Raw genomic sequence first — 288,358 nt, 5'->3', positions numbered from 1 at the left:
TCTTGATGTACACATGTTGAAATGCAAACTATTTAGTTAGTGCTTTATTATAACAGGTTGTTGACTTATAACTTCACAATTTGCTACTTTTGTAACAAAATTTTATTGATTTATTTAGAGACTGAATATTGTTACTGGGATTTCTATTCCATCATCATCAGAAATTCATTGTTCTAACCTGTGCATTCAGACTATTACATGTGTGGAAGTATTACTTGAGTATTGAATTTTCATTTCCCCTACGTGTGCATTGATTTCCTTAAAATAATAACTCCAGGTCTTAACCTGAGCGTTTTGTTAAGTGACACCTCAGACCACTGACAATACTTTCTGAGTTATTTATTTTTCACTTTTACTGTCACATGTACACCTCAGAGTATTTTTATTCATAAGCACGTGTATCTTCTTCTTCTTTTCCTTCAGCATTGTCCTGCATGCCTGCGAGGTCTGCTATAAGCACATACATCAGGAAAATTGCTGTTTCACCAACCAGAATTATTTTCCCCATGATTTACCTGAATAACCTCAGAAAAATGCAAGGATATCTTCTTTTAAAGGATGATTGCCAATCCCCCCCACCTTGACAACATATGTAACAGTACAGAATTCTAGCACACAGACAGCTATATATATTGGTTAATCTTTCATTTTTGACAGTCATTGTTTTTTCTCTCCCTAACAGGATGAGTATGGAGACAAATGAACTACAAGAAGACACATATAATGCAACAGAACTAAAGAGCATGCCACATGACAAAAATGTTAATCAAGGAGTTAAACTTACAGACAGTCATGGGGTAAATCATATTGTCCAACTACACTCTGACGAGGAACAATCAAATGTAGATGAGGGGACCAGCAGAAATATGCCCAATAAAAATATTGAGGAAACAGTTCAGGTCAGTGCCTTTGCAGGATTATTAATACTGGCCGAGTTGGCGACATCATTATTACCATCGCTTGTTGCACATGTGGCAACAGGTCAGGATGCAGTTCAGTCACCACATCACTCCAGCATACACTGTTCACCTCTATATGAGGACAACAGAAAATCTGAATCAAAGAAAAAAACTGAAGAAAAAAACAATGCAAATATTTTTGCAAACCTCTTAATTTTAGCAGAGTTGGCAGCATCATTAACACATGTACAAAGCCCTATTGAGCTAGTGGAACCAGAAGACATCACAACAGAAATGTCACCATATGGAAATGATAGTGACCTGGAATGTGACTATGTAATGCTATATGAAGAGATTGTGGAAACAGAAGTAGACACCTCAGCAGTCAATCCATTGCAAAGTGATAGTGACAGTGAACCTGTAGAATTTGTTAGATCAGTGGAGGGTACACTAGTAATAAGTATAACACAAGATGATTCTGATACGGAATTTGAAGAGTGAGCACATTGTTTGGAGTTTGCAGGACCAGAAGAGGATATACCAGCTATGACTTCCACACAAGATTATGGTGGTGTAGAATTTAAAGAGTAATCACAATTTTTAACATTTGTCGTACCAGATGAGGATAAACTAATTTGACTCGCCCAAAAGATAATGATGATATGGAGTTTTAACTACTGATTTAATGTGTTACTGAATGCAAGATATGAATGACTGTTTATGACTTTCAATAACTGAAGAACTGAAGAACTTTTTCTGATTACGTATGATAGATTTATGTAAATGTGATGCTTTATATTATATTTTAATAGACTGTATTTAATATAAATAAAATGCCACAATTCAACATTTATTTATTTATTTTTTAATTGTTTCATTTATCCTTCTGTAGACAATAAATATTTTATGGATGTTGTCCAAATGTACATGTAAATTTATGGGAAACCACTTCATGGAAATGGAACATACAAATGTGTAAATAAAAAAAGTTATAGACAAAAATATATTGGGTTATACAATATGTAGTAACACAGAATAATGCAAGATTGTACAATACATAGTAACACCGAATAATACAAAATCATAAAATACATAGTAAAACAACTTTATATACATATATGTTTGTGGTATTGCAGTGGCATAGTCTGTTTTCCATAGGGCTTTAGTTTTGTCCTTCCTAGACAGCAAATCCTTATATACATTACATTAATTAAGAAAAGATTTTTCATGACATGACAGCTGTCCATTACATGTGCTAATATAATAAAATGTTTAGGAGAAAAAGACAATATTTTCAATTTTCCCTGAATATAAACATTCAGAAAATGTTTATTGGCCTAAAGGGTAATTAACCAAGTAGAAGAATTGTTTGAGTAGAAACTTTTTAAATTCTGCTGTAAATTTGTTTTCATCTTCTAACTTTCTGATGTTGACTGGCAGTCTGTTGTAAAGTTTGGTACCAGTGCCATTGAGTGTTTATTTTATTTTATTTTTTTGTTTGCATAATATAGAGTGCTGTGCTATTTTGTATTTATGGAAGTCAGCATTTGTTTGAAAATCTGCAAGGTGGGCCCTGACATATAAAACACCTTTATATATATATATATATGAAGGTACTGTTAGTATTTAAAGCTTTTTGAGTATGGGTCTGCCGTGAGCCTGTGGGTGACTGAGTTATTGTTCGTAAAGCCTTCTTCTGTAACAAAGAAGACTGGGACCCCAAAATATTATTCCATGTGATGCAAGAAACTGAAAATAGCTTAAATATATCAACCTGGCACCCTCTGAGATACAGGCATTTGTAATAATTCTAAGAGCAAAACACACCAGATTAAGTTTCTGTGAAAATTTCAATACACAGTCAATAAAATTTAAGTTTTCATCAACATCTGTCCCTAGCAGTTTTGTAGATATCACTCTGTCTATGGCTTTGTCACCCAACACTAGATAAAGAGTTAAATTTTGGCTTATTTTCCCAAACTGTATACAATTTATTTTATTTGCATTTAATGACAGCCTGTTTGCACTGAACTAAGAGTGTACATTCCTTAGGACTTGAGCAATAGTTGTTTGAAGCAGTTGCTTTGGTGCACTTATTATCACACCAGCATCATCAGCAAATAGTATGGTTTTTGCTGCACCATCTAATGTGTGCATGTAATTTGTATTGACAAGAAATACTATGGGATCTAGAATGCTGCCGTGTGGTACTCTTATTTCCAACTTTTTTGAATCTGATTTTAATTTTTTATTTTATTTTTTGGTGGGAGCAAGCTGACATCGGTCCTACAGTCTGTGTTATGTTTTGTAGGTATGGTTCAAATCACTTTTTCCCTGTCCCTTGAATACCTAACACACTCAATTTTTCTGAAAGAATGCCATGATTGATAGTATCAAATGCTTTTGAGAGATCTAAATTTACTCCTACTGTGCTCTTTTCTTTTTCCATGCTTTTGATTATTTGTCAATGGTACACATTAGCACTGCTTCTATATTTTTAGATCCCTGGAAGACATGCTGATTATTGTTTAGCAATATGGTCATTTAGATATTTGTTGATTCTGTGTTTCATCAGTTTTTCAAATATTTTGGAAAATGCTGGAAGGAGTGATATTGGTCAATAGTTTTCTACCTTATACTTGTTGTTGTTTTTGAATAACAGCTTCACTTTTGAGATTTTCAGTCTTTCTAGAACCAATCCTTCACTAAATGGTAAGTTGGCTATGTGGGCCAATGGCCTTGTAATCTGTAATCGGTGGAACTGTCATTGTTATGATAGACACTGGCACTTCATCTATTCCTGCCGACATTTTAGGTTTCAAGCTTTTTTTATCACTTTTAACACTTCATGTTCATTTTTGGGCCCTACCCTCATGCTATAAGCAGCTGTTGGAATTTGTTGTTTTTCTTGGTTTGTAAATTTAGAACTTAATGAAGTTGTTGCCTTTATCAAATAAGTGTTTATATGATTTGGCAAATCTTGTTATTTAATATTGACATTTTCTGTGTTTTTGATAATGATGTCTAGGTCTTCACATCTCTTTTGTGTTCAAGCCTTCACAATACCCCATGTAGCTTCTGATTTGTTTTCAGACTGTCTTACTAAGCTGTCACCACTTGTAAATTTTGTTTTAATAATTACTTAAAATTAACAATTACTTAAAATGTTCAATGTCACGATAGTGAAATCCATGAAAGAAATGACAGTGTAATCCATGAAAATGTATGCAAGAAACTCTTCCAAAACGGCAGTAGAAGAAGCGAGAAGAACCAGAAGTACAAGAAGAGACAGTCATGGTCACGAAATAGCTCAAAACATTACGAGTATCCAAGATGACTTTACAGCTGTGGCTCACATTCAACCAGGTACACCTCCTTCTGCTGTGGTGAAGTCATGTGTGCAAGACAGTGAATCTTTCTCTGCAAATGATTATGTCATTATCATTGGTGGTACAAATGATGTGGCTAAAAATCAAGCAAATGACGCTATCAGGCACATAAAAATAACACTTGGTAAGTTGACTGGCACTAAAGTAATTGTCGTTAACATTCCATAGAGACATGATCTAATAGACCAATCTATTGTGAACTTGGAAGTGCATAAAACAAATGATAGGGTTAAAACAATATGTAATAAATTTCGCAATGTGTCTTTGGTAAATGTCAGTAACCTAGATAGAGACCTGCACACAACTCATGCCATGCACATGAATAAGAGACATAAAAAGATTGTGAGTAAATTAATTATTGATGAAATCAGACAAAACAATACACAAAGCAGTGTAAATAAGTGCATTGCTATGGAATGGCACAACCCACCCAAACAGGACCTGCCACACAAACAGCTACTGCTGACAAGCTGGGGAAACTTGTAAACCCTGCTGGACAGCCTGATAGCTCTAAACTTCCCTGTATGGTCCAGCAGGAGAAACTCAGCCTTAATATCATACAGCAAAACCCTTGTAGTCTTAAAAACAATCAGTCTGGTAGGGTAACACGTCCATCAAGTGTTCAACAATCCAAACTCACATTCAGATTAATTCAGCAGAACTTTCAAAGTCTTAGCAATAAGCACAATGAGTTGTATACCACTGCAGCAAATGATAACCCTGATGTTTTAGTTATAAGTGAACACTGGTACACAGATGTGCTAATTAGTGTATGTAAGCCACTCTCCATGATCTTTTGCTCTGCCTTCACTAGAAAAGAGAAACATGGTAGTGGGGTAGCAATATTTGCAGCCAGCAGTAGTAATTAGAGTGTAATAGATGTAAGTGCTTTCAGCATTGAGGGTGTAATAGAACTAGCAGCAATTAATTATAAGTGGGGGAAAGAGAACTTAATTATTATAATCTTCGTACATCCATATTTAAATTGGATGAAAGTGGGACTCAGCTGATATAATTTTTATTAAAAATGAAAGTCTTCCAGCTGTACTTAAGATTTTATATTTATTTTGCTACTAGTTTTGTCACTGCGTCAATGTCATCTTCAGGCCCGTACACTTTGATGAAATCAATTGTGTGTGGCTCAGTACTAGAAGTCCACAGTGAGACCAACACGTGCTCCACATGGATGGCGGGCAGTAACTAGTGTGAAGTTTAAACTTCACACTAGCTACTGCCCGCCATCCATGTGGAGCACGTGTTGGTCTCATCGTGGACTTCTAGTACTGAGCCACACACAACTGATTTCATGAAAGTGTACGGGCCTGAAGATGGCATTGGCGCAAAGTCGAAACTAGTAGCAAAATACATATAAAATCTTAAGTACAGTTGGAGGAGTTTCATTTTTATTAAAAATATATTATTATAGGCCTATACAGACCTCAATCTGGTAGCCTAGATATTTTCTTTGATATTCTTAATGACCTGCTTATTGACACTGACAGTAAACATTGCAATAAAAATGGCTGGGTTAACATAATACTAACTGGAGATATAAACATTGACTTGCTGTCCAATGACTCTGTATCTAAAAAACTAATGCTAATATCAGCTCAATTTAACTTAACATTTCTGATAAACGAGCCTACTAGGGAGGTCAATAGTATAAAATCATGTGTTAACAACATTATAACTAACATGTCTCACTTTACATGCAGTGCATCAGCTCTGAAGCTTTCCATTTCTGACCACCATGCAATACAGGTATCAATAGAAGCTGAAAATCGTCATGTCAATAGAAAAGAGAAACAATATGTGAAAAAAAGAATCACCAATGGTGACAATGTTAAATATCTCAACAGTCTGCTGAAAATATTTCAATGGGGTTAAAGAAACAGCATTACTTTCAGTGAATTTGCATCAGATTTTTATTACTGCTTCAGTGTCTCATGCCCAGAAATGACCTTTACAGTAAATGACTGCAAAAAGATGCAAAACAATAACTGGATAAATCATGAAGTAAAAACAGCAAGAGAGAAACTTAGACTTTTCCAATATGCAGTGGTAAATAATAATAATAATAGTAGAATAAAGGTAGAATTTAAGAGCTATCATGATTATTATAAAGATCTGCTGCTAGAAACTAAAAGTAAATATGTAGCCACAATGTTAAGAAACTCTACTAACACTGGTTTAGCTGTTTGGAAAGTAATAAATAACTTTAGGGATTGTAAGGGCAGATCAATTAGTGATTTTACTATAAGCCATAAAGGGCATATCATGAAATGTCAATGTCAGATTGCAAATGTTTTTAATGAGTACATTTCTTCTGTTGGAAAATCTGTCAATGACCATTTTAAGAATATTCAGTATAGATATAAGGGCAATCCAATCAAACAAAGCATATTTATTTATTTATTTGAGATACATATTCCATAGATCCAGTATGGCATGATTACGCTTGGATGTGGAATGAGTCAAAGCAGATACAATATAGATATCATACAATACAAAACATACTGATATATTACACATGGTAGATGAATGATTCAGAATTGGTACAATACAATAATACACTCCTGGAAATGGAAAAAAGAACACATTGACACCGGTGTGTCAGACCCACCATACTTGCTCTGGACACTGCGAGAGGGCTGTACAAGCAATGATCACACGCACGGCACAGCGGACACACCAGGAACCGCGGAGTTGGCCGTCGAATGGCGCTAGCTGCGCAGCATTTGTGCACCGCCGCCGTCAGTGTCAGCCAGTTTGCTGTGGCATACGGAGCTCCATCGCAGTCTTTAACACTGGTAGCATGCCGCGACAGCGTGGACGTGAACCGTATGTGCAGTTGACGGACTTTGAGAGAGGGCGTATAGTGGGCATGCGGGAGGCCGGGTGGACGTACCGCCGAATTGCTCAACACGTGGGGCGTGAGGTCTCCACAGTACATCGATGTTGTCGCCAGTGGTCGGTGGAAGGTGCACGTGCCCGTCGACCTGGGACCGGACCGCAGCGACGCACGGATGCACGCCAAGACCGTAGGATCCTACGCAGTGCCGTAGGGGACCGCACCGCCACTTCCCAGCAAATTTGGGACACTGTTGCTCCTGGGGTATCGGCGAGGACCATTCGCCACCGTCTCCATGAAGCTGCGCTACGGTCCCGCACACCGTTAGGCCGTCTTCCGCTCACGCCCCAACATCATGCAGCCCGCCTCCAGTGGTGTCGCGACAGGCGTGAATGGAGGGACGAATGGAGATGTGTCGTCTTCAGCGATGAGAGTCGCTTCTGCCTTGGTGCTAATGATGGTCGTATGCGTGTTTGGCGCCGTGCAGGTGAGCGCCACAATCAGGACTGCATACGACCGAGGCACACAGGGCCAACACCCGGCATCATGGTGTGGGGAGCGATCTCCTACACTGGCCGTACACCACTAGTGATCGTCGAGGGGACACTGAATAGTGCACGGTACATCCAAACCGTCATCGAACCCATCGTTCTACCATTCCTAGACCGGCAAGGGAACTTGCTGTTCCAACAGGACAATGCACGTCCGCATGTATCCCGTGCCACCCAACGTGCTCTAGAAGGTGTAAGTCAACTACCCTGGCCAGCAAGATCTCCGGATCTGTCCCCCATTGAGCATGTTTGGGACTGGATGAAGCGTCGTCTCACGCGGTCTGCACGTCCAGCACGAACGCTGGTCCAACTGAGGCGCCAGGTGGAACTGGCATGGCAAGCCGTTCCACAGGACTACATCCAGCATCTCTACGATCGTCTCCATGGGAGAATAGCAGCCTGCATTGCTGCGAAAGGTGGATATACACTGTACTAGTGCCGACATTGTGCATGCTCTGTTGCCTGTGTCTATGTGCCTGTGGTTCTGTCAGTGTGATCATGTGATGTATCTGACCCCAGGAATGTGTCAATAAAGTTTCCCCTTCCTGGGACAATGAATTCACGGTGTTCTTATTTCAATTTCCAGGAGTGTATAATCAAGATAATAAACAATACAATACAAAAATACAATAGTGATAAAAAACAATACATATAACAATGACAAAGGAAATAATCTGAATTACTACTCAAATTACTGATCTCTGTTGAAGAATTCATCTAAAGAGTAGAAACATTTTTCCAATAGAAACTCCTTTAGGTTTTTTTTGAATAGCATAAACTTGGTCCCAACCAAAGCAAGGAAATCAAAAACTTAGTAAGGTCATTAAAAATACAAAATCAGCTGGCTACGATGGATTGTCTTTCAGTACACTGAAAAGATGCATAGACAGCATATCTGATTCTATGATGTAATTGCATCAGGTTGTTTCCCAGATAGTCTAAAGATAGCACAAATAACCCTGATTTACAAGATAGGTGATAAATCTAAAATTGAAAACTACCGCCCCATCTCAATCATACCTGCATTTTCTAAGGTAGTTGAGAAAGTTATTTATACCAGACTAATGACATCCCTGAGGCAATACAATTTTATATTTGAAAATCAGAATAGCTTTATGAAAAACAAGTCAACTTCAGTAGCCGCAGCACAATCAATAGACAAAATAATTACTGCCATAGAGAACAAGGAGTATGTAACTGGAGTGTTCCTTGATCTAGAAAAAGCTTCTGATTGTGTCAACAAGCTGTGGAACCTGGGTATTAGAGAGACTGGATGTGAGTTAATAAAATCATATATGAGCAATAGAAAACAATTTGTCTTGCTTAAAACAAACAGTGGGTCTTTCAAATCTAAAATGACTGATATCAAATATGGAGTGCCTCAAGGTTCTGTCTTGGGACCCCTTATTTTCTTGATTTATGTTAATTATATACAGTATCAAAACTTCCTGGCAGATTAAAACTGTGTGCCGGACCGAGACTCGAACTCGGGACCTTTGCCTTTCGCGGGCAAGTGCTCTACCGACTGAGCTACCCAAGCATGACTCACGCCCCGTCCTCACAGCTTCAATTCCGCCAATACCTCATCTCCTACCTTCCAAACTTTACAGAAGCTCTCCTGCGAACCTTAAGGTTAAGCTGTGAGGACGGGGCGTGAGTCATGCTTGGGTAGCTCAGTCGGTAGAGCACTTGCCCGCGAAAGGCAAAGGTCCCGAGTTCGAGTCTCGGTCCAGCACACAGTTTTAATCTGCCAGGAAGTTTCATATCAGTGCACACTCCACTGTAGAGTGAAAATTTCATTCTAGATATACAGTATCGTTCTGCTAATTGTAAAAAAATATTGTATGCAGATGATACATCATTTGTGTGTAAACATGAAGACTATGACAGTCTGGAGGTACTGTGCAACAGTGTAACTAATGAAATAGTCAAGTATTTTAATGAACGCCATCTAAATGTAAGTGCTTCAAAGACTGCAATGATGGAATTTAACATAAGGAAACCAATAGAATTTGGCATGAAATTATCCATAGGAAATGACATTGTAAAAAAGGAAAAATGGACAAAGTTCTTGGGAATTACAATCCAGGACAGCCTCAAATAGGACACGCATATCGATTCCTTGGACTGTAAGCTGTCGAAGAATGTATTAGCTATAAATTTGATTAGCAAATATTGTAAGGCTATGGGTGTACTAAAAACTACTTATCATGCCCTATTCTCATCAAATGTAAACTATGCCGTAGAAATATGGGGTGCAACAACTCAAGCTAACATAAGAACATTATTAATACTACAGAAAAAAGTTACCAGAATTATTTGTGGTGGCAAACTTAGAGAATCGTGTCGGAATTGGTAGGTGTATACATATTGAAAGTAATATTGCTTGTGAAGACAATAAATCCAAATTTCAACTCTGACCTGCACCAGTACGATACAAGGCAAAAGTTTAGGTACCATTTAAATAGCCACAGAACAGCTTTATATGAAAAAACTGCACTTCATACTGGGCTGAAGCTAGCCAATGCCAGAAAGTCTCACAGCCCTTCCTACTAACAAATTAAAAGATCAGCTAAAAAGAATTCTAATTGAAAACTGTTTTTATTCCCTAGATGAGTACTATATCTACATATACGAGGGCAGTTCAATAAGTAATGCAACACATTTTTTTTCTCGACCAATTTTGGTTGAAAAAACCGGAAATTTCTTGTGGAATATTTTCAAACATTCCCGCTTCATCTTGTATAGTTTCATTGACTTCCGACAGGTGGCAGCGCTGTATGGAGCTGTTAAAATGGCGTCTGTAACGGATGTGCGTTGCAAACAATGGGCAGTGATCGAGTTTCTTTTGGCGGAAAACCAGGGCATCTCAGATATTCATAGGCGCTTGCAGAATGTCTACAGTGATCTGGCAGTGGACAAAAGCACGGTGAGTCGTTGGGCAAAGCGTGTGTCATCATCGCCGCAAGGTCAAGCAAGACTGTCTGATCTCCCGCGTGCGGGCCAGCCGTGCAGAGCTGTGACTCCTGCAATGGCGGAGCGTGCGAACACACTCGTTCGAGATGATCGACGGATCACCATCAAACAACTCAGTGCTCAACTTGACATCTCTGTTGGTAGTGCTGTCACAATTGTTCACCAGTTGGGATATTCAAAGGTTTGTTCCCGCTGGGTCCCTCGTTGTCTAACCGAACACCATAAAGAGCAAAGGAGAACCATCTGTGCAGAATTGCTTGCTCGTCGTGTGGCTGATGGTGACAATTTCTTGTCAAAGATTGTTACAGGCTATGAAACATGGGTTCATCACTTCGAACCTGAAACAAAACGGCAATCAATGGAGTGGCGCCACACCCACTCCCCTACCAATAAAAAGTTTAAAGCCATACCCTCAGCCGGTAAAGTCATGGTTACAGTCTTCTGGGACGCTGAAGGGGTTATTCTGTTCGATGTCCTTTCCCATGGTCAAACGATCAACTCTGAAGTGTATTGTGCTACTCTTCAGAAATTGAAGAAACGACTTCAGCGTGTTCGTAGGCACAAAAATCTGAACAAACTTCTCCTTCTTCATGACAACGCAAGACCTCACACAAGTCTTCGCACCCGAGAGGAGCCCACAAAACTTCAGTGGACTGTTCTTCCTCATGCACCCTACAGCCCCGATCTCGCACCGTCGGATTTCCATATGTTTGGCCCAATGAAGGACGCAATCCGTGGGAGGCACTATGCGGATGATGAAGAAGTTATTGATGCAGTACGACGTTGGCTCCGACATCGACCAGTGGAATGGTACCGTGCAGGCATACAGGCCCTCATTTCAAGGTGGCGTAAGGCCGTAGCATTGAATGGAGATTACGTTGAAAAATAGTGTTGTGTAGCTAAAAGATTGGGGAATAACCTGGTGTATTTCAATGCTGAATAAAACAACCCCTGTTTCAGAAAAAAATGTGTTGCATTACTTATTGAACTGCCCTCGTACTATCAAAGAGAGAGCCACCTGTGAAATGACATGTCATATACCAGCTGTTGTGTAAACACTGTTCGGCCTTTTATATTGGCATGATTACCACCAAGTTATCAGTCAGGATGAATGGGCATATACAGAGGGTGTATACTGGCTACACACAATATCCTGCTGCTGAGAATGCTGTATAACATGACAGCTGTAATCTTGGTGCTTGTTTCACCACATGCACCATCTGAATTCTTCCCCCACACACCAGTTTCTCAGAACTCTTCAGGTGGGAACTAGTGCTAAAACATGTCCTTGGCTCTCGCCACCCATCTGGCCTTCATATATGTTAATTTCTTCTGTCTCAGCATTTCTTCACAGTAACTACTACTTTCTTTACTCCATTTATTTTTCTACATCTTTCATTTTCTGACCTGTCAATTTTTCGCTAAACTCCTCTATTACATGAAATGAATTTAGCTTTTCCCTCTTATTAACTCATGCACGATATTTTTGCAGTAATCTCTGTCTTGCTCATTACCTGTCTTCCACCTATAAGCTCTCAGGTTTTCAAACCTCATCTGATGCGGTCCCTAACAATCAGTCTTTCCTTCTCATCCCGTCTTCTTAGTCTCCCCTGACCCATGGTTCTGGGTGACCTTTCCAAAATCTACCTCTTTTCCTAAACTTCTTAAGTCCTTTTTCTTTACCCCTCTTTCTTTCCCTTCAACCCTTCTGCCAGAGAGAGGAACCACTGGCTCCAAAAGATTGCATAAGTATAACCTTGTTTTATGCATGTATCCTCCTTTCACCGCTTGGTGCATAATATCTAAAAGATTTTCTGCTATATCAAAAAATAATACTAATGATAATAAAAATTCTATAAATGTAATACATTCACAATCGTTCTTGAATTCCTCCCAGACATGAGACAGAGGATTAAAATGTAGAGCACGTCTGGGAATTTCTGGAGTCAAACATGCAAGATTTCAAAATGACAACCAGTACTTGTAAATGTTTTACCCATCAGAAATAGTGATGTATTCAGAATAAATAGGCACAGTTTATACCAGTAACTAAGATAACCACAGATAACATTTAACAAGAGGCCACTTACATGTTTCGCATCATAACCTCATGACATCATGGATCTAAGCTGAGAACTGAACTCACACACTAGAATTGACCTAACAATAGTGGACTAGCAGTTTACTGCAGACACGTACAATATTTGACACAAAAGAAATGATAGTGATTCTGCAAATATGACTACTTACTTAACACGTGTATGTGTTCACCTTCAAAGGAGGGTCAGTTTAAAACCATGCATTACTGCATTTGTGCTTCCCACTGCTCAGTAAATATCTACATGTTATTTTCTATGGGAAGGCACAGAAGCTCCATAGCATAAGATCACATCTATAGTAAATTGATAGTCCTGTGATACTGAACTAATTAACTTTTCATGAAACTTGTCACAGCATAAGAACAAGATCAATGTCAAAAACATTCATCAGTAATACACTATGAAAAATAGTTTGTTAGAATTGTGAGCAGTCCTGTATTCCATGGTATTCAGAATGATTGGTAAAATTTTCAAAGAAATGCACAAAAAGACATATATCTGTAATAATAAAAATCATATGCAAAATACGTACATTTAAGCTATATTTGACACTATTTAGGGAGCATATAGAGACAGTACAGCTAAGAGTTGTGAAATGTGTAGTCACCAGATGTCTCGAAATTCCTAGAGACGTTCTACATTTTAATATTCTGTCTCATGTCTTTGAAGAATTCAAGAAAGATTTTGAATCTCTTTTCATTCGCAGAAATTTTATTATTATTATCATTATTGTTTTTGATATTGCAGAAAAGCTTTTAGATATTATGGCCAATTTGATGATTCTGTGTATGACTCATGTCCAATGAGAAATAAAGCCATTTGCATATAGTTATAAGTGGCAACGTAGCTCTCATTATTGAAGGTTAACGATGTTTGAGCCAATGCAGGTCTCAGGGAGTAGTGGAGAGGGAAGACCATTAGAAGCCATTTTGCAGCATATGTTTGCTGATTGTTTCTTGCAGACCTGAAATGTATCATGCTAAAATGTTGAAGAGGAAGTGTAAAATGGTGAAATTTTATGTAACTAGATAAAAGTGTTTAAAGCAGAAAGAAATGAGCATAAAGCATAATGTCTAATTTGTGATTAATGGATATAAGTTTCTGCGGCATATAAAGATAAGTGAATTGGTTATCAAAGTATTCTTTTTTCTGTTGAAGGCTATCCAGCATTAAGCATATGCCATATCACTGAGCCATCCTCTTTGCATGAAACACAGTTCTGTTAATGCCTTAGACACAGATGACACAGTTACACGAGCAGCACAATCTTACAATCTTAACTGGGAATTCTTTTATTGATTTCTGGTGGCATTCAAAAGATAAAGCTATAGTGTCTCCAAAATTTGTGGGATGAAGTGTGATTCTTATTCCTTATTTTGCTGTCAATTTGGGGTCTTTTATTAACTGCAGCATAAACATCCTGCTCAGTTATCTCACGACTAGGGAAGACTGATATTTCACCTTGTTGCTCTGCCTGCGTTATTTGCAATCATAGTTGCTTGTAAGGCATTGCTGTCTGATTATCACACTGAGTGTAAGGAGGACTACCACTTTGCCTTGCAGCACTGCCTTTGATGTTATCCAAACATGGTTTGGAAATCATTAGTCCAAGTTATTCTGGATAAATGAAGTTGAACTGTATTTTCATTTTTTATTTTCTCCATTAAAATTAGTTACAGAAGGATGACTTTTATTCTGTGTAGTTTAAACACTGTGAAAAATGATGTTAAGAGACACATTAATGCTTTTTAAAAATGTAAATACTCCAATTTTATGTTATTTTCTTATGTATGGTGCTTTTGCAGAATGTATCTATCATCAGGATCTACCTGTAATAAATTACAGTGACCAGTTAGAAATAATCACACAAAACATATTATGTGCATGTGAAAATATAAGGGGCATTCGAATGAAACCTAGCCACTACAGTAAAGTAACGATAATGATTTTATTAACTCAAAAATGTAGTTATACACAGTACACATACTCAAAAATAGTCCCAAAAACTGTTGGCACATTTATCCCATTCCATCCTTGAAGAAGTGAGTAGGCTGCCGTCAGATACAGGCCTGGACCCAGTCACACACTTCGTCATCCTTTGTGAACCATTGTCTGCGAATAGCTTGTTTTAGAGGTCCAAACACATGAAAGTCACATGGTGAAAGGTCAGGACTGTATGGTGGAAGTTCCAGCATTTCCCACCGAAACTGCTACAATGTCATCTTCACCAGATTGGCCATGTGTGGGCGGGCATTATCATGTAGGAGGATAACATCATTGGACAACATACCTTATCGTTTTGACTTTATGGCTTGTCTAAAGTTCTGTAAAGTGGCTTGATAACAATGGGCATTGATAACAATGGGCATTGATGGTGGTTACCTTTCCTGAACTGGTGTGCATGGCCTTTGATTTCTTTGGAGGTAGTGAAGATGCATGTTTCCACTGCTTGGACTGATGCTTGCTTTCCGGTTCAAAATGGTGACACCATGTCTTGCCACCTGTGACGATACGTGACAGAAAGCTGCATTCCTCCTCATGATAACACTGGAGACGACTCAAAGATAGCACCATTCAAGTACTGCACTGTTCAGCGGTCAGTTGGTGGAAAACCACTGTGCACAGATTTTTCGAAAGTTCAAGTGTTGATTCATTATGGTGTGGGTGAGGCTCACACTTATACCCAGTAACCAATGGACCTCATCCACTGTGAGTCTGTGTTTGTCCAAGACTAAAGCATTCACTTCCTCAACCATTTCAGGTGTGATGACATGACGAGCCTGTCCAGGATAAGCATTGTCTTCCAGTGACTCGCACCTCTCATGGAATCGTTTGTGCAATTCCGCAACACTTGAATGACTCAGACTGTACTCATCATACACAGCCTTCACCCGTCGATACATTTCATGGCCTCCAACTCCCTCCACCACCAAAAATCGAATCACTCCTTGTTGTTCCTGCTTACTTGCCTGCATGTTTGGTAGAGAGCGATAACTTGTGTGACCACCTTCTCTTCGGTGTGAAACTACACTGGCGCTATGCAACATCAAACAGTGCGCACACATCAGTATCTCTGCCAATAAATGCCACCACCATACCTGCAGTTACATGGTGCTGTCTTACGTGTAAGGCAAAGGTAGATGCACTGATCATGTTTCATTTGAATGAACCTCATACATTCACTGCTCATCAGCAGAAAAAAAAACTTTCAGTAACTAACTTGGGTAAGCAAATATGCTGCAACATGTCCAGTGCTAGTCACTCAACTGAGCAGCTATTTAAAGTGATACCAGATATGAGGGCATCTACAGTAAATTAATTTCTGATAAAACACATTAAATTTACAATTTTAAAAGATACTATAAAATTGTGCTTATTTTAAGGCAAGTAACATATGGAATTGCACCTGTCCTGATGGAATTGCTGAGATTATAGAATTTTTTGTGTAATCCAAAAATCATCACTGCATACTGGTGGAGCTGAGATGATGCTCCCATTTAATGCTGTTCAACATCTTGCTTAATATAAATCCATAGACAGTTCATCAAATTTAAATTATAAAACATTTTGGGGCTCTACAATTGTAAGAAAAGTGTCCTATGTGAGGACAAACACTGAAAAAATTGTAAATAAGGTATTTGCACAACATTCTATTGATGGAACTACAATGATTGACAAAATGGTTAAGCACCCAGAAAATGTGCACAGATGTCAATGTAACTCCATACACTTAGACAACACTGTGGAAGTGTAGATCGTTAGAGCAGTAATTTTCTGTGACAGGTAGCATATCCACCAGAAGCCGTTAGTGTACTTTGTGTCTAGTGTTATTACCAGTCCTGGTAGGGCATACAAGGGGTGTGAACAGTAACGAAGAAGGTAGGAATTTTTGATGACCCATTGACATTGAGGTCATTGGAGATGGAGAACAAACTTGGACTGTTTCAAGTGTGGGACAAGAAATCAGCTGTGCCCTTTCAAAGGAGCCAAGCCAGCATTTGCCTGGAGCAATTTAATGAAATCATGGAAAACATAAGTCTGGAATCCTGATGCAGATTTGAACCATCATCCTCTCAAATGTGAGCCCTGTGCCCTAATCACTGTGACACCTCACTCAGTATGTGAACAGTATCATGAGTGATCACTGTGACAGACACAGAGGTGGTGTGTACTCATCTGAGACAGTGTTATCAGTATGTGACTGAGTTTGAAAGAGGCCTCATTGTGGGTCTCCATATGACTGGCTCGTCAAATCATGCAATCTACAGTTTTGTGGGGCATTTGGATCTGACAGTGGTTTGATGCTGGACTGCATGGGTATATGAATACAGGCATAATCATTGTGAGGGTTCTGATCAACCACGTATGACCAGCACAAGCGAAGACCTCTGTATTATGCGCCAAGCACATTATTGCCACTTTACATGTGTGCCTACCATCCAAGAACAAATAATGGACTCCCTGCAACATTTTTTTGTTATCCCACACTGTCAGAAACTATCAGCATTAAGGAATTACTATCCCACACATAGGCTGCCATTAACAGTACAAGACAAAAGACTGTGCTTGGAGAGGTACCATGACTGGGAGGCATGGACTGCTGATGAATGGCATCACATTGAGTTCAGTGTTGAATCAAGGTTCTGCATTGCCCAAGATGACCATCAATGGCGAGTATGGTGATGACCTTGGGAGAGGTCCCTTCTTTCAATGATTTGGAGGGGCTCAGCAGTACTACTCCAGGCAACATGAAGTAGGAAGCCATCAGGTATAAATAACTTCAGATGATGGATAGTAGTGATTAAGGGAGCTTTGACAGCACAGTAGTACAACATGGAGATTCTGCACCTGCATCCCTGTATGCAGAGGTAACACCTCTCACTTGACAGTGTTGAGGCCAAGGGCACCCATACCTGGGGCAAGGGGAGGCCACTGTACCTCCAAATCAGCTCTCAGGGAAAGCAAAAAATATATGTAATCTGGTGTTTTTCTTCCAAGAAAAAGATTTAAAAGTTGGTGTTATGCAAGTTTATAACAGGATCATAACTGGAACTTTTTTTATAACTGTTAACATGGTTTCAATCATCTTCCAAAGTATTAAAAATACTACATAGCCCCAGGTCTAGCCCTCCCTCCCCCCAAACAAACTATTGTATGTGCACCCTCAATTGTGGCACTATTTTTCAACAGGACTATGCTCATCCACACATGGTACATATCTCTATGAACTGTCTGTGTGATGTTGAGGTACTCATGTGATTAGCAAGGTACCCAGATCTGTCCCCAATAGAATGTGTGTGGGACCACTGCCAGTATTTGGGATAAGAAGGACCAGTGACTATATTTGTGGTCCAGCTGGTTTTATGACAGGATATAATGACTTTATGATTCCTTCCACAACTGAATCAGTGCATGAATCCAAGCCAAATGGAGTGAAACACCTTACTGAAAAGTGGGCACAGACTGTCAAGTTTTTTATAAATTTGACTTGATTTTGTGATCACTGAAATAATATCACATACCTTCTCAGGTCATGAAGTTTCATTTTGTTTTCTTCACCACTTCTGGGTGCTTCTCATTTTTGTGTATTAAGTTTCTTCATAGGATTTCTTGTGATGCACTGAAGGTGGTAACTATGATTCCCAGAAAGTTTTCCTCGTCTCAGTGTAGTGCTTTAGTTACAAAGCTGGAGATATACTGTCCAAGGTATCTGAAATTAAAGCAACTCTAAATTTAACTGGTGAAACAATTATGTCTTACATTAGAGATACATTAGTGTTGTGGTAAGTGAAAGAAATGTGTAATATTACGGGCAATAACTTTGGTGGTATCATATAACGTGTGGGCAAAAGTGTTTGTGACATATTAAAACCATCTATAAATAACACAGTTCACTTTGTACACAGCAGATACCCTCCACAACAGTATTCAAAATGAGTCATATAATTTAGACACTGATTTTCAATGTACTTTTCTCTAGCTTTGCAGTTACATTTCTACATAGACAAGGAGATTATAATTTTGTAGATATTACTTATAAGAAGCTTCTTAGTCATAGTGAAACTAAATGGTTAATCGTTTTGCCAGCAATGGACAAAACAGTCTATATGTATGCAATTTTAAAAGCTTATTTCTTTTCTGTTAACAGTCCATCTAAAATATTAATGAATGTCTTTGAAAAATAGTTCATTTAAAGTATACTTATTCCACATATATCTTTGATGTCAATATTTTCAGATTACATTAGATTAGATTAATACTTGTTCCATAGATCATGAATACGACACTTCGTAATGTTGTGGAACGTGTCAGGTTAATAAAAGATGCCTGTACAAGATATTACATTACACAAAATATTGCATGACACTAATGTTTAAGTTGGTTTTTTTCCCCTCCCTTAATTTATATCTAATAATTCAGCCAATGAGTAGAAGGAGTTGTCATCTAGAAATTCTTTTAATTTATTTTTAAATGTTGGTTGGCTAGCTGTCAGGCTTTTGATGCTGTTTGGTAGGTGACCAAAGACTTTTGTGGCAGCATAATTTACCTCTTTCTGTACCAAAGTCAGATTTAAGCCTGCATAGTGAAGATCATCCTTTCTCCTGGTGTTATAGCTATGGACACTGCTATTACTTTTGAACTGGGTTGGATTATTAACAACAAATTTCATAAGTGAATATATATACTGTGAGGTTACTGTCAGGATCCCTAGACCCTTAAATAGATGTCTGCAGGGTGACCGTGGGTGGGCTCCAGCAATTATTCTGATTACACGTTTTTGAGCAATGAATACTTTTCTACTCAATGATGAATACCCCCAGAATATGATGCCATATGAAAGCAGTGAATGAAAGTAGGCATAGTAAGCTAATTTACTGAGATTCTTATCACTAAAATTTGCAATAACCCTAATAGCATACGTAGCTGAACTCAGACGTTTCAGCAGACCATCAATGTGTTGCTTCGAGTTTAATGTCTCATCAATGGACACACCTAAAAATTTAGAAAATTCTACCTTAACTACAGACTTCTGTTCAAAGTCTATATTTATTACTGGAGTTGTGCCATTTACTGTACGGAACTGTATATACTGTGTTTAATCAAAATGTAAAGAGAGTCCGTTTGCTGAGAACCACTTAATAATTTTGTGAAAAACATCATTTACAATTACATCATTTAGTTCTTGATTTTTGAATGTTATTACTATACTTGTATCATCAGCAAAAAGAACTAACTTTGCATCTTCATCAATGTGGAATGGTAAGTCATTAATGTACAAGAACAGTAAAGGACCTAAGACCGAACCCTGTGGCACCCCGTACCTGATACCCCCCAGTTTGAGGAATCAGCTGTTAGATTAGATTAGATTAGATTAGATTAGATTAGATTAGATTAGATTAATACTAGTTCCATGGATCATGAATATGATATTTCGTAATGATGTGGAATTTTCCAATACAAGACATAATTAGGTTAATTTAACAACATACTTAAGTTAATATAACAACTTTATTTTTTTGTGTTTTTTTGTTTTCTTTATTTTTTATGTTTATTTTTTTATTTTTTAAATATTTTTTTCTTTTTTTTTCTTAATTTATATCTAAAAACATTACATGAACCACTTATTTCAACTTTCTGCATTCTTCCAGTTAAGTATGAATTAAACCATTTGTGCGCTGCCCGCCACAAACCATAATGATTTAGCTTATCTAACAGAATTCCATGATTTACACAATCAAAGGCCTTTGAGAGATCACAAAAAAATACCAATGGGTGATATCCGGTTATTCAGAGCATTTAATATTTGATCAGTGAAAGCGTATATTGCATTTTCTGTTGAAAAGCCTTTCTGAAAACCAAACTGACATTTTGATAGTACTTTATTTTTACAAATATGGGAGGCTACTCTTGAATACATTACTTTCTCAAAAATTTTTGATAGAGCTGTCAGAAGAGAGATTGGGCGGTAGTTGTTGACATCCGACGTATCCCCCTTTTTATGCAATGGTTTTACAATGGCATATTTCAGTCTATCGGGGAAAACACCCTGCTCCAAAGAGCTATTACATATGTGGCTGAGAATCCTACTTATCTGTGGGGAACAAGCTTTAAGTACCTTGCTGGAAATGCCATCAATTCCGTAAGAGCTTTTACTTTTCAGTGAGTTTATTATTTTACTGATTTCAGAGGGAGAGGTTGGTGGATATACAGTTGTTTCAAACAGCACAGGTATGGCCTCTTCTATTAGTAGCCTTGCCTCTTCTAGTGAAGATCTAGATCCTATTTTCTCCACAACATTTAAAAAATGATTATTGAAAATGTTTTCAATTTCTGATTGTTTGTTAGTACACTTGTCATTCAGTTTTATGGCACTTAAGTCTTCCTGTGCTCTTGGTTGCCCTGTTTCCCTTTCGATAATAATCCAAATTGCTTTAATTTTATTATCAGAGTTACTGATCTCAGACATGATACACATGCTTCTGGACTTTTTAATAACTTTTCTTAGTACCGCACAATAGTTTTTATAATATTGAACAATTTCAGGGTCAGTACTCCCTCTTGCTGTTAGATACAGTTCTCTTTTACGGTTGCAAGATATTCTTATTCTTTTAGTTAGCCAAGGTTTTTTATATGTTTTCTTGGAATTATGTTTAACTATTTTCTTGGGAAAACAATTTTCAAATACCCTTAAAAATGTATTGTGAAATAACTTATATTTCAAGTTTGCATCGGGTTCCTTATACACTTCATCCCAGTCTAGCTGCTGTAGGCTTTCCCTAAAGTTTGCAGTATTTATATTGTTAATTGAACGCACTGCTTTGAAATTCTGATTTGATATACTGCATGGAGCTATGTCATGTACTGTAACTAGCTGTGCACCATGATCTGAAAGACCATTCTCAACAGGATAAGCATTTATGTCCTTAAACTTATCTTGGTCTATAAAAAAGTTATCTATCAATGTCCTGCTGTTCTTTGTTATCCGAGTAGGAAAATCAATGACGGAGCTCAAATTGAAAGAACTGAGTAATACTCCAAGGTCATTCTTCCTATTACACTCTTTCAGGGAATCAACATTGAAATCCCCACAAATGATAATTTGCTTCCCCCTGTCTGACAGATAGCACAACAAAGCATCCAAGTTTTCTAGAAATAGCTGGAAATTCCCTGAGGCGGACCTATACACTGTTACAATTATGAAAGTACCATCATTTAGTTTTAGTTCAGTGGCACATGCTTCCATATGTTGCTCTAGACAAATTTTTTTAGTTTCTAAATTTTTTACATTGTGGAAGCTTTTGATATATATGGCAACTCCTCCTATCATCATATTATCTCTACTTACATGTGCAGCTAATTTGTACCCATTGATGCTAACCTTTTGCATATTAGTGACAATGTGATGTTCAGACAGGCATAGTACATCTATTACATTGTCAGTTTCTATATCTTCTAAACAAAGCAGAAGCTCATCAATTTTATTCTTCAATCCTCCAATATTTTGATGAAATATACTAACATTATTTTTCACTTTACTTTTGTGAGTATCTTGAACTTTTTTAACATCTTTAGTACTTGCATGGCTGAGTTTCCCACTGACACTGATCTTACACTAAAAAAGAGTTTCCACCATGAGATGTAGTTCCTCCCCCCTTTAAAAATCCTGCTATAAGCCCAGCCAGTTTACCCTTCCCTTTCTTGTTGAGGTGTAGGTCATGTCTAGTATAGTCCCACCTACAGAGTGAATCAACAGGAACCACACCAATGTGTGACCCTGCACCAGATCCAAGTAGCCGTTCCAACTCCAAATTAACTCTCCTGACAGAAGAGCTCAAATGAGGTCGGTCGTGGCGCTCCAGAACCGACACAAACCCAACACTGGTATGACTCGATGTTGATGCAATCTTTGCCAGGTCACACTCTATGCTGTACCCCGGATCTCTGTCAATACTGTTGCCCAGCCCACCCACAATAACCACGGTATCTTCCTTAGTAAAGCCTCTACATAGTGAACCTAAATCCTCTGTAACCTGCCCCAGTTTGGTGTGAAAAAACTTGTGACCTGGTATTCTGACCCTAATTCATCCTGCAGAAGTTGGCCCACACCCCTAGCATGCGAACTACCTAGCAACAAGACTTTCTTTCTCTTTGCAGACTGCCCTACATTCTTATTCAATTTGCTTCTGAAAGCTTGTTGAGCCCTGTCTACATCTACTTCTGTGAGAGGCTCATCAGTTTCTGACTGAGGCAACAGGCCAAACCTATTTTTTACATTAATAACAAAGCTGTCAGAAGAATTTCTTGGCCTGTTCCTTATGCCTGTTGCCACTTCCCACCCCTGTTTACCCTTCTCCCCCCTTAACCTGCCCAGTTCTCGCCTAGCCTCATCTAACTCAGCCTGAAGGGCAGCAATTTTCCCCTCCTGTTCCACAATCTTTCTATCTCTACTGCATAGCCTACAGAACCACTGATGAGTCTCGCTCGTTTTCCCAATTCCCACACCACTACAATCGTCCCAATGAAAAAAGTTACTACATCCATCACACCACACCCCGGAGCTAACGATTCTACATTGAGAGTAAGACTGAAATGATTGGTAAACTGTATAATGTATGTTACCTTTTGTGGAATAGATCTGAAGCTACTTTTATTTCTCTAAGGATAAACAAAATGCTGCATTCTGTTAAGTAGGTAAGATTAAAGTACAAATTATATAATTATCTTAAAGATGCTGTCTTGATGTATGAAAAACATCTGTGGACAGATTGGAAAGATACTAGGGTATGCAGATGGATTGATTGGTCATTGTAGAACAAAATTTTCAGTGGTATAATGTGCTCATATCGTTAAGTTACTCCCACTGACTGATTGATGTCCTGAGCTAGTGATGTGACACATGTAGTTGCCATTTCCTCTCCTATTCTTCTGTTCCATATTGGACCACATGATATGCCTAGTATGGTGGTAGGGGTGGCTTGCTATTTGAAGTCAAGTGGTGGGCCTCAGTCTGAACTTCACTTTCACCTTGGTTGGTTTTCTGACTCTGCCACATGTAGCAGCTTCAGAGATGGATTCCATGCTTGAATATTTTGAGTTGTTTTATTAAAAGCTGAATTTTTATGGCTTTCTTGTATACAAAGCTGAGGGATGTGTTTTTCAAGAATTATATGCTTCCAAACCTCATTTTGTGGTTAAACACTAAGCAATGTTCAGCAGTTACTGATTTTTTGGCCACTTGAGGTTGGTGTGTCATTTACATTCAATGTATCTTCCTTCAACTACATGAATGGTTTGTCAAACATATACTTTTCAGCACAGCTCACATGTTATGTGACATGCATCGGGTTTACAGAGTACCAGATAATCCTTTACTGACTTAGGAAGGGATTTATTATCGGCTAGTGGCTGGAACATGCACTTCATTTTGTGTACATGTAAAATTCTATGAATTTTTCCTGACATATTGCTGGCACTATCACTGTGGGCTGATATTCCTCAGGTGTCAATTGAAGGGTTATCATGCTAAAGAGGCTAAGTAACAAAATGTACTTTCTAGATTATTCAGGATAAGCTTTATCCAAATAATGTGAACATAAATATGCTCTAACTTCACATTAAGGCTTGCCAAGTTATCATTTGGCATGATACAAAATAACAAATAACCACTGACTTTTCTAGATAAATTTTCACTGAAATGCTAAATGGGCTAAGTCCACCAAACAAGTTTTGTAATATTTCTACCTGTAGTAATCATTTTTCTGTTTAGTCTCGACATAATTCACTGTAAAACTGTCTGTTTGCCTCAGTTATGTATTCCATCATAGTTCCAAAGTCTCTTTTCTTCTCTGAAGACAATCCTTTTGCATCAGTGACCTCACTGAATGTGACAATTTTGAACTCTTCAATTTGTCACCCTTTTTCAACACTCTTATTATTTCAAACTCCTCTATTTCACCAAATCTTTTTTGTTTGAATTATCCCAGGCATGGTGATGTTACTTCATAAGCAGAATGTATATTAACCTTGGTTGTGTTAATAATCCTATCAGCTGTTTGCTGAAAGTCCATAAAATAACTGCCTGTCATCTGAACAGCTTTAAATGGTTGCTTATGGTGAGCTATTGGTATGGCGTTCATTGCATCATCAGGAACAAAATCCTTCCAAATCTTTGCTCTTTTATCAATAAATGGAAAACCATAGCCACAAGATAAAAAGCTGTGACCAAAAGCTAAATATTTGCCTTCTGTTGACTCATAGGTACGATAGCCAATCTAGAACATGTAGAGAAACATCATGATCTGGTCTTTGATTTGAGTGCTGCAGTAATCGCTCCGTATAATACATTTTTTCTTTGATGTTATATCAGGAGCATATTTTAATACTTTAAAGTGCCAGGATGTTATGTTAATTGTTCTCCTACTACCTACACCTTCATGCCAAAAGCACATAACTGCACCACTTGGGTCATGGATATGGATGCCATAGTTATAGCTGTCTCATAGAAAACATGTCTGGATGTGTTAGAGTGGGGACAAATAACATCTGTTGCAGGTTCCTCTGACAAATTGCAAACAGCACTTCCAGACATATGTGAATCTACACTTTTTTTAAAACATTCAACTGCCTTTTAAGATTTCATATAGTCTAGTTGCAACAGTCTATTGGCCTTCAGAGAATTCCTTGTGTTTCCTTTAATATGCATGTTACACAGGTCACACTTCTTACAAGTGTCAGTTCTAGGGTGCTGAAAGTTCAGACGTGGAAAATGATGCATGAAAGTTCATCTGCAACATAACTGAAGCATTCTGCTTTCTGTAAATTTTTTTTTAATGCCTCATAAAGCCTATTAATGTTGAGGTCTGGAGACAGATTGTCTTTGCTTGACATCTTCTGGCAATAGTGACCAACATCTTTTGGTATTAAATTTATATGTTCTTTGATCTGGCATAGGTCAGGATGTAAGTACTTCTAAACATGGGCCGCTCCTCTACCATCCTGGATGCTGTATCATCATTCTTCTTCTTTTTGCCAAGGTTGAAAGTTTTTTCTTACTCATAGCAAAAATGTCCATGAATTTATGTTTACAGACTCATTTATGATTTCTGGCACCATCAGGTACATTATATATTAATATGCTCTGTCAGCAGCTTTCTCTGAGAGTCTTTCCATTTAATTTCCAATTCACAGGGATGACATCAATAAACAACCCTTGTTTGTTAAATTTCAGCACAGAATTGTTCAAAAAGTCATTTCTTCATTTGGGGTGAAATTTATGTGAATCAAGGTGACAGTTACATCGATTCTGAAAACAGACTTCCAGACAATTGGGCAATTTACAGATGTAAAGAATAGCAGAAGCCTATAACCAAAAAATAAATTAAGATAAGCTCAAAAACTACATCATTGTTTGATTTAATCTTCATTCTTGGCATTTTTCATGCTGTGAATGACATGATTTATCATTCACTGTAAGTCATGTTCACACTTTCATTTAGCGTTACTAACGTAAATGAAGACATGTAAGAGGCAGTCTACAAGATGGCAGGAGTAAGTGGGAGAGTAAACTCCTATGCCCATTCTGCCCTTACCCCATTTAGCATGAACAACTCATAGACGTTAACTCTCATGCCATCTACTGGCCTTAGTAGTTTGGCCATAATTGAAGATGGTCCTTTCAATATGTAAAAAACCCTGTTCACATAGCATCTAATGTGGTTGGAGACACAATTTGCAAATCTGGCACTTAGAGCCTTTAGCATGATAATCTTTCAGTTGGAGTGTGGCCTTCTGCTTCAGTGTCCATCTTATTTGGTTGTTGCTATAGATTATTCAGTATCATGGCCTTGAAGTTGGCTGGTTCTGGTGTTAAATGTTCTTTTCAAAGATCACATAAGTTCTGTGGATGAAAATGCTTAGCACTCATTCACTTTGTAATAGGAGATGACAACTAGTTGCATGAAGGTTCTGGTTCCTATCAATAGATACTGTGGCCAGTTCCTCCATCCAGGCTTCTCAGTACCAGATGATCAAAAAATGGTAGCTACCCATTTTTCTCGATATCCATCTCCATGGTGGTAGTGCATGAATTTTGTTCATTCAGAGAAACCTTGTAGCTCTTCTTTCCTGCGCAGCAATATGACAAAGGTATCACCAACATATGTATAGAAAACTGTTGGTTTTAATGTTACCAAGTCTACTGCTATGTCCGTGAGGTCTTCTATACACACATTTGCACACATGGGTGACAGAGGCCTACCCATAGGTGTACCACTATTTTCATAGTAATTCTGATTTAAGAGAAAGTATGTGGATGTTAGCATGAAACTAAAATGTTTTATGAATGTAGGCCCGCATTTCTTTCCAATTAGACCTTGTGGTGCAAAAATGACCATAAGACCTGAGCTAGCCAATTTGAGTTTCTGTAATTTTTCCACAAAATGAACAGAGTTCCTAAAGTGGTGATCATCTTTGCCAGCCAATGGATTCTAAGCTGATGCCAGGTGTTTCACAAGCTGGTACATGATTACTACAGGTCTCATGTGCATGCCCTCCTTTATTTTGATGTCATCAGCCACTGATAACTGCTCAGAATGTCCCCGTTATTTTTATTAATTCTGATACTTAGCATGCCTTATTTGAACAGTTTATGCTTGATATAGTAGCTAAGAGTATTTTGGTAATCAGTTTTAACACAATTTGTGTCCCCTGTGAGGTACGTGAAACTAAAACCCATATCTTCAAAATCAAAAGTGAGCGTAAAGTGACAGATGGTGCTTAATAGATTGCCAATATATTCAACAAGCATTATGTGAACATAGCACCAAACCTAATTAAAAAGATATGCAATTCAGACATTAAAAACATAAAAATACTAACTTGTGAAAAGACAATATTTCTGTACCAAATAACAATGTTGCATGAGAAATGCTATCAATAATATCTAAGGATAGTTACAGAATTTCGGACGAAGTAATCAAATATAGTTCCACCAATATAGATTCTCAGATAACTGATATTATAAATACTTCTTCCAGGACAGGTGTAATTCTCTCAAAACAAAAGCCATCCATCCACAATAAAGCCACTCTACAAAAAATATAGTACAGTTGACATAAATAATTCAGTTTTACTACTAACAGGCTTTCATAAAGTAATTGAAAGAGTAATGTATGAAAGGCTAACTGATTTCCTAAATAGAAGTAAAATATTGACTACTGCTCAAAATCAGTTAAGGTAGAACAAATCAACAGAAACAGCAGTCTTCCAGTAGATGAAAATGGCCCTATGTGCCTTGGTTATGAATTAATTAAGCTGTGGGATATTCTTGGACTTATAGAAAGCATTTGATCTAATCAAATCAGACTTACTGCATATGAAACTTGATTGTAATGGGGTCTGGGGACTGGCCTTTAAATGGCTCAAGTTTTGTCTCTCTGATAAACAACAGAGACTATATGCCATGGAGGTAAGGAACCTTTCAGATAAAACAAAAAAAAAAAAAAAAAAAAAACAAAAAAAAAATAAAATAAAATAAAATAAAATAAAAAAATAAATAAATAAATAAAATAAAAAAACAAAAAAGACTGTGGAGTGGCCCAGAGTTCCATATTAGGTCCATTGTCATTCATGGTGTGTGTCATTTTCCAAACCATCTGAGGGCTACAGATACATTGTTGTTTGCTGATGACACAAGCATTTTTATAAAAGTATGCACTGAGGATGATTTACAGCATAATATCTTTAAGACAATAAAAGATGCAAGAAAATGGTTTAGGGCTAATGAAATTGTTATAAATAAGAAAATCATGGCATGGATGAATTCCAGTAATATTAGAAGTAAGGCTAAAAGCAGGATAAAATCTGAGATAGGGAACTACACTATTGCACAAGCTCCACACACAAAATTGCTGTGCATATGGATGGAAGAGCAATTGCAATGGGAGAAGCATATAGAAGTTTTGAATAAAAAATGAAGTAAATGCTGTTACTTAGTAAGAATACTTCAGGACTGTTGCACCATTGAATCATTGTCGTGTGCCTATTACGCTTATGTGAACAGCTTCCTTAGATATGATGTGATCTTCTGGAGAAATATAGTTAATGGCAAAGCAAACTTTCAAACTCCAAAAAATGTCTGTTAGAATGAAGAAAGGAATTCCCCATAGAGAGCCACACCAGGAAATATTTAAAGAATTTGAAATAATGAAACTTCATAGCTTACACATTTATAAATATGTGTGCTCTCTGAAAACTCACCAGGAATTTTCAATATTAAGCAATCAGGTTTATAACTGAAAAATTGGAAACAGAGATGATTTTCACAAAGACACCAACTAAAAATCCCTTTATCAAAAAAGTGTTCATTATCAGCCCAAAATAATGTTCAGTGCATTGCCTCCTACACTAAAAAAATTAAAGAATTTCAAAAATTCAAAGCAAAGCTAAAACAATTTTAATAACACATAACTTTTACAACAATGAAGAATATCTTGTTCTCTTAGGTTGTTCACAGATGATGCTGTAATTTACTGTCTAGTAAGGTCATCCGAAGACCAGTATCAGTTGCAAAGTGGTTTAGAAATGATTGCTGTATGGTGTGGCAGGTGGCAGTTGACGCTAAATAACGAAAAGTGTGAGGTGATCCAGATGAGTTCCAAAAGAAATCTGTTGGAATTCGATTACTCGATAAATAGTACATTTCTCAAGGCTGTCAATTCAACTAAGTAAATGGGTGTTAAAATTACGAACAACTACAGTTGGAAAGACCACATAGATAATATTGTGGGGAAGGCGAGCCAAAGGTTGCGTTTCATTGGCAGGACACTTAGAAGATGCAACAAGTCCACTAAAGAGACAGCTTACACTACACTCGTTCATCCTCTGTTAGCATATTGCTGCGCAGTGTTGGATCCTTACCAGGTGGGATTGACGGAGGACATCGAAAGGGTGCAAAAAAGGGCAGCTCATTTTGTATATCACGTAATAGGGGAGAGAGTGTGGCAGATATGATACGCAAGTTGGGATGGAACTCATTAAAGCAAAGACGTTTTTTGTCGCGGTGGGATCTATTTACGAAATTTCAGTCACCAACTTTCTCTTCTGAATGCGAAAATATTTTGTTGAGCCCAACCTACATAGGTAGGAATGATCATCAAAATAAAATAAGAGAAATCAGAGGTCGAACAGAAAGGTTTAGGTGTTCGTTTTTCCCGCGTGCTGCTTGGGAGTGGAATGGTAGAGAGATAGTATGATTGTGGTTCGATGAACCCTCTGCCATGCACTTAAATGTGAATTGCAGAGTAATCATATAGATGTAGATGTAGAACATGAAAAAGTAAAATTATTTGGGCCTCTATGTGTACTGATGTAAGATGACTGTATTTACATGTAAGTTTGTATTAACTACATCCATACAATGTATACTGTTAATATATATATATATATATATATATATATATATATATATATAAAAATGACCTAGTAGATAGTGTCGGAAGTTCCATGCAGCTTTTTGTGGATGAAGCTGTAGTATACAGAGAAGTTGCAGCATTAGAAAATTGTAGCTAAATGCAGGAAGATCTGCAGCGGATAGGCACTTGGTGTAGGGAGTGGCAACTGACTCTTAACATAGACAAATGTAATGTATTGCGAATACATAGAAAGAAGGATCCTTTATTGTATGATTACATGATAGCGGAACAAACACTGGTAGCAGTTACTTCTGTAAAATATCTGGGAGTATGCATGCGGAACGATTTGAAGTGGAATGATCATATAAAATTAATTGTTGGTAAGGCGGGTACCAGGTTGAGATTCATCGGGAGAGTCCTTAGAAAATGTAGTCCATCAATAAAGGAGGTGGCTTACAAAACACTCGTTCGACCTATACTTGAGTATTGCTCATCAGTGTGGGATCCGTACCAGATCGGGTTGACGGAAGAGATAGAGAAGATCCAAAGAAGAGTGGCGCGTTTCGTCACAGGGTTATTTGGTAACCGTGATAGCGTTATGGAGATGTTTAGCAAACTCAAGTGGCAGACTCTGCAAGAGAGGCGCTCTGCATTGCGGTGTAGCTTGCTGTCCAGGTTTCGAGAGGGTGCATTTCTGGATGAGGTATCGAATATATTGCTTCCCACTACTTATACCTCCCGAGGATATCACGAATGTAAAATTAGAGAGATTCGAGCGCGCACGGAGGCTTTCAGACAGTCGTTCTTCCCGCGAACCATATGCAACTGGAACAGAAAAGGGAGGTAATGACAGTGGCACGTAAAGTGCCCTCTGCCACACACCGTTGGGTGGCTTGCAAAGTATAAATGTAGATGTAGATGTAGATGAGTGAATAAAGAGATTGAATTGGATTCAGTTAAATGCATATCTGAAGTGCACACAGGAAGTGCCTATGTGTGTGTATTATCACTTCTGAATACACTGCCAGAAAATAAAATAATAAATAAAAAATTATTACACCCTTTTAGAGATTTTTAATTCACTCAAGATTTATTATTGCAACAGTGCATGTGGAGTATACAAAATGATTACATTTACAGATCCATAGCACAAGCAGTTCTGATGTACCAGATATCAATCCATGCTGAAATACCCATATTAGTATTTAGTACAGTCTCCACTGGCGGAAATGCAGGCACTGACTCTGGCATCCAACTGATTATACAGATGGCGAATACCATCCTGAGATACATTATGCCATGCCTGCTTGACCTGTTCACATAGGTTTGTAAGAGTTGTTGGCTCAACGGGCTCACTTCTCGTCCCATCATATTCCATACGTGTTAGACTGGAGACAAGTCCAGAGATTGCGCTGGCCAGGGGAATTGCTGCACATCTTGCAAAGCATGTTGAGTTTCACAGGCAATGCGTGGACATTCATCATCCTGTTGGAACAACACATCACCTTTCTATTGCAAGAACTGCAAAAGTACAGATCTAACGACATTCTGCATGTATCAAGTGCTGGTTAGCATCCCTACCAGCTGTAGCATATTGCAAACCAGACTGTAAGGCCTCAAGTTGGGCCAGTGTGTCTTGGACGAATGCACTGTATGAGACAGGGTTCACCAAGTCTAGGCAAATGACCATCACTTACATCCAAGCAAAATTTGTTTCATCACTAAAGACCATGGCATGCCACTCAATATTCCAAGTTACCCTCTGATGGTACCTGTCAAGCATGCACTTTGATATTTTAGTGTGAGTGGAAGATGGGTTAGAGGTTAATAACCAGTTCAGAACAGTTGATGTTGACATGTCTGGGCTCACAAGGCCTCTTAGCTGTGCTGTGGTAGATGTACAATCTGCCACTGCTGCTCTTAGAATACAATAATCCTGGTGAGTGTCTGCACTGCCTGGATATCCACAACCTCATCTACAGATGTGAGAATGTTCATGTGACCACTGATACCAGCACCATTGCACAACTGACACAGCAAATCCAACTTTTGTAGCACTTCTTTGAAAGGGCCATCTCACCACTCTAAAGGCTGCAATTTGATCTTTTTCAAACTTGTTCAGCTGGGGTGTAGGAAACATGAGTACATCTCTATGGCATGGTTGTCAGCTTGGTTCACACATCTGCACCACACTGAGCCCTCGGGATGTGAGCATTCCTTATTAAAGGGTAACACAGATGGCACTCTGGTAGCTATGTCACTATTCTATCTGTTGGCAGATGATGTTGAAATCTCTATCAGTATGTCTACTGCCCTACTGTCCTCCAGATGGAATATGTGCTATTACTGGATCAAAGTTGATGTCATATTTCCAGGTGTATATTTTTTTTTTTGGGGGGGGGGGGGGGAGAGGCTGTGTATTTACCTCCACCAGTAGACCAGTGCAAACTGTCACTGTGAATTACGATCATCTCTTCATCCATAATAAGTGCTCTTTCAGATGTTTTTTCAGTGAAGTTCATTCTCAAAACAATTTTCATTTGAATTTTGCTACTTGGTGGACTAACACTCAAAAAATATTTTTCTCTATGGTCTATATTTTGTGATTTAATGTTTTGTTTGTAGATAGCTAGTACATCTATTGTTCATTCAGCTACTTACTATCATAAATCTTTCATCTTTGTAGTAAGATGAGGTATGTTAACGGTAGTCGGTAGAGTTGTCTTTTGTGTGTGAAGTATCCTGTTATGTTATTACATTTTTTTAAAGAAGTTGCAAAGTTTGACCTTTCTACCTTACAGGTAACAACAAAATGCAGAAGTTTATACTCGCTTACTTGTGATGCAATATGGTAGGTTTTTGTTGTTCTGCACTTTGCTATAGCCCAGCTGAGACTGTGAGACTTCTAAATAAAATAGTAAATCTTACGTCAATGTAAATTCATAACTGTCTGCAGAAGATACTGCCTGCCAGATGCAAGACTCAAACCCTGAGCCCCACCCCGCACTTAGGCCCAGAGCCACTCCAATGCGAATCTTTGACTCAGTTTGGCATGCTTAGATGTAGCGGTTAACCACTACATATGCAATGAAGTATGTCATTTGTCAGCATCACACGTTCCATATTTGTCATCCACTTTTGAAGTGATTCTCAACATTTGTGGCCCCATGTGTCTTATATTAAATTACTAGTCTCAGTGTCATCTACATCACTTCAGAGGTCTTTAAATATTAATAACAATATGTGGTGGCTGGGACAGGATTGTTACTAAAACTCAGGCCACTAGTATTCACTTGGTACAGCTGTTACACCATTATGATGAACCCTGACTTAACATTCCGTAAGGCAAATTAATATGGTATTTGAGAAGGTGATGATGACTGCTGACAAGGCACATGTTCCAGTGGCACTAGTTGAGAGTATCAGTGGGTCAGGTGACCACTGGACATGGCCTATTTCTAAACAGGACTGGGAAGGGACAGTGGTTAAACTTATAAATGACAGTATAATATATGGATCTGGGTTCACTCAAGGTCAAATTGCTGTTAAAATGTGTAAAAGGGCCAGATCATTTTTAGTACAATGTCAGGTAGGATGTATCCCTGCTTGAGGAAGATACCTTTGATTATGGAAATTAGTTCAATGAATATGGAATGAGGATCAGAAGCTATAGTAAGCTGCTTTCATCAAATTATTAGGGGAAGTACAGGTAAAGTAGAACTGATAATAGATATCAAGCCAGACATTATTTGTATCTCAGAAAATCATTTATGTAGCAAAGAAATGTTAAGGTTTCCTTTGGAGATGAACATCTCAACTGATTTCTATGCAAGATGGTCATTGTAGAAGGGACATGTAGCTATTTATCGCTAATGTGAGGTTTCATTTAAAACAGTTGACATAGCACAATATAGTAAAGACCAAATATTTGAAGCTTGTGCAGGAGAGTTTGAATTTTCAAGAAAAATATTTTAAGTATCCACAGTGGTGAGCCTCGTGTGTCTTCCCTTGTAGAGCATGAAAGGTTGGCAGCACATTCAAGTTTTGTCTGCATGTGTTCAATGGACCTGCAGGGGTAGGGTGGGATTAATAGTGTTTCATGTGCATTGCAGCTCTTAGTTGCATTTTTGTTTATTTCTTGTGCAAGCTGAGTGTAGTGAGAATGCTTACTGTTGCAGAGAGAGTATTCTTAGTGGAAGAGGTTTTCCATGCAGGAGGAAACTTTATGGACCTTGTGACACTATATGTGATTTAATTTACAAATTCCAGACAACAGGTTACATTCATGAGTCATCATGAACTGGTAGGCTCACAGTTTTAACAGAATGAACATTTCAGAAATCATGTTGTGAAGTCCAACAAAATCAATGAGGAGATTACTGTAAGAGGCTAAAGTCTCTCATACAACAGCAAATAAAGCCATAATCAAAGAACTGGCGATGCATCTGCATACAATTACTGCTGTGCAACAATTACAAAGTATGGACCTTGTGAAATGAATAGCACCTGTGAATGGTTTCAACAATTTGTTAACCGACATGAATTAATGTTTTATATCAAACCTTTGCCTTGATTTCAACTATCTGTCTACATTAATTCCCAAAATTCACGAATTTGGTCATCAGAAAATCCACATGCCTTAAGGAAAATATCATTGCATACAGAGAAAATTGGATTATGGGTTGCCATAACATGAGTGTGAATAATATGGTTGATATTTTTTGACATTACTGTCACTAACATTATCTATTATTCCCAGACAATTTATCCATTTAATGCCCTGCTGAATGAATCAATCATTCATTTTTCCAACAAGACAATGCTACTGCTCAAACAGTATAACAGTCCCTACAACTTATCTTTGGAGACACAGTGATTACAAAAAGGCTCTGTCCCTGTGTTCACTGGTTCTGTCTCCACCTGACTATTACCTTTGGGCTGTGCCTAAAACATTTGTGAACGGAAATAATGCAAAGACAGTAGATGAACTGAAGGCAGTGATAATTGATTATTTACATTTAATTACACATGAAACATTAGTAAAGGTGTTTGCAAATAAATGTAAATGTGTTGAGCTATGCCTTCAAGAAAGAGGAAAACATTTCCATAACCTACTGTCATACTGGTGAGTACAGTGTATGTAATTGTACATAACACAATTAATTAATTTCATTGTTTTAATTGTGATAATGTTGAATCCCACCTCCCAACATACTGCAGTCACTAACAGTGAATCCTGGCCCCTAGCCTATACAGCAACATGTATGTGCTGCCAACATTATGCACACCACAAGGTGAGAGATGTAGAGCTTGCCACTGCAGAGAGACTTTGCCGATGCACTGCAGGTCTTTACAGGTACTCCAGTTCAGACTATAAGGTTTCCCACTCCACTCCTCTCAGTTCTTAAGGAAGACATGCAGTTAGTCTAGAATGGTGCATTCAATACAAACCTTCAGACTGATTCACCAGAGAAAAGAATGTTAAGAGATTAACTTAATCTTATAATTTTTTACAAATAGTGTAATTTCCAAGTACAGTTCAGGGAAACAGCAGCACAATCATAGACAATATCATCACGAATTATTCACTAGTGAATGGGTACAGAATGAGAAAAATTGGTAACAGTCCATCAGATCATAATGCAAAGATAGTAAACATATACCATGAGTATCAGAAATCCAGTAAAACATCAAATCTCTGACATAGCTGTGGCCGGAAAAAGATCCTGGAAGAATGGGACCAACAATGACTGAATAGAATTGTTCAGTTTGACAGAAGTGCAACCCTTCTGCAAATTGCTGCAGATTTCAATGCTGGGCCATCAACAAGTGTCAGCATATGAACCATTCAACAAAACATCATTGATATGGGCTTCAGAGTTGAAGGCCCCCTCATGTACCCTTGATGACTGCACAACATAAAGCTTTATGCCTTGCCTGGGCCTGTCAACGTCAACATTGGACTGTTAATGATTGGAAACATGTTTCCTGCTCGCAAAAGTCTCATTTCAAATTGTATCAAGAGGATGGATGTGTATGGGTATGGAGACAACTTCATGAATCCATGGACGCAGCATGTCAGCAGGGGACTGTTCAAGCTGGTGGAGGCTCTATAATAGGTGTGGGGCATGTGCAGCTGGAGTGATATGGGACCACTGATATGTCCAGATACAACTCTGACAAGTGACATGTATGTAAGCATCCTGTCTGATCACCTGCATCCATTCATGCTCATTGTGCGTTCCGGTGGACTTTGGCAATTCAAACAGGACAATGCTACTCAATACATGTCCATAATTACTACAGAGTGGTTCCAGAAACACTCTTCTGTGTTTAAACACTCACCAGACATGAACATTATTGAGCATATCTGGGATGCCTCGCAATGTGCTGTTCAGAACAGATCTGTATCCCCTTGTACTCTTACGGATTATGGACAGCCATGCAGGGTCTCATGGTATAAGTTCCCTCCAGCACTACTTCAGACATTAGTCAAGTCCATGCCAGACTGTGTTGCTGTGGCACCGCTGCATGCTTGCAGGGACCCTACATGATATTAGGAAGGTGTACCAATTTCCTTGGCTCTTCAGTGTATATTAGAGCATAAGATGAAACCGTGTAGACCATTAAGGAATTGACTTAATTGGACTTTCTAGCAACATATTAATACTAATGTCCTCTCATATAATTATTGGTGACTTCTCATCATGTAAAATGTTCATCAGTGCCTCATATGTTGTTCTTTCTTGCATTCAGTTGCACTGCTGCAGTCCCAAAATGTTTTTGTATACTTAGGGGTTCAGCTTGTTTTTAACCTCTGATTTTACAAAAATGCATACATCTCCAGTTTTGGCTTTCTTCCTAGATAAATAGTTAATAACACTATATGAAGGATAACCATGGTTTGTAACTTTTGAACCAGTGTTCTTGAATACAAATACAGTCAACACAAATATCATTGGCGTCAGTCCAAAATTCCAGAACTTTATTTTTGAGACACTGTAGATTAAGGCTAATTATTTTTTAAGCTGTTATAACTAGTTTGAGAGGAGTTCATGCTTTCATTGTCTGATGTCACCAACGTCTTCTTGTTGAGGTTGGGTACCAAAAATCCTTTAGGGACACAAGTTTCCTGCCTCTTGACTTTCTTCCTTCTGAATGTGCTGTGACTGTTGAATCTGATGACTCGGTGGCTGCTGGCACATCAGTCACTATTTTTCTTGTTAATGATGTAGTTACCATGCGAGGTGGCGCAGTGGCTAGCACACTGGACTCACATTTGGGAGGATGATGGTTCAATCCTGCATCCGGCCATCCTTATTTAGGTTTTCTGTGATTTCCCTAAATTGTTCCAGGCAAATGCCAGGATGGTTCCTTTGAAAGGGCTCTGCCGACTTCCTTCCCCATCCTTCCCTAATCCGATGAGACTGATGACCTTGCTGTCTGGTCTCCTCCCCAAAACAACCCAATGATGTAGTTGTGTAATATTTAGCTGCTTCTGATACAGGTGAAGTTGTTGCAGAGGCCTCTATCCGAAACAAATGATTTACTTCATCGTCATTTGTGGGGAGTGAAGATTATAGTGCTGGGCCTGTTGTCAGTGATTCAGTTTCATTCTCTTGTTCAAAATTTTTAGTTGCTGAGTTTGGTGGTGGAAGTGGTGTGGTCAGGCCATTCTTGTCTTTAACTGCTTTCACTGCACTAAGAATTTGTTGACTGGTAAATGCTTTTCCAAGTTTATTCCTGTGTAGCCCATGCCTGGTAAATGGACATTCTGCAGGTAGTACTTCAACATCTGTGGCATTTGGGAGGTTTTGACAAATTCTGTCAATTTTTTATTGCTAACTGTGATTTATTTGTTGACACAGGAGTTTTCTATAAGATCATGCCTTTGTGGAATGTTAGCGATGAAGAAATTAACATTTGTGATTTTCTGTAATATACTTTTTAGTGCTCTTGTGGCAAGTCTACCATTATTCCTATAAACATCATTAGCACCTGTTATGATTATACATTGTTATTGTAGGCTGATATGCAGTGTTAATAAGAAAGCAATTTAGATAACTAATGACATTAGATTACTATGTAGGAGGAAACAAGAACTGTGGTGACATGTGCATGTTCTGAATATGTGTGCAAACTCAGTCCACTAATGTCAGCAGGTCAGTGTGTACTGTGTTGAATGTAGACTGTGAGAAGTCTGCAGAAAGTGACAGGGTTTCACCACATAGGATCTCAGCAAGTGATGCATGGATGTTATCTTTGCATGCTGATGGAATGTGAAGGGGCACCCATTGCAGCCCCTTCGACCATGACCCATTATAGCACATCATAGATGCCTTCACATTCTTATGCCACCTCTTGATCAGCCTGTTGCTTTGGGACAGATAAAACATGGTGTGTGTGCAATTGATACTGCAAGGTGGCACAGGGCTGTGAAGAGGGATGACTCGAACTGCTGGTCATGGTCTGTGGTGTTCTGAAGGTTATGTGTTCATATCTTGTTGGGGTCATCAATGTGGAAGTACAGTACTAAGGCATTCTAGAAGAACTGCTGGATAATGTATGACACAGTTATACACGAATCCTTTTACTGCGCAGAATGAATTTACAGATCTTCCACACTGTTACAACATCAAGAACAGTCTGATCATCTCTCTTTTTGAAGTACCCTGGACTTGGAACACTTCTGCAAGGAACACATAAGCAAGTAGTTCATCCTCTATATTTAAGAACACAATGAGTTCAACACAAGTGGTCTTCGTTACCACTACAAACATGTGGCAAACTTTGAAACTGGTTCCTAACAGGAAAATAAGTTCACAACTAAATGCAGGTACTTGGAACACAAGTCTTGGTTGAGGAAACAATACCATGAAAGTTTCTACAGTCAGAGTTCATTCTCCACTAGTTTGACTACCAAATGTTTAAGCCATCTCTAATGACCTCAATGTTGGCAGAACGTTAAAACAAACCTCCCTTCCTTCCATAAATGTTCAAGTCCTTGCTCTCCTTGGTTGAATCACATAGGAACACACTAGCATGCAAGTTATGATTTGTATAAGTTCACAGTTGCTGCAGTCTTACCAAATGAGTCTGACAGAATACTAACAGGCCTGCATGCATGTTGCCAAGATCCCTTTGTGGCAAAGGTGGCATGTGGCTAAGGTGGTGCTAGATCTGGAGTATATTCTTCTCCTGGCTGGTAGCGTCGTAACTGCCGTGATCAGCTCGGGTGCGGTCCTAAATACCTGTATGTTGGAGGCACGTTGCCTCCTGACTGGCTGCAAGTGACATTGGCAGATGCAATACTTTTTCTCCCTCAGAAATCCTCTCCTTGAGATGTCAGAGAGTTTTTGACTTCTCAGAGCTCTCAATGTTTCCAACTAATTAATCAGAAGTGCTGAAAATATTATTTTGTCACTACAGTATTCAGCACAATGCAGATATTGAATGTGTTTTTCACTAGTCTCAGTCCAATTGCCAAATGAAATGAACAGATTAAATACGGGTTCTGAGAAGGGCTTATACGAGGGCTATCCACAAAGTACATAACGTTTTGGAATTAAAAATAAATAAAGTATTGGAAATTTTTTTTATTATATACAGATGAAATCTACACTTAAATATTACTTTTCAACATAGTTGCCATTTAAATTAAGGCACTTATCGTAGCGATGGACGAGCTTGGAAATTCCTTCGTCATAAAATTTGGCCGCCTGCGCCTTCAACCACGTGGTTACCTCTTCTTGAAGCTGTGCATCGTCATCAAAACGCTGCATAGCCAACCACTTCTTCATTGCTGGGAATAAGTGGAAGTCGCTCGGTGCCGGGTCGAGACTGTACGGCGGATGAGGAAACAACTCCCACTTAAAAGATTCAAGAACTTCACGAGTGGCATTTGCCATGAGGGCCCGGGCGTTGTTGTGAATCAGCAAGATCTTTGAGCCCAACTTTCCCCTGTGCTTGTTTTGTATTGCTCTTCTGAGGTTGTGCAGAGTTTGGCAATACCTTTGAGAGTTTATTGTAGTGCCTCTTTCCAGGAAATCCACAAAAATCACACCTTTTCTGTCCCAAAAGATAGTCGCCATCACCTTCCTTGCCGACATTGTCTGTATGCATTTCTTGGGTTTTTGGGGGGGATTTGTGTGCCCCCACTGCATTGACTGCAATTTTGTCTCGCAGTTCACATTCTTAACCCATGTTTCGTCACCAGTAACGATGCGATCGAGTAATAAGTCGCCATGTTTCTCGTAAGCGTCCAAAAACGCTGCAGCCATTCACTGATTTTTGTGAATCTCTGTCAAGATTTTTGGTATCCATCTTGCACAAAACTTGTGGTAACCAAGCTTTTCGGTAATGGTTTTGTGCAACAAACTTCGTGAAATTTGTGGAAAACTCATAGAGAGTTCCGTTATTGTGAAATTACGGTTTTCACAGACTGCGGCATCGACTTTTTCGACAAGTTCGGTAGTCACTATGCTGGGTCTTCCACCTTGCTCTTCGTCGTGAACGTTTGTTCGGCCATTTTTAAATTTTATGACCCATTGACGCACTCCATCTTCAGTGATTATGTTGTCCCCACACACTTCACAAAGCTGCCGATACATTTCTATCGGTGTACAGTTTTTTGCAGTCAGAAACCTTATTACAGCACGCACTTCACACTTCATGGCATTTTCAATTAACGCTGACATTTCAAACTGTCACAGTAACTCAACGGAGTACAACACGAACCTCTCACTAGCACGGCAGGATGCCGACTGAGCGGCGGAATGCCATGATACCAGGATGGCCGAGCTAGCCCCGCCCCTAACGGACACAAACGAAAACGTAATGTACTTTGTGGATAGCCCTCGTATGACAAAAGAGTCTCAAGGAAATAACTTGCTCCAGATTAAATAATTACACTAAAAGTCAAAGTAAATTGTTGATATTTGCATCTACAGTGTAGAAGACGTTAAAAAGTGTCAAATATTTTGAGTGGTATTAGTACACACCGAAAAAAGAAGAAAAAAACAGTAAATGTATGTCTAGAAATGCTTACTTTCAGAGATCTCAAAGTACTTGTTCATAGTATGACCTCAATATGATAACCAGCTATGATATTTTATCTCTGTCTTGTGACCTAAACAATAATGCAATTGTTGACCCAATTGTTGTTGTTGTGTATGCTGGCATGCACTAAGTATGAAATCCATTAGAGTCTGTGCATCATTGACTGGAGTGGTGCAGATGAATTCCTTCAGGCCAAAAGTCTAGGGACTGAGGTGCGGGGAAGGAGGAGACCACCTATTCAATTCAGTTGTCCTGATGTGTCAGTGATGGATGTTGTCAAATACTGCTGCTAAAACTTGCTTGTGCACCCTCATATATGAATCATATCTGTAGTTTTTGATGACATGCCACGTCTTCCTGCAATACAGGCAGTACATTAATGAGAAACTCCCAATAATGAGCCACAGTTAACCACTGTCATAGCATTTATGGTTCTTTTCACTTGTCACCAAATGTGTCTGACCATATGTTCATTGAGAAATGATGCTGGTGACCTGTTTCTACAATTGCATGGGAACTTCCACCAGTGCACAAAATTTTGTTATAAAAATTCAAATCAGCATCTTTTGTGAATCCAGCCTTACCAGTAAATAAAATCTCAGATTTGAACAAAGGACCTTCTTGTCACTTTTGCAAGACCAATTGACTGAACTGCAATCCGCCAATGTGGTCTTGTTGCTTTTGTGAGATGACTGCACTGATGACATGGAGCTAACAATTCTTCATGAAGTACTGTCCAGACAAGATGACGACTTATACCTTTTGCTGCTTCTAACCATAAAACACTGGTTCTTGTATTTTTGTCTACTAAATGTGGCATCTTAAGCATGTGGCCTGGAGGACACCTTCAATTGGTTATGTTTCAGTGTGCTAAGGAAATTGTGTCACTAAGATGCTGCAAAATTGGCCTAAGAGCTTATCACATGGTACTTTGCAATGTGGATATTTTTCAGTATAGAGAGCATGATTTCGGTGGCTATTGACATTTGCCAAACTATAGCAGAGAATCATATCTGCCACATCACTTGTCACACTGAAGCATTTGTGCATATGAATAATAAAAAAAACAATAAATACAACAGTGAAGTCATCTTTGTAAGTAGGTAGGACTCCACAAGACATAAAGTACTCACAAGGGAACAGTTCAATCCAGCATGCCAAAACTCAACCTGAAATTTTTTGAGTAGCAATAATACTATTTCAAAATTTTAGTTGGTAAGGTGCACTGCACGTATTAAAACAAAAGTTAAAAATTACCAAATTTGTAGTGCACCAGGCAGCTGGAGAAATGTGAACCCCTACCGGAGCTGTAACAGACGGAACATGCGCAACACAGCAGGCACAAATCCTTGCTTGCCGACGCCTTGGTAAACAGATCACATGGCACAATGTGATTGTAATTTTTGAAGTGAATTTCAGTTCCCATTGATAATTTCTCTGGCACAATTGTACACAGTTACTACTTACTTGAACTTGCATCTCATGCATTTCATTTAACATCCATAATAATCAGCACTTGCCTTTGCAATATGGCTAAATGTTGATGATGGAGATAAAATTCAATTGATTTTCTTTGTATTTCCTTCATATATGCTTCCACTAGTAACTACCTTTGTACACATTCCGGGGTTCACAGTAGTGCAGAATCCAATTAATGTCTTCAACCTTGCAAAGGTGAAATATGAAGAATATGGTATGCAACTGGAATCCCCTAAATCCCATGAACACCTACATATGTGTTATTTATTAGTTAATTTCTTGCAGTTTCGTTTGAACGATGTCGACATTTTGTTAGAAATTGTGGAATCGTTAGAAGAAACAGAAATAGTTCTGACAATTCCATCAATTGTGGTTTGAACAACGATTGTTGTGCTAATTGAAATCCAGCACATAAGTACAGGATCTTTCTAGCCCAAAGACGACATGTAAAGTAATAGATTTGAGTGACAAAATAAAGGCTGTAGTATAAAGCTACCTAATTTGGTGATGAACCCAGTAATTCTATAAATAATTATTTGTTTAGCCATATATTCTTGCAAAAAATGATTATGTGACTTAGGTTTATATGTGTACGATATAATGACAGGAATTTCATAGCATTAGGTTTCGGTTTGATTGAGTTGAGGATACTTATTCGCACAGACAATTCGAGATTCAGCTTCAGCTCGCACCCGACATGCTGTTCCCGTGGACGTTTCACGTCGCGGATATCGACGAGCCACTGCTCGGTATTGATTTCCTCTGACGTTATGGACTTTCTCCTGACCTACAGTCTGCAGCACTGGTGCATCATGCTTCCGGCACATGCATCTCTGGCTCCTTCGCGCCACATGCTACAACTCTGCCTCTAAGTTATGGTTCACTCATCAACTCTTCTGCCGATTGCTCCAACCTGTCGGCTCAACTCGTCGCCTCCATCGCCGAAGTCAACCGCCAACGTCGTGAAACAGGTGCTATTCGTAACGACAACAACAGACAACGACAATCGATTGCGGACGCATCACGCGAGCTGGCGCGCGCACGCAGCGTGATCGCCAACCTCTCGTCTATGAACGCTCTCCTGTCATCTGGGGTCACTCACACCGCCAACCTCACGCACGTTTCCGCACCTGTCGCGGACTCTACTGACGAACTCCAGCTCGAGTTATTCCCTCGCTCTCATGTCGAGCCGACACATGACCCCACCTGATCACAGGTCACAGCCACGGACCGCAGATCTCTTTCTGAGACGGCACTTCGCACGAAGGCCCCCACCGACCACGCCCACGCACCTCCTGTTACGACACCGACTACGCGGCTCCCACAGCCGCCACCACAGGTCAGCGACTCTTCAACTGTCAGGGCCGCGGGTGATTCGACATCCTACCATCGCCCCCACGTCGCGGTGATTTCGAACGGCACGTGTCACAGACTGAACACTACCGAAGACCCGCCAGTTCGTCACAAAGCCAGGCGCCTGTCGGCCCACAAACTTTGCCAGGCAAAAATACATGACCTATTAGACGCCGCTATTGTCCGGCCGTCCTCCAGCAAATGGTCCTCTCCAATTCACTTGGCTTCCAAGAAAGACAGTTCGTACCGCTTATGTAGAGATTATCGCAAATTAAATGCACGCACCATCATTGACAATTATCCGATTCAGCATATTCAGGACTTTGCACAACTACACGGTGCACGCGTTTTCAGCGTTATTTACTGTAAAAAAGCGCACCATCAGATCCCTATGCACACTGATGAGCCGGCCGAAGTGGCCGAGCGGTTCTAGGAGCTACAGTCTGGAACCACGCGACTGCTACGGTCGCAGGTTCGAATCCTGCCTCGGGCATGGATGTATGTGATGTCCTTAGGTTAGTTAGGTTTAAGTAGTTCTAAGTTCTAGGGGACTGATGACCCCAGAAGTTAAATCCCATAGTGCTCAGAGCCATTTGAACCATTTCAACCACACTGATGACATTCCAAAATCATCTCCTTTGGCCTCTATGAATATTGTACCATGCCGTACGGCCTCGCTACGCTTCATTGAGTCACTCCTTCTCCCACTGCCTTTTTGCTATGTTTATCTCGATGATCCTCCCCCAAGAACCATGGACCTTGCCGTTGGTGGGGAGGCTTGCATGCCTCAACGATACAGGTAGCCGTACCGTAGGTACAACCACAACGGAGGGGTACCTGTTGAGAGGCCAGACAAACGTGTGGTTCCTGAAGAGGGGCAGCAGCCTTTTCAGTAGTTGCAGAGGCAGCAGTCTGGATGATTGACTGATCTGGCCTTGTAACGCTAACCAAAATGGCCTTGCTGTGCTGGTACTGCGAATGGCTGAAAGCAAGGGGAAACTACAGCCGTAATGTTTCCCGAGGGCATGCAGCTTTACTGTATGATGTCAAGGAAAGCGTTTCTGAAGAAGAGAAATTTGTTAACATCGAGTTTAAGTGTCAGGAAGTCGTTTCTGAAAGTATTTGTATGGAGTGTAGCCATGTATGGAACTGAAACATGGACGATAACTAGTTTGGCCAACAAGAGAATAGAAGCTTTCGAAATGTGGTGCTACAGAAGAATGCTGAAGATTAGATGGGTAGATCATATAACTAATGAGGAGGTATTGAACAGGATTGGGGAGAAGAGAAGTTCTTGGCACAACTTGACTAGAAGAAGGGATCGGTTGGTAGGGCATGTTCTGAGGCATCAAGGGATCACCAATTTAGTATTGGAGGGCAGCGTGGAGGGTAAAAATCGTAGAGGGAGACCAAGAGATGAATACACTAAACAGATTCAGAAGGAAGTAGGTTGCAGTAGGTACTGGGAGATAAAGAAGCTTGCACAGGATAGAGCAGCATGGAGGGCTGCATCAAACCAGTCTCAGGACTGAAGACCACAACAACAACAACATCTCTATGACGTCCTTGTTTTCTAAGCGTCCGAAACAGAACATGAAGAACATTTGTCACGTGTGCTACAAATTCTCTCAGACAATGGCGTTGCGATTAACGTGGATAAAAACCAGCTCCGCCGCTCTCGTGTGACGTTTCTGGGTCATGAGGTCACCCCTAACAGCATACGGCCCACATCTGAGCGTGTCGGCATTATTAACGAACTGCCACTTCCGGAAACATATCGTGACCTCCGTCGTTTCTTAGGAATGGTGAACTTTTTCCGCCGACACATCCCGCTCGCAGCTTCACTCCAGCCACCGCTCACAGACACGTTGGCAGGCAAGAACACTTCTGGCGCACGCAAAGTAGTTTGGTCCGAGGATATGATACACGCGTTCGACAATCTCAAGTCCGCCCTGATCAACGCGGTTACACTCGCTCACCCTTTTGCCGACGTGCGCATCTCTATTACTATGGACGCAAGCGACGCCTGTATCGGCGCCGTGCTTAAGCAACACGTCGGTGATACCTCTCAACCACTCCGATTCTTCTCTAAAGAACTGTCCGCTTCTACACGCAAGATACCTCTCAACCACTCCGATTCTTCTCTAAAAAACTGTCGGCTTCTCATCGCAAGTGGTCCGCGTTTGATAGAGAGTTACTGGCCGTTTACGAAGCTGTCAGACACTTTCGCGAAGATATCGAAGGTCGCGAGGTCACTATGTAGTCCATCAACAAAGGAGGTGGCTTACAAAACACTCGTTCGACCTATACTTGAGTATTGCTCATCAGTGTGGGATCCGTACCAGATCGGGTTGACGGAGGAGATAGAGAAGATCTAAAGAAGAGCGGCGCGTTTCGTCACAGAGTCCTTTATTGTATGATTATATGATAGCGGAACAAACACTGGTAGCAGATTATTACGTAAAATATCTGGGAGTATGCGTGCGGAACGATTTGACGTGAAATGATCACATAAAATTAATTGTTGGTAAGGCGGGTATCAGGTTGAGATTCATTGGGAGAGTCCTTAGAAAATGTAGTCCATCAACAAAGGGGGTGACTTACAAAACACTCATTCGACCTATACTTGAGTATTGCTCATCAGTGTGTGATCCGTACCAGATCGGGTTGACGGAGGAGATAGAGAAGATCCAAAGAAGAGAGGCGCGTTTTGTCACAGGGTTATTTGGTAACCTTGATAGCGTTACGGAGATGTTTAGCAAACTCAAGTGGCAGACTCTGCAAGAGAGGCGCTCTGCATCGCGGTGTAGCTTGCTCGCCAGGTTTCGAGAGGGTGCGTTTCTGGATGAGGTATCGAATATATTGCTTCCCCCTACTTATACCTCCTGAGGAGATCACGAATGTAAAATCAGAGATTCGAGCGCGCACGGAGGCTTTCCGACAGCCGTTCTTCCCGTGAACCATACGCGACTGGAACAGAAAAGGGAGGTAATGCCACACACCGTTGGGTGGCTTGCGGAGTATAAATGTAGATGTAGATGTAAATCACCGTCCGCTTGCAGATGCCATTCGTAATCCTGCTACCGACCTCCCACCGCGTAGGTTCCGACATATGGATCTCATATGTCAGTACACGACGGACGTCCGCTATCTAAAAGGTGCAGACAATGTCGTCGCAGACTACATGTCGCGCATAAACGCCATTACTTTGCCGTTTGACATGTCTAATCTGGCGCGCCTTCAACAACAAGATCCCAGCATACAGGACTTATTACAGGACACCAACACATCTCTTACCTTGGAGAACTGCCACCTACCGGGGTCTGACACCCCAGTCATATGTGACACTTCCACCGGTACACCGCGCCCAATCGTACCTGCCTCGCTCCGTCGAGCGTTTTTTGATACCCTCCACGACCTAGCCCACCCTGGCATTCGCGCTACGACACGCCTTGTAACCGAACGTTTTGTATGACCTAATGTCAAGCGTGACTGGCGTGACTGGGTCCGTGCGTGCATACCCTGTCAGCGCAGTAAAGTCAGACGTCTACGCCCAGCTGCCACTCGGACAGTTCGATGTTCCTAAAGCCGTCGGCACGCGGACCGTGCATCTGAATGTTGAGCGTTGAGCGTGCCGAGTTTCTGACGTCATAGCGTGGAATAGCACTCTCGAGAGTCTTTCCGAACGTGCAGAGCAATATCTGGCATGTCAGATATTCTGAGCGTGCGTCTGAGCGTTGATCAATGAGATAACACAACGCCACCTACGTCACACGCTCGCCGTCTCTCTTCAGTACAGAGTTGTGAGGCGCCATATTGGCATTCATTTCAAGCCTATATGTATATATGCCGTTTCTGATCACCAGCAAATTGAGATTCACTGGAAAACAAGTTGTTAACTGTGTGATTCGTTCTAATAAAATAATGAGAAACGTCATATTCGTGGCAAAAGAACTATTGTAACTTGCGTGTTATGAGAGTAGGCTATTTGAAGGCAGCGACACACTGAAGATCCACCCAAAACGCATTGTTCTTGGTACAATTTGTTATAATTAAATTTCAATTAGTAACATATCTACGATTAAGGTTTTCAGGAAGGGTAAGACAATATAACTACACCTAAAGTGTGTGTTGTTAGGTTAGTGTTAGCCGGAATGGTAGCTCAGCGTGTTCGGTCAGAGAGTTAGCTGCCCTCTGTAATAAAAAAACTGAGTTAATCGATCAACAACGAACTTAAACGGATGTCTTACGACGTCCACCCCAAGCAGATGCAACGAACAAAAGCGAACAAAATGAGCAACAGCCGGCACGGTAGCTCAGCGTGTTTGGTCAGAGGGTTTAGCTACCCTCTGTAATAAAAAACTGAGTGAACAGATCAACGAATAACTTGAACAGGTGTCATCGGACGCCCGCCACGAACAAATACAACGAACAACATAGAACAAAATGAGATAAAAAAAGGCGTAATGAACATCGTCACTGTTTTGTATTGAGCTGTTTGTAGGGACGGTGGTTCGCGTCTTGACCCCTCTAATTTTTTTTCCTGACATTCGCGTTTTTATTAGGTTCTGATACTTTATAACTACTTTAATATAAGTAATACTTTAATAATTGAGTTATGTAAACCTTTTTTTGTGGGGTGACTCTGTTCGATTGGCTTAGTCTACAGGATAGCTTGCGCTACTTATATAAAGATATATAGCTCCTTTTTCTTTTACGCTTCGTAATTCACATGTTGCAAAGATTCTGCTACTGGGTAGGAACAGTGATCAAGTAAGACTGACCTTGGGATTTTACTAAAATGAGGGTATGATGAAATAATGTTTATCTTATGCGGAGAAGTATTCCAAATTTGTAATGCACTGTTTGTAATGGAACTTTTATAAGCCTGTGTCTTTATTGATTGGACATGGTACTTTCCTTTTCGTGGACGATGGAGGAAATGTGCGTTTTAATATAGCTGACGTGGGAATTTTACGCGCGCCCGTTGAGTGAACAGTGTGATTTACGAACTAGAAGCATCCCTCAACTGCCGCTGGAGTGCGTTGCGATCGCGTTAACCACGTTGGGGCCCACGTACCGTATGCGCAAGTCGCATCGTTCCTGAGCGTTCAGCAGCACGTTGAACTCGGCACGCTCAACGTTAACGATCGACAGCGCGGTCCGTGTGCCGATGGCTTAAGGGTCGCTTCCGCCACGTCCACCTCGGCATCGTCGGTCCCCTCCCCCTTCTGAGGGCTACAGATACATTTTGTATATGATCGACTGTACCTGCAGATCCCGCCCGGTCTCCATCTCTCCACCCTCCTTACTCTCTCCCAAGGTGGCTTCTGCCAGCTCCCCCTCCCTGATGATGTCCTCCTCCCCTCCATCTACCCCTCCTATCAACTTTGACCCTGCCCCACCACCCACTTCCGGTGTCCTTTCCTTTAGGCACCCTCCCTCCCTCCCTTCTCTTCCCTTCCCTCCCCTTCTCTTTCCTTTTCCCCCGTCCCCTCCCTCCACCACTCTTCCCCCCCGGGCTTCCCCTCCCCCTTCCTCCCTCCCCCCTTTCTCCCCTGCCCGTGGCATCTCCGCTCTCTCCTCTCCCTCTCCCACTCCCCTTCCTCCTCCTCCTCTCTTGGCAGGTCCCCGGACTCGCACACGCATGGTGAACATTCGCGCGCCGGAGATCATCGCCGTCAGTGTCTAGTGTGTGTGCTTCGTTTTGTGTTTCGTGCAGTTACAACTTCACTGTTCACATGTGCCGTCGCAGCTCTCCGTGTTTTGTGCGCCGTGTCAACAAGTGTTAGTGTTTTTTCGTCCAACGTGAACGGCTTCTTGTTTTTTTGTTTTTTTGTAACTACTTTCTTTGCCCGCCATTTTTTGTATTTTCTGTGTCACCTATCTCATATTATTGTACCCCATACGGCTGAAGAGCGGCGTATTAAGCTGCTGCCAGCCCGCCTTGTATGAGGTGCTGAAAATTACAATAAAGGAAAAAAAAAAAAAGTACCTGCAGATGGGTGGAAGCTGTAGCGCTTATTGACATTCAGCTGCCTCAGTGGCTTGCGCCTTTGTCCAAACGTGGCTCACCTCCTTCGGCTGTCCATTCCCGATTACTACGGACCAGGGCCGGCAGTTTGAGTCTGTCCTTTTCGCCAGTCTTCGCCAACTATGCAGTGTCAATAAAGTCCATACAACCGCTTATCATCCACAAGCTAACGGTTTAGTCGAACGCTGGCACAGAACACTAAAAGCAGCCCTCATATGCCATGCGGAACAGTGGTCGGAGGCCCTTCCCTGGGTGCTTTTAGGCGCTCGATCAGCCTTCAAAGAGGACCTGCAAGCATCATTAGCGGAAGTGCTCTACGGCGAGCCCCTTGTTCTTCGTTGCGAGCTCATTGAGGATTCACATCCCTTTTCATCGGACGAGCTCCCCAACTTGGTCGAGCGTGTTCGCACGTGTATTTCACGCATCCTTGTACCCCCTCCGTGTGCACACACGGTTCCACGCGTTTTCGTACACAAAGACTTAGCTCAATGCGAGTATGTAATGCTCCGGGACGACACTGTGCGAGCCGCTTTACAACCTCCCTACACAGGACCTTACAAGGTACTGTCACGCTCCCAAAACACGTTCCAAATCTCCATCAACGGATAACCACACATCGTGTCCGTGAACCGTTTAAAGCCGGCACGGACCATCTCGGAAGCAGCATCCGTTATTCCGTGTGACTTCACCACTCGAGTCGAGTGTACTCACCCGAGTGACAGCAGTGTTCTAAGTGATGTGCCGTGTGACGCCCACACTCCGGGCGAGTGTTCTGACTCAGGTCATAGTGTCCCGTGTGACGTCTCTCCCCTCAGTGCGACACAGCTACGCCCCCCTTTAGGTCGAGTGATTGTGTCTCACCCGCACTGTCGCCAGCAACTCACCTTACGCCAGCTCCTCCGTCGAGCATCTACGTCACAGTCGACGTCTCCATGTATTCAGCCGACAATCTAGCAATACAGGGCCGTGAGGGTTCCCTTTTCATCCTCCACGCCCCTCCCCGCTCTCTCGATGATTCACGTCCCTCTGTTACACTGCTCAGGCATCTCTCCCTTCCTCCCGAAGCCGATGTCGATAGCATTACATCGTTCATCGACGCGGCTGGTACCCTCACTGTCACCATCCCCATGAGTCCCTCTTCCTCAACATCACTGTCTCCCTATCCCCTCCCCATGTCCAGAGCAGGTCGTCAGCTTCGGCCTCCTCTCTGGCATAGGGAATATAACTTTTCCTCGCCTATCTGTTCCCCCCTCGCGGATCTGGATACCTCACCGATTACGCCGTGCTCCGCACTACCGGCGGGGGGCTCTGTGGCGGTTATCGACCGCAAGCAATCGACCGACTCATCATCTTTGAACAAACTTCCTTGAAAAATTGTTTACTGGAATGTTCGCCATGTTGTCGAATCAAGCGACTGTTGATTTTCAGTGTATCACTTTGTGTATCTATTTATAGCAACAATGAAAGTATTCAATCGATTAAGTGGTATGTTTCGGTTCTACAAACCCCTATACGACCCAACTACTACAAGTGTACTGAATAAAGAAAGTTGTCAAAAATTACACATTTATAATAAAAATAACCTTTATAAAAATAAATTCCGTTCAAATACAAAGTAAATTTTTCAGGTTCAAAGTTAACATTAATTATAGAAAAAGAACTGAGTATTACTAATTCAACAGCACATACTGAAAGAGTATTTATTTCTGTCTAAACAATATCACCTCACTCATTTGTGAAACTGCAGAGATCACACATGTAAATATGTCCCACTGCTGATTCGCTTTGGCAGCGTTCATGGCAGAGAACGAGGTAGAATGAACATTGCAGCCATTTCTTTTCATTTTTTTGTCTTTCATCCGTCGTATATTGGCCCCCACGTGTGCCACAAGTCCAGTCATCGTCATCATTGCAAATGTTTTTTTTTAACTTTTCTACCTATAGATTTCCTCATTCCAGAAGGTCTAGCTGAATCCAAAGCAGCGCTTTCTTTTCCTTTGCTAGTTTGTTGACTGCTCAGTGCACGAGCTTTTTGTTTATGTCCACTTACGAGCCTAGCCTTTGGGTCAACTGTCCTTGCACTTGTGATCTTCCTTCATACATTTCCTGCTGGTGTTCTTAGGATACTGTCAACTGGAGACAATGAAGTTGCTGGAGATTCAATAGCATCTGCCTGCGAACTCCCATCTGATAATCTACTTGCATCAGGAACTGATGGCCTACGTGCGGGCCCAGGATTCTCAGTGAGCTCTGATGGAGTCAAATTTTCTTGGGGAATGAAATTTTGATCAAACTGTATCATCCCACAAAACTTGAAGGCATCTTGAAGATGGTGTGGAAGTTTCTTTTATTTGGTTTCTCTGTTGGTTTTTTTGCCATAAAATCGTGCACTTCATCTCCCCAAGCACTCTTAACTGCCTTGTAAATGGTGATGTCCAAAGGATGGATAGCGTGCATAGTGTGAGATATCATTTTCACTAGCAAGCTCAAGCACTTGAGGAAAAGTATGTGCTCCATTCGAATCCATCAGCAGTAGGACAGGTATTGTTGCGTTATATTCAAGAAAAAATTGAAATCATTCTAAAAATATTCGTCAGTAATCCACCCCTTTCCAGATACACGAACCTACAAGTCTGGTAGACAGTACATCATGTAATATTCATTCCACCAAGAACCTGTGAAAATTATAAATGGGGGCATCCAATTGCCATTAGCACAAACAAAGCCTACCAAAGTCATAGTTTCTCCCCATTCTGCGTAGGTTCATCTATCTACAAAACTTCTTTCCAATCTCAGTTACAACCTCATTGGGTTTGTCGACAGGCATCAACCCTGTTTCATTAACATTTCACAAACGACCTTCCACCTTACTTAGAGGAGACAAGCCTAGAGTATTAATGGCATCTGAAAGTTTGTCGAAATAATCGTCTATCATAACACGTTTTGACATGGAAGCTCAGTAGGCAGACAAATTTTCCAGCACTCTTGAGGTCAGACTATATCGACGTTTATAACTGAGCCACCATTTCTTGCTTGCAATTTCCTTTCTCACTATTAAAAAAATTCACACCATGAACTGCACCTGCAAATTCATTTGACACCATCCTCACTTGTTGGGCAATAAGTCCAAATCCCATCTCTTCCGCTGTAATTATGTACTTCAGTAATTCCTGTACTAATTCTGACTCTAAGGCGATTGGGTCACCTAATTTCTTCAGACCAGCAGCCGCACCATCATTATGATTTTCTGTCAGGAACCTTTTTAAAGAGCTCTAAGACACCCATTCTCCTTTGTTGCATTGTAAATGCTAATATGATTTAGCTGAACCATTCTTGCTGCCCATAGCATTGCACTAGAGCTGTATACCGGATGATGCTGTGGTATATCGAGAAGTTGTAACAATGGAAAATTGTACTGAAATGCAGGATGATCTGGAACGAATTGACGCGTGGTGCAGGGAATGGCAATTGAATCACAATGTAGACAAGTGTAATGTGCTGCGAATACATGGAAAGAAAGATCCTTTATCATTTAGCTACAAAATAGCAGGTCAGCAACTGGAAGCAGTTAATACCATAAATTATCTGGGAGTACGCATTAGGAGTGATTTAAAATGGAATGATCATATAATGTTGATCGTCGGTAAAGCAGATACCAGACTGAGATTCATTGGAAGAATCCTAAGGAAATGCAATCCGAAAACAAAGGAAGTAGGTTACGGTACACTTGTTCGCCCACTGCTTGAATATTGCTCACCAGTGTGGGATCCGTACCAGATAGGGTTGATAGAAGAGATAGAGAAGATCCAACGGAGAGCAGCGCGCTTCGTTACAGGATCATTTAGTAATGGCGAAAGCGTTACGGAGATGATAGTGGAAGACTCTGCAGGAGAGACGCTCAGTAGCTCGGTACGGGCTTTTGTTGAAGTTTCGAGAACATACCTTCACCGAGGAGTCAAGCAGTATATTGCTCCCTCCTACGTATATCTCGCGAAGAGACCATGAGGATAAAATCTGAGAGATTAGAGCCCACACAGGGCATACCGACAATCTTTCTTTCCACGAACAATACGAGACTGGAATAGAAGGGAGAACCGATAGAGGTACTCAAAGTATCCTCCGCCACACGCTGTCAGGTGGCTTGCGGAGTATGGATGTAGATGTAGACGATAGATTCTATTTTCTTCCAGTCATATCGCATTTTTACCATTACTGTGCATCATTTCCACCTTATTGTAAAAGATAAAGTAAATCAGTCATACCTAAGTTGGTGGTACCATCTAATTTGGTGGTAGGCTGTATGGAAATATTTTTACTAAAAAATGTTGTTCTATGTATGTACTAACATATGAAAGCATTGGAAACTACACATGACAATTTAAACATAATCCATGATTTTTTGGATTTATACCTGCTTCATAAACATGTTTGGGACACTTTATTTTTTCACGAAAATGCTAAGCCGATACAAGGAGTACCGGGTAACTAAATAGTAAGCAAAAAATATACTTCACGAAAGTTTTTGTAACATTTTGGGAATGGAATACACTTTTCGATTCTCTTTACATCAATATACTGGCATTCTTAAGAAATAAAATAAAGCAATAATTTACTCACAAAGTGAAATTACTGCTGCAATACTGCTCACTGCCCTTTCACATCTGCTACAGTCGGCTAACAATGATGAAAAGGTGGTTCCGTGTGAGCAACACAAAGAAGAAATTCTCTGCCGTATTTGATTTGCGTCGCGAATTATGTGAGTCGCTTCTAAGTTAACCCTTAACGCCCCAGGTGTGGTCTCACAGACCACTAGCGTTTATTTTTACTCTGTTGCTAACGCACAGGGGTGGGTTAGGAGATTAGTGTTATGTAGTTGTTCTCTCCTGAAGCTACAGTGATTTCCTTTGTCAGTAGCCACATTAATGTGACGTGAACCTATGTTATTACTGTTCTCTGAGACTACACCTGGGACTTTGCGTTATGGATTCAGTAGCCAAGTCTTCATCTGATTTTGAGGATACTGTTTTAAAATGGTGTGAGGACAGTTTGGGAAGTGATGTTGGATTAGATAGTGGCAAGAAAATTGAAAGTGAACATAATTCAGAATAGGAACAGCGCAAAAGTGAAGACGAATTTGTTTTGCCACTTGTGAAATCCTTGAATGAAACGAGTACTCAAAGTGATGAAGACGGAATTGTTGAGACTGAACCATTAGCTAAAGGTTCTGATAGAAATATTTAGTTGAGACAAATATCGCTGATCTTTCCACGTGTTGGACGTAAATGGGGTGAATGCGTTTGTCCTTCACAGTTCCCACAAAAACGATACTCAGGTGAGCCGTTTTAATTTTTTGAAGAAGCTAGCAAACTCATTGGTAACACCGCAGATAAAAAGCGAGTCAACAACTATCACACAGCCCATGAACTTCGTGTAACCATTTACTGTGTTTTGGTTGTAGCAGAACCAAGAGTAGAAGTCGTTGTAGAACGATTGGAAAAACGCAAAAAATGCTCCACCTGTGACCCAAAAAAGAAGAGAAAGACGCCTTATATTTGCCATTGTTGCAAGAAGCCAAGTTAGCTGCATTTCTCTACAAAGATTTCCAATGAGTGCAAAGAAAACATTTGTGAAGAAAACTAAGAACTGGAAAATTACTAGCGTAATTTTCAGTTTTTTGAATGTTTTATGGAAGTTTTTTATGTTTTTATTATTACATGTATAATAAACAATAAAAATATAGCAAAAAGTAAAATTTAGAGTGCAGGATATTTGAGTCTTCAGAGCATTAACATTATCATGTAATATTATGTTCATTATGTGCAGTTTTTTGTTTAAATGCGGTTTTTTGCAAAAATAAACTTTAAAATTATTTGAATATATTTTTTGTGTGGTATTAATGTAAACTTTCACACGAAAAACTGAATTGTTTCACTGAAAGTGCCGAATGCAATTTTTTTGGTTATTGAAACGTAGCGGTCTGTCAGACCGCACCTGGGGCAGAGTGTGACAAAAAATGACCTTGGAAGCTAAGAGTTAACGAGAGACGAAATGACATGTATCACGAACTTAGTTATACCGCCAGATACGGTTTCCTCACCATTAATTTTTTGGTTAAACGAAGGAGGGAGAAATCCTTAAAATTAAGCACTTTGCAAAGCTGCTTCCGTTTCATAAAATCTGACCATGAATCGTGTAAATGGATGAAATATTTTCATGGAGTACAAAACACACAACGAAATGAAACTTTCAAAAGTATGAAAGAAAAACTACTCCAAAGATTTAGAACTGCTCGTTAGAGTAACGGACCATTATTGTGGGTGATCTACGAGACTGGACTCCCTGATCTGCAAGTGAGATGAACGTTACTGATTTCTAGGCTTCTTCGACTTAGTTGAATAGATCCAAAAAAGTATATGGAAAAGGAAGTCGCAAAATTACGAGGTTCAAATAAACGTCCGCAAGATATGCCATTAATACACAGTAAAACGTAAATTCCGTCTACAGGCCCTGGCGGACCCAGGGGTAGCGATTGGCCGCCGTGTCATCCTCAGCCCATAGGCGTCGCTGGATGTGGATATGTAGGGGCATGTGGTCAGCACATAGCTCTCCCGGCCGTATATCGGTTTAGGAGACCGGAGCCGCCACTTCTCAATCAAGTAGCTCCTCAGTTTGCCTCACAAGGGCTGAGTGCACACCACTTGCCAACAGCGCTCGACAGACCGGATGGTCACCCATCCAAGTGCTAGCCCAGCCCGACAGCGCTTAACTTGGTTGATCTGAAGGGACCCGGTGTTAGCGCTGCGGTAAGGCCACTGGCATTACTATATACTACTATCACAGTCTAACATAACAGTCGCGACACTCAGTGCTGTAAAAGTTGTTACCGTTTGACAGATGGAGCGACACTACCGCTCCAAGTGGGGAGTAAGGTGAACTTAGGACCCGTCGTAAGCATCATGTTTGTTTTGCATACATTTCCTACGTAATTTACGAAATATTTGAGTTTTTTCTTGCCTCCAAGGGTTTGTGTAGTATCAGGAGGCATATATGTTTCTAAAAAATGATTCTAAAATACTCGCAAGTACGGACAAAAACCATGAATCGAGTGGCAAGATACAATACATTTGTGAATAAACACTAGTGACGTTGGATAGAACTGCAGCTTACCACGTTCATATAAAAAGAATATAAACACACAGACTCACACATAAGTAGCGCAGACATGTACCTCTACATGCAAAAGCGATCGACAGCTCATTTACCGTTCTGTAGGCTTACCATGGTTGTCATTGTCGCCTGTTGCCGCAAGTACAACCTTCATCATCTATTATCCCAAGTGGGACAAAGAACTGCCAAATAGTGGGAGAAATATGTTGAAAACATTATAATGAGCTGATTACATTACATTTCACGCAAAACGAAATATTTGAATAATTTTGAAACAGTCTGTCAATGAACAAGGTGCTAACAAAGTAATGTCATTACACGAAGGAAGCAAGGAAAATTTATTGACTAACAACAGAAGTGAATGAAATACGTACCAAAGAAATCAGCAGCCCAAATGAGCAAACTTCTTCAGTTTCTTATTTGCTTTCTTGTTGCTAGAAACTGTGTCTTGATTCCAATATTTGAACCAGTAAACGAGTTTCACTTTAACAAATATCTTGATCAACAGCAGCTTAGTTTCTTCACAACATCCAGGAGGAAAACTTGGGATAACCATCAACAAGTCCACATATAATGTGCCACAGTTATTCTTGTTTAGGATGTTCATCAAAGACGTCCCCGGAGGCTGATCAGAAAGCCTCCCCGGTGCGTCTGACAAACAGGTTTCAGGCACTGTCTCTGGCTGAGCCAGATGCAGCTGCCTGCCCTGTTTCAGAGGGTGATTCTGTCTTCAAGGTCCGGGCAATCACAGAGGGTGGGCTTATTGGTAGTTGGGAGCTCCAATGTTAGGCGCGTAATTGGGCCCCTTAGGGATATGGCGGCTAAGGAGGGGAAGAAATCCAGTGTGCACTCCGTGTGCATTCCGGGTGGAGTCATTCCTGATGTGGAAAGGGTCCTTCCGGATGCCATGAACAGCACAGGGTGCAGCCAGCTGCGGGTGGTGGCACATGTCGGCACTAATCACGTGTGTCACTTTGGATCTGAGGAAATTCTCTCTGGATTCCAGCGGCTATCTGATTTGGTGAAGGCTGCCGGTCTTGCTTATGAGATGAAGGCAGAGCTCACCATCTGCAGCATCGTTGACAGAACCGACTGCGGACCTTTGGTGCAGAGCCGGGTGGAGGGTCTGAATCAGAGGCTCAGACGGTTTTGCGACCGTGTTGGCTGCAGATTCCTTGACTTGCGCCATAGGGTGGTGGGGTTTCGGGTTCCGCTGAATAGGTCAGGAGTTCACTACACTCAGCTGGCGGCTACACGGGTAGCGGAGGCTGTGTGGCGTGGACTGGGCGGTTTTTTAGGTTAGAAGGCCTCGGGAAAGTACGGGGTGGGCTGCAATCTCAAAGGGTGCGTGGCAAATACAGGACGTGCTTGGACCAAGGAACAGTCGGAATCGTAGTTGTAAATTGTTGTAGTTGTGCTGGGAAAGTCCCTGAGCTTCAAGCGCTAATAGAAAGCACAGAAGCTGAAATCGTTATGGGTACAGAAAGCTGTCTAAAGCCTGAAATAAGTTCAGCAGAAATTTTTACGAAGTCTCAGACGGTGTTCAGGAAAGATAGATTAGGCAGAATTGATTGTGGAGTGTTTGTGTCTGTCAGTAGTGGTTTATCTTGTAGTGAAGTCGAAGTAGATACTCCGTGCGAATTGGTATGGGTGGAGGTTATACTTAACAGCAGAACTAAGTTAATAATTGGCTCCTTCTACCGACCCCCAGACTCCGATGATATAGTTGCTGAACAGTTCAGAGAGAATTTGAGTCTCGTAACAAATAAATACCCCACTCATACGGTTATAGTTGGTGGGGACTTCAACCTTCCCTCGATATGTTGGCAAAAATACTTGTTCAAAACCGGTGGTAGGCAGAAAACATCTTCCGAGATTGTCCTAAATGCTTTCTCCGAAAATTATTTCGAGCAGTTAATCCACGAACTCACGCGAATTGTAAATGGTTGCGAAAACACACTTCACCTCTTAGCCACAAAAAATCCAGAGCTGATAGAGAGCATCATGACAGATACAGGGATTAGTGATCACAAGGTCGTTGTAGCTAGGCTCAATACCGTTTCTTCCAAATCCACCAGAAACAAACGCAAAATAATTTTATTTAAAAAAGCGGATAAAGTGTCACTAGAAGCCTTCCTAAGAGACAATCTCCATTCCTTCCGAACTGACTATGCCAATGTAGACGAGATGTGGCTCAAATTCAAAGATATAGTAGCAACAGCAATTGAGAGATTCATAACTCATAAATTGATAAGAGAAGATGAATGGAATACTCCAGAATTTGAAACACGAACAGCTGCTAGCATGAGTTTCTTAGAAGTAGATACCTTAGGGGTTGCGAAGCAACTCAAATCGCTTGATACGGGCAAGTCTTCAGGTCCAGATTGTATACCGATTAGGTTCCTTTCAGATTACGCTGATACAATAGCTCCCTACTTAGCACTCATATACAACCGCTCGCTCACCGATAGATCTGTACCTACAGATTGGAAAATTGTGCAGGTCGCACCAGTGTTTAGGAAGGGTAGTAGGAGTAATCCATCTAACTACAGACCTATATCATTGACGTCGGTTTGCAGTAGGGTTTTGGAGCATATACTGTATTCAAACATTATGAATCACCTCGAAGGGAACGATCTATTGATACGTAATCAGCAAGGTTTCAGAAAACATCGTTCTTGTGCAACGCAGCTAGCTCTTTATTCGCACGGTGTAATGGCCGCTATCGACAGGGGATCTCAAGTTGATTCCGTATTTCTAGATTTCCGGAAAGCTTTTGACACCGTTCCTCACAATCGACTTCTAATCAAGCTGCGGGCCTATGGGGTATCGTCTCAGTTGTGAGACTGGATTCGTGATTTCCTGTCAGGAAGGTCGCAGTTCGTAGTAATAGACGGCAAATCACCGAGTAAAACTGGAGTGATATCAGGTGTTCCCCAGGGAAGCGTCCTGGGACCTCTGCTGTTCCTGATCTATATAAATGACCTGGGTGACAATCTGAGCAGTTCTCTTAGGTTGTTCGCAGATGATGCTGTAATTTACCGTCTAGTAAGGTCATCCGAAGACCAGTATCAGTTGCAAAGCGATTTAGAAAAGATTGCTGTATGGTGTGGCAGGTGGCAGTTGACGCTAAATAATGAAAAGTGTGAGGTGATCCACATGAGTTCCAAAAGAAATCCGTTGGAATTCGATTACTCGATAAATAGTACAATTCTCAAGGCTGTCAATTCAACTAAGTACCTGGGTGTTAAAATTACGAACAACTTCAGTTGGAAAGACCACATAGATAATATTGTGGGGAAGGCGAGCCAAAGGTTGCGTTTCATTGGCAGGACACTTAGAAGATGCAACTTCCACTAAAGAGACAGCTTACACTACACTCGTTCGTCCTCTGTTAGAATATTGCTGCGCGGTGTGGGATCCTTACCAGGTGGGATTGACAAAGGACATCGAAAGGGTCCAAAAAAGGGCAGCTCGTTTTGTATTATCACGTAGTAGGGGAGAGAGTGTGGCAGATATGATACGCGAATTGGGATGGAAGTCTTTTCAGCAAAGACGTTTTTCGTCGCGGCGAGATTTGTTTACGAAATTTCAGTCACCAACTTTCTCTTCCGAATGCGAAAATATTTTGTTGAGCCCAAACTACATAGGTAGGAATGATCATCAAAATAAAATAAGAGAAATCAGAGGTCGAACAGAAAGGTTTAGGTGTTCGTTTTTCCCGCGCGCTGTTCGGGAGTGGAACGGTAGAGAGATAGTATGATTGTGGTTCGACGAACCCTCTGCCAAGCACTTAAATGTGAATTGCAGAGTAGTCATGTAGATGTAGATGTAGATGTAGATGTAGAAAACTGAAGCCATTTGATCTTCACAATCCCTCAAAAATAAACTAACATTTGCATTGCAAATAACCAAGCTTCTAAAACTGTCTTCATAACTTTTGAAATGGCAATAAAATTTGTCATTTGCATCTCAGTCCTGGCTGTTGTCTACAAATAGATTACTACACTTGACACAATTATGTAAAGAAAAAAGTTTTTTCAAGATGTAGCCAAACATATATGTCATATTGCTTTGTTCTCCAAGGTCTGCTGGAACTTCCACATTTGGTAGCTTTGTTGTAGAACTTGTATCAGTACTGCATAACAATGGTGAGACCTTTAATGTTTGAGCAGATTTCATGTCCAGTATTGACTGACCCTACTCAATTCCTTCACAATTACTGCTTGCCACATTAGAAGAGTTTATCAATTTATTTAGTGTACAGTTGTTAAATGCAGCACAAAACTGCCTTGGAGATGGGTTGCTGCAAAAATTACCTCTCTTCCTTATACACTCCTGGAAATGGAAAAAAGAACACATTGACACCGGTGTGTCAGACCCACCATACTTGCTCCGGACACTGCGAGAGGGCTGTACAAGCAATGATCACACGCACGGCACAGCGGACACACCAGGAACCGCGGTGTTGGCCGTCGAATGGTGCTAGCTGCGCAGCATTTGTGCACCGCCGCCGTCAGTGTCAGCCAGTTTGCCGTGGCATACGGAGCTCCATCGCAGTCTTTAACACTGGTAGCATGCCGCGACAGCGTGGACGTGAACCGTATGTGCAGTTGACGGACTTTGAGCGAGGGCGTATAGTGGGCATGCGGGAGGCCGGGTGGACGTACCGCCGAATTGCTCAACACGTGGGTTTCCACAGTACATCGATGTTGTCGCCAGTGGTCGGCGGAAGGTGCACGTGCCCGTCGACCTGGGACCGGACCGCAGCGACGCACGGATGCACGCCAAGACCGTAGGATCCTACGCAGTGCCGTAGGGGACCGCACCGCCACTTCCCAGCAAATTAGGGACACTGTTGCTCCTGGGGTATCGGCGAGGACCATTCGCAACCGTCTCCATGAAGCTGGGCTACGGTCCCGCACACCGTTAGGCCGTCTTCCGCTCACGCCCCAACATCGTGCAGCCCGCCTCCAGTGGTGTCGCGACAGGCGTGAATGGAGGGACGAATGGAGACGTGTCGTCTTCAGCGATGAGAGTCGCTTCTGCCTTGGTGCCAATGGTGGTCGTATGCGTGTTTGGCGCCGTGCAGGTGAGCGCCACAATCAGGACTGCATACGACCGAGGCACACAGGGCCAACACCCGGCATCATGGTGTGGGGTGCGATCTCCTACACTGGCCGTACACCACTGGTGATCGTCGAGGGGACACTGAATAGTGCACGGTACATCCAAACCGTCATCGAACCCATCGTTCTACCATTCCTAGACCGGCAAGGGAACTTGCTGTTCCAACAGGACAATGCACGTTCGCATGTATCCCGTGCCACCCAACGTGCTCTAGAAGGTGTAAGTCAACTACCCTGGCCAGCAAGATCTCCGGATCTGTCCCCCATTGAGCATGTTTGGGACTGGATGAAGCGTCGTCTCACGTCGTCTGCACGTCCAGCACGAACGCTGGTCCAATTGAGGCGCCAGGTGTAAATGGCATGGCAAGCCGTTCCACAGGACTACATCCAGCATCTCTACGATCGTCTCCATGGGAGAATAGCAGCCTGCATTTCTGCGAAAGGTGGATATACACTGTACTAGTGCCGACATTGTGCATGCTCTGTTGCCTGTGTCTATGTGCCTGTGGGTCTGTCAGTGTGATCATGTGATGTATCTGACCCCAGGAATGTGTCAATAAAGTTTCCCCTTCCTGGGACAATGAATTCACGGTGTTCTTATTTCAATTTCCAGGAGTGTAGTTGAAAAAAAGTTTTCTAATGTGTCTTGGTTAATTTTACGTGAGAATAAGTATAATTTTGTTCCAGTTAGTACCTCAGCAGCAAGCATTTTCAAAGCACATATATTGCTTAGAAGCCCCTTCACACATTTTATTCTCAGGGAGTAATCTTTCCCATCACAGTCTACAAATTTCCAAGAGTGAATCCATGGCTTCATCGCATATAGAACATCCAGATCCTCTGAATCACTCCTAATACAGTTTCTTATATGCGCAGGCCCTTTCACACTGTATGTATTAAAGATATCAAAAATGTAATTAGTGGCCGAGCGGTTCTAGGCGCTTCAGTCTGGAACCGCGAGACCGCCACGGTCGCAGGTTCGAATCCTGGCTCGGGTATGGATGTGTGTGATGTCCTTAGGTTAGTTAGGTTTAAGTAGTTCTAAGTTCTAGGGGACTGATGACCTCGGATGTTAAGTCCCATAGTGCTCAGAGCCATTTGAACCATTTTTTGTCATTAACTTTCTGACAAACGTCTGAAGTGCCAATAGCAGATAATGACATACTACCACAAAATACAAGTGTGTTAATACCAGCTGCCACTGAGTCGCTTAACCCCCTAACTGCAGTACCCACTTTCAGTTTTGAAAAAGCTGGCAGTTCGACAGCTTTTTTAGTCAGCTTGGGAGATAACTTGTATTTTCTGTGCAAGTCATTTGAATAGAGCTGAGAAATGTCCTTCCAAGAAGCAGTACCGACCAAACCATCATTTGATTTATGAATTATGTCATACCTAAAGAGGTTGTTTCTGATACTCTTAAACAAATGTGGGGTGTCATAGAAAAAGTAGATCGTCTGCTCCTCATATACCAAACTTGGATTGTCTTGTGTAATTCCCAATCTCATTCTCCAGTCCACAAAATTTGAATCCTGGTCAGTCACACAAGTCTTCACAACCAAGCCAATTTCCTAAAGTCTTTTGACTGCTTCATAAAATATAGCAGTCAAGTGCATAGCTCCCACTGTTCCTTTACAAAAACGGGTATAGCAATTGTAGTTTGAAAAATGAAAAAATGCCATTAATCATTATCACCAACGCACTGTTGGCAATTTTTGCTGTGCGTGTATAGCCCAAGTCCACAAAACCAATAACATTGCCAGAAGTGTTGTCATATGTTAAATTTGCCACTAGAGGCATTTAATCCAATGAATTATTCACTAGTTTATCATTATCAGAGAAATACTGTGTCTTTTGCTTTAAAAGATGCAATATATTGTCACTTATCGCACACTTTATTTGTATGCCTTCCACATACCTTTGTAATGTATGCACTGATGGAAGCATAAAACATTCTGACAAAAACCTGTATGCCTGAGTGCTGTAATATAATAAATTTAAACAGCTTATTTTCGTCTTTCCATCTTGCAGCACGTTTCTCTTTCAGTGGCATGCTAATCTGGCTCAACAACAAGTCAAGGGCATCTTCAAATGGTTCAAATGGCTCTGAGCACTATGGGACTTAACATCTATGGTCATCAGTCCCCTAGAACTTAGAACTACTTAAACCTAACTAACCTAAGGACAGCACACAACACCCAGCCATCACGAGGCAGAGAAAATCTCTGACCCTGCCGGGAATCGAACCCGGGAACCCGGGCGTGGGAAGCGAGAACGCTACCGCACGATCACGAGATGCGGGCTAAGGGCATCTTTTTATTTTTTAAATATCTGGATCCTGCGATATTCAACATTCGTTTGTCCTTGTTCACTTTATCTTTCTGATACAGTTTCTGTCGCTATCTGTAGGCACTTTCCTTGTCCCATAAAAGTTTTGCTCGACATCTAGCGATCTGCACATTCTGACACTTCACGCGCTTTTGTAAGACGAGTAACTGCACTTAATCTAACCACTTCATCGTCGAAGCTGGTCTGTATTGACGATTCACACGAATCTGGCACTGATACACGGAGAGTTGCACTGGCTGCTTCTGTGTCATAGGACTGTTTTACAGCTTTAGATGGATTGTCGAACCCTTGTGGCAGTTACCTCTTCATCGTCAGTTGAGGTGGCTTATTTGGGATGTCAAACTGTGAGTACTGCATTCCACACTCGTTTATTATTGTCTGCGTTCATGAATTGGTTTTGTTCGAAATGTTGCGAACTAGACCTAATATTATTATACAGGTAAACTGGGTGTTTTTTCATAAGGTCTTCTCGTCTGCTATTAACTAGCCATTTTCTGCTCCTAAAACGAAACATTAATCATTAACACACATGTAGTTTGCAAGTGAATTCTGACGATACAGTTTAGTAACATGATGCTATATACCTCTCAGGATCCTTAGGAAACCTAAAAAAAGACAGCTGTGGTGTCTTCTTCCTGTTGTTGCTGCAATTTATTGCACTACAAAGCACTGCGCTTGTAAAAACCGTTGTAGAAATCAAAATAAACAACCACTACTCACTTTCACTATCGCTCTGAACTCACAGTTTAACTTACTGGCCGCTTGGGGCGCTGCTGGTGCGGTAGGCAACAAAATCGGGGCGAAGTGTCGCGACTGTTATGTTAGACTGTGGTACTATAGAGAAATTCGTAGCTCATGTGAAGACGAAGCTGCTTCTTATCACCTGAGATGCTGTGCGTTAACCCAGTCAGTCAGATTCCGTACAAGAACTGCGTGCAAACCGCACTTCATCATTTAGAACGAAAAAAAAAAAAAAAAAAGAGTCGCTGGTGCAGTCGATGAACGCTCTGACACATTCGTGTGCAACAGTGCCAAAGCTAAGTATTACTGTTTCCACAGCTTTATATCCGTTCCTAGGAGCCTCGGGGAAAATTATGGTCACAAGATTAAAAAAAAAAAACCGTTTACTTGCAAATATACATAGCAGAATCTCGTAAAATGGGAGAGAAAAATTTTCAACATTACAACCGAAATGTTGCAGAAAATAATTTATTGCTTTTGCTGGAGGTTGCCCTCGACATAACGTAACTTCCATCTTTAGGAGGACAACGAAAAGACTGTTAATATAATTCGTATTCAACCTGGAACTACTTGCATTTTCAGACAGAGTCAACCTTTTGCATAATCTCTTTCATCCACGATGTCTTATTTTTATGTACCACACTTACTCATACGTCTTTTTGACGTGAATACATCTTTAAGACCAGAGCCACGTATGGGACACCAGTCAGCGAAACAGAAGTGAAATGTTTGCAGTGTAATACGTTTTGAGTTATGACTCCAAAATTAATTATGCGTCCTAAATTAAGTTGTGTCACTAGCAGGGTGTGTAACTAAAACATGTTCACTTTTCGTCGTTCCCTAAGTCGAGCGGATCTTGCGGTGTGAGAGCTATATTAACCAGCACAGGTGAGTATTGCATTGTCCACGGTATCGCCATCGCCTCTGCTGCTGCAGAGTGGAAGGTCACAGGACACTGCGTGACTTACATATAAACAATTTATTTGTTTAAAAAAAGTCTATAAATCGCCAATGCCTATTTAGCGTGTTCGTAGCACATAAGGGAAAAGCAGCTACGTTCGATTAGCAAGAAGGCGTGCTATCCGACAGGCCACGACTATGATTTATGGCTCAAAACAGGAAGTTTTGAAAGCACTTCCATTTATTATAGCGAGAAGTAACAGTTATCTACTGAATGAAGTTGTTGGAACTCGAACAGGGTGAAATACGGCTAAACTGGGAAAACGGTCCCCGCACTTTAGTTGCTTCAGCTCCAAAATAAGGTTTGACAGGTTTTCTCCGTATATCTTAAATATTAGGAAGAAGAGCAGTGTAAATGGTATTAATGGCAGATCCAAAGGTGAGGGAGTGATGGGGGCTAGGATCGATACAGCTTTCCAGGTATAAACGCCCCTTAGTCACAACGTCTGGACTGAAAAGCCTATGGCACGTGACAGCAGTGCATAGTTTACTTATTATTTCTCTATTACAGAGCGTTTTTCTCAGCGACACCCCTACAGGCACACGTGGTAATCATTGAACTATACGAAAAAGACGTAGATTAGATACAAACCAAGGCTTTATTCAACATTTAAACACCACTACAGATATTCGGATTTAGGTTAAGACATGTTCGATATGCCCACCGTCATTGGCGATGACGTGGCGCGGACGAATAGCGAAACTGTGCATGACCCGCTGAAGTGTCGGAACATCAATGCTGTCATTGACCTCCTGAATGATTGCTTTCAGCTCAGCAATGGTTTTGGGGTTATTGCTGCACACCTTGCCCATAAAATAGCCCCACAAGAAGGAGTGGCATGTGTTCAGATCCGGAGAATATGGAGGCCAATCGAGGCCCATGCCAGTGGCCTCTGGGTACCCCATCTAACAATACCATCACTTGCAAAGTAGGTTAGAAATCAGATTAATAATGTTGCTCACGCAGCATATGTTCGCTTTATCGGGCAACAGCAAAGTTATTGACTGTGGATGGTATCGTCAAAATGGAAATAATGAAGTTACTGTAAAAAAGTCATTAATTTTGGCACTTATCTTGAATGGATTCCCACGTAGATTTCGTCGAAGTTGTTATGGCTCATCTTGTTGATTCTAGGGTGATTCCACTTTGACTGCTAGAAGGTCCAGATCTGTTTTTAGCAATATTTGAAGACCTAACAAATGCGTTTTTCAGGAAATTCTTAATGACCAAACAATCCCAGATCAGAACAATGGTATGGTAGAAATAATTTTTGACTTGGTGTTCACGATCCACATTTTTATTAAACTTCTTGTAAATTCACATAGACTTCTTCTTAATTGTCACATCATCAAGAAAACAGTTTTGTATCAATCTTCATATATTTAATTTCCACTTTAACCAAACACAAGACTTGACTGTTCTTTTACAAAGCGAAATAACAACTTAACTTCTGCAAAGTGAAACAAAGACTGCTCTGTGCGTATTCGCGCCAAAACAGTTACAAGTAAGTCAAAGATTATGAGAGTCTCACAGAAATGAATACACACAAGAACCATAACACTGTAATATTTCGATACATCGGAGCACCTATACATTAATAAAAACAAATGTGAATATTGTCACAAAAGTATGTCTGTTACTTAGCAGAAAAGTAGTACGATATTACTGGTATCGAGAACTGGGGTTGGAGGGCCATAATGGTCATGTAAATAAAGAACAATTACACCCAGAACCAGAATGCGGTCCCCAGACTGCTCTTTCAGGACATCAAATTTCCTCCTGCTTCGATGGGGTCGAGCTCCGTCTTGCATGAACCACGTCTTGTCGACATCAGAGTGACTTTGGATAATGGGGATGAAATCATCTTCCAAAACCTTCCCGTACCGTTCGGTAGTCACTGTGCCATCGAGAAATATCGCACAGATTATTCCGTGACTGGACATTGCACACCACACAGTCACCCATTGAGGGTGAAGAGACTTCTCGATAGTGAAATACGGATACTCAGTCGCCAAAATGTGCCAGTTTTGCTTATTGACGAACCCATCCAAATGAAAATGGGTTGGGTCACTGAACCAAACCGTGCGTGCGCATACTAATTCCCATCGTGCCCCGCGGCCAACCGTGCAGTTTGAACGTCATAACGCAAACCGTTCAGAAGTTATGACGATTTTATTTCGTATAGTTCTATAATTGTCACCCTGTGTTTAAGGAATTGTTATGCCGTTACATGCTGACATTTATTTTTGTTTATTTATTATGAAGTTTTTCGCTTCTGTAGGGGCTGTCAAGTTGAGATGGGTACGTTTCAAGTGTTGTTCAGGCGCATGGTAGAAACAGAGCTGCGAACACTGGTAATTGCAATCTTTGCTATTCTGAAAGACGCAACCAAGGTGACCAACTCCAGAGCTTCCTTTGTCAACTGTTTCACAACACCGTAGACAATTTCCAGTATGACATTAGATTTTATGAATGATTTGTGTGTACAACTTATTCTCACACTTCTTGATTTATACAAAACTTTGATTGTCTTACTTAATTCGTCCTTTTGGAACCATATTAAAATTTAAGATTTTCTCGTCACAAAAACTCTTGTTTCGTCGCTACAGTATGAGGCAGACTCTAACCACACACACCCTGCCGATATTATCCAGAGTGAAGAGGTCCAATCACCAGGATACTCTGTCTTAAAGAAAACATGGAAGGCCGGCCGGGGTGGCCTAGCGGTTCTAGGCGCTACAGTCTGGAACCGCGCTACCCCTACGGTCGCAGGTTAGAATCCTGCCTCGGGCATGGATGTGTGTGATGTCCTTAGATTAGTTAGGTTTAAGTAATTCTAGGATCTAGGGGACTGATGACCTTTGAAGTTAAGTCCCATAGTGCTCAGAGCCATTTGAACCATTTTTTTGAAAACATGGAAGAATCGTGAGGCTCTCTGTCTCCTCTAGTTTACTGCAGTGCGAAATGGACCAATAGATTACAACTGGGTGGCTAGCAATAGCGACCAACAAAGGTGTGTGGAGGAGGCAGAATTATGCAATCTTGAAGAGAGATCGTGTCGCATACAAAATACACCCTGCCGGCTTTCAATAGAAAATGAATGGTATATGTTGGTGGTGGTGGCCCTCAAACTACGTACCCTCAGACTCAGAGTTGAAATATTAAATATTTTGGCTGGTTTCTTTGTCTAGGGCCTGGGATACGCAGTTGCCGCATTACAAGCCAAATAATGCTGAGTCTGCAGTATATGATAAGAATACACACATGAATCGAATGGTGGAAGGTTTCTATCACTCGTCTATTGCGAATGTAACGTAGAAATTTATAAATGAAAGATTGCAATTAAATAAAATCTGCAGGTACTATCTTAAGAACTTTCAAAAAATGGCTCTGAGCACTATGGGACTTAACTTCTGAGGTCATGAGTCCCCTAGAACTTAGAACTACTTAATCCTAACTAACCTAAGGACATTACACACATCCATGCCCGAGGCAAGATTCGAACCCGCGACCGTAGCGGTCGCGCGGTTCCAGACTGTAGCGCCTAGAACTGCTCGGCCACTCCGGCCGCCCTTAACAACTTTAAATGATGAGTACGATAGTAGAAGTACTTTTGAGAATGCGGTATATTTCTGCAAAACACTTACTGGTATCGATGGTCCAGCAATTAAATAAAATATAAGTTGAATAACAGTGAAACAACAGATTCCTACTGCACGTAATGAGTTATGACTGCACGTAATTAGTTATGAACAACAACATAGCTTGCGAGACATTCACTTCTAAACGCACACTACGTCTTCATTGTAGAAGCCTCGGACATCTCACAAATTCACAAGTCTGCACTCCGAAGTATTTCTATCTCTCTTGACCGCAAACCGCTCCACACTCAAAGTCTCTCTCGCAACCGTGTGTCCGCCGAGGCTGTTGCGTCCAGCACTTCCGCTGTCCTGTGCTGCCCCTCGCGCCGCACTCTCAAACTGCCCCCGTGTCCTCTCTCGAAACGATGCTCCTCCCCCACTTCTATACAGTCTCACCATTAATGAGCGCTGTGATTGGCTGGAGCGCTCCCTCCATGTCTCCAAGCAACGTACACTCACAAACATATTTAAGCACATACGAAATACGGGATTTACATTTAAACACTTCAAATTAAATAAATATTCCTACGGCTGGACCATAAACACGCTCCAACACACATTATTAAATACGTAATCAAACTAAATAAACTTATATCAAAGGAATAGCAACAAAAGGTAGGCTAGTAGCCTAATGTTTCTGTGCTTTCTAAAACACAGTAAATATTTAACCAATTTCTTCATGAATTGTGTATATCGGATATAAACAAAGACATAGATGAATAAATATATTTATAAGCATGCTGATACCGTTTTTTCGTGCAACTGTGGAGTACTTATGGCCTGACGCAATCGATAGTAATCGGCCACTTTGACCTCCAATAACTCATCTACTATTTAAGTTACATGCCTGTAATTCATACCAATTTAGGTTTGCACTAATAGCTTTCTAAAGACACAGTGATCGACGAAATCGGACGAACCATTTAGATTTTGGAAATTCGTTGCTGGGTGTTACTTGTATAATTTATCATCAGATACTAAACTTTAAACCAATAAATGTATTGAAAATCTCATTACACCATCAGAATCGTCGTGCAAATAAAGGTAATGCACATGTTTCTTTTTGAGGTATCATGATTCATCTGGATACTTTTAGTTTTTATTCGAACTGTGAAATGTCTGCCATTAAGGTTTCACAAAGTCCGCCATCTTTGGCCCTCCCGGCGCACAGCGTCATCAAAGAATTCCCAGCCACGTGCTTGAAGGACACGTGCCCCGGCCGTTGTGAGGCACCACACGGATGCTAACGAGCTCGGCACTACCGCGCAGCCCTAGCGTTGGCCCCCGACTCTGAACATAGAATATATCCAGGGCGCCGCAACTCGCCAGTTTCCTCAAACCCTAACATCCTCGCGTGGCCGGATACGATTCACAGTATGATTCCGATGATGATGGGAGCAGGTGATACCTCATGTCTCTCCAAAAGTACTCATCGTTCCCTGAACCGTCGAACACTCAAGATTCAAAAATGGGTTTAGACAATCTGATAACACATTACTGATGTCATGGTAGCCTTGATTAAAGATGAGTTACGCGAGCGAGCACCTCAGGGTCGAAGCATCGGTCAGCATGCTGCTAATGCGCGAGTGTAGAACCCATGCTGATTTCAAAGTATCTTTCTGGAAGAATTTTGGTGAGAGAGTATTCAAGATCGGGAAAATCTTAGCATTTGATGCAGAATTATGGTAGTTCAAATTATCTGATGCAATACTTTAAGGATATGTTATAAAGAATTAAGGATATGTTACAAAGAATTCAATATCGTACACTACTGACCATTAAAATTGCAACACCACGAAGATGACGTGCTACAGACCGACAGGAAGAAGATGCTGTGATATGCAAATGATTAGCTTTGCAGAGCATTCATACAAGGTTGGCGCCGGTGGCGACACCTACGACGTGCAGACATGAGGAAATTTTCAAACCGGTTTCTCATACACAAACGGCAGTTGATAAGCGCTGCCTGGTGAAACGTTGTTGCGATGCCTTGTGTAAGGAGGAGAATTGCGTACCTTCCCGTTTCCGACTTTGATAAAGGTTGGATTGTAGCCTATCGCGATTGCGGTTTATCGTATCGCGGCACTGCTGCTCGCGTTGGTCGAGATCCAATGACTGTTAGCAGAATATGGAATCGGTGGGTTCAGGAGGGTAATACGGAACGCCGTGCTGGATCCTAGCGGCCTCGTATCACTAGCAGTCGAGATGACAGGCATCTTATCCACATGGCTGTAACAGATCGTGCAGCCACGTCTCGATGCCTGAGTCAACAGATGGGGCCGTTTTCAAGACAAGAACCATCAGCACGAACAGTTCGACGACGTTAACAGCAGCATTGACTATCGGCTCGGAGACCATGGCTGCGGTTACCCTTGACTCTGCATCACAGACAGGAGCGCCTGCGATGGTGTACTCAACGACGAATCTGCGTGCACGAACGGCAAAACGTCATCTTTTAGGATGAATCCAGGTTCAGTTTACAGCATCATGATGGTAACATCCGTGTTTGGCGACATCGCAGTGAACGCACTTTGGAAGTGCGTATTCGTCATCGCCATACTGGCGTATCACCCGGCGTGATGGTATGGGGTGCCATTGATTACACGTAACGGTCACCTCTTGTTCGCATTGACGGCACTTTCAACAGTGGACGTTACATTTCACATGTGTTACGACCCAAGGCTCTACCCTTCATTCGATCCCAACGAAACCCTACATTTCAGCAGGATAATGCACGATCGCATGTTGCAGGTTCTGTATGAGCGTTTCTGGTTACAGAAAATGTTCGACTGCTGCCCTGGCCAGCACATTCTCCAGACCTCTCACCAATTGAAAACGTCTGGTCAATAGTGGCCGAGGAACTGGCTCGTCACAATACGCCAGTCACTACTCTTGATGAACTGTGGTATCGTGTTGCAGCTGCATGGGCAGCTGTACCCGTACACGCCATCCAAGCTCAGTTTGACTCAATGCCCAGGCGTATCAAGGCCGTTATTACGGCCAGAGGTGGTTGTTCTGGGCACGAATTTCTCAGGATCTATGCACCCAAACTGCGTGAAAATGTAATCACATGTCGTGTCTAGCACAATACATTTGTCCAATGAATACTAGTTTATCATGAGCATTTTTTCTTGGTGTAGCAATTTTAATGGCCAGTAGTGTATTTTAGTACCTAGACAAATTGCCCCTCCGTTTGCAAAAGGAAATAATATTTGTTGGCCAGAATACGCATTAGAACGAGTTCACATTGTGAGAAGCGACTTTTCTCTGGAAAAAAAGTGCCAGAAACTCAGGACTGGTGATCGCAGCATGCACTGCGACAAGACAGATATAGATGGAATAGGAACTCACAGAGTGGCCACTGGTCTCCACTGAGAAACCACAATAGTAGACGAAATTTTGGCAGACAGGAAAGAAGATCATTTGTGAACATCCAAGAGACGTAAGTTTAGAGATGCACATGCACATAGTAATGCCTGAAACAGAGAGGAAAGCGATATTTCGAGGAACTCACTAGTGAACTCAGCAATGGGCTGTCTCGATGATGGGTAAGTGAGCCCATGTCTTTGTACATAGATTTTAAAGAGCTGCAAGAAACCTTGATAGAGGAAGAGGATAAAACACTCAGTACCGCCTATCCGCAACTCACTGTTAGAATAAACGGTAAATGGGTTCAGGGCATTTTGGGTACTGGTAGTCAGGTCTCTGTGACGCACCATAATCCCTTGGAATTGTGGAGTAAGAACAGGCTTTCGAATGTAGAGAATGAGAACATGAGGGGCAGTGAACAGAATGGGTACTGAAGTCAAGAAGCAGACTAGGATTTAGCTCGAATGTCAGTTGTATGTGTTACATGCGATCTTCCTTGTCATTGTTTAACAGTGAGGCTTTACTCAGTAAACAAAATTTCGCACTTAATGTAACCAGGCACGGATAGAAATTTGAAATTTATCTTGCTTTGAATGCTGAAATTATTACCTTCAGCCAATTTAATTAGTAACGGTGATATTTAGGAAAACTGTTATTATTTGGTGGCCGAGCGGTTCTAGGCGCTGCAGTCTGGAACCGCGCGACCGCTACGGTCACAGGTTCGAATCCTGCCTCGGGCATGGATGTGTGTGATGTCCTTAGGTTAGTTAGGTTTAAGTAGTTCTAAGTTCTAGGGGACTGATGGCCTCAGCTGTTAAGTCCCATAGTGCTCAGAGCCATTTGAACCATTTTTGTTATTATTTGGGACAAGTCAATTTAAATGCCACACATCCACGCGCTCTTTGCTCAATGATTGTCATTTCATGGTGTACCTTCACAATGGTGCATTTCCGACCTATGGTTATGTATAAAATTTTATTCAATTCGATGTCCATTACCGTGCTCTGACCTCGTTATGAGATTGTTTTTCTACATCCTATTTACCTGAACATTTCTCAGGTCTTGGTCAGAGCACATAAAAATGATTTATTGTACATGTTAACAAAATTAAAGTTACCGTTATGTATTATGAGGTTAAACCCTCCTCACACATACGATGTTCTCAAGAGGCCGCCGTCGAAGGCTGGAACTGGCTGGAGCAGCAGTGTCTCGACCACCTCGTGGACATTGTGCTGGAGATTAGCAGATAGTGTGAAGTGTTGGTTGAGCATACAGGACACCACTGTGATGCTACAAGGTCTGAACCCAGTGAGGTGTACAGAGAATAGGCTCCCCATGAGATCATGTGAAATTAAAAAGCAAAGTCGTGCAATGGATGATTAACTAAATATCTGAATTAAACAGGGATGGTCCAATTAAACATGAAATATGGGTACCACAACTCACATAGACATAGTGATAAAGCTTTCCATCAAGCTACGAAATGAAACTAAAGGTCACTATAATAATATAATTTATTGTTAAATGTATTAATATGACTGTAACCACTGAATAAACAGTAAAAATAATTAAAAGAGGGTACAAGGGTGCTAAAAAATGTTCAAAAGACCTTGGCATAGGTGGATGGATTTGAAATATGAGTGACACAAAACCGTATCCTCGGGCCGATGATTACTGAATAAGTTTGGTAGCCTAAAGAAAAGACGTAGAAAAGTACATACAACTACCAGCTCTTTCGCCTAAGCGCATATTGAGTGCTGCTATCTTTCCGCATGGTTTACGAAACTCTGATGTAAGACAAATGACTTCACTCGTTCTCTATCACGACGCACGCAAATGCAGCCCTTGCTTACTACGCTGCTGGTACCCAGGGACAGATGATGGCTGCAGTAGTCTCTGAGTATTCTAAGTCCAGCTATGGCATTTGTGATCAGCTCCAAAGCGAAGCCATCTCCCTCTATTATACTAAACTGTCCTCTGTCTGTAGTCTCAAGATGAAGTCTTCCTCCTACAGAGATCTGAGATGTACACTCATGCTGATAAATTGAGGATAATTGCAGAATGTGGAGCCACACAACCGGACACTACACAAAACTGGCGCTAATAGCATAGGCACGTAGGGAACACACACGACACAGGTCTGTAAGTCTACGGTATAGGTGATAAGGTGAGAAAACCGTCCCGAAACATATGTGCTACAAAACGCCACTGTTTCCTTCGCGTGTACCCCGACATCAATATGGGATATGATCACCATGCACACGTACACAGGCCGCACAACGGGTTGGCATACTCTGTATCAGGTGGTCGAGCAGCTGCTGGGAAATAGCCTCCAGTTCTTGCACCAGTGCCTGTCGTGCCTGTCGGAGCTCCTGAAGTGTCGTAGGGGTTTGAAGACGTGCAGCGATACGTCGACCGAGAGCAGCCCAGACGTGCTCGATGGAGTTTAGGTCTGGAGAACAGGCAGGCGACTCCATTCGCCTGATATCTTCTGTTTCAAGGTACTCCTCCACTCCGACCGCGGTGGCCGAGCGGTTCTAAGCGCTTCAGTGCGGAACCGCGCGACTGCTACGGTCGCAGGTTCGCATCCTGCATCGGGCATGGATGTGTGTGATGTCATTAGGTTAGTTAGGTTTAAGTAGTTGTATGTTCTAGGGGACTGATGACCTCAGATGTTAAGTCCCATAGTGCTCAGAGCCATTTGAACCATTTTTTACTCTTCCACGATGACAGGTCGGTGGGGCCGTGCGTTATCATCCATCAGGAGGAAGGTGGGACCCACTGGACCCCTGAAAAGGCGGACATACTGGTGCAAAATGACGTCCCGATACACCTGACCTGTTTCAGTTCCTCTGTCAAAGACATGCAGGGGTGTACATGCACCAATCATAATCCCACCCCACAGTATCAAACCACGACCTTCATACAGGTCCCTTTCAAGGACATTAAGGGGTTGGTATCTGGTTCCTGGCTCACGCCAGATGAAAACCAGTCGAGAATCACTGTTCGGACTATACCTGGACTTGTCCGTGCACATAACCTGGGACCACTGTTCCAATGACCATGTACCGTGTTCTTGACACCAGGCTTTACGGGCTCTCCTGTGACCAGGGGTCAGTGGAATGCACCTTGCAGGTCTCCGAGCGAATAAACCATGCCTGTTCAGTCGTCTGTAGACTGTGTGTCTGGAGACAACTGTTCCAGCGGCTGCGCCAAGGTCCCGAGCAAGGCTACCTGCAGTACTCCGTGGCCGTCTGCGGGCACTGATGGTGAGATATCGGTCTTCTTGTGGTGTTGTACACTGTGGACGTCGCGTACTGTAGCGCCTGGGCACGTTTCCTGTCTGCTGGAATCGTTGCCATAATCTTGAGATCACACTTTGTGGCACATGGAGGGCCCGTGCTACGACCTGCTGTGTTTGACCAGCCTCCAGTCGCCCTAGTATTCTACCCTTCACAACGTCATCAATATGTGTTCTCAGAGCCACTTTCAACACACAGTCACCATTAGCACGTCTGATAACGTCTGCACACCTCTGCGTATGTGGACTGCTGCCAGCGCCACCATGCGACGACCGCAGGTCAAATGCACCACATGGTCATACCCTGAGGTGATTTAAACCAGCAAACTGCCCACCAGAGAGTTGTTTCACCATGAATCAGCATTATCCTTAATTTATGAGCATGAGTGTAGTTTGAACCTTATCATTCCTTGAGATGAAGTGTTTCTGTTCTTCTGAACAAATGCTAACTGGTTCTCCCAGCGTCAGAATGTCAGTATGCAAGAACAGTGTACTGTCCGAGTTCTGATCAATGAAAAGTTTATAAAAAATGTAATGGTTTTCCTTTTCCTAACGAAAGGACTATGGTTAACCAGTACTTCTCAGTCCTTTTTCAGAGTAAATCAGTGAACAGAAAGTCTCTTCCAATTTATGTGTGTTTCCACGTTTTGTCCTATAGAAACGGCTGCACATCAACACTCGTGAGTTTCTGCCAGCGCTACAAAATTTATACTCACGAGCCAACCATTGGCCTCCTTTCAGTGTTCAAACAATTACACCTGCGGCTTCCTTTGGCCCCAACACAGATAATTTTTTCTACAGTGTATTCCGTAAGTTCCTAGCACAAGGAAAGTTTATACGTGCTGGACACTCTTGGTCTGCCACTCCCATCGCGACCGTACAGGGTCTTCGCAGCTGTTAAAAATAGTTCGCTTCCCAGCATATACTCGACTGAGTTCTGGCGTTCAGCAGAAACATTTTTGTGATCTGTGCACCATGCTACCCTCGGAAATCTTGTTAACTAACATAGCTGTCTAGCCACCCCAAGGTGCAGGAAAGCACTACAAAGAGACTTCGCCGGCCGGAGTGGCCGTGCGGTTCTAGGCGCTACAGTCTGGAGCCGAGCGACCGCTACGGTCACAGGTTCGAATCCTGCCTCGGACATGGATGTGTGTGATGTCCTTAGGTTAGTTAGGTTTAATTAGTTCTAAGTTCTAGGCGACTGATGACCTCAGAAGTTAAGTCGCATAGTGCTCAGAGCCATTTGAAGCAAAGAGACTCACTGTACAGATTTATTGGAAACAGAACTACTTAGATTTGCAATCACTGTTACTGGATTTAATTGTGTGCATACTTCCAATCAGCGTTAATAATTAAAATGGATTGGTTATCCTCATCTGAATAAAGGTTTATTGATAAGGTTACGGAGCAGTTTTGTAAAAACTGTCCTGAGACTCTACATAAGGGCTGCAAAGTGCTTTCTGAGCAGTTTATACTCTCTCTCTCTCTGTCTGTGCCTGTGTGCGTGTGCGTGTGTGTGTGTGTGTGTGTGTGTGTGTGTGTGTGTGTGTGTGTGTTCAAGTGAGTGAGAGACGGAGAGAGGGGAGAGAAGAGAGAGAGAGAGAGAGAAATGAAATAGCGGACGAGCTGTTATTTTCCATCACTATATACATATAACATCTACTATATTTTTTTATTCTAACAAATTATAGCTTATTTACAGTCATTTTAGTGTCTAGGCTTATGTTCATGGCTGATATCTGACGTATTAATACGACATTATAGCAGTATGATAATAGTAAGTAATACAACATGGTAGTCTGAAGACCTACCCGGATAGCCGCGTGCGCTAGCATGTAAGTTCCAGGATTCGGGGAGTTGCCCAAACCCGTATCGACTCTGCCCAATGTACACTCCTGGAAATGGAAAAAAGAACACATTGACACCGGTGTGTCAGACACACCATACTTGCTCCGGACACTGCGAGAGGGCTGTACAAGCAATGATCACACGCACGGCACAGCGGACACACCAGGAACCGCGGTGTTGGCCGTCGAATGGCGCTAGCTGCGCAGCATTTGTGCACCGCCGCCGTCAGTGTCAGCCAGTTTGCCGTGGCATACGGAGCTCCATCGCAGTCTTTAACACTGGTAGCATGCCGCGACAGCGTGGACGTGAACCGTATGTGCAGTTGACGGACTTTGAGCGAGGGCGTATAGTGGGCATGCGGGAGGCCGGGTGGACGTACCGCCGAATTGCTCAACACGTGGGGCGTGAGGTCTCCACATTACATCGATGTTGTCGCCAGTGGTCGGCGGAAGGTGCACGTGCCCGTCGACCTGGGACCGGACCGCAGCGACGCACGGATGCACGCCAAGACCGTAGGATCCTACGCAGTGCCGTAGGGGACTGCACCGCCACTTCCCAGCAAATTAGGGACACTGTTGCTCCTGGGGTATCGGCGAGGACCATTCGCAACCGTCTCCATGAAGCTGGGCTACGGTCCCGCACACCGTTAGGCCGTCTTCCGCTCACGCCCCAACATCGTGCAGCCCGCCTACAGTGGTGTCGCGATAGGCGTGAATGGAGGGACGAATGGAGACGTGTCGTCTTCAGCGATGAGAGTCGCTTCTGCCTTGGTGCCAATGATGGTCGTATGCGTGTTTGGCGCCGTGCAGGTGAGCGCCACAATCAGGACTGCATACGACCGAGGCACACAGGGCCAACACCCGGCATCATGGTGTGGGGAGCGATCTCCTACACTGGCCGTACACCACTGGTGATCGTCGAGGGGACACTGAATAGTGCACGGTACATCCAAACCGTCATCGAACCCATCGTTCTACCATTCCTAGACCGGCAAGGGAACTTGCTGTTCCAACAGGACAATGCACGTCCGCATGTATCCCGTGCCACCCAACGTGCTCTAGAAGGTGTAAGTCAACTACCCTGGCCAGCAAGATCTCCGGATCTGTCCCCCATTGAGCATGTTTGGGACTGGATGAAGCGTCGTCTCACGCGGTCTGCACGTCCAGCACGAACGCTGGTCCAACTGAGGCGCCAGGTGGAAATGGCATGGCAAGCCGTTCCACAGGACTACATCCAGCATCTCTACGATCGTCTCCATGGGAGAATAGCAGCCTGCATTGCTGCGAAAGGTGGATATACACTGTACTAGTGCCGACATTGTGCATGCTCTGTTGCCTGTGTCTATGTGCCTGTGGTTCTGTCAGTGTGATCATGTGATGTATCTGACCCCAGGAATGTGTCAATAAAGTTTCCCCTTCCTGGGACAATGAATTCACGGTGTTCTTATTTCAATTTCCAGGAGTGTATTAACGACGAAGGCAGGTATGCTGCCTAGCGTGGATGTAGTTTTTATGCGGTTTCCTATATCTGATTAGGTGAATACTGAGCTGGTATCTACATCCCGCTTCTGTTACCTGGCTCAAAAACATTTAGAAACCTTTGCGTACTTTCACTTTGGATAACACCAGAAGCAGACAGATGGGGTACACATGTTTCGTCCTGGGACGGGGGTGGAGGGAGAGGTGGCGACATCCAGCCACGCTCTAGCACTTACATTGCCGAATAACATGCCGACTCCGTTAAGATATGGGGAAAAAAGGCCAGGCAAAAGAAGAAACACTATGTACGAGTATTAGAATGAACATTTAAATAGTATCCCAGAGAACTTTTTCACGTGGTTGTAGGTGAAAGATCACCAAACACACTCAGTATTGTTCTAGTTTGTAATAGGCTATGGGGCAAAGGTATAACTAATTTAATCTCTGGGTTGCAAACCGGATGACTTAATCAAAATGTGGCGAATTTTGATGAGTGTCACTCCCACCAGCTTTTGCAAAAGAGACAACGAGGTCGTAAAATTTGTTATTTTTTCCTTCATACAAGCACATTTTAGTATTACATCGTTTGGGATGCATATAGGTAGCGGGGACCGAACCCTAGCTACAGAGTTCCCGATGCTATAGGAAAGTAGCCACTTGCACGCTTGACATTGTCACGTATTCCAAAACGGAATAACTTGGGCAACACATGAGAGGCAAGAACATTAATTTGTTAAAAGAATTTACATCCAAAAATATACTCAGCTTTTGCTTTGTTGATACTGATGTATACGTTTTGAACTTAATCTAAAGTAACACTGTAGCTGATGACTAAATAATCTAATTGAAGTTCAGTATGGACTACTGTTAGAGAGTGTCTAAGTTCCGTATCTCAACAGATAAACACTTTGACCATCACTTCGACTACTATCCGAAGCTCGACGTTAACAGTCCGATGATTTGAACTGGTCGGCGATTGTAGATAAATGAAGGAAACTGTAGGATGGTTCAAATGGCTCTGAGCACTATGGGACTTAATATCTGAGATCATCAGTCCCCTAGAAAAAAAAGTGTGTGAAATCTTATGGGACTTAACTGCTAAGGTCATCAGTCCCTAGGCTTACACATTACTTCACCTACATTATCCTAAGGACAAACACACACACCCACGCGCGAGGGAGGACTCGAACCTCCGCCGGGACCAGCCGCACAGTCCATGACTGCAGCGCCCTAGACCGCTCGGCTAGTCCCCTAGAACTTAGAATTACTTAAACCTAACAAACCTACGAACGTCACACACATCCATGACCGAGGCAGGATTCGTACCTGCGACCATAGCAGTCGCGCGGTTTCGGATTGAAGCACCTAGAACCGCTCGGTCACCGCGGCCGGCGGAAACTGTAGGGCTATAATGGATGAAAATTGTAGGTACCTGTGGACAACTGGCTGACTGTCAGCGTGCGGCCGCTTAAATCTCGTGTTCGGCGTATTAATTTGGGTTATTTGAATGTCTTCCAGCGGAAGCAAAAAGTAGTTCATGGTATGCGTGCCGTCTAGGAGTCGACTGATCATACTGCGAGGGTCGTTCCGAAAGTAATGTCTCTTATTTTAACTCATGGAAACTACAGGAGATACATAAATCGCAACAGCACAGCTAAATAGAGCAATATTTCAGCTACAGATTGTCATTTTTCCACATAGTAACCACCATTAGTTATACACTTTTGCCAACGATGAACCAGAGCCTGCGTACCGCGCTTGTAAAAATCGGAACGAGCTGAGGCTAACCACTTTCTTACAGATTTGACAACAACATTCGAGTCTTGAAAATGTCCGCCACGTAGTCTATCTTTCAGGTGCCCAAAGAGATGGAAGTATGAAGGCGCTAAATCGGGATTGTACGGTGGATGTGGTTAAGACAGGCCAGCCGAATTTTGCAGTGAGTCGCGTGGTCACAAAACTGGTGTGGGGCCTGGCGTTGTCATGTTGAAGGTGAAATCTGGTCTTCTTTTCTGGCCTTATCCTGGAAATACGGGATTTCAGCTTAGTCAGTGTCGTCTTGTAGCGTGCTAAACGAACAGTTTCTCCAGGCTCCAGGATATCCAAAAGAACCACATCCTGGTTATCCCAGAAGACTGCGCAGCACTTTGTCTGCAGACGGCTGTGTCTTTAATTTGTTCTATGACGGAGAATTCGCATGTCGCCATTCCATGGAGTGTGTTTTGGATTCCGGCTCGTAGTGGTGACACCACGTCTCATCTCCAGTGACGTTGCTATTCAGAAAATTTTCACCTTCAACTTCACACTGGTCCAGCAGGTCCCGACAAATTTCCATTCGATGACTTTTTTCTTCTGCAAGCATCTGTAGGACCCATCTCGCACGGACTTTGCGATAATCAAGATGTTCCAACATTGTTTCCGAGGCATTACAGCCGACATTCAGCGTTGCACACAATTCTCTGATCATTATCAGCTGATCAGCACGGATAAGTTGATCAAAACGCTCTTCATTGGGAGGGGTGACAGCTGTGCAGGGTCGACCGGACCGTGGCTTGTCATGCACACCCTTTTCACCACCTTGAAAATGCCGTACCCGTCGCCTCACATTGCTCACGTCTATTTTATCGTCTCAATACACCTTTAGCAAGCGTCGATGGATCTCAATCGGCGCAATTTCTTCAGAAGTGAGGAATTCAATCACACATCGCTGCTTTATACGCGCGTCCTTATCACACTTCGTTTTGGAACACTCCTCTGCTGGCGCCAACTACTGCAGAACAACGGACCCACATTCAAATGAAAAAGAAAGGTTCAGAGATTAGCACTACACGAAAGACGTCCAGTGCGGACATCCAAAGTCAACAGAAAAGAAATAGGAGGCATTACTTTCGGAACGACCCTCATATATAGGGCACCGCATTGGGGCTGCGTGGTGTGTGGCGTTCACTGAAGTCTACCACTGTGTATCAGGTCTGGCGGTGACACAACGACAAGTATTCATCTTCTTTACTGGAATTTGTGTAGTTGCAATAGATAATGACTCTGTTTTGTTATAAAATAAACCAATGCAGGACTGGATTCAACTCAATTCATTCTATGATATTTGGGAAACTTTCATACTATTTTTAGGCTTTCTGACAGTTGTTATCTCACTACCAGACGTTCACTCACCAACTGGCCTATTTTCGTAGAAAAGTTCCCCATTGTATCCTTAGCACTCCCCCTCCCCCCCCCCCCAAATTCTATAAGTCCCTCCAGATCCTTGAGTGCCATGCACTCTGCCTCGCCTTCCATATACGCCTCCCGTCCCCCACGCGGATCCTCTAGGACTTGATTCCTTTCCCCAATCTGTTCCTATTCCTCAAGCATATCTGCATACTCTACGCCTTCCGCCGCCTAGATCCCCCTCATCACCTGGTTGCTCCTCTCCTCTCCCATCCCCGCCCCCAGCCATGCCTTCACTGTTGTGTCCCCCCTACCCTCCATCTCTACACCCTTCATCTCCTTACCCAAGGTGGCTTCTGTCAACTCCCCCTCCCAGATGATGCCCTCTCTCCCTCCCTTTATCCTTCCTACCAACTCTGATCCCCATCTCTCCCTCCTATCCTCTGTCATTTCTTGGGCTCACTCTTCCCCCCTTCCATCCTGTTTTTTCCCCACCTAACCTCTCTCTGCCTCCCTTCTCTCCCCCCCCCCCCCAGCGAGTCCTTTTGCATTCCCCTCCTCTGCGTTTCCCCACTCCCTGTCGCATCTGCCCAGCCCCACGCCCCCTTATGGGTCCTCGTCCTCCATCGGCTCCTTCCCCCTCCCCCCCACTTTGTTTTTCCTCTCCTTCCTCTCTTTTCTTGCCCATCATCTGTCCAGGTTACCCCTGTCTGCCCTCAGCTGTAGTACACTACTGGCCATTAAAATTGCTACACCACGAAGAGGACATGCTACAGACGTGAAATTTAACAGACAGGAAGAAGATACTGTGATATGCAAATGATTAGCTTTTCAGAGCATTCACACAAGGTTGGCGCCGGTGGCGATACCTAGAACGTGCTGACGTGAGGAAAGTTTCCAACCGGTTTCTCATACACAAAACAGCAGTTGACCAGCGTTGCCTGGTGAAACGTTATTGTGATGCCTCGTGTAAGGAGGAGAAATGCGTACCATCACGTTTCCGACTTTGATAAAGGTCGGATTGTACCCTATCGCGATTGCGGTTTATCGTATCGCAACATTGTTGCTCGCGTTGGTCGAGATTCAAGGACTGTTAGCAGAATATGGAATCGGTTGGTTCAGGAGGGTAATACGGAACGCCGTGCTGGATCCCAACGGCCTCGTATCACTAGCAGTCGAGATGACAGGCATCTTATCCGCATGGCTGTAACGGATCGTGCAGCCACGTCTCGATCCCTGAGTCAACAGATGGGGACGTTTGCAAGACAACAACCATCTGCACGAACAGTTCGACGACGTTTGCTGCAGCATGGACTATCAGTTCGGAGACAATGGCTGCAGTTACGCTTGACGCTGCATCACAGACAGGAGCGCCTGCGATGGTGTACTCAACGACGAACCTGGGTGCACGAATGGCAAAACGTCATCTTTTAGGATGAATCCAGGTTGAGTTTACAGCATCATGATGGTCGCATCCGTGTTTGGCGACATCGCAGTGAACGCACTTTGGAAGTGCGTATTCGTCATCGCCATACTGGCATATCACCCAGCGTGATGGTATGGGGTGCCATTGGTTACACGTCTCGGTCACCTCTTGTTCGCATTGATGGCACTTTGAACAGTGGACGTTACATTTCACATGTGTTACGACCCAAGGCTCTACCCTTCATTCGATCCCAGCGAAACCCTACATTTCAGCAGGATAATGCACGACCGCATGTTGCAGGTCGTGTACGGGCCTATCTGGATACAGAAAATGTTCGACTGCTGCCCTGGCCAGCACATTATCCAGATCTCTCACCAATTGAAAACATCTGGTCAATGGTGGCCGAGCAACTGGCTCGTCACAATACGCCAGTCACTACTCTTGATGAACTGTGGTATCGTGTTGAAGCTACATAGGCAGCTGTACCCGTACACGTTATCCAAGCTCTGTGTGACTCAATGCCCAGGCGTATCAAGGCCGTTATTACGGCCAGAGGTGGTTGTTCTGCGTACGAATTTCTCAGGATCTATGCACCCAAACTGCGTGAAAATGTAATCACATGTCAGTTCTAGTATAATATATTTGTCCAATGAATGCTCGTTTATCATCTGCATTTCTTCTTGGTGCAGCAATTTTAATGGCCACTAGTGTATATCATATTTGTACCAACTTTTTAGTGCAGTGTTCAAGTGAGTGTTCAGTGTTGTGCGTCTTTCCAAAGTATAGAGAACAGAACTCATGCTGTCGCTCGGTGTGAATTTTATATCTCTTGGTAGCAGAAAGCAGACTGTCGCCGTGTTTTTTATCTGTCTATTATTTTACCTGTCTGCTTCCTGTGTATTTTATTAGCATAATCAACCCTTTGTTTTATGTTTTAAGTTTCACAATTTTCCGCCATTTTACCATTTAAGTCACCGATTTTATCGCCTGCTTTTATTATTTATTATCTTCATCTTTTTAAAACAAATTCTGTAGGCTGAAGAACGGTGTACTGAGCTGCTGCCAGCCTTCCCCCTTCGGGGGTAATCGAAACTCAATAAAGTAAAAAGAAAAATGGCTCCATTTTAGTCAGTACACTGCAGACTTGTATCACACTGACCTGTGACGCAAAGCCACCAGGAGGTATTCGATCTCACGGAGGCTAGTAGTCATAATACAGGGTTATTTACAAATACTTTCAGGCTTTCAGAAGGTGACTGCATGAAAACTGTAAGACACATAGAGAAGGAACACATAGCGGGTGGTCGAAATTAAAGTGCAGGTGCTCGCGAAGGTTCAGTGTGGGCTGTAATTATTGGTTCCTGACACGGATAGAAGTTGTTGACATGTGGCTGGGCAATATTCTATGGAGTGATAAGTCACTTTTTACGCTACAGGTTGCAGTGTATACACAAAACTGCCGAATTTGAGATACTGTTAAACCACAAGTTGTGCACGAAGAGCTACTGCACTCGTCGTATGTGACTGAGGTGTGGCTACACAAGCACGTTCATTCTGCGCCCGTTCCTCTTTGAACGCAATACATCCACTGGGCCTGTCAGGTGTATCGTGACGACTGCACGTTGTCGAGAGCTCCGTGTTCAGCATGTGATTCCTGCTTTAGAAGTGCGTTGTTGTTGTTGTTGTGATCTTCAGTCCAGAGACTGGTTTGATGCGGCTCTCCATGCTACTCTATCATGTGCAAGCTTCTTTATTTCCCAGTACCTACTGCAACCTACATCCTTCTGATTCTGTTTAGGGTATTCATCTCTTGGTCTCCCTCTACGATTTTTACCCTCCACGCTGCCCTCCAATACTAAATTGGTGATCCCTTGATGCCTCAGAATATGCTCTACCAACCGATCCCTTCTTCTAGTGAAGCTGTGCCACAAATTTCTCTTCTCTCCAATTCTGTTCACTACCTCCTCACTAGTTATGTCATCTACCCATCTAATCTTCAGCATTATCCTGTAGCACCACATTTCGAAATCTTCTATTCTCTTCTTCTCTAAAATATTTATCGTCCACGTTTCACTTCCATACATGGCTACACTCCATACAAATACTTTCAGAAACGCCTTCCTGACACTTAAATCTATACTCGATGTTAACAAATTTCTCTTCTTCAGAAATGCTTTCCTTGTCATTGCCAGTCTACATTTTATATCCCTCTACTTCGTCCATTATCAGTTATTTTGCCCCCAAATAGCAAAACTCATTTACTACTTTAAGCGTCTCATTTCCTAATCTAATTCCCGCAGCATCACCCGATTTATTTCGACTACATTCCATTATCCTCGTTTTGCTTTTGTTGATGTTCATTTTATATCCTATTTTCAAGACACTGTCCATCCCTTTCAGCTGCTCTTCCAGGTCCTTTGCTGTCTCTGACAGAATTACAATGTCATCGGTGAACCTCAAAGTTTTTATTTCTTCTCCATGGATTTTAATTCCTACTTCGAAATTTTCTTTTGTTTCCTTTACTGCTAGAGCGTAACCATGTGGAAACCACTGTTTTCATGCCAGATTTGGCAACACCTCATGTCTCTCGCCCACTGAAAGATCTGCTTAATGCCACCTTCCATGAATGTTTTGGCTCCAGAGATTTTGCAGATCAGATTCATGGCCTGTAAGATCACCTGATCTGAACACACGTGACTTTTGCCTCTTAGGATATCTAAAAGAACGCGTTACCAGAGACACATTCGGTCTCTACCTGATCTGAGGTCCAGTTATAGAGGAACACATTGCTCAGATTCCACGGGAAATGCTGCGAACAACTCTTGATCACTCCGTTTCACGGATGAAGCATCTCGTCGACGTCGCTGGTGCTCATACTGAACGAAGTGAGTAAGCTACAGTTAGTGATAAAATCAGCATTACGCTTTTCTCACTTGTTTGACCTTTTCTGCCCACGTCCTGTTTCTAATCCATTACATGTGGAGACATTTCTTTACGTATTTCTTGCATTCATAGAGCCATGTTTGCGCCAGATGACCAAAACTGGAATTAATTTTTTCCATCGGAAATCGATTCTGCATAACACATTAGAATATCCACCAAGTTTCGCGGCCATACGATAATTACAGCTCACTATGGACCTGTGTTAGTAGTTGCACTTTAATGATAACCTCCCGGCAATAGTGGATAGAGCATCTCTCCAAGTTTCGATTCGTAATGCAAGCTGTGGCGTAGTGGCAGTAGGGGGAAGGCATGTCAAAACATGTACACAAATCATTTATTACGAACTGCTGCATCGAATTAGTTCGTGCCTGACGATAGGCAACACAGTTAACAGATTTACAAAATGGCCTGCTGTCATTCCTGCCGGGGCAGTTCGTGTCAGCGACTTCAGTTAGTTACGAGAGCTGTTCGGCAAGTAAGGACCGATAGGTCGCAAAATGGAAACCACCATGAAAATATCTTCCAGCTACTTCTGTACACAGTCGCCGCTTCGATTAAGACATTTGTCGTAGCGTTGTGCCAACTTTCCAATACCCTCGTCATAGATAGTAACTCTGCCTGTGCTTTCTGCGAATTCTCTGCTCTCATGGAAAATGCTACATCAGCACCTTCGTTGCCCCTGCAGAATACGGACGAGATTTGTTATGAAGAGGGAAATGCCTGACAGTTATGTTATGTGGGATGCATCACATCAGGGGAAATCTCCCACCAGGCCTCGTACGTGGAGGGATGATGATGTTTGGTTTGTGAGGCGCTCAACTGCGCGGTCATCAGCGCCCGTACAAAGTCCCAATTTTTTCACAGTTCAGTTTTTACACTATCCCAGGCAGGGAAAAATCCCCAACCCAGTCGGGAATCGAATCCGGGACCCTGTGATCCAGAGGCAGCAACGCTAGCCACTAGACCACGAGCTGCAGACTAAGTGGAGGGAGACACTATTTACTATGCATCTTTACGTGATTACTGTGCGCTCAGCACTCAAGAGAGCGACATGATTCTGTCGAGTGGCATTCTAGATACACTGCCCGACACATCTCTGCAAAGCTTCATTGGAGTTTCACTGCGGTTTCCATTTCTCTACCGATCGGTCCTTACTTCCTGAATAACCCTCGTAAATGCGTGTTTTAAAATTAGCCATATCGCAAACTATGCCCACATACAGAACCTATAATGTGAGTTAAAAACTTGTGTTGTTCACTCTGCCTTGTAGGACCGTGCAGCCACGTTGCGTACGTTAAGTCAAGAGATGTGCTTGTGTATAGCCAGTCAAGTATCCACACAGAGAGTGCATCACGGCCAATCACTACGGCGATCGTTATTGTGACTTTCTTCGACACGGCAGCAGAAAGAGACCCACTGACAGTGGTATGTCCAAAGACAATACTGGCCACCGGAGTGCCGCGAGTTGGTCTTTTCAGACGATTTACTGTACTGTGTCGTAACGGTCCAGCACCTGGCGTATGGTATGGAATGCTATTTGGTACACAACACGATAACTTCCAGTTCGCATAGCCAATAATTTTGATAGCAGACGTCTAATTTCTGACGTGTTATCGCTGGTAACTGTGACATAATTTCGAAATCTGTGTGACATTATCTTTCAATAAAATAACGCAGGGGCGCATTATGCCTGTGCTCTCCTGACCTACGTCGTAACAAAGATATCCGACTTTGCCTTGGCCAGCACATTCTCTAGATCTCTCACCCACTGAAAACACCTGGTAGTTGGTTGCCGGAAGATTGTCACGCCACCTCTCACCAGCCACTACGATTGGTGAATGGTGGCATACAGCTGAAACAGTATGGAATGTCGTACCCGTATCTGTCATCCAAACTCAGTTCGACTCGACTGCCAGGCGTGTTAGAGCGGTTATGCTATCAGAGGTTTCAACTCTGCATACTATATAGGGTTAATGGCTATAACTGCAGATATTTTTATATGTGATACCTCAATATGTACACTCGTCAGTGCGTTGGTTATTTTTTTCTCAGTCGTCCCACAAACACGTCACAAACTTGACGACTTGATATTTTTTGCCCAGTCGTAACTGCACCCCTAAGTGGACTACACCTGTCAGTATAGACTAACCGATGTGCTTCCTTGTAAACACTTCTACACCTGACCTGCTGCCCAGGGGAAAATAAGCATTAGTGGCTTGTTCTTACCACATGTCGAAACTAAGTACTATCGAAACTAAAAACATACTACGCCTAATAGCTAGAATTATTAGTTTGCAAATGAAATAAAAACTGCTGTAGTGTTTTCTAGCATCCCGTCCTCAGTCACCAATGAAAATATCTGCACTTAAATCCGTTACAATGTGTATGTCTCACCCCTTACACTTCAAAAATAATCTACAGATTTTGAGAATTCAACAATTCTTCCTCCTATTATACACTACTACATAAGCACAATAAGTAAAATTTCTTAATATGCTATCCTTCAAGCTGATGCGATTTTAATGGCCTCCACCGTTGACGTTATCATATCAACAAAACATATGATTGTCACTCTCTGTTCTCTAGAGTCTGTCAGTTATTGATGGAAGAAAGAGTGAATTTGTTTATTTATTTTGTTTAAAATGGTTCAAATTGCTCTGAGCACTATGGGACTTAACATCTGAGGTCATCAGACCCCTAAAACTTAGAACTACTTAAACCTTACTAGCCTAAGGACATCACACATATCCATGCCCGAGGCAGGATTCGAACCTGCGACCGTAGCGGTCGCGCGGTTCCAGACTGAAGCGCTTAGAACCACTCAGCCACTCCGGCCGGCTATTTTGTTTAGCCCTAATGGCCGCGATACAACACGAAAACAATAGGTTTTCCATTGCATGTACTGGTTTGGCTCTTTAATTATGCATATGTCGTGTTGCATATCTTCAGAGGAGTCCTGCATGCGAGGCGTGGTCGTTACGCTCCTAAAGCAGAATCAGATCGGGTCGTAATTACGCTAAATAAATAATTAGGCCCTCTGCGTGTCGGTTTGCTGCAGTACCCGGGAACGACTGTGTTACACGCAGTCTGTCCCTGAGACGTGTTTGGAGTGCTGTGATTCTCACAAATAAACTTCCGGCGTCGAAATAACTGGTACACCATTTCACAGTAAGTGCCTCAGCGTTATTACACTGAACAGATTAGGACGGCGTCAGCTGAAGCTTAACTTTTAGAGAGTAGTATTTATTGTTCCTTTGCAGCAGTCGTATCTGGGAAGGTGCCGACACCAAGGTCGTTAGAGATATTGGACATTGATGAGGAAGGAAATTTTCAGTGTCCTTGATTACAGAATAGTCCCCGCTTGCTGTTTCCCTGAGTTAGCGAAACCATGTAAATACTGAATCTGGACAATCGAATAAAGAATTAAATCCGACGGAAGCTATTTAAGGCAACGAATAGTTCTGTTTCAAAGGATGGGACGGTGGCCAGTCGAAAACTGGATTGTTGAAATAAGCTTTAAATCCGGTTCCTCCTAGCTAAATATTTATAATCAAACTTTTCCCTAGTGTTGCGCGGTATATATTATTTTTGTACTTTCCCGTTTAGTAAGGCACACTACAGAAACTGTGCAAGTTAGTCTTCCAATCGGTTTCATACTGCCTGCATCTTCATTCCCTATCTTTTGTTAATATTTTCATCTCTGCTTCACTACTACACCAAATATCCTCTTCTGCATCTTCCAGAATCAAATTAACAATCGAGGAGGTCGTAGCATGTGCTCCACGAACGTGTACTCTCTTGTGTTGACGTTAAGTAAATCGTTATTCTTCTTCCTGATACTTTTCATCACCTTTCTCTTTGATTTGTATACAGGGAGTTAAAAAAGTATTCCATATTTTTGAGAGGTGTTAATATGAAACCAAACAAGACAAAAATGTCCAATAAACATGGGCTCTGAAAAACTTACATCAGGAGCTGCGAGTATATGCTCAGTAGACGAGATTTGTTTCACGTTAACGAAGACGTGCAAGTGCTCACAACTCTTTGCTATGCATTTTAGAGACCACTTTTCCTCGTCGTATCTGTCTTCTTTTGGTCCATACTACCACCTGTAAAAATATGGAAAACGTTTTTAGATCTCTGTGTATTGAAACTGTATTCTGTGCTAAGTATGCAGTTCATTCCTTTCAAGAGCCCTCCTACGTCTCACAAAGTCCCAGCCCACCTTACCGTTGGTGGTCTGCTTGCCTTTTACATTTATTACCCCTCCGACAATTTATTTCGCTTTCTTCATTCTTCAACGTATATTTGAACAACAGTGACAGCAATCTGAAAACTTATCTCAGAATCAGAATGTCACTGTACAAACTAAATGCATGCTTCTTGTTAATGTACGTTTTTATCTTTCCGAGGAAGAACACTTTCATATCTATGGGTAAAAACCCCACATATAGATATTGTTCCACTAGTATTTATTTATTACGAAACGTTGGCCTTATTGAATCACTGTAAAGTAATAACTGATTAGTGGCAAAAATACACTAATTTTTAAGGAGACCAAATCTTGAAAGTTAAGCACAAATAATCTTTCACTGTAATAGGTGGGAAATGTTACACGAATATCTCTGTATAGGTGTTACGTTTCAATTATATTACAACTAGAGCTGTAACACTGTAGTAGGCTACCGGAGACTACCAGAAGTACGCGTAGGCTATGGTAATTTTCCTTGTGGCTTTGGCCAGTTAAAGTCGTACCCCACGTTACCTGTACATTGGGTGTACTGCATACCTATTGGGCGTTACCTCATATCGATGGCTTTCTTTACATATGTGCTCAGTGTCTTACTAGATTTCTAAAAAAAAGACCGGAAGTGGGGGAACCGTCTAGAAACTGAGTGAGGATATACACTGAAGAGCCAAAGAAACTGGTACACCTCTCTAATATCGTGTAGGACCCCCGCGAGCACGCAGAAGTGCCGCAACACGGCGTGGCATGGACTCGACTAATGTCTGAAGTAGTGCTGGAGGGAATTGACACCATCAATCCTGCAAGACTGTCCATAAATCCAAGTACGAGGGGGTGGAGATCACTTCTGAACAGCACCTTGCAAGACATACTGAATACGTAATGTTCATGTATGGGGAGTTTGGTGGCCAGCGGAAGTGTTTAAACTCAGAAGAGTGTTCTTGGAACCACTCTCTAGCAAGTCTTGACGTGTGGGATGTCGCACTGTCCATCTGGAATTGCCCAAGTCCGTCGGAATGCACAATGGACATGAATGGATGCAGGGAATCAGACAGGATGCTTACATACGTGTTACCTGTCAGAGTCGTATCTAGACATATCAGCGGTCCCACATCACTCCAACTGTACACGCCCCACATCATTACAAAGCCTCCACCAGCTTGAACAGTTTCCTCTGATGGCATGCAGGGTCCATGACTTCGTAAGGTTGTCTGCACACGCGTACTCTCGATCCACTCAATACAATTTGAAACGAGACTCGTGCGACCAGGCAATAATGTTTCCAGTCATCAACAGTCCAGTGTTAGTTTTTTTTTTTTTGTGGTTTTAGGGCGCACAACTTCAACGGTCATTAGCGCCCAGATTACGTTAGGAATTCACCGCGAGGCACAAGTTTAAAACAGCAACTAAAAGGGAAAACACGATAAAAGATCGACAGGCATAAGATTAAAAAAACAGCATAATCAAATGTCCTTAGACAGGTTGGTTAATTTGATAAAACAAAGAACGCGAACAGCTGCTCCTGGGTCATCCGCTAAAATGGCATCGAGAGTACATGGCAGGCCAAGATCAAGACGCAGTGCAGTAAAATCCGGACAGGACATTAAAATGTGGCGGACCGTCAGCAATTGCCCACATGGGCAGAACGGCGCCGGCGCAGCCGTCAGCAGATGGCGATGGCTGAACCGGCAGTGTCCAATTCGTAACCGGGCCAAAACTACCTCCTCCCGCCGAGAGGGGCGTGAGGAGGACGTCCAAGCAGCGGGAAGAGGTTTCAAGGCCCGAAGCTTGTTGTCTGTAAGTGCAACCCAATCGGCATGCCACAGCGATAAAATGCGCCGACAAATGACACCGCTACAATCTGATGAAGGGACACAACAAGAAGCTGTCCGAGGCTGGAGGACCGCAGCCTTGGCCGCGGCATCTGCAGCTTCGTTCCCAGGGATACCGACATGGCCAGGAAGCCACATAAAGCTAACCGGAGAACCGTCGTCCACCAGCTGCTGAAGAGAGCGTTGGATCCAGTGCACGAAAGGGTGAACCGGATACGGATCACTGAGGCTCTGGACGGCGCTCAGGGAATCGGAGCAGATGACATAAGCAGAATGTCGGTGGCGGCAGATGTAAAGAACAGCCTGGTAGAGGGCAAAGAGCTCAGCTGTGAAGACCGAACAATGGACATGGAGCCGGTATTTGAAACTTTGTGCCCCGACAATAAAAGAACAACCGACCCCGTCATTGGTCTTAGAGCCATCTGTATAAATGAAGGTCATATTAATGAACTTCGAACGAAGTTCGACAAAACGGGAGCGATATACCGAACCGGGGGTAACCTCCTTTGGGAGCGAGCTGAGGTCAAGGTGAACGCGATCCTGAGCCTGGAGCCAAGGTGGCGTGTGGCTCTCGCCCACTCTAAAGGTTGCAGGGAGTGAAAAATCAAGGTGTTGAAGGAGGCGACGAAAGCGAACTCCAGGGGGTAGCAGGGCAGAGACATACAACCCGTATTGACGATCGAGAGAGTCGTCAAAAAAGGAACGATAATACGGGTGGTCGGGCATTGACAGTAGCCGACAGGCATACCGACAAAGCAGTATATCGCGCCGGTAGGGCAGTGGCAATTCACCGGCTTCAGCATGAAGACTCTCGACGGGACTAGTATAAAATGCTCCGATCGCAAGACGTAAACCCCGATGTTGTACGGAGTTGAGGCGGCGTAAGATGGACGGCCGTGCAGAGGAGTATACGAAGCTCCCATAATCCAGCTTTGAGCGGACGATCGACCGATATAGGCGATATAGGACGGTTCGATCCGCTCCCCACGACATACCACTGAGAACACGGAGGACATTTAGAGAACGGGTACAACGGGCAGCCAAATAAGACACATGTGGAGACCAGCTAAGTTTCCTGTCAAATGTGAGACCTAAAAATTTTGTTGTCTCCATGAATGGGAGAGCAACGGGACCGAGTCATATGAACGGTGGGAGAAACTCTTTGTAGCGCCAGAAGTTAATACAGACCGTCTTCTCGGCAGAAAAATGGAAGCCATTGGCGACACTCCAGGAGTAAAGATGGTCAAGAGAACGCTGAAGACAGCGCTCCAGGAAACATGTACGCTGCGCGCTGCAATAGATTGTAAAATCGTCCACGAAAAGGGAGCCTGATACATCAGCTGGGAGGCAATCCATTATTGGATTGATCGCTATGGCGAAGAGAGCGACGCTCAAAACTGAGCCCTGTGGCACCCCATTCTCCTGGCGAAAGGTGTCTGACAGGACTGTCGATCCATTAAAAAGGAACGAATAAAAAGAGGGAGGCGACCGCGAAGGCCCCATGTATGCATGGTGCGGAGAATGCCCGCCTCCAACAGGTGTCGTAAGCCTTCTCCAAATCAAAGAATACAGCCGCGGTCGGGCGCTTCCGCAAGAAGTTATTCATAATGAAGGTCGACAAGGTAACCAGATGGTCAACAGCAGAGCGGCGCCTACGAAATCCACATTGTACACTGGTAAGTAGGCGCCGAGATTCGAGCAGCCAAACCAAACGAGATTTAACCATTCGCTCCATCACCTTACAGACACAGCTGGTAAGCGAGATGGATCGATAACTGGAAGGCAAGTGCTTGTCCTTCCCCGGCTTAGGAATCGGTACAACAACAGACTCGCGCCAGCATGCGAGAACATGTCCCTCAATCCAGATGCGATTATAAGTGCGAAGAAGGAAACCTTTACCCGCAGGAGAAAGGTTCTTCAGCATCTAAATATGAATAGAATCAGGCCCTGGAGCGGAGGACCGTGACCGGGCAAGTGCATTTTCGAGTTCCCGCATGGTGAAAGGGGCATTATAACTTTCACGATTCGAGGAGCGGAAGTTAGGTGGCCTAGTCTCCTCTGCCTGTTTTCGGGGGAGGAAGGCAGGGTGGTAATGAGCGGAGCTCGAAACCTCTGCGAAAAAGCGGCCGAAGGCATTGGAGATATCCTCAGGGGCCACAAGGACGTCATTCGCGACCATCAAGCCAGAAACTGGTGAGTGGACTTTAGTGCCAGATAGACGGCGCAGGCTACCCCAGACAACAGAAGAAGGAGTAAAACTGTTGCAGGTGCTTGTGAAAGCAGCCCAGCTGGCTTTCTTGCTTTCTTTAATAATACGGCGGCACTGCGCATATATTCGTTTATAAGTGATACAATTCGCCACTGTAGGGTGGCGTTTAAAGGTGCGTAAAGCACGTCGACGAGCACGTAAAACGTCGCTACATGCTGCGGTCCACCAGGGGACCGGTACGCGACGTGGAGAAGAAGTAATGTGAGGGATGGAATATTCAGCAGCAGTGAGAATGACTTCCGTGAGGTGTGCGACCTGACTATCGCAGCTTGTGAAGGTTTGATCCTGAAAGGTCGCCCTGGAAGAGAAGAACCCCCAGTCGGCTTTGGAGATGTTCCAACTAGCTGAGCACGGAGAGGGGGTATGATGCAGGAGATGGATGACACGCGGGAAGTGGTCGCTCGAATATGTATCAGAAAGGGCATACCACTCAAACCGGCGTGCAAGTTGGGTAGTACATATAGAGAGGTCTAAATGGGAATAGGTGTGAGATGTGTCCGAAAGGAAAGTAGGGGCGCCAGTATTGAGGCAGACAAGATTGAGCTGGTTGAAAAGGTCTGCTAACAGGGAGCCCCTCGGGCAGAATGCTGGATAGCCCCAAAGGGGATGGTGGGCACTGAAGTCTCCAGTTAACAAAAATGGTGCAGGTAGCTGAGCAATAAGTTGCATCATGTCTGCCCTGGTAACGGCAGACGACCATGGAGTGTAAACGGTACAAATAGAAAATGTAAAAGTGGGGAGAGTAATTCGGACGGCAACTGCCTGCAGGCCGGTGTGCAATGTGAGGGGATCGTAGTAAATATCATCCCGGACCAGCAACATAACCCCTCCATGAGCCGGAATACCTACCACAGTGGGTAGGTCAAAACGCACAGAGGTGTAGTGTGCCAAGGCAATGTGATCGCATGGGCGTAGCTTCGTTTCCTGGAGGGCGACGACGAGCGGACGGTGCAAGCGGAGCAGCAACTTCAAGTCCTCTCGGTTAGAGCGAATGGTGCGAATATTCCAGTGAATAAGTGCCATCGTGAGAAGAAAAGGAAGAGGAAAGAAGGGGTCACCGTGAAGGCCGCTGAGGGCCTGGCTTCGAGCGAGTACTGCCGCCGCTATCAGTAGGCGGACAGTCATCGTCCATTGGTTCTATTGGTTCATCGGCCATCTCGTTAAGATGGCCGGGAGGAGGAGCTTCCTCCGCCGGTGGACGGCCAGATGTTCGGCTACCAGCGGTGCGGCCAGGCGAAACGGATGACGGCCTGGGGCGGCAACCGCTGGGTGGCGCAGGAGAGGAAATGCGCCGTGGCGGAGAAGGAGAAATGTGCTTCCTATGAGCCTTCTTGGAAGGTCTTTTAGTGGAAGTACTGGTCGACGGCTGGGAGTTCGAGGTACGTAGGAAGTCTGCACGGGACGGTTCCTTCTTGAAGGCCCGTGCATCTGACTTCTGGGTCTTCGTCTTGGCAGAAGCTGATGAAGGTGCTTGTGTTGGAGGGGTGACGGGAGGAAGAGGAGACGTCGACCGCGCGATCTTAGCACTGGCCGAACGGACGACCGTGGTGCTGAAGGTCAGATCGCATGTCTGCGTCGCCACCTCCCTGGTAGTCCGAGGAGAGGCGAAGACAGAACTGTATTTTCCCGCTGGGAGCAGCGTGGGCTTCCTACTAGCAAATAGCTAGCGAGCAGCCGAGGTGGACACTTCCTCTTTGACCCGAATTTCTTGGATACAGCGTTCTTCCTTGTAGATGGGACAGTCGCGGGAGGACGCTGCATGGTCACCCTGACAGTTCACACAACGAGGAGACGGAGGTGGACAGTCACCCCCATGGGCATCCCTGCCACAAGTGACACATTTAGCCGCATTGGAACAAGACTGGCGAGTGTGATTAAAACGCTGACACTGGTAGCAGCGCGTAGGTGTCGGGACATAGGGGCGAACAGAAATAACCTCGTAGCCTGCTTTGATATGCGACGGCAGCTGAACACTGTCAAAGGTCAAGAAAAGTGTCTGGGTCGGTACAAGGTCATTGTTGACCTTTTTCATCACCCTATGGAGAGCCGTCACGCCCTGCTCAGCGCGGAAAGACTGAATCTCCTAGTCAGTCAATCCGTCGAGTGATCTAGTATAAACCACACCACGAGACGAATTCAAAGTTCGGTGAGCCTCCACCCGGACAGGGAACGTGTACAGGAGTGTGGCTCGAAGCAGCTTTTGTGCCTGAAAGGCGCTCTCAGTTTCTAGTAACAAGGTGCCATTACGCAAGCTGGTACAAGACTTAACAGTTCCGGCTATGGCATCTACGCCCTTCTGGATAACGAAAGGGTTGACAGAGGAAAAGTCCTTTCCGTTCTCAGATCGAGAAACGACGAGGAACTGTGGGGCAGGCGGTAGTACTTTTGTCACTGGTGGCTGGTCAAGTTTCCGTTTATGGGCAGAAGTCGAGAGAGAAGAAGAAGAGAAATCCATTGCGGAGGAATCGCCCATGATTGCCAGCGTCTCCGATGGCGCGCTCCTTCCTTGTGGGGACCCTCTCAGAGGGCACTCCCGCCTTAGGTGAATGTTTACACCTCAGGTCACACCTCCCGAGAAACAGACGGAGGGACCAATCGGCATGGTCAGAAGGTATCAGCTCAGGCAATCACCCCTCCCTGGGCCTGGCCTTTACCAGGGGGTACGCGCGTGCCTTACTTGTCTACCCAGGGCGGGGAATTACGCGTTACCCCGTCACCGGCTACGTGTGCGAACGCGTGGGTCGGCCTTCAGGCGCGCACAGGGAGGAAGGAAGAAGAGGAAAAAGAAGAGAGAGAGGGAGAGAGGACAGACTGTCTCAAACGCCGAGGTGGAGACTAGAGAAGGCAATGAGAAGAAGGCAATGAGAAGGCAAGGAGAAGAAGACAAGGGAAAGAGTAAGGAAGACAGTGAGATGGAGAAGAGCAAAGAAAGGAACCAACCAAGCCGGCCGCGGTGGTCTAGCGGTTCTAGGCGCTCAGTCCGGAACCGCGGGACTGCTACGGTCGCAGGTTCGAATCCTGCCTCGGGCATGGATGTGTGTGATGTCCTTAGGTTAGTTAGGTTTAAGTAGTTCTAAGTTCTAGGGGACTGATGACCACAGATGTTAAGTCCCATAGTGCTCAGAGCCATTTGAACCATTTTGAACCAACCAAAGGAAGGAAGAAACGAGAAGAAGTGAAAAAGCAAAATGACCGCAAATAGAGGTGGTGGAACCGTCCGTCTCCGGACGCAGGCGCTAACTACCCCCTTGAGGGGAGGGTCTCCTTTTAGTCGCCTCTTACGAAATGCAGGAATACCTCGGGCCTATTCTAATCCCCGGACCCGCAGGGGGGAGTGTCAGTGTTGATGGCCCCAGGTGAGGCGTAAAGCTTTGTGTCGTGCAGTCATCTACAGTATAAGAGTGGGACTTCGGTTCCGAAAGCCCATATCGATGATGTTTCATTGAATGGTTCGCACGCTGACACTTGTTAGTGGCCCACCATTGAAATCTGCAGTAATTTGCTGAAGGGTTGCACTTCTGTCACTTTGAACGATTTTTTTCAGTCGTTGTTGGTCCCGTTCTTGCAGGATCTTTTTGCGGCCGCAGCGATGTCAGAGATTTGATGTTTTACCGGATTCCTGATATTCACGGTATATTCGTGAAACGATCGTACGGAAAAATCCTCACTTCATCGCTATCTCGGAGATGGTGTGTCCCATCGCTGGTGCGCCGACTATAGCACTACGTTGAAACTCAGTTAAATCATGGTAACCTGCCATTGCAGCAGCAGTAACCGATCTAACAATTGCGCAACTGAGCGAGGTGGCGCAGTGGTTAGCACACTGGACTCGCATTCGGGAGGACGACGGTTCAATCCCGCGTCCGGCCATCCTGATTTAGGTTTTCCGTGACTTCCCTAAATCGCTCCCGGCAAATGCCGGGATGGTTCCTTTGACAGGGCACGGCCCACTTCCTTTCCCATCCTTCCTTAATCCGACGAGACCGGTGACATCGCTGTTTGGTCTCCTCCCCCAAATCAAATCAAACCAAACAACTGCGCCAGACATTTTTCGTATACAGGCGTTGCCGACCGCAGCGCCGTTTCCTGCCTGTTTACATGCTCTATATCTGAATACGCATGCCTATATCACTTTCTTTGGCGCTTCAGTGTATAAAGGGCCGGGCAACCTACGGAACATTTTTGTTCAGCATAGTTATCGTACTGTCTGCTACTTAAGAATAAACGGTATCTACAGCAAAACTGAAACTGTCGATGTTGTATTGAGGTTCTATGCGAAAATTGTCTGTCTGTAACATGAAACAGAGGGATGTTGTTGTAGAAATAAAGAAAACCACGCAGATTTATCATATAGTGCTAGAAACCGCAAGTTCCTCAACAAAAAGATAAAAAAAACACAAAGCAAAAATATATCAAATATAGCTTCAAAACACATGTTTCTATTGTTCAAGAAAACTTTCACATATTTCAATAATAACAAGAAACGCTTGCCTTAGATCGCGATGAAGAATATTCTCTGAGAAGAGAATAATAACAATAATCCTGTAAATTTTGTTATGTTTGTGGATTTAAACCGCCCTTGCGTCAAAAATAATTGCCTTGGTTACATTAAAACACAGATGTTACTCAAACAACAAATTTTGTTACTTATAAATGCAATTTATATTCAATAAAAATATAAAATACACACTGGACTATTTATGTGAAGAACAAACAACTAAACAAGCAAAAAGCAAAGAGCAGTCGTCGGCTCCCGTTTTCACTCTTACACACTGATTTAGGTTTCTTCCCCTTCCAATTCTACTGATACTACCGATAATCCTCCATTTACTACATTTATGTAGTACAGGGTATATCAAAAAGAATCATCCCATTTGTCACGTCTAGGTTTCTGAAACTAATAAACATATACAAAGATTTTTTTTGATGAACGGGAAACTCAAAAAGCTTTTTTTTCGTACCTTATCATAGGTGTTCAGTATACCCCCCTTGAGATGCACGCCATATGTCAATGCAGTATTCAAATTGCTTTCACACTGCACCGAGCGTGTCTTGAGTTGCAGCTTCCACAGCCGTTGTTATGCAATGTCTCAGTTCAATCATTGTTGTTGGTAACGGTGGCATCTAAACAAAGTCTTTTATAAGCCCCCACAAGAAATAATCACATACAGTCAGGTCCGGTGACCTTGGTGACCAGTGATGTAAGGTTAATCGTTTGGTCCTTCCACATGCCAGTGTGGCGGTGCCTCATCTTGTTGGTAAATGAAGTCGTTCGAATTCGTCTCCAACTTTGGAAAAAGAAAGTTCTCAAGCATATCGAGATATGTGCTTCCTGTCACAGTGTCCTCAGCAAAGAAACATGGAGCATACACCTTTCCCGGGAAACTGCACAAAACACATTAAATTTTGGAGGGTCCCTCTCATGTACAATTTCATGTTGTTATTCCCTACCCCATATTCTCACATCATGACTTTTCACCTTTCCATTTAAATGAAATGTTTCCTCGTCACTAAACAGTAAGCGTGGAAAAAAGTGTCATTCTCCATCCTGCAAAGAATGAAATTACAGAACTCCATACGTTGTTGTTTGTCGCCTTCACGAAGATCTTGCAGTAGCTGCATTTTGAATGGTTTCATGTGTAAATGTCGACGCAACACACGCCAGACGGACATCGAGGGAATGTTGAGCTGTCGAGCTGTACGGCTAACAGATTTCTGCCGACTCCTTGTGAAACTACGGCGGATGTGTTCGACGTCTGTGTGTGACACTCTGGTCCGGCCCGGGGATTTGCCTTTACACAAAGAAACTGTTTGTCGGAATCGTTCATATCATCGTCTAATGATCTGCGCTGTAGGAGCATCCACACCGTACCTAGTACGAAAGTCAGTTTTGGTAGAGCGCAACTCTGGTTACAACTAACCATCTTTTGCCAGCTCGTGTCAGTAATGGCATGGCACAATATAAACAGTTAAATGGAAATCGTATGGCATTACTGCCTGGGAGAAGCCATTTGGTGTAAACTTGAGTCGACTCGAGCTATCCTTGAGTGGTCCTGTAAGATATATGCTGGACAGTCGGCTGATCGAGGATCTAATTTCCACTGACGCTCAGGTAGACGATGCCACGGGATAGGCAACGTGATTTTCTCATGTTCTGACATCTTCAGGTAAAATAAATACATAAAAATGAAACGTATATAGCGTGTTAAAAATATAAAAGAAATATAAAAATTGAGATGTGAGACAATAATTGTTATGACTTTAATTTTCAATGCCTCGTTTTCTTGTATGTTGGCACTTCCGCGAACTCAGCTGTTGTTAGTTGAAAATGACCGAATAAGTCAAAAATAGGCGTGAAACAAATGAATACTATTGGGAAGAAAGAAACTTTTATACATTTCACAAGAATGGATATCTTAAAAATAGTGGAACTGCTTGCATTGCACATTCTTGTCATAATCACGGAAACAAAACCGTTCTGGAGTGCAGCACCATTCTAAGGCAGTAACATAGGCCTCTCGTTTAGTGTGACTGTCGTTCGTTTTTGCACCGCGCTAAGCGGGGTGTTACGGACCATTCGTCCAACTGACCAGGGCTATGGCAAAAAGGAAGGTCTGTCTGTCTTCAAACGGGAACCACTATCGGAGAGTTGTTATGCTTCTGCTTACAAGAGGACCGTACGAAATTCCCTTCGCCAATTTCAGTCATATTGACAGGGTGTGTAGGCACGACTAGGCCTTCACCATATGTAAACAGGGAGATGTAACTCTCAACAGTTTCCGAGATAACTGAGTTTCAAAATTTTAGGTGTGCACTTTGTAGGGTCTCTCTACTTAGCAAGCAGTTAACAGCCGAGCGAGTAAGCACTTCGTTGCAGCCGGCCGGAGTGGCCGAGCGGTTCTGACGCTACAGTCTGGAACCGCGAGACCGCTACGGTCGGAGGTTCGAACCCTGCCTCGGGCATGGATGTGTGTGATGTCCTTAGGTTAGTTAGGTTTAAGTAGTTCTAAGTTCTAGGGGACTGATGACCTCAGATGTTAAGTCCCATAGTGTTTAGAGCCATTTGAACCATTTTTGAACTTCGTTGCATAAGTGCGATGTCTTCGGATCAAGTCTCTCTGTTACCTTTTTTTTTCTCGTGTAGTTCTAGCAACAGATTTATTATGACTGTGAAAGATATGAGTATTTAATGATTCATTTCTTCTTTTTCTTTCGAATAACCCATTTGGAGGGTACGACGAATCAACTTTGGCTACTCTTCATTCTATTAGATTTCCTTAGTTTCCAGATTTCCTTCATCCTTTTAGAGTGTTGTTCCCTTTCTTCTAGTCTAGTCTAGTTGTTTTCTTTCTCTCCTGAAATTCTGCCTTTTGAACTGCCTTTCCGAAATGTGTTCTGTTTTCTATTGTGTCTATTGTATTCCAGCGTTTTCCATATCCTTTTCAGTCTCTATGAACCATAGGGGCTTGGATTTGTAGCTACTGAGTAATGTGAATATCCATTTGATTAGCCTGTTGTTATGAATTATGAATGTATGTCCAAAAAACTGTAGTCTTCTCTTCCTCATTACATCAGTTACTTTTTCAGTTTTCAAGTATAGCTCTCTGTTTGGTCTTAACCTGTATTCAGCATTCTTTTAGCTCCCAGTATTTTCCTTAAAATTCTTCTTTCGACCTTCTCTAGTTTCTCAAGATCTCCATTTCTTGTTAGATTAAGTGTTTCTACAGCATACAGAGCTTCAGGTTTGGCCACTGTTTGGTAGTGTCTTAATTTCGTGTTCCAGGACAAGGATTTTTTGTTATAAACGTTTTTGGTCATATGATACACTCTTTCCATTGTGTGCACTCTAGTTTCTATAGCTGTCTTTTCTTTTGCATTTTATGTAATCCACTCTCCTAGGTATTTAAAGGAATCTGTTTTGGGTATTGTATTGTTGTCAACTACAATATTTTGAGGAGCATCACAGATGTTTGTCGTGAATTTTGTCTTTCCAAAGGATATTTGTAGTCCTACTTTGGCTGCTTGGTTTTGCAGTTCTCTTATTTGTTATTGGGTATTATCTAGCGAATCTGCAATCAAAGCCATGTCACTTGTGAAGGCTAAACAGTCGAGAGTGATCTTATTTGGATTTCTTCCTAGTTGAATCCTTTTATTGTTGATGGCCTTCGTCCATTCTCGAACTACCTTCTCTAACACACAATTGTAAGGCAGAGGTAACAAACCATCTCCCAGTCGGATACCTGAGTTTATTTCAAACGATTTTGAGAGCTCTCTCCTAAATTTTACTTTCGATTTTGTGTTTGTCACAGTTACTTTAATTATTTCAGTTGTTTTAGTATCGAGTCCCAATTCATTTATTATTTTCATAATTTTTATCCTGAAAAAAGGAGAAAAAATTGTATTCGAAGGAGACTGCAAATAAGGAAAGATACACAAATCAGTAGCCTAGAGTTATTTTATTTATATTATTGTATTTAAGCTTAAGATAAATAAAATATGTAACCTAAGGAGCATTGTACAAATCAGGATGATAGTGATCGTAGAAACATGAACAACAATTATTGCAGCATACAGCACATTTAGTGAACGCCGAATTTTTGCTTGTGTATGATTTATTCAATGTGTCTAATGCAAAACAAGCTTAGCTTATGTACATCATCGGTTGTCGTTCATCACACAGTTTCACTGCATACCATGCATATCGAAGCATATCATTTAAAACTGGTGCGGACAACTGATGGTCTACGATTGACTGAATTGTTACGCAACGTTCACTAGAAGATACCTCTCTATTCTGTTCGATGACGTACGCGTAATTCTGTAGTCTTGTCACACAGTTCTTCATCTGCCTGAAACGAAAGTGCCAGCAGCGAGATTCGAGCCAAAGACCGAGTGCTTATGACACTACGCAGTTACTCACTTGGTTGCTAGCGACCATACAAAGTACACAAGCTCGCCTAAAATTTTCAAACTCAATTTTCTTGATAACAGTTAAGAGTCCCATATTTCTGTTTCCGTATGTTGTAGTCGTTCTCGTGCCCTACACACCCTGTCAATATGAATCAAACCTGCGAAGGGAAGTTCGTAGGCTTCATTTGTTAGCATTGAACTAACGCGGCCCTTCGCACTGTACCTTCTCATAGTTCACAACCTAAAACTTGTAATACTCTTCTTTATTATATGATTTCATATATGCTTATCGCCTATCGTCCAGTGGCTTATTGTGGAGTTTCTACATGTTTTATTCTGTGGTTGAAGTTTTGTGAGTGCTTCACGTTACTCATCTTTAAGGGGCGTAATGACTTTGTTTGAATTCAGCCACTCATTTGTTAACTGTTATAATGATGGCGAGAACTCTCTTTACACATTCACCAACACTGAATTTATTTATCAGGTCCCCTGGGACCATACGAGCAAAAGCTACATGGTTATGGAACGAGTCAGTACATAGTTTACAGAATGATGACAGAATTTATAAGCCAAGAATTAAAGAATTAAAACACATGAATAACAGATAGTATACGAATAAATAATACATTACAGAGAAACGTTCTCAACCACTGTGAGGAAATGTTAAACAGAACAGAAGGAGTGTGCCACAAGGAAACCATTCAATGCGGATTTGAATACTTGGGGTATTTACTCAATGCTTTTCAGTTCTGCAGAAGTACACTGAACAGAAGATCTGCTCAGTAGTGCACATCTTTCTGTAAAATGTGTAAGGACGTGTTATTCAAGTGCATATCGTTTTTCCGTCTACTTTTCACCGCATGAAGGTTGCCATTTCTTATGAATATGTCAATAATGTGAACAACAAATCCCATTGTGGAAAGGTATAGCCTACAGGAATGACACAGTTAGAATTTCGCGACACCTGAACAACGATCTACACGAAATTCGTGAACGGACTCAGCGGATCACTCTTACCGCCCCTTTCTAGCCTTAGAATATTCTTGGTGAATTCACAGAGTTACCCCAAAATATAACACCTCACCAGATGACAGAGTGAAACTCAGCACAATAAACCGGCTCTCGCGTTGTGTGTCAGAGACAGTGGGGATCATTCTTATTGTAAAGATGACAGCACTCAGTTTCTGCATAATTCCTTCAACGTGGTACTTCCAATAAGGCTTTCCATCTACCCTCATTCCTAAGAATTTGAAACAGTGAACTTCACTGACTGTTGGACCGCTGTCGGACAGTGAAGTTTCTCTTTTAAAAGTATTCTGTGTCAGAAACTGTAAGCACTGCTTTCTATTCCAGTCAAGGGTTAATCTGTCATCTGAAAGCCACATGCTGATGTTACTGACTACCCTGTTAGCTATATCATGTATAATAAGCTCCATGACTTTCATAATAACATATACGTCCTCGCCAAAGCGAAATTTATTGTGTCGTCTGTCCTGTTTTTTGCAGATCATTGATATGTACAAGGAAAGGCAACAGTCGCAGAACAGAACTCTGCTGCACTTCTGCTTTACACAACTCTAGTCAGATTCAAACCTTTTCCCTACTTACTGACACTGGAGGGCAGCCTCTTGCTCCCTACCTTCTAGGTATAAAGCGAAGCACTGTTGATATTTTTTCCCCAGTCTCATGATGTTCCAACTTAAAAGTATTTTATGGTCCTCAAAACCAACCGCTTTTGTTAAATCAAAGAAAATACCTACCGTCATTTAGCCTTGATGGTGTTTCACATACAAAAAATAAAGTGCATTTTTTGTAGACTTCCCTTTCCTGAACCCAAACTGAGAGTCTGACAGAAAATTATGTGTGCTCAGATGTGCCTCTACCCTCCTATACATTGTGTCCTCAAAAATTTCCAAAACAAACTGACAATAATTGTCTACGTTACTTGTTTCATCCTTTTTTGGGCAAATGTTTATGCGAAGTGAAAACAAGATTCGCCAGAAATTACACAATGGATTTTTACCGAATTTTCATATGCAAATGAAGAGTGGGAAATGGACAAATGGGCTTTAAACTGTCTAGTTTTGAAGGATAAAGAAAGGTTCCAAATTAGTCAGGGTAATTAAGAAAAAATTCCTGGAACAGTACGCATTGCTTTCGTAAAAGGACTAAAGGATATAACGAAGTTCGAATTAAGAATATGATATTTATTTATGTCTTATCTTTGTTCACCAGCGCAAGGATGGGTTCGAAGGCTTCGTAATTTTTTGTATGCTTCATCTAGCGTGATTCTGAGCTCATCGGCAACAATTTGCGAGCAGTCCTTTTTCAGATATCAATCTTTGTGTGTATTACTTTCGTCGTCCGATAGATCTGCTGACAGATAAAGTACATTCATGAAATTTATTCTTCTATAAGACCCGTTTCTCAGGGACTGGTACTACTATTTGGAAACAAAAGGACAGACAAAGACGAAGACGTTAATACCAGTTTTTTAATGAAAGCAGAAGGTGGAGAAGAAGGAGAAGAAGAAAAAGAGGATAATTATGTCGAGGAAGATGGTAATTATGACAATGATGAAGACGAAGGAGAAGAAAAAGAAGAAGAAGAGGATAATTATGATGACGTTCATGACTGGAAGCCGGTGTCCGGCAAATGGCCAGCCGATATCGACCCAAATGGATCGGTGGGGCGATTAGTTTTCTTTCTAGCACTGTAAGGATTGGGAAATAATTCATGTGATTATGAAATAATGTCTATTGGAGATGAAGTTCGAGAATCATCAATTATTGCTCGAAGTTGCGGAAAATAAAGAGGTAAGTTGTGTATAAGAACATTCTGTCATTTCAAAGAACTTCACAAAAGGTGTATTTTACAAATTCATAAACGGTTTACGTAATTACTGTATGGGATATCGCATATCGAACAGATGGTGAGAGACCGTATCCGATTACAAAGCAGAACTGAGAATATAGTAAGAATTAAAGTGCCAATATTACAAGCTAGTCATCAAAGAAGGTGAGACCTTAGTAGATGTGTGTGGGATATTAGAAGCTAGTCATCACGTAAGGTGTGGGCTTAGCAGATATGTATGTGGTCATGCTTGAAAATTTACGATGCCTATTGAAAATAAAAATAATGTTCTTATTAAAAGTGTAACATAAAATATGTAACTGCTCAATAACAGTGATGGCATAGAACTGGTAGAGACGACTTAGGCATGAGCAAGTCTCAGCTCGACAACTACGCATTTTTGGAAGCCGTAACTTGTTCTGGGAAAAACACATTTGCATTTTTGTCAACTAAGTGAAAAATGGGAAATTGCGCAAGTATTGACTACCTAAGTATTTCCGCTAGTCGGAACTTGTTGCTAGTTGCTGATTCAGCAGGAAAATACGTATAAATACGAGATGACCACTAGTAGAAGTAACACACTGGTGCTGTTGCTGCTGCTGGTGTAGCTGCACTTCTCATCGAATAAGAATAATGTGAGTCTAGTGTTCACTATTACACTACTGGCCATTAAAATTGCTACACCACGAAGATGGTGTACTACAGACGCGAAATTTAACCGACAGGAAGAAGATGCTGTGATACGCAAATGATTAGCTTTTCAGAGCATTCACACAAGGTTGGCGCCGGTGGCAAAACCTACAACGTGCTGACATGAGGAGAGTTTTCAACATATTTCTCATACGCAAACAGCAGTTGACCGGCGTTGCCTGGTGAAACATTGTTGTGATGCCTCGTGTAAGGAGGAGAAATGCGTACCATCACGTTTCCGACTTTAATAAAGGTTGGATTGTAGCCTATCGCGATTGCGGTTTATCGTATCCCGACATTGCTGCTCGCGTTGGTCGAGATCCAATGACTGTTAGCAGAATATGGAATCGGTGGGTTCAGGAGGGTAATACGGTACGCCGTGCTGGATCCCAACGGCCTCGTATCACTGGCAGTCGAGATGACAGGCATCTTATCCGCATGGCTGTAACGGATCGTGCAGCCACGTCTCGATCCCTGAGTCAACAGATGGGGACGTTTGCAAGACAACAACCATCTGCACGAACAGTTCGATGACGTTTAAAGCAGCATGGACTATCAGCTCGGAGACCATGGCTGCGGTTACCCTTGACGCTGCATCACAGACAGGAGCGCCTGCGATGGTGTACTCAACGACGAACCTGGGTGCACGAATGGAAAAACGTCATATTTTCAGATGAATCCAGGTTATGTTTACATCATCATGATGGTCGCATGCATCCGTGTTTGGCGACATCGCGGTGAACGCACATTGGAAGCGTGTATTCGTCATCGACATACTGGCGTATCACCCGGCGTGATGGTATGGGGTACCATTGGTTACACGTTTCGGTCACCTCTTGTTCGCATTGACGGCACTTTGAACAGTGGACGTTATATTTCAGATGTGTTACGACCCGTGGCTGTACCTTTCATTCGATCCCTGCGAAACCCTACATTTCAGCAGGATAATGCACTACCGCATGTTGCAGGTCCTGTACGGGCCTTTCTGGATGCAGAAAATGTTCGACTGCTGCCCTGGCCAGAACATTCTCCAGATCTCTCACCAATTGAAAACGTCTGGTCAATGGTGGCCGAGCAACTGGCTCGTCAGCCGGCCGGGGTGGTCGAGCGGTTCTAGGCGCTACAGTCTGGAACCGCACGACCGCTACGGTCGCAGGTTCGAATCCTGTCTCGGGCATGGATGTGCGTGATTCCCTTAGGTTAGTTAGGTTTAAGTGGTTCTAAGTTCTAGGGGACTGATGACCTCAGAAGTTAAGTTCCATAGTGCTCAGAAAAAAAATGGTTCAAATGGCTCTGAGTACTATGGGACTCAACTGCTATGGTCATAAGTCCCCTAAAATTTAGAACTACTTAAACCTAACTAACCTAAGGACATCACACACATCCATACCCGAGGCAGGATTCGAACCTGCGACCGTAGCGGTCGTGCGGTTCCAGACTGTAGCGCCTTTAACCGCTCGGCCACTCCGGCCGGCCATAGTGCTCAGAGCCAACTGGCTCGTCACGATACGCCAGTCACTACTCTTGATTGACGGTGGTATCGTGTTGAAGCTGCATGGGCAGCTGTACCTGTACGCGTCATCCAAGCTCTGTTTGACTCAATGCCCAGGCGTATCAAGGCCGTTATTACGGTCAGAGGTGGTTGTTCTGGGTACTGATTTCTGAGGATCTATGCACCCAAATTGCGTGAAAATGTAATCACATGTCAGTTCAAATGGTTCAAATGGCTCTGAGCACTATGGGACTCAACTGCTGTGGTCATAAGTCCCCTAGAACTTAGAACTACTTAAACCTAACTAACCTAAGGACAGCACACAACACCCAACCATCACGAGGTAGAGAAAATCCCTGACCCCGCCGGGAATCGAACCCGGGAACCCGGGCGTGGGAAGCGAGAACGCTACCGCACGACCACGAGATGCGGGCTCACATGTCAGTTCTAGTATAATATATTTGCCCAATGAATACCCGTTCATCATCTGCATTTCTTCTTGGTGTAGCAATTTTAATGGCCAGTAGTGTAGTACTACGAGTACACCGTATTTTACTGTGTAGACTAATGGTTAGAAAATTAATCGTAGTTTTTGTTGTTGCGTAAGTCTTGTGAATACCCATATGTAGGGCGGCTTCCCAGTGTAAATTTTCCCGTCACCAGAAACCCTGTCACGCCACTAAGTTTTAATATATTCTAGTAGACAGCACACAGTTTAGATCAGTGCATTCTACTTTAAACATTTATCTCGTGCAGTAACTTTTCGGCAAGCAGGATATCTAATAACAGGTATCTGTAAATTCATCAACTTCAGTAGAGAAATTTATTTCTGTTTAATAGCTTGCGGTCTCAGAGTACAGTGCGAGATCTGCAAAGCAACTTTTAGTGTTACTTTATTCTCCTTTGGTATAGTTTCAAACCCAGTAGCGCCATTTGAGAGCTTATATGTATCTTATACACAGTCCGATATGGTTAGGGACTGTGCTTGTTGTCAGCGGATACTAGGAGAGTTGGTTGCTGCGCGTAAAACGCTGTTAGCTGCGATGGCTACCGTCGACAAGCTTCAAGTTATGCTCTTAAGTTGCGGTGACGTCGGGGCGCCAGTGACGAGACCTTTGGCGCCACTGGAGTCCCCTGGTGACCCGGACGTCGCTTCGGCTTCTGATACGCATCACTGACCGGTCCATCCTCACTCCAGAGTGGGTGGCAGATAGTGGTGGGTTCGCTTGTTACTGAGCAGAAGGCGAAAGAGGGAGCAGGCTGTGCAGCTAGCTCCCTACGTCTTAGCAACAGATACGAGGTGCTTCCCAGTGTTGATGAGAACTCTGGGAAGCCTCTCCTACTGGGCCAGCTGTCGATTTTCCTGCCCAGTCCGGACGAGTACAGAGGGTGGGTATGCTTGTCATTGGGAGCTCCAATGTTACACGGGTGATTGAGCCCCTCAGGGAGATAGCAGGCAAGGGGGGAAAGAATTCCAGTGTGCATTCGGTATGTTTGCCGGGAGGTCTCATTCGTGATGTGGAGGAGGCCCTGCCGGTGGCTATCGAGCGCACTGGGTGCAACCGGCTGCATGTAGTGGCACATGTCGGCACGAATGACGCCTGCCGCTTGGGTTCTGAGGCCATCCTCGGCTCCTTTCGGCGGCTGGCTGATTTGGTGAAGGCAACTAGCAACGCAAACGGGGTGCAGGCTAAGCTGTCTATTTGTAGCATAGTACCCACGGTTGAGCGCGGTCCTCTGGTCTGGAGCAGAGTGGAGGGTGTAAACCAGAGGCTCAGACGACTCTGCGAAGGTATCGGATGCGAATTTCTCGACCTCCGGTATTGGGTGCAGAACTGTAGGGTTCCTCTTCATAGGTCAGGCATGCACTACAAACAGGAAGCGGCTACTAGGGTAGCGGAGTACGTGTGGCAGGCACAGGGGGCGTTTTAGGTTAGAGAACCTCTCCCTTGGGAGCGAACGCGATTTGCCTGTTAAATCAGCCACAGTGACCTCAGAGAATTTTGGTCCTCCCAGATCACAGATAGAAAAGATTAATATGATTTTAGTAAACCTCAGGAGCATCCAAGGGAAGGTTCCAGAAGTAGTATCGCTTACTGAAGGTTCTAATGCACAGATAGTATTAGGAACAGAAAGCTGGTTGAAACCAGACGTTAATGAAAACGAAATCTTAAGTTGAGATTGGAACGTTTATCGTAAGGATAGGTTAGTCGCCAATGGTGCTGGGGTACTTAATGCAGTAAAAAGTTCCATATAATCTAGCGAGGTCATCAAGGATTTCGAATGTGAATTAATCTGGGTGAAACTGAGTCAAACAACAGTCAAAAATGGTGATCGGGTGCTTTTATGGGCCATCTGGGTCAGGGTCTGTAGTTGTAGAGCGCTTCAGGCAGAGCTTGCACAATATCGTTAGTAATTTTCCTGACCATGCCGTTATAATAGGGGATGACTTCAACTTGCCAGCTATAGATTGGGAGTGTTATGCCATCAAAACTGTGCGCTACAGACAGGGAATCGTGTAGCACTGTTCTGGATGTCTTGTCCGAAAATTACCTTGAGAAGTAGTTAGAGAAAGAGACCTACTGGCAACAAACAGACCTGAAGTTATCGAATCAGTTAACATAGAGGAAGGTATCAGTGATCACATGACTGTGACTGTGACTGTGAATCTATGACGACGGGTCCTACAAGTAATGTTAAGAAAGGTAGGTAGATATATTTTCTCAGCAACGGGAGACAGGATACAAATTTCAGAATATTTCAGCAGTCAGCATCAAATATTCTGGGATGAGGACGAAAATGTGGAGAACAAATGGAAAAAAATTCAAAGGCATCGTTTAATATGCCCTAGATAAGAATAATCAGAGTAAGATTTTAAAGGATGGGAAAGATCCATCATGGTTTAATAACCCTGTTAGAAAAGGGCTGCGTAAACAAAGAGCACTTCACTTCAGATTCAAGAGAAGTAAAAACCTAGCTGACAAACAAAAGCTGAACGAAGCGAAAATGAGCGTTCATTGATTTCAGTAAGGCATCTGACACCGCCCCGCATTTCCATTTAATGAAAAAAATACGGGCTTACGGAGTACCGGAGCAGTCCTGCGATTGTATTCAAGACTTAATTGCAGGTAGAACTCAACACGTCGCTCTTAGCGGAACTCAATCGACAGATGTAAAGGTAATATCCGGAGTACCACAGGGAAGTGTGATAGGACCGTTGCTGTTTACAATATATATAAATGATCTAGTAGAAAGCCTCGGATGCTCTTTAAGGTTATTCGCAGATGATGCAGTTGTCTATACCAAAGTAGCAACGCCGGACGATAGTAGGAAATTGCAGAACGACCTGCAGAGAATTGATAAATGGTGCAGACTCCGGCAGTTGACCCTGAACGTAAATAAATGTAACGTATTGCTTATACATAGGAAAAGAAATCGACTACTGTGCAGCTACAGTACTGATGACAAACAGCTGCCGTAAAATATCTAGGCTTAACTATCCAGAGCGACCTTAAGTGGAATGACTATACAGGGTGGTCCACTGATCGTGACCAGGCCGAATATCTCACGAAGTAAGCGTCAAACGAAAAAACTACAAAGAACGAAACTTGTCTAGCTTGAAGGTGGAAACCAGATGGCGCTATGGTTGATCCGCTAGATGGCGCTGCCATAGGTCAAACGGATACCAACTGCGCTTTTTTAAAATAGGAACCCACATTTTTTATTACATATTCGTGTAGTACGTAAAAAAATATGAAAGTTTTAGTTTGACCACTTTTTTCGCTTTGTGATAGAGGGCGCTGTAATAGTCACAAACATATGGCTCACAATTTTAGACGAACAGTTGGTAACAAGTAGGTTTTTTAAATTAAAATACCGAACGTCGGTACGTTTGAACATTTTATTTCGGTTGTTCCAATGTGATACATGTACCTTTGTGAGCTTATCATTTCTGAGAACGCATGCTGTTACAGCGTGACTACCTGTAAATACCACATTAATGCAATAAATGCTCAAAATTATGTAGGTCAACCACAATGCATTTGGCAATACGTGTAACGACATTCCTCTCAACAACGAGTAGTTCGCCTTCCGTAATGTTCGCACATGCATTGACAATGCGCTGACGCATGTTGTCAGGCGTTGTCGGTGGATCACGATAGCAAATATCCTTCAACTTTCCCCACAGAAAGAAATCCGGGGACGACAGATCCGGTGAACGTGTGGGCCATGGTATGGTGCTTCGACGACCAATCCACCTGTCATGAAATATGCTATTCAATACCGCTTCAACCACACGCGAGCTATGTGCCGGACATCCATCATATTGGAAGTACATCGCCATTCTGTCATGCAGTGAAACATCTTGCAGTAACATAGGTACAACATTACGTAGGAAATCAGCATACATTGCCCCATTTAGATTGCCATCGATAAAATGGGGGCCAATTATCCTTCCTCCCATAATGTCGCACCATACATTAACCCGCCAAGGTCGCTGATGTTCAACTTGTCACAGTCATCGTGGATTTTCCTTTGTCCAATAGTGCATATTATGCCGGTTTACGTTACCGCTGTAGGTGAATGACGCTTCGTCGCTAAATAGAACACGTGCAAAAAATCTATCATCATCCCGTAATTTCTCTTGTGCCCCTTGGCAGAAGTGTACACGACGTTCAAAGTCGTCGCCATGCAATTCATGGTGCATAGAAGTATGGTACGGGTGCAATCAATGTTGATGTAGTATTCTCAACACCGACGTTATTGAGATTCCCGATTCTCGCGCAATTTGTCTGCTACTGATGTGCGGATTAGTCGCGACAGCAGCTAAAACACCTGCTTGGGCATCATCATTTGTTGCAGGTCGTGGTTGACGTTTTACATGTGGCTAAACACTTCCTGTTTCCTTAAATAACGTAACTATTAGGCGAACGGTCCGGACGCTTGGATGATGTCATCCAGGATACCTAGCAGCATACACAGCACACGCCCGTTGGACATTTTGATCACAATAGCCATACATCAACACGATATCTACCTTTTCCGCAATTGGTAAACGGTCCATTCTAACACGGGTAATGTATCACGAAGCAAACACCGTCCGCACTGGCGGAATGTTACTCGATACCACGTACTTATACGTTTGTGACTATTACAGCGCCATCTATCACGAAGCGAAAAAAGTGGTCCAACTAAAACATTCATATTTCTTTACGCACTACGCGAATACGTAATAAAAAATAGGAGTTCCTATTTAAAGATGCAGCTGATTTCCGTTTGACCTATGGCAGCGCCATCTAGCGGCCCAACCATAGCGCCATCTGGTTTCCCCCTTCAAGCTAGATGAGTTTCGTTCTTTGTAGTTTTTTCGTTTGATGCTTATTTCGTGAGATATTTGGCCCGGTCACTATCAATGGACCACCCTGTATGATGGCGGGAAAAGTGGAAACCAGACTCAGATTCATCGAAAGATTCTTCATCCACGAAAGAAGTGGCTTATAAGGCGCTTGTTCGCCCGGTTCTTGAGTACTGTTCATACATCTGGGGTCTCTGTTAGGTAGGACTGATAGAGGAGATAGAGAAGATCCAACGAAGAGCTGCGCGTTTCGTCACGGGATCGTTTAGCTGGCGAGAGAGCGTTTCGGAGATGCTAAACAAACTCCACTGGCAGACGCTACAAGAGAGGTGTTTTGCATCTCGGAGAGATTTACAATTGAAATTTCGGGACAGGACTTTTCAGGAGGAGTTGGAAAACATATTACTTACCCACACATACATCTCGTGTATTGACCACGAGGAGAAAATACGAGAAATTAGAGCCAATACAGAGGCTTACCGACAATCATTCTTCGCACGCACTATTCGCGAGTGGAATAGGGTTGGAGGGATTAGACAGTGGTACCGAAAGTACCCTCCGCCACACACCGTTAGGTGGCCTGCGGTGTATGATGTTGATGCAGGTGAAAATTTGTCACACGTTTCTCTTGGCAGGACATCCATTACTGTTATGATAAAATCCGCTACAGTTGTAAAAAGTATTTATTTCTAAAAAGGAGCGCACAACCTGGTTTCGGAGCATGTATCCCATCTTCTGTTGCATATTAAAATATGAGTCCACAGAGGATGCATGACTGAGGTTAAAATAGGTTACAATATGTAAAAATAGTCCTTCCCTGGTACAACGATGGGCTGTGCTTCGTAGGGGGCTGGTGAGTGTCTATGCAACACTGTTCGAAAGACCGCCTGTCTGACTTCGTGTGGATACATGCGTGGGGTGACTCTCAACCCGGACCGTTGTCTCCTTCTGCTAGGGGCTTTCCGGTAGATGTAGGACGGAGCAGGATATCCTGTTGCAAGCTATGTACAATGAAGGCACTGTTTTAACGTATAGTAACCCATTTCAACCTCAGTTATACTTCCTTTGTGGACTCACAGTTTAATACGCACTTGAAGATGGGACACTTATCCTGACACTGGTTTGTGTTTTCCTTTTTATAAATAAAGAATTTTTACAACTATAGCGAATTTTATCATTGATGAGTAAAACTTGTAGTTTGTTTATTAATTACTTCCGTTTCCATGTTACAAAACGTGTAGCATCTGGGTGATGGTGGAAGCATAATATGTGCCGAGAGACTATCAGCATTTAATAAGGGCGAGCGACAATGTTTCAAATGGCTCTGAGCACTATGGGACTCAACTTCTGAGGTCATCAGTCCCCTAGAACTTAGAACTACTTAAACCTAAGTAACCTAAGAACATCACAGACATCCATGCCCGAGGCAGGATTCGAACCTGCGACCGTAGCACTAGCGCGGCTCCGGACTGAAGCGCCTAGAACCGCTCGACCACCGCGGCCGGCGGCGAGCGACACCCCATCTTGAGTACAATACGTGTTAACACAAGATCTGGAATGGCAGTACTGGTCTGTCTGTTCTCAACAATGGGGCCATGTGTGTGATGTATCATGGAAGACTGAACAACATGGAGACAGTCGATTTCAAAAGGAGTGATATGAACTAACGTCTGCGCCTAGTGTAAAACTGTGCGTATATAAAAATCACAATTCCTGTTCATAAGGTATCACACAGCTGAAATGTAAGAGAGAAAATATTCGCTCCTTAAGGAAAGATTTGTTTTAAGTCTGTGTTTAATTCACTAGAGTGTTTGGTTCTCACATAGAAAGTCATTGGATTTGGTTCAGATCGAAATGCTTTTTCAGCAGTGAATGTGAAAATAATACAGGAGCTTCAGAAAGAGTGCTTTACAGATTCCGAACACATTTTTGCTTTTGGAGTTTATTATAAGTATGGATGTGTTTATTATATTGCAGGGACTCCGTTTCGATATAAAAAAATTGGTTGATTGTTATATTAAGGATATATTATTCATATTGTATACGTTTTTTCCTTAATATATAATTCAGTATCATTTCGATTTTACTAAGGCAGATGCAACTGTCAAAACTTGGTTAGCTGTTACAGATATCTCAAGCATTTACTCAAAGCGTAACAACATACTGTTTACAATAGATGATATTCGAAAAAGTAGTGAAGATGGATTGAAATGTGTAATAAATTTATTTGTTTCCACAGTTTACGATAGCACAAAAACTGAATCTGTTTCAGTATAACAAATGGTTTGTAAGGATATTAGAGTACTTTTTAACGCGAAAATTTTTACACTTTCAATATTCCTTGTTGTGTGTAAATATCCATAGTCATTCAAGTGTGTATGACTTTCTATGGGATGCAATTTTTTTATAATAAGTTTTTTATCGAGACAATTTTTTGTTTGAGTCTCTCTTTCCCATTGCCTCTGTATTATATTGATTATGAGGCAGGACAGTATTTCACATAAATATTGTTTAAGTATGATAACAGATAGATAGGTAGATACATAGATAGATGGCGATAGAGAGTTGAAATTTAGTGTTAAGACAATACAGTATTGAAGTATGAAAACGAGTAAACCATAAAAGCAAAGAAATTTACTGATGAGGCTACAGAATTTCCATAAGCGTTTCTCTCTCTCTCTCCCCCCCCCCCCCCCCCCCCCTCTCTCTCTCTCTCTCTCTCTCTCTCTCTCTCTCTCTCTCTGTGTGTGTGTGTGTGTGTGTGTGTGTGTGAGTGTATGTTTGTTTGTTTTTAAATTTGCCAGCCACTGCCATCTTTAATATTTAAATTTCCTGCAACTTTTTTCGAATTGTGCACAGTCTTTTCTTAATGACATAATTAAAAAACTGGACAAGTGTGAGCAGCACTTGCGCTCTGAGGGTTCTGTACAAACTTGATTATGTATATAGATAGTTCTGACGAATGTGTCTGCAAGTATCGAAACAAGTGACATAAATGTCAATGTCTTTTGATTGCATTGACTTAGAGGTTTAAAATTTTTACACTGCCAAGAGATCGTAGACGTTAGTACTTCACGGAAGTTTCAACTTGACACCTCTTCCGTTTCTATCGATTGAGCTACAGAACCCTAAAAAATGGGTGTGGCTTGTGACATAATCGAAATGTCATTGACCCTGCCTGAGCATGTAGGCAACTTGCACTTTTGCACCTGCGCGCAGTTGCCTTCCTCAAGGAGAAGTGGACGCCATCTTGGATTGTCATGTCACTGGTATCGAATACTTCAGAACCGCGTTTAAGTACAAAGCGATCCAGAAACTGCATGTACATTCTACTCCTGACGTCCTATCCAGCGAGCAGGAAAGTCGTAGTTGAGCACTTTCCTAGACACAAGCGAGTGGTGAGCTGGGCACTCTTTTCGCTCGTATTTCAAGTGGTACATTCTCTAGGAGTGCCAGTAGCAGTTCGGTAAGAAATTTTGGGTATCTTTTCTTCATTAAGGCTCCTCAATGAAATAAGGACTACTCAAATAGTCTCCATTAATCTCGCACCAAACTCTCATACTTCACTGCTTTGTTCAGCCTGCCCAAGCCATTGCGGATTATCAGCAGCTCAGCAACGGATATCTCTTACACTCATAATCCCATGATTTCTGACAGTAACTTCATCGGTAGACAGAATTTTTTGAAGACGTCATGATGACGTATCAAAACCGAGCGACAGAATTTGATACGTCTTCTGCTATCCCACTGGTTAATCTGCTGGTGAAGTGACACGTCATACGGATGGAAACTGTTTGCGTACAAAATGCGAAGACCGTTATGATTACGTATTTCTGAGGCATTCCAATTTCTCTGGAGCCTCACATATGTGGATTAAGAGCAACAACTGCCAGAACATCTACACTCCTGGAAATGGAAAAAAGAACACATTGACACCGGTGTGTCAGACCCACCATACTTGCTCCGGACACTGCGAGAGGGCTGTACAAGCAATGATCACACGCACGGCACAGCGGACACACCAGGAACCGCGGTGTTGGCCGTCGAATGGCGCTAGCTGCGCAGCATTTGTGCACCGCCGCCATCAGTGTCAGCCAGTTTGCCGTGGCATACGGAGCTCCATCGCAGTCTTTAACACTGGTAGCATGCCGCGACAGCGTGGACGTGAACCGTATGTGCAGTTGACGGACTTTGAGCGAGGGCGTATAGTGGGCATGCGGGAGGCCGGGTGCACGTACCGCCGAACTGCTCAACACGTGGGGCGTGAGGTCTCCACAGTACATCGATGTTGTCGCCAGTGGTCGGCGGAAGGTGCACGTGCCCGTCGACCTGGGACCGGACCGCAGCGAAGCACGGATGCACGCCAAGACCGTAGGATCCTACGCAGTGCCGTAGGGGACCGCACCGCCACTTCCTAGCAAATTAGGGACACTGTTGCTCCTAGGGTATCGGCGAGGACCATTCGCAACCGTCTCCATGAAGCTGGGCTACGGTCCCGCACACCGTTAGGCCGTCTTCCGCTCACGCCCCAACATCGTGCAGCCCGCCTCCAGTGGTGTCGCGACAGGCGTGAATGGAGGGACGAATGGAGACGTGTCGTCTTCAGCGATGAGAGTCGCTTCTGCCTTGGTGCCAATGATGGTCGTATGCGTGTTTGGCGCCGTGCAGGTGAGCGCCACAATCAGGACTGCATACGACTGAGGCACACAGGGCCAACACCCGGCATCATGGTGTGGGGAGCGATCTCCTACACTGGCCATACACCACTGGTGATCGTCGAGGGGACACTGAATAGTGCACGGTACATCCAAACCGTCATCGAACCCATCGTTCTACCATTCCTAGACCGGCAAGGGAACTTGCTGTTCCAACAGGACAATGCACGTCCGCATGTATCCCGTGCCACCCAACGTGCTCTAGATGGTGTAAGTCAACTACCCTGGCCAGCAAGATCTCCGGATCTGTCCCCCATTGAGCATGTTTGGGACTGGATGAAGCGTCGTCTCACGCGGTCTGCACGTCCAGCACGAACGCTGGTCCAACTGAGGCGCCAGGTGGAAATGGCATGGCAAGCCGTTCCACAGGACTACATCCAGCATCTCTACGATCGTCTCCATGGGAGAATAGCAGCCTGCATTGCTGCGAAAAGTGGATATACACTGTACTAGTGCTGACATTGTGCATGCTCTGTTGCCTGTGTCTATGTGCCTGTGGTTCTGTCAGTGTGATCATGTGATGTATCTGACCCCAGGAATGTGTCAATAAAGTTTCCCCTTCCTGGGACAATGAATTCACGGTGTTCTTATTTCAATTTCCAGGAGTGTATTTCCTTCGCTCTGCTCTTTGCAGGCTTACTCCTTTCCATCTGTGTAGTATTCCAGTGTCTTTCAATAACAATTTTAGCACATTCGCTGAATTTTCATTCTTTTCGAACACTATGTTCGGATACTTTTGTACACACAACTCAACTGTCCTCTTCAGCCTCCTTCTTCAGTCTCCGTATTGAAGTAGTATATCTAGTTTCTCTTGTATGCGAAAGACATTTATTTTGGTTCAAATGGCTCTGAGCACTATGGGACTCAACTGCTGAGGTCATTAGTCCCCTAGAACTTAGAACTAGTTAAACCTAACTAACCTAAGGACATCACAAACATCCATGCCCGAGGCAGGATTCGAACCTGCGACCGTAGCGGTCTTGCGGTTCCAGACTGCAGCCCCTTTAACCGCACGGCCACTTCGGCCGGCGACATTTATTTTTTCAGACTAAAAAGCACTCGAAGCAAGTGAACGATACGGATAGAACGAAAGCTGCTTTTCCGCAGTGCTCCCTCTATACCTGTATCATGATGGTGCAACACGTCGTTTGCTTCTTATCCGACGTGACGCATTTTCTTATTTGGGTATGGAATCACTATCTTCCACATAAGACCGTAACTGGTTTCATGTTCAAAATACATAAGTCTCAAATTATAACACTGCAGTTACTCCGAATGTAGTTACTGGATTTAAAAGAATGAAACGCTGATGAATATGTCTGTTTTAGAACTACGGTTCTGGCAGTAGAAATGATTAGATTACCATTTGAAAAAGCGATGCAGATACCGACATACTGCCAATTAATGTAGCCATGTAAAGAGAGTTTACGTCTTTTTGTGAGGACTTTCTCACAGTGCACCTGGGTGAAAACAGAATTGTTGCTGTTGTGGTCTTCAGTCCTGAGACTGGTTTGATGCAGCTCTCCATGCTACTCTATCCTGTGAAAGCTTCTTCATCCTTCTGAATCTGCTTGCTGTATTCATCTCTTAGTCCCACTCTACGATTTTTACCCTCCACGCTGCCCTCCAATACTAAATTGGTGATTCCTTGATGCTTCAGAACACGTCCTACCAACCGGCCCCTTCTTCTAGTCAAGTTGTGCCACAAACTCCTCTTCTCCCCTATTCTATTCAATACCTCCTCATTAGTTATGTGGTCTATCCATCTAATCTTCAGCATTCTTCTGTAGCACCACATTTCGAAAGCTTCTATTCTCTTCTTGTCCAAACTATTTATCGTCCATGTTTCACTTCCATACATGGCTACACTCCATACAAATACTTTCAGAAACGACTTCCTGACACTTAAATCTATACTCGATGTTAACAAATTTCTCTTCTTCAGAAACGCTTTCCTTGCCATTGCCAGTCTACATTTCATATCCTCTCTACTTCGACCATCATCAGTTATCTTGCTCCCCAAATAGCAAAACTCATTTGCTACTTTAAGCGTCTCATTTCCTAATCTAATACTCTCAGCATCACCCGATTTAATCCGACTACATTCCATTATCCTAGTTTTGCTTTTGTTGATGTTCGTCTTATATCCTCCTTTCAAGACACTTTCCATTCCGTTCAACTGCCCTTCCAAGTCCTTTGCTGTCTCTGACAGAATTACAATGACATCGGCGAACCTCAAAGTTTTTATTTTTGCTCCATGGATTTTAATACCTACTCCGAGTTTTTCTTTTCCTTCCTTTACTGCTTGCTCAATATACAGATTATATAACATCGGGGAGAGGCTACAATTCTGTCTCACTCCCTTCCCAACCACTGCTTCCCTTTCATGTCCCTCGACTCTTTATAACTGCCATCTGGTTTCTGTACAAATTGTTAATAGCCTTCGCTCCCTGTATTTTACCCCTGCCACCTTCAAAATTTGAAAGAGAGTATTCCAGTCAACATTTTCAAAAGCTTTCTCTAAGTCTACAAATGACAGAAACGTAGGTTTGCCTTTCCTTAATCAGAATTACGATATCTTAAACCAGGGTCTGGCATGGGGTCAAAACCGGACGTGAGCACGATGTGCTGCACGTGTGGGGGCCGAAGCTCGGCCTGTCTCGTGTTTGCTTGGTCATTCTCGGATCTACTCGGTATAGCTTGACATTTTATTTAGCATTTCGGCATTTTTCGGCCAATGTGACATTCCTCAATTGGCAGAATCATGGTGTCGTTACCGTTTGCCCTTCGCTATTTGTTTGTGGTCTACAGGAAGTTGACAGGTCCAGTGCCTGTTCGCACAAAAAGCGGCAGTCTAGAGATCTAGCGCCACAAGCCTTTAAAAATGAATTGGAATGACAGAAGGGAAAGGTGATAATTCCCAGTATCTATTATGCAGTCGCATAATCTACAGGAACCGTAAACTCACTGTGGAACGACATTACATTCAGAAAGAATTTAAAGATTCAGTTAAAGTGATTGAAAGAGCAAAAAATTGAAGTGATCGATAGACGGCAGTCATTGCACTGTGCATCAAGAAACACTTTGTGCTAAATTTACAGACAGGAACACATGACAAAATCGATAGAACGAATAATATATTTTCTGAAGTCGCACGCATTATTATACTGTCAGTTGCAACAATTTTCGATGGAGCTGAACGAAGAACATGGAGACTATATATATTACTGCTAATCACATTGGTGAAATCGAGGGTCGGGTCTCGAATGATTTTTCGAGGTAAAGCCCACTATTTAAGAGTTTATGAAGGAGAAAGGACTGCAGGAACGAAAATTAAAACATCCGGAATGGATAGCAGACCTCGCATTTTATGTGGGCTTCACTGCACACTATCCACAGTAAGACACTGCACGGTGAAGCACAACTTATTTCTGATTTGATGGGGATGCGTTTAAAAACAAAATCACATTGTGGCAGGACAAATTTTGACAAGAAAACGTATATTCATTTTCGAGGCCGTTTGCCATTTCAATTGAAACAGCCCCTGTTCCTTTTCAGATGAAATTGACTGATCTGCAATGTGGTTGCTGTTTAAAAGACAAATTCTTTTACGTTAAGACTTTCCAAGAAATCTACGTTGTTTCTCTTGGAAAGAGTTTCAACGTCTGCATAATGAAGTTGCAAACGTGATAAAATATTTCGATCAAACATATGTGTGTAAAAGGTTGTTTTCGATTTTTGTTGTTGTTGTTGTTGTTGTTGTGGTCTTCAGTCCTGAGACTGGTTTGATGCAGTTCTCCAGGCTACTCTATCCTGTGCAAGCTTCTTCATCTCGCTGTACTTACTACAACCTACATCCTTCTGAATCTGCTTAGTGTATTCATGTCTTGGTCTCCCTATACGATTTTTACCCTCCATGCTGCCCTACAATGCTAAATTTGTGATCCTTTGATGCCTCAGAACATGTCCTACCAACCGGTCCCTTCTTCTTGTCAAGTCGTGCCACAAACTCCTCTTCTCCCCAATTTTATTCAATACTTCCTCAGTAGTTATATGATCTACCTACCTAATCTTCAGCATTCTTCTGTAGCACTACATTTCGAAAGCTTCTATTCTCTCCTTGTCCAAACTATTTACCGTCCATGTTTCACTTCCGTACATGGCTACACTCCATACAAATACTTTCAGAAACTACTTCCTGACACTTAAATCTATACTCGATGTTAACAAATTTCTCTTCTTCAGAAAAGCTTCCTTGCCATTGCCAGTCTATATTTTATTTCCTCTCTACTTCGACCATCATCAGTTATTTTCCTCCCCAAATAGCAAAACTCCTTTACTATTTTAAGTGTCTCATTTCCTAATCTAATTCCCTCAGCATCACCCGACTTAATTCGACTAGATTCCATTATCCTCGTTTTGCTTTTGTTGATGTTCATCTTATACCCTCCTTTCAAGACACTGTCCATTCCGTTCAACTGCCCTTCCAAGTCCTTTGGTGTCTCTGACGGTATTTACAATGTCGTCGGCGAACCTCAAAGTTTTTATATCTTCTCCATGGATTTTAATACCTACTCCGAGTTTTTCTTTTGCTTCCTTTACTGCTTGCTCAATATACAGATTGAATAGCATCGGAGAGAGGCTACAACCCTGTCTCACTCCTTTCCCAACCACCGCTTCCCTTTCATACCTCTCGACTCTTATAACTGCCATCTGGTTTCTGTACAAACTGTAAATAGCCTTTCGCTCCCTGTATTTTACCTCCGCCACCTTTAGAATTTGAAAAAGTGTATTCCAGTCAACATTGTCAAAAGCTAGAAACGTAGGTTTTCCTTTCCTTAATATTTCTTCTAAGATAAGTCGTAAGGTCAGTATTGCCTCACGTGTTCAAATATTTCTACGGAATCCAAACTGATCTTCCCCGAGGTCGGCTTCTACCAGTTTTTCCATTCGTCTGTAAAGAATTCGAGTTAGTATTTTGCAGCTGTGACTTATTAAACTGATGGTTCCGTAATTTTCACATCTGTCAACGTCTGCTTTCTTTGGGATTGCAATTATTATATTCTTCTTGAAGTCTGAGGATATTTCGCCTATCTCATACATCTTGCTCACCAGATGGTAGAGTTTTGTCAAGGCTGGCTCTCCCAAGGTTATCAGTAGTTCTAATGGAATGTTGTCTACTCTCGGCGCCTTGTTTCGGCTTAGGTCTTTCAGTGCTCTGTCAAAATCTTCACGCAGAATCCTATCTCCTATTTCATCTTCATCTACGTTCTGTGCATCGCCCTTGTATAGGCCCTCTATATACTCCTTCCACCTTTCTGCTTTCCCTTCTTTGCTTAGAACTGGGTTTCCACGTGAGCTCTTGATAATCATGCAAGTGGTTCTCTTTTCTCCAAAGGTCTCTTTAGTTTTCCTGTAGGCAGTATCTATCTTACCCCTAGTGAGATACGCCTCTACATCCTTACATTTGTCCTTTAGCCAACCCTGCTTAGCCATTTTGCACTTCCTGTCGATCTCATTTTTGAGACGTTTGTATTCCTTTTTGCCTGCTTCATGTACTGGGTTTCTATATTTTCTCCTTTCATCAATTAAATTCAATATTTCTTCTGTTAACTAAGGATTTCTACTAGCCCTCGTCTTTTTACCTACTTGATCCTCTGCTGCCTTCACTACTTCATCCCTCAGATCTACCCACTCTTCTTCTACTGTATTTCTTTCCCCCCTTCGTGTCAATTGTTTCCTTATGCTCTCCCTGAAACTCTGTACAAGCTCTGGCTTAGTCGGTTTATCCAGGTCGCATCTCCTTAAATTCCCACCTTTCTGCAGTTGCTTCAGTTTTAATCTACAGTTCATAACCAATAGATTGTGGTCAGAGTCTACATCTGCCCCTGGAAATGTCTTACAATGTAAAATCTGGTTTCTAAATCTCTGTCTTACCATTATATAATCTATCTGATACCTTCTAGTATCCCCAGGATTCATCCATATATACAACCTTCTTTTATGATTCTTGAACCAAGTGGTTCTCTTACCCCTAGTGATGATTAAGTTATGCTCTTTGCAAAATTCTACCAGACTGCTTCCTCTTTCATTTCTTACCCCCAGTCCGTATTCACCTACTATGTTTCCTTCTCTCCCTTTTCCTACTCTCGAATTTCAGTCACAAATGACTATTAAATTTTCGTCTCCCTTCACTACCTGAATAATTTCTTTTATCTCATCATACATTTTATCAATTTCTTCATCATCTGCAGAGCTACTTGGCATATAAACTTGTACCACTGTAGTAGGCGTGGGCTTTGTGTGTATCTTGGCCACAATAATGCGTTCACTATGCTGTTTGTAGTAGCTTACCCGCACTCCTATTTTTTTTATTCATTATTAAATCTACTCTTTCATTACCCCTATTTGATTTTGTATTTATAACCCTGTATTCACCTGACCAAAAGTCTTGTTCCTCCTGCCATCGAACTTTTTCGATTACGAAACTAAATAAATCATGATTACGTGGCAACCTGAGTGCGAAAATCTATGAGATTGTCTCGTGTGTCCGTATACCGCCAGTTTGTACCCGATAAAATGTTATGTCTTCAGCGCGCCTAAAATAATAGAGTAATACTGAAATTTTTTTGTGATCTATGCTGTTGAGAAACATATAATATGAAACCAAGTCGTGTGTAGTATAAGTGCTTTGCTATTGATACATGGCACATTTTCAGTTTTCCCCCTCTTCCACCTTGTGCAGCCAGACAAGAGAGTTACGCACGCATGCAAGAGCAGAGTCCTCTTCTTGCTCGTACCTTTCATAAACGGTTCCAGAAACATTTTAGGTGTACAGTTTAACTAAACCACCCCATATAGAGCAAAAGAATATCCTTCGGCATATGTATGATATGTTCCTGGGATCGGCCGGCCGGGGTGGCCGAGCGGTTCTAGGCGCTACAGCCTGGAACCACGCGACCGCTACGGTCGCAGGTTCGAATCCCGCCCCGGGCATGGATGTGTGTGATGTCCTTAGGTTAGTTGGGTTTAAGTAGTTCTAAGTTCTAGGGGACTGATGACCTTAGAAGTTAAGTCCCATAGTGCTCAGAGCCATTTGAACCATTATTCCTGGAATCCTAATATTAATGTTCCTTATAATATGTATGTGAGGGTCAAATGCGTGACTAAGTGAACACATGTGCTTTTGAAGCTAACTGAAGGATTAAATCTGGACGTTTGGAAATTGAAACTGTGAGGGCAAGTCATCAGTTGTGCATGGATAACTCAGTCAATAAGGGGGTTGCTCGTCAAAAACGAAGTTCTGGCCTTGAGTTCTGGACCGGCATACAACTTGAGTTTTTTAGAAAGTTTCAAAAACTCGACCTTGCTATAGAGTGACAGATCAGTTCTGCAAAATACCTCTAGGCTGTGGCTGAGCCATTTCTTCCTGGGTGCTAGTCTCGCAAGATATTCAGGAGAGCTTCTGTGATGTTCGGCAAGTAAAAGCTAAGTACTTGGTAGTACTGAAACTGTGTAAGCCGGTGGTAAGTCGTGTCTGCATAGCTTAGGCAGCAATAACGTCATCCACGAAAGATACGACTTCGCGTTCAAATGTGAGTCAGGCACACAGTTTTAACCTGTCAGGAAGTTTCAAAACAGCGCAAACTCAGATGCAGACAGAAAGATTCACTGCGGACATAATAATGCTATCAACCCAAACTAACCACCTGCGAATCACAAGACTACTGGGACACCAACAGTACCAAGAAATTTTCTGTTGGAACTAAGCTGCTCGTTTGTTCATGCCACATTGTCATCCTTTTTTTTTGTTGAAACGTTTATGTTGCGTATTTTCTAGCTTTACAAACGGACGTATGGTGACTTTAATTCGGTTTCATAACACCTATGTGATAAATGAATGCATTTTGTAGTTATCATAAAATTTAATTGATATACTAGAGGAATGTCAATTGGAAATATTTGTTTAACTAAAAAACCTATGGCTGGCCGCAGTGGCCGAGCGGTTCTAGGCGCTTCAGACCTGAACCGCGCGACTGCTACGGTCGCAGGTTCGAATCCTGCCTCGGGCATGGATGTGTATGATGGCCTTAGGTTAGTTAGGTTTAAGTAGTTATAAATTCTAGGGGACAGATGACCTCAGAAGTTAAGTCCCATAGTGCTCAGAGCTATTTGAACCATCTGAACCAAAAAACCTATGAACCAATCAATTGCGCTACAGATGGAGTTTGGCCAAAAATACCCATTGGAAAGAATTATGAAATACACAATTGCAAGTTAAGTTAGAGTACTGTATTTTACTAATTAAAAACTAATGAATTAAAAATTAGGGCACGATTCTCGTTGAATAGCTGTTTCATGGACTGCAACATTAATAGTTGTCTTGTCCTTAACATCGTAAAATCATTTTGTTCATTAATTTTTTTTGAGGTGTATGTCGTCTCGTAAACTGGGGGTGACAAAAGTCTCGGGATACCTTCCAATATCGTGTCGATCGTACTTTTGCCCAGCGTAGTGCAGCAACTAGACGTGGCAAGGACTCAACAAGTTGTTGGAAGTCCCCTGCAGAAATATTGGGTCATGCTGCCTCTACAGCGGTCCATAATTGCGGAAGTGTTGCCGGTGCAGGATTTTGTGCACGAACTGATCTCTCGATTATGTCCCATAAATATCTGATTGTATTCACTTCGATCGAACTGCAGCTACCAAATAATTCGCTCAAATTGTCCAACATGTTCTCCAAACCCATCGTGAACAATTGTGGCCAGTTGACATGGCGCATTGTCATCCATTAAAATTTCATCATTGTTTGGGAACATGAAGTCCATGAATTGCTGCAGATGGTCCCCAAGTAACCGAACAGACACGCGATCCAGTTGGCCCACTCCATTATGGAGCCTCACCAGCTTGCGCAATGTGCTTCGGAGGTTCTGTGCCACATTCTAACCATACTATTAGGGACTCAGCTGACCAGGCCACAGTTTTCCAGTCGTCTAGGGTCCAACCGATATGGTCACGAGCCCAGAAGGGGTGCTGCAGGCGATGTTGTGCTGTCTGCTGCCATAGCCCATTAACACCAGATTTCGTCCTGCTGTCGTTCGTCGTACGTCCCACACTGATTTCTGCTGTTAACTGACAGCTCTACGGAAACGACGCTGCTCTCGGTGGCTAAGGGAAGACAGTCGGTGACTGCGTTGTCCGTGGGGAGAGATAATGCCTGAAATTTGGTATTCTCGGCACACTCTTAACATTGTGGATGTCGGAATACTGAATTCCCTACCGATTTCCGAAATGGAATGTCCCACGCATCTAGTTCCAAGTAACATTCTGTATTCAAAGTCAGTTAATACCCGTCATGCGGCCATAACCACGTCGGAAACCTTTGCACATGAATCACGTGAGCGCAAATTACAGTTCCGCCATTGCACTGCCTTTTGTACTTTGTGTACGCGATACAACCGCCAACTGTCTATGGGCATTTCGCTATGCCATGATTTGTGGCACCTCATTGTAATACTGTTGTTGGAGGATACTTAATTGACAGATATACAGGGCTATTACAAATGATTGAAGCGATTTCGTAAATTCACTGTAGCTCCATTCATTGACATAAGGTCACGACACACTACAGATACGTAGAAAAACTCATAAAGTTTTGTTCGGCTGAAGCCGCGCTTCAGGTTTCTGCCGCCAGAGCGCTCGAGAGCGCAGTGATACAAAATGGCGACAGGAGCCGAGAAAGCGTATGTCGTGCTTGAAATGCACTCACATCAGTCAGTCATAACAGTGCAACGACAGTTCAGGACCAAGTTCAACAAAGATCCACCAACTGCTAACTCCATTCGGCGATGGTATGCGCAGTTTAAAGCTTCTGGATGCCTCTGTAAGGGGAAATCAACGGGTCGGCCTGCAGTGAGCGAAGAAACGGTTGAACGCGTGCGGGCAAGTTTCACGCGTAGCCGCGGAAGTCGACGAATAAAGCAAGCAGGGAGCTAAACGTACCACAGCCGACGGTTTGGAAAATCTTACGGAAAAGGCTAAAGCAGAAGCATTTCTTAAACAGGAGATTGGAAAACCGATGGATCGGTCGTGGTGGAGATCATGATCAACAATTCATGTCATGGCCTCCACGCTCTCTCGACTTAACTCCATGCGATTTCTTTCTGTGGGGTTATGTGAAAGATTCAGTGTTTAAACCTCCTCTACCAAGAAACGTGCCAGAACTGCGAGCTCGCATCACCGATGCTTCCGAACTGATTGATGGGGACATGCTGCGCCGAGTGTGGGAGGAACTTGATTATCGGCTTGATGTCTGCCGAATGACTAAAGGGGCACATATCGAACATTTGTGAATGCCTAAAAAAACTTTTTGAGTTTTTGTATGTGTGTGCAAAGCATTGTGAAAATGTCTCAAATAATAAAGTTATTGTAGAGCTGTGAAACCGCTTCAATCATTTGTAATAACCCTGTATAATTAACTGATAACGAATTGCAATTCTTTTTCAGGAAATGTACGAGCTTGAATTCGCAGAACATGCAAAGTCTGGCATGACTCCGTACGATAAATTCCACAGTAAAAAGAAAATATTTTCTGAGTTCAACACAGCAAGTACGGCGAGCGAAGTTGATCAAAAGATCAAATACCCTGCAGTATTATTACCGATGAAACCAGTTTTGGATTATTTTTTCTTATTTATGGAGACTTCTTCAATACATGGTTTCAACCATTTGACCAGCAGGAAGAGGACACCAGCTGAATAGTGAGTTACATACTTTGACTTTTATTTCTTGGGAGTAATATCATACTGCACACTTATAGTTAAACAATTAAATGTTGCGAACCACTGAAGCAACATTACGGATTTGATATGTGTGTGGTTCTGTTATTTCTGACGTGTGCAAAGGAACAAAGATCCAGCAGCTGTATATATGTATGATGAAATGAAATAAATGCTGACTTCGACCGCAACTGGACGCTGATATGAATTCAATGGTGACAAGTAAACATTTGTGACGGATCGGAACTCAAACCCGTATTTTCCGCTTTACAGGAACGGTCACCTTAACCGTTTTTTTTTTTTTTTCGCGCATACGGTAGACAGACAAAGGCGAGGTTAAAACGAAGACTGAAAAATCCAAAGTCCGACCGAGATGCGATCCCACGCGCTCTCGGTTTCCAGGTACGCATCAGTCACCCCCCCCCCCCCCTTTTCCCCCGATACCTTACTCCAAAAAGGGCACAGAAAAGTATTCAGATTACCAGAATGCCACTAGATACACCGAAAAAAATTGAACGAAAGCAAAGCCACGACCGAGAATCGAAAACGGACCAGCGATTTGGCAATCCAACGCCTCATCCGCCATCTGTACACTGAAAAAAATGATAAAAAGTGGACTTTCTCCCTAGTCAGTCACTTCTTGCTACTATTTTTAACAAGACCAAAAGCATCACGAAATGGAATAACAATATATCTGAAAAGCGGCATTGACTAGGGCCGGCTAACTCAGCCGATAGCTTGACACTGAAATACAAAGTTCAACACATGACGAGTAAGTTGCCAGCTATTCATCGCCCTCGGCACAGTCTTATAGACGAAATTTAATAAGATAATAAGGCTAAATTTATCAGTTGCTGCCTGACGAAAACTTTTAGAAATTAACACAATTTTACCAACTTCAAACTAGTCGGACACAAACCCCCTCTCAACAATTTGTTCAAAAAGAATGTAAAACTAGTAACCAACGAATGCTAAAAAACCATGAAACTCCTGTGATAGTCCATCCAACACCGACGACTTACGAAAAGGCGATCTGAGAATAACGTCACAGGCATCGTCACATTGAAAAGAATCTAAAAACATAGCTTTATGTGCAGGTGTAAGTTTACAATCCGGGTCCCGAACAAACAAATAGGGTGACATACCGACAGGAACGGTTACCTCTTACTATCCAAGGTACACTGGTTGGATAAAAAGTAGTGGCAACACCGCTGTAACTTGAAATATGTGCGTCACCTCTCATACTGGCTGTTTGTATCTGGTAGCACAAAGCTAGCTGAAGTAGCGTAGTGAGTGGCGACGGCAGTGTTTGAGTCAACTGCTGTGTGTCCTTCATGAAAGTGTAGAAGGTCATTTCGAGCTCACAACAGTATGTTTAGGAAACAAGGAGAACGTGCATGTATCAAGACTGAAGTGTCACGTGGTCGTTGCAGACAGCAATGTTTTTGTCTGGCACTGAATCCTGTCATACTGCATGACAATGCATGATACCACATGGTGAACACTATGCAGAAGCTGCTGAGTACATGGGGGTGGGAGATACTGCAACATCCACCCTATTCATCCCATGCGATTAGCAACTGTTCTCCAAAATGAACGCGCTACGACACAAGAGAGAACATCGTCCATGCCATAGGGGGTTCCTTGCAAGACATCGACAGAAATGGATGCACTGACGTTGTACAAGGCCTCCCATCTCTGCGGTAAGGACGTCGACATGTGAAGTGATCACATTGAGGGCATGTAATACAGTGAACATCTTTAGTAACGTCTAATATGAATTATAGGCCTGTAGACACTGCTTTTTATCCAACCTATGTAGAACTGATGTACAGCATGGAATACAGTACTGGCCATTAAAATTGTTACACCAAGAAGAAATGCAGATGATAAATGGGTATTCAATGGACAAATATGTTATACTAGAACTGACATGTGATTACATTTTTACGCAATTAGGGGGGAATGTTGTCGTGCCCTTCAGTCTGAAGACTGATTTGATGCGGCTCTGCACTTTAGACTACTATGTGGAAGCCTCTTGATCCCTGCTTAGCTACTGCAGCTTACATCCACCGGAACTTGCTTGCTGTAGTGTGAAGCCTTGGTCCCCTCTAGAACTTTTATCTTTCCACCCTTAAAAAAAAAACTGCATTCCAAATCAAACTTTCGTTAATGTCTCAATTTATGTTTTACCAGCCTACCTTTACATGAAGTTGTGCCACAAATTTCTTTTCTTTCCAATTTGATTCAATATTTCTTTATTTCTAACTCTCAGTGTGCTTCTACATCTCCATATTTCAAATGCTGTTTTTCTCTTCTTGTTTGTACCATTTACAGTGGGTGTTTCACTTCCATATATGGCTACACTGAGACAAATAACTTCATAGAGGACTTTTTAAAACTTAAATTTATATTCATTGCTGAGAATTTTTTCTTTCTCAGAAACACTTTTCTTGCCATTACCAATCTGCGTTTTATATTCTCTTCTCTTCGACCATCACCATTTAGTTTGCTACCCAAATAGCATAGCACATCTACAGTAGAGGGACTAGGCCGTTTCTGGCGCATTTTGTTAGTGTGGGTTGCCTACATGAGGGGCAGGTATGCACTCAGGGGCAGACCTGTTGCTCTGCTTTGATAGACAGGTAATTAACCTATTGTTCTGCTAAGTGATTTTCCATGTCGCTGCACTTAACCTATTGTTCCCCCCCATACCCTCCCACTCCCTTCCCCCTCAGGAAATGCACCACGCCTCGCTGCTACAAGTACACTTTCAGGTCTGAGTTAACCTATTATTCTGATAAGTGCTTTTCCATGTCACCCACATTTCCTTTTGATTGACAGGTGCTTAACCTATTGTCCCACCACCCCCTCCTCTCCCCAAACCCCCTCCACCTGTCACTGCTACAGGGACACTTTCAAGTCTGAGTTATTGAAATAGGCCCCCCTCTCACTCTTATCAATTTCATTGACTACTTAATTAATTTCATCAATTAATTAACCTCTCTGGTGGGAAAGTGCCACACACCCCCAGTGGGAAGTTCAAATTCCATCAGGACAATGCAACCTCTATTAACCTAAGAAAACAGTGGGAAGATAGGTCACATTGTCTACTTAATTAAATTGATCAATTAATTAACCTCTCTGGTTGGAAAGTGCCACACCCCTTCCCAGGTGGTAAATTCAAATTTTGTCAGAATTTCGTGAGCGCCACGTCCACCTGGAATTGGAATAAAATATTTAGTCTCCACCACAATCCTTAACCGACCGCCACATCCCCTTACCAACCAATGTTGGCAGGCTGACATGTACCAATGTGTACTAATGTGCACTAGCGTGCACTAAAGCATAGTAAAGTGCACGAACGTGCACTATCGTGTACTAACACGCACAGTGCACACCCCCTTCCAAGATGGCGGCCGTGACGTCAGTTTATGATGCAAGTGCCACACCCACTGACTGGAAGTTTGAATTGTGGCGGGAAAAAAGGGCACCTCCACTAACCTAAGTCATCCGACCATCACCTCTTCCTAGGAATTGGCTGGAAAAAGACTCAGTTGATCGGTCATTTGGAGGGAATTCGATTGATCTGCGTGGAATATTGTTTAAACAATTTAGACAATGTGTAGAATATGTGGAAATGGTATATTGTTTATTTATTAAAAAAGTCAGTTTGTGGGGGTTGGATATCTCTTGCTCATCATTCTTGGCTGTTTGGGAGCATGTAGATCTTGCAAGAAGCAGTTACATGGGGCAAACATGTTGCACAACCTAATGTTAGGCACTGTACTCTGGGCTTCTTAACCTAATGTTTGGGCCTTTGTCAGGACTTAACCTATTGTTCTGTTAAGTGGTTTTCCATGTCACCGCACTTAAACAACTTATCTGTGGTGGGTATGCCATCACTCATCTGCCACTATGGCATTAGGACATCTCCAGCTGTAGGATATCGAAAATTGTGACCATTTTTTTCTCTTCTGTAAGACAGTGCTTCGACTTCTGTTTGCATAATGGTTCTGATTTCCCCGTCTGTGCTTAGAGACTGCTCTCTTTCCAAACAACAAGAATGCTTATATGATTAACGGTATTTTCGCGAGTGCGCACAGGCTTTTAGCGGTGAGAACGTTTGCGTATGTTGAAAGCAGGAAGGGAAACACGTGATGGACGGGCTGCCACGTTATTTTCGTAAACTGGTTCTGTTAGGGCAAGAATTTCCGTGCATACAAGCCGAGACATCACGAAAACTACTACAAAAGTGCATATTAAGTATTTCTCGGACGCTATGCAATTTGCAAGCGTTTGCTATAGATACTGAGATTCGTTCCAGAACCACAACCTTCAAGAGGAGACATTACCTGTACATTGATCGCAGTCAGACTGTAGCAGCAATACTAATATTTAATTATAGTTACACTGGTAAATATGTTACTGACTTTCAACATTCTTGTAAGTCTAGTATGTATTTGACGATCTGTAAATAACTTTTGCGGTGGTTAACTGGCAGTGCAACTTAGCGATCTGTGCAAAATAATTTTACTGCTGAAACTCTTGGTCTGCAGTAAAGAATGGCAAAAGATTCACTGGGAATAATGCACCCTCTGCGATTCTGGGAAGGATTGCAACATCTCCCTCTCACCACCTAGGACCCTATGTGTCATCGCATATGAGACAGACGTGAGCGTGCCTTGGAGTTCTGTGACGTCGGTATAACACCCGAAGAATTCTAACTGTATACATGGAAACAGGCCCAACTTTCACCAGCAGTGGCGTGAAAGCGATGGGTCGCGCTAGCTTGCATCCAGTAGTGGCTTGCGGTGGCGGCGGCGGCTGCAGTGGGAGTGGCGACAGCGTCGGGCGTCGAGTGGCAGAATGTGTTTTTTTTATGAGGAATCTTTCGTTTAAACTATATTCAATCGATTTCACCGACTAAAAGGATGCTTCGAATTAAGAAAAAATACCCCATACACGTGGAGAATACCGATTTAATTAATTTGCATACTTTTTAATACCAATGTGGTGTTAGAGGTACAAAGTTAATGGGAAGGAGTGTTTGAGTGGGTGACTTGGAGCAGAAGAGAAGGTTATGTGAAGAACGCTACATTAATTTGCATTATTTTTCTGTGGAACGAAGTACAATAGCTTAAGGGGGTGGGTGACAAAGAAGAGTGAGCCAGAAATGGCGTTGAAATGCATGTGAAATTCAAAAAGTGTACCAGAAAATGGTGGGAGGTCATAGCTGATTACTTAGTTTGGTATCAAAGGTGGTACAATTGTTTAAGTGCGGTGACATGGAAAACCACTGAACAGAACAATAGGTTAAGTGCTGACAAAGGCCCAAACATTAGAGTAAGGCACCCAGAGTACAGTACCTAACATTAGGTTATGCAACATGTTTGCCCCATGTAACTGCTTCTTGCAAGACCTACATGCTCCCAAACAGCCAAGAATGACGAGCAAGAGATATCCAACCCCCACAAACTGATTTTTTTGTAAATAAATGGTATACCATTTCTGTATATTCCATACATTGTCTAAATTGTTTAAACAATATTCCACACAGAGCAATCGAATTCACTCCTAATGATCGATCAACTGAGTCTTTTTCCAGCCAATTCCTAGGAAGAGGTGGCAGTTGGATGACTTAGGTTAGTGGAGGTGCCCTTTTGTCCCCACCACAATTCAAACTTCCAGCCAGGGGTGTGTCACTTGAGTCATAAAGTGACGTCACAGCCGTCATCTTGGATGAGGTTGTGCACTGTGCATGTCAGTACACGATAGTGCACGTTCGTGCACGTTAGTACACATTAGTGCATGTTAATACACATTAGTACACATTAGTTCTCTTTAGTACATGGTAGCCCACCAATATCGTTTGGTAAGGGGACGTGGCGGTCAGTAGAGAATCGTGGTGGAGACTAAATATTTCATTACAAGTCCAGGTGGGCACAGCACTCGCGAAACTCTGACAAAATTTGAATTTCCCACCTGGGAGGGGGGTGTGGCACTTTCCCACCAGAGAGGTTAATTAATTGATCAATTTAATTAAGTAGTCAATGTGACCTATCTTCCTGCCATTTTCTTCTGTTAATGGAGGTTGCATTGTCCTGATGGAATTTGAACTTCCCACCAGGGGTACGTGGCACTTTCCCACCAGAGAGGTTAATTAATTCATGAAATTAATTAAGTAGTCAATGAAATTGGTAAGAGTGAGAGGGGGGCCTATTTCAATAACTCAGACTTGAAAGTGTCCCTGTAGCAGTGACAGGTGGAGGGGGTTTGGGGAGGGGAGGGTGTGGTGGGACAATAGGTTAAGGGCCTGTCAATCAAAAGGAAATGGGGGTTATATGGAAAAGCACTTAACAGAACAGTTGGTTAATTGAGACCTGAAAGTGTACCAGTAGTAGTGAGAGGCGGTGCATTTTCTGAGGGGGAGTGGAGTGGGAGGGGGTGGTGGGGAATAATAGGTTAAGTACAGTGACATGGAAAACCACTTTGCAGAACAATAGGTTAAGTACCTGTCTATCAAAGGAGAACAACAGGTCTACCCCTGAGTGTAATCCTGCCATTGATCTAGGCAACCCGCACTAACAAAATTGCGCCAGAAACGGCCTAGTCCCACTACATTCGACTACTTTCTGTGTCTCATAACCTAATCTAAATCCCTCAACATCCCCGATTTAATTCGACTGTATTTCATTATTATTGTCTTGCAATTGTTGATATTCATCTTATAACTCTCTTTTCAACTATTGCTTCCTTTTCACGCCTTTTGATTCTTATGAATGTAGTCTGGTTTGTGTACAAGTTGTACATAAATTTTCGCTCCCTGTATTTTATCGCTGCTACCTACAAAATTATAAAGAGTGTAGAGTCCTCATTGCCAAAAGCTTTCTGTAAATCTACAAATGTTATAAACATATCAATGTCTTCCCGTGACCTACCTTCTAAGATAAGACATAGGATTGGTATTGCCTTGCATGCTCCTACACTTCTCCATGACCGAAACTTTTCTTCCCCTGAGATCGACTGGTTCAACTGGCTCTGAGCACTATGGGACTTAACAGATGTGGTCATCAGTCCCCTAGAACTTAGAACTACTTAAACCTAACTAACCTAAGGACATCACACACATCCATGCCTGAGGCAGGATTCGAACCTGCGACCGTAGCAGTCGCGCGGTTCCGGACTGCGCGCCTAGAACCGCGAGACCACCGCGGCCGGCCCCCTGAGATCGGCTTCTTCCAGTTTTTCCCTTCTGATGACAATAATATGTGTCAATATTTTTCAACTATGACTTATTAAAGTAGTTGTTAGGCAATTGCACCTGTAATAGCAATCAATGTTATAGTTAGTTACTATCGATAATGCTACTTATCGAGAATTATTATCGAAGTACAGGTATCATCATATAAGAGCCAGTAATTATACGCAAAAAACGCATCTAATCGTTACATGTACATATGTACTTATCCAGCAGGTGCTGTTTATAACTTTCCAAAATGTGTATAAGCCGGCCGAAGTGGCCGAGCGGTTCTAGGCGCTACAGTCTGGAACCGCGCGACCGCTACGGTCGCAGGTTCGAATCCTGCCTCGGGCATGGATGTGTGTGATGTCCTTAGGTTAGTTAGGTTTAAGTTGTTCTAAGTTCTAGGGGACTGATGACCTCAGAAGTTAAGTCCCATAGTGCTCAGAGCCATTTGAACCATTTTTAAAATGTGTTTAAAGAGTAGACTGTCAACACGTGGAAAGGACGCATGATTCATAGCAATCCGATGTGTTTAGTGTTGGACCAGATGTGCATTTATACCTGTACGCCTTGTGCCCCATCGCCGTGTGCCTGTATCTGTCGCACACTCAAGAAGAAGCCAGCCTTTAGCTGCAACCCTCTTTCTCGTCATTTGCACATGCGTCATTCCATTCCCATCTAGAGAGAATCATGCACGCTGTTACAGTAAATGTCGCTGCGGTCGGTATATTTTGAGACAAAGACGAATTCGTAGAAATAATTTCAAGTATTGAGATAATTAATAACTTTTGCATGATGCATGTGTGAGCGTAGTTGAAAAGATAAAGATGGCGACGAGTTTACTGTTTAACAATTGTAGTCGTTATTTCTAAGTAATGCTTCAACTGAATCGTTTAACAGAGAGAGGTAGCATAACAAAGCAGCAAACATACAGAGCTGTGGACAGGTCCACGAAGTGTGCATAAAGTGTGTGACCGATGTACATGCAATAAATCTTTTGGTGACCAAGGACGTTGTACTGAACAACATTACATAAGTTTTTATGCCAATTGCAGACTAATAATTATAGCTATTACGAGATGTTTGTTTTTAGGTTGGGTGGTATCTCCGCATAGGCGTGGCAAGAGCAAGCTATTAACGCTTATTCTCCCCTGGGCAGTAGGTCAGGTGTTGATGTGTTCATGCGTGAACACAAATCGAGTAGTCTATACTGGCATGTGTAGTCCACTTAGTGGTGCAGTTACGACCATGCAGAAAACATTATTTGTGACTTATTTGTGCAAAGACTGTTCGATGTAGTGAAAAAAACCAACACACAGGTGTGTACACATATTAAGGTATTACATACAAAAACATCTGCATTTATACCTGTTACAGCCTGTATATCTCCCCTACTGAAATGTTCAGACTCAAGCACTTGCGCAGAGAGACCCGTGCACTCAAAAATCAGAGACTTGCTTGACTTCGCAACGTTGCAGGGGTCATTTGTCTCTTTGTGGAACAGCCACATGCACCTAGTATGTGCAGAAAGTTGCACTGGTGTGAAAACACCTTTAAACAGTTACGGCACCATATGACGGATGAAAGTCCCGAACGAGTAGTCCTGTGTCCACGTAAGCAATAAAACATTTGAATTAATAATATTATATATCTGGTCGCGGCGATAAACAGAGCTAGATCTAGCTCACAAACAAAGAAGAATCGATATGACTCAAAGTGTAACAAGTTTATATTTTGTTCTTATATCATAGTCGAGGATGTTGCGTTTTGAATTGGCCGACCACTACTTTTGAGCCAGGTTATGTCGCGCTCCATTCCCATTATGACCGTGAGAGTTGTTTTCCCATGTCGCGTCACGTAAGTAGTGGACTGGTTTCTATATATACAGGGTGAGTCACCTAACACTACCGCTGGATATATTTCGTAAACCACATCAAATACTGACGAATCGATTCCACAGACCGAACGTGAGGAGAGGGGTTAGTGTAACTGGTTAATGCAAACCATAAAAAAATGCACGGAAGTATGTTTTTTAACACAAACCTACGTTTTTTTAAATGGAACCCCGTTAGTTTTGTTAGCACATCTGAACATATAAACAAAAACGTAATCAGTGTCGTGTTTTGCATTGTCAAATGTTAATTACATCCGGAGATATTGTAACCCAAAGTTGACGCTTGAGTACCACTTCTCCGCTGTTCGATCGTGTGTATCGGAGAGCACCGAATTACGTAGGCATCCAAAGGGAACGGTGATGGACCTTAGGTACAGAAGAGACTGGAACAGCACATTACGTCCACATGCTAATACCTTTTCATTGGTCTTTTTCACTGACGCACATGTACATTACCATGAGGGGTGAGGTACACGTACACACGTGGTTTCCGTTTTCAATTACGGAGTGGAATAGAGTGTGTCCCGACATGTCAGGCCAATAGATGTTCAATGTGGTGGCCATCATTTGCTGCACACAGTTGCAATCTCTGGCGTAATGAATGTCGTACACGCCGCAGTACATCTGGTGTAATGTCGCCGCAGGCTGCCATAATACGTTGTTTCATATCCTCTGGGGTTGTAGGCACATCACGGTACACATTCTCCTTTAACGTACCCCACAGAAAGAAGTCCAGAGGTGTAAGATCAGGAGAACGGGCTGGCCAATTTATGCGTCCTCCACGTCCTATGAAACGCCCGTCGAACATCCTGTCAAGGGTCAACCTAGTGTTAATTGCGGAATGTGCAGGTGCACCATCATGCTGATACCACATACGTTGACGCGTTTCCAGTGGGACACACTCTATTCCACTTCGTAATTGAAAACGGAAACCACGTGTGTACGTTTACCTCACCCCTCATGGTAATGTACATGTGCGTCAGTGAAAAAGAGCAGTAAAAAGGTGTTAGCATGTGGACGTAATGTGCAGTTCCAGTCTCTTCTGTACCTAAGGTCCATCACCGTTCCTTTTGGATCCCCACGTAATTCGGTGCTCTCCGATACATACGATCGAACAGCGGAGAAGTGGTACTCAAGCGTCAACTTTAGGTTACAGTATCTCCGGATGTAATTAACATTTTACAATGTAACAAACGGCACTGATTACGTATTTGTTTATATGTTCAGATGTGCTAACAAAACTAACGGGGTTCCATTTAAAAAAAACGTAGGTTTGTGTTAAAAAACATACTTCCGTGCATTTTTTTATGGTTTGTATTAACCAATTACAGTAGCCCCTCTCCTCACGTTCGGTCTGTGGAATCGATTCGTCAGTATTTGATGTGGTTTACGAAATATATCCAGCGGTAACGTTAGGTGACTCACCCTGTATGCAACACCAAATATCTTTCCACCAAGGTTATTGTATTCGAAGACCGTATTCGAAACTTCATCGTTGTCAACGGGACATTAAACTGTAAACCCCCCGAGATGTAGATGCACACCAATACATTGAAAAAACAGCTGACTTATCGAGCTTCCCTCGTGGACAACAATGTTCACAGACATATCTTTAAACACTGATTGCGGTTGTTAATCGGCAACTAAAAGACTATGAGTTTAGCTTAATGTTTATGGCCGCAAGCAGTTCCAGAACACCATTAATTCAAATGTTTTTATCGCTTATGTCTGTATTGCACTTTGCGTCTATCATTTGGTGCCTTATTTGTTTAAATATAACACAACAAACATTTGTATAACATAAAATGAAGCCTATCCTAACTTAACATATAGAAGCAGTCTATTTGTTATTTCTGATATCTGTTATTTTTTTAACAGCAGCTGGGTAGATTCAACTGATGTTGCTAATTTAGTATACCGACTGTGAGATAACATTTTATACAAATGTCTGTAAATGACGTGATATAGAGCACACAGATGTGTTCTGCGTTAGACGTTTACTGCTGCGATAAACATATAGCTACGTTTTCGTCGCCGTCACGGACACAGAAGAGTCGATATGGCTCACAGGGTAAGAAGTTTAGATTTTAACATCGTGTCAACGCCGAGATATTTATAGATGCAGTACTTGCACGGAATGGACAAGGTAATTATGAAAAATACATTATGGAGGCTTGTCGGGATTTGAATCCTGCTTTCCAGCTACGAGTCCAATGCTTTAATCGTCTCCCATTTCGATCGGTTCGATGCCCGTAGATGACGTGTTTTTGAGGTGCTATTCACTAAAAGACGAGATGGTAGATGGAAGAAGGGAGAAAGGAAGATTAGAGTGAATCATCCAGGCAATTAAGAGTCCAACCACAACTCTGACTGCGCAATTACAGGAAAAGAATTCAACGTAGTCTCGCATTAAGGAACCATATTGAAATGCCACTCAAGTATTTTAGGGATTGTATTGAAAGTCTAAATCACGGTTGCCGGAAGAAATTTGAATCCCTCCAGAACAAGAGTCCATTGTCTTGTAATTTATACTGCACGGTGTCATGGAATATCTGGAGGAGAAGGCGTAAAAACGGTAACAGGTGTAATTATGGGCACTTCTTCCCAAAGAGGTATGGGAGATGTGGTTGACTGGTGGCCATGATTGTACACGGTACCGCATGCTGATATGCGAATTCGTGTTTGATCTAGGCTGCAAACATTTGGAGAGTATGGAAATCGTTTTCTTTCCATGTATTTATGCTTAGTTTAAAGTAACTTCACAGTGATATCCGGAAAATTAGTCACCCACGTCTTTGCCGGCCGTTGTGGCCGAGCGGTTCTAGGCGCTTCAGTCCGGAACCGCGCTGCTGCTACGGTCGCAGCTTCCAATCCTGCCTCGGGCATGGATGTGTGTGGTGTTTAGGTTAGTTAGGTTTAAGTAGTTCTAAGTCTAGGGGACTGATGGCGTCACATGTTGAGTCCCATAGTGTTCAGAGCCACTTAAACTATTTTTTCACCTACGTCTTTGGGTTATATGTGACAGGGCGATCTTGCGTATGAGGGGTCGGTGTAAATATTGACTCTCATTTAAATATCAAAATATTCCATGGGGACTTCAAATGCAGTTTCTCTGTTCGACACATCTCCTGTCCCCAATATTAAGAAGATAATCTCCACACGGGAAAGCAAAGCACTAGCGTTATGACTGAACGCCATACAAGAATCTGTTGACCGAATCGCTTGATTGGTTGACATAAGTGCTGTCAGCAAGAGGTCGTTGAGTTTTTCTGGTACTGGCCAGAGTGGAGGGCTGGTAAGACCAAAGGACTTCAGAAAAAAAAATCCATCTACGAAACGGTACGATTTTTCATCAGATTCCTGCAACTCTCTCCTTGTGGACAGCGCTAGTGACCTTAACAACAACAGTGAGGATACAACAGACATAAGGGACGCAACATGCACATTTGGTGATGAAAAGTTCTTTCAAGGCATTTGTGGAGAGTTGTGGTTTCAATGTATGATAGATTGCGCCCGAGCTGAAAGAGCCATTTAAGTTGGTGATTTCTGGAAATATGTGTCGATTCTGTTGTCATTTAAAATGCTTAAATAAACATGCTGCTCCTTGTACACTAGCATACTGTTTTGTAACGTTTTATCCAGCTTTATTAAAACATTTTAAAAAACTATGACTTTTTAGTGTACATCTTATATTGGCACCTGATTATTTTTATTGCTGTTTTGCAAGCTTTTCGTGAAACTTCGTTTTCTAATAGAAATAACTAATGTTATTCATTTTTTGCCTCCTGTCACTGAATAAAAATGTTATATTTGTTAGTGAAAGCAAAACAAAGTACCTTTAAGCCAAAAATAAAAGAGAGTGTCCATATTAAAACTTGTCCTCTGCACGTGTGCAAATAGGAAAACTTGTTCGTAATTTTGTTCAATGTTATTGCCAATACTACCAAAACAGACATTTTGTCTTCGGGTCTGAAACTTCTTAGTATTGTTACTGCTACGTTTAGACAAAAAATTTCAAATGTGCTTGATTTATGTAATAGTTACAGTAAGACGTAACGAGGAAGGCCACTGCAGTATCAAATTAATTTCCATCCATCATACTATTGTAGTGGAATAAAAATTACATTTAATTACCGATGCACAGGAAGCATGTTTCACTGTCTTTCTTTTCTATCGTCACATGACGAAGACAACACTGTACTTTCCACAGACTGTCATCACAGTTACCCACAATGGGACGGTTACAGTTAAGACAGCTGATAGTCAAGTAGAAAACCATTCATGAGGCTGTAAGCCATATGGAGTTTTTATCATGTTTCATATTACTGTTATTACTTTATGTTATGACTGTAAATGCTATAATTTAATAATATTTATTGGCTTTGACTTTAGCCGTTGAAATTTGATATTAATATTTTGTTTTCTGGAGGAAATACTAGTGATTAAAATTAATGATCTGTTAGCATACTCTGGCTCATCGCTATCTGTGTCGGTGTCGTCGGCTGTTTTCTGCTGAGCGCTTCCACCTGGCACCGCTACCAGGAGAACCCTACAGTCATTTCCATGGAACGAGACTACCAAGAATGGAATACATCATTTCCTGCAGCTACACTCTGCCCACGAATGGCACCCAATGATAGAAAGGTGCAAGCACTCTCAGCCAAGTACGTAAATCATTGAAAAATGCTAGTTTTATACGTGGCAATGTCTGTTAATGAGTGGGAACACATATTGTTTTACATAGCTGTTATACGAGAGCAGAGTGATACGTCTCAGGTTGGCACAAAGGTGATACCGATTTCAACGAAATTTTGTTTGTGCTATGTTGCTCAGTAACGTAAGTATAGTTTTATGTATATCAATTCTTAAGGTAGTCGTGTTGTCTTCTTTCGTTCAAATAAATAAATAAGTATACCGTGCCATCCTACAGACAGCAGTTTTGATAGTTTCTTGTCCACAAAAAATCGTCTAAAACTGGGGTTCTATAAGCAGCGTCCTCCTATATTCTTAACAGTTATGCAATTATTATTATTATTATTATTATTATTACTATCGTTATTATTATTTACAAGCCTTACACATCATGAAAGTTCGCTGCACGTTGATCCATACAGATTTTTTCAGTTTCAACATTTTGTTTACGGGGAACGTGCAACTTCATTAAATTTCTTAAAGCGTTCATTAACGATTCTGATAACGTTTGCAGTACTTATATTAGGTGGCTAGTTTCAAACCTTACTGGTTCATTTTCAAATCTAGCCTACTGAGGCTACAAAAACAGTACACATTTGTCAGTGAACAGTGAATGCAAAAGTGGAATTACAATAAATAGTTCAAATGTAAGAGAAATTAATTGTAAATTATGTCGGGTCATGAAGTCTGCATCTGAATGGTGCTGTAATTCACAGTGGCGCTATATGAAAAAATTGTTCATGCAGCATGCATGCCCAGTGACGCAAAATTGTTTCGAATTACGTAAAATGCTTGAATATTCGTAATTCAGTATCTTAATAATAAACATCAAAGTTGCAACATATACACTCCTGGAAATGGAAGAAAGAACACATTGACACCGGTGTGTCAGACCCACCATACTTGCTACAGACACTGCGAGAGGGCTGTACAAGCAATGATCACACGCACGGCACAGCGGACACACCAGGAACCGCGGTGTTGGCCGTCGAATGGCGCTAGCTGCGCAGCATTTGTGCACCGCCGCCGTCAGTGTCAGCCAGTTTGCCGTGGTACACGGAGCTCCATCGCAGTCTTTAACACTGGTAGCATGCCGCGACAGCGTGGACGTGAACCGTATGTGCAGTTGACGGACTTTGAGCGAGGGCGTATAGTGGGCATGCGGGAGGCCGGGTGGACGTACCGCCGAATTGCTCAACACGTGGGGCGTGAGGTCTCTACAGTACATCGATGTTGTCGCCAGTGGTCGGTGGAAGGTGCACGTGCCCGTCGACCTGGGACCGGACCGCAGCGACGCACGGATGCACGCCAAGACCGTAGGATCCTACGCAGTGCCGTAGGGGACCGCACCGCCACTTCCCAGCAAATTAGGGACACTGTTGCTCCTGGGGTATCGGCGAGGACCATTCGCAACCGTCTCCATGAAGCTGGGCTACGGTCCCGCACACCGTTAGGCCGTCTTCCGCTCACGCCCCAACATCGTGCAGCCCGCCTCCAGTGGTGTCGCGACAGGCGTGAATGGAGGGACGAATGGAGACGTGTCGTCTTCAGCGATGAGAGTCGCTTCTGCCTTGGTGCCAATGATGGTCGTATGCGTGTTTGGCGCCGTGCAGGTGAGCGCCACAATCAGGACTGCATACGACCGAGGCACACAGGGCCAACACCCGGCATCATGGTGTGGGGAGCGATCTCCTACACTGGCCGTACACCACTGGTGATCGTCGAGGGGACACTGAATAGTGCACCGTACATCCAAACCGTCATCGAACCCATCGTTCTACCATTCCTAGACCGGCAAGGGAACTTGCTGTTCCAACAGGACAATGCACGTCCGCATGTATCCCGTGCTACCCAACGTGCTCTAGAAGGTGTAAGTCAACTACCCTGGCCAGCAAGATCTCCGGATCTGTCCCCCATTGAGCATGTTTGGGACTGGATGAAGCGTCGTCTCACGTGGTCTGCACGTCCAGCACGAACTCTGGTCCAACTGAGGCGCCAGGTGGAAATGGCATGGCAAGCCGTTCCACAGGACTACATCCAGCATCTCTACGATCGTCTCCATGGGAGAATAGAAGCCTGCATTGCTGCGAAAGGTGGATATACACTGTACTAGTGCCGACATTGTGCATGCTCTGTTGCCTGTGTCTATGTGCCTGTGGTTCTGTCAGTGTGATCATGTGATGTATCTGATCCCAGGAATGTGTCAATAAATTTTCCCCTTCCTGGGACAATGAATTCACGGTGTTCTTATTTCAATTTCCAGGAGTGTACTTTAAAAATGTTGCCATAATGAATATCACTGTCCGCGTGTGCCTCTTACCACCTCAAAATCAAAAAGTGGAAGTCAACTTAGCCAACAGCAATAGGGAACTTATGATAGCGCTAGTGTCGCCCCATGTACAACAGCAAGTCCGCAGCCAATGGGCGTGTCGCGTTTTAAATGCGGATGGGCCTAAGAACCTTCATTAAACTTGACATCAGTACAATGAATGACACCAATGTACAAGTATCACGTAAATACAAATACTAGTGCCGCGTGTACACGTTACATATTTGAACATAACAGAAACATTTCATGTTCAGATCAATGGGTGCATCGATTTAAAATGGGGGCATCGCGGCGTCTTTGTTAACCAGTCACATTTAATAGAAAGTACAATAAAACTAATAAAAATCACATTTGTTGCTCCATTACAAGTCTTGAGTCATACACACAGATGGTTATCTTCCAAAAGTCTACATACTTAAATAGTATGCATAAACAAAATATTTAAAAAAACATTACATATCGCTTGCTTAGGTAATAGATTTTCTATAGAACAGTTACATAGTCCTACTAAAACAGGGTCTCGTGGCACATAATCATTACGACATCTCATCATGCGCGACAACATTGAAATCGCCGTACTCATGGTGCGTATCCTTTCATGTGAGTCCTGCTGTAAATGAGGGAGGACGAATACTGAAATACGGATACTCAAACATTTTACATAATTCTAAACAATTTTGCGTCACTGGTCATGCATGCTGCATGAACAATCTTTTTCATATAGCGCCCCTATGAATTACGGCACCAGTCAGATACAAACTTAATGACCTGACATAATTTACTAACTGGACGTGCTAATCAAATTACAGGTGCACTAAAGTACATCCCTACCAAACACTGTTTCAAATTCAAGAATCATGATCTGACATATTTGCTGGCTTGAAAAGTATATCTAATGACAGATTACGTTCAATTGATATGATGTCCACTAAAAAGCCCTCTCGTACGACACAGTGTGCTACGTTCATACAGCGGGCAGTATTTTCTATTTATTCGCTGTGAGATCATCATACATCATTTTGGGTGCCTTATGCAGTATTTAAAAATTGAAAAGGCCAGTATGCGTAGCCTGCAAGTGAAAGACTGCATACCGTCAAGTAAAAAACGAAATAAAATAAAATTAAAATTAAGAAATAAAATGTAAGAAGTCAAGAAATAAAATTTTAAAAATCAGACCATTGAGTGCAACTTCAGCGTACGAGCCCTTCTGCACGTCATCTATACACTTTATTTTAAAACCATATAATAACAGAGATCGTGCCATTAATACCTTGGCCGCTGTTAGTGTCCTTACCATCTCGCAGTTATGGGGAAATGGCACTGGCTTCCCAGAATGAATGATAAAGTAACTGGTTTATTTAATGGGCGTTCAGTGAAATGTCCATATGTGACTAAATACTGGGTAAGTGCAGAGTCCTTTCGTTACAGTGATCTTGCCCATGTGCATGGTATTAAGTAGGTTCAAGAAATCACGAAAACAGAAGTCACTACAAGCCCCAAGTCAATTTGGGGAGCGTGATTATACGATGATAAGCTCTAGTTGGTCAACCGACACGTCCACTTATAGAATCACTATCCTTACTGTAGCCAATAGTTTTTTGTCCAGCCCCCAAGACAGCTATGGGGAGTGTAACCATAACAAACGTATAAAGTAATCGGACTAATGTGTTAATATTCAGCCATCGTATGGCTATGTAAATAGTTAAAGCACAACATCTATATACGCAGTGTTATTAACGACTTACGGGTAGCCGGCCGGTGTGGCCGTGTGGTTCTAGGCGCTTCAATTTGGAACCGCGTGACCGCTACGGTCGCAGGTTGGAATCCTGCCTCGGGCATGGATGTGTGTGGTGTCCTTAGGTTAGTTAGGTTTAAGTAGTTCTAAGTTCTAGGGGACTGATGACCTCAGATGTGGAGTCCCATAGTGCTCAGAGCCATTTGAACCATTTTGAACTTACGGGTACATAGTTCGCAAAAATGAGTTTTTACTTGAACTATTGTTCTGCAAAACTTTAAAATGTAATATAAAATCTTCTGTCACTTTATGCTGCTAACTAATGGTTTGCAACAAAGCTGTGATCCTTTGCTTGTCGTCGCCAGCAGATGATGGGACAGCAGTCAGGCCCACACGCAACCATCTTTACCAACTACCAAAGTGAAACAGCCAATCACATCCCAGTATTTTACTGGCCATTAACATGACACAACCAATCCCCATCTTTGTTCTCCATAACTCCCATTTGTCAGTGAACATATTTCGATTATTGCATTGAACTGGAACACGGCATAGTGTCGATATTACAGAACATTTATAAAAAGTTGTAAGTGCATACACACACACACACACACACACACACACACACACACACAAATACACACACAATATTTATGTCTATGTTAGTACTACATCTAACCTGACGTCAAAAACATAACGGTGAAGTCTGAAAGTAAGTGTCAAAATGGTATTTCCATGTTTAAATTGTTCTATAACTGTACAAAACACATGTGCTCTGCTAGTTTATAACATGCTAAGAAGGTAGTTCACAGTTCCTCAAAACTCTATTTCAGGCTACCTTACTGGTGGTACAAAGATTGACATTTCTTCATCAGATGTTTTAGAAGCTTTTAATTAATGCACCACCACACCAAGCACCAATTTAGGTGGGAAGAAGATAATGTATAACGTTCTGTACAAGAACAATATAATCAGTGTTACTGACTGGCTAATATATGTCTCTTATTTTTTGCTCATGTTTATCACGTTTATCCACTGACATTAGCCTACATTAGCTGACACTTTATCACAACAAACTATTCTAAAAATGGTGCAATTTGACGAGATAGTTAATGTTCTATTTTACCTAAACTGTATATTTTAGCAATACATAAGTACATAATGCAGGAGAGATAAAACGTAAAAACAACACAACACTTTCTAAGAAAATGATTGATAAAGTCCTACACGGAGAGTAAAGTTCAATATCTCGAAAATATTACATTTTGCACCAAAATAAAATTGTTGGTCGAAATACATAACGGTTTCTAGCAAAAAACATATGCAAATTGCTTAGCATAATATGCAAATATAATTACGAATCTCTGATTGGAAACAAAGATTTAATCTTTGCGTCAAAATAAAACTGTCTGAATTTTATCCATTACTGTCGGTGTTGCTTCTATGACTGTATTATTTTTGTGAAATAAAAACACAACCACCACAACGTGTATGATGCATGTTAAGCCCTGAGGGCTCGTCTTTGGTTACCCGATTGGTCAACATCATTTTTCGAATTAGGTAACCAGTGGTCTTGTTAAGAAGATGCATATATAATACAAAGTGACAAACTGTGACTACAATTTTGGCAAAAAAAATTTGAAAAAGATTCTGGTCACAATGTGCTACTTTGTAATGTACCCATGTACTCTCAACAGCACCAACAGTAACTTAAAGTCAAAACATGAAGTAGACTGTTCTTGTGCCTGAAGATGAGCCCCAAGACTTCAAATGCGTCATGCATTGATATAAAACTCGCGATTTTTGACTGAAGTTTTTTTTATTTTCATAAAATTCTCCTGTTATTTGTCAAAATATGCACACATTTCGAGTACAAAATGCATATCGTATACTGCAGTAATTTAATTTTTCTGTAACATTTAAAAAGTACATATGATTTTAAGAAACCAAGAAATTACTTTATTATTTATCAAATTATGTAAAAATTAATTCTATAATATTAGAAAACACATAGCTTTACTACTGATATAACTTGCATATTAAAATGCATTGTTGGTGAGAATACGTCCATCTTTGTAATACCTTTTTAGGAAACCCAAAATTATATGTATTGTTTATCGAAATACATGAAATTTTGTTCTATAACATTATAAATCACGCATGGCATTATTGCTGATATAACTTACAGGTAAGGCTGGACTTCTCGAAAAGCATAGTTCAACTGTTGTGCCACAATTAACCCAAAAATTTTCAATACTATTTCTTTTTATGTTGTAGAACACTTTGTCTACAAGTCAAAAAGTTTTAATTTTTTATAACATGTGACCCAAGTCATTGACCTACCCATCATGTCACAATCCAGAATGGCAGCATGCACACCCCCTTCTCTGTCACGTAACAAGCCATGGCCCCTTCCCCCTCCCACATCTCTTCAGCCAATCAGAATCCAAGATGGGAGATGTAATCCCTCTGTGCTAGTGAGAAATTAAAAAAAAGGATCCAAGATGGTAGAAGTAGCCCAGTTGTGGGTTGTAACCACTCCCTGCCCTCTTCTGTCCACACCCTTCTCCTCACCTTTCCATTTTATTGACAAGTACAGCTTAACCTGCAACACTGGCAGTGTTCTCATGAGTATTTTGACATATGATACACATATTTTAGATGTGGAAATATTTAATTTATCAAGTGTGGTACAGTAATCAAACTACAGTCATTAAGACGTGGGATGTATGGAGAATAAGGATGGGAACTGCCTGTTTCTTTTCAATGGGCGGGAAAATACTGGGATATGATTGGCTCTTTCATTTTAATTGCCAGTAAATATGGATATACCTTTGCATATATGTATGTATTCTTTGGAATAATAGTTGAATAGTCTTCAGCAATTACGTATTCCCGGTCTTCAATAACATTGCATAAGCGAACGTTCGTCCTAAATACTTATAGTGAGTTGTAAATGTATTATGACATTGAAAGGCTCCATAATACACTGAACTGCATATCTCAGTGTTTTTTTGTGATATATCTGTTTGAAATTCTGTAGTAGACAAAATATTTCTTGCCTTCAAAGCACTCTGGCTGATCTGTTTCCAATAGAGAGATATGGCTTAGACTGGAGAAGAAAAATAGCGTCAAATGGGGTATACAGAACAAGATGGTGGTTGGTGGTGGTGGTTCTGTGGTACATACTGACTGGCTGTTTCGTTTTAATGGGCTGTGATTGGATGAGACTGTAGTGGAGGGGAGGGCAAGGAGTGGGGTGGACAGAAGGGAGGTTGATGTTTTTTTGAGGTCACTACACACTGTCTCTCCGAATCGATATTGAATTCCTGCTTAGAAGAGTCCAATGACACGAAAGCAAAGTAACAGTTGAATGGTTACGTAGGGGATGACATAGTGTTGTAGCCCCTCCCTGATGTTTATTCGATTTGTACATTGGACAGGCAATAAGGAAAACACATGAGAAATATGAAAAGAGAATAAAGGTTCAGGGAGAAAAAAATAAAACCTTTGAGGATTACCGATAACGTCGTAACTTTGTCACCCACGGCAAAGGATGTGGGAGAGCCACTGAATGGAACGGTTGCGTCTCGAATTAGATAATAATGTGAACATCAACAAAAGTAAAGCAGGTGTAATGGAATTTAGTCGAATTAAATCAGACGATACTGGCCGAATAAAATTAGGAGCGGAGAAATTAAAAGTAGCAGATATGATTTGCTATTTCGGCAGTAAAATAGCGGATGACAGCCGGCTAAACAATAGGTAAGCATTCAAGGGGGTACAGCAATGTCTCCCTCTGTTCTAGTTTCATTAGGGAATATGGAGAAAATTATCTTATAGGCTATAATGATGATTTTTTGTTTTATTAATTACAATTTAATTGCACTTAGGTGCAGCATTTTCAGTATTTATTTGCACAAAAAGGTGTGACATGTTGTCTTTTATCCTTTACAAATCACACTTATAGAACACTAAATATCTTTCCACCACTACTGTTGACAGAGCATAATAATATGCCGATCAGGACTGATAACCTTAGCAATTAAGTCCCATAAAAAAAAACAAAAAAAATATATGCCGATCATGTTAACAAAATTAACTTAAGGTCGTCACCAGGGTTTCAGTACTTGTTACTCAGCCAGAAACGGAATATTGGAAGACGGAATATAACAGGAGTGCGTTATCAGAAGATGATTGTTCTCTTGGCGACTGTAGTTGAATGAGCATGGCAATCGGCTGGCATCATCTCTTGCTGGCGGTATAGTTGCGTACTCTCCTCTACTGCAAACCATACGGGTTCCTATAGCTGGCCAAAAGAAGTGCTGCGGGCGTCTCAGCACCTTCTGGTCCAATGATAACATCTGTGGCGGCTTTCAAGGGCTGCCTAAAGCTGCAGGCACAGTGGCACCGGCACTGGAAAAGAACCGTTCACTCTTTCCTCAGTTAGCACACAAGTTTTACCAATACATCAGATGCAGAGAGAAACGTTCTGTTACATACTCGAGATGATTCGTGGTGACACTGAAAAGCAAGATTACAAACACATTTCCCAACTTCTAATAAATTCAGCAAATAAACATATGGCAATCAACCTGAAATGGCTGACATTCGTTACTCGTGTGAAAGACAAACAAAATTCTTAGAGTAAAATAGTCTGAGCAAAACCACCTCGCATAACAGATTCACCGCCCTACTGGCATAGAAACATCAGCAAAAAGGAATAACAATTCGTAAGCAGATAATGCCCCTGCTATAGTAGAAAATAGATCCACTACAGTAACTTTAAACAACAGAATTAACATAAGCCACCTTTCTTAACTGAACATATAATTTTTTGAGGTTATGATCGAGACCTATAATTTTCGATATAGAGTTTGCCCGAGTAGCATTAAGTGTAGACACGAAGCTGAAAAGGCTAGAGAGTCACATAAATTCATAATATAATAATCGATAACGTTCAATCAATTGTTAGTAAATTTTTAAATTTTTAGAAAGCGATTTTATCCAAAAGGCAATGAATTCAGACGATGGATTCCGAGTGCGATTACACTACGGACTTTTGCTAACACTGTGGTGAGTGATGAATAAATGTTTCGTAAAACTTGCCAGAATTAGAATCAGTCAGTTCACCTTTCCTCTATAAATCAGGTTCCCACATGCTAACACACGACAATATCACCAACACGCAACCCAGCACAATACAGTTCAATGAGCATCCGTGGGACGTGGTTTGACTTAATAATGTAGCTGTGTTTTATGCTAAATGTATTTAATCAGCGTTAAATGTCACAGAACAATAGGTCTAGCTTGTTTGCAAGGAGGATCTATATGCCGACGACATCCAACTGTACATAAGTGCAAGCCCCAAGAACATTGCTGACGCAGTAGCGAGTATGAACGCAGATCTTTGCTCTGTTTCTCGATGGGCACAGAACCTAGGTCTGAAACTAAACCCCAAGAAATCCCAGGTCATACTTATATCTCATCCAAAGTTAATCAGTCGGCACTTTCGCGAAACAGTCCCTCAAATACTCCTCAATGGTACCCAACTACCATACCAAAAAACAGTAAAAGACCTTGGAATAATCTTGGATGAACACCTAAACTGGGAAGAACAAACAGTCACAGCTTGCCGGAAATCGCTCTCCTCCCTACATGCAATTCAAAAATTCAGAAAAATATTTCCAACCCATGTTGAACAAAAATTAGTCCAAACACTAGTCTTGCCTAATCTTTACTACTGTGATGTAGTTCAACATGGCACAAATAATGAAAATTCGAGATGCCTCGAGCTAGTGATGAATGCTTGTGTTAGATACGTATGCAACATACGGTTGTATGATCATATCAGTCCTTCATACTCCCAGCTAGGTTGGATACGCCCACATAAGGCGCGCGATCTCCACACGATGTGCTTACTTCATCGATTTCTTAGCCACTGGTGCCCCCAATACTTATCTTCTCACATTAAACACCTATCATCATTCCACAACCGCAATACGAGATCGGATACGTCTAGCATCTTGGCTGTACCTTTACATAACACAAAATCTTTCTCCGTGTCATTCTCCATCTCAGCCATACGACTATGGAACGCGCTCCCCTGTGATCTGCGTCTTATCCAAAACCACTCAACATTCAAGAGGGAACTTAAGACTTACATATTAGGGACGGTATAGCCACCATTGTTGTGCCCCCCCTCATCTTTTTCTTTCTCCTCTCCATCATAGCTTCGAATTTTACCATTCTATTTCTCTTCCTCTAACCTATCTACCTCTTCTATATCTCTTTCACCCCATTCCATCGTCTTATGTCTCTGCTTGATGAGAATAACTCACAAGCTGCAAGAATATAACGAGAAAATTCCCAACTAGCAATAGGACTGACACTCATAAAAGAAAAATATGTTTACTTTCATGTACATAGTCATTATTATTATTATTATTATCATTATTATTATTTTTATTATTCTTGATTGTTATAATTATTTTTTGATTGTTATAATTATCATTGTACTACTTTTATAATCTCTATTTTTTTCTTTAACATTAATACTATATAACATGTTATATGTCCTAATTTTCTGTAGACACTGAAATTTGTTGAATCTGAGTATGCCTGGTTAGGTGTAAGAGAGGGCCTGAAGGCCCTAATCTTGCCAGGTAAAATAAATGCATAAATAAATAAAATAAATAAATAAAATAAGTTTCAGATAATTTTTAACTGTGTTTCTTTTCAAAGAATCAACATAACATTCAAAAATCTTAAATAACGTGGGGGAATACACTGATTAAAATATTTTCCAAAGCAGAAGACACTGAAGCCGATGAAGGTAAGTTTGGAGAATTGTAATGTCACTAAATATAAACAAAAAACAAAATAATAAAAATAAAACAACACAAAAATAAAATCACCGCCTTGCAATTTCTGTAGTGTTTGAAGAAATGCCAACGAACAGTGTTATTGTTTATAAGAATAACCTGTTATGTGTCTTTTCCTACGTTCTAGTTTGAGCACAAGGGCTTTTAAAGCTGCTTCGTTCTTAACGCAGCTAACTCAAGTATCCTACGGAGCAAACATGAATAATTTACCATTAGATCCTGATCATAAATTCCATCCCGAAGAATACTTAAATCTAATATATGCGGTATGTAAAAATTGAATTATTTAAGGTTTTTCCACAAGGTATTTTCAATACAGAAATGCCTTTTTCTCTTTCCAGGTCACTAATAGTTTTGGTTACAGTATAGGGACTAACGTGGGCGCGAGTATTCCGTTTCTTATTCAGCATACTAGTGAAATGGGAATTTGTTATACTTACAATACGAACGTCGCACAGTATAACTCCAAACCGTAAGTAGTGAATTGCTAGTGGTTGTAGTTTCCTGAACATGAACTTACTTTGGTTCTTATCCTTGTTTCTTGTGAGATGAAGCGATGCACTTAGAGCTCCCTGTTTGTATTTGCTCTTTTCGCTCTGTCGAAAGGTACTGGGACGCTAACAACTGGACGCTGCACCACCCTCTGAATCTGATAAGCGGCAACGAGCTAGACGGCGACCTGTTTTCGCAGATCATGAACATGCATGAACCATCGATTGTGCGTAATTTACTAAAGATCACTTATTTTACGAATAAAAATTAATTCTAAGTTTAAGACCTCGTCATTTTTTACATTTACTTCATTAAGGAGTTAATATTTCAAAATGTTTGCTTATCGTAGCTAACAAACACTATCGTTCCATGTCCATTTCTTGTTCACCCTTGTTACCGTGGAGGCGGAAGAGCCGGAGATGGCTACTTAAAACGGTAATAGTAAAGTTTTATTACTAAAATTATAGCTTCTAAGGCGAAAATTTATGGTGAGGGCCAGTTCCGGAGCCAATGTGCTGCAGGAATATACAAAAATCTGTCACTTAATTTCTTTCAGTTCCATTGATAGGCCTAACAAAATAAAACACGGCACAACATTTAGCAAGCTTTTATTTTAGCCATCGGCGTTCCACCAAGTAGTGTTCCTAATGATCGCAACATGGCCTTGACGTTAAGTTCTATTTTGTATCTCGCTGTCAGAAGAAAAAATTCTACAAGCGCTGCACGCATTCTTCGCTATGCAGTATGACGTCACCGGTTGGAGGGAGTATCATGAGCAGAGTTTCGTGATAGCAGTGCACGATGTTGTTGAATCTGTGACAGCTGTGCAGGATGTTGGTCAAGCTGTCACTGCTGTGTACGATGCTAGTGATGCTGTGACTGATCCTGCTGAAACTGTGACTGCAGCGCACAATGTTGTTGAATCTGTGACAGCTGTGTAGGATGTTGGTCAAGCTGTCAGTGCTGTGTACGATGCTAGTGATGCTGTGACTGATCCTGCTGAAACTGTGACTGCAGCACACGATGTTGTTGAATCTCTGACAGCTGTGCAGGATTTTGGTCAAGCTGTACCTATTTTTCAACCATATATGTTTGAAGTACAAAACTGAAAATAAGAAAACCCTGAAGATTTCACTCATTTAAACTGGTGGTCATGATGAATCGAAGAATGGCTTCGGTGGTGGTGAAGTTGATATAATACTGCAGAGAATGTTGACACAGAAATAGCCATCATTATACTGCAGGTGGTATGTCGAGGGGGTGACGACCGACTCCAACTAAACTGTAAGAAACACAAAGCAGTAACAGACATTGGCTGCAAGCGGGCATTGAATTGAAATCAATGGGGAAAGTTGAAAATTTGTGATAGACTGGGATTCGAACTAGCGTCTCCCGCTTACTAGGCAGATGATCTCACCACTTTTTTTTCTTTTCTTTTATTCCTTAGACCTCTTCTACTTCAGGCGTTGGCTCCTATCACCCGTACTCCTCCTGAAAATCTATCTAATCTAAAAACAAAAACAAAGCTAGCGCCACCGCCACTTTAACAATAAAAGCTAACTAGGACGGTTGTTTGCCGCCACTTCAGACTCCGCCCACGGACAAAAATGAAATACGCCTCTGAACGTTTTATTTAAAAAAAGAAAAGGATAAAGGAAGGGGTACAATACTTTTATTATACTTTATTTGTTTTCATTTTTTCTTTTTTTCTTATTTTTAATCCTTTTTTTCTATCTGTTTTTTATTTTATTTTTTTTATCTTCTTTCGGCGGTGTCCACAGCAGCCAGATGGCTGGATGCCCAGGTCGTCTTCTCGTTCAGCGAGGGTGAAACACCCTATAATTACTGTTCCGTTGATGTGTCTCATCAGTCCATCATGTGCTACACCTCAGTCTCTTCTCACATCTGGTACACCCCCATGGTTTGGAGGGCGTGTAAACAACGACTCCAAGTAATTCGCAAAGAGCGAACCATACGGCGCTTTGCACAGTAAAACCGTGTAGTTGCTCGTTAACTAATGCAAAAAATCTAACAACCCTGCAACGCTCTCACTAAAAAAGTATGACAATGCCGTACCCTTAACCAACACCGTGGCGTTGTGACGAGTAGCAGGGAAGTAAGTGACGTCGGGATGGATCAGTTCGGTGGGCTCTACGGACTGAGGCGTCCGTCGCAGCAACAATGCCAACATGCGCCGTGTGAGGAGCCAGCAGTCGGCAGCCGTACCACAAACGAAACGGTGCCTGTCGGTGTCGACAGCGGCATGGGGCAAAGAGGATACTCGGTAAGATGTGTCATGTTAAACGTTGTCGCGTGGGGAATTTTTCAGTCGCTATAACATACCACAGCTTCCCTGGGAAGGAAAGGCGAGTGTATATTACTCCACACCCGCCTCCAGTCAACCGCCGAATGGCAGCGTTCAATCTCATTAGCAGGCAGCGTCCGTTGAAAGTAGCGGTAGAAGTCCTTGGTTCTAGGAACCCGCGTGGTCGGTATGACATCCAACAGATAATTCATGTCGACCAGATAGGTGCGAATGTGACACAGTGCTGGCGTGATATACCGAACAGGAATTAGCGGCCGGAGGGACTGAGCCACCATCTCCTGAATCAGTGTACCAGGGAAAGTGCCCTTGTCCGAAGTACGTAGGCGATGCATCGTCCGCAGGAAGAGAGCGCGCTCCCTGTTGTTTACGTTTAGCATTCCAATGCCGCCTGCATGTGTGGGAAACGTTAGCGTCTCGTAACGGTTCTTGAACACCCTACCCTCGCTGACGAAATGGGCGCCTGGAACTTGGCAGCTACCGTAACCGCCATTGGGAGAACGTGTGTGTAATGATTGAGTTTCTGAGCGAGGTAGACGTTGACAAAATGTACCAGATTGATCAAGTCAAGTGTTCGAAAATTATGGAGACGAACTTGCGTGCAGATCACATTAAGTAGTCTGCGATACGTATCTGCTGCTGTACGCTGCACATTGCCACGGAAAGTCACTCCCAAACATTTCATCGCTAGGACTTTCGCAATGGGCACTCATATTCAATCCTCTGCCCACATCCATGTAGTGCGACATTCGCAGGTTGATACGGCTCCTGGCTACCTCGCCGTGTCGCTAAAACCACGTGATCGCCGTACTTATATCTTCTGCCGACCTCGCCAAGAAAACTACATCGTCCGCATAGGTACAACATTTAAGATGCGCATTGCGGAGGCGAATGCCCTCCAAACGCCGTCGTAGACCATAAAGTGCAGGCTCGAGGGCAACGGCGAAGATAAAGGTTGACGGAGGACATCCTCAAAAGTTAACAGTGACGAGCGGTTGCCATTGACCAGGACTGTGGAAGGGGTTCCGTGGATGAGGCGGAGAACCACACCTGCCGATATTGGGGACAGTCCTATCTTCTCTAAAACAGCCTGCAAGAAATGGTGATCAAATGCGTGGTCTAGATCAACTGCCACGAGGGCGCCTTATACAGGGTGAGTCACCTAACATTACCGCTGGATATATTTCGTAAACCATATCAAATACTGACGAATCGATTCCACAGACCGAACGTGAGGACAGGGGCTAGTGTAATTTGTTAATACAAACCAAAAAAAAATGGACGGAAGTATGTTTTTTAACACAAACCTACGTTTTTTTAAATGGAACCACGTTAGTTTTGTTAGCACATCTGAACATATAAACAAATACGTAATCAGTGCCGTTTGTTGCATTGTAAAATGTTAATTACATCTGGAGATATTGTAACCTAAAGTTGACGCTTGAGTACCACTCCGCCGCTGTTCGATCGTGTGTATCGGAGAGCACCGAATTTCGTAGGGATCCAGAGGGAACGGTGATGGACCTTAGGTACAGAAGAGACTGGAACAGCACATTACGTCCATATGCTAACACCTTTTTATTGGTCTTTTTCACTGACGCACATGTACATTACCATGAGGGGTGAGGTAAACGTACACACGTGGTTTCCGTTTTCAATTACGGAGTGGAATAGAGTGTGTCCCGACATGTTAGGCCAATAGATGTTCAATGTGGTGGCCATCATTTGCTGCACACAATTGCAATATCTGGCGTAATGAATGTCGTACACGCCGCAGTACATCTGGTGTAATGTCGCCGCAGGCTGCCACAGTACGTTGTTTCATATCCTCTGGGGTTGTAGGCACATCACGGTACACATTCTCCTTTAACGTACCCCACAGAAAGAAGTCCAGAGGTATAAGATCAGGAGAAGAGGCTGGCCAATTTATGCGTCCTCCACGTCCTATGAAACGCCCGTCGAACATCCTGTCAAGGGTCAGCCTAGTGTTAATTGCGGAATGTGCAGGTACACCATCATGCTGATACCACATACGTCGACGCGTTTCCAGTGGGACATTGTCGAGCAACGTGTACGTGTGTACATGTACCTCATCCCTCATGGTAATGTACATGTGCGTCAGTGAAAAAGACCAATAAAAAGGTGTTAGCATGTGGGCGTAATGTGCTATTCCAGTCTCTTCTGTACCTATGGTCCATCACCGTTCCCTTTGGATCCCTACGTAATTCGGTGCTCTCCGATACACACGATCGAACAGCGGAAGAGTGGTACTCAAGCGTCAACTTTAGGTTACAATATCTCCGGATGTAATTAACATTTTACAATGCAACAAACGGCACTGATTACGTATTTGTTTTTATGTTCAGATGTGCTAACAAAACTAACGTGGTTCCATTTTAAAAAACGTACGTTTGTGTTAAAAAACATACTTCCGTGTATTTTTGCATGGTTTGTATTAAACAATTACACTAGCCCCTCTCCTCACGTTCGGTCTGTGGAATCGGTTCGTCAGTATTTGATGTGGTTTACGAAATATATCCAGCGGTAACGTTAGGTGACTCACCCTGTATGTGGCATGCCGACATGAGCGCCACCACATCTCTATTCGAGCTTAACGCCGTGTGTATATTACTGCCACCTCCCAGACATGTTTGGTCGGCATGAATGGCATTTCTGGCAACAGCGAGGAGGCGAGCACGAAGAATGCGGGCGAACAGCCTGTAATCCGAATTCACTAACATCAACGGCTGGAAGTCTTGGATTCTGCACCCCCTATTTGGTTTTGGCACAGAGATGATCATGCCCTCCGGAAATTCGGGAGGGTCGCGAAAGTCCGGATCCAGGAGTTCACAGCACATCTACCATCAAACTTCCCCCATCAGGTCAGAGAAGGTGCTATAAAATTCAAGCGGAAGACCATGAGGTCCAGAGGAATTGCTTCTCGCGCCCCGTGGCAGGGCTATGTGCATTTCTTCCCACGTGATGGCCTCCAAGAACGTGGCGTCGCCTTGCGCCATACCCGAAGGTGGCAAGACGTGCAGGACGTCCGCATTGTCATTGTCACGCCGTTGATCTGCTAGATAGAGAGTGCGGTAATAATCTATGAGGGCACGGGAGATGGCGTTGTGTGTGTCTGCGCGTTGCCCGTTTGCAGGCATAGCTGCCGTGATGAGTCCTCTCTTATGATGTTCCCGTTCTCTGACGATGTGGTAAAGAGAAGCACGTTCCTCTGGGATGGAATCTTGCAGCGTCGCTCGAACCCGCGTGCCGTCCAATCTGTCAGCTGTGATCTGCAGAAGCCGTGCTTGGGTGCGGTTGACGATCATTTGGCGCTCTGGCCAAGGTCGTTGCAACACTAGTTCTCGCAAGACCGTTTAGTGACACTCAAAGGTCGATTGCAGCCAAAATGCCCTGTCTCGTCCATACGCCATGAGCGTGCGACGAAGAGCTGGTTTGGCGCAGTATGCCCACCATCGTGTTGTGGAATCATAGGTATGGCGCTGTCGCTTACATTTGTGCCAGGTAGCACTGACAGCTACACGGCATCCCTCTTCCCGGAGAATGTTAACGTTAAAGAGTCCAAGGACCTTTACTACGACTCGTCTGTTGTCGTGGCAGAGTCACGGCGCAGATGAAGGCCTGATGGTCGGTGAATGCAGTGGGCCACAGATCAGCACCGACAGTCGCTGCCGAAGACCTCAGGAGACGTAAATCCTGTCCAACCAGCTGGCCGAGTGGCTGGTGAAGTGTGTATATCCGCGTCGGTCACCGTGGATTAGTGTCTATATATCATGCAAAGTGAGATCCCTGACCATAGCATGGACATGAGACATGGTGAGGGACCTGATCCTCAGGGCGTAAGACGCTGTTAAAGTCCCCGCCCACTGCTAAGTGCTCTGTAGCGCCCTGAAACAATGGAGCTACCTTAGTGGAGTAATAGTGTGGTCGCTCTCGACGCTTTGCAGTACCAGACGGGGTATACATATTCACAAGGCGGACTGTGCCGATGGTGAGCGCAGTGCCTCTCGCTGATGGCAAATACTGAATATCTGTTGGTTTGATGCCATCTCGTAGTAATATCGCCGTTCCTCTTGAAGGAACACGCTATCAATGTCCGCCGCCCGAATCATGTCCTTTAACAACTAGGTTTTTGTCGTGGAACTAATGCCGTTGACATTGACATACATCTGGGTCATTTGATAGTACGATGACGTATCCTGCAGTCGTTTAAGCCAGTAAGCGCCACGTCGTCCGTCCGGACCGTCCCTGCCACCCACACTGTGTATATTATTGATCGGCTGAGACAAGATGTCCGTCCAACGATCCACCGGCCCCGTGCATTTGGTATTCACTCGAGTCTGATGTCATTCTTTCCATCTCCATCTCGGACGCCCAATCACCAAGCTCGAGGGGTGGTACGTTAGGCGACGCATGACGTTCATCTGATGTCTTAGCCGCAAAATCGCCAGCGGTCTCGTCGGTCAATTGAGTATTGTCAACATGGCTTTGTCCTTGGGCGGACGTTGCCAGCAGCCAACCAGGAACCGTTGGAGTGAGGTCCACAGCCCGGGCCACAGATGGATTTTCCTCATCCTCCTGCAATGTGTCATCATCTCGCGAAGCATTTCCTCTTCTTTCGTCGTTTGGGCGACTTCTGCTTGCGGGAACGTGTGTCCGCGTCCTGTGGATCACGACAAACAGTAAGGCACCTCCCGCATCTCCGTGTCTGAGCTCGAATCGATCTTCTGGTGCTCTCCTTCCTCACAAGGCTAGAGAGCAGACATGGTCGCCACTGTCGAGCACGGCGATGGTTCCGATGGAGGCTGCGTCGTCGCGGTCGCCGAAACTGGGCCCGCGGTGTCGGTAACTGGAACGGAACAACGTCCGCGTCCTTCACGTTCCTCGCTGTCTCAGCGTATGTAATAGGCAGCGTTGTCGGTTGCGATGTAGGCGTCGTGTTTGCACGTGGTATCTGGACGAGGCGTCCCTGCAGGCATTCAGAGCGTACATGTCCTTCCTGCCCGCACCCTGATCATGTCCGCAGTTGACCGTCATAAATTACGATCGCTCGAAAAACAGCAACGGTCACTTACGATGGGATGTGTTTGCGCAGTTCGATTCGCACCTGACAAACTCCATTCAATACAGGATACGTCTCGAATGTATGCCACTTTTCTTCCACGTGACTTAGTACTTCCCCGTAAGGCCGCAGCGCGTCCACGACAAGCGTGGCTGGAACTTCAAACGGCAGCTCGAAGATTCGTATGTTCCGAACGCCGAATCCTGCACGGTTGGCGGTCACTACACTCACATTGCCGTCCGAGTGGTGGAAACGATATCTGTCGGTGGAACGACGAATAAGACGTTCGCACGCTGCTTCATCGACAAATTTCAGGTAAACTGTGCTGAAGACGATCGAAAGATATATACCGAGAAGTTTCTGTGGATCGACATGCATTACTTCACGCAGGAAACGCTCTACTTCGTATGCCTTAGGTCTTGCGCACTGTGGATGGAACGTTAATTTAATCGTGGTCTTTCTATAAGAAAGCGCCATCGTCGTCCGAGGTGATCTCTTTACACTGAAATACCAGTGGCCGCGCGAGTAAACAACGGTCCGCTTGCGGAGCGCCGCACACAGCCCCGCACACGTCCGCTTCGCAACACGGCTCAGAGCCAACTGCTCCACTTAGCCCGCGCAACATAGCTGTCGTTCCACCTGCACAAACTACCGTAGCACGCCTCCCGTCAGTCCCAAATTCTCAAGTTATCCGCACACTACTCATGTAGTGACCCTTGCCCGTCATTCTTATTACTCGCGGCATTTCGTCGATTCCCATAACAGTTCGTTCCGGGTATGCATCTACCACGAAGAAATCATAGGCCGTCTCGCCTTAACTATTACATATACAAGGTAAAAAGTATTTAGACCGACAAACTCTGGGAGGTTGTAGGGGACATCAAAACAAATATTTTCCCCTAATGTCATTTTTCCCTATGAGGAGTATTTAAACCGGCAGAGGAAGATTTCTCTGGCGGCAAATTAATTAAACCAACAAACACTCTAGCCGGCCGGAGTGGCCGTGATGTTCTAGGCGCTACAGTCTGTAGCCGAGCGACAGCTACGGTCGCAGGTTCGAATCCTGCCTCGGACATGGATGTGTGTGATGTCCTTAGGTTAGTTAGGTTTAATTAGTTCTAAGTTCTAGGCGACTGATGACCTCAGAAGTTAAGTCGCATAGTGCTCAGAGCCATTTGAACCATTTGAACAAACACTCTACCTCTGCTAATCCACGTTTCTGGGAACCGTCGGTCCAGGAACCGACGCACACGATGACTGAAATGTGCCGGCGCCCCGTCATGTTGGAACCACATGCGTTGTCTTGTAGGGAGCGGGACGTTTTCCAGCAATTTTGGCAATGCTCTGGCGAGAAAATTCCAATATTGCCTGCCATTTAATGGCCTATGTAGCAGATATGGCCCAATTAAACAGTCGACAACAACACCGGCCCACATATTAACGAAGAACCATACTTGATGAGCGCTAGTAACTGTGACATGTGGGTTACCCTCACTCCAAACATGCGAATTGTGCATGTTGAAGACTCCATCACGCCCGAACGTTGCTTCCTCGGTAAACAACACAGAGGATGAAAATGTAGGACGTATTTTACACTGTTCCAGGTACCACTGCGAAAACTGTGCTCTGGGTGGATAATCAACTGGTTCCAGGTTGTGGACACGCTGTAAGTGAAATGGACTTAACAATTGCTCTCGAAGGACTGTTCTTACATTCGTCTAATTCGTCCCCATGTTACGTGCAATTGCACGAGTGCTGATTGAAGGATGCCCCTTCACATGTTCCAAGACAGCTTCCTCACATTGCAGCGTTCTAACCGTGTGACGGCGTCCCTGTCCAGGTAATCTGCTAAATGACCCGGTCTCACGCAGACGTACACAGCAGCAAAGGTCGTATGATGCGGGATTCGGCGATTAGGGTGTTATTGTTGATAAACACTCTGTGCAGCTCGTCCGTTGTGGTGCGCTACGTAGTACGCACCAACCGTATCAATGTACTCACTCCAGGCGTATCGCTCCATTAGTAAACAGAGACAATGCACTACTACACTGGTGGACAGCAGTTTCCTACAACTGAAGAGCGTAATACGGCCTGCACCGGTTTAAATACTCCTCATAGGAAAAAATGACATTAGGGAAAAATATTTGTTTTGATGTCCCCTACAGCGTCCCAGAGTTTGTTGGTTTAAATACTTTTCACCCTGTATATGTAGTGAGTGTTCCTTCGGAGATGTCATAGGCAACAACACGAGAAGTGTTCGAACGGCTGCAACAAAACTTCATGAGATAGTGTTATGACTATAAAGCAATTGGGTGACGCCTTATTGAAAGAACTGTGAATGTTGCTTGTGCAGGTAGAATAAATTATTTTTAGAAAAGAGTCTACTTAGATTTTTATCGTCGTCAACAGACTAAGTGTGAATTTGAACCTTTCGACTTTTGGTTTGTGATAATCGAATGAGGCATTTGCGAACGAGGTTTCCGTATCTCAGACTGACACATCTGTTATTCCCCAGAATTCTTGAAAGTTTCTGTCATTATCATGGAAACTTCACGGGAATCCTAAGGGGAGTATTCCCTGGCACACACAGTACAGTGATTCCTAGAGGGTCTATATGAAAGTAGAACACACTGTGTCTCATGATTTAAGGTGTACCGTCGCTAGCAGAACAGGTTATGTAACTAACTGATACATGATGGTCTGCTAGCCTACTTGCGTACTGTCATACCACATAGCACATCTGATCATTTGACTGGAACCCCCTAGATTTTTCTTCGCAACCGAACCATTTAATAAAATGCTTAAGAGACTGGACACATTCTCGGAAGATTTGCGTTTCAAATCCTCGTCTGACTATCAAAATTCAGTTTCTTTCGGAGCTTCCTTAAATCACTAAAAGGCAAATATCGGAGCGGTTCCTTTCAAAATCGCTTACGCGATTTCTTTCCCCATCCTTCCACAATGAGCGCTCCTTTCTGATGCGCAAACACTTCAGTAATGCTTCTACACAGATTGTGACAATTTTTCGGGAATAGCTTGGAATATTCCTATGAGGGAATAAATCAGAAATGTCATGTTTGGACACTTTTATTACAATTTGAACATCTACTGCAAAGCTAAAAACACTACCAGTAACATTATAGTGGCATGCTACACTCCTGGAAATTGAAATAAGAACACCGTGAATTCATTGTGCCAGGAAGGGGAAACTTTATTGACACATTCCTGGGGTCAGATACATCACATGATCACACTGACAGAACCACAGGCACATAGACACAGGCAACAGAGCATGCACAATGTCGGCACTAGTACAGTGTATATCCACCTTTCGCAGCAATGCAGGCTGCTATTCTCCCATGGAGACGATCGTAGAGATGCTGGATGTAGTCCTGTGGAACGGCTTGCCATGCCATTTCCACCTGGCGCCTCAGTTGGACCAGCGTTCGTGCTGCACGTGCAGACCGCGTGAGACGACGCTTCATCCAGTCCCAAACATGCTCAATGGGGGACAGATCCGGAGATCTTGCTGGCCAGGGTAGTTGACTTACACCTTCTAGAGCACGTTGGGTGGCACGGGATACATGCGGACGTGCATTGTCCTGTTGGAACAGCACGTTCCCTTGCCGGTCTAGGAATGGTAGAACGATGGGTTCGATGACGGTTTGGATGTACCGTGCACTATTCAGTGTCCCCTTGACGATCACCAGTGGTGTACGGCCAGTGTAGGAGATCGCTCCCCACACCATGATGCCGGGTGTTGGCCCTGTGTGCCTCGGTCGTATGCAATCCTGATTGTGGCGCTCACCTGCACGGCGCCAAACACGCATACGACCATCATTGGCACGAAGGCAGAAGCGACTCTCATCGCTGAAGACGACACGTCCCCATTCGTCCCTCCATTCACGCCTGTCACGACACCACTGGAGGCGGGCTGCACGATGTTGGGGCGTGAGCGGAAGACGGCCTAACGGTGTGCGGGACCGTAGCCCAGCTTCATGGAGACGGTTGCGAATGGTCCTCGCCGATACCCCAGGAGCAACAGTGTCCCTAATTTGCTGGAAAGTGGCGGTGCGGTCCCCTACGGCGCTGCGTAGGATCCTACGGTCTTGGCGTGCATCCGTGCGTCGCTGCGGTCCGGTCCCAGGTCGACGGGCACGTGCACCTTCCGCCGATCACTGGCGACAACATCGATGTACTGTGGAGACCTCACGCCCCACGTGTTGAGCAATTCGGCGGTACGTCCACCCGCCTCCCGCATGCCCACTATACGCCCTCGCTCAAAGTCCGTCAACTGCACATACGGTTCACGTCCACGCTGTCGCGGCATGCTACCAGTGTTAAAGATTGCGATGGAGCTCCGTATGCCACAGCAAACTGGCTGACACTGACGGCGGCGGTGCACAAATGCTGCGCAGCTAGCGCCATTCGACGGCCAACACCGCGGTTCCTGGTGTGTCCGCTGTGCCGTGCGTGTGATCATTGCTTGTACAGCCCTCTCGCAGTGTCCGGAGCAAGTATGGTGGGTCTGACACACCGGTGTCAATGTGTTCTTTTTTCCATTTCCAGGAGTGTATGTTACACTGTGTCGCTAGTCCTCCATTGAAGACTCACTCTCTTCTTGATTTGTTATGAACACTTGTGTCTCTTCTCCCGAGGGCTGTCTGTATAGATGTCAACATTAATTTTCTAACCGCTTAAATTGTTGTTGTTATCTTCAGTCCGAAGACTTGTGTGATACAGCTCCTCACGCTAGTCAGTTCTGTGCAAGCCTCTTTATACCTGCATAACTACTAACCTGAATGAGATTTTCACTCTGCAGCGGAGTGTGCGCTGATATGAAACTTCCTGGCAGATTAAAACTGTGTGCCCGACCGAGACTCGAACTCGGGACCTTTGCCTTTCGCGGGCAAGTGCTCTACCATGGTAGAGCATTTGCCCGCGAAAGGCAAAGGTCCCGAGTTCGAGTCTCGGTCGGGCACACAGTTTTAATCTGCCAGGAAGTTTCAACTACTAACCTGCTTACAGTAATCAGACTGTGGTTTCCCCCTACAGTTTTTTCCATTCACATTTCGCTCCATTATCAAACTGATGGATGTTTGATGTGTCAGAAGGTATCGTATCAACCGATTCCATCATTTAGTCACGTCGTGCTATAAATTTCTTTTCTTCGCAGTAAGATTCAGTGTCTAGTCATTAGTTATCCGACTGTGAAGTGTATGAAGGTGACCCATCAATTTTATACATGTGCTGTGAGCATCTTGTACCCGCAGGATAACATATAGAGATAGTTTATTTATTTATCGTATGACATACATCGCAATTCTTATACACTTATGCACAATTTAATTACAAATTGACATCCAGACAGTGAATACAATCGACAGCCTCCTGTGTTGCAGCTGGGAAGTCGATGGAGGTTCCCTTGTAAGCTCAAACTGGACACTCTCCTATCATGTGCTAGACTTTGTTTTTCAGCACCGCAGTCGCAATTTGGAGTTGGTATCTTTCCCCATTTGTAGATGGTGCCAGCACTACTTCTGTGGCCAATGCGTGTGCGATTTAAAGTTGCGATTTAAAGAGCGACTGATTGCAGCCGAGTGGCTTCAAATTTACCATGAATCTTTGGCATTTTGGTGGGCATTGTTCGAGTTAGTGTTGTTTCCAGAGACTGTGGATGTCAAAGTTATGTCTTTAGCAGTGAGTACTAGTGATCTTCTTGAAATAAGACTTCTGCGCTCCACCTCAGCTGTATCTACATCTACATCTACATCCATACTCTGCAAGCCACCTGACGGTGTGAGGTGGAGGGTACCTTGAGTACCCCTATCGGTTCTCTCTTCTATTCCAGTCTCGTATTGTTCGTGGAAAGAAAGATTGTAGGTATGCGTCTATTAGGGCTCCAGTCTCTCTGATTTTATCCTCATGGTCTCTTCGCGAGATATACGTAGGAGGGGGCAATATACTGCTTGGCTCCTCGGGGAAGGTATTTTATCGAAACTTCAACAAAAGCCTGTACCGAGCTACTGAGCGTCTCTCCTGCAGAGTCTTCCACTGGAGTTTATCTATCAGGTCCGTAACGTTTTCGCGATTACTAAATGATCCTGTAACGAAGCGCGCTGCTCTCCGTTGGATCTTCTCTTCTCTTCTATCAACGCTATATGGTACGGATCCCACACCGGTGAGCAGAATTCAAGCAGTGGGCGAACAAATGTACTGTAACCTACTTCCTTTGTTTTCGGACTGCATTTCCTTAGGATTCTTCCAATGAATCTCAGTCTGGCATCTGCTTTACCGACGATTAATTTTATGTGGCCATTCCATTTTAAATCTCTCCTAATGCCTACTCCCAGATAATTTATGGAATTAACTGCTTCCAGTTGCTGACCTGCTATATTGTAGCTAAATGATAAAGGATCTTTCTTTCCATGTATTCGCAGCACATTACACTTGTCTACATTGAGATTCAATTGCCATTCCCTGCACCATGCGTCAATTCGTTGCAGATCCTCCTGCATTTCAGTACAATTTTCCATTGTTACAACCTCTCGATATACTACAGCATCATACACAAAAAGCCTCAGTGAACTTCCGGTGTTATCCACAAGGTAATTTATATATATTGTGAATAACAACGGTCCTACGACACTACCCTGCGGCACACCTTAAATCACTCATACTTCGGAAGACTTCTCTCCACTGAGAATGACATTATGTATGGCCAGCTGAGGGTTATTAATTACCTTGTTGTATTCTCTAAGGAGAGCATTTTTTCGCCGTATCTCTGGTGGTGATATATGGTTCAGGGTTGGCAGCCATAAGGTAGGGGTAGATTTTATTGTGCCGCTGATTTTGTGCTTGGTGTCGTTTCATACCACATCAGTTATGTTTGTGTACGTGCTATTAATCTATACTGGAGCGCAGTATTCTGCCACAGAGTAGACAAGCCCAACAGCTGATGTGCGCAGTGCATCTACTGTGGAGCCCCAACTAGTGCCGCAAAATGTATGGATGATGTTGTTTCTTCGTCCTCATTTTGCCTGCATTTTTTGTCAGGTGCTCCATGTAAGAGAGCGTCCTGTCCTTTTTTAACTCCTAGATATTTGGGGTAGTTGTTACGGTTAAGGCGTTTCTCTTCACAGGTAACGTTGAGCTCTCTTCTTGCTGAGTGGTTGCAAAGGTGGAAGCATGATACTTCCGTCTTGTTCGGGTTTGGCTGCAGTCTCCATCTGTAGAAGAAGCCAGTCAGTGACTTTAGGTCGGAGCACAGGATGTCTTGAGTGGTCTAGGGCAGAGTCGTGCGGGTAGCGAAACTTCATGGGTTGTTTGGTTGGTTGATATGTGGGAGGGGACCAAACAACGAGGTCATCGGTACCATCGGATTAGGGAAGGAAGTCGGTCGTGCCCTTTTTAAGGAACCATCGCGGCATTGACCTGAAACGATTTAGGCAAATCACGGAAAACTTGAATCAGGATGGCCGGACACGGATTTGAACCGTTGTCCTTCCGAATGCTTGTCCAGTTCCTAGGTTGTCTTTGGAGTGTGGGAAATGTAAAGACTGAAGAACAGTGTGGCGAGGACTGAACCCTGGGGTAGCTCATTGTTGAGTACCTTGATGGAGCTCTTTCTTTCCCCAGTAAACACTTTGAAAGCTCTCCCAGCAAGCATGTTCTCGATCAGTATGATAGTATTGCTGCTTGCAATTATTTGAATTAGTTTGTTCTGCTTGTACTGTCTCCAGACAACGTAATAAGCTGCGCTCAAATATATGAATGTAGTTGATGTTTTTGCTTTTTCTGATAGGCTGCTTCTATGTAGGTTGTTAGGAAGTTTCAGTGCAGCTTCTATTAGGTCGGAATCCTGCTTGTTCGTCTGGGATTGTTTCCAGTATTTTTGGGCTCAGTCTTATATAGACACAGTCCCTTTGACTGTTCAGAGAACTCACTAAGCCCGCCCAAAGATGTAAAAAACCACGCAAGAGCTGCGCCTATTAGGTGGAGGGTGTCCGACAGCCGATCAGTTCCAGTCATTCCACCAGGAAGGAGCTACACGGCTCGTGCTGTCTGTAGATCGACCATGCCTGGACGGCCAATACCGCGGTTCGATCGCGTCCGCATTGTTACTTTGTGCCAGGAAGATCTCTCAACAAGGGAAGTGTCCAGGCGTCTTGGAGTGAACCAAAGCGATGTTGTTCGGACATGGAGGAGATACAGAGAGACAGGAACTGTCGATGACATGCCTTCCTCAGGCGGCCCAAGGGCTGCCACTGCAGTGGATGACTACTACCTACGGATTACAGCTCGGAGGAACCCTGACAACAACGCCACCATGTTGAATAATGCTTTTAGTGCAGCCATAGGACGTCGTGTTAAGACTCAAACTAAACGCAATAGGCTGCATGGTGCGCAACTTCACTCCCGACGTCCATGGCGAGGCCATTCTTTGCAACCACTACACCATGCAGCGTGGTACAGATAGGCTCAACAACATGCCCAATGGACCGCTCAGGATTGTCATCACGTTCTCTTCACCGATGAGTGTCGCATATGCCTTCAACCAGACAATCGTCGGAGACGTGTTTGGAGGCAATCCGGTCGGGCTGAACGCCTTAGGCACACTGTCCAGCGAGTGCAGCAAGGTGGAGGTTGCCTGCTGTTTTGGGTGCAATTATGTGGAGCCGACGTGCGCCGCTAGTTGTCATGGAAGGCGCCGTAACGGCTGTACGATACGTGAATGCCATTCTCCGACCGACAGTGCAACCATATCGGCAGCATATTGGCGAGGCATTTGTCTTCATGGACGACAATTCGCTCCCTCATCGTGCACGTCTTATGAATGACTTCCTTCAGGATAACAACATCGCTCAACTAGAGTGGCCATCATGTTCTCCAGACATGAACCCTATCGAACATGCCTGGAATAGGTTGAAAAGGGCTGTTTATGAACGACGTGCCCCACCAACCACTTTGAGGGGTCTACGCCGAATCGCCGTTAAGGAGTGGGACGATATGAACCAACAGTGCCTTGATGAACTTTTGCATAGTATGCCACGACGAATACAGGCATGCATCAATGCAAGAGGACGTGCTACTGGGTATTAGAGGTACCGCTGTGTACTGCAGTCTCGACCACCACCTCTGAAGGTCTCGCTGTGTGGTGATACAAGATGCAATGTGTGGTTTTCATGAGCAATAAAAAGGGCGGAAATCATGTTTATGTTGATATCTATTCCAATATTCTGTACAGGTTCCGGAACTCTCGGAACCGAGGTGATGCAAAACTTATTTTGGTATGTGTACGTGACACTGAGCAATGCGATTGGTCTATAGCTCTTTGGCTGGTGACTTTGTTTTCCCGGCTAAAGGAGTACGGTGACTTTTGAGGTCTTCATTTTCTGTGGTATGTTCCCAGTTGTCATAACATTTTGTATAAAACTCTACAAGCCATTTTTTGGCATACTTCCCACAGTGGGGAAGGAATTCTGGATGTATTCCATCAAGTCCCTGTGCCTTTCCTGCCCTGACGTTCATCAGCGCGTCTCTGATTTCAGTAGTGGTAAATTTGGAAGAATATTGATCTAAATACGTGCTGATTGTCTATGGGGCACTAAGTTCACAGCGTATTGTACTTGTATAGTTTTTACCCCTTGGAGCTCTGGAGGTAGCCTGTATGTGAGCTTCAATTCTATTTGCAGAATTATCTGTAGAGTTATGATGTAATTTGTTAGCTACATCTTGTTTTTGGAGAAGAGACCTGGCCTTTCTACTAGATGATTCGAAATCAAACGACTCTACGGTTGCGATGCATTTCTCTCGCCGAGCATGGTCTAACCTGGGCAACAGGTCGTCTCCAATCTCAAGAAGATACCGCAGTTCATCAAGAGTAGTGACTGGCGTATTGTGACAAGCCAGTTGCTCGGCCACCATTGACCAGACGTTTTCAATTGGTGACATACCAAGAGAATGTGCTAGATAGGGCATCAGCCCAACATTTTCTGTATCCAGAAAGGCCCTTACAGGATCTGCGACATGCGGTCGTGCATTATCCTGCTGAACTGTAGGGTTTCGCAAGGATCGAATGAAGGGTAGAGCCACGGGTCGTAACACATCTGAAATGTAACGTCCAATGTTCAAAGTGCCGTCAATGCGAACAAGAGGTGACCGAAACGTGTAACCAATGGTACCCCATACCATCACGCCGGGTGATACGCCAGTATGTCGATGACGAATACACGCTTTCATTGTGCGTTCACCGCGATGTAGCCAAACACGGATGCGACCATCATGGTGCTGTAAACAGAACCTGGATTCATCCGAAAAAATGACGTTTTGCCATTGGTGCACCCAGATTCGTCGTTGAGTACACCATCGCAGGCGCTCCTGTCTGTGATGCAGCGTCAAGGGTAACCGCAGCCATGGTCTCCGAGGTGATAGTCCATGCTGCTGCAAACGTCGTCGACCTGTTCGTGGAGGTGGTTGTTGTCTTGAAAACGTCCCCATCTGTTGACTCAGGGATCGAGACGTGGCTGCACGATCTGTTACAGCCATGCGGATAAGAAGCCTGTCATCTCGACTGCTAGTGATTCGAGACCGTTGGGACCCAGCACGGCGTTCCGTATTACCCTCCTGAACCCACCGATTCCATATTCTGCTAACAGTGATTGGATGTCGACCAACGCGAGCAGCAATGTCGCGGTACGATAAACCACAATCGCGATAGGCTAAAATCCGACCCTTATCAAAGTCGGAAACGTGATGGTACGCATGTCTCCTCGTTACACGAGGCATCACAACAACGTTTCACCAGGCAACGCCGGTCAACTGCTGTTTGTGTATGAGAAATGGGTTGGAAACTTCCCTGATATCAGCACGTTGTAGGTGTCACCACCGGCGCCAACCATTTGTGAATGCTCTGAAAAGCTAATCTTCTGCATATCACAGCATCTTCTTCCTGTCGGTTAAATTTCGCGTCTGTAGCACGTCATCTTCGTGGTGTAGCAATTTTAATGGGCAATAGTGTATAACTTACTTTTGAAAGTACCCTCGTAATACAGATCACTTTTGATACCTAGCATGAAATGGCGATATCTGTTTGGTTAGACATAAATAAAACATTCAGTAGAAAAAGACTGAATTTGTCTTATCTACATAATAAACATAAATGAAGGACCAATTGTGGAAGAATAACTGCAAAGATTAATAATAAATTTCGAAATAGAGTATCCCAGTCAACTTGGCGAATTCATTCTCCCAATTTATAATTTCTATAAACGGAAGTTCACCTTTCTTCAGTTTATCTTTTAAATTAGTTCGTAGGTTCAGTGTCGCCTCGCGTGTTCCTGTATATATCTCAAACATAAACAGTCCCCCCCCCCAGAGGACGGCTTCTACACGTTTCTCCATTGTACTATAAATAATTCGCGCGGCAGTACTTTTTCACCATGACTTACTAAATTGATAGTCCGGTAAAATTCGCACCTGTCAGTACCTGCGTTCTTTAGAAGTTAGTTTATTCCAATCTTCTTGAAGTCTGAGGGTATTTCGTCTATTTCATACTTGTATTTTGTATACTAGTTTGATCAATTTTATCAGTGTTGCTTTTCCGATGGATCTCAATAATTCGATGGTAAAGTCTTATAGTCTACGTGCCTTGTTTCGGCTTAGGTCTTTCAGTGCTCTGTCAAATTATACTCTCAGTTATCATGTCCCTTATGCGATCTCTATCTGCTTTCCCTTCCTTTTGTATGTGATTGCTTTCGAGTTAGTCTCCTTTGGATCGACCCCTCCTCCCCGTCTATCTCCTACATATTCATTCCACATTTCAGCCTTTGTTTGGTTCTGGCATTTCTTCTCTTCCACCCATACCCGCTTTGCCATTTTGCACCTAGACCCAGTCTTATATTTAAATCTCTGTATTGCCTTTTGATTTCTTTAAATATGTTTTCTTGAATTCAATTATTTAAACTAGGTCTTTTCTTTTGGCCTATTTCATTCATTTTTAATCTGTAGTTCGTAACAAATAAATCATGTTCAGTGCCGACACTTGTCCTTGGGATGATTTGTAGTTTAAAATCTTTCTTCGAAATCGGCTTCTATTATGTATGAAAAGCTCTCGGGTGAAAGCCTAAATCATCGTGACAAACATTGACGATATTTCGAGATCTGACCGAGACTTCATTATCAGGCGTCTTGATGGGATGTTGCCAGGAGCTGCTGGTAATAATGATGCTTGAGTCCACCTTCGCTAGGTCGTTAGCACCCACACTAAAATATTATGAGATATGTGTACGTAAAAGATGTTAAACAGAAAAAGTGTTTAAAAAGAATTTCAAGTATAGAAATTCCTTACATCTCTTGTGTCAACCCCCCCCCCCCCCCCTCACCCCCACCCATCCGTCCGCAACTGCTCCACCCACACATCCGAATATAAATACACATAATGTTGTCAGATATTTTTAAGACCTTCGATAAAAACCAGAAATCAAGACATAATGCTCTAAATTAGTACAGCGTATAAATATGTCTAATGGATCACTGGATCGAACAAGAATGACTCTGGCACTGGTATACAGTGATACCTCGAGACTGGGGTCCAAACACTGCACAAAGATTTCAGTGTTTTACCATACTTGTCGCGTCGCCAGCTAAAATAGAGGGCAGGTCTCTACAGATTTCAGTGTTTTACCAAACTTGTCGCGTCGTTAGCTAAAATAGAGGGCAGGTCTCTACAAAAATCAGATTCCCATTAAGATAACTTTTGCTCTCCCGTCAAAACATGGAACGACATCAGTAAATTTTCAGTTTTATTTGCTGTCGATGTAGACGTTCGATCTGTTAGTGTTTCTACACAAGTCTCCTTATTCAGTATAACTTTCCGAGAAACTTTCATTGATCTTAACTAAAATGGATTCCAGTTGTGAATATTGTTTCCAGCCTTGGAATGATTTGACTGAGTTTTGTGTACAGTTGGAATCTACCTCGCCTATAATCGAATAACTGGAAAACTATTGTCAAATGAGTGTGTGGAGAGAACTGTCCCGAAAAACGTATCTGTGATACTCAAAGCATCTCAAGTATTACGTACTCCCGTTGACACTGTTCCCCTTCCGGAAAAGACCAGTATGAAACACGCACAGCCACTTGTCTATGAGCGGTGTGTCAGAGGCAGGGGAAGCAGTCCAAAGCAAGAATGCGTGACACCCATCTACCTTACCAACAAGTATTTAGTTCTGTATAAACCTGACAGCGAGATAGAGCCAGGACGATATTCTTCTAGCGTTGGAAAGCCATATGTATACCGTGTCAGAGTAAGCCAGACACAGAAGGGTGGGGGTTCATTGACCGTCGGTAGCTAAAAAGTACGGCGAATAATGGAATCCCTCAAAGAAATTTCGGTAAGGGATGGGGATGAGACAATGTGAGCTGTGTGTGCGTGTGTGTGTGTGTGTGTGTGTGAGTGTGTGTGTGTGTGTGTGTGTGTGTGTGTGTGCGCGCGCGCCTAGGGAACCACTCCAACGTGCTGAAGAAACCTTCTCAATAATAAAGGGTGCTACCAGCTGCAGATCATGGACCACGTCGAAAGAGACGATGCTTATCGCCTGGTTTCTGAGGTAATACTTGGTTCATTTCTCGAACTGGCAGAGAAGATGAAAGCAATCACCTTGCAAGGTACCACGTGTGGGAGGGAGAAAGAGGTGTGAATTTTTATTTAAACTCTATAAATGAAATGCAAGGAGCGTTGTTCAACATATAAGTGGTTTATCAATGAAACTGCATTAAACTGTATATGCAATAATTATTGAAATTTTATCAAATTCATTAAACATTCACTCACAAATTATTCAAATAATGATAAACAAAAATAAAAAAATTGGGTCGCCTGTGCCTGTATAAAGTATTAAAAAGAAACGACAAATAGAATTGAATTGACACAAGAGCTCACAACAAGTGAATTATATAAGATGCCTGCCCTGGTATTTGCCTTTTAACATGAGCATTGTATGACTTTATTCTAATTTAACATATAATTAAATTACACGAGACGGGTTGAGCTGGTGTAATAAATGAGGAAGGAATAAAAAAAAAAAAAAAAAAAAAAAAAAAAAAAAAAAAAAAAAAAAGCTGAACATATGACTCTCTTAGCCGGCAAACGGTGAATACTGTGCCTTGCGTCTTTATGAGCATCTAGCACATTGCAAGGAAATTGAAGAAAGCAAAAGAAGAATGCGCAGCGAGGAAAGCGGGCGTTTTCTGTATTACCGTGTTCATATCGTGGACAGCGTGGCGGTGGAGTCGGCTGATTGTGTACGGCTGCATCGAGACTCTGCCGGCGACGTAGTTGATAGCGTCTAACATGCCCTACGCTGAAAATAGTGACCGAAACCTGCTACTGGAAGTTATCATTACTGGACGACGGTATGCGTCGATCTGCAAGTGCAAACCTACCTGAAACTGCATAAAATAAAGCTCAAAACTGTTCTAACAGTACTACCGTCATCGGACATGTAGTAAATCAAAATGTGATCCTGAGTTAAGCTCTTGATAACGCGCACAGTGAGTGAAGCTCGCCTACTTGGATCTAACAAACTTTGCTTTCTACGCTGCTTGCGAGCATCGTCTCATGACAAGCGATAAGAGAATCATTGCGACCTATCGGAAGCAGTCAAGAGTGAACTCCTGCCTCCTCAGATGCAATATTCGGAATCCCCTATACTAGTGAACTCCTCGCACTTGGGGAGAGAGAGCCGCTCCCCTCCAGCATCTTGTCTCAGCCCTTCCGCAAATTACGTAGCTCGTACTATTTTTCAAAGCGAACCTGAGATTCTTGCCAATGAAGAGCTCCGTTTCAAAATTTCTTCCCTCCTTGCCGTCGCATTCCGCGAGGAAAAGAGAGCGATACCCCGTGTGAGACAGTATACAAATAAACCAAGACTTCTCCCTTTGAGTATTGCCACTACGTTCCCAGGTGTTCCGCTCGCGGGAAACGGCCAAAATTCCCCGGGCGACTTGAGATTCTTGGACACCCAAGTCGTGCTGTTGCTATTCAACTCGCCGCTCTGTCCGTGTCACCTAGACTCGTGGCTGAGCTGTTTCTCGCTCTAAGTTTGTAGTTTCCGCTGTCTCGGGCACACGTGCGAATGTCCACGGCTTCCCTTGGCAGCGTGTCGATGTATGCAGCGTCTTCCTCTGGGGACCTGCCCTCTGTGAAGCGTGCCGACATGGGCGCGCGACCGCCGCTCGCCCGTGGGCGCGCTACCTGTGTCTACCTGGTCGCCGGGCTTCCCAGCTGGGAACGCATCAGAAGAATTCTTTTGACGCACAAAGTGTACCAAGTTTGCAAAGAGAAGAATCATAGCCCTTTACCGATGCTTAATGACACAATTATTCACCTCCATCACACTTCATATATCGCAATAAACCAATGACTGATTTTAAAAACAATTATCTCCTTTAATTATAAACATGAAAAGCTTTGACGCTTTTCAACCTTTGTTCATTGTGTTTTGACGATGCTCACAATAAATAACATAGTCCATAGAAATGACGGTAAACCTCTGGTTATGAGCAGAGTAGATGTCTTAACTTCAACCATAATGTGCCTAGATCTGCGCCACAGGATTCAGAGCAGCAGGGTCCCTCTAAATGAATGAATGGCACGTTATGAAGGGTGGTCACAATGTTTCAGTTATCACCTCAAAAAATAAAGTTATGTAATTATGTTTTGTTTATTTGTTCACAAGTATGTGCCAGTAGACCTGATGCACTCTGAATTCGTTGCGAAACGGTTATCATAAAATGCTGTTAGACGAACCAAAATAAAACGGTGCAGTCCACTGATAAAATCTACTGTCGAAATCGTTTCTGTGTATGAAGGGGAACAATAACACGACAATTTTTGCTGCCAGGTACTCCATATCAGTGACTCCAGTAGTCATTAGACATCGTGAGATAGTAGAAAGGGGTGCTCCGCGGAACTCCCGGACTTCGAACGAGGTCAGGTGATTGGGTCACTTGTGTCATACGTCTGTACGCGAAATTTCCACACTACTAAACATCCCTAGGTCCACTGTTTCCGATGTGATAGTGAACTGGAACCAGAAGGGAGACGTACAGCACAAAAGCGTACAGGCCGATATCGTCTGTTGACTGACAGAGACCGCCGACAGTTAAAGAGGGTCGTAATGTGTAATAGGCAGGCATCAATCCAGGCCATGACATAGGAATTCCAGGATCCACTGCACGTACTGTGACAGTTAGCCGTGAGGTGAGAAAACTTGTATTTCATGGTCGAACGGCTGCTCATAAGCCACACATCACGCCGGTAAATGCCAAACGACGCCTCGCTTGGTGTAAGGAGCGTAAACATTGGACGATTGAACAGTGGAAAAACTTTGTGTGAAGTGATGAATCACGGTGCACAATGTGGCGATCCGATGACGGGGTGTGGGTATGGCGAATACCCGGTGAAAGTCATCTACCAATGTGTGTAGTGCCAAAATTAAAATTCGGAGGCGGTGGTGTTATGGTGTGGTCGTGTTTCTCATGGAGAGGGCTTGCACCCCTTGATGTTTTGCGTGGCACTATCACAGCACAGCCCTACTTTGCTATTTTAAGCGTCTTCCTGCTTTCCATTGTTAGAGAGCAGTTCGTGGATGGTGACTGCATCTTTCAACACGATCGAGCCACCTGTTCATAACGCACGGCCTGTGGCGGAGTGGTTACACGACAATAACATCCCTGTAATAGATTGGCCTGCACAGAGTCCTGACCTGAATCCTATAGAACACCTCTGGGATGTTTTGCAATGGCGACTTCGTGCCAGGCCTCAGCAACCGACATCGATACCTCTCCTCAGTGCAGCACTCCTTGAAGAATGGGCTGCCATTCCTGACTGAACGTATACCTGCAAGAGTGGAAGCTGTCATCAAGGCTAAGGGTGGGCTAACGCCATATTGAATTCCATCATTACCGGTGGAGGGTGCCACGAACTTGTAAGTAATTTTCAGTCAGGTGTCCGGATACTTTTGATCACATAGTGTATGTGAAAGAGCAGGGGCCGGCCGGAGTGGCCGAGCGGTTCTAGGCGCTACAGTCTGGAACCGCGCGACCGCTACGATCGCAGGTTCGAATCCTGCCTCGGGCATGGATGTGTGTGATGTCCTTACGTTAGTTAGGTTTAAGTAGTTCTAAGTTCTAGGGGACTGATGATCTCAGAAGTTAAGTCCCATAGTGCTCAGAGCCCTTTTTGAAAAGAGCAGGGATTATTCGGAGAAGAGTGAGCAGTAAGAGGTACACCACAAACAGATAGCTGAATTTAACCAGATTATTCCCTCTCACGGGCAGTGACGCTTCCTCCCATGTTTGATGTCTTTTTGACTCAACAGCGAGGCAACAACCTCCAACGGAAATGGCATATTCTGTCTCATTGTTTTCGCTTCAGGCCTCAATGGCAGTTGTACCCGGTTGAACGTATCCCATAGCCTGCTACTAAGGTTGACGATACTTGTTTTTCCTATATTGGTAGAAGCAAGGCGGAATTTTGTATATTTTGTACTATTTTCTCTGCTACATGCACTTGTAGTATTGCTTGTACTGTGCTAAGGAAATTAGAGCAGGTAAGAAATTTCCATCAATTCCAGTTCTTCCAGATCACACGCAGTTCTCCAGTGAATACAGTGTACTCATTGTGAAAGCGAATCCAGAAGTCATCGTTCGTGAAACAACTAAACTAACATCGCAATCCTCTTTCTTTAAACCGTCGTATTATACGATTTCATAACAGCAGTGTAACTGTGCAGTATTATAGAATAAAGATTTATGAGCCACTGTCCGCCCCGATAGCTGAATGGTTGCCGGCACAGTAGCTCAGCGTGTTCGGTCAGAGGGCTGCTCGCCCTTTGTAATAAAAAAACTGAGTAAAGAAATCAACGATCAAGTAGAACGGATGTCTTGTGACGTCCACCAACACCAAACGCAACGAGCAATACAAAAAAAGGGGGGGGGACGGGTAGGATTCCCGGCTGGGTCGGGGTTGGGTTGGGTTCTATTTGGGGGAAGAGTTGGGTTGAGTTGTTTTGGGGAAGGAGACCAGACAGCGAGGTCATCGGTCTCATCGGATTAGGGAAGGACCGGGAAGGAAGTCGGCCGTGCCCTTTCAAGGGAACCATCCCGTCATTTGCCTGGAGCGATTTAGGGAAATCACGGAAAGCCTAAATCAGGATGGCTGGACGCAGGATTGAACCGTCGTCCTCTCGAGTGCGAGTCCAGTGTGCTAACCACTGCGCCACCTCGCTCGGTTGGGTCGAGGATTTTCCGCTCAGACACTGGGTGTTGTGTCGTCTTCATCATTATTTCTACCCTATCCGGCGCGCAGGTCGCCCAAAGTGGCGTCGAATGTAATAAGACCTGCACCAAGGCGGTCGGACCTGCCACTTCGGGGGCCTCCCGGCCAATGACGCCAAACGCAATTTTTTTTATCAGTTACAGCTAAGGAACATGTAGCAGAGGTGCTAATTTGCTCCAAGCTCGGATAGAAACATTGATAGGAGCCCAACTCATCTCTAGAAGGCAGTTTCTCGGACAAACCCCAAACGTACAAGTTGCTCTCAATACAGTCGTTCCATCGTCGAGAGGACAATGGGTTATTATGCATGTATCTGTGCCTTGGGAAATATTTTATACTCTTGCCACACCACGAAGAATCACTGTATGATGTTATGCGGATTCTCACCATAAGGTAACAGCGGCCTGGAATAGGGAACAATTCCAAAACAATTAATTCTTCAGTTTTAGTCCAGCACCACCTTTTACTTCATGTGATTCCTCAACATATTCCTTCCATATCTGTTTGTTCACTTCCACGGATGGTGACCGAGCGAAGTGTCGCAGTGGCTAGCACAGAGGAATCGCATTCGGGGGGACGACAGCTCAAATCATTGTCCGGCTCTCCAGATTTAGGTTTTCAGTGATTTCCCTAAGGGATTGTTCTTTTGAAAGGGCACGGCCGATTTCTTCCTCATCCGTCCGTAGTTCGAATCTGTGCTCTGTCTCTAATGACACCGTTCACGACAGTACGTCAATCATTGTCCTTTCTCCCTTCACGGAAGCTGCCATCTACAAATTTTTATTTAGTACGCCCTGTTCACTTTTCTTGGCTTTTTGTTTGTTAGGTACCTAATTTTTCTATACATTTCTTGTAATTTACCTCGATTTATAAATCGTAGGTCCGCAGCTCGTGGTCTCCCGGTAGTGTTCTCTCTTCCCGAGCACAGGGTCCCGGGTTCGACTCCCGGCGGGGTCAGGGATTTTCACTTGCCTCGAGATGACTGGCTGTTGTTGTGTCATCATCATTCATCCCCATTGCGGTAGGAGGAAGGCAATAGCAAAACCACCTCCCCCAGGGCTTTGCCTAGTACGGCGGTGCGGGTCTCTCGCATTGTCCTCTACGCTGTGTTACAATGTATTGGACTTCATCATTTAATTCTTCAGTTTCTTCACTCTGGGGTTCCATCCACTCCTCTCTGGTTTGATCAATAAATCTTTCTATTTCTTTATTCTGGTCTTTATATTTTTTTTAATTCTATAAATCCGGCCGGATGGCTGAGCGGTTCTAGGCGCTTCAGTCTGGAACCGCGCGACCTCTACGGTCGCAGGTTCGAATCCTGCCTCGAGCATGAATGTGTGTGATGTCTTTAGGTTAGTTAGGTTTAAGTAGTTCTAAGTTCTAGGGGACTGATGACCTCAGATGTTAAGTCCCACAGTGATTAGAGCCATTTGAACCAATTCTATAAAAGACTGTGCTCCAGAAGCAAAAATTAAAACCTACACGCAATTAGATGTATTTTGAGTTCTGGTTATAGACCTAAGTGATAATTTTTCTAATTGGCAGGAGTTTCAACAAGCCTGAAACCGCTGCATGTCAGTGTAAACGCTTCACATATGTAAAGTCTGAAGAGGAAACCTCATTCCATTTCTAACTGCAGGGCGGCCTGATCAAAACATGAGAAGTGTGGTGCTACTATGGGAGATCGATTATTTGGAGACTCGTTGTTTCAGGTGTATATCCACGGGCCCAACGAGATTCCGGACTCCGCAATCCGCCACACGCAGCTACTTCAAAACCAATACAAGACTCTGGACTTGATGGGCTTGGCCATATACAGCACAGCGAACACGCACTGGCTGTCGGTGAAGCAGCGCAAGTGCCGCTTCCTGCACGAGAGCAACCTGCTCATCAGCCCCGTCTACACGTACAACATATGCCGCATGCAGTGCCGCATGCAGCTGTCCTACGACCTCTGCGGCTGCGTGGCTCACTTCTACCGCCCTGTCGGTAAGTACTGGACAGGTTCCGGGGCAAATCCGCCCATTTGCGTCCTTACCTAGGATCAACATGGAGCAGCATTGAGTTCTTACTACTACAATTGATTCTTAAAAAGTGAAATAGAAAAATAGAAGAGAGAACGTTCTCATCCACTGTGGTGACATGTGGAGCCAATGTGTAACCTTTGTATGACATATTCAGAATTCGATATGAATATATTATACACTACTGGCAGTTAAAATTGCTACACCAAGAAGAAATCCAGATGATAAACGGGTATTAATTGGAAAAATATATTATAACTGGCATGTGATTATATTTTCACGCAATTTGGGTGCATAGATCCTGAGAAATCAGTACCCAGAACAACCACCTCTGGCCGTAATAACGGCCTTGATACGCCTGGGCATTGAGTCAAACAGAGCTTGGATGGCGTGTACAGGTACAGCTGCCCACGCAGCTTCAACACGATACCACAGTACATCAAGAGTAGTGACTGGCGTATTGTGACGAGCCAGTTGCACGGCCACCATTGGCCAGACGTTTCCAATTGGTGAGAGATCTGGAGAATGTGCTGGCCCGGGCAGAAGTCGAACATTTTCTGAATCCAGAAAGGGCCGTACAGGACCTGCAACATGCGGTCGTGCATTATCCTGCTGAAATGTAGGGTTTCGCAGGGATCGAATCAAGGGTAGAGCCACGGGTCGTATCACATCTGAAATGTAACGTCCAATGTTCAAAGTGCCGTCAATGCGAACAAGAGGTGACCGAAACGTGTAACCAATGGCACCCCATACTATTACGCCGGGTGATACGCCAAGGTGGCGATGACGAACACACGCTTCCAATGTGCGATCACCGCGATGTCGCCAAACACGAATGCAACCATCATGATGCTGTAAATAGAACCTGGATTCACCCGAAAAAATGAAGTTTTGCCATTCGTGCACCCAGGTTCGTCGTTGAGTACATCGCAGGCGCTCCTGTGTGTGATGCAGCGTCAAGGGTAACCGCAGCCATGGTCTCCGAACTGATAGTCCATGCTGCTGCAAACGTCGTCGAACTGTTCGTGGAGATGGTTGTTGTCTTGCAAACGTCCCCATCTGTTGACTCAGGGATCGAGACGTGGCTGTATGATCCGTTACAGCCATGCGGATACGATGCCTGTCATCTCGACTGCTAGTGATATGAGGCCGTTGGGATCGAGCACGGCGTTCTGCATTACCCTCCTGAACCCACAGATTCCATATTCTGCTAACAGTCATTGGATCTCGACCAACGCGAGCAGTAATGTCGCGATACGATAAACCGCAATCGCGATAGGCTACAATTCGATCTTTATCAAAGTCGGAATCGTGATGGTGCGCATTTCTCCTCCTTACACGAGGCATCACAACAACGTTTCACCAGACAACGCCGGTCAACTGCTGTTCGTGTATGAGGAATCGGTTGGAAACTTTCCTCATGTCAGCACGTTTTAGGTGCCGCCACCGGCGCCAACCTTGTGTGAATGCTCTGAAAAGCTAATCATTTGTATATCACAGCATCTTCTTCCTGTCGGTTAAATTGCGCGTCTGTATCGCGTCATCTTCGTAGTGTAGCAGTTTTAATGACCAGTAGTGTATCTATCTTGGTGTAGCTCAAAATTCATCTTTTCATTCTTCTTTGGGCTGCTATTAGTTTTCGGACAATGAACTAATTCAATGTCCATGTCTCTCAGCCATAAGTTATTACTGGCAGTATACATTGGTCAAAGCTGTTTTTCTTAGCTGCCCCCCGACATGTTGGACTTGAAAACTGGGGAGTATCTTCCATAAGCCTGCCAGCCTAATTCAATACATTGAAATATTTCTGGTTTTAAGTCTCCTTCCATATTTAGCAGGTGACCCAGATAGATATATTCTGTGAGCCTCTTAAGTTATATGCTTCCTACATATACACTCCTGGAAATGGAAAAAAGTACACATTGACACCGGTGTGTCAGACCCACCATACTTGCTCCAGACACTGCGAGAAGGCTGTACAAGCAATGATCACACGCACGGCACAGCGGACACACCAGGAACCGCGGTGTTGGCCGTCGAATGGCGCTAGCTGCGCAGCATTTGTGCACCGCCGCCGTCAGTGTCAGCCAGTTTGCCGTGGCATACGGAGCTCCATCGCAGTCCTTAACACTGGTAGCATGCCGCGACAGCGTGGACGTGAACCGTATGTGCAGTTGACGGACTTTGAGCGAGGGCGTATAGTGGGTATGCGGGAGGCCGGCTAGACGTACCGCCGAATTGCTCAACACGTGGGGCGTGAGGTCTCCACAGTACATCGATGTTGTCGCCAGTGGTCGGCGGAAGGTGCACGTGCCCGTCGACCAGGGACCGGACCGCAGCGACGCACGGATGCACGCCAAGACCGTAGGATCCTACGCAGTGCCGTAGGGGACCGCACTGCCACTTCCCAGCATATTAGGGACACTGTTGCTCCTGTGGTATCGGCGAGGACCATTCGCAACCGTCTCCATGAAGCTGGGCTACGGTCCCGCACACCGTTAGGCCGTCTTCCGCTCACGCCCCAACATCGTGCAGCCCGCCCCCAGTGGTGTCGCGACAGGCGTGAATAGAGGGACGAATGGAGACGTGTCGTCTTCAGCGATGAGAGTCGCTTCTGCCTTGATGTCAATGATGGTCGTATGCGTGTTTGGCGCCGTGCAGGTGAGCGCCACAATCAGGACTGCATACGACCGAGGCACACAGGGCCAACACCCGGCATCATGGTGTGGGGAGCGATCTCCTACACTGGCCGTACACCACTGGTGATCGTCGAGGGGACACTGAATAGTGCACGGTACATCCAAACCGTCATCGAACCCATCGTTCTACCATTCCTAGACCGGCAAGGGAACTTGCTGTTCCAACAGGACAATGCACGTCCGCATGTATCCCGTGCCACGCAACGTGCTCTAGAAGGTGTAAGTCAACTACCCTGGCCAGCAAGATCTCCGGATCTGTCCCCCATTGAGCATGTTTGGGACTGGATGAAGCGTCGTCCCACGCGGTCTGCACGTCCAGCACGAACGCTGGTCCAACTGAGGCGCCGGGTGGAAATGGCATGGCAAGCCGTTCCACAGGACTACATCCAGCATCTCTACGATCGTCTCCATGGGAGAATAGCAGCCTGCATTGCTGCGGAAGGTGGATATACACTGTACTAGTGCCGACATTGTGCATGCTCTGTTGCCTGTGTCTATGTGCCTGTGGTTCTGTCAGTGTGATCATGTGATGTATCTGACCCCAGGAATGTGTCAATAAAGTTTCCCCTTCCTGGGACAATGAATTCACGGTGTTCTTATTTCAATTTCCAGGAGTGTACCTTTCCCTCTGGTGTCCATACATTCATCATCATCGTCCATTCGTAGACATATTCTATGACCCTTTGAAGTAGCATACTCCCAACAGATGTATGTCCGTCTGGTGTTCATTCATTCATCACGATCTTGGTTTTATCATTGTACATTTTTAGACCAACTTCAGAGCAGACTGAGGCAAGTTCACTAACAATTATTAGAAGTTCTTTTATACTATTTGCTAATAATACAATGTTGTCAACGGACCTCAGGCTGTTTTAAATCTCTTTCCCAGAATTTGCATTCCCTTTGTTTTACTATCTAATTTACACATCGATTTTTCGAGGACTACTGAGAAAAGTTGTTTCCCGGCCTTTTCGATGGGAAATTCATTGGTTTCTTCAACTACATTTACAAACGCTGTGAGGGTTTTGTACATTTTATATAAAACTTTTTATATAGGCCTGTTCTATCCCTTGCTCTGTTAGAGCCTCAAACACTGCTGGGTGACTGATCGAATCGAATTCCTTTTCGTACTCTATGAAGGGAAGGAGAAGAGGTAGATGGTATTCATTTGTTCTATTAATTGTTTCATGTAGAGTGAGGATATGATCAGGTGTACTAAATCCTACGCGGAATGCAACTTGCTCAGTGGGTTGGGCCAGGTCAAGAGTAGTGTTCAATTTGGTGTTCAAAATTCTAGTTAAAATTTTGTGCCGTACGGACAGGAAGCTGATAGGGCTATAGTTCTTTGTATCTTTTGTACTACCTTTCCTGTGTATTAGTATTATTTTGGCTTTATCCCAGTCTCTTGGTAATTTGTCATTGTCCAAACAATTTGAAAATATTTTAGCTAAATGTTTTATAGACTCGTCATTCAACATCTTTAAAATATCGAGTGGGAGATCATCACTACCTGGAGCGGTTCCTTTTGTCATATCGTATGTAGCATGTAGCTATTTCGGAAACAGAAGCATTCAATTCGTGTAGGATTATTATATTTTAATTTTACAATTAATCGTTTAAAATTGCGAAGAATAAAATAGAACGCCAAGAAAAGATTGTGGTAGTGGGAATCAAGCCCTAGCCGAGAAATTGCCACTCAGTGTGCTTGGAAACGTTTTATAACTTAGTTTTTTTACCATTTTTTAAACTAGGACCTTAAGGGATCAGGTCGTTGGTTGGCAGAGGCAGGATTGGCAGAGGCGGCAACTCGAAACCTGTTCACGTCTTCTACTTCTTCTCGTTCCTGGGTATGTAGTCCAAGGGATGAAACGTTTTGGCTATTTACAGGCGCAAAACACAACATACAGGAAGTAAAGGTGTCATTCAACACATGCAAATGTAAAACTGCTCCAGAATCCGTCTAGATTCAACGAATCCACGAAGAAGAAACGTGACCCTACAACGGCCAAGTTGGCGTGTATCCAGGTTGGCTTCTCACGAACTAAAAATGATGTATAGTCCCCTGAGTACATCAGGCGTGAACATAAGTTCCCAAACCATGATCTACCTTCTGACTTCTAGGCCACTGCTCCTTTAGGTCAACTGCTCCTCAAAAAGCCCCCTACTCTACACTTGCACCGTACATCACACGCACATTCTGAGAAACACTCATCTGATGCTCTGAGAAATGTAGCACTCATAGTGACAGAAGACATGACGCCACGTCAGAATATGCAAAGTCGAAAACAGACAACTGCGTCCCGTCTCAGAGTTGGTCGTAGCACGGTTGACCATTATTTCAGTACTCGACACTGGTTTTTAGTTTTCGCCGAGAGAGATCGCTACAAGAGAAATGGAGTAATATTAGTGCAATTCACGGCTCACATTGGAAGAGAAATGGCACAATTTTAGTGCCATATTTACAGTGCGCCGTAACACATTAGCACATGATAACCGACCGCCATTAGCTTAGCCATCTGAGTGTAAGATAGTAATGGGACTGCTCTATTTTGTATACGCCTCCGTAGTTACCTTACTGGCTGGGTGACTTCACTGCACATCTTCATAAATTTTATATCACATTAGACGAAAGGAAAAAATTACAGAATTGTAGGGAAATAAAACAATTTTGTGAAAAAAACTGCGTTTGCATATTGGGAAGAGGCAGCTTGTACAATCCACTAACCTAGTACCGACTGGATGCAGCAGTGGGATGTATACCACGGAAAAATGTCCGATTCCATCACAGCACAAACTCTCTGCTTTATAATAATTATTATTCGCTGCCTACACCCATACGTCAGAAACCTTTACAATTCCCACTTTAGCAATATTACACTAATTTATACATACACTTAGACAAAGCTGTATTCAGGGAAATTACCGAAATTTACAACAGAACTTGTGGGATTTTAATGTAAACACTAGATGTAAGTGGCGGATGACGTCACACAATTATAATGAAATAGAAGAAAGAGAGAACATTCCAAATTATACGTCAAACTGTGCAATACATGGACGTAATAAAATGATGTTCACAAAAGATATCAAATAGAATTAAGCTACAGTATAAAAGAAGATGATACCACATATCTACTATAGATTACTAGGTAGATGGTGAAACATTCTTAGTTCCATGCTCATGCATCATTTGAACGATCAATCACAATGATCTCGAATCAATCATTTTTACATCACGTCACAAATTAATTAGTATACATGGCTTCATGATGCCCATGTACAACTGCTTCCTTTTTAATATTCATAAGTGAGTTTGTAAACGCTACCCACAACCATTTACACATGACAATAATACAAATTCTTCTGTTCAATAGGAGGAGTTGTTAAAGAGAAACTCTTGCAGTTTATTTTCAAAGTATAGTTTGGTGCCTTCCACACATTTTATACTGCTGGGTAAGTGGTCAAAAATTTTCGCTACAGTATTGTGCGCCATTCTTTGTGCTAGAGACAACCATAATTGGAGTAATGAATGTCATTTTTCCTGTTGGTACTGAATTACATAAATCATTGTTTCTTTTGAACTACAGTGGATTATCTACAACATTCTGAGTGAATAAATACACTATGTGATCAAAAGCATCCAGACACTCCCAAAAACATACGTTTTATCATATTAGGTGCATTGTGCTGCCACCTACTGTCAGATACTTCATTCAGCAACCTCAGTAGTCATTAGACATCGTGAGAGAACAGAATGGGGCGCTCCGCGGAACTCACGGACTTTGAACGTGGTCAGGTGATTGGGTGTCACTTGTGTCATACGTCCGTACGCAAGATTTCCACACTCCTAAACATCCCTAGAGCATCTGTTTCCGATGTAATAGTGAAGACGTACTTTGCGCTATTGACCAACCGTGCACCCAGTGAGTGATGATAATACAGTTTTGGCACCGATTTCAACGGCCTTTCTGTTTTATGCAGAGAGCATCTCTGATATACTGGTCTTATTTTTCGTAAATATAATGTGAAATATGTTTTATGACCTCCAGCTAACATTAGGGTCCGTTTAGATTACGTTAAGGATGATCTTGGTTTTTGTAAGGCAAGTGTCTATCGTATTCCTTGTAGCTGTCGGATATCATATACTGGTCAGCCACCCAGGATCGTGGAAGACCGGTGTACTGAACATAAGCGTCAACCACGTTTAGACGAGGAAATGGGCTATTGCAGAACACTGTCTTGACACCGGTCATACAGTGGAATATAACAACACGGAGATTCTGGCATGCACTTCTTGCTACTGGGATAGTGGTATTAAGGAAGCAGTTGAGTTTAAAGTAACACGTAATCTTGTAAATAGAGATATAGGTTTCTGCTTAAGTTCTGCGTGGAATCCTACTCTCTCTCTCTTGTTAAAAAACAGTGGGATACAGTTAATGCTATTTCATCCGTTCTTTAATAATTTCACTATCGGTAACTTCTGGTATCAGTCATCTTTGGCTGTGCATTGGCGCTAGTGTTTACTGTGTGTGTGTGTTTCCGGAATTGCCCTGCAAACCGAGGTTTTAAATTCCCTTCTACACCACTTACTTGCTGCAGTTTTGACTCGAAAATTGCAGGGAGTGCACCTGTCGAAAGATCGACGGTTGTCGGCGATGTCGTTTGGCTGCATTCCCGTATTCGACCCACATGATGTCTATATTATCATAGTTCTCTATATATTTGAAAGAGACAAGAAGCTCTTGCACCTTATTACTCAGTCGCGTAATATTATGATTCAATAAGCTAATTTTATTTTACTCTGTATTTTGAAGAATTTTGTGTGACTCCTTTCTTGTATCAACTTCTTTCATGACAGGGTTCCCGAATCCAGATTCTGACGATAAGAAGCACCCCTCTGACACCAGTAACCATAGAGATCTTGCTTTGTGCCTTGGTGACCTCCGTGCATTTTCTGCAAGAGTCTCAGACAACCTATCTTTCCCTCTCTTGTTCATGTATAGGTCGTGCCTAGTATAAATTAATTTCCAAATTATATTAACAAACACTGCGCTCGTATGAGATTCCATTTTAGTCAACAGCAGCTTGCTCAACTCTGTGTTCACACGGTTCACAGCAGTGTTAACACCGGGATGATCACGGTGTTGCAGGACTTCCACAAAATTGTTTAGTTACTACTCCTATTTCATCCAGGTCATCCTTGTACTGTAGTTTCCGTCTTTAGCGAGGCTTTCCCCGGCTCCACTTACTCTGATAACATGAAACTCTTTGTCAAAATCTTTACACAAGTTCTATCCACCCTCTGTCAACTGGCTAATGATAGCACCTGTGTTCACAATACTTGTGACCTGGTACCCTTACCCTAATCTACCCTGTACCATCTGGCCAACACTCCTGGTGTAGCTACTTCCAACAGCAAAACCCTTTTCTTTCTACTCGCTTTTGGTACTGACCTACACTTAACTTTTTTGCTAAAAGTACACTGCACCCTACTGTGATCTACACCCCCGTTCTACTAAGGGGAACAAGTTAAACTGTTCTCCTAGTTAAACTGCCGTTCTGTGGGATTGATGGTATAGCAAACTAATAAATAATTTCATATCTGACTAAAAGAATGCGGAAAGTGGTACTTAGTAATTCAGCCAATATATTCCGCGGCAATAATTCTGGCTGGGGAGAGGTCCACTACTATTCCTCATATATAAACCATCTTCCATCTAATATACAACGAGCAGAATTAGCTCTTTTTAGCGATGGCACTAGTATTATAATCAATCCAGGCATACATACAGAAAAAGAAGAAATGGTAAACAATGTTCTTACACGCATCATTGACTGGTTTTCTGTGAATGGTCTCACCCTCAATTCCTGCAAAGACAACATATTCAATTCTGCACATCTAGGGATACAATACCAGTGATAAGTGTAACACATGCTGAGGAAATAAGAACTTCGCAGTTAGAAGGTGTCCATATGGATGAGAAAGCAAACTCGAAAAAGCACATTTTGTAACTACTGAAACAACTTAGTCCAGCCACATTTCCACTTAGAGTCACTGCGAATCTTGGGAAGAGACATATTAGTAAGCTGACATATTTTGCATATTTTCATTCAACAATGTCATATTGAATAATGTTCTGGGCTAACCCATCTTTAAGAAAGAAAGCCTTCGTTGCTTAAAAACGTGTTGTAAGAATAATATGTGGTGCTCACCCACGATCATCTTGAAGACATCCGTTTAGGGTCTTCGACATTATGACTAATGCTTCGCAGTATATTTATTTCATCATGAAGTTTGACATAAATAATACAGTTCGAAGGGAGCAATGATATACGTAATTACAATACCAGAACGAAAAATAAGATTCATTACTCCACAAGAAGGTTGTCTTTAACAAAAAAGGGTGCAAAATGCTACAAAAAAATATTTCGATCGCTTATCAAGTGACGTAAATTGTCTGACAGATAGTAAAGTATGAGTACAAACTGAGGAAGTTTCTCGCTGAAAATTTCTAATATTTCGTAGATAATTTGTGTTTTTGTAATGTGCAATATGTCGTGCATAGGAAGTACTAACTCAAATTTGCAAAAAAAATCAAAAATGTTCAGAATGCAACCATATATACAAATTAATTTGCGATGTGATTCGATCCACATTGTTACGATTTATCGTGAAAAATGATCAGTAGAACATGAAACTAAATAACTGTCGGATTATGTATTGGATGGATCGAGTAAACGATGCAAATACGAACTGTCAAATATGATTGTGCTACAATATATAAGGGAGATAACACAAGGTATCTGTATTGTAATAAATACGAGGGCTATCCACAAAGTACATTACGTTTTGGAATTAAAAATAAATAAAGTATTGCAATTTTTTTTATTATATACAGATGAAAGCCACACTGAAATACTACTTTTCTACATAGTTGCCATTTAAATTAAGGCACTTATCGTAGCGATGGACGAGCTTGGAAATTCCTTCGTCGTAAAATTCGGCCTCTTACGCCTTCAACCACGTGGTTACCTCTTCTTGAAGCTGTGCGTCGTCATCAAAACGCTGCATAGCCAACTTCTTCATTGCTAGGAATAGGTGGAAGTCGCTCGGTGCCAGGTCGGGACTGTACGGCGGATGAGGAAACAACCCCCACTTAAAAAGATTCGAGAACTTCACGAGTGGCATTTGCCGTGTGGGCCCGGGCGCTGTCGTGAATCAGCAAGATCTTTGAAACCAACTTTCCCCTACGCTTGTTTTGTGTTCCTCTTCTGAGGTTGTGCAGAGTTTGGCAATACCTTTGAGAGTTTATTGTAATGCCTCTTTCCAGGAAATCCACAAAAATCACACCTTTTCTGTCCCAAAAGAGGTAACCACGTGGTTGAAGCCGCAGGCGGCCGAATTTTACGACGAAGAAATTTCCAAGCTCGTCCATCGCTACGATAAGTGCCTTAATTTAAATGACAACTATGTAGAAAAGTAGTGTTTAAGTGTGGCTTTCATCTGTATATAATAAAAAATGTCCAATTCTTTATTTATTTTTAATTCCAAAACGTAATATACTTTGTGGATAGCCCTCGTATATGATTAAAAAGGTTCAACTTCCATGTTATGCAAAAGGATATGGCTGAAATTGACAGCAGCAAACTATTGTGATACCTAAATTATACGTTAATACATTTTTCTCATCATGTCAGACTCCTTTAGAGAGAAACAGCAGTTTCAAAATCTTGTACATTCACGTACAAAGTGCAACTTGAATCGATAGTTTTTACCGACACCCGGTCCAGGTTAATACTTTCATGCTATTCCTGACTTATTTTAAACCTCGTTGGAGGTGGTTAATTCATGATTAAATGTTTTACTACCACACTCATAATAAAAGTCGAATGGAATGTCTATAAAAACTCGTATCTAATTATGAATGAAGATATGCTCCTATATACTTTCCGATTCATCATATTACATACATCGACCAGTTACTTCTCTTAGAGACCATTTATCACATATTCTGTCATCTTGCAGCTAAGGATGTCGAAGGAAGATATGTTAATATAGTTTTAACGTCACAGTTGTGGGGAGAAACCATGACACATTTGGATGTCAAAAGGGTTCATTTATGATAGGGTATCTAATATATGCTTTAAATTCTAAGAAAAATCTGAGAATTGTGTGTCAAAATCAATGACTGTGCACGAAAACAAATATCTCTGATCGTAAATTGAAAATTCATTTTATTTTGGAACCAAAGAAACCAGTATTATTTCCAAGTCTGAATTATCTGTATTGTTTTGTCAAAAATCTCCTCTTAGTTCTGTTAAAACTGATAACAAAGTAATCCATACTGTTCTTACAGTTTCGAATCAATAAAATTATTGTATGTGTACGTAAAAGAAAATTTCTGTCTTAGTACAGTCACGCACACTGTCTGAGAAAAATAAAATTAAGTACTGAACGAGTTCCATTTCTTCGTTCCTAGAACCAATATTTTGTCACGAATCGTGCTAATAAGATGTGTTATGTCTCAGTTCTCACTTCTTTTTTCCAGGAAAATTCCCTATATGTGATTCTGAAGGGATTAAATGCCTTGGAGAACATTCTGGTAAGTGAAAGAATGTAAACTTCACTTAAAAATCAAATTTTCGTTATAGTCATAACTTTATGTAACAACGTGAGTACGTTGTATTGTACAACACGAATGTTTCGAAATTGCTTTTCAGTTTTTCTGACGTTGCTACAAGCCTGAAATTAGTTTATAGGCACTGTTTGATATAATATACAATCTGCGACGGTAAACAATGCTTTAATGAAGATATTATGTTCGAAAATGCTATCTGAATTCTGTTCGAGGAAGAAAGACAGATTTTCCGCAACACTATTTTCAAGGCATGGTTTAATTGGAGGTGGTATGCCATTGACTTCCACCAACCTGAAAACTAGCTCACGTTGCTAGTTTTGGAGGAATCTGAAAATCGATACAATCTCATTTTTTCACATATAGTAGGCATTTAGATGGGTTAACGTCACATCAACATCCAGACAAAATTCTAGGACTATGGAAACCAAAACTCATCACTTGATTTCATTGTTTGCTATCAAGGAAGCCAACAAGTCGCCCTGGCCCATTTTTCTATACCTTACTGGCAGTTGTATCCATATTTGAGTACTACATAGTAACTTACTTAGAACTGCCTCAAATGGTTGCTGGACCATAGTTGTCACATAACCAAATATTGGAATGAATTTCTGAAGCTTTCTGGGCCTTCTCATTTTCCGTGGATTTTCTGAAGACTCATTCATTTTACCTTCTAAATGATGCAATATGCCTGTATGTAAAAACTTCATGAAATATTACAACTGTATGCTGTACCAGAACAGTATCTGTGGTGAACAAACCGTTTTCCTTATAGTAACTGACAAGTGACCATAAACAGTAAACTCGGGAACTTCACACTAGTTATTGCGAAATCAAAAGTGCTGCACTACACCTGCTTGGGAAACTAGTTCGTATTGGGTACTTAGCAGATTTGCGAATAGAACAGAGTATTTGTGGACTGACGAAATGGAAACACATGAAATGAGAATCGATACGGGCCACAACGGTAACTCTTAATGTTCTCACGGGGGGGGGGGGGGGGGGGTTGTTATAATATCATCATTATTCACCGTATGTATTAAAGAGTTGCCAGGTAACGTTAGTTGCGATATGAAGAGTTTAGCAGATGGCGTTGTTATATTTTGAAAAATGTGGGACTGTCCATTACCTGAATGTGCAACTGCTCTTATCTCTTGTCGTAGGATTACGGTGAATTAATTAGCACCAATATCATCAGATAAATAGACTATACCAGACTCTGTACAGGGTGTCCCAGGAGAATTGGTAAATATTCAGGGATATGACAGGGAAGCTGATTTGAAACAAAAGACTTCATGCGACATATGCTTTTTCCGAATGGGTTCCGAGATAGACCACATTTAATGTACTCGTATATTAGTTTTTGGACTAGTAGTGCGCACGTATGTGGCTTACCCACCCTACCTCTTTGGCATTTATTCTAACCCAACCTACCTCGTTCTTTTCTGTCTCTTTGTTGGAGATGTCTTTCTGTCATCAAACTACCAATTTCAACGTGCAGTTGTCCCTGGTGTGTTGTGAGCGAGTATATCAGAGAGAAACATCCGTTAAGTGTGTTTGTACACGCACTTGCTAAAATGCCACGCATCTACACTGATGAAGAATATACAGATATGGTGTATGTTCACGGCTTCTGCTCCTGTCGAAAAATAACGTCGGCGCTTTCCGACACTTCAAATTCATGACCATCGAGTATTTGCCAGTTTTCAAATTTGGTGATATATGTATTCTTCCAAGCTCCCATTTTTCTTCCGAACATGGAGTTCAACAACCTGTGCAGGAACAGCAACACATTTTTAAGATGGTGCAGCACAATCCAACAACCATTATACGGAGACTTTCTATGCGTATCAGTGTCCAATGAACACTCGCATGGCGAACATTGCTTGAGATGTACTTGTACACATTTCACATAAAACAACAACAATGTACATTAAATATGTTCTATCCTGGGAACCTATATCGGAAACCGTTAGGAATATGGCATACGTCCATATGAAGTTTTTTGTTTGAAATGATCGTTTCCGTTATATCCTGAATTCTGACCATTTCTACTGGGACGCACTGTATAATGTAAGGTTTAATTCGTGACGAGAAGGGTGGGAGGGGGATTAATTTTTAGGTATTGGTGGAATACATTACAGCATCACATGCTAGCATATAGACTGTTACCTAGGATGTTGCGGTTGGGGCTAGTTTCGTGCAAAGGGGATAAGCGTTTTCAGTTACACTGGTCCTTTGGTGAAATACGAGTATTTTCGCATGTTACGTAGGACCTCGCTGTCTATGCCTGACATTCTGTAGGAATGATTTTTTTTTCTGTATTGAAAATAAATCCGCATAAGGATGAGAATTTAATACTGGAGTAGCAGTTCAATAGCGTTCGGTCAAGCTGTTGATTGTGTTACACTTCCCATTCCCGTCTGTGTAAATAGAAAGCATTTGTCAGTAGGAATAATAAAAATTACGACTGTAGACTAAAGCAAATAATTGTTTCTCATCGTTTCATGTTTGTGACCGAAGTCTTTTGATCATTATAGCTATGAAGCCGTACGATTTCCTATAAACTGATAACATTAATAAATGGCCATCCGGATAACATGTAAATACATAAGATTGATTTTTATGGATTTGATGATGATCTATGTGGTCGTAACTAACGATCAGTAAAACTTTTTTATCCACACAGCAGCATGTACAGGTGGTCATGATCTCTTTACAATTTTCTAGTTGAGGTTACTGCCTAAGTGGTGGTTGTTATCTCCTAATAATTTGAGATGTGAAGTAAGTAATGAGTAAGGGTGAAATTGAGAAATACGAGGTTTTTAACGAAGTATGATAAGCCATTTCAGAAATACGAGGTGATGGATTGCTGGAATGAGGGAGAGTGAAACAGATTATAGGAACTTAACAGAGGAAGTTTGAAACTTGGACTGAAAATCAATTGTAATCAAACTAAAACAACGCACAAATAGAAAATAGTTTGAACAAAAAATGAGTTTTTCGTTTAGGGTTACTGAAAAGAGCGACTGGACTGACAGCAATGTAAATAACAGGAACATAAAATACCATACAATGATTTCGTTAAACTAAATAGAGTTTTCAGAATCAAGTTTCCGATATGTCTGAAGCTGGATGTCTATTATTAGTGTACACCATATGTAACTTATGACAATGAAACAAATACTTTTAATGTAAAACTGAACAGTGTTCCCCGATGGCAATGGGACAAATACTTGTACAACTGTGCGAAATTTAGCGAACAATGGAGACACTTGTATTGCGTATTACCGAGAGACATGAAAAAAAAGGAACAGACTGAGTGAAGACGTAATTACGACTGTTTTGAAATCACTTTTCTCTGATGTTTCAGATTCTCTCATCAAGGTGATCGATCCTAAAACGCAGAATAAAGTTTGTGACTGTATGCCACCCTGTGATGACGTCAATTACATGACTGAACTAGAAAACGACATGCCATGGCAAGTAACGAAACTTTTAAATACATTATAACATCAACGGTACATTCATAGGTCTACAGTTTCATATAAATTCTTGTACAGGATGTACTATTTATTTTGACCACCGCAAATAAATGTTTGTCTAGAAAAAAACTATTATTGTTGACAAAACGGTGGATGTGCAATTTTCTTGGGTTCCCATTTGTTTGCTGTCAACTCCACAAATGGACGAGCCACGTTACCTCACTGTGTACTACTGCAGGAGAGCCAAAGTCTGGTTTGTTTATGTTTCTAGTAACGCCACGTTTACGCAAATGGTACATTGTGATACACGTGTAGAGGAGAAATATAGGGCGTTATTTAAAAACTAAGTACTGCTTTTCATATCTTCCTTAAGTACAAAGTCAAAAGAAAGGTAATCATTGTGGCTAATGTCCACCTGGTAGCTAAAAAACATTTAGTTGGCAACTTTATTTGGCTTCTGGACAATACATTATGGGTGATGGTTCAGATTAATGGAACATCCTGTAGAAAAATCGTTCAAATGGCTCTAAGCACTATGGGACTTAACTTCTGAGGTCATCAGTCTCCTAGAACTTAGAACTACTTAAACCTAACTAACCTAAGGACATCACACACATCCATGCCCGAGGCAGGATTCGAACCTGCGACAGTAGCGGTCGCGCGGTTCCCATCTTGTAGAAAATCACTATGTTAGACATGTCACGACATAGCGGCAATCATTGACAAAGGTCCTTTCGCCATCGTCCAACTTCTGGGTGCTGAGTAACAACGTCAGTTAGAAGGTGGATGACAGTGATGAACGGTTGCTTGGCTCTCTGTTGTTCTTCTGTTACTCGTGATCATAGAAATAAAGAAAGCAAAGAAGGTTGAACCTGTTGCAGGAGCGTAGTTTAATCTTTTCGTCCATCACTGCAGGGATCACAGACCTCGACACACCATCCGACGTACACCTTCAAAAGTGTCACATGCCCCCGCCGTGAGTTTTGTATGGGACAAAATATACTGAGGCGACAACAGTTGGGGGATAGCTATATTCACATACACAGATGGCTGCAGTATCGCTACACAAGGTATAAAAGGGCGATACATTGGCGGAGCTGTCATTTGTACTCGGGTGCTTCATGTGGAAGGGTTTCCAACGAGAATTAACAGACTCTGAACGCAGAATGGTACACTACTGGCCATAAAAATTGCTACATCACGAAGATGACGTGCTACAGACGCGAAATTTAACCGACAGGAAGAAGATGCTGTGATATGCAAATGATTAGTTTTTCAGAACATCCACACAAGGTTGGCGCCGGTGGCGACACCTACAACGTGCTGATATGAGGAAAGTTTCCAACCGATTTCTCATGCACAAACAGCAGTTGACCGGCGTTGCCTGGTGAAACGTTGTTGTGATGCCTCGTGTAAGGAGGAGAAATGCATACCATCACGTTTCCGACTTTGATAAAGGTCGGATTCTAGCCTATCGCGATTGCGATTTATCGTATCGCGATATTGCTGCTCGCGTTGGTCGAGATCCAATGACTGCTAGAGGAATATGGAATCGGTGGATTCAGGAGGGTAATACAGAACGCCATGCTGTATCCCAAAGACCTCGTATCACTAGCAGCCGAGATGACAGGCTTCTTATCCGCGTGGCTGAAACGGATCGTACAGCCACGTCTCGATTCCTGAGTCAACAGAGGGGACGTTTGCGAAACAACAACCATCTGCACCAACAGTTCGACGACTTTTGCAGCAGCATGGACTATCAGCTCGGAGAGCATGGCTGCGGTTACCCTTGACGCTGCATCACAAACAGGAGCGCCTGCGATGGTGTACTCATCGACGAACCTGGGTGTACCAATGGCAAAACGTAATTTTTTCGGATGAATCCAGGTTCTGTTTACAGCATCATGATGGTCGCATCCGTGTTTGGCTACATCGCGGTGGGCGCACATTGGAAGCGTGTATTCGTCAGCACCATACTGGCGTACACCGGGCATGATGGTATGGGGTGCCATTGGTTACACGTCTCGGTCACGTCTTGTTCGCATTGACGGCACTTTGAACAGTGGACGTTACATTTCAGATGTATTACGACCCGTGGCTCTACCCTTCATTCGATCCCTGCGAAACCCTACCTTTCAGCAGGATAATGCATGACCGCATGTTGCAGGTCCTGTAAGGACTTTTCTGGATACAGAAAATGTTCGACTGCTGCCCTGGCCAGCATATTCTCCAGATCTCTCACCAACTGAAAACGTCTGGTCAATGGTGGCCGAGCAATTGGCTCGTCACAATACGCCAGTCACTACTCTTGATCAGCTGTGGTATCATGTTGCTGTACACGCCATCCAAGCTCTGTTTGACTCAATGCTCAGGCGTGGTGGTTGTTCTGGGTACTGATTTCTCAGGATCTATGCACCCAAATTGCGTGAAAATGTAATCACATGTCAGCTCTAGTATAATATATTTGTCCAATGAATACCCGTTTATCATCTGCATTTCTTCTTGGTGTAGCAATTTTAATGGCCAGTAGTGTAGTTCAAGCTAGACGCATGGGACCTTAAGTTTCGGAAATTGTTAGGGAATTCAATATTGCGCGATCCACAGTGTCAAGAGTGCGAGGAGAACATCAAATTTCAGTCATTACATGTCACCACGGATAAGGCAGTGGCCGACGATCATCACTTAATGTCCGAGAGTAGCGGCGTTTGCGTGGAGTTATCAGTGCTAATAGATAAGCGACATTGCGTGAAGTCAACTCATATATGAATTTAGGACGTATGTCGAACGTATCCGTTTAGACAGTTTGGCGAAATTTGACGTTAACGGGCTATGGCAGCAGACGACCGCCGCGAGTGGCTTCGCTAATAGTCTGTCATTGCCAGCACCACCGCTTCTAGGCACTTGAACATGTCGGTTGGACTTTAGATGACTGGAAAACCGTGGCCTGGTAGGATGAGCCCCGAGATGGTAAGAGCTGATGATAGGGTATGGATGTTGTGCAGAGCTCACGATGTCATGGACCCACGTTGTCAACAATGCACTGTGCAGGCTGGTGGTAGCTCCATAATGGCATGGGCTGTGTCCACAAACAATGGACTGGGTCCTCTGGTAAAACTGAACCGATCAGTGACTAGAAATGGTTATATTCGTCTACTTTGAGACCATTTTCAGCCGTTCATGGACTTCATGTTCGCAAACAACGATGGAATTTTTATGAATGACAATGCGTCATAGCACAGGGCCACAGCTGTTCGCGATTGGTTTGATGAACAATCTGAGAAAACTAAGATTCCAAGTACCACTTCTCAGCCATTTACCTGTGGCAGAATTTTCTAAAAAAAACCACGTCCTGAACTCCCACTCAAGGTTTTTCCTTTAGATCGCTTAATTAGCTACTTTCCCAACTTGAGAGGGAGAGAAATTCTCTCCAATGTGGAGTGATTCCTGGCTGTCCTGAAGGACAAGAAAAAAAAACTTGTAACAATAAAAAGCTGCTGGGCTTCCCACGAGAATGTAGAGACTAGTATATCCCCGCCAGCCTGTCTCACTCCAGTTTCTAAGATAAGTTTTGGCTCTGAGCACTATGGGACTTAACATCTGAGGTCATCAGTCCCTTAGACCTTAGAACTACTTAAACGTAAATAACCTAAGGACATGACACACATCCATGCCCGAGGCAGGACTCGAAGCTGCGACCGTAGCACTCGCGCGGTTCTGGACTGAAGCGCCTAGAGCCGCTCGGCCACCGCGGCCGGCTAAGATAAGTTTAATTCGCGAAAAAAAAAATCCACGAAGCTGCTCTCTGAGCGGAAAGGTCTTATAAGCAGCATAGCTCAGTATACTGGACTATTTAGAAAACGTCTGAGACTGCCCAGCATGTGTCTGCAGTTTGTGAAATCCTGGCCGCACGCGCCTCGCTGGCACCAAAGCAATTTTTTTTTTTTCTTTATTGTCATTTTAATACCTTATATGAGGTAGGCTGGCAGCGGCAAAAGTACGCCGCTCTTCGGCCAGAGATATTACGAGTTCGTGTACGAGTCTGGGGAACTGTCAAAGGGGAAAAGGTGGGGGAGAAGGGAAAGGGGAGAGTGTGGATTCCAGTGGAAGAGGAGAGGGGAAGGGGAGGAAAGAATGTAGGGGGTAGGGGAAGCCTGGCGGGAGAGGAGGGAGGGAGGAAGGGAGGAGGGAGAGAAGGGAGAGATGGTGCCCTAGGGAAAAACACAGGGGGTGGAAGGGAAGGATCAAAGTAGAAGGGGTAGATGGAGGGGATGAGGGCATCATCAGGGAGGGGGAGTTGGCAGAAACCACCTTGGGCGAGGGTATGGAGAGTGGAGAGATGGAGAGGAGGTGGGACGTGAGAATACAGGTGTGGCAGTGGACGGGGGTGGGAAAGGATGGGAGAGACAAGTGGGTGAGGGGGAGGTGTAGAGGATCCGTTTCCGTTCGAGGAAAAGGAGGAGGTGTGGGAATGGAATGAGGTCATACAGGATGCGTGTGAGGGAGGGGAGGCGGATGCTATATGCGAAGTGGAGTGCATGGCGTTCCAGGATTTGAAGGGATTTGTAAAAGGTAGGAGGGGCAGAGATCCAGGTGGGATGGGCGTAGCAGAGAATAGGGCAGATGAGGTGAAGCAAACAATATGGGACCTATAAATACGTACTTGGTGGCCAGTGCCTGGGACGCCATTCCCTTCTCCAAGCGGCCTAATCTTTAGAACTAGTCTCCCCCAGGAACCTCCAGGGGCTGAGCAGTTCTGGGACCAGTCCAGTTTTTGGGAAAAAAGTTTGAGTTTTTAGGCCATATTTTTACTGAACAGGGAAATGAACCAAGCCCTAGCAAACTGCAAGCAATACAAAATTTAGGTACTCCGTACAACAGAAAGACATTGCGTGGCTTCTTGCAGCTCATTAACATCTACAAAAAGTTCATTTTGATAGAAACCCTTGCTACCCCAGGTTTATGCACGTTAACTAGTAAAACGCTGCCCTGGGTATGGGATGCCCAAGCAGAACAGGAATTCCAACAACTAAAAACGTCATTGGCAATGACCCCAGTTTTAGTGCAACCCAATTTAATGAAAGAATTCTGTATGGCCACCGACGGTGCTAAAGCTGGGTTAGGGATGGTATTATTTCAACAATATGAAGAAAACGGAAAGTGGATAAGAAAGACAATAGCTTTCGCTAGTTGAATACTTACCAAATGTGAGAGAAATTACTCGATCACAGAGTTGGAAGCCTTGGCAGTACTATAGGGGCTTCGTGGGTTCAGATACTTCCTGTTTGGTAGTAAAACCAATGTGTTTACTGACCACAAGGCACTGGAATTTATATTTGAAAATGACGTCACCAATACATTAAAACAGTTAAGCAGGGAACAAGAGAAAGACCCAGATCTCGCAACAGTCAAAGCTAAGTGGAAAAACCGTGAATCAAAGGTCGTTAGACAATTCTGTCTCATAAAGGACAATGCGTTGTTCTACAGACGTAACACAGATACAAGTTTATGGGTCGCGTGCATACCACAGGATTTTATAAATAATTATATTTGGTGCACTCGTTTGAGGAACAGTCATTTTCGTCATAAGTAATGTTTTAAAAAAAATTAAAGATGTCTTGTCGCTTCGCAAATATGCAGTGAAGAATCAGACAGGTTTCGACTAAATGTAAGAAATGCCAGAGAGTAAATCATTTAACTTTTCAAACGAGACCACCAATGTTCCCTATCATTCCGGAGGAACTGAGACACATAGCAGCTACACATCTCATGGACGCATTCCCTCGCACACATAGAGGTCATGTATTCATTTTCGTGGTCCTAGAATTAACGTCGAAATACGTGACGTTTACTCCCTTGAAAAACGCAGCTGGGAGCAGTATCAGTAAAGCTTCGACAGATTGGTCATGTCGATAAAATGCTGTCGGACTATGGACCACAATATCGTTCAGCACAATGGCAAAATACTCTGCGAAGGCATAAGATTAAATTCATTTACATTTCCAAATATATCCCGAGCGCCAACATGGCTGACGAACAATGAAGGATTTGGGGACCCTCTGTCTTTTGTATTGTAGCAAGCAGCACAACAGGTGGGACAGACATTTGAGTTCCAGGATGTCGTAAATGAAATGCCACATAGCAGTACTTTATTACCTCCAATAACTGTTCTGAAAAATAAGCCAGCACCGGATAAAAGTCGGGAAATAATTAAATTCACACCAGTACCCAGAGTACAACATCAAAATCTAGTAAAATTGGCACTGAGCAATCTAAAGGCTGCGGCGTTAAATAGAAAGAGCCTGGCACACAAAACGGCAACCTCATGAGTAGTTTCACTAGGACAAAAGTATTTGTGAAAACCCACCATCTCTCTCTAGCAAGAAAAAACATCAAAACCATAAATTCTTTCCGGTATATAAAGGCCCTATGGAGGTAAGTAAGGTGGTTCATGATAATGCAGTCGAACTGATTAACCCAAAAACAGGAAAATCATTGGGCTTGCACCATGTGAGTCACTTGAAAGTGTATAAAGGGTAAAACAGAAGAAAAATTAGATGTCTCAGATATCCAAATTCCAATGAAAGAAAAATGTAGAAGTAAAAAACTAGGGAAGTTAAGAAAATGCATACAAATAAAATTTTTTGTACTTACCTCATTAAAATAAATTGGTTAACTTTCTCAGTGTATCAAAAAGATAGTTGTGAAGGAAGAACAGTAAAGTAAGAACTAAAGTAATCATTCTGAAGAGGAAATGTGTTATGGGAAATGAGTAGGAAGAAAGGAGAAAGATAGAGATTAGCATGTGGGTAGTTTGACGAAATAGTAGTAGATTCTCTCTTAAAATGTAGCGTAAAGTAGAAAGAAGTTGATTTTGTGGACGGAAAGAAGCCATGAAATTGTGTGTGTTTAGTATTGTCTAAGAAGGAAGTATTTATTTGTGGTTTGTTCCGTGAACATTTTGTTGAGGAGACATTTATGAGAGTATGAGAAGTATTTATAATTTGCAGAAGTTACCACAAGTTAATGTTAAAAGGAGATGTTAGGGAAATTGATGTAAGAGGTTGTTAGGAGATAAGAATTAAGAGGGAGAGCTGAATGATTAAGGAAAGCGAGAAACATGTTATTTCTTTGAGGTATGTAGAAAGAGGGATGTGGGTTTGACACAGGGATGATTTCAATAAGGAAGAGTAAGATAGAGGGAAAAAGTAATATAAAAGTTTACTGTTTGGAAGAAGGAGGTGGGATAACTATAACTGATAAAAGTACAAACTCTAGAACAATGGAATTGGACAATGGAGAAAGTTTTTAAAGGGAGACAGGAAGTAGACATACATATTGTATTTTGAAGTTCTGTTACAGCTTATGCCGCAAAGAAGGAATTGCAGAGAAAAAGTATCCAGAGTTGGAGTCAAGGTGCGGAGTTTTATAGTATGATGTTCCTGTAGTTAGAAAAAAAGGGACAGAATAATACAGTAAACTTCATCACCATCAATTTTACTCTTACTATTACTTGTGATGAAGCTGAGGAAACCGTTAAATTTATACTAATACTGAAAAGAAAAAAGAAAGTGTACATGTAGAATGGGTATAAAAGATATTGATCTGTTAAAAGAGATGTAAAGTTATGAAGAGATTTAATAAGATGAAACTTAAGTATACTTTTTAATAGAGAATTTTTGTAAAGTCTCTTAGTAGTTTAGTATTTGTAAAGTTTGTAATGTATCTTAAGGGAGAAGGGGTTAATGATAATTTTTGCTTTGATAAAGATTGGTAGAGCAACCCAAAAACTAAAATAGGTGGTAATACGAGGTGCGGCTAGAAAAAAACCGGACTGATGCTGGAAAAAACATTTATTTACAATTATTTACAATTTCATGTTATCTCCTTCAATGTACTCTCCTCCTCGGTCTCTACACCGCTCCATACGAATTTTCCACTGTTCATAGCAATGCTGCAGATCATTTTCGGTAAGTCCATACATTACTTCCGTCGCTTTTTCTTTTACTGCTTCAACAGTCTCAAATCTAGTTCCTTTCAAAGCTGACTTGACTTTAGGGAAAAGAAAAAAGTCACAGGGGGCCAAATCAGGTGAGTAGGGTGGATGATCTAATATGGGAATGTTGTGTTTTGCCAAAAACGTCTTCACTGACAACGCACTGTGAGCTGGGGCATTGTCTTGGTGAAGGATCCATGACTTTTTTCTCCACAAATCGTTCCGTTTTCTCCGTACTCGCTCACGTAGGATAGCCAGGACGCTAATGTAGTAATGCTGATTCACTGTTTGTCCCTCTGGTACCCAATCAATGTGCACAATCCCTTTGATGTCAAAAAAAAAAATCATCATTGCCTTGAATTTCGATTTTGACATTCGTGCTTTTTTTTTTGTCGTGGAGAACCAGGAGTATTCCAATGCATCGATTGGCGTTTAGTTTCGGGATCGTAAGTAAAAAACCACGATTCATCGCAAGTAATAACATTTTGTAAGAAGGTGGGATCACTTTCAATGTTTTCCAGGACGTCAGAACAAATCATTCTTCGGCGTTCCTTGTGTTCAATTGTGAGACACTTTGGAACCATTTTTGAACACACTTTGTTCATGTTGAAACTTTCATGAAGAATCTGCGTAACACTTTCCTTGTCAACTCCTGTTAACTCAGACACTGCTCTGATTGTTAAACGGCGATCTTGTCGAACAAGTTTACCGATTTTTTCAATGTTTGCATCAGTTTTTGCTGACAATGGTCTGCCACTGCGAGTGTCATCACTGGTGTCTTCGCGGCCATCTTTAAATCGTTTAAACCACTCAAACACTTGTGTTCGCGATAAACAATCATCGCCGTACACTTGTTCTAACATTACAAACGTTTCACTTGCAGATTTTCCTAGTTTGAAACAAAATTTGATGTTAACACGCTGTTCTTGCTGTACACTCAACATTTTCCGACGCACAGACAAAACGTCAACTACTTAAAACAGACGCCACGGGCAGACTGAGTGCAGGAGGCAGATGAAACTCGAGCAGTAGGCGGACCGAGAGTCACGTGACAGGCCACGCGACTTTCAGCCTTATTGCATTCGTTTTATTGTTTCACCAGTACTAGTCCGGTTTTTTTCTAGCCACACCTCGTAATATGTAAACTAGAAAAATTTGGGGTGCAAGACGAACAAGGGTGTTCAAAATGTTGTATTATACGCGAAGGCATGAAGAAGAATGCAATGTCATCACGGTCAGATCAATGGAAAAACTGGGTAGAGCAGTTAGGCGTGAAAGAAAGCAACACTATGTGTGTAAATGCCTTTTTGGCGGCAACTGTCCAAGAGGATAACACCTCTGTGGAAAAGTATGGGGATCTACGACAAAACCTGGATAGAGCCGACATGACGCTATCTTTATGCATGTGGAAGTCACATGCGATCTTCATAACAACAGTTCTGCTAAAGTGATAGATACTTACCACTTACGTCACAAACTGTTTAGAGCAGCATATGGAGATATGATGGATGTCCACCAAACTATAATGGAGGCGGATGTGTTACATCAATGACAAACAAGTGTTTGAATTCACCGGAAGAAGAAGAGGCGCGTTTCTGTAATCCAAGGTACAGGATGGCGGAACATTTCCTGAACACTCAGGGGGATAATCAAGGGAAGCGATGGACGGATGTCAAATCTATCCTGAAGAGCAAGCTCATACAATGAGGGATGCACAATACTATAAGAATTGATTGTACAATAAATAGGGTAAGCAGGTCTTAAATCCCAAGTCCCGGTTCAGAGAAGAACGAAGACACACGTGAGAAGATAGCAAGATGCAACAAGAAAACAGGATTCAATGCAGAAGATTAGGAAGAAAGAAGTTCTGGACCAGAAGAAATCAAGAAAACTTTCTAAATCTCTTCCTATATAAGAGCATTATTGCATCTACTTACCAAAAGAAAAACCCATTTTTTAACTGTTGTAACAATACAAATGTCCAATATATTCCTTATGGCATATCGCAACACTTTCAAACGTATCACCGAGAGATGAGAGACGACTATTCGTACAGGAAGCGGGAGACGAATTAACCAACGATGGATTGGCATAAAGATTCGAGGATTGACGAAGAATATAAGTTTTTATACTGCTAATAATAGATCTTCAATATAATTTCGCCATGGGTACATGCGAAATGGAATGAAGGCAATCAAGCATTCACAGTACTCGCAAACCTTCTGTAGCCTTTCTCATTGTCGACCGTCATTCCATACTCATAGAAGACACATCGAGGCACATGAAGATGAGGATGACAACTTCAATGAATCACGTGGAAGATAGATGAGAAACGACATAATAACGTGTATCTGGTTAAATTGAAAAAGTTGTGGACACAAAGAGTTGGTTATTGTTTAAATATATATAAAAATGGTTCAAATGGCTCTAAGAACTATGGTACTTAACATCTGAGGTTATCAGTCCCCCAGACTTAGAACTACTTAAACCTAACTAACCTAAGGACATCACACTCATCCATGCCTGAGGCACCATTCGAACCTGTGGCTGTAGCAGCGGCGCGGTTCCGGACTGAAGCGCCTAGAACCACTCGGCCACAGCGGACAGCTTAAAAATATATAATTTTTGAAGAATTTTGTGTAAGAAACAGATTTTTTGTTAACAATACTTTTGAATTTCTCTTAACCTTGACAGATAAATGACATTTTTTTCTGTATTTCGTATTCTGACAACATAACTAGGTTAAGAAAATCAGGTGTTGATATCGTCTTTTGATGCTAAGATTTTTGTATATAATGTGTTTGTTGATGTATGGGTTATGTACAAAAATAATTTGCAATTTGATGAGGTTGGTTTGATGATTACAGGGTAATTATTAGGAATAGAGATTTAATATTTTTGTAAAAGGCAATGAATAATTTATTTCTTAGGTAAAGTTATAATGCATAAATTTAAGATTTTTGGGGGATATGACCATGTTTGTGATGTTGAATAAAAAAATAATGGGATTGTGCTTGTGAAGTTATGGAAATGGTACTTATAAATATAAGATGATTTAAGAAATTATTGTAAGGGATGAAACTTCCTTGAATTATAATTGCTATAGAAGCTACCAACAAACATAGAAAGTGAGGTTGAGAATAAGACATAAGTGCTGAAAAAGGGAGGGTAATCTTAAATGTAGGTTTCTTCAACTTCAGTATATCTCCATCATTATTTAAAATAAATCTTGATGTCAAATAAAATTTCTTCTCAAATTTAAAAATTATGACTGGCACAAATTTGCATTAAAGTCAGATGCAAATATACAGTACATAAATTGAAAGAGAATGTCTATTGTGTTTAAATTTAAAATTAAAATTATAGAAAACCACAGAACAGAAAGAAAAGGCTTCATATTAAAAAAAAAATTATTAAGTCGGAAAACTAGTAAAACATGTTAAATTCTGGAAAAACATTAGCTTTTGTACTCAGATCTGTGGTATATAGTAAATCAATTGTGTTGTAAAAACAAAGATAGACCGAAAGAATACCTGTTTGGGCTACGTCAAATTAAAATAGAGAGTTGGTCTATATAAATTCAGCAGTAGAGAACAATTTTGCAATGACTCCAATCAATTTTTTAACTGTTGATTGACCCAGCACAAAACTGAACATGGAAGAAGGCGGATATATAAGGTGGCAGCTTGAATGAATGTTAATTTCGCACTTTAAATGGGATTCTGTATGTCTTAACGAGTAGAATAATATGTCACATGATATACTTCAGTGACAGTCAGCAGATTTGCCTGTCAAAATGTACTGTACGTTGTGCAAAAAGGTATGACACTCGATTCGACGGTATTAACAGACTGAACCCAAATCCTGCATCTCAATGAGCGAAAGGTGAAAAATAAAAGCTGCTGGAAGAGATGCTTGTGTTTGGGACAAATTTGGGTTGCCCGGCCACGGCCTACGTACAGTGAAATGTTTTTAGCAGGCTGTGACCCGTGGCAAGGGAGACGGCGAATGCCCCAGGTGGTCCATCGAAGGGAGCAGGCGATGGCCAAGCCCTGCCTGCGACGGAGAAATTCTTTAGAAAATAGCATTGGGGTATTTACAGACGGATATAAACAGGCTTGAGACGCAATTAAATAGAGTCACATTCTGATCACATGAAAGGTCTGTGGTGCTTATAAGATGCCTCTTACGTAAGGAAGACATTTTTACCAGTTTTAATAAATTATTGTATCTTATTGATGTATTCACGATAGTTAGGAAGTGTAGTCCGTAGCCGGCCATGAGTCGGAGAGCATTTCCCACGCTGGCTGATTAGGTGACGAAGCGACCATATGTCGCGCGTAGTTGGGTGGTGCTCGGCGCAGGACCGTAGCAACAAGCGTCAGCCTGGGAAATACACATGACGGGAAGTACCGCCATCTTGGCGCCAAAGTCACCGATTTTGTTTATTTATATTTAATAATTAAAGTCATTTATGACAACATGAATACTAGGAGAAGCTTCTGGATGTTTAAAACTATTTATCATAATTTTGCCTCGTTAAAATTCACACCCGTTCATTAACAAATGCATATCTTAGTAAGTACGAACTTTATCGGAAATCCACGAACTGTGACGAAACTAGTAGGAGATACGGACTGCGCGCCAAAGTCGGCAGTCGGCGTTAAGAGCTCTTCCTGTCTTGTTTGACGGTAGCCATGCTCTCGGTTACGAGTAGTTGGTGACATGAGTGTTTCATTATTGATCTAATAGGAATAAAAGTGATATTACGGCATTCTGAATGTTAATTCCGAGTAAATAGATACCCCAAAGTTGATCGACAGCAATTTCAAATAATTAGCTTCCACCGACAGAGACATCCAATGCGCCAATGGACAATCTGCACGGGACGACATTTACGAGAGCTGCACCGCGCACAGTTAGGAGGATAGTCCGACGACACGACCCACCAAGGCGGATCAAGGAAGGTCCGACTTACACTCGCAAATTCCGGGTGGAAATGCTGACCAGTTATACTGTACGTCACATATACCACCCTCTATGGACTCGCGGCTAAGCTGAGTAATACCAGTATCAGTTTAGAAGCGAGGGGAGCTTGCATGCTCTTGTGATGTACAAGTGTAGCTTTTAGGCATCAGGAGTGGGCACAAAATGTCCGATTGTCCGAAATAAACTCGGCAGGAGTAGAAGTGGTGAGATGACGGCACAGTTTGAAGGTACTCCCTTTGCAATTGGCGGTATAGTTTCCACTAGATGAAAGGAACACTCCCATTGGTCTAAAAAGCCGTGACGTGAAGCATGAAAGGACACAGGTGGGGGACAGTTTGCTACGAAAGACAGAATACCGAAAACTTCAGCCACTCTGCTCTGAACCAGCGTCAATGTTGAACAGGGCGCAATACTATCTGCACGACACAAAAAGAGGAATTTTGTGTGATGAGGGAATGGACAGAGAGAAGAGGAGGGGGAAGTGAGCAGAGAGAGGAAGCAAAATAAGACAGAAAGGGAGAGGGGAGTGGGAGATAGACAAAGACAGGAGGGAGGAGAAAATGAATAGACACAGGAGGAGAAAGTGGAGAGAGAAAGGGAAGAAGAGATGGATTGAGAAAGGAGGTGGAGGTGATGTACAGAGATGGGATGGAGAAATGGACAAAGAATGGGGGATAGAGGAGGTGGACAGAGAGAGGGGATGGAGGAGTTGGACAGAGATAATGGGTGGAGGAAGTGGACAAACGGAAGGGGTGGAGGAGATGGGGCTAATAGTACAGCAGGTTTATGTATTTATTCCAATCTTCTATTAGTCCATCTACACCTACCCCCTCTCTCTGTCCATCTTCTCCTCTCTCCTGCCTGTGCCAATCACCTCATCTCCCCTCGCTGTCTATCCATCTGCTCCTCTTTTCTTCTCTTTCCACTTTATCACGCTCACTCCAATAGGAGGCTGGTCAGTCCTACCACCGCAGTATTTCTTTCCAGATTGTAGCTAATATGTGTACCAAGTTGGGATGAAATCATCCCAGGGCTTTAGGTGAGCTTTTATCTGTGGCTCTGCCCACGTTCGCACATCTCAAATATATTTAACATATATTTAAAAAATCCATACGTATTTGTATACATACTTCACCTGTATATCTAGCATCTTGGAGTTTCATTTTCACGCAGCTCAATGTTTATAAGGTCGTATCCCCTCAGCTTTCTGCTGTAAAGAGATATAATTTTGCAGGTACTTAAAGCGGTATCTGTGCTTACTGTCTGCGAAATGCGTTGCGAATAAAGTTAGTGACAACGAAGTAGTAAATTTAAACGTCTTGCATGATGCGTCGTTTTTCACACATATCATTATTTATGACGTCATACCTGCTGAGCTGTGTGCCCTACAAAGATATACATTTTCCGGTACGTTCATATGTATATTTGAACACTGTCTCAAAGCTCTGTCGTGAATACAATTAGTAGTAAAGAAGTAGTTAGATAAAACGCCATGCTTCATACGGCAGTTTTACTGCATGAGCAGCGAAAATGTAGTAAGCGATAAACATTTTCCCTGTCAGCATTTTGTGGAGATCGTCAGCGAGTAGAATTTTCGTGAAGGTTTGAAATTATATGTAATGTTTGTTGCAAATCTCTAAAGTGCTGTCATGCACAAGTGCTGGATGACTAAAATATGGATATTTACACGTCGAGGGCTGCACTGCATTTTCACCCTAATACACGTCCTTTTGGTAGTGTGGTGTGCGTACTGTAAGACCTTCGGTACTCACACCATCAGATTATTTGGCTTGTCGCTCTAACGAAGTAGGCGAGTGTCAGCAATGTGTCTCATGGTCTTATTGTGGCGTGTTTATCTTCTGCCGTTAGGTCAGATGATAGAAATGTCACTTGCACGCTTAGAGTAGCAGATTGACGGTGTCCAACTTTACACACAACTTGATTAATTTTCACACACATATATTAAAATAATAACAAGCATAAAATTACTTAACTTGATTCTGGATGCTATTTACAATTGACGATCTGAAGTTCCATTGGTCTTGGTACGTTAATCTTATTCTCACATATCTCTGATACTTGACAAAGTGTCTATACATTTATCTTCATGGCTATGTACAGGAATATGATAATCTTATTAGGTGCAGACTGAAACTTGTTTATAGACTGGTACAGACTAATGCAAACTGGTATAGACTGGTGCAGACAAATGCAGACTGACCAATCGGAGGTCTGTACACTTGTTATAATACCTCTGACGTTCAGGTATTACAGCGCGAGTGTGATCCGCGAGGAGAAAAGGTTCTACGTTAGCAGCAATCTCATTGGCTGTGTTACATATTAATATGTGGATCGGCAGAAGAAGAATTTGGTCCGTCTCTAAGGCAGCGCCATCTCGTAGTGCGGAGACGGACGAGCGCTGCGCCTGTGCTGTTGTGCTTAGCGTGGCGCACTCTAGTGGGAAAGTTGTGTACGCGCTGACTACGTGGAACTATGTACACAACAGATAGGCAGGTGGTTCTTACCCCAACAGAAATGATTTCCAAGCATTAAATGACGTGTGTATCAAGTTTGGTTGAAATCAGTCCAGTGGCTTAGGAGGAGATACATATATACATATGAACTAATAGATGTAGATAAAGTTTTATAATATGTATGGATGTATAACGGAACAATGCTTTCTGTAAACCAATCAGTCACTGTACTGGCAAATAATAATTGTCATGCCTAAAGTTGTGTACGTAGCGGCAATGCCACAAGTCTGCGGTTAGGAGGACGGGGTGAAAAGTAATGCCTCACAATTTTATATGAAAACTATAAAATTCTTTAAACTAATGTTAATACGAGTACGTTTTGCTTCTTTATTCTTCATGTCTACGTATTTGCCGCTATACAGCTCCGAATTATAGCGTATAACTTGGCGGTGTGTAACGTTACTATGTCGGTGCAGGAGAAAGAGCGTTTTTACTCGTTTCGAGTTCGAAGAGTTCGTCCACACATGGAGCACTCTCTCCTTAAGCATGAGAATGCCAGACCACACACGAGGACTGCAACATCTGCAACAATCCGACACCTTGGTTTCACGATCATCGATGATGCTCCGTACAGTCCCGACTTGGTCCCATCCCAAAACTTACAGAACATCTTCGAGGACTTAACTTTGATAGTGAAGTAGCTGTGCAGGCAGAGGTGAGATTGTGGGTCCGTCAGAAACTGTACGGTGACGGTATCAACAAACTGGTCTCACGTAGGGAGCAATATGTTCGTCGCCAGGGTTACTATGTTGAGAAATAAATGTGTAGACATAAAGGATAAAGAGGGAGAATGTTAATAATGTTTGTTTTGTTTAAGAAGTTTTACGAGTTTTCAGACACAAATTTGGAGGCAATATTTTTCATCACGCTCTCGTATACTTCCGAACTCGTGTCCTCGCTTTCGTTCCTGCGCGGGACGAGTCCACATGTACAGTGTGTAAACTTTTAGATGGCAGACCTCTCCCTAGTCCTGAATCGGTAGAAGTCGGTAAACGTCGGCAGGCTTCGGTAGGCATGCACTTTCGACTGCTGCCAACATTACGTAGATGACTGTGTTGTACAAGGTAGACATTGTAGTCTGCTTCGTTATTGTTTTGCGCTGTACTGTTCTGCGTGTTTTTATTGTGCAGATGTGTTAAACATTATCAAAATGAGTAAAGAGGCAGTTGCTGGCCCATCTCGGGAGTCGCCAACAACCCCTACCGGTAGGCCTACGGTTAGAAGGAAACCAGTATTACGTAGCGATGCTCGCAACATTATATTGCGTGTGATTGAATGCTGCGAAAGGGAATATTTTAATGTACATGACGATTTCAGTTTCGTTTACGAACAACATTTAAAGCGAGTTTTACTTCCCCAAGCCTTTCGTCTGCTTTCGTGTAAGCATGACGCGTAATTTGTAGTGCCAGCACTGCAACTGGTAGGCGTGCCTTGTCCCCCCCCCCCCCCCCCCCGCCCCACCGCCGACCGCCAGCGGCTCCTCTCCCCTCGGCAGCCAATGTTTGCTTCCTCCTCTCCCTGCACTCCCCTCACAACTCAGCCGTCTTACAGTTAACACACTGTATTCCACTAAAGATTCAAATGACGAGTTTTCCGTTAAAACGGCAGTGACGGAACACTCTTGTCGAGTTTCAGGGCTCATGGAGACGGCGAGTTCCGAAATGACGTCATAGGACACGCTGGCGAGTTTGAAGCGAGTATATAGAGCTCATTTTCGATCCCTAGTGAGCGCACTCTCTCACTCACTCCCCCCTCCCCCCCCCCCCCATTCCCTCTCTCTCTCTCTCTCTCTCTCTCTCTCTCTCTCTCTCTGTCTCTCTGTCTCCAGCTCTGCGTAAATTTCCAGAACGATATTGTATTTAGTCACTTGAATTCAACCTAATTCCAAAAGAACATTTAGTTGGTGATTAGACAGTCCCGTTTTATAATGAGAAAGCACCCTGGCTACGACAAATGTCCTTCTTCATAGCAACATTCTTCTTTGCTGGTGCCTCGCGTTTCTTGCTGTTGTTGCTTCTATTTTCCTCCAATATTACTGTGTGTCCTTGTGAGATCCTAGTCTTCCGACGTTTGAAAAAAAAGAAAAAAAGAAAGAAAGAAATCAGGATTAGTGTTTAATGTGTTGTTGATGAAGAATTCATTAGAATCGAAGCATAAGCTCACATCCGTCAAGAATGGGGAAGAGAATATGCCGTTTCCGGTGCAAAGCAAACATCCCAGCATTCGCTTTTAGCGATTTTCAGAAAACGTGAGAGATCTGCAAGTGTATGGTCTAACGGAGATTTGAATGCCTCTCTTCGAGAATGCGAGTCCATTGCACCACATTGCAGTAGTTAAGGTCGTGATATGGCCAGTACGATCAGGCCTCACACAGAGTGTACTGAACTCGTCACGTAAGCAAAGTAGCACTGAGTTTAATAAGTCTTCTCGCTTAAAAATGTTGTCGTCTTCAGTTTCGTTGCAAGAACGCTAATGTTTTTGGCAACTGATGCTGTAGCTGTAATCCAGTAACATAGCGCAATACAACGAGGAGCACACACGTATGGACGTCACTTGCCTTTCAGTGATTCGTGAAGGTAGAGTTCAATACAAGTATTCCTGATTTTCTATTTCATTTTATTGGCTTTCACGACGCGCCTACACGGCCATCTCAACAGTGGAATGCCACTTATGACTCTGCGAACGTAAGGACAACACAACACCCAGTCCCCGAGCGGATAATATCTCCGACCCGGCCATGAATAGAACGCGCGCCCTTTCGGTTAGCAATCTGCTTCGCTGATCGCGCACCTACCGAGGCGCACATATATCTGCTTCTGTAGTAAGTTAAATAGGAAACGCAAAGACGTTTTTGAGCTGTCTTTTTCAATTAAAATGAGCTGAAACCAGCGAGACCTATTAAGGTTATAATCCTCTAAACAGAGACTGATGACCATAGATGTTAAGTCCCATAGTGCTCAGAGCCTCTAAACTGAAACGGTACTGGACGGTTGCTTACATTTTAACTGTCAAGTCCAGCCCAATTTAAATTTGAGGCTTAAGTTAAACGTGCCTGCTACTTTTCATCGTGGATAAACCTCACAATGGAGCGACAGAGATGAATGTTAACAGCCACAAAAAATTTGAGCCTTACGCTCAGTGTAGCGACAAATCATGATAGACAGTGGACCATCGAACCCTCATACATGACACTACTAGGTGATAACTTCCTGGTGTTACCGTCAATTATTTATTGAAAACAGGTAAAATGGTGCATATAATCTGTAGTAACCACAACCAACAGCGGGAACGCCTTGGGCTGCGGACCGGAACCACCAGGCGGGGAAGCCGCCGGCGGTGGAGTACGCACCACCGGGTAAACACAGGACGAGTCGGACGACAGACCAACGACAACAACCGACCACGACCGACTATGAGCGACACAACAAGGAAGAGATACACAACGGAGGCTTGTGGAAACCACAACACCAAACACCAAACGCAAATCCACGCGGAACCGGAGGCAGGCAAATGTCAACAACGCGCAACGACCAGAACGCAGTACAGCCGAGATAGAAATGAAATCCAGAGCGAGTACCAGACTGGCTGGACTAGGGTTTTGTTTTTCTTTATTGTAATTTTAATCACCTCATACAAGGCGGGCTGTCAGCAGCATATTACGCGCTGCTCTTCAGCCTTGAGTGGTACAACAATATGACATATAGGTGGCACAGACAATACAATAAAAACGGCGGGCAAAAAATGTAGATGCAAAAAACAATAAACATGAAGCCGTTCACGCTGGACGAGAAAAAACACTAACACTTGTTGACACGGCGCACATAACACGGATAACTGCGACGGCACACGTGAACAGTGGTGGCGTGACGGCGAAAGATCACTAAACACAAAACGAAGGCACACAGACGAGACACTGATGGCGATGATCTCCGGCGCGCGAAAGTCCACTGAGCGTGTACGACTCCGGGGACCTGCCAAGAGAGGAGGAGGGAGGGTGGGAGAGGGAGAGGGGAGAGCAGAGATGCCATGGGCAGGGGAGATACGGGGAAGAGAGGAAGGGGGAGGAAGGGGAGGGGAAGCCCAGGAGAAGAGGGGTGGAGGAAGGAGGATATGGGAGAAAAGGAAAGAGAAGGGAGGGAGGGTGCCTAAAGGAAAGGACACAGGAAGTGGGGGGGAAGATCAAAGTTGATAGGAGGGGTAGATGGAGGGGAGGAGGACATCATCAGGGAGGGGGAGCTGGCGGAAGCCACCTTGGGAGAGGGTAAGGAGGGTGGAGAGATGGAGACCGGGCGGGACATGGGAATACAGGCGTGGCAGCGGGCGGGGGTGGGAGAGGATGGGCGAGACAAGCGGGTGAGGAGGATCGAGTTTACGGGAAGTGTACAGGATCCGTATCCTTTCAAGGAAAAGGAGGAGGTGCAGGAACAGAATGAGATCGTACAGGATCTGCGTGGGGGAGGGGAGACGGATGCGATACGCGAGGCGGAGAGCATGGCGTTCAAGGATTTGAAGGGATTTATAAAAGGTAGGGGGTGCGGAGATCCAGGCCAGATGGGCGTAACAAAGGATAGGGTGGATGAGGGATTTATAGGTGTGGAGTATGGTGGGGGGGTCCAGACCCCACATACGGCTGGAAAGGAGCTTGAGGAGACGGAGTCGGGAGCGTGCCTTGGCTTGGACCATCCGGAGATGGGGGGTCCAGGAGAGGTGACGGTCGAGGGTGACGCCAAGGTACTTAAGGGTGGGGGTGAGGGCGATAGGACGGCCATAGATGGTGAGATAGAAATCAAGGAGGTGGAAGGAAGGGGTGGTTTTGCCTACAATGATCGCCTGGCTTTTGGAGGGATTGACCTTAAGCAACCACTGGTTGCACCAAGCAGTTAACCGGTCTAGATGGGACTGGAGAATGTGTTGGGAGCGCTGCAGGGTGGGGGCAAGAGCAAGGAAGGCGGTGTCATCGGCAAACTGGAGAAGGTGGACAGGGGGTGACGGAAGCGGCATGTCCGCCGTATACAAAAGGTACAGAAGGGGGGAGAGGACGGAACCTTGGGGCACACCGGCGGAGGGAAAAGAGGTGTAGGAATCCGTGTTATGGATGGTGACGTAGGAAGGACGGTGGGAGAGAATGGAGCCGATCAGATGGACGTAGTTAATAGGAAGGGCGAATGTTTGGAGCTTGAAGAGGAGACCGGAATGCCATACGCAGTCATAAGCACATTCGAGGTCCAGGGGAGGAAGATTGTGGAGCAACGGGAATTAAGCTGTTCAGAAAGGAGATGTGTGAGGTGAAGGAGAAGGTTGTCGGAAGAGAAGGAAAGCCACACTGGGTAACGGGAAGGAGGCGGTGCTAGCGGAGATGCTGGTGGATGCGTCGGGTGAGGACAGATTCCAGGACCTTGCTGAAGACCGAGGTAAGGCTGATGGGACGGTAGAAGGAGATGATGGACGGCGGTTTACCAGGTTTAAGGAACATCATGATACGGGAGGTTTTCCACATGTCGGGGAATTACCCGGTGGACAGGACTACATTGTAGAGCCTTGCCAGTGTGGAGATGAAAGAGACAGGAGCTTCACGAAGGTGACAGTAGGTGACACGATCGCGACCAGGAGCAGTGTTGCGTTTTGTGCGGAGTGTAGCAATGAGATCCTGTGTAGTGATAGGGGCATTGATTTCCGCGTGTGCAATGTTGCCCAAATACTGGAAACCAGGTGCGAGGGGAGGGACAGAGGTGTCAGTTCGATCGCGGACATCCGGGAAGAGGGAGTAATCGAACTGGGGATCATCGGGGATGGAAAAGACATCGGAGAGGTAGGAGGCAAAGTGATTGGCTTACTAAGGGTATCAGGGAAGGGGTGATCATCATGGAGAAGAGGATAGTAGGGGGGGGGGGTTTAGTTCCAGTAAGGCGATGGAAGGCTGACCAGAACGTGGACGAGTTGATAGGTAGGGTAGCATTTAAACGGGTGCATGTCTGTCGCCAGTCCCGGTGTTTCTTAGCTGCGAGCAAATTATGAATGTGTCACTGGAGTTGCCGGTGGCGTCGTAGTGTGTCCAGGTCACGCGTGTGTAGGAAGGCGCGGTAGAGACGGCGGGATTCACGGAGGAGGAGGACGGCCTGTGGGGGTAAGGTAGGATGGTGGGGGTGGATGGCGACAGTAGGGATGTGGGCCTCCACAGCCTCAGACAAGGTCTGCTGGAGAAAGGAGGCAGCATGGGTCACATCGTCAAAAAAAATGGCTCGGAGCACTATGGGACTCAACTGCTGTGGTCATCAGTCCCCGAGAACTTAGAACTACTTAAACCTAACTAACCTAAGGACATCACACACATCCATGCCCGAGGCAGGATTCGAACCTGCGACCGTAGCAGTCACACGGTTCCGGACTGCGCGCCTAGAACTGCGAGACCACCGCGGCTGGCGGTCACATTGTCAGGGTGGTGGTAGGTGAAGGGGTGGCTATCGACCTGGGTGGAGAGGGTATCCCGGTAGGCATTCCAGTTGGCACGGGAATAGTCATGGATGTACTTTGGGGGAGGGTCAGTACGAGGGTCGGGGCGGGGGCAACGACCGTCTGAAATGGTGAGGAGGACAGGGAGATGATCGCTACCAATAGGCTCCAGGGCATCCAACGTTATGCGTCCAAGGAGATGGGGAGGAAAGGATAACATCGGGAGTGGAGTTGGATTTGGTACAGGTGTGCTGGGGAATGGGGATGAGGTCGCCTCGAAGGGAGGAGAGGAACCGATGCCACCGCCGTAACTGGGTGGCGGAACAACTATGGATGTTGAGGTCTGCGGCAATCACGTAAGAGGAGAAGGTACGGTCAGTGTGGGAGAGGAAGTCGAAGGGAAGAGGGGTGTTAGGGTGGACATAGATGGTGGCGCAGGTGACAGTAAGGCCGGGGAAGAAGAGACTAAGGATCAGGTGTTCGGTGGGGTTGGGAAGAAGAGGTTGGAGCCGAACTGGGATCTGGCGGTGGTGACCAATGGCAACTCCACCAAGCGCAATCAGGAGGGGATTATTGGAGCGGTGAAGGAGGTAGGGCGAAGTGTGGATGGTATGGTGGGGTTGGAGGAAGGTTTCATTGAGGAGGAAGGCATCCACGTGGTGGGTGGCAAGGGTGTGCAGGAAGAGGTTCTTGTTGGTGGGAAGGGAGCGGATGTTGTTGAAAAGGATACGGTGCTGTCGCGCCATGACAGGGATTTAGACAAGGGTGTCAAGACGGGAGAAGGTGAAATGGGCCTGGTTGTTGGAGTAGGTGGCATACATTTTTAAGTGGAAAACGGAATGGGCAGTGAGGGATATCTGTTGGAGGGTGTGGGGGCGCTGGAATGGGTGAACAGTTTGGAGGACGATGGTGAGGAATCTGATGATGTCCTCAGCGGTAGGGGGTGGGCGAAGGGAATTGGCGGGATGGGTGGGGTGTCCAGAGGGCAGACAGGAACGGTGAGTTCTGGAGTGGTAGGAGGGGGTCGGGCCTCATATTTCTGGGAATAAGTAGGATGAGGGATGTTACAGGTATTACAGGAGGGGGGGGGGGGCAGGAGTTTGGGGCACTGCCGTAAAAAGTGGGCTTGCCTACAGTGCGGGCAGGTCGGGGCCTCGCGGCACTCAGATGTCGGGTGTGCATTATACTGCAAGCACCTTTGTCAGTGGAGGGACTGAGGAGGGGAACAGGAAGGGTCAACTTGGTAGCATTGGTGAAAGAGAAGGGCACCCTCTTTTAGGAGATGGTCTATGGAGAGGGTGTGTTCGGAAAAGACCCACATAAAGCGGGTGGGGCCGGCTGAGTTACGGATGTGGCGAACCGCACGCACCTTCAGATGGGGATGCGCCTTGAACTCCTCCAACACCTCCTCCTCCGTGATCGCCGGACTAAGCCGAGTGATCATGGTGGTGAGGGTCGGCAGGCAACGCGGGGGTTGGGGTTGGTGGGAGGGAGGTGGGGAAGGAGCAGGGGTGAGGGAGGCATTAGGGCCAAAGCGGGTGACAGGGATGTGGGAAAGGAGATCTGTGTGGTGGGTAGGGCTGGGGGAGGAGATGAGGACCGAATCATGGCGAGGAGTGAGGAGGGAGATGGGGCACCAGGAAAATTCTGGTGAAGGAAGAGGGCGAGGTTCTGGGCCTCAAAAAGGGAGGGATCAGGACAGGAGAGGAGGTAGCAGTAGGAGGAGGAGGTGGAGGAGGAGGAGGGGGAGGGGGCAGGGACAGGTGGGGAGACATCCATGGCATCATGGGCTGGGGAAGGGGGACGAGGCGGAGCCTTTTTGGGAGTAGAGGAGGCAGGGGTGCCATTGGGGCGCTTGACGGCGGCGGAGGTGGTGTGGGGGATGGGAGCGACTGCAATGTGGCGTGGAGTGGCAGGTCCTGGTGCAGGAGTCGGCGCCGGAGATGGTGAGGGCGATGGTGAAGGCGACGGTGATGACGATGATGATGATGAAGGTGAAGGGGAGAGTTGAGCGTGGGCTGTGGCCCTCCGGCGACCGCCCTAGCAGGGGCCAGAGAAACGGAAGGAGCAGAGGGAGGGAGTGGAGGGAAGGGATCAGAGGAGGCGCGGGAGGGAGGAGCTGGGGATGGGGCGACAAATAGTGAGGGAGATGGGAGAGTGAGGAGTGGGGGGATGGACTGAGGGGGGGCTGATGGGGCACACCACGTGATAGTGGTGGCGGCGGCGGAGGGGGATGTGTATATGATGGCTGTGGTGGTGGCAGTAGTTGTGGTGGTGGGGGTCGACATTACGATAAGGGGAAAGACACAGGACAGGACAAAGAAGCAAACGAGGTATGGGCAAGGCGACAAGAGACACAGATTAAAAGGGATGGAGAACGATGAAGGAAACTGGGGCCGAAGCCCCACTCTGCTGCTGCTGGCGGGGGAGGCGACCTGGCTGGCTGGCCGGTGAGGACGCTGCTGCTGCTTCTGCTGCTGCTGGAGGCTGGCTGGGACCGCTGCTGGCTGCAGGCTGCTGGCTGCTGGCTGGGACCGCTGGATGCTGGCAGGAACCGCTGCTGGCTGCTGGCTGGACCGCTGCAGGCTGCTGGACGCTGGCTCGGACCGCTGCTGGACGCTGGCTGCAGGCTGCTGGCAGGAACCGCGGCTGGCTGCTGGCTGGGACCGCTGCTGGCTGGACCGCTGCAGGGTGGCTGGCACCTGCAATATACCTAACGCTTCGAGTAGAACCGAAAGGCCAATCGAAGGGCGGTATCCTTCTGGATTACCGCCGGAGATGCTGGACTAGGGCAGAGCGGGTCCCTATATACGAAACCGGAGGGAACGGCTACGGCTACGGCGCCCTCGCTGCGCGAGAGCGGAATAGCCGCCGCGGAGGCGGAGGCGGAGCCCTCTATGGGCTGACCACGTCCATTTGTTCTGCTTAGTGTTCGACTTCCGCGGCGGAAGGTACTAGATAATCTTCACTCCATTAGGTCAAGCGGCTAAAAATGTTGATTAAGTAACCTACGTTGGTTACCAGAAATAAAGTTCTTCTGCTTCACGGGAAAGTTATTTGTCATGAACATTACGTATGTACAAAAATGGAAGAACGAATTTGATCAGCATCCAACATTCTTTACTCACATGATATAATGCGAACTAAGAATGAAGGGCAACAGGCAGATTCCATATTTCTAGATTTCCGGAAAGCATTTGACACTGTGCCCCATTGCAGACTGTTAACGAAGGTACGAGCATATGGAATAAGTTCACAGATATGTGAGTGGCTCGAAGCCTTCTAAAGTATTAGAACGCAGTATGTTGTCCTCGACGGAGAGCGTTAATCAGAGGCAAGGGTATCGTCCGGAGTGCTCCAGGGAAGTGTGGTAGGACCGTTGTTGTTCTCTGTAGACATAAACGATTTGGCGGACAGGATGGGCAACAATCTGTGGTTCTTTGCTGATGATGATGTGGTGTACGATAAGGTGATAAAGTTGAGTGACTGTAGGAAGATACAAGATGACTTAGACAAAATTTCTAACTGCTGCGATGAATAGCAGCTAGCTCTAAATGTGGGAAAATGTGAGTAGACACGAATGAGTAGGAAAAATAAACCTCTAATATTCGGCCACAGCATTAGTAGTGTATTTCTTGACACAATCACGTCATTTACACTACTGGCCATTAAAATTGCTACACCAAGAAGGTGACGTGCTACAGACGCGAAATTTAACCGACAGGAAGAAGATGCTGTGATATGCAAATGATTAGCTTTTCAGAGCATTCACACAAGGTAGTCGCTGGTGGCGACAACTGCAACGTGCCGGCATAGGAAAGTTTCCAACCGATTTCTCATACACAAACAGCAGTTGACCGGTGTTACCTGGTGAAACGTTGTTGTGATGCCTCGTGTAAGGTTCAAATGGTTCAAATGGCTCTGAGCACTATGGGACTTAACTGCTGTGGTCATCAGTCCCCTAGAACTTAGACTTACTTAAACCTAACTAACCTAAGGACATCACACACATCCATGCCCGAGGCAGACTGTAGCGCCTAGAACCGCACGGCCACTCCGGCCGGCCCTCGTGTATGGAGCAGAAATGCGTACCATCACGTTTCCGACTTTGATATAGGTCGGATTGTAGCCTATCGCGATTGCGGTTTATCGTATCGTGACAATGCTGTTCGCGTTGGTCGGGATCCAATGACTGTTAGCAGAATATGGAATAGGTGGGTTCAGGAGGGTAATACGGAACGCCGTGCTGGATCCCAACGGCCTCGTATCACTAGTAGTCGAGATGGCAGGCATCTCATGGCTGTAACGGATCGTGCAGCCACGTCTCGATCCCTGAGTAAACAGATGGAGACGTTTGCAAGACAACAACCTTCTGCACGAACAGCTCGACGACGTTTGCAGCAGGATGGAATATCAGCTCGGAGACCATGGCCGCGGTTACCCTTGACGCTGCATCACCGACAGGAGCGCCTGCGATGGTGCACTCAACGACGAACCTGGGTGCACGAATGGGAAAACGTAATTTTTTCGGATGAATCCAGGTTCTGTTTACAGCATCATGATGGTCGCATCCGTATTTGGCGACATCGCGGTGAACGCACATTGGAAGCCTGTATTCGTCATCGCCATACTGGCGTATCACCCGGCGTGATGGCACGGGGTGCCATTGGTTACACGTCTCGGTCACCTGTTGTTCGCATTGACGGCACTTTGAACAGTGGACGTTACATTTCAGATGTGTTACGACCCGTGGCTCCACCCTTCATTCGATCCCTGTGAAACCATACATTTCAGCAGGATAATACGCGACTGCATATTGCAGGCCCTGTACGGGCCTTTCTGGATACAGAAAATGTTCGACTGCTGCCCTGGCCAGCACATTCTCCAGCTCTCTCACCAACTGAAAACGTCTGGCCAATGGTGGCCGAGCAGCTGGCTGGTCACAATACGCCAGTCACTACTCTTGATTCACTGTGGTATCGTGTTGAAGCTGCATGGGCAGCTGTACGTGTACACGACATCCAAGTTCTGTTAACTCAATGCCCAGGCGTATGAAGGCCGTTATTACGGCCAGAGGTGGTTGTTCTGGGTACAGATTTCTCAGGATCTATGCACCCAAATTGGGTGAAAATGTAATCACATGTCAGTTCTAGTATAATATATTTGTTCAATGAATACCCGTTTATCATCTTCATTTCTTCCTGGTGTCAAAACTTTAATGGCCAATAGTGTAAATATCTGGGCGTAACGCTGGAACGAGCATTTGACGATTGTAGTAGCGAAAGCGAATGGTTGACTGTGGTTTATTGGGAGAATTTTAGGGAAAGTGTGGATCATCGGTAAAGGAGAGCGCTTATAGGACGTTGGGGCGACCTATACTTGTATACTGCTAGAGAGTTTGGAATCTGCACCAGGTCGAATTAAAGGAGGACATCGAACCAATTCAGAGGCAAGCTACTGGATTTGTTATTGGTAAGTTCGAACAACACGTAAGTGTTACGGAGATGCCTAGGGTCTGTAATCGGAATCCCCGCAGGGAAGGTGACGTTGCGTTCGAAGAATACTGTTGAGAAATTTAAGAGAACTAGCATCTGAAGCTGACTGCTGAATGATTCTACTGTCGCCAACATACAATACGCGTATGGACCAGTAATATAAGATACGAGAAACTGGGGCTCATACAGAGGCATAGAGAAAGCCATTTTTCCCTCGCTCTATTTGCGAGTGGATCACGAAGGGAAATGACTAGTAGTGGTATAGGGTACCGTTCGCCACGCAACGTACGGTGGCTTGTGAAGTGCCCTTGTAAATGCAGATGTAGTTTCGCAATAAACGCAAGCCAAGTAAGGTACCACTGTCGTAAGGTACTCGTTGTGAAATTGAACTGGGGTTCAGTCCGGTTCTGTCGACTTATTTGCTTTCAGTAGTGTTTTTCAGAAAAATCTTTCACGACCTAAGAGGGAATTAAATGATTTTTATGACAGATGCCTTCAGTCTGCATCGTCGATTTCATCTCAAACCAGTAGGAGTTCAGCTATTCAACAATTCCACTAAGAAATCTCATACTCCCTTTAGAAGAGCCTGATACTTTCGCTTTAGGGCTTATGAAGATTTAATTTAATAATACCTCACGTGTTGTCTTGTGGTCTAGCAGTTGGAGCATTGGACGTCAGCTCTGGAGGTTCCGAGTTGAACCCCAGATAGGAGTGAGGATCTTTCCTCTCTCCAGTCCTAGCAGAACAGCATTATGTCCACTCAGCACTCAACCAACTATCAAAACAGTACCGGGGACTTTCTCGGGGATGCGCCCGCCACCCCAACCCACCTCCCCTTTTCTAGTGCCGCGGAGGAGGAAGTTTGCACGTTACCGGAACTCAGGCCAATAGGACGGGAATGAGCTTCTGCCATAAACTTTACATTCCTTTCGCGTGCAACCAACGGAAAGATTACATGCTGGAAACTGGTTTCAGGAAGTGCCCAGTACAACGCTCTACTTATCTTTCATTTCATCATCTGTGTCAATGATAGTTGAAACATTTCTCTAGCCATTAGTGAATAAATAATTTACTTTATGTACTCGTTTTGAAGTTTAATTTAATTTTATCGTCTAAAGAAAGCACAGAAGTGCGTAATTTTCATATTTTCATTATTTTCTTTTCTGAAGTAAGCTATGTTGTTTCAGGTTTCTCGGCACAAATATTAAGTGGGGATTGACGAAGTATCCCCAGATGAGGTTCAAACGTGATGTGCTTTTCGGATTTACAGACTTATTAGGTAAGATTGTGTTTATGTTACCTTGCCCAGTGTTATGTTGTGTTGAATCATCGAGTAAATTTTTTCCGTGCATTCTTCGTGCAAGGGCTTAAAAAGCATGTCAATAGATTGCCAAATGTCTTCAAGGATTTAGCTGGTGTATCATATCATTACTAATATTTTCCAGACTGGAACTTAAGTATTACAGGGATATGAAACTTGAATAAAAACTGCACCAAAAAAGTGAGCTAAGTTACTGGAGGCGTGTGGTCGTTGTAAAATCAAAGGATAACATACCAGATTTTTTTTCATGTCGATGGAGAAGCTTGCGTGTGACCTACGTTAATAAAATTTGATCATAACTGGAAAATAAAATTTACGAACTTCAATTAAGACATCAGTGATGATTTTGGTTCAAAATGGTTCAAATGGCTCTGAGCACTATGCGACTTAACTTCTGAGGTCATCAGTAGCCTAGAACTTAGAACTAATTAAACCTAACTAACCTAAGGACATCACACACATCCATGCCCGAGGCAGGATTCGAACCTGCGACCGTAGCGGTCACGCGGTTCCAGACTGAAGCGCCTTTAACCGCACGGCCACACCGGCCGGCGATGCTTTTGGGAAAATGAGAAACGGACCCTTCTAAAGATGTAGTTAGCGGCTCCACATGAACAGAAGACTGGGAGAGATTAATAACGGTAATGAATTTGTAACGGGCAGTCAAATGAAAACTATACACAAATGTGAAAAATTAATTAAACTACTATTTCAAGAATAATAGCCTTAACAAAATTAATGCCACTGTGAGAGAAGACAGCTAAGACCATCATAGAAAAATGTTTGCGGTTGTCTACGGAACAACGATTGTACTCAGGCATGCAGCTCTTTGTCCGAATGTCTTTCTTCACGTCTAGAAAAATGTGGAAATCGCATGGAGAGAGACTGAGACTACATGGAGGATGTATAAGAGCGATTTCCATATTTTTGGAGCCCTGGAGAAAGATATTCGTGGCCGTCGATTTGCTTCGGAGGAAGAGTTGCACGCCTAAGCACAACCATGATTCCGTAGCTAACCATAAACAGTTTTCCATGAAGGCACAGACCGTCTTGTATCATAGTGTACATTGGGGCCAAGAAAAATCGATTACTGCAAGCTTCGCTACGATAGAGGTTGTCTCTCACCTCACTTCACCGTGTAGGCGTCCACTAGCACAGTAACAAAAATTTCAACTGGAGGGTTAATGACGTAAAATTCCATTTCGTATTGAGAAGGTCAGTGGTAGTTCAGAATGAGATTTTCACTCTGCAGCGGAGTGTGCGCTGTGTGCCGGACCGAGACTCCAACTCGGGACCTTTGCCTTTGTGAGGACGGGGCGTGAGTCGTGCTTGGGTAGCTTAGATGGAAAAGCACTTGCCCGCGAAAGGCAAAGGTCCCGAGTTCGAGTCTCGGTCCGGCACACAGTTTTAATCTCCCAGGAAGTTTCTTAGTGGTAGTTGTTTGTGGCTTTCGCAAAGGGAAGCGGAAACCATTAGAGTGCATGAGTTAAGGTACCAACTACTGCCAGTTGCCGGCCGGTGTGGCCGTGCGGTTTTGGGCGCTTCAGTCTGGAACCGCGTGACCGCTACGGTCGCAGGTTCGAATCCTGCCTCGGGCATGGATGTGTGTGATGTCCTTAGGTTAGTTAGGTTTAATTAGTTCTAAGTTCTAGGGGACTGATGACCAAAGATGTTAAGTCCCATAGGGCTCAGAGCCATTTGAACCATTTTACTGCCAGTTATCGACAACGAGGTTCGTTACAATGTTATTTCAGTCGCCTTCTTACAGTACTCTTTACTGGGTATAGAACTTACATCACTTTCCATTCCTATGTCATACCAGTTGCTTGTGAATCTTCCAATCAGAAATTTCACACTAACGTGACAAAAGTTGCCGGATATCTCTTAAAATCGTGTTGCATTTTCTGTTGCCGGCATAGTGCAGCAACTCGACGTGGCATAGACTCAACAAGTCGCTGGAAGTCTCCTGCAGAAATACTGAGCCATGCTGACTCTATAGCCGTCCATAATTGCGAAAGTGTAGCCGGTGCAGGACTTTGTGCACAAACTGATCTCTCGACTATCTACCACAAATGTTCGACGGGATTCATGTCGGGCTAACCGGGTGGCCCAACCATTCTCTCGAATTGTCCAGAATGTTGTTCAAAGCTATCGCAAACAGTTGTGGCTCACTGACATTGCGCGTTGTCATCCATAAAAATTCCATCATTGTTTGGGAATATGCAGTCCATGAATGGCTGCAAATGGTCTCCAAGAAGACCCTATGGACCAGAGGACCCAGTCCATTCCATGTCATCACAGCACACACGACTATGGAACCACCACCGGCTTTCACAGTACCTTGTTGACAACCTGAGTCCATGGCCCCGTGGGATCCGCGTCACACTTTAAACTTACCGTAAGCTCTTACCAACTGAAATCGGGACTCATCTGACCAGCCCACGGTTATCCAGTAGTGTAGGGTCCAACCGATATGGTCACGAGCCCAGTAGAGGCGCTGCAGGCGATGTTATGCTCTTAGCAAAGGGTTTCGCGTCGGTCGTCTGCTATCAGATCCTAATGACGCCAGATTTCGCGACACTGTCCTAATTGATACGTTCGTCCTACATCCCACATTGATTTGTGCTGTTATTTCAGGCAATGTTGCTTCTCTGTTAGCACTGACATCTCTACGCAAACGCCACTGCTTTCGCTCGTTAAGTGAAGGCTTTCGGCCACTGCATTGTCCGTGGTGAGAGGTAAAGCCTGCAATGTGGTATCCTCGGTACACTCTTGACATTTTGGATCGAGGTATACCGAATTCTCTAACGATTTTCAAAATGGAATGTCCCTTTCGTCTAGCTCTACGTACCACTCCCCGTTCAAATTCTGCCAATTCTCGTCCCGCGGCCATAATCACGTCGGACACCATTTCACATGAATCACGTGAGTATAGTTGACAGCTCCGCCAATGCGCCGTCATTTTATAAGCTGTGTACGCTATAGTGCCGCCATCTGTGTATATGCATATCGGTATCCCATGACTTTCGTCACCTCAGTTTATGTTTCGTCTCCTTCAAACTTTTCTGTCATTCAAGTCCCTCCACTGTTTTAATGATTCGATCCGCAGACTTCATAGTGACCCATCCTGAATAATGACAATGAGCTATTTGCACATAACACAGCTGACCTTATGGCAGATTTGATTAAAACTTTAAGAGAATCATCCTTAATTACAGACACCTAAAGTGTGGAACTTCAGCTAGAGCTAGTACTGAGGTATTTTTATGAAGCTTTTGCCGTGTCGAGGGCAACGGCTTTGCCGCAGTGGTTATACCGGTTCCCGTGAGATCACCGAAGTTAATCGCTGTCGGGCGTGGTCGGCACTTGGATGGGTGACCATCCAGGCCGTCATGCGCTGCTGCCCTTTTTCAGAGTGCACTCAGCCTCGTGATGCCAATTGAGGAGCTACTCGACCGAATAGTAGCGGCTTCGGTCAAGAATACCATCATAACGACTGGGAGAGCGGTGTGCTGACCCCACGCCCCTCCTATCCGCAAAAATGGTTCAAATGGCTCTGAGCACTATGGGACTCAACTGCTGAGGTCATAAGTCCCCTAGAACTTAGAACTACTTAAACCTAACAAACCTAAGGACATCACACACATCCATGCCCGAGGGAGGATTCGAACCTGCGACCGTATCGGTCGCGCTGTTCCAGACTGTAGCGCATAGAGCCGCTCGGCCACTCCGGCCGGCTCCTATCCGCATCCTCCACGGATGATGACTCGGCGATCGAATGGTCCCGGTATGCCACTCGTGGCCTGAAGACAGAGTGCTTTTTTTTTTTGCTGTGTCGAGCATATCTCTACACAAGAACCACGCAGGAAAAAAGGTTAAAAAGTATATACGTATCTTAGTCTTTAAAGGGAAGAAAGAATTTGTACTGGAACAGTGTCCACCTGTGACGCTTGAGTGCAGACACGAACACTGTCTACAATTTCGCCGTGTTAGTCCCAATTATTTTTGAGCAGACGCAGCCTTCATTCAGTTCCCTTTAGAAACAATGACTGGTACACCATGTTCAAATTAGCAAAATACCAACTCGAGGCGTTGCCTTCAGCAATGTTAATGTGAAGTTTTAACCTCATGTTTCATTGACAATCACACTATCAGAAATCATATTGTAAATATTACATTTATATCAAAAACAGGATAACACCGGTCGCGTGACGTGCAATGGTTCAAAATGGTTCAAATGGCTCTGAGCACTATGGGACTTAACAGCGGAGGTCATCAGTCCCCTGAAACCTGACTAACCTAAGGACATCACACACATCCATGCCCGAGGCAGGATTCGAGCCTGCGACCGTAGCGGTCGCTCGGTTACAGACGTGCAATGGCGAAGTAGCTATAGGGCGGCGACAGAAATATGGAACACCAAACACACAACACATTGCAGTGTCTAATACGCAGTAGGAAAACCATTCCAGTCGTCTCGGAATCCTGTTTGGTTTTCGATCCTGTTTGGTTTTCGATGGAATCTTACAGCATTCTTCCTGCAATGTAGTGTCCTCTCAAAATCAGACCTGGAAGATGCGAGCTATCTGAACAGAGGCCCTGTCATATTGGAACACAGCCAAAATGACCGCATAGTCCTTGGAAGTTAGTGTGACATTGCAGAGTAACCATGGGGCCCACGGAATACCACGCTATGAGCGCCCAGATCGCGACAGAACTCCCGCCATGCTTCCACTCTTGGGATATAAATTCAACCAAAAGTTTGAAACACTGTGAAACGAGACTAATCCGACAAAATAACTTTCTTCCGTTGCTCCTTCGTCCAGGTTTTATAGCTTCAGCACCACGTTTTCCTGTTACGTGCATTTGCATCACTGATGAGTGGTTTTGGAATTCCAGCGCGCCCTGATGTTCACTGCTTATGGTGTTCCTTTTGTGCCCTTTTATTCAGCAGTGAGTTTTGCAGATTTTGTCATCTTATTTTTCTTCACAGTCCTCTTCAATCTCTGTCTGTCACGATTGCTCAGCACACACTTTCCTCTGCGTTGTGACTTAGCAGATGATGTTTTTCCGCTTTCCAAATATGCGGTAGAAATATTCGATGCGATGCCTCTTGAAACGTCCAATGCTTCGTCTCCCTTGATCACGAAAACATCCATCATACAAGAACCACATTCGAACAAACTTAGCTCCGACGCGTAACGCAGTCTGACCATGACTGGCACTTGCAACATATTGTGGACCTTTGAAAGGTAATGTTAGTGGACAAATACAACCCCCAAGCCTGGCTAGCATATTCATTTATGTTCAAGCTTGCATTTCTCGCTCTGTTTCCATATTTTTATCCAATCCGTATATGTAAAGGAAGAGCACAACGAAACTCTGTCTCGAAATCTGACAGAAAACCTAAAGAGGTTCTGGTCATAGTTAAAGCACGCCAGTGGTAAGACGCAATCAATACCTTCACTGCGCGATAGCAATGGTGAAGTCACTGATAACAGTGCCAAAAAGGCAGAGTTATTAAACATGGTTTTCTGAAACTCCTTCACCAAAGAAGACGAAGTAAATATTCCTGAATTCCAATCAAGGACAACTGACACGATGAGAAACATAGAAGTAGATGTCCTGGGCGTAGCAAAGCAGCTTAAATCACTTAATAAAGGCAAGGCCCCCGGTCCATATTGTACCTCGGTCAGGTTTCTTTCACAGTATGTTGATACAATAGCTCCAAAGCGTCATTCACCAACAACGGTAAAGTAAACCGGCATAATATGCACTATTGTGCAACGGAAAATCCACGATGGCTGCGACAACTGGAACATCAGCGACCTTGGCGGGTTAATGTATGGTGCGGCATTATGGGAGGAAGGATAATTGGCCCCCATTTTATCGATGGCAATCTAAATGGTGCAATGTATGCTGATTTCCTACGTAATGTTCTACCGATGTTACTACAAGATGTTTCACTGCATGACAGAATGGCGATGTACTTCCAACATGATGGATGAGCGGCACATAGCTCGCGTGCAGTTGAAGCGGTATTGAATAGCATATTTCAGGACAGGTGGATTGGTCGTCGAAGCACCATACCATGGCCCGCACGTTCACCGGATCTAACGTCCCCGGATTTCTTTTTGTGGGGAAAGTTGAAGGATATTTGCTATCGAGATCCACCGACAACGTCTGACAGCATGCGTCAGCGCGTTATCAATGCATGTGCGAACATTACTGAAGGCGAACTACTCGCTGTTGACAAGAATGTCGTTACACGTATTGCCAAATGCATTGAGGTTGACGGAAGCACCTGCTGTATTTCGAACTTCTGCAAAACTTTGCGAATCTTGGGGATTTTACGTTCTTTTAAATTTGGTATGCTTTTTTCGTTGCTTCTGCAACAGCGATCTGACCCCTATTGTGTACCGTGGGGGATAAGTACTATTACTTATTGATTTGTGTGGTGTATGTCTCTCAATTTCTGTCGATACTATCTCTATGAAATCATTCCACATTATTTCTACTCTTACACGATCAGAACAGAAGAAGTGGAGGCTGTCTCTTAAAAAGGCGTTAAGAGCATTTTTATCAGCTTTTTTTTTTAAATAGATGTACTTTGTGTTTATTTTTGATGGTTGAGGGTGTTACGGTATTCAGCCTAGCAGCAACTGCCTTGTGGTCGCTAATCCCCCTACTCGTCATGATACTCCCTATTTCGCCGGCCGGAGTGGCCAAGCGGTTAAAGGCGCTACAGTCTGGAACCGCACGACTGCTACGGTCGCAGGTTCGAATCCTGCCTCGGGCATGGATGTGTGTGATGTCCTTAGGTTAGTTAGGTTTAAGTAGTTCTAAGTTCTAGGGGACTTATGACCACAGCAGTTGAGTCCCATAGTGCTCAGAGCCATTTGAACCATTTTTGAACTCCCTATTTCTCCAGGATTGTTTGTTTTAAGAGGTCAAGTGTGCTTTCACAACCATTTACACTTCGAGTGGGCTCATGTACTAATTTCTCAAAATAATTTACTGAGAAAGCATTCAATAAAATTTCGGATGACGCTTTATGCCTGCCGCCGGCTTTAAACGTATAATTTTTCCACTAAGTCGAGAGTAGATTGAAGTCACCACCGACTATAATTGTATAATTGGGGTACCTTTTTGAAATGAAACTCAAGTTTTCTTTGACTGTTCAGCAACTATATCTTGCGAATCGGGGGGTACGGGTGCAATCGATGTTGATGTAGCATTCTCAACACCGAAGTTTTAGAGATTGCCGATTCTCGTGCAATTTGTCTGCCACTGATGTGCGGATTAGCCGCGACAGCAGCTAAAACACCTACTTGGGCATCGTCATGTATTGCAGGTCGTGGTTGACGTTTGACATGTGGCTGAACACTTCCTGTTTCCTTAAATAACGTAACTATCCGGCGAACGGTCCGGACACTTGGATGATGTCGTCCAGGATACCGAGCAGCATACATAGCACATCCACGTTGGGCATTTTGATTACATTAACCATACATAAACACGATATCGACCTTTTCCGCAATTGGTAAATGGTCCATTTTAACACGGGTAATGTATCACGAAGCAAATACCGTCCGCACTGGCGGAATGTTACGTGATACCACGTACTTATACGTTTGTGACTATTACAGCGCCATCTATCATAAAGCGAAGAAAGTGGTCCAACTAAAACATTCATATTGCTTTACGTACTACATGAATATGTAATAAAAAATGGGGGTTCCTATTTTTAAAAAAAACGCAGTTGATATCCGTTTGACCTATGGGAGCGCCATCTAGCGGGCCAACCATAGCACCATCTGGTTTCCCCCTTCAAGCTATACGAGTTTCGTTCTTTGTAGTTTTTTCATTTGATGCTTATTTCGTGAGATACTTTCCCCGGTCACTATCAATGGACCATCCTGTATAGTGTACTAAAACTACCGAGCCTTAGGTTTGGTAGAGCAAAGCTCTACACGTAAAGTGTATTAAAACACAGGTGTGAATGTCCGCCGGCCGGGGCGGCCGAACGGTTCTAGGCGCTACAGTTTGGAACCGCGCGACTGCTACGGTCGCAGGTTCGAATCCTGCCTCGGGCATGGATGTGTGTGATGTCCTTAGGTTAGTTAGGTTTAATTAATTCTAAGTTCTAGGGGACTGATGACCTCAGATGTTAAGTCCCAAGCCGGCCGAAGTGGCCGTGCGGTTAAAGGCGCTGCAGTCTGGAACCGCAAGACCGCTACGGTCGCAGGTTCGAATCCTGCCTCGGGCATGGATGTTTGTGATGTCCTTAGGTTAGTTAGGTTTAACTAGTTCTAAGTTCTAGGGGACTAATGACCTCAGAAGTTGAGTCCCATAGTGCTCAGAGCCATTTGAACCATTTTGTTAAGTCCCATAGTGCTCAGAGCCAATTGATCCTATTGTGAATGTCCGTACACTGTACTTCGTCAAATGACCGCCAAATCCATTTCCTCATTGCGTCATATAATAGCGCTGAAGATAATCGGAGTGAAGCAACCAGTCGGAAGCTCTGGTCTCATTATAAGTTAACAATGTTCGGTAAGTATCTACATTATAGTTAAGTAACTGCCCGACTCCGGTCGCTCCGGCCAACCTCCGACTGCTCGCCGGCTCCTACACTTACTACTGGAGATAACCGAAGGAACAGCACTACTCGGAACTATGACGTACTCTCCGGTTAAAGAGATCCGATGATCAGCTGCACTTGGAGGCGAACACACGACGGCGCATGTTCAGTTTGTGCATGTCGTATTCTCTTTTACCATCACAAAATGGTCGTTTAAGATACAAATCCTTATCTGATTATACTGTCAGTTGGTTTAGCTCTAAGAAGAACCGCGACAATTCAGTTCGTTGTTGTGAGGGCCAATACTACCCTTCACTGACATCTGAACATCAGTCATATATGGCTTCTTCAAATTCTGTGTTGTTGCACAAGGAGCTCCAAATTCACAGCCAATATTCGACACAACTGCTACCAATAACTGTCCTGTAACAAATTTCCGCTTTCGAATGTCAAAGTCAAAGAGGTTCCTTATTTAATCGTGTGTAAACGTATGCAGTGTTAATTGTTACCTAAGAAACTGCACAGTAGCTTAATTCACTACAATAACAAAATAAAGAATAAAGTCTGACTACGAGGTCATTAGCGACTGAGCATAAGCTCGGACAGGATCGTATTCGGGAAGAAAACAGGAATCATCCTAGCATTCATCCTAATCGGTTGAAGGTAACGGCAGAAAACTAAATATGGGCAGCTGGGCGTAGATTTGAACCTCACTCCTCGTGGTTGCAAGTCCGGGTCTGTATTGACTTTGCCACCTCGTTCCGTAGCAGTAAACGACACTGAATTCCCGCCTCATAAATATGTTATATTCTTAGCATGGTTGCTCCCATTATTCTGACAATCATGCCTGTGAATCATTGTCACGTAGTGCAAGGTAGATGCATTTTGTTTACAATGTGCCTTATTGTTCCAGTGTACATCGGTGGTACAGCAGGATTATGCCTCGGATGCAGCGTCCTCAGTTTCATAGAAATTATTTACTTCTTCACCATCCATCTCTTCTGGTTCATCGTTAAGGGTAAAAGATTGTGCTGTGTGAGAAGAATGGACACTAGATAATCAAGATATTCTCCTGATAATAAGCAATATTTTATGTAGAAATTGGACATGTGCCGTTGAATAGACAAACTAGCTTTCTATTGTATTTATTCGTAAGTCGCAACATATGCCTAACACAGCAAGAATTTCTTTAATACGCATCGTGGAAATATCATGTTTAAAAGGTTATCCTTAGAAGAAAATAGAGAGAAGACGTCTTTGCATGATGTGCTGAACCGCCGTGTTACTTTATCTTTCGTATTTACACTAACACTTTCTCTACCTGTGACTTAATTGTAAAAATTATTTCTCAAGATAAGTCAATTACACTCGCTGAAAACTAAACACAAACACTAAGGCATCTGACCATTTCTTTAGTAATTGTCAAAGTCCTGACATGTAATTAATATAATTTCATATAAAAAAAATAATGCTTATTACATATAGCTTCTATTATTGTAGCGCACCACTCCAAATACGTAACGCTGTAGTTTCTATGTGTGTGCTCACATATGTAAATCTCGAATTAACTTTAATTAATGTTACACTAAATACACATACAGTAATTGATATTGACTTAAATTACGGGCGTGTTGCACTACATGTACTGCGTTGTATTTTTGTGCACGGAAAGTTTAATAAAGTACTGCGTAACTAACTCTACCTGAAACTGTAAACAATCTTCCATAGTCAGAGTCAGTTTGAATGAAATCTTCGTGGGTGTTAATCCGTATCATTCTGACAGTTTTGCACTCTGAAGGAGACTGCTGCTAAGTTTGTCGGAACGTTGATTTTGTATTTGTTTTCAATGTTTCAAAATAATGCTGTCTAACACCCAATATGTTTTTATTCAAATTCTATGTCTACTATTGCAGTAACAGTTCCGTGATAAGAGTCGGTAACAGCCTTAATCGGCGTTTACACTTACTATCAGCATCTCGTTACTACAAAAAAGGAAATACATTTGTTGCTCATATTATCCTGCAAGAACCTGCGGAACTCAAACTTATAACAAGATCTGATCAGATTAAGCAACAAGTGAAGTGTCATCTTGTGAAACTGGTAAGTGTGGCAGACTGAAATCAAATCCGAATCTGAAACGGAAACGGTTGGTCTGTTACATTTGTCATCTTGCGTATGCTTTGTGGACACCGATGTTGGAGATTTATAGTCTTGTTCCCCACCTTTGCCGCTGAGACGCGCTCAGTTAAAACACATAACAGTAAAGCAAAAGCGTATAATTTACACCAGAGGGACCGCGCGGGATTAGCCGAGCGGTCTCGGGCGCTGCAGTCATGGACCGTACGGCTGGTCCCGGCGGAGGTTCGAGACCTCCCTCGGGCATGGGTGTTTGCGTTTGTCCTTAGCATAATTTAGGTTAAGTAGTGTGTAAGCTTACGGACTGATGACCTTAGCAGTTAAGTTCCATAAGATTTCTTCCCACGCCCGGGTTCCCGGGTTCGATTCCCGGCGGGGTCAGGGATTTTCTCTGCCTCGTGATGGCTGGGAGTTGTGTGCTGTCCTTAAGTTAGTTAGGTTTAAGTAGTTCTAAGTTCTAGGGGACTGATGACCATAGATGTTAAGTCCCATGGTGCTCAGAGCCAACCCAACCAACCATAAGATTTCACACACATTTGAACATACACCAGTGGTGGTGAAGCTGGGCCACTAGTGGGCGTTCCAGCTTTGGTGAGGGGCGGGAGGCGGTATGGGTTCTGAAAACATTTTCATTAAGTTTTCATAATATTCCGACAAAGTATTTTGTAAGCAAATTTTAGGTTGATGCATAGGTTTGTAGCGTTTTTGTTTTGTATCTTGGTATTCCGGTGGCACTGGGTTTATTTATCGATTGTCTTTATTTTTTGCTATCAGAGTTTACTTGTCATTGTGTCATCTGGAGACAATGAGTGGAGCTGCGGACACTAGAAAAAGGAATGCCAAGTGGAGAAATCGGAACATTTGCGACATATTTTTCTGTTTGAGTTCAGTAGAGGGGTGACGTCAGTGGAGGCATCCAAAAACATTGGCGGTGTTGATGCAATAATACCATTGGACAGAGCATAGAAAGAAACGTATTTTCTCGTTTTAAGGAGGATCGCTTTGCATTAATGACTCTTCACGTTCAGGACGACCTTCTGGGTCTGATGCAGATCGTTTAAACGTACTAGTCGACAACGATCCACGTCGGTGTACTCGAGAACTGACAAATATGGTGAACTGTGATCATTCCACCATCGTGCAACATTTGTATGCAGTCGGGAATGTTCAAACACTGGTTGTATGGGTACCGCAGGCTCTAAGCCAAAATCACAAAAACCATCTCTAATTGTTCGTCATCAGTTTCCTTGTGAACAACACCGACTATTCCTATAACGTGTCGTTACTGGTGACGAGAAATAGTGTGGTGTCACCGCCAGACACCTCACTTGCTAGATGGTAGCTTAAATCGGCCGCGGTCCATTTAGTACATGTCGGACCCGCGTATCGCCACTGTGTGATCGCAGACCGAGCGCCACCACAAGGCAGGTCTCGAGATACGGACTAGCACTCGACCCCAGTTGTACGACGACTTTGCTAGCGACTACACTGACGAAGCCTTTCTCTCATTTGCCGAGAGACAGTTAGAATAGCCTTCAGCTAAGTCCATGGCTACGACCTAGCAAGGCGCCATTAGCCTTACATAGTATGATAGTTATCGTATGAAATGTCTCATCCAGAACGTTGTAAACCAACAAGGATAATTAAAAGTTAAGTATTCGAGGAGCTGCATACTTTTCTTATTAGAATTCACTACTTATCCTGTTCCAGAATTCACGTCCGTCTGCGTTAGATAGCATGCATTTCGGCCTCCTCTATCTACAAGGTGTTGGCACATTTGCCAACACATCAAATAGCGTCTTCATGCTAACGTAAGGAAAAGGGATGAATGGTTGAACCCAAAAAGGCAGCTACGTCCCGTACAAAGAGCTGCACGCATCTCCAAAAAACGTTATGCATCTTGTGGAACATTGACGGTATGGTGTAGCACGAGTTGCTTCGCTGGGCCGTGCGGGATTAGCCGAGCGGTCTCAGGCGCTGCAGTCATGGACTGTGCCACTGGTCCCGGCGGAGGTTCGAGTCCTCCCGCGGGCATGGGTGTGTGTTTGTCCTTAGGATAATTTAGGTTAAGTAGTGTGTAAGCTTCCGGCCGGAGTGGCCGTGCGGTTCTAGGCGCTTCGGTCTGGAACCGCGTGACCGCTACGGTCGCAGGTTCGAATCCTGCCTCGGGCATGGATGTGTGTGATGTCCTTAGGTTAGTTAGGTTTAAGTAGTTCTAAGTTCTAGGGGACTGATGACCGCAGATGTTAAGTCCCATGGTGCTCAGAGCCATTTGAACCATTTTTTGTGTAAGCTTAGGGACTGATTAGCAGTTAAGTCCCATAAGATTTCACACACATTTGAACATTTTTTTTTTGTTTCCCGGGGTGTAACCGTCACTGCTGACATTTATTGTCAACAACTGAAACGTGCCGGCTGTGGTGGCCGCGCGGTTCTAGGCGCTTCAGTCTGGAACCACCCGACCGCTACGGTCGCAGGTTCGAATCCTGCCTCGGGCATGGATGTTAGGTTTAAGTAGTTCTAAGTTCTAGGGGACTGATGACCTCAGATGTTAAGTCCCATAGAGCTTAGAGCCATTTGAACCATTTTTAACTGAAACGTCTTGCAGACGCAATCGAAGACTGCATGAAGTGATACTCCTGTAGATAACATCCTCCCGCATTCTGCAAGACTAACAAAAACCACTATACAAAGTTGTAAGCCGGCCGTTGGTGGCCGAGCGGTTCTAGGCGCTTCAGTCTAGAACCGCGCGCCCGCTACGGTCGCAAGTTCGAATCCTGCCTCGGGCATGGATGTGTGTGATGCCCTTAGGTTAGTTAGGTTTTAGTAGTTCTAAGTTATAGGGGACTGATGACCTGGGATGTTAAGTCCCTTAGTGCTCAGAGCCATTTGAACAATGTTGTATTGGGAAGTCATTCCGCACCAGTTTTTGTGCCCTCAGATTTTCATCTTTTCCAGCCTTTTCCAGCCTCTATCGAACAACCTTGAAGGAAATTTCTTTCTGGATGAAAATGCGCTTCACACATGGCTCGATCAGTTCTTCGCCCCAAAACCATTTGATTTCTACAGTCACGGAATCGAACAGATTGTTGTAAATAGTGTAGGAGACTATATTATTGATTGCTAAAGTCTCCTATGTGTATCTGTTGTGCTTATTAAACGTATAGGAAAACACTAAATACTTATGAACCAACCCAGTATTAGTTTATGCTTCAACTTGTTGTAACTCTTCTTCATAAATTTTGTAAAGCAAAGTTACTTCCCTACTTTATAAATTGCTGTCGCTGTGGAACTGGCAAGTGATTAGAAAATTTTACTACTAGCAGAGATAGAAAAGTGAGTGGTATGTAGAAAAGGTTGACTACCTCCGATTTACATGGTTCGGAACATATTGTCGGATAAGAAGCCGAGTAGCGCAGTCGCCGTAGTGTAATGGTTGTGATACTAGATTGTTGCATGGAGGGTCGAACTGTAAAATTTTAATTTCTATATTCGGTTCGAATACAAGGGAGGAAGTGGAACAGCCATTGAACCCAATCTCTCGTCCTTCATTTCCCTTTAAAATGGTAAAAAAGTCGAGACCCAGGCGAAGTTACGTTCCTACAATGCCACATGAGGCACCAAAGAAGACTGATGTCTGGAGGACCCAGAATAACCAACCAGTATCCAGAATGAGATTTTCACTCTGCAGCGGAGTGTGCGATGACATGAAACTTCGTGGCAGATTAAAACTGTGTGCCCGACCGAGACTCGAACTCGGGACCTTTGCCTTTCGCAGGCAAGTGCTCTACCAACTGAGCTACCGAAGCACGGCTCAGGCCCGGTACTCACAGCTTTACTTCTGCCAGTACCTCGTCTCCTACCTTCCAAACTTTACACAAGCTCTCCAGCGAACCTTGCAGAACTAGCACTCCTGAAAGAAAGGATATTGCGGAGACATGGCTTAGCCACAGCCTAAGGGACGTTTCCAGAATGAGATTTTTACTCTGCAGCGGAGTGTGCGCTGACATGAAACTTCCTGGCAGATTAAAACTGTGTGCCCGACCGAGACTCGAACTCGGGACCTTTGCCTTTCGCGGGCAAGTGCTCTACCAACTGAGCTACCGAAGCACGACTCACGGCAGGTACTCATAGCTTTACTTCTGCCAGCTTTCCTTCCCCCAGGCTGTGGCTAAGCCATGTCTCCGCAATATCCTTTCTTTCAGGAGTGCTAGTTCTGCAAGGTTCGCTGGAGAGCTTCTGTAAAGTTTGGAAGGTAGGAGACGAGGTACTGGCAGAAGTAAAGCTGTGAGTACCGGCCGTGAGTCGTGCTTCGATAGCTCAGTTGGTAGAGCACTTGCCCGCGAAAGGCAAAGGTCCCGAGTTCGAGTCTCGGTCGGGCACACAGTTTTAATCTGCCAGGAAGTTTCATGTCAGTGCACACTCCGCTGCAGAGTGAAAGTCTCATTCTGGAAACATCGCCCAGGCTGTGGCTAAATCATGTCTCCGCAATATCCTTTCTTTCAAGAGTGCTAGTTCTGCAAGGTTCGCAGGAGAGCTTCTGTAAAGTTTGGAAGGTAGGAGACGAGGTACTGGCAGAAGTAGAGCTGTGAGTACCGGGCGTGAGTCGTGCTTCGGTAGCTCAGTTGGTAGAGCACTTGCCCGCGAAAGGCAAAGGTCCCGAGTTCGAGTCTCGGGCGGGCACACAGTTTTAATCAGTCTGCCTTCGGCAGTGACACAGTGCGGACCGTGTTGCCTGCCGGCCGCGCTGTGGTGCGCGCGCCTGTTTGTTTATGCCGGAGCAGCTTCGCGTGTGCGGTGTTGTGATGGCACACTCGTACAGAAAAACGACTTTGAAGTTCAGTTTTGCGAACGACTATACACGACCAAAGGCACACGAGATTGAACGTTTCTTCAGAGAAGAGGTAAAAATCGATCCACAGGAAATCGTGGGAATCAATTTATCGCTCGTTTCAAGCGTCGTCTATGTCAAGCTTGTTGACGAGGCTGCTTGCGAAAGACTTCTACAACGATCACCGAACGGGTATCGTTTCTGTCATGCCGACGGGAATGTTGGTGCGGTTACAGTCGATCACGCGGGAATGGGGATCCGCACTATACGAGTCTTCGAACTTCCGTTTGAGGTCCCGTCTGAACTTGTTACCGACGCCTTTCGACCATACGGTACAGTTCTATCCCATGTGGCCGAAAAATGGACGAGTTTTACCACGTACCCCGTTTTAAATGGGGTGAGACAAATACGGATAGAACTACGCAAGCACGTCCCCTCTTATTTGTACATAGGAGGTTGTCGAGCGATTATAATCTATGATGGGCAACCTCGCACTTGCTCGGGATGCGGGAAAGAAGGTCACGTCCGCTCGGAATGCCTCCAGCGACGTTTAGTGCAAACTCCACGGGATGACGTTCAGGCGCCACAACCGACGACTGTCTTACCGTTGACCTTTGTGGAAGCCCTGAGAGGCGACGTGAGGGAGACTTCCGATGGGCACCAGCAGCTGCCCCCTATAGAGAACATGGACACCAACGGGCTGGAACTCCGACCACCGGTTCCACCACAGCAGACACAGGACACCACAGAAGAGATGCAGCTGACGGCCACTCCAGGCTCATCCGTGGTGGCTGCCAGTGCTTCCACCGAGAGCGTGATAGGCCAGGCCCAAGACGGAGGATACGCAACCCCAACAGCCGATGCGGAAGCAAGGCAACGGAAACAGCGTTCGCCGAAGAGAAGAAAGAAGCGTCGACTGACTTCTGCTGACGATAGCCATAGTCCCGAGGGGACAGTGGACGACAACGACAGTATCGACCTGAGACCAGTGGATTCAACAGATACCGAGATGACGATGCAGGAACTACACAGCGACGATAACTTGAACTCTCCTTCTGGCGACCGGAAGGCGGAAGTGGAGATGACAACTGTCCAACATCAGAGCGATGACAACGTTACCTCCCATCCTTCGACCAGTTCCGGAAATATGCTGGGGGACTGGGCGCAAGAAATGGACCAACAGGAACAGGATGAAAATACGAACGCGACGATTGAGGACAGTCCTGGCCAGAGGCCGGGAGGGGTCGGGAAATGTTGACCAACTTAGTGTGTTGAGGAGCGCTGGGGGTGCAGATGGACGCTTAATGACACCGCCCTACAACTGATGAACACAAGCCAGGCGTACCGCATTGCCACGATAAACATTAATGGCATACGGACACCGCTTAAAATTCAAATGCTGAAAGATATGTTACGCGCTGCGGACGTGGATATTGTACTCCTACAAGAAGTGCGTTTCACATCGCCGCCAGAGTTCTACGGTTACGAGGCACATTATTCAGTGCATGATGAAAGTGGATGCGGTGTGGCGATTTTCACCAGGGAAGGAATAGGAGTGGAGGACGTCAGGTCTCTCCCTTCGGCACGCGGCATAGCGATCACTGTCGACGGCGTTCGTTTCATCAATTTATACGCACCATCTGGCTCCACAAAACGAAGAGAAAGGGCGACTTTTTACACCGAAGAGATAGCACCGTTGTCCGCTGGGCGCTTTGATAACTATATAGTGGGCGGCGACTTTAATTGTGTCGTCGACAAAAAGGACCAAGTACTTCATTATGTGCCATGCATGGAACTGCGTGCGTTGATTACCGAAATGGCGCTTCTGGATACCTGGGAACTGCAGCATGGTGACAGACCGGGTTATACGTTTGTCACGGGACACTCGGCGAGTAGACTTGATAGAGTGTACGTGACACGAGCTCTACGGACGACGATACTGGATGCCGAAATCTGGCCAGCGGCTTTTACGGATCATATGGCGTACGTCTGTACGATTTCACTAACGCGTCAGAAGATATGGCGGAGTAAAGGTCACTGGAAAATGAATTGTGCACTTTTACGTGACACTGAATGTCACCGGTCGATAGAGGCGGCCTGGGAGACCTGCGTTCGCCGCCAACGAGCATACACCTCGGTTCTCCAGTGGTGGATTAAATGCGCAAAACCAACGTTACGGCGAACGTTGATACGATACGGGCAGGACAAATCGCAGTGGAACCGCACAACGGCTGATTTTTATTTTACAGCCCTGAGGGAGCTGATGACCCAACAACCATCGCCGGAAAGGCACACGGCCATGCGCAGGATAAAAGCCAAGTTATTACGGCTGACGAGACTAAGAATGGAAGGTATAATGATCCGGGCGAGATTGGCGGACACAGTTGCTGCCGAAACCCCCTCCATGCACCACGTGGTACGTGAACGCCAACGACGACGCAGGACATTGATCAGGGAACTAATCTCTGAAACTGGCCAGCAAGTTGTGCACCAGCGTGATATTGCGCATGTGTTTACCGACTATTTCCGCCAGTTATATGGACCTGTACATGTGAACCACGAGACACTACATGATGTCATCTCGGAAATGCCAGATAGAGGACCACCACTGGATGCAGAGACTTTCATCACAGCGATAACAGAGGACGAGCTGACAGAAGCAATTGCCAGGGGGGCTCCGAACAAGTCCCCAGGACAGGACGGCTTCCCAATTGAATTTTACCGCGCCTTTGCATACCTCATGGGACGGACCTGGATTCAGATGTACAACGAACTCCTGTTAGCGCAGACTGAGATACCTGCCGAATTCACGGAGGGTATCATCATCCCAATACCCAAACCACGCGGTGGCAGAAATCCAGGAGATTATAGACCACTCACTCTCTTGAACTGCGACTATAAGATTTTCGCGCGCATCCTTGGGGCTCGCCTGCGGTCTTCACTTTCTGATAGACTCCTCATAGATCAAACTTGCCTCGGCGGTAAGAGCAACGTACATACGGCGCTCAGTGACTACCGAGATATCATCGCGTTAGCAGCGGCATGCCGAGTGCGTGGGGCACTCGTCGCTATTGACTTCGATCATGCATTCGACAGAGTGGATCATACCTTTTTGCATGCGGTGATGGGCAGATTGGGAATCCCACAGGCCTTCATCCTAGTGATCATGCGACTGTTACACGGCGTACGGTCAAAGGTCTCGGTGAATGGGCGGGGCACTGACTACATTGTTATTTCAAGGTCAGTTCGTCAAGGTTGCCCCCTTTCGATATTTTTGTATGCAATGGCTTTGGAACCCTGTCTATATGGTCTCCGAAGACGGTTGGAGGGAGTGCCGTTGCCACAACTGACCTTTCATTGCCGCGCTTATGCTGACGATATGATGCTGGTGGCACGGACAGGCGAAGAAGTACGTACGGCGTTGGCATGGATACAGCGATATGGGATGGCGGCAGGAAGCGTGCTTAATCTACAAAAAACACGCTGCATGAATGTCGGTCGAGGATTACAACCGGGGGAGGAAGGCCCGCTTATCTTGGTTAAGACCATAAAATGCCTAGGTATTACGTTCCACACGGATGTGCAGCGGACAGCAGCGGATAACTACCGACGCATATTGAAGCTGATGCGGACAATGGTGCTGTTACAGAAATTAAGAGCGTTGGATATGATTCAGAGGGTGACCTATGTTAACGTATACCTAGCACCGAGACTCACTCACGTAGCGCATGTCCTGCCTTTAACGCGCACAATGGCATCACGGATACAAGCAACTTTCGGAACCTACGTGAGTGTGGGACACCTGTTTAAGATCCGATACACAACGCTTACGCTACCACCTGGAGAGGGTGGACTTGGTCTAGTGAACGTATATGAAAAGGCACGGGCGTTATTCGTCAGTACGATTTTCCGACAGTGGCGCGGTCAGTTTCGCAATATCTCGGGTGCGTTGGCCGACGTACTAGCGCCCACTTCAATGCTGCCCCCAGTCGATGTGGGCCATATTTCACCGAAGCTGTCACATTTCAAGTCTTTTTTTTTTGGAGCTTAGCTATGTCAGAGATTTCTTCCCAACAACACGACTACCGACGACGCGAGACGTATACCAACTCTTACTGCGCCGGTGCCCCAGGAATACCCTGGAAAAGAAGTACCCAGACAAGAACTGGCGACAGATATGGCGCGTTATACGGAACGTTTACCTCCCAACGTCGGTACGCTCAACATGGTATGTGGTGATAAATAGGAAGTTCGCAACGAATCAACGGCGGCACGCGATTCATTTGGCAGACACTCCACTATGTTTAGGCTGCGCAACAGTGGACACTGATGAACATCGTTTAACATGTAGTGGGACGGCTCCAGTGTGGCACTTGGCACAACAGATATTGGCGTTCCTGTTACGCTCCGCCCCTCACACAATTTCATCAGACACGCTTTTTTTCCCCCAAGAATATTATTTCCCGGTCCAAAAAACCAATGCAGTGACATGGGTGCGGGGAATGGTGGTGGGCTACGTGTATAACGAATCGGAAAAAGACAAAATTGATTTTTGGCATTTTCTCCTGGATGGACACACAAAGCTGCAACAGCATAAGAAATATAGACAAGACTTCGCTAATTACTTGCGACTTACATTTACCGACCCGCCGGCCAGATGGTGTGTGACGGGTGAGAGATGAGATAGACGAAGAAGCCGAGATAGACATCGATCACATTTACGGACCCTTAGTTCATTTCGAGAAGACGACCCAGTCTTACACAAACGTCTGGAGAACGAGTCGATAGATGGCTCTCTTGCTCTATTGAACGTCGGGTCGTGAGCAGGTGTCGCCCCCGACACGAATTTCATTTCATTGCTACAGGAGCATGTTTCTTTTGTATTTGTACTATCCGCAATGTCTTCATGTCTTTCATTTGGGAATTTTCAGTTTTATTCATTTCATTAATTAATTAATTTTCTAATTAGCCACTATTTGTCAACATATGGACTTTGTAGACACTATTTATGCGATAGTACAACAACATGTATGTCAGTAAAGGTGGTAAGCCTGACATTGGATTAAAAAAAAAAAAAAAAAAAAAAAAAGATGGATAGAGCGTCTAAATAAAAAAAAATAAAAAATAAAAAAAAAAAGTTGGTAGAACACTTGCCCGCGAAAGGCAAAGGTCCCGAGTTCGAGTCTCGGTCGGGCACACAGTTTTAATCTGCCAGGAAGTTTCATGTCAGTGCACACTCCGCTGCAGAGTGAAAGTCTCATTCTGGAAACATCGCCCAGGCTGTGGCTAAACCATATCTCCGCAATATCCTTTCTTTCAAGAGTGCTAGTTCTGCAAGGTTCGCAGGAGAGCTTCTGTAAAGTTTGGAAGGTAGGAGACGAGGTACTGGCAGAAGTAGAGCTGTGAGTACCGGGCGTGAGTCGTGCTTCGGTAGCTCAGTTGGTAGAGCACTTGCCCGCGAAAGGCAAAGGTCCCGAGTTCGAGTCTCGGCCGGGCACACAGTTTTAATCTGCCAGGAAGTTTTAAACCAACCAGTATGTTTCCACTGCGGACGACCGGAATATGTGGTGCGCTATTGTTGAGAAAGATGGATATTTTACGACGCCCGCGCCAGAAGACAGCAGACCGATGTTACCCGACGCCAACTCCGGGACGACGAAGGTGAACAAGAAGATGTGGGTGCAGGACGACGTAGGTCACGATCGCTGCAAGCTACCCGCTGGAGAGGACGCTCCCCAACACGCCGATCAAGGTCTCCATCGCCGTTTAGAAGCTCCAGTGACAGGCAACAAGCGGAAAGGTAACGAAGAACGTAGCGGCAAGGGAAGTTCTAAGAAGATCACCACCAGGGCGAACATCAAACATCGGGAGCCGGCCGTAGTGGCCTTGCGGTTCTAGGCGCTACAGTCTGGAACCGAGCGACCGCTACGGTCGCAAGTTCGAATCCTGCCTCGGGCATGGATGTGTGTGATGTCCTTAGGTTAGTTAGGATTAATTAGTTCTAAGTTCTAGGCGACTGATGACCTCAGAAGTTAAGTCGCATAGTGCTCAGAGCCATTTGAAGTCAGAGTATGCAGGACAGATGACTCGTTCCCTGACTTGGAGGACGTGACACCGAGACGGTGTTCTTTTAAGGAGGGAGCAATGTCGCAGAAAAAGCCGAATAGCGTAGTCGTCGTAGTGTAGTGGTTATGACGCTAGATTGTTGGATGGAGGGTCCTGAGTTCAAAACTGCGTAAACCACAAAGTTTAAATTTCTATGTTCTGTTCGAGTACATTCTAGAAGTATCCACAAATGGCAAGAATCACTGTAGTGGAGTGTTTTGTAGCCGTATATATACCGTATGTGTTCTGGCCGGAGGCAGTTCGCTCCGCGCTCTTGTATGTGCAAGAGGTGAATAATCCTTCGTTAAGTGAAGTTAATGTTCGTCATTCATCTACTTCCACCTTCTTGAACGTGCACGAGTTTTCTCCTTTAGATGGAAAAACCGCTGTAGCGGTATAAAGGACATTTAACTATAGGCACAAGGGTCAAATTCTCGAGGAACGAAGACTCATATAGAAAAAATCTTGTTTAATGTCAACAAGAAGAGGGCTCGATGGAAACTTTGTGTCTTACAAAGAGGTTGTCAGACATGGCTTCCGTATTTGATTAGGCCAGGTTTGTGAACGAACTTGACAGTGACCTTTTTGAAGGAACCATTCCAGCATTAGCTTGAAGTGTAGACAAAATACCTAAACTGCATGGTAGAATATACGTTTAAACCTCGATCTTGCAGAAAAAGTGAAAAGAATCTTACCCACTGGACTACCTTGCTTAGTACAATAAGAAATACAAGCTCACTGGACAAAAAATTAGTCATATCTAGAGAAATTATCATACAGTGGTGTCATGATCGATACCACCACACTGGCGTCCCACAGTTGATAATGTCAATGCAATTTTCCGTCAGACGCCGAAAGCAGTCATGCGGGATCCAGCGGCCTCAGTGGATCGTGCCAGCTGAGCCACACCTCCAGCGGCTCGGTACCACGACCGCCTCTGCTGCCAGGATATGCTATGATCGGCGGCAGCCACACAGCCCGTTCGCAACGAGGCATAGCTCAATCGCAGTGGAACGGCCAGGGAGACGCAGCCTATTTGCAGCGCTGTCACTATCGCTTCTACATTACTTAAGAGTGCCTCACCCTACGATGCTCATGTTGCTGTTGTATCAGCTGGACTTTATTGTTCCACATGCTTTTGTAAAGTGTCTTACTACGCTCCGAGAAAGTTACAAGTTATGTAAAGCTTCTGTTTACTGTATTTACTTGCTCACCAATCATTTCTCCTTTCGTCCACCTTTGCTACAACAAGAGCTGCTTCATAACTCTATAGCCCACCTGTCATTACCGTTGTGTACGAAGTAGTATACAACACAAGCATCATTCAGTACTTTGTAATTCCACCCCTGGACTTGATAACCGCCTGGATTCGGTTAGGAAGGTAGTCCACAAAGTTGTGCATGTGCACTACTGGCCATTAAAATTGCTACAACACGAACATTACGTGCTACAGACGCGAAATTTAACCGACAGGAAGAAGATGCTGTGACATGCAAATGATTCACACAAGGTTGGCGCCGGTGGCGACACCTACAACGTGCTGACATGAGGAAAGTTTCAAACCGATTTCTCATACACAAACAGCAGTTGACCGGCGTTGCCTGGTGGAACGTTGTTGTGATGCCTCGTGTAAGGAGGAGAAATGCGTACCATTACGTTTCCGACTTTGGTAAAGGTCGGATTGTAGCCTACCGCGATTGCGGTTTATCGTATCGCGACATTGCTGCTAGCGTTGGTCGAGATCCAATGACTGTTAGCAGAATATGGAAACGGTGGCTTCAGGAGGGTAATACGGAACGCCGTGCTGGATCCCAGCGGCCTCGTATCACTAACAGTCGAGATGACAGGCATCTTACCCGTAGCTCTACCCTTCATTCGATCCCTGCGAAACACTACATTTCAGCAAGATAATGGACGACCGCATGTTGCAGGTCCTGTACGGGCCTTTTGGATACAGAAAATGTTCGACTGCTGCCCTGGCCAGCACATTCTCCAGATCTCTCACCAATTGAAAACGTCTGATCAATGGAGGCCGAGCAACTGGCTCGTCACAATACGCCAGTCACTACTCTTGATGAACTGTGTTATTGTGTTGAAGCTGCATGGGCAGCTGTACCTGTAAACGCCATCCAAGCTCTGTTTGACTCAATGCCCAGGCGTATGAAGGCCGTTATTACGGCCAGAATTGGTTGTTCTGGGTACTGGTTTCTAAGGATCTATGCACCCAAATTGGGTGAAAATGTAATCACATGTCAGTTCTAGTATAATATATTTGTCCAATGAATACCCGTTTATCATCTGCATTTCTTCTTGGTGTAGCAATTTTTGTGGGCAGTAGTGTATGATGGAAGTGGATAACGATTGAGTTCTTGTGATTATTAGCCAGGGGAAATACAATTCACCCTCATGCTGACAAAACTGTGTTTCTTTAAGCACCAGACACTTCGGGTATCTCGGTTACGGAGGCATCCATAATACGAGCATTAACAGTTTGTCCACCTTGGCATGCACTGAACTCCGATATAATGCACTCACAACTGCACAAAACACTGTTCCGACCATGACTTACACTTTCAACGTACTGAGGACATTGCACTGGTGTCATTCGTGATCAAATACAACAGCGCAACCTGTAGGCATGGTTAGCATCTGCATTATCTTAAGCATGCATTTCTCACGCTGTTTCCATATTTTTGTCCAACCCCCTACCTTTCACTGGTATCCGAGCTGGCGACGTTGCTGGTTGGTTTGGAGACAGTACACGAACACCTTTATAAGACATGGAGTTTCAACGTAATATATACTAGAACAACTAAAAAGCAACGTTTTGAATTAAAATCACACTTTAACGTATCAACACACTCGAAGCAAATCTACCCATTTAGCACTCAGCGATTACTTCTATCCCACATCCAAATGAAGCCTTGTAGTTACTAAGTTAGGCTGTCGAAAGTACTGACAAGCAAATATGACTGTGATTGGTAAATGTACAGAATTTAGCATAAGAGAGAAAGATATTGTTAAACAGATGGCAGAAGAAAACTGGCAGGCCTGTGTGCTCACTAAGGAAAAGCAGAGATGGCTTTAGTGAAAGTAAAGAAAACGCCATCGAGAACTATATGAGCGCCTAAATACGCTAGATAGAGAGAAGCAACTATGTAAGGTCACCACGTACAGAAAAGAAGTCTCGATGTTATCGAGAATTACATTTACGTTAAGGCGAAATGAGCGTCATATTTCACAGAAGTCGGAACTTAGTTTTAAAGAGGTCATCAAATAGAATTACATTACTGGCTAATTCTGGAACGTAGGCCATTTAATGACAACCGAAATTATCAGTTTTTCCGAAGTAACTAGAGCGGTGAGCATCATGAAACATTTTAAATGTCCTGGCCTAGATGACAGAACGTACAACTTCGGGAGAAACTCTGTCTTGGATGGATATCCCGGCTGACAGTTATTCAAAGCGATATCTGTTATCTGATATATACTTAGTGACTCATTGACAAAAATAATCATAATCAGCTTCAGGAGCAAGGGTAACTCCACTTTGTGTTCTAATCACTGCATTTTTTTCGCCCCTATACAATGAAGATATTTGAAATAATCATTGACCACTTCATCTAGATTCCTCAAAAGTGTGAGATTCTGTAAACTAATACCATCTTCGGTACCCATTAAGTCATTGGTAATATCGACAGACAGCCTCATAAATCCACAGTACACACTTCGGTTTTGAAAAAGAATTTGATCAAGTATTCGACAGCGACCTATTTGGATTGTTCGCAATGACCGCATAGATGAACATCTCATCACCTGGGTGAAAATACTGAGCAGAACCACGAAAATCTGCGTGAATTGTCCAGCTGACCTGTCTTCTGGAGACAGTTGCGCTTTGGGCTGCACCATTGGTCAGATCTGTCATCACGTTTGCTTACTTTGGTCACGAATAAGAACTGTAGTAGAAACTAGCCTGTCCCTTGTTCTACTATGATGATTTCTGTTCCACAAAACCTAAATTGCAGCGACATATCACGGGAGAGTATGATCAAATCAATCAATCTTGATCTCGGTTAAATATTCTAAAAACTGTGTTCTTCGAAACTGTTCCTACTCATAAAAAACGTAAAGAAGTGGACGTATACTAATACTGTGCGTCGCACCAACAAAGTGAAAGCAGCATCTGCAGCGATTAAATACATGTGATAAACGTACCTCTTATACGATGATGGGTGCTCACTGCGGTATGTGAAGCAAAAAAAAAAAAAAAAGACTGCAGTCCATCGGAAGATCAAGATATACAAGATGATCGTCCGTCCTGTAGCACTATATGGCACTATATGGTAACCGTGGCAACTGAAAGACGCTTGCATATCAAGAAAATACACTCCTGGAAATTGAAATAAGAACACCGTGAATTCATTGTCCCAGGAAGGGGAAACTTTATTGACACATTCCTGGGGTCAGATACATCACATGATCACACTGACAGAACCACAGGCACATAGACACAGGCAACAGAGCATGCACAATGTCGCCACTAGTACAGTGTATATCCACCTTTCGCAGCAATGCAGGCTGCTATTCTCCCATGGAGACGATCGTAGAGATGCTGGATGTAGTCCTGTGGAACGGCTTGCCATGCCATTTCCACCTGGCGCCTCAGTTGGACCAGCGTTCGTGCTGGACGTGCAGACCGCGTGAGACGACGCTTCATCCAGTCCCAAACATGCTCAATGGGGGACAGATCCGGAGATCTTGCTAGCCAGGGTAGTTGACTTACACCTTCTAGAGCACGTTGGGTGGCACGGGATACATGCGGACGTGCATTGTCCTGTTGGAACAGCAAGTTCCCTTGCCGGTCTAGGAATGGTAGAACGATGGGTTCGATGACGGTTTGGATGTACGGTGCACTATTCAGTGTCCCCTCGACGATCACCAGTGGTGTACGGCCAGTGTAGGAGATCGCTCCCTACACCATGATGCCGGGTGTTGGCCCTGTGTGCCTCGGTCGTATGCAGTCCTGATTGTGGCGCTCACCTGCACGGCGCCAAACACGCATACGACCATCATTGGCACCAAGGCAGAAGCGACTCTCATCGCTGAAGACGACACGTCTCCATTCGTCCCTCCATTCACGCCTGTCGCGACACCATTGGAGGCGGGCTGCACGATGTTGGGGCGTGAGCGGAAGACGGCCTAACGGTGTGCGGGACCGTAGCCCAGCTTCATGGAGACGGTTGCGAATGGTCCTCGCCGATACCCCAGGAGCAACAGTGTCCCTAATTTGCTGGGAAGTGGCGGTGCGGTCCCCTACGGCACTGCGTAGGATCCTACGGTCTTGGCGTGCATCCGTGCTTCGCTGCGGTCCCGTCCCAGGTCGACGGGCACGTGCACCTTCCGCCGACCACTGGCGACAACATCGATGTACTGTGGAGACCTCACGCCCCACGTGTTGAGCAATTCGGCGGTACGTCCACCCGGCCTCCCGCATGCCCACTATACGCCCTCGCTCAAAGTCCGTCAACTGCACATACGGTTCACGTCCACGCTGTCGCGGCATGCTACCAGTGTTAAAGACTGCGATGGAGCTCCGTATGCCACGGCAAACTGGCTGACACTGACGGCGGCGGTTCATAAATGCTGCGCAGCTAGCACCATTCGACGGCCAACACCGCGGTTCCTGGTGTGTCCGCTGTGCCGTGCGTGTGATCATTGCTTGTACAGCCCTCTCGCAGTGTCCGGAGCAATATGGTGGGTCTGACACACCGGTGTCAATGTGTTCTTTTTTCCATTTCCAGGAGTGTATCTGTGCTTCATTGGAAAACAGGCGTAACCGTAACTGACCATATCACGAACGATATTATATGACAGGGAGAGGGAAAATGAGGGAAGGCCATCTTTGCTGGAATTGGCGCGTCCATGTAGTGTTGCCAAAACTAGATTTAACATGGGAGTCAGCGGTTGATAACACGTGGACTACGCAAGTACAGACAACAAGTGGCATTGTCAACGGTATGAAGATTGTTAGGCTCCGCTCAGCTACGCTGTAGACTGAGTAAAACAGCTATCCAACTTCGGAAGAAACATACCCAGATTAAGTGTTAAAAGGCTAGGAAGCAGAAGAGGAAACAGAAAATGTGAAGATAAGCTTTGGTTCAAATGGTTTTGCGCACTATGGGACTTAACGTCTGAGGTCATCAGTCACCTAGAACTTAGAACTACTTAAAACTAAATAACCTAAGGACATCACACACATTCATGCTCGAGGCAGGATTCGAACCTGCGACCGTAGCGGTCGCGCTCTTCCAGACTGAAGCGCCTAGAACCGCTCGGCCACTCCGGCCGGCAAGATAAGCTTTTCTCGTCTCAGAGAAGGATGTTGATGGTTGCATTTGGATTACCATGGTAGACCAGGAGTTACTGTACCCGCCAGGGTAGCCGAGAGCGCTAATGCGCTGCTTTCTGGAATCAGGTAGGCGCGCCGGCCCCAGACCGAATCCGTCCGGCGGATTATCGACGAGAGCCGGTATGCTAGCCAGCCTGGATGTAGTTTATAGGCGGTTTTCCACATCCCACTAGGTGAATACAGGGCTGGTCTCCATGTTCCGTCTCAGTTACACGTCTCGCAGACACCTGAAAACTTCGCACTATTTCATGACTTACACTGGACACAGACAGCTGGGGTACACCAATTCCGTCTCGGGGGGTTTCGGGATGGCGACAGAAAGAGCATCCGGCCACCCTCTGCAATTAACACTGCCAAATCCACAGTAATAAGGCCGACCTCGGGACAAAGGCCGAAAGGAAATGATGATTATGGTAGCCTAGGAGTTTCTCTCTATGTTCTCTTGAACAGTATACGTAACATAACTCTTCATTTTCTGTTGAATTAAGAACATCGATAAGCCTTCTCGTTCTCAAGTACGTAAAATGTAGCATGGTCAGCTTATGATGTGTTTACGACATGATCATCCGGTTTCACATGAAGTCATACAAGATGCTAACGCTCCCCTTTGTAGACACAGTGCGTGACCTACTAGTACCGAGAGTGTTTACAGCAACGCCAATGTTCACCAATTGCTTTCGGTGACGGTTAATGGGAATAAGTACTTTAAAAATAAAGTTCTAATATAGTTTGTGACTAGATATCGATACAAACATGGATTAAATTTCAGTTTCCAGCACCACACAACATAACTTACCGTTCTGTTAAAAATATGAGCTCTCAAACGCATGGATAAAATAGATAGAAAATTTCCAAAAATAAAAAGACAGTATATTACCAATACATTCCTCCAACCCTGAACAAATACGATCTCCATAACCTCTGCCAACGAAGCTTCAACCGTCTTACACTCATAGAAAATGAAATCCGTCATGATGATTGTACTACCTATCAGATCTAGCTCACTTCTCCATATAGAGGTCTCTCCATTAACTTCAATCCTTTCATCTTCTTTCTGCCTCATAATCAGTGTTAAGCCTCCACACGCACCCCAGATCCCATGCGTTTTTCCTCAAGCAACCCTTCCATGTTTCACTCATTCAGACTACCTGAGCCGTCACTAGCCGATGCATAGCACCACTAGTCCTTCCACTCTGAACTTATGCTCCCAAGTGATGAACCTTTTGTTTTCAGTTCAGTGAAGTGCTTCATGTAACCCTCATCAGGTCAATTAGCTCTGTTTTAAGATACGTTAAATTATTTTTTTACGTCCTTTACATATATCCATTCTTATAACAATTTTTAAAAAAGTGTAAATAATTTGAAAGTACTATGTCTCTGTTTCTTAAGTCTGTTTTTTGGCTGGAGAATGGCGAACTGCACTGCTGTGAAACCGCACTGGACCATAAGTGGCGAGGGAATGAAAGGAACTAAAAAGAGGATCATCAGCCACATTGATACACATCTACGAAAGTAGTCCCAATAATGGAACCGTACAGTTCTTGCACTTTAAGAGTGTGGGAGGTACTGTAATTCATCTTGCAATTACGCCAGTATTTACCTCAGTCGGTCAAAGACATGTGTACACCGGGCAGCGAATGGGATGCGAAACCCTAATCTTGCTTCTGTACTTTCCTTGTTCAACAGGCTTTATTACCAATCGCCTGTTAACGCTCGTCGGGAGAAGTTGAGAAGATCTTCGGGAATGGATCTAAGTTCTCTCTATTTGTGGAGGGAGAGATTTTGGAAAATAGGTTACAGTTAATATTCCTCCAACATAGCGCCATTAAAGAGCTACAGTGAGTGAATCTCAGCGAAGATTGTAAACGGAACAGGTAGTGACTTCCCAGCCTGGAAAATGTTTATCCATTGCAAACGCCTTCGGCATGCGGGGAGTGCTCAATTAATGAATCTCCAGGACTCGGTATTTTGTCCTTGATTTCACACCGAAATGATTCCAAGAGAAAGACTATCTCGCAGCTTCATTTGGCAGCATTTGAGGCATGGCAAACTACAGATTAAACAACAGCTCGTCAGTCACGAAATGCGTTTGAATAATTCATTGGGTAATTTCAAAATTGATGATTCACTTTCATACAACGGTAGGTATTCAACAAAGGTCATGACAACTTCGTGCTATAACCATAAACAATTATTGGGTCTTCCTCATAATATACTCGGACGCTAAGCGGAAGGCAGTGTAGTGAGCCACGACTACTAAACACGAAGTAGACTATATATCATAGTATGTAGCATCAAACTGCGTGCACTGAAATTGAAATTATGTCATCATAATAGCAAATGGAGATGGGGCTAATCAAGTACTGTACATGGAAGAGTAGGTGTTTAGAAAGGGAACTGCCACACAGACTGGAGCGTCACAACATATTTCTGTAAGTAAATAACCTGTATCAACGACTCATCCTCTCCCAGCCCTCTGCAGTATTACAGTATGTGCTTTGATTAATAAACATAAAATGAGTGTTCGCACAGAGTTATACGTATCCTTCTCAAGAAACTTGATACATGCTTCTCGAAAAACCCAAAATTTATACTTATAAATGTAATTCAAAATCATTGTTGAAAATTATAGCGAAACGGGTATAAGTAGTAAATGGAAGCGATAAATATGAAACAGCTATTTTCAAAACTACCTCAGTATTCACTTTCTCGGTTAAAACCATATTTGGAAATCAAAATTACATACTGCAGACTCAAAAATATGTTCTATATATCATTATTTCAGTGCAAAGGTTGATGTAATGAAATACTGCATAGATATTATATATTCGAAGATGTTTATATAGATAAATAAATTTAATTCGTTGTTTGGATGGTTTTACACCATATTTATCTTCAAGGTCATTGAATGTTTGCAGATGTTTAACCATTCACTGCTTTCCATCTATTATGTGTAGCAGAAACACCATCTTCTCAGTAAAGTTAAAACTGTTACTCTCAATATCAGTGACACTACGTATACATGCAAAGTTCAGATAAATTTGCAAAGTTCAATGACGTAGTGATTTGGTGACCTGCGGTTAGGACTGATATTCCTCATGCCAGTGCGACGACTTCCCAAGCCCAGGAAACACGCAGGCCTCAGATTTCATTTGCCATCATTGCCAAACAAGAGAGAAAATGAAGCGTTTTCCGGAAAGTTCCACTTAAACATGCACTGCAGTGAACACAACAAAAACAGCATCCACTGTCTCAGGAAATTTTTAACGCTGACGGCACTAACCTTCTTTCAGAGAATTACGCTTGTCATCTTCCAGCAGAAAGATATTCGACCATCTGTCTTGAGAAATGTGCGAACTTCGAAATTGGACGTGTACCTCTGTGTCTTCCGCCTGCACATTCGCCTGACGTGCCCATCCAACAAAACTTTAATATGAATGACAATAACTTGTTCTTTACAGTCCTCCAACATCATGTTATATGGACTTTAAAACGAACTACGTACTGGGAGACTGGCAACGGAAACATTCAGGCCGCCTCTGATTGCATACCACGCACTTTGGAAGCTGAGAGTGCAGGACGTGTTAGGTTCATCCCAATACTGAATTTTCAAAGTTAGAAATTATGCACAGCTCTGTATTACTAAACATTTGTAGCCTATATTTGGGATAAAGTTTATTTCATGTTTATTTATTCTCCCCGATATATTAACGTTAATAAACATGTACACTGGTTTTCAAAATTTAAGGACAAATAACTGCTATAGTACAGTACAGTATAGTACAGAAGGTAATTGATAGAAATACGCAATAACACGAACAGAAATGACACTGCTATTCAAAAACAATAATTACTGGACATGGTTCTTAACTGTGTGTAATAACCACGTCGATTTAGCATAGATATGATCTCGTATTACACTACAGACCATTAAAATTGCTACACCACGAAGATGACGTGCTAAAGACGCGAAATTTAACCGACAGGAAGAAGATGCTGTGATATGCAAATGATTAGCTTTTCAGAGCATTCACACAAGGTTAGCGCCGGTGGCGACACCTACAACGTGCTGACACGAGGAAAGTTTCCAATCGATTTCTCATACACAAACAGCAGTTGACCGGCGTTGTCAGGTGAAACGTTGTTGTGATGCCTCGTGTAAGGAGGAGAAATGCGTACCATCACGTTTCCGACTTTGATAAAGGTCGGAATGTAGCCTATAGCGATTGCGGTATATCGTATCGCGATATTACTGCTCTCGTTGGTCGAGATCCAATGACTGTTAGCAGAATATGGAATCGGTTGGTTCAGGAGGGTAATACGGAACGCCGAGCTGGATCCCAACGGCCTCGTATCACTAGCAGTCGAGATGACAGGCATGTTATCCGCATGGCTGTAACGGATCGTGCAGCCACGTCTCGATCCCTGAGTCAACAGATGGGGACGTTTCGAAAGGCAACAACCATATGCACGAACAGTTCGACGACGTTTGGAGCAGCACGGACGATCAGCTTGGAGACCATGGCTGCGGTACGCTTGACGCTGCATCACAGACAGGAGTGCCTGCGATGGTGTACTCAACGACGAACCTGGGTGTACCAATGGCAAAACGACATTTTTTCGGATGAACCCAGGTTCTGTTTACAGCATCATGATGGTCGCATCCGTGTTTGGCGACATCGCGGTGAACGCACATTGGAAGCGTGTATTTGTCATCGCCATACTGGCGTATCACTTGGCGTGATGGTACGGGGTGCCATTGGCTACACGTCTCGCTCACCTCTTGTTCCTACTGACGGCACTTTGAACAGTGGACGTTATATTTCAGATGTGTTACGACCCGTGACTCTACCCTTCATTCGATCCCAGCGAAACCCTACATTTCAGCAGGATAATGGACGACCGCATGTTGCAGGACCTGTACGGGCCTCTCTAGATACAGAAAATGTTCGACTGCTGCCCTGGCCAGCACATTCTCCAGATCTCTTACCAATTGAAAACGTCTGGTCAATGGTGGCCGAGCAACTGGCTCGTCACAATACGCCAGTCACTACTCTTGATGAACTGTGATATCGTGTTGAAGCTGCATGGGCAGCTGTACCTGTACACGCCATCCAAGCTCTGACTCAATGCCCAGGCGTTTCAAGGCCGTTACTACGGCCAGAGGTGGTTGTTCTGGGTACTGATTTCTCATGCTCTATGCAATCAAATTGCGTGAAAGTGTAATCACATGTCAATTCTAGTATAATACATTTGTCCAATGAATACCCGTTTATCCTCTGCATTTCTTCATGGTATAGCAATTTTAATGGCCAGTAGTGTAGAATAAAATTAAATATAGGTTTGGAGGACTTACGACCAAATAAGATAGAAGTACAGATAACACTGCATCGTAATTTCTAAAATGATTGGGGAAAGTGGCAACAAAAGGACTATTCACGTTGGTGTGTGGAATGTGTGAATCTGGCAACATACCATCTGACTTTCGGAAAAATATCAGCTACACAATTCCGAAGACTGCAAGAGCTGACAAGTGCGAGAATTATCGCATAATCAGCTTAACAGCTCATGCATACAAGTTTATGACAAGGATAATATACAGAAGAATAGAAAATAAAATTGAAGATGTGTTAGATGACTATCAGTTTGGCTCTAGGAAAGGTAAAGGCACCAGAGAGGCAACTCTGACGTTGCGGTTCATAATGGAAGCAAGACTAAAGAGAAATCAAGATACGTTTTTAGGATCTGTCGACCTGGAAAAGCGTTCGACAATGTAAAATGGTGCAAGATGGTCGAAAGTCTGAGAAAAATAGGGGTAAGCTATAGAGAGAGACGGGTAATATAATAATAGGTACAACAGCCAAGAGGGAAAAATAAAAGTGGACGACCAAAAACGAAGTGCTCGGACTAAAAATGGTGTAAGACAGGGATGTTGTCTTTGACCCCTACTGTTCAATTTACATCGAAGAAGCAATGATGGAAATAAAAGAAAGGGTCAGGAGTGGTTTTAAAATTCAATAGTGAAAGGGTATCAACGATACAATTCGCTGATGATTTGCTATCCTGAGTAAAAGTGAAGAATTACGTGAGCTGCTGAATGGAATGAACAGTCTAATAAGTATAGAATATGGATTGAGAGTAAATGGAAGAAAGACGAAAGTAATGAAAAGTAGCAGAAATGAGAGCAGCGAGAAACTTAACCCCAGGATTGATGATCACGAATTTGATGAAGTTTAGGAATTCTACTACTTAGACAGCAAAATAGCCAATGACGGACGGAGCAGGGAGGACATCAAAAGCAGACTAACACTGGCAAAAAGGGCATTCCTGGCCAAGAGAACTCTACTAGTAATAAACATAGGCCTTAATTTGAGGAAGAAATTTCTGAGAATCTACGTTTGGAGAACAGCATTGTACAGTAGTGAAACATGGACTGGGGGAAAACCAGAACAGAAGAGAATCGAAGCATTTGAGATGTGTTGAAAATTAGGTGGACTGATAAGGTAATGAATGAGCAGGTTCTGCGCAGAATCAGAGAGGAAAGGAATATGTGGAAAACACTATCAAGGAGAACGGACAGGACGATAGGACATCTGTTGAGACATCAGAGAATGACTTCTATGGTACTAGAGGGAGCTGTAGAGGGCAAAAACTGCAGAGGAAGGCAGAGGCTGGAGTACATCCAGCAAATAATTGAGGACGTAGATTGTAAGTGCTATTGTGAGATGAAGAGAGGTTGGCAAAAGAGAGGAATTCGTGGCGGGCCGCATCAAACCAGTCAGAAGTCCGATGGAAAAAAAAAAATGAAGTTCCTCCACGGACGCGGTTAACAAGTGCTCGATGGTAGATGGTGCATGTGGACATGCGGTAATACATCTTCCCACCGCATTCAAAACGTGCCTCGGTGGGATTTAAGTCGCGGGAACGGGTAGGTCAGACCATTCGTCGAAAATCCTCTCGTTGAAGGAATTCCTCCATATGAACTGTTCGGTGCGGTCGAGCATTGTCATCGATAAAAATGAAGTCAGGGGCGAATGCACATGGGGAAGGAGTACAGTGTCACAGTAACAATGACCAGTGAATGTACCGTGTAAGACTTGGTGGTCAGTACGCCCATGCAACATTACGCTTCCCTGGAACACCAAAACAACTATATTCGAAAATGGTCCTGGGTGCATTACGTGTTCCCATCTCTCGCTCTATGAGGGTACATCCAGTGCTGGTAGAAGAATAGAACGCTCTACCACACGAACTCCTTACCATGTGGGGACCATCACGAATCGCGGTGGCTTAAGTGTGATTATTGTCTTAAAATAAAAGTGTCATTTCTGTTCGTCTCTCTTCGTATTTAATTCAGTTACCTTCTGTACTATATTGTAGCAGTTCTTTCTAAGTACTGTCCATGTTTCATCGAGCTATGTTACTGGGCAATGACACATCATGGGAAAGTTACTTTCAGCCGCCTTCAGGTTTTGCTCAGCACTGTGTTTACAAGGAACTCACGAAATTCCAAAGTGACGAAATACTCCGTTTTGAATGGTAGAAGTCTCCAATGTGAAGAAATGAAGCTAACTTACGAATCATGAGTAATTTCAGATGAGCTCACTGTGTTGCTACACTGGAAAAAATCATTCAGAACGAAAACAAACCATTAAGCGTGACACACGTATAGCATTTATATTTACGAAGTATTTATTAAATAAACCTGGTTTACTAAAAAGTGGAGAAACACATCAATGTGAAACTCAGAATAACAATTTTATAATGATTTGGATTAAACCTCACTGAGGAATGGCTGACGCTGAGAAAATGGTTGCGCTTGCTATAAGTAGGAACTCCCATTGGTGTGTCTAAATGCGACAAAAAACTACCAAGAATCTCAGTTCTAACGTTCATTTTAAGACAAATCGGAGTCATTTGTTAAAACTACCTTGCCGGCTGGTGTGACCGAGTGGTTCTAGGCGCTTACGTCTGGAACCGCGCGACCGCTACGGTCGCAGATTCGAATCCTGCCTCGGGCATAGATGTGTGTGATGTCCTTAGGTTAGTTAGGTTTAAGTAGTTCTAAGTTCTAGGGGACTGATGACCACAGATGTTGAGTCTCATAGTACTCAGCGCCATTTGAACCATTTCAAAACTACCATATGGAAGTACACATTAACCAGTTGTCAAACGTGACATCACTCGTCTCTGAAGAGAACACAAGAACAGAGCAAAAATTGAATAGTGGTATTTGCACAGTTTGTGGTTTATCTGCGTTGACTTCGAAGTGATATTTTGTAAGCCGCTCTCCTATCTTGGGTAAGTACGTGTTTTTGTGTAAAGTGACCAAGACATTTTATGCCCTGAAATTTACGTCCAGAAAGCAATGATGATGCTGTCTGACCTTTTTACTAATGGTAGGAGAGCGCGAGCTCACATGTAACACAACAAAAGGGGAAGTTACTCGCAAATAACAGCTGAATATTGAACACGTGCATGAAACTGTTAACCACGTAGAATACAACCTCGAAGTGTTGCAAATTGCACCTAATTCGTCCGATTTGTTCAGAGACAAATGTATTTGTCATCTGTTGCCTACTTTGCCTAATAACCTACAAACAACGATCCGCAATCTCGTAGTCTCAGCAGCTGAAAATCTGGCAGTAACTGCATCAGCTTCAACTTGTCTTGTTTGCTGAAAATCGTTTATAGAGTATGCGATTCTAACAGAGAACGCATTTGCAATGTAACTCTGCAGTCTGATCTAAGCAAAAGGAAGAAACACATCATCCCATCCCATGAAAGTGACTATGATTGGTAGTTGCAGAGAAAGATAGGAATTAATTTAATTAGCGAAATCTAAACGCAAAAGGTAAGCAGTATAATTTACCAATAGATTTGGGACACAACTATGGCATGGTGGCGATGAATAAACATCGAGTAAAAATAGCTAAAATTCCTCATGAACAACATTCCGGATTCGCAAGAGAAATGCTATAACAGATCGCTTGAAAACTTTGTTGTGAGTGCAAGAAGCTACTTGTAAGACGCCATAGTTTACAGATGCTTAATACTGAGACGGATTCGGATCACAACGTGTTCCGAATCGAGTACAGTGTGAGCAAGAATCTGCACAAAGAAACACGTGATACAGTACGACTTTACCTAAAAAGACTTGTATCATAATTCCCAAACATATGATGGCAATTGGATTGTTAGCCGTCGCTGCGATGACAACATAGAATCGATGTGTTCTGGTCGAAAGCGTTCATATTCACACTAGCCAAATGTATTCAAGACTGCTCGCTACATCTTTTTGGCCTCGGCGACCAACAAGGAAGACGCGATCTCTTTGCCCAGAATTCTACCACTTAACTTTCCCATTGTCCGAAGCCGGTCAAAGCTCTCCACTCGCAGTGGCAAGATAAGCTCACACTCTCTCGTTTCGGCAAAGATACCTGTTCTGGCAGAAAGAGACGACGGACACCTGAAAGTCTGTCATCAAAGAAATGGCTTACTTCGAGCGTGGAGTAATTCTGCGGTGAATGAAAGACGTTAGTTCCAAAACGGCCGTCTTTCGATCTTAATCATCCTCACTAATATTACACTTGTCCGCATTGCCTATGTTGTATGATGATGCGTTAAATCACATTTTGGTTGGATTAATTATTTTCCCAACCATACTCGCAAAGCATTCCGTTACTATATAGACTTTTACATGTGTAAAGAAACATGCAGAGGAGATCTTAATTCTTTAAAAATCATATAAATGGTAGAGGATTCTCAATTGAGGCTGCTGTTGTAATCTTCAGTTTTAAGACAGTGAAACGCTATCTACACGACCAACAAAGGTGTTGTTACCATTACTATCGTAGGTCAAACTGATGGGTATAGGTAACTATAGATTAGTGTTACATTTTAATAACAGCGGGCCTAAGGTATTTGTTATACAAAATTCGCTTGCAACTTCACAGTTGAGCACAGTATTCCATGGTGAATACTAACGACAGACCTGTAAAGGAAACTAACACTCTAGATCTTTCGAGCATGAGCCACGCCTGCAAGACCTCATGCAAGAGCAAACAAGCCGTGAGGTGTAGACTTGACGTATATTCCAGGGCCACAACCACTGGTTGCTGCGATAGAACTAATCTATATCTCTTGGTACTTTCTATTTTTTTGCTCTTACTATGTTTTAGTTAGATGTCTCAATTTTTTCTGCATGGTTAATATTTGTTTTAGATTAAGTTGGAACAGGCTACACAAACCGCTGATAGCACTGCCATTCTGTCGATTATTATTACTAGAAGGTGAACCACAAAGTTCATATTGTAAATAAATTATAAATAATAAAAAATCACCATATATTAAACGCATTACTGTAGCTTCCTGTAACGATTAATGCTGCATCTTCGATAACCGGCCATGAACCGTAAACAATGCCAAATTTCGCTATGGACACACCATAGATAATTCTGTGTTGGTTTCCAGGTAACGTCACCAACGTCGATGGGGCAGGCAGTTGCTTCTTGTGAAATACAAGCAGTTTACAAACACGTTCCTCATACCATCACTCTTTCAAAACCTTATAACACCTGAAGTAATTATTGCTGACCATTGATTCTCAGAATACTCAGTTTAGGAGCCTCTACCTTCTGTATAATTGTGGTTCAGAATCTCCTACGTTTTTATTCTGGCGATCAGTAACATTCTAATGACGTGCTTTAATGCCGTATTTTTATATAAGTCTAAATTATTGGTGGTCGTACAATGATGGTGCAATGTCTAAGTACGTCTAACAATGAAAGCACGGATTACGACCGAAGGCTCTTTTATATTTTAAAACCATAATTCCACAAAATGCATTTAGTTTAAAGCTGCCCAGCCTCTTGGTAACAAAAATAGTGTTCCAGTTGCTTGAAAATCTTTAGCGAATATATATGAAACCTGTAATACAACTTCCTACTCAACTATTCTTGGTGTTATTTCTAAAATACGGTGCATGTTCGCAGTTTCTTCTTATTATTAGCCGGCCAGGGTGGCCGAGCGGTTCTAGGCTCTACAGTCTGGAACCGCGCGACCGCTATGGTCGCAGCTTCGAATCCTGCCTCGGGCATGGATGTATGTGATGCCCTTAGGTTAGTTAGGTTTAAGTAGTTCTAAGTTCTACGGGACTGATGACCTCAGAAGTTAAGTACCATAGTGCTCAGAGCCATTTGAACCATTTTTGCTTACAATTGTGAAAGTCGCGTTTATATATATCTTCTGCGTTTTCTGTTACAGAGATATTTCATTTCTGCGGCGTAATTGAAAGTGATTGATCGAAATTGAAATTAATTTATTTGCCTGTTAAAAGTGGTTGTGTTGTGTAAGGCATCGTCAGTGCATAATTATACAAATGGTTAACATATACAAATATTAGTACATAGATGTTGTTTATCTTGTGCTCACCACGTAATTAGTTTTTTTGAACAGATTGCATGGACCAAAAATTAGGTTGTATGCCCTAAGTTACAATTTGGTTTGTTCACAGTCACATTGATAACAAAAGATCATCTTTGTTTATTACATAAAAATCATTTGTAAAATGGAACTTCTTTGCTGTCATTATGTCTCTCCCACCATTTGAAATTCTTTCATGCCATCTAGTTGTGTGTTAGATATTTTGTAGAAAAATATTTTGCCAGCAAGTAAACGAAAATATTTTTGACTGTGCTTAACCGAGTCCAAGAAATGTCCTGCAAGTTCCTGTTTCTAGTTAAATATGGGTGTACATCTAATCTAGTTTCATAATTATGAAGATTTTGTTTGGCATGTATAAGTAATATGAGTGTGTATAGACCGGGGGCTGTAAGTGAATTGTACTCAATAAGGTATTGTCTTGAAGACGTGAGTTATTTAAACGAAAATACATCTAATGGCTTTCTTCTGTTTGTGCTCGCCCGACAGACTGAAATTCGAATCTGATTTGTCGTTCATAATCCTTTCACCGTTGCTCGCGGCGCTGAAAGAGCGTACAGCTGGAAATACCCCGATATGGGTAGTACGACCTTCAGACGACCTCTGGGCGCTGGATTTCGGAGTGAATTGTCCCGCCAGAGCGGGCGGCGCAAGCGAAGGCCGCTTAGGTGCAGCTGTCATGTGTGGGGTTGCGAAACGCGGTCTGTATCTGTGGCTTTCGGAACCAGGTCAGCCAGGCAGGCGCTGCCGCTGACGTGAAAGTGCTGCCGGCCGCCGCTTACCTACACTTTACGCTCCATAATGCATAACGACCGGCGCAACACGTGGCCGGCCGCCGGCACCGCCCATATTTACGAGCAGGACATCCACACACGACGTGAATACCGTCTGACAAGGAGTACAGGAGGAGGCACGAAGCGGGTGCAGTGTCTGTGGCAGACTGCAGGGTGAAGGTTAGACTTAAGTTCAAAACGGTTCAAATGGCTCTGAGCACTATGGGACTTAACTTCTGAGGTCATCAGTCCCCTAGAACTTAGAACTACTCAAACCTAACTAACCTAAGGACATCACACACATCCATGCCCGAGGCAGGATTGGAAGCTGAGACCGTAGCGGTCACGCGGTTCCAGACTGTAGGGCCTAGAACCGCTAGACCACCCCGGCCGGCCAGACTTTAGTGTCTCGATCACTAGAGACGGTACCATAACATTTAAGTAAGGACTGGATGGGGTAATCGATCGAGCTCTCGCGGAAGGAACTTGTGACACTGCTATCTCCGCTTGTACAGGGTGCGGTGCTTAAATCCGGGCAAATGAAACTTTTTTAAGGCAAATTTATTAAAACAAATTAGAAATGAAAATGAAAATCATTTCACATGTAAGTGCTGGTATCTTTGAAGAGTAACTTTACTTGATGCAGCCCATACAGCCGTAATGACACCCTGCAATCTTGTCCTGAAGCAATGGCGCGCATTCTTTAAAACAGCGCTGTCAATATTCGCGAATGCCGTTCGATAGCGGTGCGTCGACATGCGATATTAAGGTACCTCGTCTTATTGGTGATTCTTTCGGCTACGCTCCAAACATACACTACTGGCCATTAAAATTGCTACACCACGAAGAAGTGCTACAGACGCGAAATTTAACCAACAGGAAGAAGATGCTGTGATATGCAAATGATTAGCTTTTCAGAGCATTCACACAACGTTGGCACCGGTGGCGACACCTACAACGTGCTGACATGAGGAAAGTTTCTGACCGATTTCTCATACACAAACAGCAGTTGACCGGCGTTGCCTGGTGAAACGTTGTTGTGATACCTCGTGTAAGGAGGAGAAATGCGTGCCATCACGTTTCCGACTTTGATAGAGGTCGGATTGTAGCCTATCGTGATTGCGGGTTATCGTATTGCGACATTGCTGCTCGCGTTGGTCGAGATCCAATGACTGTTAGCAGAAAATGGAATCGGTGGCTTCAGGACAGTAATACGCAACGCCGTGCTCGATCCCAACGGCATCGTATAACTAACAGTCGAGATGACTGGTATTTTATCTGCATGGCAACAGATGGGGACGTTTGCAAGACAACAACCATCTGCACGAACAGTTCGACGACGTTCGCAGCAGCATGGACTATCAGCTCGGAGACTGTGGCTGCGGTTATAGACAGGAGCACCTGCGATGGTGTACTCAATGACGAACCTTGGTGCACGAATGGGAAAACGTCATTTTTTAGGATGAATCCAGGTTCTGTTTACAGCATCATGGTGGTCGCATCCACGTCTGGCGGTATCGCGGTGAACGCAGATTGGAAGCGCGTATTCGTCATCGCCATACTGGCGTATCACCCGGCGTTATGGTATAATGTGCCATTGGTTACACGTCTCGGTCACCTGTTGTTCGCATTGGCGGCACTTTGAACAGTGGACGTTACATTTCATTCGATCCCCGCGAAACCCTACATTTCAACAGGATAATACACGACCGCATGTTACAGGTTCTGTACGGGCCTTTCTGGATACAGAAAATGTTCGACTGCTGCCCTGGCCAGCACATTCTCCAGATCTCTCAGCAATTGAAAACGTCTGGTCAATGGTGGCCGAGCAACAGGCTCGTCACAATAAGCCAGTCACTACTCTTGATGAACTGTGGTATCGTGTTGTAGCTGCATGGGCAGCTGTAACTATACACGCCACCCAAGCTCTATTTGACTCAATGCCCAGTCGTATCAAGGCCGTTATTACGGCCAGAGGTGGTTGTTCTGGGTACTGATTTCTCAGGATCTCTGCACCCAAATTGCGTAAAAATGTAATCGCATGTCAGTTCTAGTATAATATATTTGTCCAATGAATACCCGTTTATCATCTGCATTTCTTCTTGGTGTAGCATTTTTAATGGCCAGTAGTGTAATAGTCGAGGGGGTTCAAATCCGGACCACTCGTGGCCAGACCTCCTTTGAACAGAACATGTCAACGTTATTAGAGAGCCAGTTTTTGACGAAATGGCTCGTATGAGGTTCTCCTCTGTCTTCCGACGCATTGTCGCTCGCTGGCGATCAGTACTGACGCCAATTTCCTCAGCGATTGCCATGGGTCCTTCTAAATCAGCGCCTGACTCTTTTCGATGACTGCTGAAGTTCGTGACAGGCGTTGCCTCGACTAAGGTTTTCTCGTCGAGTTAGCGGAACCTTCCCCAAGCTTCTCCGAAGCATTCTACTTGGTCACAGTGTCGTAAACAGTTGATCTCAGGTACGGGAAGAATCAAACTATTTCAGTGGGTGAACGCCCAGCCCGAACATCTTGGAGAATCGCGGCTCTTCGGTATTCCGCACTTCTCAGTAACATATCGGCCAATTCGAGGTTCTGACTGTTTACTAGAGGCCTATGGCTTTCAAGAACGCTAATCGCGACCACCACGGAACAAAGACATGGCGAGAAATTCAGAGTGAAATTTATTTGTTTAATAAAATTGCAGCCAAAAAGCCATATAGGGTTACTTTGCTTAACATTTGCAAAAACAAAGGACATCACACGCATCCATGCCCGAGGCAGGATTTGAACCTGCGACCGTAACGGTCGCGCGGTTCCAGACTGAAGCGCCTAGAACCGCTCGGCCACACCGGCCGGCCTGCAGCTTAATCGCGAAGGTCTATAACCAGCATTTCAAGCACTTTTCTTTCAGTATTAATTGTCTTTGGCGCTTTGCAGGCACTGGGACCAACGGATTTTGATCCCCGCGTTCACTTTTATCGGTGGATTATCTACCACAATGCTGTAGTGCCGAACTTCATACTGTTTGTATTGTTCACGGATGAGGCTTCATTCACCCGTCATGGTGTTTTCAACAGCCATGTCTGGAGTGAGGAAGGTCCACACGCTACCCACATCGGTGGCGGCCAGTAACGTTTCTCTGTCAACGTATGGACGGGCATTGTCGAAGGTCACCTTGAAACGGTACAGTAGTTTCCGCTCTATAAGCAGCAGGTTTCGCTGCTCGCTCGCACCGCGAAATACAAACAGAGGCGGCTCCGCCGCCAATTTTATTGCACGACGCGGCCGGCCGTGTGTGCAACAGAACCCATGTGGACGGGTGGAAAGAAATGTGTCAGGCTTCATAATACGTATTTATATGTGACGTATATTATGCATTTCTTGTACGTGAATGTGAATCTGCACATGAGCTTTCCTAATCCTCCTCTCACCTTTCCGTAAAGCGTGGCCAAATCTTAGTTGGGAAGTAGTTCTGTAGTATAGTAGTGCCAACCTCACTCCTGGGTGGGGGATCAGAGAGACATCACAGGCAGGTCAAAGTCAGAGACGTTCCAGTTTCATAAGATTTGGGGTGGAGAGGTTGGTCACGGCCAAGTGGTTCGACCACCCCCTCCTCCGGGGCCCAAGAAGACCTCCGGGTGCCCGCCATATTCTAGGAGTGTTGCAGAAGACGGGTAAGTGAGCAGACGTGCCCTCAGTGCGTCTGTCTCAATGTTCACGCATGGAAGAGAGGTATTTGAATATTTGTACTAATTCTTTTATTTCTAGCTTTGGATTGTGTAAGGAAATGAATGTTCTCGTTTAATTTCGGAAATTTGACCCCCTGTGTTAACGTATCTGGTCCCCAGTTTGCCCGTTATCCTCCTCACATAGTGGATGTCCTATGTAAAAATTGGGAGACTTTGGTGGTATACATTTGGCCAACACAATTCCGTCTTTCTCGTAGAAATGTGCGTGCAGATTAGTATATAATATACCCGAGCTATAAACTGTAAAATTGTAATATCTGTAAACTGGAACAATTGCTGCAATCGCTGTAAAATCAAGTGATAATGTTTAAAATAAATAGGTAATCAATTGTCATCAATCTTTAACATACCTTAAAAATCACAAAGAGGTTAAGTTAAAGAAATTCATTTAAGATAAAAGATATAGAATGCAGGAAACCACACATCAGCGTGTGAGCCCTCCAGCCCCTTGCCTAGTATCATACAGAAAGGGCACGCTCTCTAGGTAGCGCCTTCAAGCTACCCTCCCCAGTTATCCGTTGCGCAATTTTCATTCAGGACTTGACGACATCAACTTTTATCTGGCGTCCCTAGGCAAGGAGGTTTGACGGTAAACTTTCAACCTAATAGGGCTCTATTTGATGTTTACCCGTTTGAGTAGTCAACGTTACCTGCGAGATGTGCTGCCTGTACCCGTAGTTGTCTGTGAAAGGATGAGGTTTCAACACGACGGTGCACCAGCCCACTTCGATGTTAGTGTCCGTGACCAGCTGAACAATACGTACCCTCATCGTCGGCTTGGAAGGGGAGGTCCTGCTCATGGCCAGCACGATCGCCAGATCTCACACTTTTGGACTTTTGCCCCCGTGGTTGCACCGAGACGCTGATGTATGAAACAGCCGTAGAAATGGATGAAGACCTGATGTTAAGGTTCAGGCTGCCTGTCTCCTGGTACAACAGACATCTCACGCCTTTGAAATTTTACCTCTTTGGTTAGACTGAGACTTTGTTGTATGAAACCCCCGTCCAACTGGATGAAGACCTGCTATTAAAATTCAGGCTGCCTTTCTCTTGGTACAACAGACATCCCACGCCTTTGGATTTTTGTCTCTTTGGTTAGCCCGAGAGGTTGGTGTATGAAATCCCCGTAGAAATGGATGAAGACCTGCCTTTTAAACTTCAGGCTGCCCGTCTCATGGTAGAACAGAAAATACGGATTTTTGAGAGAGTGCAACAGAAATTGATGCGCAGTTGCCATGTATGCATTGAGACTGGAGGTCATCACTTTGAATAATTACTATGAGCTACGATGTTTTAATGTGGTGTACGCTTTCTATGTCCATAACACCATGAATATGCGTTTCCGACCATTGGTACCCTATCTCACTATAATCAGTTATGGACCCACTATCACTTGTTTTAATTTGACGCAAAAAGTTGAGACGCCCTGTATAAAAGAATCAACAATGCTTCCATAAGCAGCGGCCAAGTGAAACTCCGCCTCATGCGCGAGATCCAGAAAGCAGCAGATAACAGAATGGTTCAAATGGCTCCGAGCACTATGGGACTTAACATCGGAGGTCATCAGTCGCCTAGAACTTAGAACTACTTAAACCTAACTAACCTAAGGACAATACACACAGCCATGACCGAGGTAGGATTCGAAAAAAAAAAGTGTGTGAAATCTTATGGGACTAAACTACTGAGGTCATCAGTTCCTAAACTTACAAACTATTTAACCTAAATTATCGTAAGGACAAACACACATCCATGCGCGAGGGAGGACTCGAACCTTGGTCGGGACCAGCCGCACAGTCCATGACTGCAGCAGGATTCGAACCTGCGGTCGTAGGCAGATAACAGAGTTCAAGTTGATGCTGTGTTTCTTAGTTTCAGATAGCCTTACGTACAACTTCGCACCGTTATTTAATAAACAAAATTCGTTGATACGGAGTATCCGAACAGATATACAACTGGATTGATGGCTGTCTAGCCAACAGCACTCGGAGACGCTCCGTCACATGTGGACGTAGCCACGCAGTGGTGTGAGAGTGCCAGTGTTATTCACGATATAAGTAAGCCTAAATGAGATGGCGAATAGCACATATAGTGTTGAGTCTAGACAAGACAGCCTAGACACAATGAGAGGAAGCCGAAAGGCACGCGCTAAGTTAAAGCATGGTGCGTGAGGTCTGAAACAGGATACGTAATGAATTCTATAAAGAAAAGTACGTAGCTTCTGGAATACTTAACTTTAATCCATCCTTTTGGTACATCTGGAGATTGTGGCGATACAAGTGAGACTCTTTAGATACATGCAATGTTACTAGTGGCGCCTTGCTAGGTCGTAGCCATTGACTTAGCTGAAGGCTATTCTAACTATTGGCTCGGCTAATGAGCAATGCTTCGTCCATGTAGTCGCTAGCAAAGTCGTCCGTACAACTGGGGGAGTGCTATTCCGTATCTCGAGACCTGCCTTGTGGTGGCGCTCGGTCTGCGATCACACAGTGGCGACACGCGGGTCCGACATGTACTAATGGACCGCGGCCGATTTAAAGCTACCACCTAGCAAGTGTGGTGTCTGGCGGTGACACCACATATAGTCCTATGAGGCTCCTCGTTGTTTTAATCATACACGGAACAATTGTGTACAGGGATGTGACATCGTCAACAACTTGTTTGGAGATGCATTTGAAGGTGCAGGTGATCAGTCGATGATGCGAAGATTAGTAGTTGACTGTGAACATAAATAAAAGCGACGATGTTGTTGTCTTCAGACCGAAAACTGCTTTGATACAGCTCTGCACGCTAGCCTGTCCTGTGCAAGTCTCTTCACTTCCGCATAAGTAATGCAAACTATACCCATTTTCAAGCGCTTACTAGGTCTATAGTGAAGTCTTGGTATCCCTCTACATTTTTTCCGCAACCAAACTGACAATTATTTAATACCTCAGAATTTGTCCTGTCAACCGATCCCTTCTTTTATCCAGTCCGTGACATAAATTTCTTTTTTCCTCACTTCTCTGTATTACCCCTACATTAGTTACACGATCTACCCACCTAACCTTCAGCATTCTTCTGTAGCACTGTATATCAAAAGTTTGTAGCCTTTTCTTCTCTGAACTGTTTATCTTCCACGTTTTATTTGCCCAGAAGACTGCACTACACTCAAATATTTCCAGAAAAGACTTCCTAACACTTAAATTTGTGTTAGATATTAACATATTTCTCTTTTTCAGAAACGCTTTTCTTGCAATTGCCAGTCTGCATTTTATCTTCTCTCTACTTCGGACATCGTCAGTTATTTTGCTGCTCAAATAACAAAAGTCATCGACTGCTTTTAGTGTCTCGTATCCTAATCTACTGCCCTCAGCATCTTCTGATTGAATTCTACTACATTACATTATCCTTGTTTACTTTTCTGGATGTTCATCTTAGAACTCCTTTTCAAGACATTATCCAGTCTGCTCAACTGGCCTTCTATGTCCTTTGCCGTATTTGAAAAAATTACAACGTCAACGGCAAACCTCGTTTTTATTTCTTCTCCCTGAACATTACTTCCCATTCCAAATTTGTCCTTGGTTTATGTGTATCATCTCATAGCTTGGACGTGCCTGTTTGCTCTTACTCTGGCTATTGACTACAAGATCTGGTTGGGGGGACGGGGCGGCGGGCGGGAGAGGGAGAGGAAGGAGACTTTCTTCAGCCTGGAGCTTATAGGCCGTTGTTTATCGTAGCTTGCTAGAGCAACAAAGAGTACCTAGCCACTGGAAGAATTCGCAGGCCATTCTCATTTTCAACACGGCTCGTATGACAGATGCACATAGTTATAGGCCTATATCGTTGACGACAATTTGTTGTGAAATTATGAAAAGTATATTTTGCTCAAGAATTACACTGAAGCACCAAAGAAACTGGTATAGGCATGCGTACTCAAATACAGAGATATGTAAACAGGCAGAATACGGCGCTGCGGTCGGGAACGCCTACATAAGACAACAAGTGTCCGGCGCAGTTGTTAGATCGCTTAATGCTGCTCAAAGACAAGTTTATCAAGATTTTAGTAAGTCTGAACGTGGTGCTATAGTCGGTGCACAAGGGATGGGACACAGTATCTACGAGGTAGCGATGAAGTGGGGATTTTTCCGTACGACCATTTCACGAGTGTACCGTGAATATTTGGAATCCGGTAAAACATCAAATCTCTGACATCGCTGCCGCTGGCAAACATCCTGCAAGAACGGGACCAACGACGGTTGAAGAGAATCGTTCAACGTGACAGAAATGCAACCCTTCCGCAAGTTGCTTCACATTTCAATGATGGGCCATCAACAACTGTCAGCGTGTGAATCATTCAACGAAATGTGTTTCCGGAGTCGATGGCCCACTCGTATAACCTTGATGACTGCACAACACGAAGCTTTACTCCTCGCCTTCGCCCGTCAACACTGACACTGAACTGTTGATGACTGGTAACATATTGTCTGATCTGACGAGTCTCGTTTCAAATTGTATCGTGCGGATAGACGTCTACGGTATGGAGATACCCTCATGAATCCATCGACCCTCCATGTCAGCAGGGAACTGTTCAAGCTGGTGGAGGCTCTGTAATGGTGTGGGTCGTGTGTAGTTGGAGTGATATGGGACCCCCGATTCGCTTAAATACGAGCCTGACAGGTGACACGTACTTAAGCGTGATGTATGTCACCTGCATTCTTTCATGTCCATTGTGCATACCGACGGACTTGGGCAGCTCCAGCAGGACAATGCGACACCCCACACTTCCAGAATTGCTACAGTGTGGCTCCAGGAACACTCTTCTGAGTTTAAACACTTCCACTGTCCACCAAACTCCCCAGACATGAACATTGTTTAGCATATCTTGGATGCCTTGCAACGAGATGTTCAGAAGAGATCTCCACCTCCTCGTACTCTTACGAATTTATGGACAGCCCAGTAGGATTCATGGTGTCAGTTCCCTCCAGCACTACTTCAGACATTAGTCGAGTCCATGCCACGTCGTGTTGCGGCACTTCTGCGTGTCGCGGCAGGTGTACCAGTTTCTTTGGCTCTTCAGTGTATGTTTATTTGGAGAAGGAAAATCCCCTCTGTAAAAATCAGCGTGGATTGCGCAAATAGAAATTTTGCGACAGTCAGCGTGCTGTGTTCGTCCATAAGATCCACAGCGCTGCTGACAACGGCGCTCAGGTTGATACCGTGTTCCTCGAGTTCAGCAGCCATTTGACACCGTCCCACACTGTCGTTTAGGGAAAAGATACGAGCTTTCCGAGTATCGGATCAGATTTACAAGTGGACTCAAGACTTTCTTGCGCACAGAATTCAACACGTTGCACATAACGTAGCAAATTCGACGGATGTAAAGGTAATTTCAGGTGTATCCCAAGGAAGTGTGATACGACTGTTATTGTTTACAATGTACATAAATGATCTAATAAAAAGCGTCACGAGCTCTTTAAGACTGTCCGCAGATGATGCAGCTATCTATAAGAAAGTAGCAACGCCAGAAGGCAGCATCGATTTGCAGAATGACCTTCAGAGGATTGATAAATGGTGCTGGCTATCGCAGTTGACCCTGAAACTGTAAGTCCCCGTGGTGTTTGTAACATACATCGCGTATATGTGTGGTTGCCCGATATTGCTTCCGCAATGGAATTCTCACGCCAAAAAATTATTAAAGCGACCCTGCCATTGACTGCCTGCACCTAGGGATATCCATAAAACAAAATATCGTGTCGTGGTTGTACTTCATTTTAGCACATCATACCAATTACAACTATCGGGATGTTACTAGTGTGGTGTCACCGCCAGACACCACACTTGCTAGGTGGTAGCCTTTAAATCGGCGGCGGTCCGTTAGTATACGTCGGACCCGCGTGTCGCCACTATCAGTGATTGCAGACCGAGCGCCGCCACACGGCAGGTCTAGAGAGACTTCCTAGCACTCGCCCCAGTTGTACAGCCGACTTTGCTAGCGATGGTTCACTGACGAAATACGTTCTCATTTGCCGAGACGATAGTTAGCATAGCCTTCAGCTACGTCATTTGCTACGACCTAGCAAGGCGCCATTATCAGTTGCTATTGATATTGTAAACAATGTACAGACAAGAGCTACGTTCATCATTAATGGATTAAAGTTAAGTATTCCACCAACTACATCCTTTTTTTTCTAGTCTAACTTCCTTGTCCTGTTCCAGACCTCACGCCATCCGGCGTGAGCTAAAACGCGTGCCTTTCGGCTTCCTCTCATAGTGGGTTGGCTCTCTTGCCAATCCACAACAACTAGAATAATCTCACCTTGGATACCGTAAATGATTTATTCTCAGAAAACATGTAGAGTACAAAAAATTGTATAAATATGAAGTACCCAATGTCGGATTCTACTCTGAATGTAATTTCACGATTGACAGAACCTTCGTTTGACTTCCTTTAGTGCGCCCCACTCTTTGTTAGAGGAACACTGAGTTGGTGATACTTATAAGAAACACCAGACCTGGACCCTCACTGGCACCTTCAGAAAAAGCTCAGTGGACAAGCACATGGAACTCAACACATTTACTGTGAGTGTTTCCCTGTCCGCCGAACCAGAGTGCGCATGTCACCTGTCGAAGCATGTATTGCATTCTTATTGGAGCGATGATCTGCCCGTTAGGATGCTGGCCGCTGTGCAGCTGAGGTACGTGGTGTAACCGCAATTAACTGCCTACACAGTAGACGCTGTCCACAAACTCCTAGGGCTGAAGTAACCACAGTAAATACACAACACGAGTCAAGATTTCTGTTTGTTCAGTAGCCAGGAATAGAAATTCGACTGAACTGTTCTCCCATAAAGAAGCACATCAATGTGTGTCAGACTCCACAGAAAGTTACAGAACCGTCACTTGGGTAAACAGAATAACAACTCTGTTCACAGAGAAACAACTTCAGGCGTTCCTTGCGTAGAAAGCAACGCTTCTCAAGATTTTCTGCTGTGGCTCTCGCCAGCGTAATGCCTAGGTCGACCCCTTGGAGATAAAAAAAAAAAAAGAGGTTGCCCCTCAGTCTGCAAGATCCGGGCAGTTGCAGAGGGTGGGCTTACTGGTAGTTGGGAGCTCCAACGTCAGGCGCGTAATGGGGCCCCTTAGGGAAATGGCAGCAAGAGAGGGGAAGAAAACCAATGTGCACTCCGTGTGCATACCTGGGGGAGTCATTCCAGATGTGGAAAGGGTCCTTCCGGATGCCATGAAGGGTACAGGGTGCACCCATCTGCAGGTGGTCGCTCATGTCGGCACCAATGATGTGTGTCGCTATGGATCGGAGGAAATCCTCTCTGGCTTCCGGCGGCTATCTGATTTGGTGAAGACTGCCAGTCTCGCTAGCGGGATGAAAGCAGAGCTCACCATCTGCAGCATCGTCGACAGGACTGACTGCGGACCTTTGGTACAGAGCCGAGTGGAGGGTCTGAATCAGAGGCCGAGACGGTTCTGCGACCGTGTGGGCTGCAGATTCCTCGACTTGCGCCATAGGGTGGTGGGGTTTCGGGTTCCGCTGGATAGGTCAGGAGTCCACTACACGCAACAAGCGGCTACACGGGTAGCAGGGGTTGTGTGGCGTGGGCTGGGCGGTTTTTTAGGTTAGATGGCCTTGGGCAAGTACAGAAAGGGCAACAGCCTCAACGGGTGCGGGGCAAAGTCAGGACATGCGGGGACCAAGCAGCAATCGCTATTGTAATTGTCAACTGTCGAAGCTGCGTTGGTAAAGTACCGGAACTTCAAGCGCTGATAGAAAGCACCGAAGCTGAAATCGTTATAGGTACAGAAAGCTGGCTTAAGCCAGAGATAAATTTTGCCGAAATTTTTACAAAGGTACAGACAGTGTTTAGAAAGGATAGATTGCATGCAACCGGTGGTGGAGTGTTCGTCGCTGTTAATAGTAGTTTATCCTGTAGTGAAGTAGAAGTGGATAGTTCCTGTGAATTATTATGGGTGGAGGTTACACTAAACAACCGAACTAGGTTAATAATTGGCTCCTTTTGCCGACCTCCCGACTCAGCAGCATTAGTGGCAGAACAACTGAGAGAAAATTTGGAATACATTTCACATAAATTTTCTCAGCATGTTATAGTCTTAGGTGGAGATTTCAATTTACCAGATATAGACTGGGACACTCAGATGTTTAGGACGGGTGGTAGGGACAGAGCATCGAGTGACATTATACTGAGTGCACTATCCGGAAATTACCTCGAGCAATTAAACAGAGAACCGACTAGTGGAGATAACATCTTGGACCTACTGATAACAAACAGACCCGAACTTTTCGACTCTGTAAGTACAGAACAGGGAATCAATGATCATAAGGCCGTTGCAGCATCCCTGAATATGGAAGTTAATAGGAATATAAAAAAAGGGAGGAAGGTTTATCTGTTTAGCAAGAGTAATAGAAGGCAGATTTCAGACTACCTAACAGATCAAAACGAAAATTTCTGTTCCGACACTGACAATGTTGAGTATTTATGGAAAAAGTTCAAGGCAATCGTAAAATGCGTTTTAGACAGGTACGTGCCGAGTAAAACAGTGAGGGACGGGAAAAACCCACCGTGGCACAACAACAAAGTTAGGAAACTACTGCGAAAGCAAAGAGAGCTCCACTCCAAGTTTAAACGCAGCCAAAACCTCTCAGACAAACAGAAGCTAAACGATGTCAACGTTAGCGTAAGGAGGGCTATGCGTGAAGCGTTCATTGAATTCGAAAGTAAAATTCTATGTACCGACTTGACAGAAAATCCTAGGAAGTTCTGGTCTTACGTTAAATCAGTAAGTGGCTCGAAACAGCATATCCAGACACTACGGGATGATGATGGCATTGAAACAGAGGATGACACGCGTAAAGCTGAAATACTAAACACCTTTTTCCAAAGCTGTTTCACAGAGGAAGACCGCACTGCAGTTCCTTCTCTAAATCCTCGCACAAACGAAAAAATGGCTGACATCGAAATAAGTGTCCAAGGAATAGAAAAGCAACTGGAATCACTCAATAGAGGAAAGTCCACTGGACCTGACGGGATACCAATTCGATTCTACACAGAGTACGCGAAAGAACTTGCCCCCCTTCTAACAGCCGTGTGCCGCAAGTCTCTAGAGGAACGGAGAGTTCCAAATGATTGGAAAAGGGCACAGATAGTCCCAGTCGTCAAGAAGGGTCGTCGAGCAGATGCGCAAAACTATAGACCTATATCTCTGACGTCGATCTCTTGTAGAATTTTAGAACATGTTTTTTGCTCGAGTATCATGTCATTTCTGGAAAACCAGAATCTACTATGTAGGAATCAACATGGATTCCGGAAACAGCGATCGTGTGAGACCCAACTCGCTTTATTTGTTCATGAGACCCAGAAAATATTAGATACAGGCTCCCAGGTAGATACTATTTTTCTTGACTTCCGGAAGGCGTTCGATACAGTTCCGCACTGTCGCCTGATAAACAAAGTAAGAGCCTACGGAATATCAGACCAGCTGTGTGGCTGGATTGAAGAGTTTTTAGCAAACAGAACACAGCATGTTGTTATCAATGGAGAGACGTCTACAGACGTTAAAGTAACCTCTGGCGTGCCACAGGGGAGTGTTATGGGACCATTGCTTTTCACAATATATATAAATGACCTAGTAGATAGTGTCGGAAGTTCCATGCGGCTTTTCGCGGATGATGCTGTAGTATACAGAGAAGTTGCAGCATTAGAAAATTGTAGTGAAATGCAGGAAGATCTGCAGCGGATAGGCACTTGGTGCAGGGAGTGGCAACTGACCCTTAACATAGACAAATGTAATGTATTGCGAATACATAGAAAGAAGGATCCTTTATTGTATGATTATATGATAGCGGAACAAACACTGGTAGCAGTTACTTCTGTAAAATATCTGGGAGTATGCGTGCGGAACGATTTGAAGTGGAATGATCATATAAAATTAATTGTTGGTAAGGCGGGTACCAGGTTGAGATTCATTGGGAGAATGCTTAGAAAATGTAGTCCATCAACAAAGGAGGTGGCTTACAAAACACTCGTTCGACCTATACTTGAGTATTGCTCATCAGTGTGGGATCCGTACCAGATCGGTCTGACGGAGGAGATAGAGAAGATCCAAAGAAGAGCGGCGCGTTTCGTCACAGGGTTATTTGGTAACCGTGATAGCGTTACGGAGATGTTTAATAAACTCAAGTGGCAGACTCTGCAAGAGAGGCGCTCTGCATCGCGATGTAGCTTGCTCGCCAGGTTTCGAGAGGGTGCGTTTCTGGATGAGGTATCGAATATATTGCTTCCCCCTACTTATACCTCCCGAGGAGATCACGAATGTAAAATTAGAGAGATTAGAGCGCGCACGGAGGCTTTCAGACAGTCGTTCTTCCCGCGAACCATACGCGACTGGAACAGGAAAGGGAGGTAATGACAGTGGCACGTAAAGTGCCCTCCGCCACACACCGTTGGGTGGCTTGCGGAGTATCAATGTAGATGTAGATGTAGATGTAGAAGTGTATTCGATTGATCCTCACAGGGGAGTGCCTTCGATCGATCCTAGCAGGGAAGTATATCTGCATGCCGTATGCCCACTCCTTCTTGGACACATGGTGTCTACGTTTGTGTACAGGCGACGAATTCCAGCGGCTGCTACAAAAACATTACCTCCCATTACATGATCATGAATATGACAGCCAATGACATCAAGGTCACACTCCTTTCAGAAGATTTCCTGGAAGTTTCCATTTTCCCTCCTATATCCTTAGCACTCTACCAATCAAATATGCGTATCTCCTTTTCGTTGGGAAGCATGCCCAGGAGCTTCCCGTGATAGAACGCCTCAGAGGTCAGCTAGCAACTTTTGTTTATGACACCACGCATTCATTTGCACTAAAATGATGTCTTATCGCCTTGTTCTGCACCTGATGCTCCTTCGCCATGTACACTGCTCTGAAATTTTTTTACGCCGCACCAGAGTGCAAGCTCCCACCTGAAGTGTCCGCACTACGGGAGTTCTACGTCCTCCAGCGTTGCAAAGCGCTACTTCCTCGCTCTGCTATCTCTCAGGGCAGTAAATGTCTGCCTCTGCAGAACACTATAACTATCTTTTCAGCTCTTCTTTAATCGATTGCAGCTTCTGAGGAACGTGTAACCCATGTCGTGCTTCCTGTCGGTGCTCAGCTCTAATTAACTCCCGGACGTGCAGTACAACAGAAATTGTTAGTACGTCATGCTGGCTGGTATCAGCCAATGAAACGATTAATAACCTTATTGTGCGTCGTGAACAGTATCTAATATAAACACAAATCGGAAACAATGTATAGAAGATTAAATGTGTTAGGTAAAATCTTGCCGCGCTACAATATGTAACATGTTTCGCATAGATGCGAAACTAAATCACCAATGTACAACTACACTGTTGATGACAAATTGCTGGAAACAGTATCTGCCGTAACATACCTAGGAGTAACTGTCCAGAACTACCTTAAGTGGCATGACCACACAAAACAAATAGTAGGACGCCAGACTGAGAGTCGTAGGAAGAAACTTAAAGAAATATAGCCGGCCGCGGTGGTCTAGCGGTTCTAGGCGCTCAGTCCGGAACCGCGCGACCGCTACGGTCGCAGGTTCGAATCCTGCCTCGGGCGTGGATGTGTATGATGTCCTTAAGTTAGTTAGGTTTAAGTAGTTCTAAGTTCTAGGGGACTGATGACCACAGAAGTTAAGTTCCATAGTGCTCAGAGCCATTTTTTTGAAATATAATTCATCCACTAATGAAGTGGCTTGCAATGCGCTGATCCGACTGATTTTGAAGTACTGTTTATCAGTCTTGGTTCCTCACCAGCTAGGACTGATAGAGGAGATAGACAAGATCCATGCTTCTACAGCCTTGCATTTCTCGCCCTATCAGTCGTGCTCTGCTATTTTGAACTACCTATCAGTCTCATTTTCTAGACGTTTCTATTCGCTTTTGCCTGATTCACATGCCAATTTCTTTTTTACTTTCATCGATTAGTTTCCATATTTCAAGTGTTATCCAATGGTTTCTACTCTGTCTTGTCTCTTTGCCTATTTGATATTCTATTGCCTTGACTACTTCATTTCTCATAGCTACTAATTCATTTTATCCAGGTCCCATCTCTTTTATTTCCTACATTTCTGTAGTTTCTTCGGCTCTAAACTCCAGTTCATAACTAACAAATTATGGTCAGAATCCATACCTGCCCCTGAAAATATTTTACAGTTTAAGATATATTTTCAAAATCTTTGTCTTACAACTAGGTGATCCGTCTAAAACCTTCCGGTGTCTTCAGGTCTCTTGCACCTATACAGTCTTCTTTAAAGCTTCTTAAACCAAGGACTAGCTAGGACTAGATTATGCTCTGTGAAAACTTATACCAGGCTGCCTATCCATTCATTCCTTCCCCACAGTCCATATTCTCCTACAATTTTTCCCTCTCTTCCTTTTCTTACTATCGGATACCAGTCCCCATGACAACCAAATTATCGTCTTCTTAAACTAATCATCTTTTACCTCATCATACATTCTTACAAGACTTTTAATCATCTGTAAAGGTGGACGACATATAATTACGCCATTAAAATTAATCTGGTATTATACGAGGGTCACTCCAAAAGAAATGCAAACTATTTTTTTTTAATCCATCTTTTTTTCTACATGTTTGAAAGTTTTACAGTGTGTAGATACATCCTTCAGGAACAATATTTTCATTTCTCCACGTAATTTCCATACCTCTCAACGGCCTTACGCCATCTTGGAACCAGCGCCTGTATACCCGCACGGTAAAATTCTGGACCAACCTGTTGGAGCCACTGTTTGGCAGCGTGCACAAGGGAGGTATCATCTTCAAACCTTGTTCCACGAAGAGAGTCTTTCAGTTTCCCAAAGAGATGATAGTCACATGGAGCCAGGTCAGGACTGTAAGGCGGGTGTTTCAGTGTTGTCCATCCGAGTTTTGTGATCGCTTCCATGGTTTTTTGACTGACATGTGGACGCGCATTGTCGTGCAACAGCAAAACACCCTGCTTTTGTCGATGTAGTCGAACACGACTCAGTCGAGCTTGAAGTTTCTTCAGTGTCGTGACATATGCATCAGAATTTATAGTGGTTCCACTTGGCATTATGTCCACAAGCAAGAGCCCTTCGGAATCGAAAAACACCGTAGCTATAACTTCTCCAGCAGAAGGTGTCGTTTTGAATTTTTTTTTTTCTTGGGTGAATTTGCATGATGCCACTCCATTGATTGCCTCTTCGTTTCTGGTGAAGAATGGTGGAGCCATGTTTCATCACCTGTCACAATTCTTCCAAGAAATTCATCTTTACCATTGTCGTACTGTTCCAGAAGTTCGCTGCATACCGTTTTTCTTATTTCTTTGTGAGCCACTGGGAACCCACCTGGCACAAATCTTTTTTTTTTTAACGCCAACACTTTCAGTATTCTGCAAACACTTCCTTCCCCTATCCCGACGTAGCGTGACAATTCGTTCACTGTGATGCGTCTGTCTCTGCACATTGTCTGGAGTGTGTGCAGTACGAGGCCTGTCGCTGTGAGGACAATCCTCAATATTGCCGTGCCCGCTTTCATCACGTAACCTGCTTGCCCACCGACTAACTGTACTGCGGTCAACAGCAGCATCTCCATACACCTTTTTCTACCTCTTGTGGATGTTTCCCACTGTCTCGTTTTCACAGCACAGGAATTCTGTGACAGCACGTTGCTTCTGACGAAAGTCAAGTGTAGCAGCCATCTTGAAGACATGCTGTGACGGCGCCACTCACGGGAACAGGTTGAACTAAGTCTGAAAACAAGCGGGAAAGATGTATTTACACACTGTAAAACTTTCACACATGTAAAATGAAAACTGTATTTTTACAAAAATAGTGTACATTTCTTTTTTAGTGACCCTTGTATGTTGTACCAGGCTGGTAAATTGACAGAATTTCAGTGAGCTTCCACAGAGTCTGGGGTCGTACTAACTGGCAGCTGCATCCCTCCTGGGGACAGACTTTCACGAGTTATAAGGACTTTGTCACAGCAGAGGATGGCTCCTCCAGCCGCTGGGCCAGAGACAGAGGCCAGACCCCGGTCTGCTGGTCTCTGTGAGCAGTGTGCCACGGGCAGATTTTTGTACAGAAACTGAGCAGTCGTCTGACAGAGAGGTCTCTCAAAATACCCCACGACAGTGTGGAATAAAGGACTCGTAACTGAAGGGTCTGTTTTATTCATCCAAATTGCACCCTGTAGCTCCTGCTGGCAACAGGTCGAATGCTAGTGATAACCAAACAGACAGTGAGTGCCCGACCCGTGAGATAACATCGCCCAAGTCCGTGGGAGTGTTAAGCTTGCCGTGTATTCGGTCCATTTCTTTAATCATTACAACATCAAGACTCGGAGAATGGTTAATCGTCTGGTTTTGTACTGTACAGGAGAAACCATGGTTGGTCGGTGCCTAAAATTGTTGACACAGTGGGGTCAGGCGCTTTCTTTCCTGGAAGCCAGGAACACGATGTATGGGTTTGTTTGCACGGGTCTGAGCTGCAACATTTTGCGAGAGTTGTAGTCTGTACCAAAAGGTTAACATTTAGTTTAAACTTGCCAAATTCGGAGATTGGTTAGCTGATAACTAAGGTTTTTGTAGGAGAGTGGGCAAGGTTTGTTACACAGCATGCCATTGGGAGCTCAGGTAACAATCTTGCAGCTTCTTGTACCGTAACATCATAGCAAGTTCACGCTGGCAGTGTTATTGCGGGTTGCTGGTGTCGAGTCAGTATTAGGCCCGTTGTTCTAAAGTTGAGGGTATCTGGTTTGGTTGGTTGGTTGGTTGATTTGTGAGAGGGGACCGTACACTGAGGTCATCGGTCCCATCGGATTAGGGAAGGATAGGGAAGGAAGTCGGCCGCGCCCTTGTAAAGGAACCATCCCGGCACTTGACTGAAGTTATTTAGAGAAATTAAGGAAAACAACCTAAATCAGATTTTTATTAAGATTTTTTTTAATTTTAATTTTAAAGATTAATTATTTATTTACAAGCACTGTGGATTCGCAGCAGCACTATTTTGTTTGCACTGTGCGCTTATATGTTTATCTTTGCTATATACATCTTATCTATGACTAGCGCAGTAGTGGCGACTTTGATATCTTTGACGCATGCGCTTTCAATCCTCAGCAGCTTTGTATCACGTGACTCTCCGTATAAATAGGCACGCGCAAACGCTATGAACTCAGTCTCTGACTCGCCTTGAAGGTGGCTGGGAGGTTTCTAGCCGAAATATCGCAGTAAGAATTGTCGCTGTCCCGAGTGCACGTCCGAAAGATGATGGAACAAACCTAAATCAGGTTGCTAACCACTGCGCCGCCTCGCTCGGTAGTATGTGGTCTCAAATTACGTTGTATGCTATGACTCGCTCATAACTCAAGTAGTCTGGTTCCTGTATGTGTTTTCAAATGGTTCAAATGGCTCTAAGCAGTATGGGACTTAACATCTGAGGTCATGAGTCCCCTAGACTTACAACTACTTAAACCTAACAAACCTAAAGACAGCACACACATCCATGCCCGAGGCAGGATTCGAACCTGTGACCGTAACAGCAGCGCAGTTCCAGACTGAAGCGCCTAGAACCGCTCGGCCACAACGGCTGGCTATGTGTTTTCCTTTACCCCACAATGATCGATGCAATCATCTCATCCACTTCGGAATCATGTCTTTACTTCATTCCGATCGAATACGAGTTTAGTACCAATTGCTTTCTCCTTCCAGGTTCCTGCGGACTTTACCGCTCAGATGTCCTCTGTTAAATGTATTGTACGGTCCCTGTTTGTCCATCTGTAACATTTTTGTTTTTCCTCTTGCAGTTTGTAATAATAATTTTTGCTTTCAGCTTTAATTATAGTCAGAGATGCCAAGGTCCACAGCATAGGCTCGTTTGTCAGGGTCTTCCCAATCGTTTCTGTTGCGCACAGAATGTCACATCACATCTGAGTCGGATAGGGGCTATCGGCATATCCAGACGGTTTACCCAGTGTGTATCACAGGCACAGCATCTATCTAGCTATAGTTCTGTTGCGCCTTGAATTACCGTGCTCCTCTCTTCTCGGCGTCTTCGACTACGTCAACTTCTATCTCGTGTAAAGATCACGACACTGAAATAGAGAAATTTGGGGTCATACTGATGGTTACAAGTAATCTTTGTTTCATCCTACTTTTCGCGATTTAAGTAGGGACATGTAAAGTATACTGATACACTGTGTACCCTATTCCTCCCACTGTATAGTGACTCGCAGAGTGCAGATATAGATGTGGATGTAGATGTAGATATCACGAGCGGTCTAAGGCGCTGCAGTCATGGACTGTGCGGCTGGTCCCGGCGGAGGTTCGTCTCCTCCCTCGGGCATGGATGTGTGTGTTTGTCCTTAGGATAATTTAGGTTATGTAGTGTGTACGCTTAGGGACTGATGACCTTAGCAGTTAAGTCCCATAAGATTTCACACACATTTGAACATTTTTTTTTGTAGGTATCAGTAGTCCCTCTGTCTCTCTAACGTATCATCACTGAATCTTCTCCATGGAAGACTACTGCGTCTACTTTTGATTACTTACACCATTTTCCAACCAGATGCCAGAGGGTAAGAGGCCATCGTATATTTTTCATTGCCTTGAAAATGTTGAAAGCCTCTTCTATCGCATATACACTCCTGGAAATTGAAATAAGAACACCGTGAATTCATTGTCCCAGGAAGGGGAAACTTTATTGACACATTCCTGGGGTCAGATACATCACATGATCACACTGACAGAACCGCAGGCACATAGACACAGGCAACAGAGCATTCACAATGTCGGCACTAGTACAGTGTATATCCACCTTTCGCAGCAATGCAGGCTGCTATTCTCCCATGGAGATGATCGTAGAGATGCTGGATGTAG

The 288,358-nt window shown here is 43.7% G+C and overlaps 2 protein-coding genes and 2 non-coding genes across 4 annotated transcripts in view; all 4 read left to right on the top strand.

Annotated features, from left to right (window-relative positions):
• LOC126469613 (uncharacterized) overlaps nt 1-1,628 on the top strand; it is an 8,234-nt gene extending 6,606 nt beyond the window's left edge. The window contains exon 3 of the mRNA XM_050096736.1: nt 683-1,628. Within this exon, the coding sequence (XP_049952693.1) occupies nt 684-1,400 (717 nt within the window). The 5' untranslated portion in view covers nt 683 and the 3' untranslated portion in view covers nt 1,401-1,628. The remainder of the gene's footprint in view (nt 1-682) is intronic.
• An 89,080-nt stretch (nt 1,629-90,708) lies between these two features.
• On the top strand, nt 90,709-237,297 carry LOC126471298 (uncharacterized). The gene is made up of 11 exons (XM_050099418.1): nt 90,709-90,783; nt 130,485-130,738; nt 144,360-144,560; nt 155,664-155,802; nt 155,878-156,008; nt 156,143-156,254; nt 183,487-183,763; nt 195,047-195,100; nt 198,507-198,615; nt 227,267-227,358; nt 236,898-237,297. Exons 2-11 carry the CDS (start codon nt 130,488-130,490, stop codon nt 237,041-237,043), a joined length of 1,512 nt encoding a protein of 503 aa, XP_049955375.1. The 5' UTR covers nt 90,709-90,783; nt 130,485-130,487; the 3' UTR covers nt 237,044-237,297.
• A 5,131-nt stretch (nt 237,298-242,428) lies between these two features.
• On the top strand, nt 242,429-242,503 carry Trnas-cga (transfer RNA serine (anticodon CGA)). The gene has a single exon. It is a non-coding gene; the product is annotated as a tRNA-Ser (tRNA).
• Nucleotides 242,504-248,374: 5,871 nt separating this feature from the next.
• Nucleotides 248,375-248,449, top strand: Trnas-cga (transfer RNA serine (anticodon CGA)). Its single transcript has one exon. It is a non-coding gene; the product is annotated as a tRNA-Ser (tRNA).
• The last annotated feature ends 39,909 nt before the right edge of the window (nt 248,450-288,358 follow it).

The sequence above is a fragment of the Schistocerca serialis genome, chromosome 3, assembly GCF_023864345.2.
Source record: "Schistocerca serialis cubense isolate TAMUIC-IGC-003099 chromosome 3, iqSchSeri2.2, whole genome shotgun sequence".
Taxonomy (NCBI): domain Eukaryota; kingdom Metazoa; phylum Arthropoda; class Insecta; order Orthoptera; family Acrididae; genus Schistocerca; species Schistocerca serialis.
Note: the sequence above shows the minus strand (reverse complement) of the source record. Positions and strands in the feature narration are given on the sequence as shown.

Excerpts from the sequence above, each read along its gene's own strand:
- LOC126471298 (XM_050099418.1), top strand. The coding sequence starts at position 130,488 with ATGTACGAGCTTGAATTCGCAGAACATGCAAAGTCTGGCATGACTCCG. Across the intron at positions 144,561-155,663 it reads GTGCAAGCACTCTCAGCCAA|TTTGAGCACAAGGGCTTTTA; the intron begins GTACGTAAATCA and ends CCTACGTTCTAG. Across the intron at positions 227,359-236,897 it reads CGGATTTACAGACTTATTAG|TGTACATCGGTGGTACAGCA; the intron begins GTAAGATTGTGT and ends TTATTGTTCCAG.